The sequence below is a fragment of the Armigeres subalbatus genome, chromosome 3 (assembly GCF_024139115.2).
Source record: "Armigeres subalbatus isolate Guangzhou_Male chromosome 3, GZ_Asu_2, whole genome shotgun sequence".
Classification (NCBI taxonomy): Eukaryota; Metazoa; Arthropoda; class Insecta; order Diptera; family Culicidae; genus Armigeres; species Armigeres subalbatus.
The window spans coordinates 14,764,602-15,052,959 of record NC_085141.1 but is presented as its reverse complement, the minus strand read 5'-3'; the positions used below and the strand labels follow the sequence as shown (position 1 = coordinate 15,052,959).

Genomic DNA, 288,358 nt, shown 5'->3' with positions numbered 1-288,358 from the left:
TCCTGTGACATTTGAAATCTCACAAGAAGCCATTTATAATCCAATCAGCTCTACTTTTAATTATCATAGAGCTGATTGGGATTTATATAAAACGTATATCGATAGGAATTTTGATGTTGATATTCCTCTCGATACCAAAAGTGATATTGATAATGCTCTCGTATCTTTGACAAATTTAATTGTCGAAGCCAGAGGCATTGCAATTCCGAAATGTGAAGTTAAATTCAACTCCATTATTATTGGCGACGATCTTCAGCTACTGATCCGTCTTAAAAATGTGAGAAGAAGGCAATACCAAAGAACTCGCGATCCCGCGTTGAAAGTTATTTGGCGAGATTTGCAAAATGAAATTAAAAAACGTTTCGCTATTCTGAGAAATACCAACTTTGAGAATAATGTCTCGAAATTGGATCCCAGTTCGAAACCCTTTTGAAAATTAACAAAAAATCTTAAAAAACCTCAAAAGCCAATTCCAGCGCTTAAAGAGGGAAATAAAATTTTATTAACAAATGGCGAAAAGGCTCAAAACTTGCTCAGCAGTTCGAGAGTGCCCATAATTTTAGTCTAGGTCTCACTAGTCCAATTGAGGATCAGGTTACACGGAGCTTCGAAGACATTCTCAATCAAGAGAATGTTTTTGACCCTTCGTTGGGAACCAATTTGGATGAAGTGAGATCTATTACTAAAAATTTAAAAATATGAAAGCCCCGGGTGATGATGGTATTTTCTACATACTTATCAAAAACTTCCTGAGAGCTCTTTATCCTTTTGGTTAATTTATTTAACAAATGTTTTCAATTGGCATACTTTCCAGATAAATGGAAAAACGCCAAAGTTGTTCCAATTTTGAAGCCGGACAAAAATCCAGCTGAGGCTTCTAGTTATCGCTCAATCAGTTTGCTTTCTTCAATAAGCAAACTGTTTGAAAAGATTATTTTAAATAGAATGATGGTTCATATTAATGACAATTCTATTTTTGCTGATGAGCAATTTGGTTTTCGCCATGGGCATTCAACCACTCATCAGTTATTAAGAGTTACGAACTTAATTCGGCTCAACAAATCTGAAGGATATTCGACTGGAGTTGCTCTTCTTGATATAGAGAAAGCATTTGACAGTGTTTGGCATGAAGGTTTGATTGTAAAATTGATGAATTTTAATTTTCCTCTGTACATCATTAAACTGATCCAAAATTATTTATCAAATCGCTCGCTGCAGGTAAACTATCAGAATACTAAATCTGATAGATTACCTGTAAGGGCTGGTGTCCCCCAAGGCAGCATACTGGGGCCCATATTGTATAACATTTTTACTTCTGACTTACCTGATTTACCACCAGGGTGTCAAAATCTTTGTTTGCAGATGACACGGGCCTTTCAGCCAAAGGGCGAAGCCTTCGTGTCATTTGTAGTAGATTGCAAAAAGTTTGGATATTTTCTCCACTTACTTGCAAAATGGAAAATTTCCTGAATGCTTCCAAAACTCAGCTTATAATTTTCCCACATAAGCCGAGAGCTTCTTATTTGAAACCTTCTAGCAGACATATTGTCACTATGAATGGGGTTCCAATTAATTGGTCTAGCGAAGCTAAATATTTAGGACTTCTGCTAGATCAAAAATTAACTTTTAAAAATCACATTGAAGGCCTTCAAGCCAAATGTAACAAATATATTAAGTGCCTATATCCACTTATAAACAGAAAATCAAAACTTTGTCTTAAGAACAAACTTTTGATTTACAAACAAATTTTTAGACCTGCCATGTTGTATGCTGTGCCAATATGGGCTAGTTGCTGCAATACCAGAAAGAAGGCACTTCAGAGGATTCAAAATAAAATTCTGAAAATGATTCTGAAGTTGCCTCCGTGGTATAGTACCAATGAACTTCATAGAATTTCTAATATTGAGACATTGCAACAAATGTCCAACAAAATAATTTCCAATTTTAGACAAAAATCGTTGCAATCTTCTATTGCAACGATTAACTCCTTGTACCCTTAGTATAAAATAGGTTAAGTTTAGTTTAAGTTGAAAACATTGTAATTCCTACATGGTTTAATTCAACCAGAGGAAATATCCTAACTGCCAGAGGCAATTGAAATGTATTAATAATAACTAAAAGCGTAACATAGCAAATAAGGATGATAGTGTTAAGAAAACACGGAACACCTAGTCTAAGAGATGAATGCATGTATTAGATAATTAGCAAATAAAACTAATTAAAAAAAAAAAAAAAAAAAAAAACGATCTATGATTATTAGTTAATTTCGTTAAACCGAAACTACCCCACATTACACTGGCCCGCTTAGTGTCTACCGGTGGCACTTAGTCTTAGCATTCGTTTTCTTTTTAAATTCTATAATTGATCACGCTTACCCCCCATATTAGTAATATGTAGAACGAATGCTTGACTATTACTCTACTAAGTTTAATAAAAGTCCGAAAGTAATAATTGGGCCAGCCACCACCAAGTGCTTCAAAACACTCTAGGAAAAAAAAAACGAATAAGAACCCGAGCAAAAATGAATAACTTATTGATAACAAATTCTATTATCCGGTTATCACACATTTTGATAACTGAATTTGTTATCATTTTGGCTGAATTAACAGCCAACATAACACAAATGATACCAGAATTTTGCTCCTGAAATAACTAAATGAAAACAAATTAAGTTATCACTGATACCAAGTTGATAACACATTTTGTTATACATATTATTTACTCAAATAACTAATTTAGTTATTAATTAGTTATCACCCATCACTGTTTTATCGACCAAAATAGTTAAATCTTCTTTGCCGACTTCGTTACGCATTGAAAAAAATGTTGGCATTCACTGGGGTTCTAACTCGAATCGCGTGATTGTACGGCGTCGTCTCTAGGCACTCACCCAATTACGCTTTCTTGTGGAGCAAATGAGAAGAGCACTACGCTTCCTACAATCTTGTATTTACTGAAGACTATTTATAATCAAATCATGATGCCATGACCATAACAGTTGGCTGGACATAGTGCAAAGCAGAATAACTTATTAATAACAAACTTTATTATCCAATTATATTGATAACTAGAATTGTTATCATTTTGGTTGAATTACCAGTTAACATAACAAAAATGAAAACCGAATTTAATTCAAAATAGCAAATCGACAATCAATTGGGATAAATACAGTTCATCGTCTTTTTTTTAACACTTTTTTTTCAGTTATGACCATCTAAATAAATGCATAAATACTAGGCAATCGTTCCCGATCTTCCTCAGGTTATATAGTTATTCTCACTTATTGTCAATCATTAGGTTGCTAGCAGTGCAACACTGTAAATCGATTTCAGTGCTAGGATTTATTCAAATACAACCAAAATCTTGTATTTCGCAGTGAGTTAAATGTTTTCACAAGGGGCAAGTAACTCTAAACTTTGCGATAGTATTAATCATTGTCCAGCAATAGTATTCGTGGTGTTTCTAGTATCCATGATATTCCTCAAACATAGATACGCTTGCTATTTCGATTATTATGGCATTTGTCAGTTAGTTTTTGAAACACAGTGCTCCCCCGTTTTGGGAACACCTGATTTGTACTTTTTACAGATTCTAGAAAACTTTTAAACCGTATAACATATTTCTAATGCCAACAAATCAAAACGGGGGTCCAAAACTATTAATAATAGAAAAATTTAACAATCATTTTTTAAGAATTTAAATAAGTCAGAAATCATGTGTTGCCTAAAATGGGGTGGACTGTATTGACTGTATTTCATGCTTTCCCAACCAGGGCTCTTTGATCATTCCATCATAGATACGTCGTAGTTTTTCGCTAATATTTTTTAAGTATTTATGCATACTGTCGAAAGTTTCGAGTTGGTTACCCCTTGTGTTTTTATATGCATGTTGCTGATCCCAAAAAGAATTAATCCATGAAAAAATGTTGTTACTTGAAGACAGCAGAAATCTCAACTCATTTTTGCCTTTCTCGTATACTAAGTATACGGTAAAGGCTATATGATCGCTCCAAAAACAAACTTTTTATAGAAGGCCCGGAGACCCATAGTGTTATATACCAATCGACTCAGTTCGACGAATTGAGGTGATGTCTGTGTGTGTGTGTGTGTGTGTGTGTGTGTGTGTGTACGTGTGTGTGTATGTGTGTGTGTGTGTGTGCAAAACGACTAAAAAAATGTCACTCATTTTTCGGGCACTTATCCTCAACCGATTTGCTCGCAACAAGTTGCATTCGACGCAGAATCCTGTCCCATTGTTTCCTATTTGAAATTGGCCAGATCGGACTATGGGATCGAAAGTTATGGCCAAAATACAAATTCATACGAAAAAATCGCGTAAAAATGTCACTCATTTTTCGGGCACTTATCCTCAACCGATTTGCTCGCAACAAGTTGCATTCGACGCAGAATCCTGTCCCATAGTTTCCTATTTGAAATTGGCCAGATCGGACTATGGGATCGAAAGTTATGGCCAAAATACAAATTCATACGAAAAAATCGCGTAAAAATGTCACTAATTTTTCGGGCACTTATCCTCAACCGATTTGCTCGCAACAAGTTGCATTCGACGCAGAATCCTGTCCCATTATTTTCTATTTGAAATTGGCCAGATCGGACTATGGGATCGAGAGTTATGGCCAAAATACAAATTCATACAAAAAAATCGCGTAAAAAATGTCACTCATTTTCGGACACTTATTCTCAACCGATTTGCTCGCAACAAATTGCATTCGACGCAAAATCCTTTCCCATTGTTTCCTATTGAAAATTGGACAGGTCGAACTATGGGATTGGAAGTTACCTTTTTTCATAAAAATCACAAAAAATGTCACCTATTTTTCGGACACCTAACCTTAATCGATTCACACGAAACAAGTTGCATTCGACGCAGAATCCTGTCCCATTGTTTCCTATTGAAAATTGGCTAGATCGGACTATGGGATCGGAAGTTATGGCCGAAACACCATTTTAGCCTTTTTATACGAAAAGGCTGTATGTTCGCTCCAAAACCAAACTTTTACAGAAGGCCTGGAGACCCATAGTGTTATATACCAATCGATTCAGCTCGACGAACTGAGATGATGTCTCTGTCTCTCCACTTCATACGGGAGTTTGGCAGAAAGACGGTCATGAGATTTATATCATAACAAATGTTGCCCTCCGCTCGCGTGATGGGAATGACATTTTCGTTTTCTTTTGTGTAGTCGGAGCTTCAGTTCAACTAACATCCAAAAGTGATATCCTTAAAATATATGACTGGGTGAAATAAAACAGGGTTATGTACGTCAAAAAGATTGGAAAAGGAAACAAAAATGTCGAAATTCTTATACGCATATTGTAGATCAAGCTGAAAACCGAACCGAGGTCCCGCGAAATCGCATTTGCTCGCATTTCCGGATGTTGCAACTGCATCGCGAGTAGTGCGCAACTGTGCCATAGTCGGGCACCACTCGCGATGCAGTTGCGACATCCGGAAATGGGACAAAATATGATTTTCGGTTTTCAACTGGATCTACAATATCTTTGCCATAAATAATCTGATTTTCATAGAACGGACAAAGAAATTTGTCTTTTTTACTCCTAGCCACTAGCTCATCTTTTTTCAAGCACACACATTTTACGAAGGTCGAGAAAGGCACCATCACCGCTAGGTGGATTAATCTGGGTTTTATTTATATGCAGTGGAGGATCAGGAGTCGATGTTCTATGACTCGATATCGACTCATAAAAGGAAATTTTTCAACACTAAAAATTGTTTTATGGGTTACTGTGATGACAGTACACCTTCTTAATAATTTTCCATTCCACATCTCGATATTTCCATGAGTCGACCGACCCTTAACTATCGTGGAGGTTTGACTGCATATAACTATTTTGCCCGGATTTGTATTTTACGTTGAAACCTAAGTTCAAAACTGTCAATAGTTGAGCATATTCTGCGCCGCACTCTAGATCGCCGTCAGGGCGAGCATGATTGTTTTCTCCAAGCGTGAAGCCAGAGTAAACGCGACGTGCGATGCGACGCGACGCGACGGTGCAATTTGACAGCCTGTTGATAATGATTGTTATTCTTTTTCGTGAGTCGCGTCGCGTCGCATCGCACGTCGCGTTTACTCTGGCGGGCACCTAAATCACACCAGACCGTTGCAATTTCTTGATTATCCGACATTCCCAGTTAAATTCTTCGCTTCCCCATATATTTGAACACTGCGGATTTGAAGACGAATTATATTGCCGATCGTGAATTATATTGCCTCAAACAAATGCAAACTCATTTTATATATAGACGTTGTCCTGCAAAGTAGGCGGTTAGTCAAGAGTATTCACCATTCCTGAATGAGCAAATGCCCTTGGATCATATGTTTCGGGAGTTGCAAGCCTATGTTAAGTTCCAATTCAACTCCTACAACGTATGGTTCTCAGATACATATATACTGCATTATTCAAAGACACCTGAAATGAAAGTAAAGTCAATAAGCATAGTATAAAACAAATAAGAAAACTTGAACTCTTGCGCAAATTCCAGAAAATAAACGAATCTATAGATATCGTTGGTAACAGGGAAAATCATCGTCTGCTTAGACGAAAATTTCAGCTCAGTGTTAAGAAACAGTTCTTGTCACACTTCTTATAGCGTCCGCCATTATGGTGAGAATGGAAAGCTGGCTGACCCTTAATCCTAATCTGTATGGTAAATCTGATTAAAGAAAGATTCGCAGTTTTATATGGTAGAGTTTTACCTCGTGTTAAACATGTTGGGATGACCACTCACCATAAAATATGTCCATAAGGAAGTTGCTCCCACAAGTTAGTTTGTTTGAAAGAATAGAATGTTTAGCACGCCGCGAAAATTTAAAGAAAATGGCAAATTTGTATTGATAATAAAATTTGTTATTATTCAGTTATCAGTTAATCACATGATTGATAACTGAATATCAAAATGATAATAAGGATAACTTAGCATGTTATCAGTTTGATATCATTTCAGTTATCTGCCTTTGCTCGGGTAAGCCGACCGTACGAGGACTTACAACAAAAGATATTTTAGTCACCAGATAAACATTGTCGCTGTCGTCGCTGTCCGGAACATCTTTTGCTGGCGAGAATTTTATTATTTATTAACAGACTAAGGCCGGAGTGGCCTGTGCTGCACATAAAAGACTTCTCCATTCAGCTCGGTTCATGGCTGCACTTCGCCAACCACGCAGTCTGCGGAGGGTCCGCAAATCGTCCTCCACCTGATCGATCCACCTTGCCCGCTGTGCACCTCGCCTTCTTGTTCCCGTCGGATCGTTGTCGAGAACCATTTTACCGGATTACTGTCCGACATTCTGGCTACGTGCCCGGCCCACCGCAGTCTTCCGATTTTCGCGGTGTGAACGATGGATGGTTCTCCCAACAGCTGATGCAACTCGTGGTTCATTCGCCTCCTCCACGTACCGTCCGCCATCTGCAACTCACCATAGATGGTACGCAACACTTTCCTTTCGAAGACTCCCAGTGCGCGTTGGTCCTCCACGAGCATCGTCCAGGTCTCGTGTCCGTAGAGAACTACCGGTCTTATAAGCGTTTTGTAGATAGTCAGTTTGGTACGGCGGCGAACTCTATTCGATCGAAGCGTCTTGCGGAGTCCAAAGTACGTACGATTTCCAGCCACTATGCGTCTCCGAATTTCTCTGCTGGTATCGTTATCGGCGGTCACCAGTGAGCCCAAGTACACGAATTCTTCAACCACCTCGATTTCGTCACCACCGATAGAAACTCGTGGTGGGTGGCTCACATTGACCTCTCTTGAGCCTCTTCCTATCATGTACTTCGTCTTCGACGTGTTGATGACTAGTCCAATCCGTTTAGCTTCGCTTTTCAGTCTGATGTAGGCTTCCTCCATCCTCTCAAAGTTACGTGCCATGATATCAATGTCGTCGGCGAAACCAAATAACTGGACGGACTTCGTGAAAATCGTACCACTCGTGTCAATCCCTGCCCTTCGTATTACTCCCTCCAAAGCGATGTTGAATAGCAGACACGAAAGACCATCGCCTTGCCGTAACCCTCTACGGGTTTCGAAGGGACTCGAGAATGCCCCTGAAACTCGAACTACGCACATCACCCGATCCATCGTCGCCTTGATCAACCGTATCAGTTTATCCGGAAATCCGTTTTCGTGCATTAGCTGCCATAGCTGGTCCCGATCGATTGTATCATATGCGGCTTTGAAGTCGATAAATAGATGATGTGTGGGCACGTTGTATTCGCGGCATTTCTGCAATACCTGACGTATGGCGAACACCTGGTCTGTGGTAGAGCGTTCACCCATAAATCCCGCCTGGTACTGCCCCACGAACTCTCTTGCAATTGGTGTTAGTCGACGGCATAAAATTTGGGAGAGTACCTTGTAGGCGGCGTTCAGCAATGTGATTGCGCGGTAGTTGCTACAATCCAGCTTATCGCCCTTTTGTAGATGGGACACACGACACCTTCCATCCACTCCTGCGGCAGAACCTCATCCTCCCAAACCTTGGTAATCACCCAGTGCAGCGCTCGAGCCAGTGCTTCACCACCGTGTTTAAACAGCTCTCCTGGTAGTTGGTCAACTCCAGGGGCTTTGTTGTTTTCAGCCGGCCGATCTCCTCCTGGATTTCCTGGAGATTCGGAGCCGGAAGTCGCATGTCCTGCGCGCGTGCTCCTAGGTTCATTACCATACCGGCACCGTTGTCTGCCATATCGCCATTCAGGTGCTCTTCGTAGTGCTGCCGCCACCTTTGGATCACCTCACGCTCGTTCGTAAGAAGGTTCCCGTTTATGTCCTTACACATATCGGGCTGTGGCACGTGGCCCTTACGTGAACGGTTCAACTTCTCATAGAACTTTCGTGCGTTATTAGCGCGGTACAGTTCCTCCGTCTCTTCACGGTCTCGATCTTCCTGCTGGCGCTTTTTCCTCCGGAAAATCGAGTTTTGTCTGTTCCGCGCCCGTTTGTATCGTGCCTCGTTCGCCCTCGTGCGGTGTTGCAGCAATCTCCCCCATGCTGCATTCTTCTCCTCAACTAACTGCTCACATTCGCCGTCATACCAGTCGTTTCTCTGATCCGGAGCCACCGTGCCTAGTGCAGCGGTTGCGGTGCTTCCAATGGCGGATCGAATATCTCTCCAGCCATCTTCAAGAGATGCTGCGCCTAGCTGCTCTTCCGTTGGGAGTGCCACTTCCAGCTGCTGCGCGTAGTCTTGGGCTAGTCTACCGTCTTGTAGCCGCCCAATGTTAAGCCGCGGCGGACGACTCCGACGCGTGTTGATCACCGTCGAGAGTTTTGAGCGCAGACATACTGCGACGAGGTAGTGGTCGGATTCAATATTCGCACTGCGGTAAGTGCGTACGTTCGTGATGTCGGAGAAGAATTTACCGTCGATTAGAACGTGGTCGATTTGGTTTTCCGTTACTTGATTAGGTGATTTCCATGTGGCCTTGTGGATATTCTTACGGGGAAGAAAGTGCTTCGGACTACCATTCCGCGGGAGGCTGCAAAGTTTATGCATCGTTGGCCGTTGTCGTTCGATACGGTATGCAGACTATCCGGTCCGATGACCGGTCTATACATTTCCTCCCTTCCTACCTGAGCGTTCATGTCACCGATGACGATTTTGACGTCCCGCAGTGGGCATCCATCGTATGTCTGCTCCAGCTGCGCATAGAACGCTTCTTTCTCGTCGTCGGATCTCCCTTCGTGTGGGCAGTGCACGTTGATGATGCTATAGTTGAAGAAACGGCCTTTTATCCTCAGCTTGCACATCCTTGCGTTGATTGGCTGCCACCCAATCACGCGTTGGCGCATCTTTTCCAGCACTATGAAGCCGGTTCCCAGCTCGTTGGTGGTGCCACAGCTTTGGTAGAAGGTAGCCGCTCGATGCCCGCTTTTCCACACTTTCTGTCCTGTCCAGCAGATTTCCTGCAGCGCTACGACATCGAAGTTGCGGGGATGTAATTCATCGTAGATTATCCTATCGCAACCTGCGAAGCCAAGTGACTTGCAGTTCCATGTTCCAAGCTTCCAATCGTGATCCTTTATTCGTCGCCTAGGTCGTTGCCGATTGTATCGAGTCGTATTATCTTCTATGTCGTTCGTAATAGTTGTTTTTAAAGGCGGCTTATTGGGCCTGCGCAAACCTCCTGTCTCGTCGGAGGGCCGTCGTGTCAGGGCTGTTTAGCGTCCCACCTAACACCAGGACTTGGGCTTGTGCGCTTTGAGCGGCACACGGTCGCTTTGGCGGAGCCTACTTGCGTATACATGCAGCTTTTTATAGAGGTTTAACAGGGCCCACTGTCAAACCCCACCACATCGTAGGCAGGCGCCACAACTCGCAGATGGCCTGGGGAGGGATCGTCAAGCCCTTGGACATAGTCCCTGCTGTCTTGGCTTGTACCACCTACGAATTTGTGTGAAATGCTCAATGCTAATGCTAATGGGAGTTTTCTTTCGATCATGCCAGAAGCAGGTCATGCCAGAAGCAAGGTCTGGATGAAATAGGGAATACGATGCTCAAAAAACCTCACCCGTACCGCGAAGATAGGATAGTATTCCTTGATCTGGTAAAACTGGACCAGTCAAGCTTTTCCTGACGAGTGGTGGATAAGCCACAGCATTCAAACCCCAACAACAGTATCTCTTCCTGCGACACCGCTGATTACCAGCCTATTTCGCTGACCTCCTGTGCATCAAAAGTTTTCAAGAGATTGATTAACCATAGGTTGTGTAGAAAACGTGTGCCTGACGGAAGTTTTGGATCCCACCAACACGCTATTCACTCGAGGTAGGAGACAAGTTCAAACGTCTGATTGAGTCGTATTCCAAAGCAACTTCAGGGGAACAGGGGAAGCACGTCGATCTGGTTTCTCTGGAGGCTTTTAACCGCACTTGGACTCCACTAGTGCTACAACAACTGGTGCACTGGGGTTTCTCTAGTGATATCATCCGTTTTCTGTGCCAAAGCAGGTGTCCTTCCATCTGGAGACAACAGCATCCCTCTTCTAATACAAGAAGATCGGATACTGCACACGATGGCCGCCAACAGTTCCCAACAGTAGATGAGGTCCTCCGACATGGAGCAAGATGCAGACACTCCGCCACAGCCAACATCAACCGTTCCATTGCGAGGCGCTTGAAAAAAGGGGACTACACAGAAGCCCTAAGAAGATTGATCGCCAAACTGGTAAACGACGAGTTTAGTGACCACGAGCATCGCTGCTCTAACGGTTCCCTTTCGAGAGAAGGGGATGGCTTGGGCGTTACAGGAAACAACCTAACGGTGTCAGAGCCTTTCTTCCCACAAGGAAGAAGGACTGTACCTACCTGGTTAGACTTGTTGGTTAGTTAGTTTGATTGAAATTGTAACAGCTACCGGAGGAGTGGAATGGACTAGATCTTTATTGTACGGCAAATCCTTCAAAAATGCCGTGAATACCAGGACCCAACGCACCATCTGTTCATTGATTTCAAGGCAGTATATACCGCTATAGAACCGCTATAGAAAATTATGGACGAGAACAGCTTCCTTGGGAAGCTTACCAGACTGATCAAAGGAACGGTGGATGGTGTACAAAACTGTATGAAGATTTCGGGCGAACACTCCAGTTCGTTCGAATCACGCCGGGGACTAAGACAAGGTGATGGACTTTCGTGCCTGTTGTTCAACATTGCGCTAGAAGGTGCCATGCGGAGAGTCGGGTGTAACAGCCGGTGTACGATTTTCAACAGATCCAGTCAATTTATTTGTTTCGCGGATGACATGTACATTGTCGGCCAAACATTTGCAAAGGTGGCAGAACTGTACACCCGTCTGAAACATGAAAAAGTTGGACTTGTGGTGAATGCATCGAAGCCGAAGTACATGCTAGTAGGTGGATCCGAGGACGACAGGGTCCGGCTGAGAAGCAATGTTACGATAGACGGGGATATCTTTAAGGTGGTCGATGAAATCGACGAGTTAGCCGTGAAATACGAAGGCGCATCATCTGTGGAAGTCGGGCCTACTACGGGCTCCAGAAGAAACTGCGGTCAAAAAAGATTCACCACCGCACCAAATGGGTCATGTACAAAACGCTAATAAGACCGGTAGTCCTCTACGAACATGAAACATGGACAGCGTTCGAGGAGGACTTGCAAGCACTCGGAGTATTCGAGAGACGGGTGCTTGAAGACGGTGTGCAAGTGAGCAAGAAGACGGTGTGTGGCGGCGAAGTATGAACCTCGAGCTCGCCCAGCACTTCGTATTCAAAAGGTAGCTAAAGCCGGAAGGGTACGATGGGCAGGACATGTTCCAAAAAGCCGGACAGCAACCCTGCAAATATGGTGTTCGCTTCCGATCTGGCAAGTACGAGACGGCGTGGAGTCCAGCAAGCGAGGTGGGCTGACCATGACTATGAGGAATCAATATCTTAGGCTAACAAAGTAATTCAAGGAACGCATACCTCATACCTTCTGACCATAAAGACAAGAATGACATTGTACAGATCAATCTATATTATGAGGTATGAAATAATGGGTATGAATATCTATCAAAATTGTAAATATAATGTATTTTGAGCCAGTTCAACAGTGTCTTGATGGACGACATGATCCTTGTGCGGCTGGAGAACTGCTTCAAAAGTTATTAACTTGTCATTTTTAACATCCGGGGATTGAATACTTTCTTATATTTGATAGAAAAAAAACTTCCGATTCAGTTTCTACGATGATGAATCATTGGGCAACATGTTCCATATGAGCTTCGGTAGATTTTAAGCGCCCATAATGACAATAGACATCTAAATAACATAAAACTGACAAAATTATTTAACTCTGACAATAGAATGACAATAATGACTTTAAAATATTACGAAGTTAGTTAGCATTAGACCTTATAATTCCCTCCGATTCATCAACAACAGTTGTTGTTGCAATAGTTGCAGTTGCAACAGCGTGTTTTTGGACGACATGCTCCGTGTACGGCTGGCGAACTGCTTCGAAAGGAATTATGCAACGGTATGATCAAAGAGGTTCTACCAGAGACGCAAAGATCGACCATAAGACTTCCTAAGCCCATTGATAATTGCTTGGTGAATGATTCTGAACTTCGACCCGTTTTGACCTTTTGATTCAGTTTTGGAAGCTTTCAGTAAATAATTTTCAAAATTTTAGGCGTGGAGTATTCATCAGAATCTAATGCGATGTTATTGTTCAAAATACGTTTCCATTAGTTTTCTAATTCATCATCAACTATTATTAAAACTGACTCTTGTAAATGTTGATTAACTCATTATCACCATTATCACGGCTCTGTTTTTGTGGCCGGGAATGCGAACGTCGATATGATGAGTCTGATAGCACTTTAACGCGGACCAAAATCATCAATATCTAGTAGATTGCTTCTGTTACCTGGTGATAATATTGGTCTGCGTGGAGCTGTTGTTGGATTCGCCGGACCTACGTTTGAATTTTTGCCCGCAGAAGCGGATGGGTCGTTTTGAGAAATTGGTATTGACATAATACAATTTCAAAACGACCTTTCTGACTACTGCACACGATGTTCAAGACTAGTCCATTGCCGGTCTGGGTGTCAGGACTTTGGCCGAATGCCGTATGGCCGATGGGGTCGTTTGGCCGAATAGTAAAAAAAATGACCTCAAATTACGACTAGTGAAGAGTGAAGTTGAAAAAACAGAACCCTGGAATGGACTCCCTGGAGCTTAAAGTAGTCCGAGTGTACAAGAACGACTGACGGAAAAACAACATAATGACAAGAAATTTATTTTGAGCTTTTTAGTGGAATGTCTTAACTTGTCATAAGACGAGTTTGTACAATCCCCTTGAATTCCACCACTTAATTGTATCTTGACAGATACGTATTTCGACCTCAACAGTAAGGCCGTCTTCAGTGTCTCGTACTTGACTCGACTTCGAAGTCGAAGTCGAGTCAAGTACGAGACACTGAAGACGGCCTTACTGTTGAGGTCGAAATACGTATCTGTCAAGATACAATTAAGTGGTGGAATTCAAGGGGATTGTACAAACTCGTCTTATGACAAGTGAACATAATGTCAGCCATACTTGAAACGGATGCTCGAGGGTTCGATTATCTGATTAATCGTCATTCCCGATTCCAGCCGACACGCAACAATGCTTCATCCAGATGTAAATCACTTCGACGCAAACCGTCCCGGTTGCCTCTAGCCTTGTGGAAGGTCCTTATTCGCACATCGCAGTCGAGCCACTCCAGCCAGCGATCATCAGCCGTCCCGGCCCTGTGCTTGAGACAGGTGAAGGGACCTTCCAACTACGTTTCTCAGGCAAGTACGATCTCAATACGATCAGTTCAACTCGTGTAAAAAATCCCAATTCCAGCCAAAATGCCGCAACGCACCATCCAGCTGAAAATTGTTGCAATGTCATTGCTCAAAATGATGCGCAATTCTTGTGCGTTTGAACGGATTTGAAACAACTACGATTGTCGGCTTGTGTTTACGACCTAGTGAGTCCACCAGCAACCTTTGTAGAGGTGGAGGTGTGCTAATTGCTGTGAAGCATGAACTGAATTGTTTCGAGGTAACCCTCGATGGCTGCAACGAACTAGAGCAAGTCGTATTGTGCGTGCAACTTCAAAATCGATCCGTATATATCTTCGGAATTTACCTGCATCCTAAATCTGATCTAGCGCTCTACTCTGCCCGTTTCTCCGCCGTTCAACGAGTTTCAGACATGTCTTTGGACAACGATATCATTCTACTGCTAGGGGATTACAATCTCCCTTACCTTCAGTGGCGTTTTGACGACGATATCAACGGCTTGCTCCCCGTAAATGCGTCTAGCGAGCAAGAACTTTCTCCGAAAAAACCGATTCAATTTCCGCCAGCGGTCTGGTGCAAATCAACTCATTTTCGAATCGTAATAGTGGAGTGCTTGATCTTGTGTTCACGAGCTCGTCGGACATCTTAGAAGTTTCTCAGCCAGCCTTGTCCCTCCTACCTAAAGATGATCATCACCCACCAGTGCTAATACAAATAAATGTTTGCAGTTTCGTACCCGCTCAAACTGAACGCGATCTTGATGCTATAGATTTCGACTTCCAGCGATGCGATCAACTGGAATCAATATCTCCAGGCGCCTTCTACCGATGGTTCTATGACAAACTGTATGAAGTTTTTCAATTGGTGGTACCTCGTCGCCGAAGTAATAATCAGGGTATTAGCAGAATGCCTTGGTGGAATGCTAAACTTCGTAAGCAGCGAAACAAATTGAAAAAAGCGCGCAGAAGATTCTTCGCTATCAAAACCGACGAGAACAGGAGTCCACTCCGACTGGTGAAATCCTCCTATAACGAGCTTCTTGACTCTTGCTACCGTAGACACCTGGACAACTTGCAGTAGAATTTAAAGAACAACCCCTCCATGTTTTGGAAGTTTGTGAAATCTCAGAAGACAACTAATCAAATTCCGAAGACGATGAATTACGGTAACGCTAGTGCAACTACATCTGACGAGGCTGCGAACCTTTCTGTAGCATTCTTTCAAAGCGTATTCAATGCAACACCTCTGCCTCCAGCCCACGCAGCAGTCTTCCGGAAGGTCCTAGTCCATGAAATACGTCTTCCACGCTTTAAGTTCTCCCATGGTGAAGTGCTAAAGGCTCTTTTTGACCTTGCCGTGTCTAAGGGTGCAGGAGTGGACGGCTTAACACCCTATCTTCTGAAGAGCTGTGCTGAATGTTTTGCGACTCCACTGCTACTGCTTTTCAATCAATCGATAAAAGACAATACGTTCCCGAAATTATAGAACACTGCAAAAATGATCCCTGTTCACAAATCAGGAAGTGTGCACAATGATGAAAACTACCGCGATATATCGATACCATGTTGTCTTGGCAAACTCTTTGAATCTATGATCTACAAAGTCGTATTATCAGCAACTAAACATCTAATATCAGAACACCAGCATGGTTTCGTTTCACGTCGCTCTACTGCGACCAACCTGTTATGTTACTCTAACGTGCTATTTCGTGAAATCGAACGGCAAAATCAGGTGCATTCGATTTACTTAGACTTCTCGAAAGCGTTCGACTGCATACCACATCATCATGCCGTCAATAAGTTGCGACACATGGGCTTTCCAGACTGTGTAGCGGACTGGATTTTATCCTATTTGACTGGTAGAAAAGCTTACGTTGAAACAAACTCTTCCCAATCCGAGGCCTTCAACATTCCTTCGGGTGTTCCGCAAGGCAGTGTGCTAGGGCCTTTAATTTTCGTTCTCTACATAAATGACCTAAGCCTTCGAATCTCATCTGCAAAACTACTGTTTGCCGACGATCTCAAAATCTTCAGAGTGATCAAATCATTACTAGACTGCGTTGCTCTGCAGACGGACATTGATGAACTTCTCCGTTGGTGCGATGAAAATGTGATGTGGGTTAACATCAAGAAGTGCAAGGTGATCACTCTCTGCCGATGACTATCTTCAACTATATTCGCCTATACCATCGATGGAATGGAACTGGACCGTGTTGCTTCAATCCGAGACTTGGGAGTCGTAATGGATTCTAGACTGCGTTTCAGTGAGCATATTTATATAATTACTGCTAAAGCTTGGGCAGTTCTCGGATTCATTCGCCGTAATGCATCGCAGTTTACACACATATATGCATTGAAGTCACTGTACTGCGCTCTCGTGCGTAGTATTCGTATTGAATGTATTCAAAAATCATTCATCCGTTATGCACTTCGTCGCTTACCATGGAATGACCCTGCAAATTTACCAGACTATCCTGCTCTCTGTCAAATGGTGGATCTTGAACTTTTGTCAAGAAGACGGTTGAAACTAAAAAGATTATTGGTCCACGATATCCTCAAAGAATACATAGATTGCTCGGATCTTCTCTCGGAGACCCAACTCATCGCTTCTAGTCGTAGGTTACGGCACGCTTCACTCAACTTTGTCCCCATGCACTTGACAAATTATGGGTATAACAGCCCTTTAAGTTCCTGTTTGAGAATTTTTAACGTTGTGTGTGATTGTGATATGTATGATTTTAATATTTCTAAGCATTGTTTTAAAACTAGGATTAAGAATGTAGTTTAATTTTAGTCTGTACGATACCATCGAAGACGATTCAATGAATAAATAAATAAATGAATGAAGTGAGAAGTGAGTATTGCAAAATAGGAAAAGAGAAGGGAGAAGTGATAAGTGGAAAGTGAAAGGGAAACTGAGAACAGAGAACCTCTTTTTTCGCCCCCCTTTCTTCTTCTTTCTTTCTTATTTCTTCTTCCCCTAGCAGCACACATATTACACATAGGTTACTGCAACTCATATGTGACCAGATTTAGTCACAATCAAGTTGCTGCAATCAGATTTGCGTGACTTGTGCTGCTCGGGTTCTTCTTTCTTTCTTCGTTCTTCTTCCTTTCTTTCTTCCTTCTTTTTTCTTTCTTCCTTCTTTTTTCTTTCTTCCTTCTTTTTTCTTTCTTCCTTCTTTTTTCTTTCTTCCTTCTTTTTTTCTTTTTTCCTTCCTCCATCTTCTTTCTTCCTTTTTCCTTCTTCCTTCTTCTTTATTCCTTCTTCTTTATTCCTTCTTCCTTTTTCCTTCTTCCTTCTTCCTACTTCTTTCTTCCTTCTTCCTTCTTCCTTCTTCCTTCTTCTTTCTTCCTTCTTGCTTCTTCCTTTTTCCTTCTTCCTTCTTTCTTCTTCCTTCTTCCTTCTTCCTTCTTCCTTCTTCCTTCTTCCTTCTTCCTTCTTCCTTCTTCCTTCTTCCTTCTTCCTTCTTCCTTCTTCCTTCTTCCTTCTTCCTTCTTCCTTCTTCCTTCTTCCTTCTCCTTCTTCCTTCTTCCTTCTACCTTCTTCCTTCTTCCTTCTTCCTTCTTCCTTCTTCCTTCTACGTTCTTCCTTCTTCCTTCTTCCCTCTTCCTTCTTCATTCTTGTTTCTTCCTTCTTCCTTTTTCTCTTTTCTTTCTTTCCTTTTCCTAATTCTTTCTTTATTTTTCCTTTCTCATTTCACTCACATAATAAGGTAAAGTATTTCAACTATTCGGCCAAATGACCCTTTCGGCCAAATGGCGAAACGAAATTCGGCCAAACGGTGTTCGGCCAAAAGGCCCTAAACCGTCGGTCTGTGTCATAGTAGGGGGAACGTAGGAACGTGTGCACCCTTGCCAAACTAAGCTACGAGGTAGCTCCAACTGAATACCAAAAAAACCCTGATTGATCCACCTAACGGTGTTTGTGCCTTTCTCGTACATAAGATACACTAAAAAAATCGAGTAAAAAAAATCTTAGTGTGTTTTTTTTTTGTAAATAAATCTTATTCTGGCCTTAATTTTTGATCCCATAGTCCGATCTGGCCAATTTTCAATAGGAAACAATGGGACAGGATTCCCCGTCGAACGTTGCAAACAAATCGAATAATGATAAGTGCCTAAAAGATGAGTGAGTTTTTTTGCGCACATACATACACACACGCACACACATACACACAGATGACACTATGCTGCCGCTAACCGCAAGTCGAGCACATCTGTATATGGACGCTCATATACAGATGTGCTCGACTTGCGGTTAGCGGCAGTATGGGTCTCCGGACCTTCTATCACAAAATCGTCTTGGAAGTGAATATACAGCCTTTTCGTTACATCTTGATGTACTAGAAAGGCAAAACATTGAAGTGAAGTAAGAAAAACAAGTGGAGGTACAGAAATAATAATTGTGACAATAATAATTATACATAAATGTACTAAAATAATAATAGTGAAGTATGATGAAGATATTCTGCCTTGCAACAAAATGACAACTTTTGTAATGATTTTCCAAGGCTCTCATAGATGTGGAAAAAATTTCCGCTGTACAAAAAGCACGTTCTATCAAAGCATTTATCATCACAATTGTCCACGTGGCGGTCAAATTTCCAAAAATATCACAGTTGATTTTTTTCCCCAGGTATGTTTTTCTTAGGCGACTATCTGGCTCTATTTTTCGTTGCGACTAAAAATAAGCGGAGGAGTAGATTTTTTTTATGCGCGGTACAATAATATATGAAGAAGATAAATGTTTCATGGTTATTAGTAATCATTAGAGTGATTCAAATTTTGACTTTTTTACTCCCCGATGCTTAATCGATTGCATTTGCTATTTTAATAATCCTCCTAAATTTTTAGCTAATTTGGATGTAATTTGAATGAGTACGCACAGATTAAAATTTGTATAAAAATGACTATGAAAACAATAACTTTTGTGAAAAACCGTTCCTCGACGTTTTTCATTAAGCTCTTATAATATATCTCGCGCTTAGGATCATAGGGGCGTAACTGTATTGATCGATTTCTCTTCATCGAGTTTTTCTTTCGGTAATAACTCAACTGAATTGAAAGTGCAAGCCATGATTGTTGCTTCTAGTGTTAGCTGCAACTATCCTTTAGCGCTCCGCTAAGTGGAAGAATTCCAATCATTTTTTCTTTGCCTCATAGGGCCGCATGGGATCATAGATGGATTTAGAATTTGTTTCACTACGCCAGGATTTTTATAAATATTATAAAGAACACCGCGCATTTATTTCAGAAAATTTACTATTTTCACCGGTGTTCCGTTGGTTCCGGATCTTCCGGAGGACCAGCATTGGACTTAATAAATGTTCTCAATAAGAATATCTATCCCCTTTATTATTTTTCCGAAAAAATCACGTTTATATCAATTTAATTAGCTTCAATATAACGGATTTCCGGACTGTTGTACTTTTTACAACACGCGAGTTCTCGTGTTATGAAAGTTGAATCAAGTTGCGGAAGGTTAACGTGTGATTGACCTTCGTATTATTTCAAAATGCACAACACATGATATTTTGAAAAAAAAATGAAAAAGGCTATGTAGACTTCATTAGGGAGGAGGTGTTTCAGAAAAGTCTACCATGAGGGAAGGGAATTGAGAATGTGAATATTGGGTCTACGTGGATTGTGGACAGCCCACCAAGCATCTGGATTGATGTGCTCTACACACAAAATTTTCTTCCATCCATCCAGCAAAATAATTTGCTGGAATCATACCAGCAAAGCAATGTTTTGCTGTATTACAGCATTTCTTTTATTTGTTTGCTGAATTTCAGCATTTGTTTCAACAAAACCTATTGTTTTCTGAAAACCAGCAAACTTATCAAACTATTCAATCGGAAATGTCACTCGGTTGTAAACGGTTGTAAAACTTAAATACCATGATTCCTTGATATTTATTCAATTTTTAAGTAGTGATAAAATTTCTAAAAAAAATATTGCTGAATCACCATAAAGTTTTCCACCCTTAAAAGGCTGTGGAAAACTACCCACTACTTCTAAATGTTTCCATTGTGGATATGCTTCCAGGATCAATTACTGTAGCACTTCCATCGAAGCGATGATAAATTAAGCTGTTCGAGCTTTACCCGGAAGGTATCCCACACTCATTCACATGCATCTCGCATACCTGTGGAACGGAGGTGACAGGCCGGTCCTTCTCGTCAGTCGGCGGGTCGCTGCCCGGCTCCATATCGTCAGTATGCAAGCGATCGTCCAACGAACTGCATCGTAGAAGAACAACAACGCGACCGCATTATTGCGATTATCGTTGATCTTTATTTCCTTCTCTGATCGAGTTAAGTCCTGCGTGTCTGCCTTGTCCGATCGGTATCGAGTGATAACGCAGCAACAGTGCGAGTCAGCATGGCGTCACGAAGGTCGCAATGCGTGGTTGTGATGGCAACTACAGCGGTAGCTCTTTTCGCAGCCAACCTGATCGATCGAGGTAAGTTTCTGCAAAGGTCAGTTGTCTTTTGGATCATTGTCCATTGACTGTTCTTTTGTCGTTGGACAGGTACCGCCCTTCAGTGCCAATTCTGCATTGGAGTCGATCACTGCAATGTTAGTGTGGAAGGAATAAATCCAACAAATTGCACGGATGAGATTGTCCGGAAGACCAACACATCACTTGCTACGTTCATGCCAACGCTGGTCTATGAACCGAAAATTGAGGAAGACGCATACCAGTGCGTCCACGTGCGAGCAACGTCGCTGACCGATATGACGTTCCTGTTTATCCGGGGCTGCATATATTCCATGAACGCAACGGATTTCTGCGATCTCCGGTACGCCAGCTTTCGTGGAACTCGGGAGTGTGTGGTCTGCGATGACGAAGATGTGTGCAACGACGTTGCCATAAGTGATGCGATGCAGCGGGCAACGCCTACCGTTGTTGTCTGGTTGGTTACGCTGTGCGCAACCCTCATCATCGCTAATCATTACCTGCGCCGATGAATAGTAATAAAAATTAAAATTTGTTGCCCTTCCATTGGCGTACTTTACTGTGCTTGAGGTGAACTGCGCTCACAATATGGAAAATTGCGTCTTCAATCCGTGTAGAGCAGCATCGTTGTCCGTTGGAAGTGAGCTAACCGGAGGATTTGTGTCACGGCACGAGGGGTGTCCAGTGTCCACAATCTGTAATTAGTGCCAGACGATGTGGTCAAAGGTGAATTGCGCCTAAGCTGGCGTTTGAGGTGTGATCGTTGTATAACAAAGCGGATTACTAAGCTCAGAAGATTGTCGAGTGTTGTTTTATTTGCCTACGAGTGGACAACAAATTGAACGGCTGGAGGTGTTGGATATGATTAGTTGTGAATAAACAGGACGGTCTACGGAGATTTTGAGTTGGAGATTAATTGATATTCGAATGGCAAACTCGACGAATTCACGGATTAGTATTGTATATTGCGAAATGTGGTTAAGTTAAGTATCCAGACTTATGTTTTATGGACCGCTATGGCTTTTTCCGCCTACAGAGACCACTGATAGTCAAGTCAGTGAAGATATTACACATCGTGTTCGATTCCAGGTTAAGCCAAGAGTATCGGATTCGAAATTTACTAGACTATTTTAAATAAAAATGTATTTATTGATTGATATCCGTTGGAGAAAAGACTATTGGAATTGATCCTGTATATCGGAAGATCTGGAATTTAGTCACGTGTTGTTCACCTGTAGACCTGAGCAGATTTTCAAAACTTGAGCACATGAGTATCTTTATACGGATTCGGTTCATATTTGTTAATGTTTTCAATAATTTAATCATGTAATTCGTCCATTCAATACATATATTATTTGGTTTGATCCAATTCTTTGGGTATTTCGATATTTTATTTTTCAAGTGAGTGGATATTTAAATAAACAAATTAAATGTTTTAAAAAAGAAAAAAACTAAACAAGGAATATAGTCTGTTTAAAAACCACCATATAAAACTCAAATCTTAACAATCTTACCCACAATCCTGATGCATCAGTCTCGTTCAAAAACCATCATTGATTTATAGAAGGATCCTTTCCCGCAGGTGTGTTTCGGTGGAGGAGAATGGAAACCGCCACTTAAGAAAACTACGATTTGAGGTAAGATACAAAACTCCTTCGACTCATATGTGGAAGAAGATGGCACATGCCCATGCGATGGGAACGGGGGCAAAAACGATTTATTTTCCCGCATTAGACGGTACGTCCATCCCCAACCCACCTTCAACTAGCGTCCAAGTTAGGAGAAATGCAATCAACTCTCTCCATGTGTTTGTTGTTTTTTGGGATGGGGTCGAATTGGGTTGATACAAAATGCTTACGGGCACAGGAAACGGAGGTGCACACGTCGGTTCGTAAAGAAGTCTTTGGCAAGAGCAACAATGCACGGTGTGGTTCCATAAACACAACCCCCGGCCTCCCCACCAGAGTCGCCATACGAGAAGAAGTGTGCAGTTCGTCTTAGGAGAAGAGTTGCCCGGTTTTGCGGTTGAGGAAGATATGTGAAAAGTTGGCGTATCGCATAAATTCTTCGGCTTGTTCCATTGACTTCCGTGTGCCACCGCCGCCCTCCCGCCACCACTCCACTTACGGTTGGTGAGATGCTTGCCTAATATCGGTACTGGACCAGCGCGCAGGCTGTGGGCATGGTCGCGGAGGAAAACGATTGTGTCCTTGGCTTTCACGGTGGTCTTAGCGTCTTCTTAAAATCAGTCTTGTCGGTACGAAATCGGTGAGGGTTGCCAGATTGCAGTGCGTTTCGCTAGAAATGGTTCGCTTGACATGCTGCCAGCACTACTCATTGTTTGACTTTGCCCAGGGCCTGGGTGTGAGCGGTACATCCGTTCTTACTTGAGTTCGCCTTAACCTAAACCACATTATATTATTAAAGTTGTTTATGTTTCTTCTAATATCAAATTAAGAGTTGGAGATTAGTTACGATGAAGCGTCTATAAATTGCGATAGACTTAAATTGATTCTCGCACTAGAAAGCGAAAGACGTCGTCCGACTGGTCCGATGCGATGGCTTGGCTGACTGGAGAGTTGTGTGTTTTCAGACAACGGACTGCGGGTGACGTGGAGGGATGTGGAAAAGTTTGCTCAAGGCAGCCTCGGGGTGGTGGAGGCAGCGTCCTTGGTCGTCTTGGCGGCGGTTGTTCAAGGCGTCTAATGTTACACCAGAGGTGAGTTATGGCGGTTTTCTTCGGAGATTGTCGAGGATGTTTGCGCTGCTACTCACACCTCAACGAGAGCTGTCGGAAGCGAATGATGGGAGGAAGGAAGATTCTTGCAATGAGTGAAGTGCGGCATATCCGATATAAGGTACGGTGAGATATCCTTTGACTTGGCTGCGATGCGGACGGGACTAATTAATAATTTTAATTATTAATATGAATTCGACGCCACACTAGACGGACCTGTTCGGATGTAGAGAGCAGGGATAGTGACGAGATAGTACGTCTAATCACTAATGAACTTTATCGCAGGGACACCGTATTTTGTAAGGTATGGAGCTTATAATAACATATAAATATAACTTAGTAAGGGAAATGCATTGAGTGTAGTTTAATTCGAAAATATTGTTCCAAAAAACGTACAGTTTCTTGTCTAAAATTGATGCTTTTGTTTACATGTTTCTGGCATGTCATTGAAGTCCAAATGACTGAACTTTTCTGTCGATTTGTATTTGTTCCAAATCAACTCAAATAAGGCAAATTTGCGCACCATTGTTCAACGTTTAAATTCCGATTCGATAGCTCTCAGGATTGTCTAGACGATTGACATCGCTAACCGTACGGCCAGGAAGCTCTCATCGAAGCTAGTTTTGCATTTGTTGTAATGTTGCACGCTAGACAAAGCTATTTTCTTTAAACCTGCGCTAAAAATCCGATTTAAATGTTAACAAAGAGAGCCTCTCAATTGGACATACGACATTTTAAAAAATCAGGCAAGAATTTATGTTGTTTTTTTATACGAAAAAAAAAATCTCAGATGTGCCGATCATATTTCCTAAATTTATGAAAACTTTATTTTTGTCGAATGGTAGAGATACAAATGTATACAAGTGAGGAAATATTAATGTGGAACTGTATAAATTAAATGTGGAAGTTTATCTCACCTGGATCGGGGGAAACAGGTAACGGGGTAACTTTGAAGTATTTTTCAGTAACGGCAACTGGTCATAGAATTCTTGCCATTTTATTATTAGGGATTTGATGGTCCCCGAATAACAATAGATTTTGCATTTGAGTCTAGGCGCATGTGATCACTGAAGAAAAAAGCTCAAGAGGATACAGTCGATGAAAAAAAATGTCGATGAAAAATGTATTGCCTTCGGTGTGGTTTGATCTTACGAAGCCAGTACGCTAGACATGTGCTTTCCCTGCTTAGCTACAAAGTACCTTATATGAAAAACATTTATATATTTTCTTTATATTTATTTTTATATTTATATTAAAATTGATTTAATTGGTGTAAACTTAATGATACCCTCATAGTTGCAAATTTTAGAAGCAATTTATTTTTATTGTGTACTTCCGAATAGACATCTCTAGAAGTATGATCAGGATAAAAAAAATTCGGTTTCACACAAACAACACGATTTTTTCCGTCTAGGACTGCGGAATTATAAAACAAACAAACAAAATCGGACGTTGCAATGTCGGATCTAATTCAATCGACTTCGTTCAGACCTACAGTGAACTCTCCCGTACTCGATATTGACGGGGCCACCGAGTTAGGGAGGTATCGAGATAGAGAACAAATTTATATTTGACCGAATGCCGTTTGATCGAATAGGTTAAATTTGTTTTCCTATAAAGTGAAGTGAGAAATACGATGTTCGAAGTGAATAGTGAACAGTGAGAACCGAGTAGTGAGAAATGAGATGTTCTAAATGAGTACAACCGCTACTTTGAGTGAGTATTGAATGGAAACGAAAGTGAGTATTGAGTAGTGAGATGTGTGCAGTAACATCTTCTTCTTCTTCTTCAATTGCTCTACATTTCAACTGGAACTTGGCCTGCTTTTCAACTCAGTGTTCTATTAGCATTTCCTCAGGAAGTTTTTCTATGCCCGCCATTGCATAAATATGTATCTTGTGTGGCAAGTACAATGGATATACTATGCCCAGGGGGTCCACCATCTCCGGATTTGCTCCGCCTTGGCTCGCAAGGCTACTGGAGACCCCGTGTGCAGTAACATGTGAATAGTGGAAAGTGAGAAATGAGTAGTGAGAAGTGGGATGTGATAGTTGCGAAGTGAGAAATACGATGTGAGTAGTGAGATAAATAGGGACAAGGGTTGAAAAGTGAGAGATAAAAATTGCGAAGTGAGAAGCGAGATTTTGAATAGTGAGAAGTGAGTGGAGAGATGTAATATAGAAAGAAAAAGGAAGGCTGAAGATGCAAAAAGAAACAGGAAAGATGGAAAGAGAAGGAATCCTCTAGTTTCTCGGCCCTCACTTCTCTTACTACTCCATTATCACAAATCACTTCCCACTCCTCATTTCTCAAATCTCCCTTCTTACTTCTTACTTCTCTCTACGCCAGTCTCGCTTCTCATCTCCATCTTCTCATTACTCACTTCTAACTATTAATTTCTCATTTCTCACTCCTCACATCTCATTTCATACTTCTCATTTTTTACTTTTCCCTTCTCACTTATAACTTCTTATATCTCACTTCTGACTTCCTATTTCGCACTTATCACTTTTCACTCCGAGCTTCTCACTTCTTTCTTCGCACTTTTCATTTCTCACTATTCATTTGTTACTTTTCACTTCTCATTTATCAATTTTTCACTTCTCACGCAGTATGAATTTCATCGAGTAAGGGAAAATATCGAGTTACACATCGAGTTAGAGAGAGTTCACTGTATTTAATTTCCATGATATTTTTTTTTTATTTTGTAGTATTTTTTTCACCAAAAATTGTTTGAAATTTAAACAACATTTTTGTTCTATCATCGAAAAGTTCTCCTGAATTTTCAAGAATGCAAGGCAAAATTTTCAAAACGACTTATCTGCTTTTCTAATCTAATCTAATCTCATACATGCGTAGCCAATACTTGAAAGCATCCTGGAAAATGACGGTTTCTGAATTCCGTCATTTTTCTTTTCATATGGCCAGGCCAACTACGCAGTATGTACCGCAGAGATGACTCCTAGATATTGAGCGACTTCAGGAATACCTAAAGTCACTCAATAGCTTGGAATCGAGGGGAAAGGAAGAAAGCGTGGACCTCCCATACCAAACGCTTCCAATAATATAGATACCTAATATACGTGTACGTGTTTTTTGTATGATGTATATGAGCGTGTATGTGTGTATATGAGTGTGTATGTGTGTTTATATGTCTACACTGATAGACAAAAGTATTCGTCATGTTTTAATAGAGCTACTATGAAAACATGACGAACACTCATGTCCATCAGTATATGTATGTATTTGTGTATATGTATGTGTGTATAATGTGAATGTGTGTGTGCGTTTGTGTGAGTGCGTGCGTGTTAAATTTACGGATCATCAAAACCTTACCTCTCCTCAATAAATCTGACGCTGAACATGTTTGAGCATTTACATAGCCTTGATCGCAATATTAGCAAGGGCATTGCCCTTGATAACAATCGATCAGCCCTTGCAAGCACAAACATGCGCACGTCTTCCGGATCTGCTGCACTTTTTTGTACACTCTCAAAACGACTTATCTGCTTTTGTAAACAAAGATTCAAACGACGATTTGACGAATCTGAAAGCTCTCCCACGCAAACCAACACCACCAATAGGTTGGTGAAGGTTAGCGCTACCTGTTGATAGTGTTGGTTTGCGTGGGAGAGCTATCAGATTCGTCAAATCGTCGTTTGAATCTTTGTTTACAAAAGCAGATAAGTCGTTTTGAAAATTTTGTCTTGAATGGTTATTCTGGAGTTCCAAGCGAAACCCTTCGGAAATTCTAATAGAATATGTACTAAGTTGAAAAACAGGTCAATTTTCAGATGGAATGTAGAGCCATTAAAGAAGAAGAAAAAGAAGAAGAAGAACAAGAAGAAGAAGAAGAAGTGGTGGATGGATTTTCCGAAATACATATTTACGGTGAAAATTTTAATAAACTGCTGATTACGGCAAATTTTCTGTATAAATTTTACGTTTTTCTAGCTGATTTTTTAATATCCTAGGCTCGATCGAAAATCTTTTCTGAATTTTAGAACGAAGTACTTCTGATTTTCCTTTGGAAATTAAAAAAAAAATAGCAGAGTTTCTTTTGAGTTACCAAAAGAAACTATTCGAAATACCTACCTGGATACCTGGTAGGCTACAGTGTCGATGCACCTATGCCTAGCGTATTGTAGTGCTCCATAATCGTCGGTCTTGGGCGATGTTCTTCCAATTTCCCCGAACGTTCAGGGTACCCAGGTCCGATTCCATAGCATGTAGCCAGCGTGTTCGTGGCCTTCCAGGAAGTCGCCGGGTTCTAACTTGTTCTCTGGTTAATATTGCTTTCGCTATTCTTTCTTCCGACATTCGCACCAAGTGACCAGCCCACTGAACGCTGCCGTATTTTATACGATTCACAATATTTTCTTCTTTGTATACTTACATACAGCTCATGATTCAAAAGTCTGCGCCACACACCATTTTCTAGTTTCCCTCCGAGTGTTGTACGCAGTACTTTTCGCTCTAAAACCCCGAAAGTTCTCCGATTGGCCTCTTTTAACGTCCATGCTTCATGTCCATAAAGGGCCACTGGTAAAATCAGAGTTTTTTATACAGCAAATTTCGTTTCTTTCTGCATGCTGCCGCCCAGATTCCATATTTACAGCAATGTCTTGTTGGACAAAGTTGTAGGCACATTTAGACGCTATAAGCTCGTCATACATCAAGAATCAATAGCTAACTTCTGAAAAAAGTTCTGGGAAAATTATACAAACGAGCGCAAATGACATTTTACAACACACAACACACAGCCTACAGGAGCTAAGCTAGTTACGTAATCCGTAAAAGGCCCTATTCGCAGCAGTAATACGTCTTTTCACTTCACGGGAAACGTCATTGTCACATATCACAAGCGTTCCAAGATAAACAAATTCTTCAACAACTTCAAATACATTTCAACCAAGCACTACCTCAGCACCAACACCACTAGGTCTTCCTCCAGCACTACTGCTCTGCGGTCGATTCCAATAAGGTCGATGTCGTCCGCAAAGCCTAGGAGCATATGCGACCGTGTGATGATAATGCCGTTCTTCTGCACGCCAGATCTCGTAATAGCGCCTTCGAGTGCAATGTTAAACAATAAATTCAAAAGTGCATCACCCTGCTTCAATCCATCTAAGATCTCAAACGAGGTTGACACTTCGTCTGCAATCCGAATACTTGATTTCGACCCATCCAGCGCTGCACATATCAGTCTAATCGGTTTCGCTGGATAACCATGTTCAGACATTATCTGTCACAGCTCTTTCTCTCTGAATCGTACGCTGCTTCGAAATCAATAAACAGATGGTGAGTCAGCATTCGACTCTTAGCAATATTTTTCTCGTCCGTCACTCGCTGGCACTCCCCATCAAACGATCATCATTTCGTTGGCGTCGCTGTGCAGTGTCCAACACTTCCTGCGCTGTTGCAGTCACAGCATCGTGAATAGAGTTTCCATCCCGGGACAAAAAATCCCGGCATTTAGAAAAATTCGGTATTTCCCGATTCCTACGATATGATACCCCGGGATACCCGGGACAAAAAAATACTGTTTCATTTCCGGTTCGCAAACAGTGTAATTTTTGTAAGAAAAGTTATTTGTTTTGAACGCAAAACCCAACTTGATAACTTGGTGATAAACTCATATCATATTTTCATACCTCCCATAGACATGATTTTTTTCCAAGTTCGTTTATTTGGTATGCTCAAGCATGTAAATGGAGCCAAGATTCTTTGTGATGCTCAATCGATATCATCATATTATTTAATTAGTAAGAGAGGAACAGACATGAAAACATCGTAGTTAGTTAATAGCACCCCTTCACAAAAAATATTAGATTCCCCTATACCACTAAATGGAGGGCTACTGACTGATACTTTCTCCAGCAGCTACAGCTCTCTATCAATTAATCGACAAGTATCTACAGTACAAGATCTGCTACATCTATTTGGCGCCTGCTTCCTACCCATCTCCCGTCTACAGCAAGGTTGTGTACACTAGCTGATATTCGTCTTGCTAATCTCCTCACGCCGCTCAACATTGAGTCAGTCTTCCTGAGCTTCTTGCCTCCAAAACAATTCTTGATCCAATTCATGTCCTTCCAATCGACGTTCTTACAACAAACTTTCCAGCACATGCGCAAGTACAAATGTTCCGACCCCGATGCTCTGCCTAATTTTTTGGTGTATCGCTTCGATCAAAATCAACTCTGGTCAACAGGCTGCAATCAATTTGTCCAATTATCGGCTTCTGTCAAAATTGTATACCAACTTTAATTGCGTAATCTATTAACCCCATTATCGTTAGATTATCAAGTTAACTTACGATAAATTATCGAACTCCGATAATAATTGAGTTAATTTATCTTCATCGCAGCAAGCGATTACGTTGAACACAATTAACTTTATCGGCGATAACGATAAATTAACGATTAACATCAAGATTAGGAAGCGATCTTTTCAAGATTAGGAAGAGCTGCAGCTCTTGGCAAAAGTGTCAATAAGTAGCCTGCCATGAGTTGGAGGATACTCTAGTATTTCTCTAGTTTTCTTTGTGAGGAGGTTCCCATATATCCAACAGGTTATGGGCCCACTACGATTGTACTGCGCATCTTCCATCTTTCGTCACTAGGGTATTGGATGCAATCCCAGCAATTGTCTAAACCCAATGCATATTCAAAACAATGCAAATTGTCAAGAAGACTTCAACCGCCAGCGAACCCTTTTTCTCGGACTCGGCGATCATATATTCCAAAAGGGTACTCTACCTTCCGTGTGAATATTATTTGCTTCTTGAAGTCGTTTTTTTTCGAGAGAATCGATTCAAATTAGAATAGATTTGAGTTCCAATTTGAAATCTGTATTATCTGGCCTTTCTCAAATATGAACTTTACCCCTGAACATTGAATAAAATCGTGTTTAAATCAAAAATTAAGTTTTCTAAGGAAATATTGAAAATCCTGGATCCAGGATTTCCAGGATATCTGAACAAGTTCATCCCGAATCCCGGGTCAACGAAAATGGCCGGGAAATGGAAACTCTAATCGTGTATATTTTTTTCCACAATCTGTTGACGTCGCCAGATCCGGTGGCATCTCCTATCCGCTCGTCCAGCTTCTGGTGGTACTGTTCAGCAACTCCTTCAACTGACAAGCGTTGGATATTGAAACGCATCGTTCTGTTGTTTCGTGAATTCGTGACGCTGGAGAGTCGCGCCCGAATTTTCGCAACTACAAGATAGTGATCCGAGTCGATGTTCGGACCTCTGAAAGACCTTACATCTATAACATCGAGAAATGTCGTCCGTCGACCAGCACGTGGTCTATCTGTGAGCAAGTGTCTCCATTCAGATGTTGCCGGGTGTGGTTGCAGATATTCTTACGTGCGAAGCAGGTACTGCTTATTGCCATCCCTCTAGCAGTAGCAAAGGTTACAATGCACAGACTATTATCGTTGGCTCCGATGACAATCTTTACATCGTGTGTTGGGTACGCTCCTAAGGCCTGATCAAGGCTCTCATAGAACTCATCCTTCATGTCATCAGGCTTATCGTTCGTTGGGGCATAGCTGCTGATGAATCTATAGTTGAAGAATTTGCCCTTCATTCTCAACACATTCTCATTCAAAGTTCTCACGTTCCAAGATCCGACTTTCCAATCGTTGTCCTTTATTCGTCGCCAGGTCTGTTGCCGTTGAATCAATCCGTTTGCTCTACTTTTGCCTTTCTTTGTAGCTGTAGAATCTTCGGTAGGCTACCTTACCAGGGTTGCGCTACCTAGCTGAAGAAACTACAAAGAATCAAAATGACTTTCCGAAGCTGAATGAATTCCCGGATACTTTTTGGAAGAGTTTGTGGTGAAAATAAAAAAAAAAATCAATGGAACTTTTAAAGATTCTTGAGGATAATCCAAAAATTCTTCTGAGGAAATTCTGAATAATGTCCTCAAAAAAAAAAAATCCTTGGAAAAATGGAAGAATTTGTGATTGAATTATCAAAAAACGAGAAATGGGAGTTCCGAAAAATTTCTATTGACAAATTGTAATGCATTTCTGGTCGTTATTCAAAAAAACAGCGGAAATTCCATGAAGTATTTCATGTAGCATTTTCTGGAAATTCAGAAGAATTATTTTGAAAGTTTAGAAATGTTCTCCTTGAAAATTTTGAAGAACTTCTCATGGAAATGAATTCCTCGCGAAGATTCGAAAGGGTTATAGGGTTGCTAGTTAAAAAAAATCACTGATGCAAAAGGGTCGGCAGCGTGATGCCAAAAATCATCGGCGGCGGTGGCGTCGAGCGGCAAAAACTTGTTTTTCTTATATCATATGTTTCATTCGAGATCTCATTCCAAAATTCTTTGTGGAAATAATTAATAGGGTAGTGATCGTTTAATTTTATTGGATGGAAATAGGATCTAAAGATTCGCGTTCATTGATTTATTGATGTGTACTTTTCACACCGCTATTGTAATTCACCAAGAGCTTTCTTTCAAAAAAAAAAAAAAAAAAGTAAACACGTGGTTCGGGAGCTATGCATTCAGTCAATTTCCAAAAACCCTCCCTCCGCACTCTGTAACCACGTGGTTTCTGGACAACCCCTTACTCACTAAGTACTGCATATGCGTTGCTGTTTGTGTTGTCAGAAGGCAATACAACCGGTTCGAAGCATGCTCTCTAATGCGAGATTGAAGCATCAAATATATATCAACATGTGAGCTTTTACTGCTTCTCGCAAATCCTTATTGCGTGTATATTTGCCACGTTTTGTGCAATATATTTCCGGGTCGTCCTCGTCATATCCATCAATGCATCGATAAATAATATTTCTAAAATATACATTAATAAGTAATGTTTCATATGATACAATGTGACATTGCCATTGTGACATATGAGACACCTTTTCTTCTACAAACATTCAGCAGGGAAAAGGAAATTGCATCGGTGTTCTACACTGTTCAGGCTAATTGTTGAAAAACTGCGTTGGCCAAGTTCATCAGCACTCCAGAACACTTTATTCACCTTTTCTCTGTTATCATGTGACAATAGATCAGCATACTTCCTTCGGCAATGACAATTCTTTGTAATAACTGTATGTGTTGATAGTCGTTTCTTCTGAGAGTCCTGACTTTGAATTTCCTTTTTTGCTTACTTCTTCCTCAGTTCCACGAAAAAGCTTCCATCCGAATCGTCACTTTTCTTCAACTGTTCATCTGAACTAAGAGCGTCCACCTCTGCTGCTAGGATACTCTTTCGAGCTGCTGTCTACATCGAATCCGTTGAGCTCATCTTCACTGCAGTCACTTCCGTAAGCTTGTAACATAGTTAGTGCAGCCATAACTAGTGTAGTGACCGAGAGCGAATTCTTGAAATGTTTGGTTCATAGTAGTCTTGCAACAATTTGTTTGCGGCAGTACGCCATAACAATGTTCATATTGTCAGATTTTCTGGATAAGATACACTGCGCGGCGTTTGTAATGTTCCCAAATAAGTATTTGTACAAAACTTCCCGCGGCGAATGACTGTCGAAAAGTACGGTCGCGCCAAACGATACATCGCAATGCTATTCCCCCATAAGAATCAAGTAAACGGGGTGAAGAAAGCATGGCGGTACCTTTCATGAAGGGTTCGCCGCGTGCAATTTTCAAAAAATTAGGCAATAGATTTGATTTTTTTTTTGTTATCTCGGCTAATCACAGCGTACTACGATTTAAATAACCAAAACTCAATATGCCTTTATCACATCTGCAAAACATATCATCGTATTCTCTACAACTAGGAGAAATTCGGAATCCACAGTCGGAAAAACAGACAGAATCGGACAACTCATTTTTACAAATATTAGGATCTATTTATGTTATGTCAATCATAGTAGTCGCTAAGGAGCCCTCTTTAGCCGTGCGGTAAGATTCGCGGCTACAAAGCAAGACCATGCTGAGGGTGGCTGGGTTCGATTCCCGGTCTGGTCTAGGAAATTTTTGGGTTGGAAATTGTCTCGACTTCCCTGGGCATAAAAGTATCATCGTGTTAGCCTCATGATGTACGAATGCAAAAATGGTATTGTGGATTTACTTGACCAATGGATTCGAAGGTCGGTTCACTTGCCTATTTCAAACGTTCCCTTTTCCTGCAAGGTTTGCCAAACTCAATAAATGTTTGGTGAATTACCTCGTTTTTTGCTACTTGTCTATCAAAACAGATGTCAAAACATCGGAAAAAGAAAGAGAAGTCCAAGGGAAACAGCAAAAACCACGTGGTAGACTTGTCAGTTTTGACAGATTTTACTATGAAGACGGATGTGAAGTCACCTTCACGGCGATTTCAACGACCGTTCAAGGAGCGACTATTTCGAACAGTCGGGTCCAATAGGGAAATCCACGAACAATAACTTGGCTTAAAAACCTGGCAGTTAATAACTGTGGCAGTGCTCAATGAAGGCTAAGCTGCGAGGCGGCAATGTCCCAGTGGGGGATGTAATGCCAATTAAGAAGAAGAAGTAGTCGCTAACTCAACGAGACTGATATGCGTATAGATCTGTAAAAAACAGCTATGATTCTCGGCATAATTACCCGCTTAACAATTTTAATGAATTTGAACTAAAAATAAATTTAAGTGTAAAAAATTGAACGATTTCAATAAAAATGTTTTAAATAGGTGAGGGATGATTATTGTATATATTTTCGTTTTGTAATCGTGATTTTCAGGCAGACCCAGAGGCTCATGTCGGCGAAGCCTCAATAAAGAAATAAAAGAAGTCGACCGAAATCTAACCTGGCAACAGGTTAAAGTGATAGCCGGGCAACGCTCAGGATGGAGATCTTTCAAGTCGGCCCTTTGCACCACTGGAGGTGTACAGGATCCATAAGTAAGTAAGAAATCGTGATTTTCTCAACTTTATGTTTTTCAATTTGGTACAAGTAGGTATGCGTATAACGGCAGTATAAGAATCTACTAAAACCTTTATAAGAACTGGGCATATGCAAAATTGTTAGATATTTATAAGAAAATTGAAGCTCACAAACAAAGCTTGCAAAATTGTAAGGTCTCCTACAATCTTGACGTCTATAAATTTAGAGAGTTATAATTCTCTACAAAGTCATAAATAGAAAACCAAAGCTTTCATTTAAACAAAGTTTTTGACAAAAGATATTTAAGCTCTTTTAGTAAAATGTCTTCAACTGTCTCAGACGAGTACAGTACTTTCCATTTGATTCTATTACGTTTTGTTATCTTTGCAGATACGTATTTCTACCTCAACTGTGAGGTCATCTTCAGTGTCTCGTACTTGACTCGACTTCAAGTCTTAGTAGGGATATGATTTGACTTGAAGCAAAGTTATGAGCAAAAAACGCAACTAGGCACACAACTGGAGACACTAATGCTACAATAGATCTAAAAGCTGATCGCAGTAGAAAACCCAAACAGGACGAGAAAAAAAATGTCTTCTTTTTTTTGTTCTGCCAAACGCTGGAAACCACCATGCAGTCAAGACACCAACCTTGTATAGTTTGATCCAATTTTTTCATTATAACTTTTAAACATAATGGTTCAACTAGGCTTAGCTCAATGACGGATACAACTTATTGCGAGAAAATCTATTATTATGAAAAGTTGGATAATATTTTTCTTAGCCTTTGTGCACACACAAAAATGGAGCGGAATGGCTTTTGGTTCAATTGTTGATTCAGTGTTATCTGTTTAGATGTTAACTAAATAAATGAAATGAATGAATGGCTTTTGGTTCAACTTTATTGTACGAGAAAGGCAAACCCGTATACAGTAGGTTTGCAATTTTGCGCCGTTTTTAAAAGATCGAAGATTGTACCCGTGTTGCAAGTATTTTCATCCCTGGTATCAATATTCCATTCTTCGTGTTATCTGTATCGAACCTTAATCATCATCCACTGTTCATTCTTAGCCATACGATTTCCTGCCGGTCGAATGGAACCGTCACCGGAACCACCACAAATTGTATCAGGTCATCTTTATCTAGGAATCAGACCATCTTCTTGCTGCCAATGACTTGGACGAACTCAGTCAGCTTCCACAGCGCGCGGACTGGAGCAACAAGAACAAGCTTCCATCCAATTTGTTCAGATGTTACGTCTTCCATCTGCCCGGAGGCAGAAAGCTATTCGTTGCAGCGTACGTTCCGACCGTGCGCGCCGCTGTTTGTCAGTGCACGTGGTGGCTTCCCCCTTCCACGTGTAGACGCATGAAAATTGAGGTAAATCGAGATTAATTTTCATCCGAAGACATACGTTTGGATGCCATGCGATGCACTGCTACCGTAGACCAAAAGGTCGCCGTCGTCTTCGAAGCCGTCGTCGTTGTCTCCTGGAGGAACGTTGGTACCGATTGTGATTTTATGTAATTAGAAAATTAATCTTAAATGAAAACAGTGCCACATGAGCGTTTCAGCGTGTGTGTAACTCGCGCAGTGAATCGTCCTTCAAGTTGTTCTTCCTCAACATCGTTGCGTGACAGCTAGAGGTTAGTGGCACGACGTTGCAGCGAGCATCAGAAACAACTCTATATCGTGCGGCATGCAGCGTGGTGGTTTGATTCTCAGGTCTGTGGGCACATAGTTTCAATTTTTGAACGGTTGTCTACGAAAATCTTATCGCAAGCATTCAATCTTGATTCGAGGCCGTCCTGACACATCCCGGACGGCAATTAATCAAGTACCACTTGAGCCCAAATGAATCCTTTTGAAAGTCGATGGTTCTTCTTCACACAGTCGAAGGTGTCAGAAACATCGACGCCTACTTGGTTCGAAATCCTATCCACCCACGGTGAAGCGTGGAAAGCCAAGTCGCTCATACCCGTACTTCCCGTTATGACAGAATCAAGCAGCAAGAATCCCTGCGTCTCATCCCGAATCGAAAGCTCAGGAATCATCGAGTTGGTCGGGGAACTACGCGTATGGAAAATGAAATTCGATATAATTTATGTCTCTCCACACCCGGGCACGTGAGGTGGGCCTTCAATGAACCGAGCACACGTGAAGATGACGACGACGACGACGCAGAGTGGTAAAGACAAACTCTATACATATTTATCGATGCCTGCCGGAACACATGGGTGTCTTTCTTGAGTGGACTGACAGGTGGGGGTGTGGGATGTGGCATCTTATACCAAGTGTTTGGTGTTAATAAATTTGCCTCGAATGTCTTAGGTGCGATGCCCTGCACTAGTTCCCACTCTTTCTCCTTCCCACATTCGGGATCTAATCAGGAATCGGAGTTTAAAAGTTGTGAACCGTTATTTGGACTAGTCAAGGGGTCTACTGAAGGGGATTTCTTAGAATACATTCGCTAATTTGCTTTTATCAAGTTGTTTTAATTTTAAATGGTGATTATTATATGTTTTTATATTCTTCAACGTTCGACAGTGTGTTTGATCCGTAGCTGAGGATAACTCGTGTCACATGATATTTTAATTTATGATATATTAGAAGTGTAAAAGGTGAAGCGCAGAAGGTCACCCAACGAGGTGCTGTTCAACAGTAGGATTGTAGGAATAGGTCGTTTCTTCATTTATCTATCACTGTTCAAACCACATCTATTGCTGAACCCCTTGCTCGTTGAACCAAACGAAACTGTTCCCCGATTTTCAGTCTAATCAAACCTCTATACATTATACGCCAGCAAAGTGATGCGATAGCATGGCCCGGCTGTTCGCGAGCATCTTGAAACGTCTCGGCTTATGAAACGTGCAAAGAAGATGCTTTTTGTTTACCCATCATTGGCAACCCATCGTCGTCGTCGTCGTTGCCGTCTTTTGGTCGACCGACCGAAGAACGCCGCCGCCGCCATCAGCTCGGTTGATGTTGTTGGCGGTTGGTAAGGAAGTTTGTCGATAGTTTGCCTTCCGTCGTCGTGGCGTTTGTTTGCTCAAGTACCTTACGAAATCCTGTGTGGTGCCTTCGCGACCGTACACGTTTAATAGGGGAATATTTCCGAAAATAATAATAATGAAGCTTCCCCGCGCCTACAGTAGTGCTCGCACATGTTTGCCTAATGAAAAGGACGACGGATGTGATGTGTGGGAGCACTATTGTAAATTTGAGAATTTATAGAATATATTTAAATTACTTCTTTATCATCGCGGGAAGGAGAACTCAATGTTGGATGGTTGCTTTCGCTGGATAGGTTCCAAGCTGAAGCCAACTGACTAGAACGACGGGATGGATTTGATTTATTTGTTTGACGCCGGAGACGGGCGAATATTTGTTCATTAAATGCAAACAAAACAAGGGCCTCTGCTCATTAGCGATAGTTTCGGCTGGTAAGATGGATTAAAATGTGTGAATTTTCCATCGGATAGAACTATACTGGAGCAAGGCTGGGTCAGGTCGATATCATTGCGTCTCCTTGTAGAGATGCGTAACTCAATAATAGACTTCTTTCTATTGACAATATGAATTTAAAAAACCCAAATTTATCCCCAAGTGGTGATTATGCCTTTCTCGATTCGATATGTTGGATTCGAATTAATGTTGAAAATTCTGTGCTAATTGCCTACATATTGGCGGTTAAAATATTTGATGCAACTCTATGACGCTGCTTATAAATTACTCAATAATTGAGTAATTTTTAAGCAATTATTATGAGAGTAATGGATTGCGTCATGGCTAAATTGATTAATTACTTAAAGTGTACATGTAAACAGCGTATTTGTTAAAAGAAAAATAGAAATATTATTCAAATCGAATGAGTTATTAGCAAACAAAAACAATAGAGTCCAACTAGGAAAGTTTCTCCGTCGAATGAAACTAAGTGCCCTCGAATCGGTCAAGTCCTTCTATATGAAACGTGTTTAACAATAAAAATTCCTGGGCTACACACACACACACACACACACACAGTCAGACATGTGCTCAGTTTTTCGAGCTGAGTCGATTGGTATATAACACTATGGGTCTCCGAGCCTTCTATCAAAATTTGGCTTTTGGAGTGAAATTATAGCCTTCTGGTACAACTTTGTTGTACGAGAAAGGCAAAAATGTCTGTCTCTATTTTAATCTTTTCTCTATGCAATCGTGCGTGGATCAGTTTTTCGAAAATCTTGCTTAAAGAGCAATGGATATTCCCAAAAGATATTTTAGTTACTAGATAAAGATTGTCGCTGTCGTCGCTGTCCGGAACATCTTTTGCTGGCGAGGATAGGGGAGCTAAATGTCAAAGAAGGAAAATCCATACGATTTGACAGGTATGTACCACACATGTTTCGGACAGCAGAACAAAGGGAACCGAAGCGACAATCTTTATTTAGTAACTAAAATATCTTTTATATTCCCCGATAGTTGGTGACGCAATTTCGGCTTCCAGATTTATGGATCGGTATTATGGACGCGGTTTTCCAAGCAAATGGAAACACTCTTGGAGCGAGCGGTTGGACACTGCAGCAATTAGCATCGTTAACGTGGCGACACAATTCTTAAAACCCAGATTAATCCACCTACAGTGAGATTTTGACCCTTCCTTAGTCGTAAGGAAATATTGTCAGACTCCAATATTTAAAACGAGATAAAACAACTGAGCTTCCCACGGCGATTGAACGTATAAAGTGACAAATTAATTGCCTACCAAAAGGCGGATTTCATGGGTTGAGTGACAACAAAATGAACGAAAACGCACTGTACATCATGCTGCCTATCTATCAGGCGCTCGTCGGATTAAATAGCTATTGTAACATGGTTAGTAACTAGCGTAACGCTGGTAGCATATACATATACTCGTAATTTCAAGGGACCTCGATATTAATTAATCCAGAACTAACTAAATCAGTTATTGATCTGAACGAAACTCAATAGCGTTCAATAATAACATATATTTCGCCTTATGGATGTCTAATTTTGTAATACTAATCATGTTTAATACCTTAAGAATGAGTGAGATTTTTATGTTAGTAAATTTCAGAATTTGCACACATACGCACACATACATGCATATAAGTTGTCTATTAGCATCTCAAAACATGCTCACATTTGCTATCTAGCTTCCACTGAAGAAATTTTTGAAATCCCTTTAAATTTTTACGTTTTTGCTTTTCTGAGAAGATTGTTTGGTACATGCTTATATATGTTGCTAAATTAAAATCAATTGTTTCTTTGAAACAAATCAGAAAAATATGCATATATTCATATCATATCATTTGTCATAATTATATTTTCAATATTAAAGTGAATTTGTTCCAAATACCATACATTTTACTTCATAATTTAAGAGATTTATTGATAGATTAATACGTAACACGCCTGCGTAACGCATACAAAGCGAAATTATATACACTTCCGAAGGAAGGGTCAAAATGCAGGAGGAAGATGGTCTTTTCCTGGACCTTTAGATGTGTCAAGATCATCCAGAGCTGTTCGAATTTCGTCAGAAGAAAACTGAAAACATGGCAAGCTGATGTTGTAGGAAGGTATTTGACCAAAACAATTCTGGCGACGGACAGGAGATGCTCTACGGAAAATACTTTAAAAGTAGGTGTCGTATTCGAACTCTTTTTTTTTTCGACCGAATGACCAAATGAATAAAATGCAACATTCCTGCGGAAGGAATGCGCCACACTACCATCCGTCTCAAAATTTGTCAATAGACTGAAGACACATTCAAATTTTCATCTCCTTGAACCGACTAGCCTCGTTCATCTCGATAATTTTCAGTACCACTCTTTCATTCATATACACAATCAAAATTCACTGTCATCATCAATGGACATCTATCATTGAAAGAGCTTACATGGCTTACAGTGTATTGTTGGTCGCGAAAAGGAGGAACAACGCTAAAACTGATTCAGTTAAATCTGTATTAAATTGAACAATCTCAGCGCATTACAAAATAATTCACCAGCGTCTATCGTAATCACTACATCCTCCCTCTACTCTACTCTTTAAAAGAACAGAAGAATATATTACGTGTCCCAAACATCATGTACTAGCTTGCATCATCAGTTACATACATAAGAAATATATATCAAACAAATTTGCTTTAAAAAAAAAACAAAAAATCAGAATCCAGTAAAAACGAATACAAATTCAATCCAAACCCAAAATCAAATCCAAACTAGCCCAGTCAAAATTCAACTTATCTATATAATAAAAATGAAATGGTTTGTGTTCGTATCCGCATAACTCGAAAACGACTGGATGGATTTTCTTCATTCCTTCAACAGATATGTTCGTTGTCGTTTCCGACGGGTTTATATGATATTTCCTCATGCCAAAATCATATGTTATGTTGAGTAAATCGAGGTAAAAAAAAACTAAGATTCGTATGGGAATTTGGCATGGGCAGTTTACAACGCGCATTTTCGCCTACTATGCAGGACAACGTTTGCCGGGTCAACTAGTATCATATACAAATCCAAATCAAATAAACGTTCGGTCCTAAGCACACGCAAGTCGAAAACAAAACGATATCCAAATCAAATCCAATTCAATTCAATTCAAATCTAGTCCAAATCCAATCCACATCAAATGCATATACAATTCAAATCCTAGCCATGTAAAATCCAAATCCAATCCAAATTGAGTCCAAATCCAATCCAAATCTAATTCGAATCCAATCCAACTATAATCCAAATACAATCCAAATGCAATCTAAATCAAATCCACATTAAATTCAAGTCCAATCTATGTCCAACTCAAAACCAATTTAATTTCAATCCCAGTCCAATTCAAAACCAATAATAATCGAGTCCAAATCCAATCCAAACTCAATCCAAGTCCAATCTTAATCCAATCCAATCCAAATCCAAATTGAATTCAAGTCCAATCTAAATAAAATTCAAATTGTATCCACATCCAAAACAAATTCAAACCAAATCTAATTCAAAACCCAGTCTTAAATCTATGTATATCCAAAACCATTTCAATTCCAATCCAATTCATTTTGAATGAACTTATTACCAAATCCAATCCAAATCCAATAAACGTTCAGTTCAAATCATATCCAAATAAAAAATTAGTCCATATCCAATGAAAAAGAATCCAAATCCAATCTAATTCAAATTCAGATCCAATCCAAATTCTGTCCATTCCAATTAAAAGAAGATCCAATTAAAAAAGAAATCCGAATTCAATAAAATAAATCCAAATTCAATCCAAACCCAGTCCAAATTCAACTCATATCCAATACAAATTCAATTCAAAACCAATTCAAATTCAATTCGAATCCAAATCCAATCAAAATCCCGTTCAAATTCAATCCAAGTCCAATCCAAATCCAAGCCATGTAAAATCCAAATCCAATCCAAATCGAGTTAAAATCCAATCGAAATGTAATTCGAATCCAATCCAACTATAATTCAAATACAATCTAACTGCAATTTAAATCAAATCCACATTGAATCCAAGTCCAGTCTAAATCCAACTCAAAATCAATTCAAATCCAATTTAATTTCAATCCAAGTAATCCAAACCAATAATAATCGAGTCCAAATCCAATCCAAATCAAATTCAAACCCAATCCAAACTCAATCCAAGTCCAATACAAACCACATTCAAATTGAATTCAAATCCAATATAAATCAAATTCAAATTGTATTCACATCCAAAACAAATCCAATTCAAACCCAAATCCAATAAACGTCCTAAGCACACCAAAATCGAAAATAAAACTATATTCAAATCAAATCCAACCCAATTCCAATTCAAATCAGATCCAAATAAAAAGTTAATCCAAATCCAATGAAAAAAAATCCAAATCCAATCTAATTCAAATTCAGATCCAATCCAATCCAAATTCTGTCCATTCCAATTTAAATAAGATCCAAATCAAAAAGAAAAAAATATCCTAATAAAAGTAAATCCAAGTTCAAAGCAAACCAAATTACAAATCCAATCTAGTCCAGTCAACTCATATTCAATACAAATTCAATTCAAAACCAAATCAAATTCAATCCGAATCCAAATCCAATGCAATTTCCATTCAAATTTAAACCTAGTCCAATCCAAATGCAATCTAAATCAAATCCAAATTGAATCCATGTCCAATCTAAATCCAATTCAAAACCAATCCAAATCCAATACAAATCGAAGCCAATCCAAATCTAATTCAAGTCGAATCTAAAATTCGATCCGACTGCAATCCGAATCCAATTCAAAGCCAATCTAAGTTCTTTTAAGATCCAATCCATAAACAATTAAAATCCAATACAAATCCAATTTAGAACGAATCTAAATCCATTTGAAACCCATTTCAAATCCAATTCAAATTATTTTCAAAACCAATATGATCCCAATTCAATCCAAATCCATTCTAAATCCAGTCCAAATCCAATCCATATCAAATGCTTATTAATTAAAATCCAATCCATTTAAAGTCCAAATCCAATACAAATCCAATCCAAGCCCAATCCAAATCCCATTCGAGCCCAGTCCGATTCCAATCCAAATGAAATTCAAAACCAATTCCAATTCAAATCCAATCCATATCAATCCAATCCAATTCAAATCCAGTCCAAATCCAATCCATATCAAATGCATATCAAATTCAAACCCAATCCAAGTAAAATTCAAATCCGATCTAAATTGAATCCAAATCCCATCCAAATTAAATCCAAATCCAATCTAAATCTCATCCAAAACAAATTCTAATCCATTTCAAATCCAATCCAAATTGAATCCTAACCAAATCCAAATAGAATTCTATTTTAATACAAATCCAATCCACATCGAAGTCAATTCTAATTCAAGTCCAGGCCACTTCCAATTCAAATTCAATCCAAACATCACTTTTCCGTTTTTTTCAACACTTGATTGTCATCTCTTGCGTTTTCTATTATGCCATCAAACAACGATCCTGTTCATTATTTTGAGATTTCGTTGTACTGTCTATTTTTACATTTCCACATCCATTCTGATATCCAGCATATTACACCAACATATTTTGCAGTGTTAGCGCCCTCATTAGCCGTGCGGTAAGACGCGCGGCTACAAAGCAAGACCATGCTGAGGGTGGCTGGGTTCGATTCCCGGTGCCGGTCTAGGCAATTTTCGGATTGGAAATTGTCTCGACTCCCTGGGCATAAAGGTATCATCGTGTTAGCCTCGTGATATACGAATGCAAAAATGGTAACCTGGCTTAGAAACCTCGCAGTTAGTAACTGTGGAAGTGCTTAATGAACACTAAGCTGCGAGTGTCCCAGTGTGGGGATGTAATGCCAATAAGAAGAAGAAGATATTTTGCAGTGACGATACATAAAGTGAAAAAAATATTTCTAAACCCACTCGCTCAAAATTATTCTATATCTTGGGAGACCTACTCTTTCTTTTTTTGTGGAGTCCTACTCGCTACTTTTTTTGTGGAGACCTACTCGCTCCTTTTTTTGGGAGACCTACTCGCTCCTTTTATGTGGAGTCCTACTCGCTCCTTTTTTGTAGAGTCCTACTCGCTCTATTTAAAGAAAATTATGTATTGTCACCGCAGATTTTTTTTTATTGTATACTCATTTCATTACGAAACAAAGCAACCAACTCGTCCTGACTACTTGTTCAATTTTTCATTACAATGCGCCATATTCTCTTTTTTTTACTTCTGTTCATTAAACTCAACATAAAACCTAAGATCATGTAACCTCAATAATTTACAATTGTCCAAACCTGACCGAGTTGTCCAGACTCGATCATAGTTACCCAGACAACGTATCGAAGCCCTGATTTTTGTTGAGTTTATTTTCCGATGCTGGAAAAAAATGTTAATTTTCTATTGCACATATTTTCATAGTTATACGTGGAAAAAAGAACACATTTCTACATTCAGATTAACAAAAATATGATTTTACTGTGTCACCATCACCGTTATGCTGTGGCCGTACATTTGAGACGTAGACAATTTTCAACATTCGTAAATTGTATACAGCTCACAGTCAAAATTAATCCTTTTTGCTACGTACCTTTATTACGTACCGCCGGCTTAGAACCAAGAACAAGTTCTTCCGGTATCAACAAGTTCTTCCAAGATTTCTCGCGCTTAGAAAAATTTAAGCAAACACAATGATTTCATGATCACTATCCCAACAGCGCAGCGCTAGAAATTTGCTAACAGGTCTATTACTTTTTTTTCAACTAGATGTACTTACTTTATTCGCCAATAAAAAATAAATTTAATCTTTCGTACAATCTAATTCACTTTTTTATACAATACACACGAAGTCACTAAACAAGTAAACGATAATCTACCGACCGCGTCATGTCGTATTCGAACTCTTTTTTTTTCTCGACCGAATGACCAAATGAATAAAATGCAACTTTCCTGCGGAAGGAATTGCTTTATATTCCAGCTCGAAATCATGAAGTCTGTCCCTGTCAGAAACGTTCTTTGTTACGAAGTATCGGCTACGCAGCTTGCGGAGATTGTTGCGAAGGTTACGTAGCTCAGGAGTCCACCAAGGTTGATTAAAATCAGACTTTGAGGCACGCTTCTTCCGAGAAAAGTGTATGTTTATAACTTCAAAGAGAAGTTCGTAGAGGGCCGATAGCATTCCGTCCAGCCGTCCACTGTATCAGACCGCAGAGATAATGTCCCATCGATGTCGTCAAAAGTAGAATTAATCAGATCGAAGTTGCATGCCGAATAGTCATATACCTATAAAACAGTCTACGTCGTCGGGTAATGCTGGCATGCAGGATTGTTAATCGTTAATTTATCGTTATCGCCGATAAAGTTGATTGTGATCAACGTTATCGGTTGCTACGATAACGATGAATCAACTGAATTGTTATCGGAGTTCGATAAATTAACGTAAGTTAACTCGATAATTTTGCGATAATGGGGTTACTAGATTACGCGAATGAAGTTGGTGTAAAATTTTGACAGAGGCCGAGAATGAAATAAATATTTTACAGCTGGTTGATGAGAGTTAATTTTGATTGAAGCGGGGCACTCTAAATAGATTGCTTAATGCCTGCAGCTGTTCTACGAAACGATGAGAAGTGAGGTGCTCTGTTGGTGGTTTGGAGTTTTTTTTTTCACTATGCAGCATATATGTTCCAATAAGAAGATCGCAAAAATTTGCAGTAGCCAGGCGGACTTAATTCTCTGAGACAGTGACACTTAAATATAAATACGCTTTTAATGAGAGAGCATAATGACTTTCCCTTACTAATCCTTATCTTATAAGCAAGAATATTCACCTGGAATCGGAACCCCTCGGCAATGTATTGGGATTCAACACCAGTAATGAGTAAACATTCTGTCAACAGTTTGGTGGACTAGCCTCGTCACCTATTCAATATGATTTAGTTGAACTAAGCAGTTTAGTCTTTGAGTCATAAAATATTCATATAACTGGGTGCTCCAGATCTTCTAAACAGAAGTTTTGTTAATCATGCTAGATTAAACAAGAATGGGTAGACATTCAAAATGCTCTCAGATTCTCTACTATGAACAACTGCGGCTTTGTAAGAACTTTAATGATTGAATAAAAATGATTTGGTCAATTCGGTGACCTCCTTGAATCCCAATTTAATTTCAGGATTTAAAGGCGTTTCTGAATATTGTAAGGCGATACAATATTTTTTAAATAGATATTGCAAATCCAACTTGTGAATATTTGTACTTTGAACTATAGTACATGTTACAGTTAACTCGATAATTATCGATAAATCAACGAATACTCGATAACGATAACGTTAATTCAACGCTCACCTTATCGCCAACGAAGCATTATCGTAAAAGCGTTATCGTTATCGAAGTTGGCGTTAACTTGACGACGATAATTTATCGATTAACAACCCTGGGCATGACATTCTCGTCAAGAAGTACGATGATTGGTTTATGGTGGATATCAATAGGCAGTAGCGGAGACGTTGGCTCAATTATATCAACGATCTCAGGGAGAGTTGTAAATATCAGATCGAGAAGTCTTCCATTTATATTTACAACATGGTTAATTTGCCTCAAGCCATTGGTAAACATTGCTTCCGTGAAGTTCAACTCAGTGTCAGTGGAAACGTTGGAAGGGACGTACCCATTCATATCAACATCGAGATTCCAGCGCAAAGATGGAAGGTTATAGTCACCAATCGATAGAACTACATGAAACTCAGAGGAACTGTCTGCTATGGAACGTACAGCATTCGCATGAGCAACGTATAACTGCGAACTAGAGTTGGCGGAAGATACACCGCAATAATGAAAAGCGAACGAGGATTCAACTTAATGTGGACTACGATTTGTTCCAGTTCAATCGAGTTGGCTAACGATACACATTCCCTTTTCCAGTGAATTTCTGACTGCGACTAAAACGCCACCACCTCGTGAATGATGACTAGTTAAATCGTTGCGATCACAACGGAAAAATGTGTAATCGGAAGAAATTTCGCTACTTTTGGTATCTGCTCGTAGCCACGTTTCCGTGAAAACGAGCACGTCATAGTCACAGCTGGATAACGCCAAACGAAGCTGACTAATTTTTGTGCGCAACCCCCTCACGATCTGGCAGTTTGACGAATGCCGAACGCTGCTAGGCGTAACTGGCAGAGGCGGTGAATCGTGGTTAAGTGGCCTGCTGGCTGAAACGATATACGGGGCGGCCTGAAGTTCACCAATCACACTGCGGCTGGAATCACGTGAGATGTCAGGCAGTGAGCCGATGCTACTAGGAGTGTACTTGCCTGAAGATTGTTGCCGGAAGACCCTCTCTCCTGATTCATACACAGGACCGGGACGACTGTTGAACGTAGACTGGAACTGCTCGACTGGGATCTTCCTCACGGCCAGCGGCAAGTATGCGTCCGATTGCGGGTTGTAACGGTTTGAGCCTCTGCATTCACTCTGCAGCTAGAATCAGGGGAGGCATCAGGAAGTGATTTGTTTGAGCTGAACAAGTACTTGCCTGAGGATGGTCTCGACCGCGGATATATAGTTTTCATAGGTGGATTGCAGAGCAGACTTGTACGTTACTTCCACCTCACGGAGAACATTCCGAGCATGATTAATTATTTTAGAGCGTCTTAGTGGAAATGCTACAAGGTTAAAAGACTATTATTCTTCCATTTACTTCCACTATTAACTCTCGTTCTATTTTCTGAATAAGATGGGCATGGGTTGGTGATCTGACTTTAATTTTATGGCTGACGGGGGTAAGTTTTAGTTTTAGGCAATTTTTCAAAAAGGAAATATCTTTATGTAATGAGGCAATGATTTTCTTGAGTGCGATGAAGCATGCTCGGACTTCGTGACAAAAAATCGCTGTCTTGCTTTTCCGAGTATGTTACGGAGATTACGGAGCTCAGAGGTCCACCAGGGTTTGTTGGATGCGGAGTTAAACTATCGTCTTCTTCGTGGCACCAAGCCATAGCAAATCGAATTAGGCTTGCCGTAGAAGGCGGAAAGTGCCTTCTCAATAGTACCAAACCGCAGTAGAGCATCCCAATCTGTTCCAGCGAAAGCTGCTTTCAAGAGGTTGTAATCACACGATTTGAAATCGTAAGCGAAGTGATCGATGCCGTTTTCCGATGATGTTATGTTATGGTCGCTAACATCAATTAGTAATCCGATTGGAGGATGATGGCTGTCCACAGGTAGCATCGGCGTTACGGGCTCGAATGTGTCCATTAGCTCAGGCAGACTGACGAAAACAAGATCGAGGAGTTTTGTTCGGTACTCGACCTCGAAGTAGATGAGTTACTGGAGTTGCCAATGTTACCGGAAGTGGGATGTTCTCTTGGATGTTCTTATTGCATTCATACTTGCCTGCGATGCACATAGGAGTACGCAGTATAAAAGCGTGGCCAAAACTATGCCAATCATTTTGTCGGCTGTAAATGCCTTCAATTAACAGTAAAGCGTATTTTATTGTTTTTGTGCTCTTTGTATTACACTAGTAGTGAAGTAGAGCACCACTTGGCGTAAGAACGCTGCCTTTGGGAACTACAGCGTGCTTGCGACGAGTGGTGTCCTCCTCTGACTCTGTCAATGAGTATGGATTTTATGTTAATTTTCATTCTTTAATTATTACTTACTAAGATTGCTGAAAATGTGCTTCGTTTGTTCACTTCAACTATATCAATTTATCATCGAATAATGTTAAAGTCCCTGGATAATGTATTGATATTACAATCAATGGAGCAAATCAGATAAATTCGTTGCACTTCAACCGCGTTATTTCTTAACAACCTTTTACATCCGAAAGTATGCTTTTCACCAAAGTTCAGCTCTTCTTTGAAAGCGAACCATTTTATGAGCTTTGTCGCTTAAAATCATAAATATTTATTTTTTTCGACTAGCTTTTCTTAGAAAACTTCACTATATTCAATTAAAAACAACTCACGATTGCGTGAGGATGCGTGAAATGTTTTTCGTGGAGCTTATTAAGGAAACTTCAATCTTTCCAACGCTGACAATTTTGTTGCTTGATCGTGTTTGGAACCTAATCAAAAGTTTAATTTTGTAAAACATATTATTGTAAAAAAGGTAAAAAAAGCTAGCAATTAATATCATCATTATGGTTCACCTAAATACAACTTCAAATCGAATCATGCTTGGAAACGATTTTACATACCCTCATTATTGATACCTATATTGATTTTCATCTTAAAAATCAATAAAAATCCAGGAAAACACGATAAAACATGAACATTTTTTCATGGACAATTGCTATTAAACTAGCATGTAAATTATGGTGAAGTTTTGGCAGCCAGCATTGCTCACAAGTAATCAATATTGATCCAAAAATCCCAGAGCAAGTTAGTATTACTATTTGAGAGTACAAAAAAGAAAAATAATATGGAGATATCTAAAATATTGTTTTTGACTTTTGGCCAGGATTTGGGGTGAAATACTCCTTAGTGCGATGGGTGGTCTGAAGACCCCTTCACCGAGCTTGTACACAGGACCGGGATGGCTGCTGGACGCTGGCAGGAGAGGCTCGACTGTGACGAGAGGATTAGGGGCTTCCACGAGGCTAGCAGGCGTGCATCCCGATGACGTTGAGTGTGCTGAGGTAAGCTCGGTTGATGAAGATGGGCTGATGGTGAAATTGGTATGTGTGTTCACGATGTGCTGTGGTGAGCACGAACAAAAAACAGTCGATGCCGGGCTGTTAGAAGTAGTTGAAATTGGTGGGAGGATGATGTTCTTGTTGCAGGTATACTTGCCTGCGAGGGTGGTTTGGGAGACCCCCTCTCCGACCTCATACACAGGGCCGGAATATCTGCAGGGCGCTGGCTGGAATGGCTCGACAGCTGGTAAGGATGGTATCGGAGCTGAGCTCATCAAGATGGGACGGAAAACTAGCCACTTGCCTGCACAAACTGATAGTCACAATCTGGGAAACTGAACAGCTACCGGAGGAGTGGAAGAAAGGGGTAATATACAACAAAGGCGACAAGCTGGAGTGTGAAAACTTCTGAGTGATCACCATCCTTAATGCCACCTACAAAGTGATATCCCAGATCATCTTCCGACGTCTGCCACCATTAGTGAATGAGTTCGTGGGAAGTTATCAAGCCGGCTCCGTTGACGGCCGCTCCACAACGGACCAGATCTTTATTGTAATCCTTCAAAAATGCCGTGAATACCAGGTCCCAACGCACCAACTGTTCATTGATTTCAAGGCGGCATACGACAGTATAGACCGCGTAGAGCTATGGGAAATTATGGACGCTTTCCTGGGAAGCTTACCAGACTGATCAAAGCAACGGTGGATGGAGTGCAAAACTGTGTGAAGATTTCGGGCGAACACTCCAGTTCGTTCGAATCACTCCGAGGACTAAGACAAGGTGATGGACTTCTGTGAGTGTTGTTCAACATTGCGCTATAAGGTGTCATGCGGAGAGCCGAGTGTAACAGCCGGGGTACGACTTTCAACAGATCCAGTCAATTTATTTGTTTCGCGGATGATATGGACATTGTCGGCCGAACATTTGCAAAGGTGGCAGAACTGTACACCCGCCTGAAACGTGAAGCAACAAAAGTTGGACTGGTGGTGAATGCGTCCAAGACAAAGTACATGCTTGGGCCCGCCTGGAAAGTAGTGTTACGATAGACGGGGATACCTTCGAGGTGGTCGAGGAATTCGTCTACCTCGGATCCTTGCTAACGGCTGATAACAATGTTAGTCGTGAAATACGAAGCCGCATCATCTGTGGAAGTCGGGCCTAATACGCGCTCCAGAATTCGTTTACCTCGGATCCTTGCTAACGGCTGATCACAATGTTAGTCGTGAAATACGAGGCCGCATCATCTGTGGAAGTCGGGCCTAATACGCGCTCCAGAAGAAACTGTGGTCAAAAAAGATTCGCCACCGCACCAAATGTGTCATATACAAGACGCTGATAAGACCGGTTGTCTTCTACGGACATGAAACATGGACATTGTTCGAGGAGGAGTTGCAAGCACTCGGAGTATTCGAGAAACGGGTGCTTAGGACCAGCTTTGTCGGTGTGCAAGAAGACGGTGTGTGGCGGCGAAGAATGAACCACGAGCTCGCCCAGCTCTACTGCGAACCCAGAAGGTACCTAAGCCGGAAGGGTACGATGGCCGTGGCATGTTGCAAGAATGCCGGACAGCAACCCTGCAAAAATGATTTTCGCTTCCGATTCGGCAGGTACGAGACGACGTGGATCGCAGCGAACGAGGGGGGCAGACCAGGTGCAAAACGACTTGGCGAGCGTGGGGCGCATTCGAGGATGGAGAGATGCGGCCTCGAACCGTGCATTGTGGCGTCAAATTGTTGATTCAGTGTTATCTGTTTAGATGTAAACTAAATAAATGAATGAACATGGGAGCGAAATTTGCAGACAAGCTTATGATGTGTAAACTAGCATTAAAGTACGTCCAGACCTTAAATCTAGCCTTCAATCCGTCCAAATTTTCCCTCGGTTTGAAACTGCCTTAAGCTCGATTTTGTTCAGTTGATTTATAAATTATTTTTTCATGTCGTCGTTTTATTACAGTGAACGATTTCGAAATATTCAGCATTATTCAGAAAGACTTTGAATGATTCTTAATGTTTCGAAAAGAATCAAATGATTGAAAAATATGTGGTAGAGCAGATTTGACAAAAAAAAGAAAGAACTGTACATAAATTCATCTCATCGCAAAACAGAGAAATACAGCACCTATCTTGTCGCTTCTTTTTGCTAACATGCGTGCTCACTGCTGAAAAAAATCACAAAAATAAGTAACAAAACAATTACCTTTTCATTGTTTTGATGGGATGGAAATGGGAGCTATGAGATGAAGTGGCGAACCGAAGGTTCAATCGAACATTTATTATTATTGCATTTATTTAAGAGGCTGGCTCAACTCTGGAAGCATCGAAAATGAGCTGAATCTAAAAATAAGAATGTCTGTCCCTGCGCTTAATTTTATTAACGTTAAGGTGTTACTTGATTTTCAGGAAATACTTGCTTACCAAGTTACTAATTCCATTCAATCCACTGAAGTTGGACAAATTTCAATGCATCTGGAATAAACAGAAAAAAATGATTGAAATGAAACTGTATGGAAAAAACTCCCGGAGAAGCACCTGTTAAAACTGTTAAAACCCTAAGAAAAGTCGAACAATTGAAAATACAAAACGGCATAGATAGCATTCTGTTAAAAGCAACGTTAATAACATCCTACACTTTTTGGATGGGTTTCGTCTACTTCATTGTTGAGAGATGAGCTAGCCGAGGGCTGTCAATTCTCTCTAATAAAGACACACAAAAAATCACTTTCTATGTACCGTTTTGACTTTAGATTGCTGCCTAAAATATTGAATTTGTTTGAATAATATTTTGGATCTCTGGGAAGAATCAATGAAAAAACGGGACAAATTGAGGACTTTTTAGATTAGACTGTCCCGTTAAATACGGTAAGTGTGGTCAGCCGCGTGTTATATTTATCATATTCAAAGCGAAAAATCTTACAATAAATATTCCACCAGAAAGGGAAATTAGTGACTTGTTTAATCATATGTCCCCGAAGCTAATTTTCGAATGCAGACCTAATTTTTCGCTGAAAGTCGGCTACTCACGGTATTGCGTTGTGCTGGAATGTGTCATCATGTGTATTATGTATTACTTTTACTATTAATGCAGTTCTACCATGGGAACTGAATGCAAAAGAAAACAAAGAATATTGGAAGTAAAAGAAGGTAAATGTACATTTAAAAGATCATTCTAAACGAAAATTACCTATCTTTCAATTCAAAACAGTGTAGAAATAAGTTGCAAAGACATCTATTTGCCGATTTTACGAACACTTATCGCAATATTTCCAGCTATCAGCTCCCTATCCTTCCCTATCGAATTTTAGCCCTTGCGAGGGTCGACTACAAACATTCTGGTATTCAAACGTCTCTATTTTAAAACTCGCGCGCGAATACCTACTGGAGGGATCGACAGCCCCACAGACCACACCTATTCCAAAGCAGCTGTTTTCTCGCGCGCGGTTACTTTTTCTCTCTCTCTAGAGAGCAACTCTACGTTTGACAGTCGGCATCGTCATCGTCGTCCGACTCGAGTTTGTTTATGTTTTGAAATCGTTTTACGCTGTGCTGTGTTTGTCGGCGGAATAGTTTCAGTAAAAGTGACTAAATTTCCGGGATAATAGTGTTTTAATTTGTGATTTGCGATCAACTAACGGTGAATAATTCAGTGCGCGATAATGTCGTCGTCTAACGGTGGTGTCAGCAGTGCCGACAGTTTCGGTTTCAGCGGGATGAAGATTTTTGAGGTGGCGCGCGACTGCCTGCCGGACGATCGGAAGCGAACGCAAAATCTGGTGGAAACGAAGGATGACGTGCTGTTTGTGTGGAATTCGAAGAATTGCTGCGTGCTGACGTTGAACTGGCGAGCGGCCAGCACCCGGAAGGACCAGCAGCAGAAGTATCAGGTTAGCGTAAATTGATACAAATTTGATCACTCCCCCAGCAGCAGAACATAACCTGCTTTAGTATGGGAGAGTTTCGTGTTTTTGTTTGGATTTTCCGTGACGGTTCTTGTTTGATAACGTCACACACGAATGTGAGCAATGTGAGAGGGAGCACGAGGCGCACGCTAAATTAAATTGAGATAGATAAGTTTGGCATCTTAAAATAATTTTGAATCTTAATAATACTAAATAAATGTTTTTAATACAGGTAATAATTTAATATGTTCTTGAGTTATATATGACTATGACGTCACAAAAGTAAAAATAAAAACGAAGTGAGTTGAAACTCGTAGAAATCATGTTTTCGTTTGAGTTTTTATACCGTAACTTTATCGGTAATAATGCATATTTAGGGCATTATCTTATGTCATAACGAGCATTACTAGCGTTGTAAATATTTAGTAGTAAGGAATAGTTTTTCTACAGCCATGTGATTGACTCAATCGATTTCTTGTTCAATGTCAACTTTTATATTATTCTACGCTTCTCATGCGTTCTTCTTTTTTTGACTACAAAAAAACAAAAAGTGCTGCATTAATTTTCGACATGACACTAGCTCAGTTGTGGCCGGATGTCGAGCCAATTCTTCAACGCGGTTTAAACTGCAAAATTGTTAATGCTTTTAATTTTTAAATACTCGAAGGTGATGATTGAAGTTTTCTTATAATTTACTACATGTATCTACAACTATCTGGTGGAATTCAATCAACGAACTATTAGACAGAGTTGGGGAAAAAACATCGTGTCTGAAATTAGTTATTGACAAACTACTAAATGAATATGAATTCAAATTAATGAATGTTCAAATGAAATACAACTTCAAGCAAAAACTATGTAGGGTAAAACGACCTATTATGGAGGGGTTAAGCACCGTGTCAAAATAAAATTGATTACAAAAATTCTTCAAAAATTACCTGTAGGTCGATTTCCATATTGTAGTAGTTGAATAAGATGCTCGTTAACTATAGTTTCGTAAATATTACGTGAATTGTGTTGAACTTATGTTGTTTTGTTTTTATCACCATAAAAACAAACTACCGCAATAATAGGACGCAGTTGCCTATCGTTGCGATATTTTTTGAAGGTCAGTCCTATTGTTGCGGTATTGCATGTAATTCTTATGGAGAGCGATACCGCAACAATAGGACCTTAGCACTACCGCAATAATAGGCTCAAGGGATCAAAATTTTTAACGAAAAATGTTGATTTTTCATCATTTTGAACGGAATTTTGTGAAACAAAAGCTGTTATAGTCGTTAATTCGAAGAGTTTTAGCGTACCCACAATTGTTTTCAATGGTGTTATATCCAGAATGGACTACTTTAACACTACCGCAACATTAGGGCATACCACAACGATAGGACGTTTTACCCTAGTCCATTATTCCATCCAAAAACTGGATATATAAAACCATGAAGTAAACGCACAGAGAACAGACAGACGTTCATCTTATATCGTGAAGTTGTGTAAAACTTTATACTTGTCATTTTGAAGTATGTCGTTATGTACTTGTTGCGCGGTGCTAGTGTGCTGAGAATGTTTGTAGAAATTTTCTGTATTTTACTTTTTAGTGCTAGTGTTCAGTCCGAATGGTCACTAAATGGCAGTATCGCCTTGATTACGTAGTGTAAGCCAACGCCATTGCTTGGTGAGATTGAGTTTGTATGTCGGGCAGTCTGCGTTGCCGTCGCTGAGGGACGTTTTCACGCACGTTTTCAACAAAATTTTGTATGAGCCACCATGTCCGTTCTCTGTGGTAAACGTAAGACTTTTAAGAAGCCAACCTAGGGTTGAAAGCCTCTTTAACCTTTTGTCTGTGCTCTGGGGTCAATATGACCCCAGGCCACTTTGAGTGGCTGCCATTTTTTTAATTTTCAACCGATTCTCCTAATTTTTGGTAGTTTGGTAAAACTCGCCGAGATCTATCTCCTAGGTGCAAATTCACTTCAAAAATCTTTAAAATATGCGCTACAGTGTACTTTTTTCAAAAAACTTACGTTGTCTGTGCTCTGGGGTCAAATTGACCCCAAATTGAAATTGCTATAACTTTTTTAATGCTTGGCCAATGTTGGATTTTTGGGGCTGTTTTGAAAGATAATTTAATCATATTTCAGGTCGTTACCAAAGATTGACTTTAGGTGGGCGGGTACATCGCGGGGAGGGTTTTTCCTAAAAAGGGTACAAAAACAGTAATTATTCATGCTTATTTTACTTATATCTGAAAATCCTACCCATTTTGAACTGCACCTTTTCAAAAAGGTTATGCAGGAAGGCGTGTGCTTTGATATGAGGTATTGATTAGTTTAGAGCTTGTTCGCTGGCGGTGGCGGTATATTTGAATTCATTAATTTAGACTACTCAAGTAATTCCGATATATGGAATTTTCCTCATTGTAAATATTCTTATCGCACAAATTTGCAATTTGTAACGATGACGTCTTTAATAAAGTTCGTCTGGTGGGAATCGACTGTCATGTGACTGAATAAATAATTAGGAAATTTACAAATAGGCGGCGCTAGTGTACTTGCAATATTCTTACATATATGAAATATTGCTTTAGCTTGAGATCCCTCGTACCTACACTCAAGTTGTATTCGGCAACATTGTTCAAGATGTGTAGCACTACAAAGCGGTGCTCAATATAATGAGTACGTCTTCCAATTTTTGAATTTCTGCGATAAGAATATTTACACTGAGGAGAATTCTATATATCGGAATATCTTAAGTAGTCCAAAATAATGAATTCAAATATACCACCACCTGGCAGCCGAGTTCTAAACTTACCAACGCCTTATGCCAGAGCACATGCCTTCCTGCATAACCTTTTTAAAAAAGATGCAGTTCAAAATGGAAAGGATTTTCGGATATAAGTAAAATAATCATGAAAAATCACTCGTTTTATACCCTTGTTCACTAAAACCCCTCCCCGCGATGTACCCGCCCACCAATAGTCAATCTTTGGTAACGACCTGAAAGATGATTAAATTATCTTTCGAAACAGCCCCATAAATCAAAAATTGGCCAAACATTAAAAAAGTTATAGCAATTTCAATTTGGGGTCAATTTGACCCCAGAGCACAGACAACGTAAGTTTTTTTGAGCACAGACAGAAGGTTAATAAAGATAATAATAAATAATAAAAATAATGAAAATGAAATGCGAATGGATGAAATTAGGTTACTGAATGTTGTAAAAACTTTTAGAAATTTTTTCGACCTCGGTTTAGAAAGTTGTTTTGGAAAAAAAGTTGTTTTTCATGGCCGATACTGACTACAAAGGCCATAAAATTATAATAATTGAATATTACATTTAATTAGGGTAGATGTACCAGATGTGGTTATAACACTATCAGGTATCAGGTATCAGAACATCGGCTCCAGGGGCACGTTCACCTCAATTTGGGAGATTTGCGCCATCGCCTTCACAGCCTTTTTCATCACACACCTGACGGAAAAGGAAGTGAACAAAAAGGAAAGGAATGTGGATGGGAGAACAAAGGGAATGTTTGGAAAAGGACCCTTGAAGAGGGCATACAACGCATAAGCGTACAAGAGCTTATAACTCCTTACCACAACGGGTTATGAACAACAAAATACTCTGAAGATCCAGGTTTCTGAAGTCAATTTCACTAAGTAAGTGTTTACCAAATATTTGGAAGCGCAATTGTGCATAGACTGGGCAGTTACATATTAGATGATAAGAAGTTCCATAATCGGATTCACAACTATCACAAACAGATGATTCAACGCGTTGAATTTTTGCCATGTGATAGTTCAGTCGGCAGTGACCTGTCAAGGCCTTGACTAAGACGCAATTCTGTTTAGACAGATTAGCTAAATAGCTTGCCACTACCGGAGATGGCTCCCGGATGTACAATTTTGTTTGATGACATGAATCCAGACTACTCCAATGCCATTTGTGCTGAGTGACAGCCCAAGAGTTGATCAAAAGCTTCACCCAACACTTGGATATTGGAATAGCTGGCTCAGGACCAATAAAGTCATGCGATGCTCCATTACGAGCTAACTCATCAGCCAATTCGTTTCCAGCTATGGAAGAATGGCCAGGTACCCATATAAGGTGTAAAGTATTAACTGAATTCAGTTCCTCAATTTGAGTTCGACATGCGATTACTAACTTCGACCTTGAGTTGGCTGAGGCGAGAGCTTTAATAGCTGCTTGGCTATCTGAACAGAAGTATATTACTTTGCCCATAATGCGTTGCTGCAGTGCAGATTGCACTCTACACATGATGGCAAATATTTCCGCTTGAAAGACAGTGCAGTGTGTACCCAGTGAGTGTGACTGTTCCAATCTCAGCTCACGCGAATAGACGCATGCACCTGCTCTACCTTCGAGGAGGGAGCCGTCAGTGTAACAAACAATGCTGTCCGACATACTTCTCTTTAAATAGCCAGCTGTCCACTCATCCCGCGAGGATAATTGTGTTGAAAATGTCCTATAAGGAAAACTACTAACGTGTGTGAGATCACTTGGAGCAAGGAAAATTTTGTCCCAATTAACCATAAGCGGTAACAACGAAGTGTGTGTAGAACTGCGGTTTACAGGATTCTCTTCCATAAAACCTAGTACCCATAGTCGGTAAGTACAAGATGCAAGATGCGGTAAGTACAAATGCTTCTTGTTTGAGATGTATGTGTAGTGGGGCCACGTCGAAGAGAACTTCGAGAGCAGCCGTGGGAGTTGAAGAGAACGCACCAGTCATTGCCATTCGGCACATACTTTGCAGACGGCCTCATTTAGACTGAATTGTCCTCACTTTCCCCTTTTGCCACCACACAAGACATCCATAAGCCAAAATTGGTCGTACAACTGTTATGTAAATCCATTTGATATATTTGGGTTTAAGATCCCAAGTTTTACCAAAGGTTCTTCGGCATTGGCCGAAAGCCATACACGCCTTTTTAATTCTGAACTCAATGTTAGGAGTCCAGGAAAGCTTTGAATCCAAAATTAGACCCACATACTTTACTTGATCAGTTACATTGATTTCAGAACCAAAAAGATGTAATGGACGAATACCATTACGATTACGACACCAACTTTCAACTACCTGAAGAGCATTTTGCATCAGGTCGAATAAGGTAGTAATGCACAAACCCACTATCAATGTAAGATAGTCGTCGGCAAATCCATAGGTAGGAAAACCGCCATTATTGAGTAACCTCAATAGCGTATCTGCAACGAGATTCCACAAAAGTGGAGATAATACTCCCCCTTGAGGGCATCCGCAGACACTTAATTTCCTAATCGCTGCTTGACGTAATGTCGAGTAGAGATGTCGGTTTTTAAGCATCTGGTGAATCCATTTGGTAATAATATTAGGTAGCCCATGACAACGTGCGGCTTCCAATATTGCATCGAAAGACACGTTGTCGAAAGCACCTTCAATATCTAAGAAAGCACCCAAGCACGATTGCTTTTGAGCGAATGCTTTCTCGATATCGAACACAACCTTGTGTAGAAGAGTCACGGTGGACTTTCCAGATTGGTAAGCATGTTGATTAACATGAAGAGGCATGTTTGCCAAATAGTCATCACGAATGTGATGATCGATAATACGTTCTAAGCATTTCAGAAGAAATGAGGTCAGACTGATGGGTCTAAAACTCTTTGCTTCTTCATACGAAGCACGTCCTCCTTTTGGGATAAACTTTACAGTGACATTCCGCCAGGATATGGGAATATACCCAGTAGCAAAACTGCATACTAAAAGCTTTTTCAAAACATGTTTGATATGCTCATAACCTCTCTGAAATAGAATAGGGATAAATCCCATCCTCCCTGGAGATTTGTAGGGAGCAAAACTGTTAAGTGCCCATTGAATCGATTCAGTAGTTATGATTCTACGTGCTTGAGCCCAAGACCCATAGCTACATGAAAAGACATCAGGATCATCCGAAGATGTTATATCGACACATCCAGGGAAGTGCGTATCAAATAAGTGCTCTAACGATTCTTCATCAGAAGAAGTGTAGTCGCCATTTGGCTTGCGAATTTCGCCAACTTGGAAATCCTTGGATCTCGCAAGAATTTTATTCAATCGACTGGCTTCACTCAAATTGGAAACATTTGCACAAAGGTTTTTCCAGCCGGATCGTTCAGCAGATCGTAGAGCCTTCTTGTAAGCTTTGCGAGCCAACTTGAAAGAATCCGTCCCTGCTGAATGGCGTCTGTTCCAACTCCTTCTGCACTGCTTCCTTAGCTTAGCCAAATCGGAATTCCACCAAGGGGTTCCTCTTGAGGTTTTTACAGAACGTAAAGGGCAAGCTTCTTCGAAAGCTTCCATGATGTGCAACGTTGTAGTATCAACTGCATCATCCAAGTCGGTAGGAGTTTCTATAGAAGGTAGATATCCATGAAATTTGGTAGAGAGCAACTCTGTGTAAAGATCCCAGTTTGTTGAACGGGATTTCTAAAACGCAAGGTCTGCGAAGTAACATTCAAATGATCAAAGTAGATGTAGCGATGGTCAGATATCGATTCCTCATCTGACACATGCCAATTAGTCAATTCGTGACTGATTCTATTGGAGCAAAGGGTTATGTCTAACACTTCTGCTCTATTAGATACCATAAAGGTTGGGCGATTGCCTATGTTAAGTAAACTAAGTTCGGTACTACTTAAGTATTCCATCAAGCTGGAGCCTCTCAGATTGATATCCGAGCTACCCCAGATGATGTGATGAGCATTAGCATCACTGCCGACAATTAGCGGAAGGCCTTTTGAAGTGCAATATATGACAACTCGTTTGAAAGCATCCGTAGGGGATGGTTCATCATGTGGTAAATAAACCGAACAATAGACGTATTTCCTGACGGGGGCTCCGCCAGTTGCATCAATTGTGACAGCACATACATCTCTGGTTGTTAGTTCAGAGATAAGTGTAGCAACAATAGCATTGTTAACAAGCACACATGCACGCGGCATTGATCGAGAGTTTGCCATTTCTTTACTGAAAGCAGCAAAAACCGGGTTCACTAGGTTACCTAGGTAGAAGCTACCCTTGCGAAAATAGGGTTCCTGCACCAAAGCCACTTGGGATTTGCCATTTTGCATAAGTCTACAAAGATTAATCGTTGCTGTTCTTTTATGCTGAAGATTGATTTGAGCTATCTTAACTGAAGCCATTGCAAATTAAGATAATGCACTCCACAACTTCAGCATTAATATGAACAGCAACGATGAAACCAAATTGGTATCTTATCAGGAAAGTCAAAGACGAAACACAGAGTACAATGTGTATAACGCATAAAGCGAATCCATATAGGTGACAATTTGTTGAAAAACTAAATAAAAACATGCTCATAATCCCACCCTTATTTAACCTCAAGTTGAGATTGAATAAGAGTAGCCGATTATTTCGGAGAAGCAAAAAGTCAACTACGCCATAGCTCCGGTTAGCGCAGTAAGGGCTAGATACTGTGAAGGGTGCCCTGGTGCTTCACAGGCTCCGTTAGCGGTTAGGTTCTTTTTAGACCCCCTAACCATTCATTCGTAGGCACGGTAAGCATAAAGCCGCATCACACCAAGAATTTGGGGTCACCTGTATGGTGGACTTATACCACCGGAACAGGCAATCCGTAGCGTTATTCTTAGCCAGATAACTGGCTGCCGACACCACACAGCTATCTTGGCTGTTCGGGGAGAGAAGTTGACATTGACTTTACGTCAACTCTCAATGTGGCCGAACAGCCGAAAAAATGTACCAGATGTGGTTATAACACTAATTGTCGCACTAGTACATTATACACCAAATGGCGTTTCACCACAAAACATGTTCAGATAAGTGAATCATATGTATAAGATACGATAACACCTTTACTCTCCTCCACGAAACTCAAAACATAATTGTAATAATTAATTTTTCTCAATTTTCGACTTCCTTTGCACCAGTTGTCCCACAGGCGGTCCCATTATGGCCAATCCCATAAGAAAACAATGGGATTTGCCATAAAATAAAACGAAAATTAAAATAATGCCAAAACTAGTCCAAGCGTTCCTATTATGGATTAGGCAATGATAAAGATAATTTCAAATTTTAATGTGGTTTTCACTATTCTAATAAAGAACAGGTAGGAAAACCTTTCGTTTGATATACTAACACCTATCATATGTCTTTTACTTATTTTTTAATAAAATTAGTTGTTCTCAAGTATGGCGGCGATTGGTACACACGCTTGATTGTTTCGCCATGGGTCCAAATCTGGTGAAAGAATTATTGAAATTCCATAAAAATTAAATACTGTTGTCGAACAAATATGTGGTAGGCGATGTTTCCAAAAAACTGCGAGGATATTTACTGCCATGTTACTCATATTAGGGAGTATCCATGAATTGCGTAACGCTAAGTGCCCAAAGTCTGACAATCCATAAAAAAAGTGTGTCATATGAGGAGGGAGGTGGAAAATGACGCATTTTTGTGTTACGTAATTTAGTTCATTTCACACAGTGAGAGAGCGGTCGGAAAACGGAGCTAAATTCAATTATATTTTTTTCATATAAAATGGAGATTATCATCACTTTTATACTATTTCAGAGGATTCCCCATTTGTTTCGATTTGACAAAAGCGCGATGTTTATAGTCTCACTTTTTAATTGTATCACATCGAAACAAGAAGGAAATCCTAAAAAAAAAGTAATTTGCGATGCGATGCTTGCCGAATGCAACCGCCATCATGGCGTTACAAATAAACTTGACAGTTCGAAGCAAAGTTCCTTACACGTACATAAGAGAATAAAAGACAATAGCGACTGTGCATATCTTACACATAATTTCACACAGATTGCTATTCTCTCGTGTCATCATCGTCATGTGTGAAAATTATTCATGCGATGTGTAATTTACTTGAAGCGTGTAGTGTATACTGCCGCTAACCGCAAGTCGATTACATTTGTCTATGGCATCCATGTACAGATGTGCTCGACTTGCGGTTAGCGGCAGTATACTCATGCAGTAAAATGTACATAGATGCTTTCAATAAATAACTGAGAAATTCCTAATAATACTTAGTTAACTCCTTAGTTATACTCCCAAAGTTACCAGTTTTGAGTAAACCCGCGTTATATGCCATTTGCTATACACATTTTTGGCAGACATCTTCATGCGGCTGTTTCCGCATGCCGCTAGCGCCTGAATACAGGCAGTTACTGGTAGGAAACAAGACACTGCTTATGACTCATTGATTTGACAAAAGTTGAACATACTCAACATTCTTTTTGTTCAAGTAAGTTGAACGAATGTGTTTAGACATATTAATCGCGTTGAAGTCTAGCGACCCCAATTGGAACTTAACATCCTAGTGCCGATCAATTAATTGGAAATCTAATGGTTTTCGTTCATATATTACATTTTTGCTTTACCTTTTAAATGTACTTTGCCATTGCTTTTCAGGTGGTCTAAAATGTTGTATAACTCGATAAAAATTTTCCGTGTAAAAAGCGTTCTTTCTACCGCTAGATGTCGCGACTAACAGCTGATAAAATTATCCAATATTAGACATTGAAGATGCACTACCCTGATATAATTCTAATTAGCAATAAGATTTTCCATGTTTAAACTTGTTCACATAACGCTGACAAACTACATAACTTAATAAATAGACCGTACGACTTTCCACACTACATCAAAATAGCGTCGCAAAAATCACGAACTGTACCAAGTATATAAAGGGCTGGATATTGTTAAGCTTATACAACACGGCAGACTACGGTTGGCTGGACACGTTGTTCGTATGCCGGAAGAACGTCAAGCGAAGATAACATTTAACTGAAAACCCGGAAGAGGCTGTAGGCTTCGTGGAAGGCCGCGTACAGGATGGCTTTTTGCAGTTGAAGAGGACCTGAGGGCGCTCAATGTTCAGGGCGACTGGAAGCGATTGGCCCAGGATCGAGTCCAATGGAGAAGGATACTCCATTCGGCGTAGGTTCATCGAAAAGCTGTAGCCCATCAAGTATCATGTAGTATCATGAGGCTAGCTCGATGATACTCCACGCCCCGAGAAAACTTCTTGCCAATTTTTGAATGGAAACCAGTGACCATGCCTTGTATATGCGCATCTTATCGCTGAACAAATCAAGGATGTAAACCTTGAAAATGATAATGAATCGATCAACGTGTTATCATAGGCCAGAATGAAAGTATTTTGCCTGTAGATGCGCATAAAAAGTTCATCGTTCGCTGGTTGTTGATGGGAAGTGTTGGGCAACCTATAAACATTCAACATGATGATATGACACACTGCCCAACGTGTTTTTATATACCAGAATGGGGATATTCCGCTTGAAGTTACATTTGTGTCGGTCTTCGTTACGTTGGTTGATTCATAGGTCTGTACTCCAAGGAGTTCGTGGGAGACCTACAAACCTCGAAAATGATGATAATCCACCCAACGTAATTTCATATAAAACAAATAGGCTATTCCGCTAGAAGTCACACAGGAAAAGTCCGTCGTTACGCTGGTTAGTCCACAGGTCTACACTCCATTGAGTTCTTGGATGGCTTACAAACCCTGAAAATGATTATAAACCACCTAGCGTGCTTCTATGGATCAGAATGGAGCTACCTCGCTAGAAGCCACAAGTGAGAAGTCCACCGCTTCATCGGCATAATTGTACAACAATATCTACTAGATTCTTATTCCTTATTCTATGGTTCTATGGGTTTGGAGAACTGATTCCAAGAATTACGCTTGTAAGAATATTATTTATGACTAAAGACAAATTGGATGAAGCCATATGAATGGTAAAACTTCGAAGTTCTATTCTATAGGGCAAATGGAATTAAGTTTATGACTGCGAGGCAAAGTTATATGGAAACGTTTTTTTTACTCATCTCTGGAAAACACAGTTTTTTTTCTGCTGATGCTGATGTTGAGCGACAAATTGTCAAAAGAACAATGTATAGTAAGGTTTTTGGATGGACACAAATGGTTTCAAACATCCCTACTTATTTAATTATAACGTTTGCGGTTAAACCAGATTGCTATCGGAAATCAAGGTGGGGAATCGCCCTTGATTCCAATCTAAAATAAAAATTGCATAAGCATGACGATTACTACTCCCGACCACGGCCATCTTTACCGTAACTAGGGATAGGAAAAGAAATGTTGATGTAGAAATTACTTAACGAGAGGCCCCCGACTTGGCGACGCCCTCATAAGTTCTACGGAGTTGGTGGTTGGGTAGGGTAAGGTAGGTCATGGAGGTTTGCCTCAAGCTGGCAATTCGACCCACAGACTATGTTGTTTACCTGTTTTTATTTAAACTCTTGCCAGCCGGCTGTCGAAAGAGTATGCTAATATCGATTTTATTTACAATTTATTCTATCAACAACTATCCGTTGAACAAATCTAAATTTACCAAATTTGTACTTTCTGCTCAGTGAGCAAAACGATTCTTCTAGGTTCATCGAATACAAAAATCAAACCATGCCTTTTAAAGATAATTATAATAAACATTTTACAAAGTTTTATTTGAAGTATTTTCGCGATTTCTGATATAAAATTCAATAGCTCTGTGACGTAAACGGCCTAAATGCACCACCACCAGAAAATATTCATCACGCGCTGATCTACCTAAACACATATCACACATAGTAATAGAAATGGTACTTCCTTTTGCGTTGTACAAATATGTTGCATTTCACAAAGAACATGCTCCCCTTTTCTCCATTCCATCAAACGTTTCACTCAAATTTCAATGAATCACTTCAATTTCGATAAAACACGTCACCGGATGAATAAAATATAATAAATAAATAAATACCACTATCACTCGCGAGCGCGTTACTTGTTTGGGGTTTGTTAATCACTTGGATAATGGATCCAAAAGCTCTAGAACTGAACACTCACATTAAAGCCTAATCAAAAATAAAAGTTGCCAAAACAATACCACGAGCATGGCCCAGAATCAGTGCCAGCCCCAATGTGCGACTTCATTATAAGAAACTTTGGTCCGGAATGCACTGGTTGGTCCATGCAGCATAATATAATTTAGCGGGTACCAGTACAGGTTCATAAGGTACCAGTCATGAATTTAGCCAGTCTAGTTCGCTGAGTGCATGCTTGGATAACTCATTCAGTTGCATTATCTATTCGTCTTACCCGCTTAAGTTATCTCCGTGCGTGGTTATTGTTCATACTGTGAAGATGACGTATTTCCGGCTTCTACCCCGCCAGATAGGCGAATTTTGTCTGTGGCTGCAGCGCATTCCTGGTGATGGAAATTGTTTATTTGGAAGCCTCGTTCACCAGACTGACTGTTACCGAGAATCTCATCACTCCTGTCAAATCTCTTTCATCTACGTTACCCACTTCTGCGGTATCTCCTTTACTGACTGGTGTAAACATTCCCACTATCGTCTCGCCTGTTCATTCAACTCCGCCTTTCAGTGTCTCGGACGCGCCACATGCATCCCTGCTGTCAATTGGTGTAGTTGTATCCTGCACTTGTTTAGGGTAGCCCGATTCAGTTAATAATACTGATTGCTTACTCAAGATGGTCTCTTGGAACGTGTCAGGATGTCGGACACGCAAGAAGAGGAGTGATATCGTCTATTGTCTGCATCAGAATGGAGTTGCAATTGCTTTTCTACAGGAGGCGAGCATCGATGCTGCAAGGCCCGATACAAGCAACTTCGTTTGGCTTACTGGAAGCACTCGCATAAACCGAAAGCGTAATTTGGCTATTCTCGTTTCCAAATGGCATAATATCCGCGTAAATTATGTTAATTCCCTAGGATCGTACATCTTGACGGCGAATGTTTGCTACACCATCGTGTGATAGTTTTAAACTTCCATGCACCTAACAAGGCCAACTCGACATATTTGGGTCAGCTGGGAGGTTTTTATGAAAGCTGCTCCGACAAAGAACTAGTGATATTGGTTGGGGATTTCAATAGTCATCTTGCGTACAGCGATTCCACAGATCGAGAGAGAAATTGTCTCGGCAGGATCACGTGTCACGATAGAAGCAACGAAACCGGAGTACATTTGCGTTATTTTTTGTTACAGCATAATATGATGGTTCGTACCATGAGAGCCAGCAACTCACTGATGTGGACGTGGACCAACGGCTTGACGTGTTCACAGCTAGATCATGTCATCACTCCTCTTCAATCCAAACATTACTTACGTGACCTCAGAGCGAAGATGTCAATTAGTGTTAAAACGGATCATAAGATGATAATCTGGTCTATTGTGCCAAATAGGAAGTCAACTGTTCTTTCCAGGGTTAAATGTAACCAACAACTGAGGTACTTCAGGTCACCTCACTTTCTACCGTTAGGTGAACCGTCCATCTTACAGCATGCAGAAACCCAAAAGATTTTCCACGAAGAGCTCCAGAAAACTCATTCTGACCAACGGTTGCCTCCTCAAAATGCGTGGAAGGCTTTGATGCAGAGAACAAAATATGCAGCAGAAAAAGCTCTTCAATCTCGAGGTCGCCTACCGTTCTACGAAGCTGTCTGCTGTTATTTCTCGTCTGAGATTGAAGTTACAGCAGTACGACGAGAGGAAGTGTGAAGAGTTCTTCAACAGTCTTCAACAGTATCCGTATGGGGTTCGTATTAACCGTACTCATAAGCACCTGAAGAGGCATCGCAAGCGTAGGGATGTACAGTTCTCGTCCAATCCATTCAGCAGTTGGAGCACAGCAAGTGATGGGCTAAATATCGGGTTGCCCGGGCATATTCCAGAGACTGATGGTCATGAATTACCAGCAGGACCTACCCTTTACGACGTACGACGAATCTTAGACTCGATGGCAAATGGAAAAGCTACTGGCCAGGATCGCCTACCTGTTGAATACCTGAAGTATGCGGATTCTTCTGTCTTGTTGGAGTTGAAAGACCTATGAGAAGCTGTGTGGGTCAAAAACAAACTCCCAGATGAATGGAAAAACACTATTGTTATTTCGATACCAAAGGTACGGAAACCAACGTCCCCATCGCAATATCGTCGAATTTGTTTAACAAGCACTGGTTACAAAATATATGCGATGTGGGTTTTGGAGACGCTCCGGCGATATGTCGGCAATGTGGGATATCACCAAGCTGCATTTTTAAACGACAGGTCAACCACTGATCATTTTTATGTAGTGCAACGTATTCTCGGTGGAACGGTGGAATGGAGGAATTCCCGTGGCTATAATGTCGCTAGATATCGAAAAGGCGTTCGATACGGTCAATCTCACATGTCTTCCGGCCATTCTTAAAGGTACTCACATGTCTAATTACAACATTAAATTATTTCATTTGTGTGCATATTTCACAGCAAAGGGAGTGCCATGCTGCATTATTAACCGTGTTGTGGAGTGTTTGATAGGTGACATAGAGCAAACCCTTTGGCAAGGGGAAGTTTCGCATCCTACTCCGCGTCGCATTGGCATAAAACAAGGTTGTCCGTTAAGCCCCTTTGTTTTTAACTTGGTCATGGAGGCGGTGCTAGAGAGTGCAGAGGAGGTTTGCGGCTTGTTTCGATTGAACCAGGAAGGCTCGATTCGCGGTTAAACATGGATCCGATAGTTCCTAAAGTCTATTCCGGAAATTCCCTGTCGAGTCTTCAGACCACTATCAAAACAATGCCGTCTCTGAATCGTAAATAAAATTCTGGTTTACCGAATCCGTAAAAACTTTGTAGAAGTTGGATTTTCTTTGTATGAGTTTGGATTACCCCTGAGTAAAAATTCAATTTGGGCCCTCCATCTTTTGGACTGACGCGCTAGCCATCTGGACTATTTACCAGATTAACTAAATGTAAAATTTCATTTTATTAAAAACTGAGTGTCAAAGTGTGAAAATTATAAAAATACTAATTCATAAATATGGAGAATGAAGTAACACATTATACTCCATTCATATTGTCTATACCACTACCAATTTCCACCTAAAACAATGAAATAAGTATAAAGTATGTTTGTTATAGACGCTTTATTTTTATGGAGGTTATCTACAAAGCCACCTCTCAGTATAGTATCATCAGTTTTATAGCATATGGAAATTAGCGCTTGCAGAAATCAAAACAGAAACAAAAACATAGTTTCAGAAAAAAAATGTTAGCTCTTTTAGTGGAATGTCTTCAACAGTCTAAGAAGAGTTTGGTACCTACTTTCCTTTTAATTCAACTACGTTTTGTTATCTTTACAGATACGTATTTTGACCTCAACTGTGAGGCCGTCTTCAGTGTCGTAAAGTCGAGTCAACTACGAGATCTTTGATTGATTACATGCTGTAATTAATGCTTGGTGGTTACTTGGGTACTATTATATTTTATTGTAACTTTTACAGATACGTATTTTGGCCTCAACATTAAACTGCACGTGGATGCGTAATTGCTTCTAGTTTACTAGATTTTTTTTTCATATATAGATGGGACTATTATTTGTTTACCGGTAATAAAGTTGTCCATCAGTATCTGCATTATTGACTGAAGTTACAGAAGTAAAACAGTTAGTAGGTACTTGTCTACCGTTTCAACTTCAATCAGTTAATTATCGTCCTATCAATTATCGGCCAGATCGGTTGTTGAGTTTTTAAGTTATGCCCAAATAAGTAATTATTAAGTGTTCTTATTGAAGTAAAAAGAGCGCTATCATCGCAAGGTGGTTGCAGCATTATCCATTATCAATTGAAAATATCTCATATCTCAGTAATTAAATTTTTATTTTATTTTTCAACTTGTGAACTTTTGTTCATAATTTCCGATAACGCTCATTTATCAACCAATAATGAGTTATTTATTACCATAATTAGCTTTTTATGACCATAATCTAGAAGTTAAATGCAATCGGTCTTTCTCACACAAACCATCCTCTACGCAACTCTTGTTTGATCTTCCATTTCGTCTTCCACAGATGAGAGTTCGTTTTCATATCTCCGACTGCACCATTTGGCAAGGTGAAACTGGAATTAGAATTTGAATTATAGGAAGAAAATTTTATTACATTCCCGTTCTCTTTTCCCATCGTCATTTGCCTACAGTGAAGAAAAAACTTGAAAATAATGAATGGATTTTTCATTTTCTTTTCTAAATTTGTTCACTCGAGCCCCGTTAACTTCCCTTCGCTGCCAATTCAGAAGGGACAACCTCACCCTTCACGCGCGGCCAGGAGGTAGGCATTGGGTACCCGCTCCGGTCGCTCTTATAATGATTAACATTCTTACTTGCCCGAGGGGGTGACGACCAAGTTCCTTTTTTTTCCTGGTGCCTCTGGTCGGCAATCTATATCGACATTATCGCTGTTGCCTACGCCATGGATTCCCGTCGATTCGGCCCCATTTTCGATGGCAAATTTACCTTAATTTAGCTCTCCGGAAAATTGTCCTGCTCTCATAATTTTTATGATCGTAACAAAATTATTCAAATTCTACCCCAACGGTGGGAGGAAAATGAGAACAAGATAAGAAAGGCAGACTCCGTCAATAATTTATGATCCACGGTTCGGCAGGGGAGCGATTCTTCTTCTTCTAAAGATGGAAATTTTTCCCCACTTCAGAATGGTGACGCAAACTCGACCATACGAGCAATGATCCCGCCAAGGATCAATGAAATGTGATAAATTCCACATGACGGTAATTCCCACGACTGTCATAGGTTGGCTTGTGAAAGAATAGACAAAAGAAAGATTTTATTTAGGATACAGCCTCGCAGCATAGTTTCACATATCTCCCCAATAGAACCAAAACTTTCTGAAAAGAAACCATTAACAAATGTGCTAGTCGGGATCGTCTTTCGAGTTTTCTTCCGTGGTAAGAGATCTAGGCAAAACTTTCCCTAATATTTATTAATCTCATATCTTTTCCTTTTCTTTTCCCCATCGCAAACAACTTATTCTTCAACTTAAACAGTAGATTCTGACTGACAGAAACCGACACGACGACGTGTTCGACGAGTGCTCTCCAAACTACTCAATCTTGACGCGTTCCGTCGTCGTCTTTTCATCCATTCATTGCTTGTTTTCACACACAAACAGATAACCAAGCATATATACGAAGGAAATCCTTCATAACTTATATCTAACTTTAACTGGGAAGAAAAGGTCGGCGGTCGGAATGTGTCTCTCGGGCGACACTTGCTTTTTGTTCTGGTTTTGGTCCACTAGCTGGCTGCTGCTCTTCCGCGGGTATGAAAACGGTTATAATCATGGTTGATGGAGATTTCACTTTTTCTCCATACTATGGGTAAAAAATCCATGTCGTAATGGTTTGTATTGTTTTTAAAACAAGTATTAATGGATATTAGACTGGCCCAGATTTCTATGGGGAGAAACAAATGTTGTCGAATTCCACGGGGCACCCCCCAGGATTGTGTCTTTGGGTGAGAAAATCAATCTCTGAAAATTTCAGCTCAATCGCTTGTTGCATAAGCTGGCGCATTTGATTTGAAGTTTGTATGGGGATTTCAGCCAAAATGTATAGGAAAATACACCTCCGTCACTCATTCGATCTGGAAATTGGTTTTGATTGCTCGATTGACCTCAGAATTGCAAAAACGGCAGTTGGTATGCTACAGAACAATTTCACAGAACATTACATGATGATTAAATAAACTTTCATATAATTTTCGGCTGAATTATTAGGAGCTGATTTGTGTATTTTTGGGTTTTTTGATCGAATCGCATCAGCCGAAACCCATATAAAAGTTCATTTAATCATCATACAATGTGCCCCGTGGAATTAGACAACTTTTTGTTTCCTGGGCCAGTCTAATGGATATAGGTAATGATTTTACATTATTATTATTATTTATTCAGACTAAGGCCGAAGTGGCCTGTGCGGTATATAAGAGTCTCCTCCATTCGGCTCGGTCCATGGCTACACGTCGCCAACCACGCAGTCTACGGAGGGTCCGCAAGTCATCTTCCACCTGATCGATCCACCTTGCCCGCTGCGCACCTCGCCTTCTTGTGCCCGTCGGATCGTTGTCGAGAACCATTTTCACCGGGTTACTGTCCGACATTCTGGCTACGTGCCCGGCCCATCGCAGTCGTCCGATTTTCGCGGTGTGAACGATGGATGGTTCTCCCAACAGCTGATGCAATTCGTGGTTCATTCGCCTCCTCCACGTACCGTCCGCCATCTGCACCCCACCATAGATGGTACGCAGCACTTTCCTTTCGAAAACTCCAAGTGCGCGTTGGTCCTCCACGAGCATCGTCCAGGTCTCGTGTCCGTAGAGGACTACCGGTCTAATGAGCGTTTTGTAGATTGTCAGTTTGGTACGGCGGCGAACTCTATTCGATCGGAGCGTCTTGCGGAGTCCAAAGTACGTACGATTTCCAGCCACTATGCGTCTCCGAATTTCTCTGCTGGTGTCATTTTCGGCAGTCACCAGTGAGCCCAAGTACACAAGGATTTTACATGTTTCCTAAATTAACTCCTTTGCTACCATATTTTAAATACAATAAAAACACGCACACATCAAACACGTCTATAGGAACTTGGTGACAGCAAATCGGTTGAGGAATAAGATCGAAACTGTTTTAGCGTTTTTTGGTTAATTTTTAACATATAAGTCGAGTCAGGTACGAGACACTGAAGACGGCCTTACTGTTGAGGTCGAAATACGTATCTGTCAAGATACAATTAAGTGGTGGAATTCAATGGGATTGTATAAACTCGTCTTATGACAAGTAATTTTAAGGAAAGTACTAGATGGTCGAGAAACGGCTATCCATTCTTGCCAAAAGTGATGAGAGTAACAACAAGTCGTGGAGTCACAACGATGAGCAACTGGACTTAAAACTAGCACGGTTCCAAAGCTGTTCGGAATCTAACAAGACGTTCTTGCGACACAGCAAACCCATGTTGTGAGCCCAAAGCAACGTTTGGATACCCAGGATAGCAATAGTCCATGGACAGAAGTTTTCCATCCTGAGAGTACCAATAGGGAAGTGCAGGACCAAAACGAGTAAGTTGGTTTCAAGTGAAAAGTCATGATCGTCAAGGTTGATGGTAAAAATTATTCTGACGTCTTGAACACAATGATAAGAGAGGAAATACTGTCTGCTCTAGGCGGTGATGTGATCAGTGCAAGGGAACGCAAAAGGGCGAGATGGTCATTGTTCCTATGAAGGAATTTATTGTAGAAAAGCTCTGCATACAAGCTGACAAAAGAACTGCCTGGTAAAGGCATACAAGTACACGCCCTATTTCCAGAAGTTACCATCCAATACATTTTTAGTTTATTTTTGTTTATTTAGGTTTTTAAATTAAACACTACACACTAATTTTGCTGATTTTTTTTGTGCTGTTCAACCAGCAATAAATTCAGCAAAATGTTTTGCTATTCATTCATTTATTTAGTTAACATCTAAACAGATAACACTGAATCAACAATTTGACGCCACAATGCACGGTTCGAGGCCGCATCTCTCCATCCTCGGATACGCCCCACGCTCGCCAAGTCGTTCTGCACCTGGTCTGCCCATCTCGCTCGCTGCGCTCCACGCCGTCTCGTACCTGCCGGATCGGAAGCGAACACCATCTTTGCAGGGTTGCTGTCCGGCATTCTTGCAACATGTCCTGCCCATCGTACCCTTCCGGCTTTAGCTACCTTCTGGATACTGGGTTCGCCGTAGAGTTGGGCGAGCTCATGGTTCATTCTTCGCCGCCACACACCGTCTTCTTGCACACCGCCAAAGATGGTCCTAAGCACCCGTCTCTCGAATACTCCGAGTGCTTGCAAGTCCTCCTCGAGCATTGTCCATGTTTCATGTCCGTAGAGGACTACCGGTCTTATTAACGTCTTGTACATGACACATTTGGTGCGGTGGCGAATCTTTTTCGACCGCAGTTTCTTCTGGAGCCCGTAGTAGGCCCGACTTCCACAGATGATGCGACTTCGTATTTCACGACTAACATTGTTGTCAGCCGTTAGCAAGGATCCGAGGTAGACGAATTCCTCGACCACCTCGAAGGTATCCCCGTCTATCGTAACACTGCTTCCCAGGCGGGCCCTGTCGCGCTCGGTTCCGCCCACAAGCATGTACTTTGTCTTTGACGCATTCACCACCAGTCCAACTTTTGTTGCTTCACGTTTCAGGCGGGTGTACAGTTCTGCCACCTTTGCAAATGTTCGGCCGACAATGTCCATGTCATCCGCGAAGCAAATAAATTGACTGGATCTGTTGAAAATCGTACCCCGGCTGTTACACCCGGCTCTCCGCATGACACCTTCTAGCGCAATGTTGAACAACAGGCACGAAAGTCCATCACCTTGTCTTAGTCCCCGGCGCGATTCGAACGAACTGGAGTGTTCGCCCGAAATCTTCACACAGTTTTGCACACCATCCACCGTTGCTTTGATCAGTCTGGTAAGCTTCCTAGGGAGCTGTTCTCGTCCATAATTTTCCACAGCACTACGCGGTCTATACTGTCGTATGCCGCCTTGTAATCAACGAACAGATGGTGCGTTGGGATCTAGTATTTACGGCATTTTTGAAGGATTTGCCGTACAGTAAAGATCTGGTCCGTTGTCGAGCGGCCGTCAACGAAGCCGGCTTGATAACTTCCCACGAACTCGTTCACTAATGGTGACAGACGACGGAAGATGATCTGGGATATCACTTTGTAGGCGGCATTAAGGATGGTGATCGCTCGAAAGTTCTCACACTCCAGTTTGTCGCCTTTCTTGTAGATGGGGCATATAACCCCTTCCTTCCACTCCTCCGGTAGCTGTTCGGTTTCCCAGATTCTGACTATCAGTTTGTGCAGGCAGGTGGCCAGCTTTTCCGGGCCCATCTTGATGAGCTCAGCTCCGATACCATCCTTACCAGCTGCTTTATTGGTCTTTAGCTGTTGAATGGCATCCTTAACTTCCCTCAAGGTGGGGGCTGGTTGGCTTCCATCGTCCGCTGAACTGACGTAGTCATCTCCTCCGCTGCCTAAACTTTCACTGCCTGTACTCTCAGCGCCATTCAGATGTTCCTCGTAGTGCTGCTTCCACCTTTCGATCACCACACGTTCGTCCGTCAAGATGCTCCCATCCTTATCCCGGCACATTTCGGCTCGCGGCACGAAGCCTTTGCGAGATGCGTTGAGCTTCTGATAGAACTTGCGTGTATCTTGAGAACGGCACAGCTGTTCCATCTCCTCGCACTCCGCTTCTTCCAGGCGGCGTTTCTGGGTCTGCTGTCTCCGCTTCCGTCTATAACGTTCCACGTTCTGCCGGGTACCTTGCTGCAGCGCGACCGCCCGCGCTGCGTCCTTCTCCTCCAGAATCTGTCTGCACTCTTCGTCGAACCAATCGTTCCGTCGACTTCGACCCATATACCCGACGTTGTTCTCCGCTGCGTCGTTAATGGCTGCTTTAACTGTACTCCAGCAGTCCTCAAGAGGGGCCCCATCGAGCTCACCCTCTTCCGGCAACGCTGCCTCGAGATGCTGCGCGTATGCAGTGGCGACATCAGGTTGCTTCAGTCGCTCTAGGTCGTACCGCGGCGGTCGTCGGTACCGAACATTGTTGATGACGGATAGTTTTGGGCGCAGTTTAACCATCACCAGATAGTGGTCAGAGTCGATGTTAGCGCCACGATATGTCCTGACGTCGATAATGTCGGAGAAGTGCCGTCCATCAATCAGAACGTGGTCGATTTGTGATTCTGTCTGCAGTGGTGATCTGTTTTGCTATATTTACAGCAATCAAGAAAGCAATGCGTTTTGACAGAACTATTGCTGGTTTCCAGCAAATTTATCGCGGCTAAAATTTTACTGGTTTTTCAGCATAATCTTAAGTTTGTGTTTGCCAATAGTTTTCATTGAAAATAAGGTAAAAACATAAGCCCCCCACATTCAATAAGTTTTGAATAAATATGTATAGCCTGCAAACTTCTTACGAACTGCTATTGTCATCTCCAAACCGCAAATTGGGAATTTATTCCTCGGTTCCGCTTTCGCCGCTGTCGCAACATGACAAATGAAATGAACGAATAAGTGTTTGACATATACATTGCTGGATGTTCCAGCACATTGCTGGATGTTCCAGCAATGTCGAAGAATTGCTGGATTTTCAGCTAACAAAACCAACTTAGCTGAATTTTCAGTAACAAGAAATTTACTGAAGCAATTCCAGCAATTCAGTTTGCTGGACGACGATAAGTAAATTTGGTGTGTAAGTTCATCACACCAGGACCAGTGCATTGCAAAAACTTCGGTTAAATAACGGGAACAGATGAAACCGTTTTTAAGCCTGGGTCAGTACCAACCCGAACCCTGAATAAAAAAACGTTCCCAGTTCCATCTGTCATTGGATCTGGTGGTGTGCGTGTACTGTGCTTATTTTAATTCGAAACATATGATCGACACCATACCGGACTTTACCAGTGCACTGGCAGTTTGTGGGCCACAACGAATCAGATCATGATAAAAACGATCAAGTACGCGCTCTGGTTTTCGCGAATTACGAAATTTACTTTTGGATGGATATATCTACCCCGGATTCTCTATTCCTTTCTACTTTTTCAGAAATTTCTCCACTAGTTCATTCAGGCTTTTGCTCGAAGTTTCCTTTTGGAATCCTTCCGCAAGTTCTTGCAGACATTTACTTGAAGTTTCTTTCCCGAATTCCTCCAGGAATTGCTCCGGAAGTTCTTTCAGGAATGTATTCAGAAGTTCCTCTTCTTCTTTAAGTTACGTTCGGAGCTCGGGAGTTCGTTAGGAAAGTTCCGAAATTCCTTAAAAAAATCCAAAGGAATTTCCTTTAGAAAATCCTTCAAAAATTCTCCCGGGAGTTCCTTCAGTAAATCATTTGGAAGTTCATTCACGAAATCCTACTCAAATTCCTTCAGGAATTTCTTCAGAAGTACCATCAGGAGTTCCTCCAAAAATTCCTTTAAAAATTCCTCCAGAAATTCCTCTAGAACTTGTTCCAGGAATTCCTCCTGAAGTTCCTCCAGGAATTCCACCGGCTGTTCCTCCGGTGCACAATGGGGAAAATGTTGCATGTTTCGGGCAAAATTTGATAACTCTAAAGGCCGCTGAAAGAAAATTGTGACCAAGAACTTTTCTTAAACAAAATTTTCCCAGGAATCGAATGGGGGTGATTTCCAGTCCGGCACGCCATTCCTAATAGGACTTTTTGGACGTTTTCCACCAACTTCCCCCAGAACTTTGGTATTATGAACGGAATGCAGTTGTTATAAGCAGTTTACGGCATATTTATGATTGAATCTGAATGATTAGAATATTGTTGGGTAAGCGCAGTGTTATTTTATCTGGAGAGTATGTTAGTTTTAGGGGAATAAGGGGTAAACTAGTCTCATATATTATATACATACAAATGGATTTCTGTCTGTCGGTCTAATCATTATAGACTCGGAAACTACTGAACCATTCGGCATGAAATCTAGTATGCAGATGTTTTTGGAGTCGAGAAGGTTCTTATGATTTTTAGAGACCCCTCCCCCTTCTGAATGGGGGGCTTCCACATAAATAAAAAAAATCAGCATAACTCGAGGACTAATCAAGCAAATGCAACCAAAGTTGTTAAGCTTCTCGAAGTCAAGAAATGTTTCTGTGGTGATTCGTGACCCCTCCCCCTTCTAGAAGGGGAGGATCTCATATATACATGAATGTCTCCGTAATTCGGAAATTGATCAAGCAAATGGAACCAAATTTGGCATGTTTATATAATAGGCAAGAAATGTTTCTGTGGTAGTTCGTGAGCCTTCCCCTCTCTTTAAGAAGGGGGAGGGGGCTCCAATACTAATGGAATCGAAATTTCCACTTAATTTATAAACTAATAAAGAAAATGGAACCATATTTGGAATGTGAAGGTTTTTGAAGTCAGGAAATGTTTCTGTTGTGGTTCGTGACCCCTCCTTCTCTTGGAAGGGGGGGGGGCATAATTCGAAAACTAATCAAGCAAATGGAACCGAATTTGGCATGTAAGGGTTTTTGAAGGCAAGAAATGTTTCTGTGGTGGTGCACAGATATTTATTTAAGATATTTAATTTCTCGTATGCGGTGTCTCGTCCTCACTTTTCACCGAGACATTATCAATTGAACGATTTTGCGAAATAATCATATACTTTCAATTTTAACTGGTTGTACTTCCACCATCTACTTAAAGAATGCAACTCTGCATTCAAGTGTTCAATCGCATCTTCTAAGTCTTTAGCTGCAATGAATAACATTTGTATTAGAGCCTCCCTTTTCAGCATGGGGAGGGATCACAAACCACCACAGAAATATTTCCAGACTTCAAAAACCTTAATATACCAAATTTGGTTCCATTTACTTGATTAGTTTCTGAGTTATGTGGAAATTTCGAATTATTTTGTATGGGAGCCTCCCTCCTACCTTCCATGGAGGGAGGGTCACGAACTACCATGGAAGCATTTCTTGCCTATTATATCCACCACATGCCAAATATGATTCCATTTGCTTGATTAGTTTCCGAATTTCGCAGAAATTTATGTTTAGTTTATATAAGAGCCTTCCCTTCCAGAAGGGGGGTCACGAATCACCACAGAAATATTTGCAAACTTCTAAAACCTTAACATACCAAATTTGGTTCCATTTGCTTGATTAGTTTATGAGTTATGTGTAAAATCCATAAATATGGGAGCCCCCCCCCCTCCTAACAGAGAGGAGAGGGCTCACGAACTAACACGGAAACATTTCTTGCCTATTTTATCCAACATGCTAAATTTGGTTCCATTTGCTTGAATAGTTTCCGAATTATGCAGAAATGTATGTTTCATTTGTATGAGAGCCTCCCCCTTCCAGAAGGGGGAGGGGTCACGAACAACCACAGAAACATATCCTGACTTCAAAAACCTTAACATGCCAACTTTGGTTGCATTTGCTTGGTTAGTCCTCGAGTCATGCTGCATTTTTTTTATTTATGTGGAAGCCCCCCATTCAAAAGAGGGAGGGGTCTCCAAACATCATAAGAACCTTCTCGACTCCAAAAACATCTGCATACTAGGTTTCACGCCGAATGGTTCAGTAGTTTCCGAGTCTATAATGATCAGACAGACAGACAGAAATCCATTTGTATGTATATAATATATGAGACTATTTTACCCCATATTCCCCTCCAGACAAAATAACACTGCGCTTACCCAAATATATTCTAATAATTCAGATTCGATCAGAAATATGCCGTAAACTGCTTATAACGGCTGCATTCGGTTCATAATACCAAAGTTCTGGGGGAAGTTGGGGAAAAACGTCCAAAAAGTCCTATTAGGAATGGCGTGCCGGACCCGAACTCACCTCCATTCGATTCCTGGGATCATTTTGTTTAAGAAAAGTTCTTGGTCACAATTTGCGTTCAGCGGCCTTTTGAGTTATTGAATTTTGCCCGAAACATGCAACATTTTCCCCATTGTGCGGTGGTTCCTCCAGAAATTCCTGCGGAAGTTCCTCCAGGAATTCGTCCGGTAGTTCCTTGAGGAATTCGTCCGGTAGTTCCTTGAGGAATCCCTCTGGAAGTTCCTCCAGAAATTCCTCTAGAGCTTCCTCCAGGAAGTTCCTCCTGGAATTCCTCCGGCTGTTCCTGCAGGAATTCCTCCGGAGGTTCCTCCAGCAATTCCTCCGGAAGTTCCTCCAGGAATTCCTCCGGAAGTTCTTCCAGGAAATCCTCCAGAAGTTCTTCCAGAAAATCCTCCGGAAGTTCCTCCAACAGTTCCTCCGGAAGCTATTCCAGAAATTTATCCGGAAGTTCCTCCAGAAATTCCTCAGCAAGCTCCTCCAGAAATTTGTCCGGAAGTTCCTCCAGCAATTCCTCCGGAAGCTCCTCCAGAAATTCCTCAGGAAGTTCCTTCAGAAATTTCTTTAGAACTTCCTCCAGGAATTTCTCAGGAACTTCCTCCAGGAATTTCTCAGGAAGTTCCTCCAGAAATTCCTCCGGAAGTTCCTCCAGGAATTCCTCCGGACGAACCTCCAGGAATTCCTCCGGACGAACCTCCAGGAATTCCTCCGGCTGTTCCTCCAAGAATTACTCCGGTGGTTCCTCAAGAAATTCCTCCGGTGGATCAACCAGAAATTTCTCCGAAAGTTCCTCCAGGAATACTTCCGGAGAAATTCCTGAAGGAACTTTCGGAGCAATTCCTGGAAGAGCTTCCGAAAGAACATCCTGGGAAATTCTTAGAGGAACATCCTGGGAAATTCTTAGAGGAACATCCGAAGGAATTTCTGGAGGAACTTCCGGAGGAATTCCTGAAAAAATTTTCGGGAAAATTTCTGGAGGGACTTCCGAAGGTACTTCTGGAAGAACTCCTGGAGGAATTTCTTTTAGAACTTCCTGTAGGAATTCCTGGATGAACTTCCGGAAAAATATCTGGAGGGACTTCCGGAGGTAGTCCTGTGAGAACTTCGGGAAGCATTCCTAGAGAATTTTCCGGAGGAACTTCCGGAGGAATTTTTGGAGGGACTTCGGGATCCATTCTTGGAAGGAATTTCGGAGGAATTTCTAGAGGGACTTATGAAGGAACTTTCTAAGAAATTTCTGGAGGAACTTCCGAAGGAATTTCTGGAGGAATTGCTGAAGAATTTCTGAGGAATTTCTTGAGAGACTTCCGGAACTCTGGTACTTCCGAAGGAATTTCTGGAAGAAGAATCAGAGGAATTCTAGGACGAACTTTCGGAGAAATTCCACTTCCGAAAAAAATGCTCGACGGGACCACCGCAGCAATTCCTGGATAGATTTCGGGTGGAATTTTTGTAGGGATTTCCGGAGAAATCTCTTGAGGGACTTCCGGAGGAATTTATGGAGGAACTTTCAAAGGAATTCCTGTAGGAACTTCCAGAGAAATTCTTGGAAGAAATTTCGTAGGAACTCTTGGAAGAATTTCCGGATGAATTTCTGGAAAAAAATATGAAGGAATGCCTGAAATGCATACAAGATATCAAGGACGAATACCTGGAAGAATTCTTTACAGAATTTCCGCGTCATTTTTTTGAAGAACTACTTAAGTAAATAATTAATGGGGGAATTTTCGAACAAATTGCAAATAAATTATCAAAGGCCCATAATATTTCCGTTTAAAACAAATTCTCCTGGGATTACTAAGGGAATTTAAATATAATGCAAATGTAGACAAATATCATAGGGAATAAAGAAATCCAGTTTTGATGCGCATTCTTTATTTAACGCACGAACAGTTTCGGTTTTACTCTGGCTTGAGTTTCCCTTCGGCTTGTTTATTCCACCCATATGGATTTTACAGTTGAAGTGCAGTTTATTAGTGAACCTGGTGCGAAACTGTGACACAATAGGGGAAACTGGACTCACATGATCCCCACTTTTTGTTTAGGATATTTCTCGATGTAACATGCACAGATTTGCATGCCTCTTGATGGACTTGATAAAGAATTTAATTAGTTATTCAAAAACGTCATTGGAAGCAAGTATTTGTTCCTGAAAGTTACCGAAAAATCGATTTTGCCAAAAGATAGAAAATTTGGTATTTTCAAAACTTGTGGGAGACTTGATCCCCACCCCATATAGGGGGAAATTGATTCCTTTATGAGCTGAACATGTTCAGGTTCTTCCAAGTCTAATGAAAGGTCAAATTGGTCTATTCTCAAATCCTAACAATTCTTCATAGTCTTTCGTAATAGCAGGTTGTGCAAAAATGAAATATTGTTGGTATTAAGCAAGGCAAGTATTTTAGTTCTCGAATAGCGTAGCAACAAAGTTGGCATGGTGATGATGGTTTATCTGCAAAGCATTCATGATGTTCCCAAAAATGGTTAATCGATACATAATTGTAACGTTTGCAAAAACACGCAGTCGAGAAAATGATGATTTAATGTTCACTGCCAATAATGACTCTTCTCGAGTAATTTTAAAAGTTTAAATAAATAAAACACATCCAGACTATAATACATTATATATTTTATGAGATCAACAAATTAAAAAAAAATCAATTGTTATTATCATTAAGATTTTTGTAATGTTACGTTTATGTGGTTATTTTCGTGCCAATTTATACGAATGATCGCATATTAGTAACATGCCTTCTTTGATGGCGTTGCTTATCTTCTATATAATAAAAATGAAATGGTCTGTGTTCGTATCCGCATAAAACGGAAACGGCTGGATGGATTTTCTTCATTCCTTCGGCAGATATGTTCGTTATAGTTTCCGACAGGTTTATACGACATTTCCTCATGCGAAAATGGTTAGTAAAGTTGAGTAAATCGAAAAAACTAAAATTAAGAATTGTATGGAAATTCCGCATGGATAGTTCACAACATGTTCGCCTACTATGCAGGACAACGTCTGCTGGGTCGACTAGTTATAGTATAAATGTCAGTTCATTCACATTGGCTTCCGAGAAACGTGTCGCGATGTCTTATGCACTCCAGTTAATTCAGTCCGCCTACCATACCGGTAAAAGTTCCGAGGACGACATCCCTTGCGAGGAAGTTTACAGCGTCATCCCTCAGGAGTGTCACACGAATACTAGCTCCGTTCAAAGTGAGGGTGATTTTAAAGGATTCGAGGAGCAAGATTTGCGCCCTGTGTATATGGAAGACGGAAGCCTTCGAATATCAGTAGGAGATGATGTAGACTCTGATGGCAGCTTTTTCGATGATCCGGTGGATCCAATCTTTAGGAAACGTAAGCGAACCAAAAAAGACGTGCAACGTGTGCTCCGAGCAAAGAAACAACGGTTGACCCATGCTGTACAATTTCTGAACTGTGGATGCAAGAAGCGATGTTCGTATATATTCTCGAAGGATGAACGAGCTCAAGAAAATCGTAAGTACTGGAGCCATGATGCAATCGGCCGAGTGGCATTTATACGAGAAAGAGTACATCGAGTGGCAATTGAAAGGCGTGTGAATAAACATCATACGGATGGCAAATTCAAAAGGTTCCATTACCAGTTTCATCAGATGCGAAGTAACGGAGAGTTCACGAAAGTGTGCCGAAAGTTTTTCCTCAACACGATCGGTTTCAACGAAACATGCGGGTATATTTAATTATATAATATTAATAATAAATAAGATAACAATTAGGGTAATTCGCCAAATGTTGAACGGCTAATTTCTTCGCCTATTGTTGAACGCACGTGCATTTCTTATGGGAGTTCAACAATAGGCGACAAAGTTAGCCGTTCAACATTTGGCGGTTTCCCCTAATATAATAAATCATGCTTCGTTAATTCACAGAAATGTTTTATACCGTTGTGTAACTGATGAGCATGACGATTTGCCTAGAGAACAGAAACGAGGCAAATACATTCGTAGTACCACGAAATACGATACAGTGAAAAGCAACATCCTAAGTTTCAATCCATCTATATCTCACTATAGAAGAGAACACGCCCCTAATCGATTGTATCTGCCTTCAGATATATCGATGAAAATGATGTATGATCAATATAAGAAAACACACGATCCTCAATTGCAAGTCAGCTACGAATTCTACTGTCGAATATTGAAACGCCTCAATATTTCTTTAGTCAAGCTAGGACACGAGCAATGCGAAAGGTGCGAGACTGGAAAGCAACATAAGTTAGATTTTAATCATGAAGCGAATTCCTTTCCAAATGAAGCAGCTTGCCAAATTTGTGAACATTATGACGCACACATGAAACTGGCTGATCGCGCAAGAGATGCGTATCGCAAAGATGGCGAAAAAGCGCAGACAGGATGCGTTGTGTTGGCGGTTGATCTCCAAAAGGTATGATTTTTTGACATTGTTTGCAACTCGATAAGACAAGCTCGTGTCATTGCAATTATCTGAGTTCTCATTAGTATTATGACAGACACACGAACGTTGGTCTTAATTTTAAGCTTGTCTTTAGTTTTCTTGGGTACTTGAATCGATTGTGAGAAACTTTATTTTACCAAAAAAAAAAATAAATAAATCGTAGATTCGTAGAATTTGTCCTCTAGACATGTAGAAAGAATCCACGATTTATCATTAACATTATTTATTTGATTTTATTCTAGGTTGTACAGATCCCGCGCCTTGAAGGTTTGAAATCGATAGTTTTTTCGCAGAGGCTATTGGTCTTCAATGAAACTATATTGCAAAAATGTACCCCGTGATTGCTTGAGTCTGGGATGAGCCAACCGCTGGAAGGTCATCAAATGACATACTCAGCTGCTTCGGAAGAGTCATCAACCGTTTCAATGACGAAAACCTAATTGTTTTATGGCTAGATAACTGTTCTGCACAAAACAAGAACTGGAATTTGTTCTTGTATTTGATTCTGCTAATCAATTCAAAAGATATACATGTTCAAGAAGTTGTTTTAAAATATTTCGAAATGGGTCACACTTTCATGGCAGCTGATAGCTTTCATGCAGCCGTAGAGGCTCGCATGCGGCGCGGAACACCTGTTATAACTATGGATGATTTTCAGACAGCAGTTTCAAATGCGAAGAAAAGAACCGATGTTATAAGAAATGATGTCAAATGATTTTCTTTCGCCATCGTTGGATGTTTCACAATATACACTAAAAAATTGCACTCCTCGTCCATCCATGAAATCCATGAAATGTCGAATGTTACATTTATGCGATCATGGGCAGAATATATCTTTGTAATTTTAAAATCTAATTATTCAATTAAATCTCTGAAAATTGGCCACACTGCAAATGCCATGGCCAATGGTAAATATCCCTCTTTTGGGGCAAAAAAAAAAGTCTGTGATACCGATAGCGAGGAGATCGCAGCAATCGTTACGAGTGGATGTGTCTCTGACATATCGCTGCAAAATTATTTTGTGCCCTGCAAATCATTTTGTGAAAAGAATGGTTTTGGATATCCAAAGTTTTCAGGACAGAACAGTGCTACAAGTCAAGTGAAAGCCATCAATTAAAACTGCAAGCTCCATCAAAAAACTGCACACTCCACGGTCCACCAGAAACTGGGCGTTAATTTCTGTTTCGAATGGTGAACTCAAGATTTCGAAAGTGTTTTTCCACCCATCTGGGATGTTTTGAGGAACGATGGCGAAACAGAGATCGAGAAACGGACCCTAAGCAGATTTCCTCTTCGTCGGTGTAGGAGCGGTTTCATGGCTGATGATACCGACGACGAACTACATCACGGATCAAATTCGGTGAGATCAAACCAATTATTCCATTCTTCAGCTGTCATACATCCATGTCCTTTATTACACGATAATTTATCAACCATACCCAATATGTACATAGCTATCGCTTTTGCTTCTTAGCGGAAGGCACCTATATTCACTTTTCTGAGAATAGTGCCCTTGTTTCCCCTATTAGTACTACACATCTTTTTTCCAACCGGCACATCAGGATTAATACCAATCAGATTCTCATTACGGTATACTGGTCACGGCAAGCGACACACACGCGCGTGAAAGTAATGCAAAATAAACGCAAATTAACAAAATATGTCTGGCTGAACATTTTTTTTTTGTCTTTATTTAAGAGACTTGCAGCCCGAGGCTGGCTCGTCTCCGTGAACATTCTTATTTAACCTCAAAATAGAGATAAAATAAGGGTTGCTGATTGACATTAGCTTTCCGATCAATGTGGTTGAACAGCCGTGAATATGACTTTATTTTCAATTTTAATCCCGTTTCTTTTTTACTTTCCTTACGTTAAAGAAATGATGACGCGGGCGCCTAATCTGAAATTCAAATGAACAATCGCTTACTTTGAGCGATTGATTGTTTATTCTCGCGAAGGATGAACAATTGAACAAATTAAGGGAATGCTAATGCTGTAGTTTAGAAGTTGCATATCTCACATCACTTTCCATTGTGAATCCCGATATATGTAACTGATTACCCCTCCCAACTAACAACTTCCTTCCCGTGGTAATTGTGGAGATGCAGAGGTATTCTCGGTCTCTAGTAGCAACAATAACCACACACTAACATTCCCTCCCTTTCTCAACTGACTGTAAGGACTTGGCCGGCGCCGTTATTGATCAACATTTAGGAGCTGCTGAAACGTGCACTTCGAGAATATTTGGTAAATCCCAACCACTATTCACTTGGATCGTAGTGCAATTTGCACCAGTTCTGATCAATCACGGAGTAGCAACCATTGATATGTACAGTCAGTCTAAGCTAAGCTAAGCTAAGCAAAAAAAAAGTCTGTGATACCGTTGTGCGGGGCTTCTTTTGACAAATCGGGGCTACTTGAAACAAGAATTACAACGTTAACTACTCTTGAATTGCAATTATCACCATTCGGATGTCTTGTTGATAGTTGGAGAGCCACTTTTTGTTTAAAATTTGGTATTTTTTTCAGTTTTTTTTAGAAAACCAAAAATCCAAAGTAGCCCCCGGAGTCAAAGGAACCCCGCACGAGGTACATCGAGATCGCCACTGGCGATACGTCAGACAATACCACAACCGTGATCATACCAGGATGATGATTTCATACATCAATATGGCACTCTCACGCATGCTTTAAACATCATCATTTTTTGTAGTGGGTGTTAATATTACACAAATGCGATTTCTCTTAAACTACTGACCAAAAGTTGTTGAATGATCCTATTATTAAAAATTCTTCAAGAAGATTTATAAATAAATGGTGATTGTATTCACACTTCTCCTAGTTGAAACGGAAAAAAATGAATACTAGATCGAACAATAATGATTTGTTGAGTATTTTCAAAGATTAATTTATATTGTTTTTCATTGAAAATAATGTTAAAATGCATTTAATAAAACTAATCAAAACTAAGTATGTTCAACTACACGTTGTTCCGGCTAATGAAATAAGGCAATTGAGAAATTCAAATTGCGCGCATATCGCCTGATTGACAAAATTAAAGAGAAATTGAATTTAATTTTTACATCTTAACTAGAAAAGAATTTTAACAGATCAATTAGTTACATACAATACAATAATATGCGATGATATACAACAAACGCCTGAATATATGCAATATCGGGATCAAGTGTGTCCAAACTGTGGGGGATCAAGTGTGTCCATGTTGAGTATTTATCTTCTTTTGTTTTTTTTTGTATTCAATGGAAAATAAGCAATACTTAATTGAATGAATTTATTCAATTCTACAATAATGTAAATAATGTAAATAAAACTTTGGTCAGTAAAAATTTGACACGTTTTGGTTGGACATATTCAAAGTTATTAAACTTTTCTCCTTTGAAGAAAAAAAGGATTGAGAATGCTTAAATAATTAAACCTCTCTAAAACACATATACATAAAGTAACTAATATCAAATGTTACTCAGATTCAATAATCTATCTAACGGATCCGTTTGCACATATCAGTGGTATAAAAAGGTGATTAGTTTTTGAGAAAACATGGGGGGATCATGTGTCCCCGGTGATCATGTGTGTCCAGTTTCCCCTACAGTGCGAACCCTGGGGTTGGAACTAGTGCGAACCTAGTTCCAACCTGAGTAAATAATAAAACGTTTTGACAGCAGTTAGGTTGAAACTTTTTAAAAACGAATTCGACATAAGATACCTACTCATCGAAATAGAGGGGTGGCACTTTGAATCTGGAGTACTTTTGAAAATGTTGAACAGGTCTAATGAATATATGTACAGTAAAATGGAAATCGGAACATTTCCCCCATAACTACTACTTTTTGACTTAAGATTTAAAATGGAACAGTTCCCCCAAGCCCGTGGCATGACTGATAGCGAAACCCCATCAAAAACAACTCAGTCCCAATTCTCAATCCTCTTCAAATTTTCTCATTTTTTTCCTGAATGTCGACTATAAAGACTGGTAAAAGGAGGGTGATAATTTGTGACTTATTACGAAAGAAAAAGAATAGTTCCCACACAGAGGTATCAACTGCTCGCCATTATTCTGTCTCCAGCCAACATAAACCAGAGGAATCGCAGCGGAGAAGATGAGACACTTCGAGTGTACTGACTTTTCCGTTGCTCAGAATCCAGTGTGCTATCAGCGAGTGCTGCGCTGAAACACGGCAAAATGGCAAAACTTCCCCCGCCCTTTGCAGTCTTTGTAGCCCAGCTTCAGTGTCTCAAGGCTCATGTCCTACCGCGCGGACATCGGTGCTGCACTGCTGAATGCAGGATGATCAAGAATTATATGCAGAGATAGATACGGCTGCTGACACACAAACGCACACAGAGACCAACGTGTAGGGCAAGGCCCGAGCAGTTCATTCTCGAAGAGGGAGCGCTGAAAAATCGGAAGTTCCTTTTTCGGAAAAGCCCGAAGACACGGTGACAATGAGGATTTTCTGCGGATGCCGAGCAGGGAGAGGGGCCAGCACAGAACGGGATTATTTTATTATTACGATGAGTGTGGGTACAATTTATACTTTTGAGATACTATTATTAGTGCAGTTGAAAATTTCTTAATACTTCCGTAATTAAGGATATCCTCTTTTTGTGCAGTTGCCATCGTTTGTCGCTCTGAAGAGCCTCGGTGTCGAGTCGGCCGGGGGAAAGGGAATGCACACGGGCTGAGTTTGGCTTTTTCGGGTTCTTCCGGGTCTGGAGAGATGATTTTTTACGGTCTCGCCATTGCCGAGTAGCTACCAACCATCAGTTGTTAATTTAGAGCCATGTCCATAAATATGTCATCTTGTTGTTAGTGGAGCTTCCTGCCGTTGCTGGTGTTGGTCTCTAGACGATGAATTGCGAATGGCGGAGCATTTTACGTCATTTTAAGCTGAACGGTTTGGGAATACAGCGGATGAAGTATCTTTCTCGCGATGGACGATAGTAGTTGTGTAGATTTTGATAGGGAGTTAAAATCATATAATTATGTGTCCAGCTTTTTGATATTTTTTCTGTTATTTCATCTGATACAAAATGATTAATCAATGCAAAATTTTTATTGCAATCAAGTTGACAGTATTTTGAAAACCATTAGTGACTACTTGTCATAAGACGAGTTCGTACAATTCCATTTAATTCCACCACTTGATTGTACCTTTATCAAATACGTATTTTGATCTCAACTCGTACTTTACTCGACTAGTGACTGTCTTATGTTTAGCCATAACATAACTCAATTCAATTTGTACGATAGAACCTGTTGCGCTAAATTACGTTACAGATACAATGTATTAAACATTAGGGTGGTTCAAAAATTCGATTTTGCTCCACAGTGCTCATCTGATTCTTTACCACGTTCTGAGTGTCCTCTGAAAATTTGAGCTCATTTGGATTAAAACTGATTTAGCACAAGCCGTTTCAAGTTTGCATGCAAATTAGTATGGGGAAATTTATTTTTTCATCATACTGTTAATGACGCTTCCCCATTAAGCGCAGGTTTAAAGAAAACCTACACAGTTAAAAGGAATACTCAACAGCTTTCACCCAACGAAAATCGCATGTTGATTAATCGCCCCAATAATTAGTAATCGATTGGTAAACATGTTTCTTAAATGTTTTTAATACAATTTTCTTTGGGCAAAATTTACAAAAAAAATTGTACATAAGACGAGATTAGTACTATTCTATTTACTTCACACACGTTGTAATCATTACAGATACGTATTTCGACCTCACTGTAAGGTGGTCATCAGTGTCTCGTTCTTGACTCGATTCGAGTCGTGGACTATATGGAAAGTCGGAGACGTGGTGGAATTAAATGGAATAGTACTGAACTCGTCTTATGACAGGTGACCGTAAACCTCTTTCTTAAATCCGTAGTAGACATTTTCTGTGCGAAGTGCTTTTGATTTATTTGCCATCATCCCATCTCATCTTGTTTGCAAAATAACACACCATCCCTTTTGCTGCATCCATTTGCCACGCTACCATCAATATCCCGGGAGTTTCCCAGGAGACTTCTCACCCTCTTGATAGGCTCGCCATTGTTCCGAACTGAACAAGCCTCATCAACCATCGTGTCCGTTCGTTCTTTCATCATCTAAAACGCGGCCAAGCAAAAATCACATTCATTCCAACAGCGGCGAACAAGCAGCCGATAATAAATTTCCACCCAGCCGAAATAACAGATGTTTACCCATCATCGCTGACAAATGGCCTGGCTCGTGCTAAATTGGTTAATAGATGATGGATGGAGGCCACATCAGCAGCCAAGCGACACCTTCGAATCCCCGACCGGACTGCATCAGTCCCCTGGACTCGGAATGCTGCCGATTTGACGATCGAAGGAGATAAAAGCATTTTTCCGAACGAGCCACCCACTGGCGGAGGGTTGTTTGCTGGCAAGGTATCGGTGGTGTTGACCATAATCATAATAATAGATCATTATATCGTTAGGAAGAGGACGTGGTGACGACGAATCACTTCCCGATGCGTGACGAAATGGATGATGGTGCCGAAAAGGGCACTTTTACGAGCCGGACCAAATTGGATCAGCACATCACGTGGACCCAACCATCCATCCATTGCAAGCCGAAGTCTATTAGGGAGTTATTGACGGTGGCGGCTGGTTACGGCTTCAACTTCGACTTGTTGCCGGGCGTGATTTAGTTGGGATGAGGATACTTTTTTTCTCCATCTATGCTTATGTCGCAAAAAAAAAAGCCAAATTTGAAACAAAGATGCTATTTACGATTATTGCCACTGCCGCCGCCAACTTACTAAACATAGTAACTGTTCGGGTTGCTGGCTCAAAATAGGGAGCAAATGATCATAAAAATTCAATTTCCGGTGAGATGCACATTATCCACTATAGCAGTCATAAAGGCGATTATTATACGGCTGCATGGCGATGGTGAATCACTTTTATGCAAATCGTTTCTGGTGCAGCAAACGGTGAGGTCGGCTACCGGGGAGAAAGCCTTTCGAAGGACTGCGAGGCAAGAAAAGACTACCCGGACTGCTGAAGATCGTCATCAATTTGAATACTATTTCTATAGTTTGCGTTGTGGCGGTATTAGCACTTTGCAAAGTGGGGAAAGAAGTTACAAAAACGAAATTTGCTGCTAATAAAATCGTCGTGGTATTTATGTCTATGTTAATAAAGTCTTTATGATGATCAAATTTCATGTATAGGTGTAAAAATGTGGGAGAATTCTATGTAGTCGGAAGCGATTTTGTAGCAGAAGAAAAATATGAAGTACAAAGTTGCAACCGTACTGAAGGGAAGAAATCCTGTAACGAAAAAATATCTTTCTTTGAAAGTTGTACAAAGTGTACTCAATTTACTCATACAACACTCATAACGTCAGCTCATTTATAGAAAAAACTTCAGTAAGATTTTCTTAACATGTTTTATTTTGTGCAAATCGGTTCAAGAGGAGTTCCTGTAATACGAGTGATTTTTTTTGGTATATAACACTATGAGTATCCTGGCCTTCTAACACAAAATCATCTTCGGAGTGAATATAGGGGGAGATCCCCCAGCGCCAGACACCTCCCAATACCGGACACTTCTCAAAACATTTGCAGCGCTAAAAAGTGAAAAAGTCCACGAACTGAAATATTTTCAACAGTATTACTTGATGGGCTACAGCTCCGCCTCGATGAGCCTACGCCGAATAAAATATCTTCCTCCACTGGACTGGATCCTGAGCCAATCGCTCGCTGTCGCCCTGAATGTTTAGGGCCCTCAGGTCCTCTTCAACTGCGAAAAACCATCGCGTACGTGACCTTCCACGATGCCTGCGGCCTCTTCCTTTTCTCTTTTGGAAATTATTCGAAATTATTTTTTTTATGCCAAATGTCTCAAAAATGTATGAAACGACGAGATCTGGTGTTACATCGAAAAAAAAAATTGGAAAAAAATGACTTTTTGAGACTCAGATAATTTTTGGGATTTTCGAAATCGATCTTTTTTATGCCAAATATTTTAGAAATGCATGAAACGTCGAGATCTGGTGTTATCTCGAAAAAAATGTTTTTGAAAAAAAAATGACTTTTTGGGACTTAAACAATTTTTGGAACTTGGAAAAATTTTGATGCCAAATATCTTGAAATGCATGAAACGTAGAGATCTGGTGTTATCTCGAAACATTTTTTTTTTTTTGAGAAAATTGGCTTTGGGACTTTTTTGGGATCTTTGGGATAATTTTTGGGACTTTGAAATCGATTTTTTTTTGCCATGCCATGTTTTAGAAATGCATGAAACGTCGAGATCCGGTGTTGACTCGACGTTTCATACATTTGCAAAACATTTGGTATCAAAAAAAGTCCCAAAAATTCAATTTTCTCCTAAACATTTTTTTTAGATAACTCCAGATCTCGACGTTTCATGCAAGGACAATTGGCATAAAAAAATCGGTTTCGAAATTTTCCTGTAACCCCCCTTCCCCCCTTGGGAAATTTTCGTATTTCAAAATAGTCAAACTTTGACCGCTTTGGTCAAACACTTAATGAAATCCGATTGAACTGAAATTTTGCATAGGGACTTTTTTCGAGGAGATGAAACTTTTGAGCACTACCCGTTTTTGAAATTCGATGGTCAAGTTTTCTCCATACATTCCATTGGCAACCTACTAAATAGTATAGGCTGCGATTATTTTCTTTATCTCGAGTCATGTACGAGGCACTAAAGACGGCCTTACTGTTGAGGTCGCAACACGTAACTGTCAAAGGTATAATCAAGTGGTGGAATATAAAAGAATTGTACGATCTCGTCTTATGTCAATTAGGTTTTATTTGTTTTCCTCGGACCCGGACATTTTCACTCATCTTAGACCTGGCTTCACAATGCTCGATAAACACTGCTTGAGATTATTGGTAGAGAAAAATTGTTGGAAATTTATGAATTCGGCTTGTCTTTTGGTTCCTGCCAGCTTCTTGTCGCGTTGGTCAGCATTCCGTTTCCATATTTGAAAAAGGGTATTTGCGATTCTTCCCAGCTTCCAAATATCAATGTTGTATCAAGAATCAGCATTTTTTTAACCTTAACCACCATAGATATTGCTTTGGTAAAGCATTTTTTGAGCTGGGCGTAACGACTTGTAATTGTCAACAATCGCTCGTTTGGTAGCATTAAAGCCTGTCCACCTTAAATTTCGGTCCAAAGCGATTTAAAAAAAATACGAACCACTGCACAATGGTGGGGCTGCATACAAAGGGACGGCCAAAACTACCAAAACATAAAAATTAAAAAAAAATTATTTTCATGTTCATTGATTAAAAACTAATTTGAAAATGGTTTTTATTATATTTTTATTAAAATGTTGAAAAAGTTGAATTCCAAAAATTCGTAAAAAACACATATCTACACCGTATGATATGTTCTATTTTATTAGCTACATTAATACTCATACTAAAACCTTCCCATAGCACATTTTACATTCATTAGAAAAGTTTTTGTTGTTTTTAGCCACTTGATAACAAATTTCTGAAAAATTTTGCGATTTTGACAATGAAAAAAGTCTTTTGTCGCCGCTAATCTACATGTACCACGGTTCAGAGTACCATCAGACATTTCAGGAAGCGTCTAAAAAGTTCGCACATATTTGCACATTTCCAAGTTAGAGCCCAGGTTTGTAAAATGTCATCTGCATGTCATTTGACTAATTTGTTAATAACTTTCTTCAGAAGTAAAATTCACATAATAATTTTAGATGTACTCATAAAGCTTGAGTAGGGCTATATTTTTGTTCAAGGGTACATTGCTCTAAATATAACATCTAAGGCTGGAGAGTGAAATCTCTCCAAAATGTCACGTGTCATTTGACATAATGTCATTTGAATGACATTTTGCCTCCCACACCCCGGATTACATATTTACAGCAATGTCTTGTTAGACAAAGTTGTAGGCACATTTAAGCACTTTAAGTTCGTCATACATCAATAATCAATAGCTAACTTCTGAAAAAGTTCTGGGAAAATTATAGAAACGAATGCAAATGACATTTTACAACACTGTTCTTCTTCTTTTTCTTCTAATTGGCATTACATCCCCAGACTGGGACATTTTTGCATTCGTATATCATGAGGCTAACACGATGATACTTTTATGCCCAGGGAAGTCGAGACAATTTCCAATCCGAAAATTGCCTAGACCGGCAACAGGAATCGAACCCAGCCACCCTCAGCATGGTCTTGCTTTGTAGCCCTGCGTCTTACCACACGGCTAAGGAGGGCCCCTAACCGCCCCTGGGCTCCCTTTATTTGTTGATCTCTATCGAAGAAACCTAAAAATTCGCTACTAAATTGTTTAACAACATTTTTCAGATCTTTTTTTGGGATATGGAGAAAAGGACTTATTTTGTTTCTTAAACACATGAATCAATTTCTAGGCTCTCCCAATCAAGCCTCTTTGATCAATCATAGAAACGGCGACGTTTTCGCTAGTATTTGTTATTATTTTGGAAAGTTTGAAGTTGATTGTCCCTCGGAATAGGGTTATTTGGCAGAAAGCTGGTTGGCCAAATATGTGGTTTGACCAAGCTTGCCATCTGGCTGAAGCCCATCTAGCCTTAAGTTGATTGGTCGTAAATGTCATTTGACCGAACAGTTCATTTGGCAGAAAAAAAATCAATTGGGTGAAAGTGCCCTTTGGTCGAAATTGTCGTTTGGCAGAAAGGGCCATTTGGCCGAAATAGACATTCGACCGAAAGTGTCGTTCGGCTGGATTGGTAATTTTGCCAAAAATTTCGTTTATCCCGTTTCGTTTATTATATTATTATTCGTTTATCGTTTATTTATCAAAAATTTCGTGGGTCATTTGGCAGAGAATTCCTGTTGGCTAGCGTATAGCTGCCAGCGCGCATCTTTCTTCTCAGCAACCTTATTCACTCATGAGGACCGACGTGACAGGTAACATCAACTGTACGGATGGGTAAGAACACAAACAGAAGAAAGGAAAACAAATCACTATATTGAATTGAAGACAGCGTGTGAATTTCTTATCCTAAATCAATTATAAATAATACTTAACTACCCTATAACTATTAGTGCTACAATCAATCTTTTTACAAGCTTAGTACTAGGTAATGATAATGAAATTATGAAAACATAAATTCCTTAACATAATGAACTTAAATCCTAGATTCTTTCCACCAAGTAGCTGAAACCAACCTAACCCTAATCTACTTATGATGTAAAGTGCACAATCACGGTATGAAACATAAGTGAATTCCCTTGAACAAATCCAAACTCTATTCTAATTAGTAGACACGACAGACAGATTTCGACAAGACAGACTACGACTGACAAACTACGAACGATCATAAAGGGGACTAAACGTAAGTTGACTATGTCCAAACATGCGATTCATAGAATTATTTATTTGCATAAGATTAACAAAAACTGATATGGAACATACAAACATATAGATAAATACTACACTAAAAATGATTACATTAACACAATTTTTGTACAAATTACCCCTCCCCATCAGGAAAATTATAATAGACCGTAAAACAGCACCAAATTCCTGTGTTTTAATACGGCGATTATAATTGCGGAATTAACCCCTTCAGTCCCGTTGGTACGAAACCAACATATTATAATTTTCGTTTATCGGTCTGTCAACGAAAATGTCGCGTCTCGAGGTGCCGGTTAAGGAAAAGGTTTCAAAGAAGCCAAAAGGTGGAAAGTCGAAGACGAGCGTAGAAGAAATTGTGAGTGGTGAAGTAGTGGTAGTGGTCACGGATGATCCAGAAAAGGCGTTAGAAGAACGTACAGTGGTTGGTCGAACCTGTAAATCCTGTAAGGGTCTGGATAATGAGGAGATGGTGCAATGCGACAAGTGTGATAAATGGCATCATTTTAGCTGCGTTGGAGTCACAGAGGAAGTAGAGGACCATAGTTGGAGTTGTCCAAAATGCGTATCTGCAGCATGGGTCCGACGAGAGGGTTCAACTTCCAGCAAAAATCTTCAACCAGTTGGTGAACCGAAGAGCAGTAAAGCAGCACCACATCCGAAGCAACCGAAGGAGTTAAACGCCGTGGATAAGATCAACCCACAAGCAACAGGAGCCGAGCATGCTGGCAAGGATCGCGACGATAAGAGATCTGAAAACAATCTGTCGCAAACGTCATCTCGTAGGACTGCCCGCAAGCTGCTGGAACTACAAATGCAGAAGTTAGAGGAAGAGCAAAGTCTGGCGAAAGTGTTTCTGGAGCGAAAGTACGCCCTCCTGGAAGAAATGGCCAGTGAAAAGGGTTCCATGTCTAGTTGCAGTATGAGCCGTGTACACGAATGGCTGCATGACAACATTGGTCATCAAGAACGCGCCTCAATTCATCTAGACACATTCAATCCGTCCCAGCATTCTACGCAAAATCATTATCAAGCGACGGTTGTTCAACCAAGAGTAACAACAAACCATCATCGTTCGGTGCGGCAGGATCATCAGACCGTTGACGCAGGGCGGACGTTTTCCTTGAGAGATGTCTCCAGTGTGGTTATTCGACCGAATATTCCTTCGGCATACAGTCATGACAATCGACGCATCAACGAAGAAGTACGAGCATCGATGCAAGCACAGCATTATTACGCACGAGCGCCGGGTAATGAGGGGCACAGATCCCAACACCAGCTACCAGCTACAGCTACGCAATACCTCCAGTTGAGCAGTCAGGAGGAAATCAAAGATTCTTTTCCGGCGAAATAGTGTCGCTTACGAAAACTCAGCTGGCGGCTCGCCAAGCTATATCAAAGGATCTTCCTAACTTTTCCGGAAAGCCAGAAGAGTGGCCTATATTCTTCGCATCTTACACTAATACTGCCATGTGTGGTTTTACGGATGCAGAAAATGCGGTAAGGCTACAAAAGTGCTTATCAGGAAAAGCCTACGATGCCGTCAAAAGCCGTTTTATGCACCCTTCAAACGTGGGAGGAGTCATTTCGACACTTCGTATGCGGTTTAGGCAGCCGGAAGCTATCATCCATTCGTTAATAACCAAAATAACGATGTTGCCAGCCTTGAGAGAAGATAGACTCGAAACCATAATGGATTTCGCAGTTGAAGTCCAAAATTTCTGCGCTACAGTGGACGCATGCCAGCTGGAAGAGCGTATGTATAACGTGTCGTTATTACATCAGCTGGTTAGTAGACTGCCTCCGACAATCAAGCTAGATTGGGCCAAACATCGTCAGACGCTTCCTAGAGTAAATCTGGCCACCTTTGGAAACTGGATTTATTCACTGGCTGAGGCTGCCAGCACGGTGACAATCCCAGGCATTCAAGAGCCGAAGTGTGTAAGAAACGAAACGCGTCCTGCTAGGAAAGGTACTGGATTCCACAATGCACTTCTAGAATCACCTTCATTCGATCGCACACTGCGACCGGAAGGCTATCGCAAAGCGACGGCCGTTGACTGCCCGGTATGTAAGCAAAGTTGCAAGTCTGTTGAAAAGTGCAAGCAGTTTCTAGAACTATCGCGAGATTCTCGGTGGGCTGTTATCCGCGATTTCAATCTTTGTCGGCGCTGTTTGGGAAAGCATAATGGCGGTTGTAAGGCCAAGGCTTGTGGGAAGGACGGCTGTACCAGAAAACATCATGAACTTCTGCACAACGAGAAAAGGATAGAGAAGGAGACTGTTTCTAACCCAAGTGATCCTAAGCCAGGCACCAGTTCCTCAAGACATGATTGTAACATTCATCGGTCCAGTTCAAGCGCTGTACTATTTCGCTACTTGCCGGTGACAATCCAGGGGAGGAACGGGTACGTGAAGACATTTGCCTTTCTAGATGAGGGATCAAAGCTTAGTCTGATGGATCAGGATCTTGCGGACGAGCTCGACTTAGACGGAGTAGAAACGCCATTATTTCTTCGGTGGACTGGTGGCACTGAACGCTGCGAAGAAGAGTCCCGTATCACGACAATCACAATTGCAGGAACCCACGACGGAGCGAAGAGATTCAAGCTGGATGGAGTACGCACGGTGAAGGAGCTACAACTGCCAAAACAATCTTTGAACGTGGGCAGAATGAAGCAACAGAACTCATACTTACGCGGTTTACCTATTGATTCGTATGAAGATGCTCGTCCCAGAATTTTGATAGGTCTACAACACGCACACGTAAGTCTGGTCCTGCAGAGCCGAGAGGGGAAGCAAGATCAGCCTATAGCCATAAAAACACGTTTGGGATGGACCATTTGTGGCGGAAGCTGTGGGGAAAACGTTCCTAGTATGGTACATTATTCGTTCCATGTTGGCTCACGTGAAGATCATTCCGATGAGGACTTGCATCGAGCAATGAAAGAGTACTTTTCCATCGACAGTCTTGGAGTGATGAAGGCAAGCGAAACCCTACTTTCTTCCAATGATCAGCGAGCTTGTAGAATGTTTGATTCTCAAACTAAGTTCTTAGGAGACCGGTATGAAACGGGATTGCTCTGGCGATACAATGACATCCGCCTGCATTCCGATGGCATTCCGCCGTTTTCAGTTGTTAGAAAAGCGGATGCGCAAAGACCCGATGCTGGGCCAAGCCCTAGATGAGATGATGAAAGATTACCTGACTAAAGGATACATAAAGATCTTCGATGCCCTTCATTCGTCGAAGTGATGTTCATCGAATGGCGCCATAGGACCCGACGAAGCGATCAAACATCAAACTAGATCCCCACCGCGAGATGCACGGAGATCTGTTAAACTGTTCCTCACACGGTCCGTCATAAGCCGCTACACAAAGGAACATCACTTTGACCAAATCAGATGCACAAGAGATACGTTTCTACAAAGCGAGGAGAAGCTTCACATCCAGATTTCACTGTAATGGAATGTTACGTGAGAATAGAATTGTAAACCCCTGAGTATGAGTAGGATTAGAAATAATTTGTGTGTGTGTATGCATCTTCGGTGTTCTTCTGCTGCAAACAAAATATCCGTGCTGTCCGCAACAATTCCATTTGACCGAAATTGTTGTTTTGCAAAAAAGTCGTTCTAGGGCCAAATGGCTCTTTCTGACAAACGACCATTTCGACCAAACGAAAGAGACTGGAGTAGGGTAGCCGTACCCTTATTGGAGGTAGCACCAATAGTGGAGGTAGTGGGGTTTTAACGAGATTTATCTATTTATAGACTTTACGATGGTTTCAGTTGATGCGTCGTGCTTTAAATATCCTATTAAATGCAACTTACTTTAAGATTTCGCTTGAAAAACTATTGAAAACAATGATTTTCCTTAACAAAATTGACTCCCTTGCACCTATAGTGGTGCAACTGTACCAATAGTGGCGAGTCTCATAAGAAACCAATGGATAGCACCACTATAGGAACCAAAATTATTTTTTACCACCACTAAAGGAACAGTGTACCCATAGTGGTGCAAGCAATATTAGGTAATTGTTGATGTTAAATGGCATCTATCTAATTTTTGTTAGCAAATTTATTAGTTTATCTATTGACTAAGATAATAAAACAGTAAATTTCCCATAATCATTAATTTTTAAAAAATATTTTCTTTTGTGGATCTACTAATACCTCCACTATTGGTACCGTTACCCTAGGCCTTGAATGAGCAGGACGGTTGTTTCTCGGTGCATCATTTTTTCTCTTTTTTACAACAGTTTAAAACTAAAGTTTTCGAGAAACGAATTTAAGAATCAGTCGACTAACTGGCAAGAAGTGATGTGTACGGCTCTTAGCAGAGGATTAGAACAAAAATCATTAAGTATTATATAATTTTTTTTATTGCTTTTGACCCCAGACAATCTTTTCAAATGAATATTATTGTTGAATTCCCTCATTGAATCAAATTTGTAGTGCTCGGTGGATCATGTGGAACTTTTAACAGCTTGAAACTGTTTTGACCCCCGGGCGCGCCTAAGCCCCAAGTTGCTCTTCTACAGCCCACGCAATGGCAGCTTCCGTAGTGGACACGAAAGTATTAATTCGCTGGTTGTCATGTCATGTTATTTGGCCAAACGGGTTGACATGTTTGTCCATATTACCCGTTCAGAATCGATTGAGAGAAAAAGTAGAATCACAAAAATTTACCTCGGCAAAGTTTAGCCAATGGAAATCAAAATAATTTCAAAAATTACGAGCTGACTTTTTTTGAAAACGGTGATTGGAATTAACATAAAAGATAGTCGGTACCTTTTTCGGCATCAATTCGAGGAACAAATTTATTATCACTTATTATCACTAACAAATAAAGATACAAATGATAATCAAAAGTCTAACCTGGTGCTCCAAATCATTTTCAAATACATATCATTTTGATAAATTATTTAGGAAATTGCATCTCATATCTCGATGTGGAAATTTTTCTCTAGATTCTACTTTTTCTTTTTTGACTTTTCTCTTAGCGTATTGACATTTTCGGTCGAATGGCTCTTTCTGTCAAACGATCACTTCGGTAAAACGAAATTTTCGGACTGATGGCGTATTCGACCAAACATCTTTTTAGAGCCAACGACTTTCTCAGAGATATTACAAGTTCAGCCATATATCGCTTTGGCCAAATAATAATTTCGGCCAAACCGTTTTCGATGCCCAAATGTTCATTTCGGTCAAATGAAGTTCGGCTAGATCAGCGGTTCTCAACCTTTTTCTTGAGAGGTACCCCTTTGGAGCCTTTTGCATTAATTCAGGTACCCCCTATTTTCTATGTGAATGAAAATAAGCGTAACTTATAACAGATCTGAAAAATAGACCATAAAACTAACGGAATATATGACTCTCCATGAAGTTGGCTCAAATTTGTATTATTCCGTGAAACTTCCCAATACAAATTTAGTTTATACATCAAGCTTCCTACAAAGAGGTTCTGAACCACTTGAAAGGAGGCTTTCGAGCTGCTTGGAAAGAGGCTTCCGATAAGCGTAGAAATAGGCTAACAGCTTCCTACAAGACTTTTATTACTATTGAGGGCTTCCGGGCCTCTTGAAAAGAGGCTTCCGAGCCACTTGAAAGGAGGCTTCCGGGCCTCTTGAAAGGAGGCTTCCGGGCCTCTTGTTTGACATAGGTTACTGCAACTCATATGTGACCAGATTTAGTCACAATCAAGTTGCTGCAACCATTTTTGTCTAACTTGTGTTGCTCGGGAGGCTGCCGGACCTCTTGAAAGAAGGCTTCCGGGCCTCTTGAAAGGAGGCTTCCAGGCCTCTTAAAAGGAGGCTTCCGGACTTTTTTAAAGGAGGCTTCCGGGCCTCTTGGAAGAAGACTTCCGGGCCTCTTGAAAGGAGACTTCCGGGCCTCTTGAAAGGAGACTTTCGGGCCTCTTGAAAGGAGACTTCCGGGCCTCTTGAAAGGAGACTTTCGGGCCTCTTGAAAGGAGACTTCCGGGCCTCTTGAAAGGAGGCTTCCTTAGTAGCACAATTCAGATCAATGTTGTTGCAACAACATCAATTTGACTGGATTTGGTTTCATATCAGTGACAGAGACTAATATATGGCAAGTGTGCTACTCGGGTTCCAGGCCTCTTTAAAAAAGGAGGCTTCCAGGCCTCTTAAAAAAGAGCCTTCCGGGCCTCTTAAAAAAGGAAGTTTTCGGGCCTCTTGGAAGGAGGTTTCCGAACCTCATGAAAGGAGGCTTGCGGGCCTTTTGAAAGAAAGCTTGCTAACCTCTTGAAAGGTTGCTTTCGAACCTCTTGAAAGGAGGCTTCCGAGGCTCTTGAAAGAAGGGTTCCGAGCCATTTGAAAGGAATCTTCCAAGACTTCCAAGGAGGCTTCCGTGCCACTTAAAAAGAGGCGTGCAAGCCTCCAAGAAAGGAGGTTTCCGAGTTGCTTGCAAGGAGGCTCCTGAAAACAATCCTCGTGCTATAAAGCAACTGACTCGAAAAAAAAGTCTTCATGCTTCTCAAATGGTGGCTTCAGAACCTTTAGACTCTAGATTATAGTTCAAAAGCACATTCTTAACATATCATTCATTCACTAAATTAATGATTTTGTGTGTGTTACTTCTACGTGAAGTTAAACGATTTACAATGATATGGAAATGCTAATATCATCTTCCAAACATTATAAGAGGTGAGCCAGCCCAGGGCTGCAAACCTCTATAATAAAGAAATAAAAAAAAAAAAAAAATCTTCCAAACTTAGACGTACATGTTCATGATAGAATTAGAGGCGAAAGTATAGAATTGATTGTTCCGTTAGGATACGGCAGGCATGAAGAATGTTTTTATAGAAGTTGATTTGGAAGCGAGCGGAGGGCAATATTTGGTGCCTTGGTGGGGGCATCCATCTATTCAGCTATTATTGGTCAACGGTACAGCAGCAGTGCCTTTCTCTGCTTTGTTCTCTCCGAGGCAGCCAAGTTGCACGCTTCAAATCAATAACACAGAGATGTGTTTGCATCACACAAAACGGACCTAATGCGGAACATCCCCTAGTTGAGCGATAGTTACACAGCCACAAAAATAGCTCGTGTGGTTTTATTGAAGTTTGGATTTCAATATTTTCAACAGTATTTGGTTCCCCATAAAACAAGGAATCTGTATAAACGTTTACATGTTATCACGACCGTACGAGGCATTTTTGTGCCTGTGTAACTGTCGCTCATCTAGGGGATGTTCCACATTAGGTCCGTTTTGTGTGATGCAAACACATCTCTGTGTTATTGATTTTAAGCGTGTGGTTGCGACGAGACGAACGCAATGAGAAAACAGAAGTGTGCAATAAAAATCCTATTCAACTAGATGCTGATGTCATATTAGAAATTTGGAGACAGTACTCGTCGATAGAAAATCGTTCCGCATGCGATGGCATTTGAGCAAATCAAACCACCTTCCATTTGCCAGTGGAGATATATCAGCTTCCACACTGATATTCTTCCCTACCCCTTCATACGGGAGCTTGGCAGAAGGAAGGTCGTGTGATATGTGCCATCACAAATATTGCCCTCCGCTCGCTTTCAAATCGACTTCTATAACAACATTCTTTATGCCTGCCGTATCCTAACGGAACTATCAATTCTATACTTTCGCCTCTAATTCTATCATGAACATGTACGTCTAAGTTTGAAAGATGATATTAGCATTTCCATATCATTGTATATCATTCATTATTTTGTTTCGATCAAGTAGAAGATTTTTAAAATTTGTTCATTCGACGTTCATACTGATTGTGTAAATTGTGTCACAACTTTATCAGTAATATTAAATAATAATTGTAATACATCCGCCATTACGCACTTTAGTTCGAGGTATCCCCTGGGGCCAGCCAAGGGTTGCCCCAGGGGTACATGTACCCCAGGTTGAGAACCGCTGGGCTAGATGACTTTTGGCTTAACGTGTTATTCGGCCAAATGGCTTTCTGCCAAACAGCCCTGCAGCTTTTTGAATAATTTCACATTTCACATCCTAATAATTTCTTATGAACAATACAAAGGGTTTCCTGTAAATTAAAAGAATTTATTTGATAATAAAAAAAATGCAGGGCAAATTCTAATGAACTCCCACAGGAAATTCCGAACTATTTTCCTTTAAAGTCCACATTTTGAGCAATCTCCCGTTGAAGCTCTGAAACATTTTCAGTGTGGTCTTCGTGGCCGTGCGGATAGCGACGTCAATCGTCTAGACGCATATGCTATGGAGTGTGGGTTCGATTTTCACCTGGATAAGGAGGAAATTTTTCGTGACCGAAAAATTCTCCACTGGTCCACTGGGTATTATGTATCCTGTCCGTTTTCTCTCATTCTAGGCTTTAAGTGTTCAGTATGTGCGTTCTCTGGTCGGAGACGGTGTTCCTGTCTTTTTGTTTTAAATTTCGGATAGTTGTAAAATTTAAGACAGTTTATCGTGAAATCTCCTTAGAGTCTTCCACTACTATTCCGTTGAATTTGTTGTGTAAATCTCGAAACATACACAACATAAATTCAACAGGAACTTTCCGTGGATATTCCAAACATTGTCTTGTGAATATTTAGAACAATTTCACGAGAAAATTCTAAGGAATTTCTCATGTAAATCTGAAGAATTTCCTTGGGAACTCAATATGCTTCCCTTGGAAATTCCAAATAATTCTCGAAACTTCAAAGTAGTTCCCTTCTAAAAAATATATCCAAATATATATTTTGGAAAAACTTTGAGAATTTTTTGATGATGTTCTTCAGGTTTTTCCGGTGAAATTCAAAGAACTCTCCCGTTAATGACTTGGAAATATCTCAAAAAACTGCATGAAAAATCTTTAAAAAACGAACGTAACGTAACGTTAGTAAGACACCTCATCTTAATTGAGAAAAAACAAGACATCAGATAAAAATATAAGAGATGCTTGATCAGTGTATCCGTACGTCAGCCATAAATCAAAAACGTTAGAATTTAATCATATAAAAAATGTATTCATATTAGTCAATCTCTTTTCCCGACCCATTTCCCCACCAAAACTGAATGCTCGCCGTTAAATTTGATGCTGCCTCATCAAAATTAAGTACCAGTTTCAATTTCGTCTAGAACCACCTTACGATTGCACCCCGAGGAGGTACGGTCCGATCCGAATCACAAACACAATTGCAAGATTAATGAGTCAAAATTTCACCATCCGGACGTGGTGCCTAGGCACATAGACGAACTTTCTCCGCTGTTTTGGCTGAAAAATTAAAACATTTCGCCCCCACCTGGATCGATTATTCATGTTTCGGTCGGTCGCTCGAATGGCACCGATGGACGACCATGGACGTGGGTGGAGTCGGCAATTTTTGTGAATGTTGCTTTCCTGTTGGTTCCTTTCGGTATCCAGAGGCAATTGCCTCTGGAGAGCATACGAACATGATTCATAACGAAATGCTTTTTAATTTTTCAATTCATGAACTTTGATGACAGAGAACGAATGGAACAAATCCCTAGCTGCAGTCAATTTAGGGGGAGCTTGATTCGAAGTAAACTTTGACGTTTAGTACATATTGGTTGCACATTCTACTGAACATGTTTCAAACGAATTTTATCGTCATTGTTATTGTCGTTTTTGTGATTCAAAATTGATTAAATTCATAGGTTTAAATTTTGCAATCGTACATAGAAGGATCCTGCATCTTTTTCACACATGTCCTTAACCACACTTGTGAGGAGGAAACTTGGAGTTCTTGCACAGTGATGTCAAATTGAAATTGATAAAATGAAATAGAAAAAAACGCCGCAAAAATTAAATACAATACAATGTTGTTTCACAAATTTCCCAATTTCTCATGTGTATTCTTTGCAATTTTCACTAAATAAATTATGAAACGTGCGTTTTTTAAAAAGATATTTTGATTGTGGTAAAATCATATAATTAAAATTATGCGATTTAGCTTGTCTGAACAGGTTGCATTTTTAATGTGAATAATATTATCATGTTGCTCAAGTATTTCGATTAATTCAAGCCTTGAGAACCACTGGTTCATCCACCTGCGTGGAGACCCTGTTCCATCCAGGCTCTATCATAGACCCAAACCTCTTCGCGAATTTTCCTCTCTGCCAGGAGTGTTTGCCAAGCAGCGTGTGATTACACCGCGCCGCCGACGATTTACGATTATAATTATTGCCGGGCCTGGCCGGCCTCCTTCCCGGAACCACAATCGACAACCGCATGGCGCGGTTCAAAGCGAGAGGTCTTGATGCGATACAAGAGCCCACTTCCGAGCTGCTGCTGCGGGGATTCAGATTTGCACGTTTACCGTTCCATTTCAGATGTTTTATTTCGTGTCGTTGGCGAACAGTTTCCTGATTTTTCAAATGCGATTCCGATCCGCGAGAAAAACCTCGCTTTGGCTAGAGGAAATAAAAAAAAACGGCAAAGAAAGAAAACATACACGAAATTCACCATTTGATGTTGCACCCCACATGTACACAAACCCACAAGAGAGCCTCACCGTGTGCCACTTAAAAGTGCAGTCAGAACAGGTATAATTTTTATTTCAATTTTCCTTTCCTGGCGAAAGAAAATCCGTACGGGTGGGTCACGGCGACGAGCGTATGTGCCGCAGTACAAAAAGAAAATATGGGAAACCGCAGAAGAGCAAAATTGCCGCTTCAATGAGTTCGTTCGTCTTTGATTTTTCATTCCGTTGCGCGGCCTCAAGTGGTCTGCCGTTTACCAGGCTGCTGACGGGCTGTGACGAAATCTTTGATTTCGCTGTTTTTTTTCAACTGGCTTCAGATATATTAAAGGTGTGAAAACAATTGTAATTTTGAATCAACGATTTTTGAGAGTGGCACATCTTCTCCTGGAATTCCAAAACGATTTGAAATATTCCCTCTAAGCTCAAAATTTCCCTCCATTTAAACGCGTCTGATGTAATCTAATTGATCTTGATCAGTATTTACACGCGTCTGTTATAACTTCGACACTGCAGTAGTGCTACGTTACTACTAGAAATTATTTGTATTGTTCATCAGAAATTCTTCGGAATTTCCACGGGGATCAAAAAAGGGAATGGTAGTGTGGACGATAGTCATTCGTTTGGCCGAACTTGGCCGTATGAACATGCTAAGTCAACAGTCATCTCACCGAATTCCATTCGGCCGAAACGAAAGTGACATACGACCGAACTGAAGATTGGGCCAAACAAGCTGTTTGCCCTAACGGGTAGGAAACGGTAATTTGGCCGAATTGGTCATGCGGTCAAGAAATCCGTTGCAAAAATATTGTTAGGAGAGACCGATTCGCCAGCCATTTTGTCTCAACTGGGCCTATATGCTCCGGAGCGGATCCTTCGACAACGTGAGTTCCTAAGACTTGACGCCAGGAACACCGATTACGGATTACATAACCCAATTAGGTTTATGTCAAGGAGCTTCAATGAATTTTATGAGCTCTTTGACTTCAACACGTCTGCTGCAACCTTCAAAAATAGGCTTCAAGTCAGTCGACATGGACCAGAAGGTGAGTGAATGTCCATACACCCCAATAGTGGAGAATTTTTCTACCTTTGCTTTTTTTATTGCCTCGGACTTCACCAATGATGCAATGACGAGACGAGACGAGACGCGATCAATCAGATCTACATGGACTACACCCTTCCTAGGAATAACATTTTATTAATGATAAGTGAATGTTTGTATTCCGTACGTCAAATGTTTTATATTGTTTTATTTTGTAATGATGTTAAAAAGATATGGAGTTTTTACGCCATATTGAGTTAGCTACATGGAAAGTCGCTCAATATGGCTTTTCTCCATCAGGCTTCATTAAGACTGTACAGTCAGATGAAGTGAATACTAAATAAAGAAAGAAATCCGTTTGAACGAAATGGTCGTTTGGAAGAATGGGTTATTTGGTCGAACGGATTATACGACTGAAAATGTCATTTGCTGAACGGGTAATATGGCCAAAAATGTTTTCCTGTTTTCTGTCATCGCTATCGCTGAGAGAGAACAGTTTGCACGATCATTGAAACATCATCCGCGTATGCATTTATTATTGCATTCGGGAAAGCATTTGATATTTTGTCCAAAAATTTGGTGTTGTATACGAGACACGAAAGCTCGACGTAAACTACGTAAAACCAAATATAGAACACTGAACCAATTATTCCACTCTATACATAAGAGAAGGAACTATCTCACCGACACGTACTACCCAGCTTCAGCATCCTCTCCCACTCTGCGAGGAAGTAGGGACCCTGTACTGTCTAGCAGCTAGGCCACCCCGGGTCTGGGTCATTTGGCATAAAGTCATTTGGCATAACGCCATTTGGCATAAGGTCATTTGGCATAAAGGCCATTTGGCATAATGGTCATTTGGCATAACGGACATTTGGCATAATTTTGAACTGTAAGAAAAGAGTGGGTCATTTGGCATAACGGACATTTGGCATAATTACGAGCTGTGAAAGCGAAAGAGATATTTCATGTAATGTTTAGCGTAGATAAAGTAGGCCGGGGCTGTTTTCTGATAAATTTAGATTGATGGTAGACATTTCCGGGAGAACGAAATAACAAAACGGCAGAATTACTTCCGAGAGAGGGATCACATCCATCAATGACTTATTCCGGCCACATGCCTACTTTTAAAATAGGGATTACACCCACCATTGCTTCAATCCGAGCATGCGCCGTAAGACCGGATCAAATCCACCATTGCCTTAATGCGGGTAAGCGCCTAACTTTAGAAATTTAAGCAACACACTTGTCGTAGACGAGTTACTAAAATCAATCAAGTCACATATGAGTTATTGCAACCAAATAAATCTGAATTGTGCTTTTCGGGGAAGAGATCACATCCAATATGCTAAAAGAAAGGTGTGGAGGAACTCGATGTTCAATAGTATTAGTAAGTTGTAAACATAAACACCATTTGAGGGGAATGTCTGTGACGTCACACGGTCTCATTTCATTCTTCGACCATGGTCAGAATACCTTGGCATTAAAGTTTTTTTTGCAGCCAACGAAATACAACTATCATTTACAATATTTAAATAAAAGCAGCATCTACAAGACCAATGTAAGCACTTCAAATCATCGTAATATCATTTTAAAAAAAGATTTCCACATTAATTGAGCACTTCTGCCATCTTCCGCGAAGCATACATTTTACGGAATTCATATTATGCTATTGCATTATTGTGCAATATTATTGTGCAATTCATATGAATATTCTGCCTCCTATTTTGAAGTATATAAATCATTTAGTGCTAAATACTCTTGATATGCTGAAATGCCTGAATATCCTGGAAAAAAAGATCAAATGTCATTAGAAACTAAATTAATTACCCTTACCGCGGAAATTTTTTTCGTTTTATTGATATGATAACAAATTGTTGGTTACCCATAGACACGGCGGTGCGCTACGCGGCGCTAGGAGGGGAAATCAAAGAAAATTTAATAACAAACTATGTGACGTCATCCGTCGTCATGTAATTGAGACGTTGCTAAGACGCGACGGAAACGACGCACTACTACAAGCAATTTGCTGTGTGATACACAAAGTGATCACCACACCTTTCTTTTAGCATATTGGATCACATCTACCATTGATTTATTCCCGACAAGCGCCTACTTATAAAGAAGGGATCACATCCACCATTGCATTGCCACAATTCAGGCCACACACCTACTTTTAAAGAAGGGATTACATCCACCATTGCTTCAATCCGGACAAGCACCTTCTTTTAAAGAAGGAATCACGTCAACCATTGCCTCAATCCGGGCAAGCGTCTTCTTTTAAATAAGGAATCACATCCACCATTGCCTCAATCCGGGCAAGCGCCTACTTTTAAAGAAGAAATCACATCCACCATTGTCATAATCCGGGAAACTGCCTACTTTTAAAGAAGGGATCACATCCTCCATTGCCATAATCCATGCAAGCGCCTACTTTTAAAGAAGGGATCGCATCCACCATGGCCTCAATCCGGGCATGCGCCTACTTTTAAAGAAGGGATCACTTCCACCATTGCCTTAATCCGGGCAAACGTCTTCTTTTAAAGAAGGCATCACATCCACCATTGTCATAATCCGGACAAGCGCCTACTTTTAAAGAAGGAATCACGTCAACCAAGTACAAGTGCCTACTTTTAAAGAAGGGATCACATCCACCATTGCCTCAATCCGGGCAAGCGCCTTCTTTTAAATAAGGAATCACATCCACCATTGCCTCAATCCGGGCAAGCGCCTACTTCTAAAGAAGGAATCACATCCACCATCGTCATAATCCGGGAAAGTGCCTACTTTTAAAGAAGGGATCACTTCATCCATTGCCATAATCCATGCAAGCGCCTACCTTTAAAGAAGGCATGCGCCTACTTTTGCATTGCATTGCAAATGCATTCTTTCCACGAGAGGACAATGTCTTTTTAATATTATTATCGACGGGTGTTAAATATATTTACTATTCCGGGGTGTTTCCCGCACCACTTAGTTACCATTTAGCGAACGCAAAGAAAAATTATGCCAAATGTCCGTTATGCCAAAAGACCCTCACTTTTGACGTTGGTTACAATTATGCCAAATGTCCGTTATGCCAAATGACCGTTATGCCAAATGGCCTTTATGCCAAATGACCTTATGCCAAATGGCGTTATGCCAAATGACTTTATGCCAAATGGCCCGCTCCCGGCCACCCCATTTAAACAATTGACAATACCCTAAAAGTAGGCAGTTACCAAGGATTGGAATGCACTGCATAGGAGATGCATGATGCATGAAAGAACTAAAATTTTCAATAGTTTAGCGTTGGTACTCAAAACTACTGGCAAATTGGTGGAGCATTTGTGAATCGATTGATATATAAATCTTTGAAATCCATTGAAAGATAAAGGACCTATTAATGTTACAAATCTTACATGATTTCGTGACGGTCCTCAATTTTGAAATTTTCATTTTACACCCTGTATCCGAGTCTGCCCCTTAGACGTACTTTACGTCAAAAAGGCTGAAGGTAGATTACAAACAAAAACAGTGAAAGCGGATCTCCTTATCTAACAGAACGTTGGATTCGTATTTATTTTGATAAGGATCCGTTAACAAGTACCCTAGAAAAACAATTCCTCATTATGTTGCTGATAACCTGAACGAAATACGCAAATTCCTCCGGAAGTTCCTTCAGGATTTCCTCCTCCAGAAATTCCATTAAATTTCGGTTGCCACAGAATTGTCGATGATTTGGCCAAACTTCGATTAGGACTGCAGCTTCTGGACCAGTGATTGATGTCAGGATATACCTCGGCGAAATGTGACGAATTAGCTATGCAACAAAATAGAGCCGGGGGCCGACTCAAACGGATTACTCAAACTAGAGTTCAATGGACAGGATTTCTTGAGGACGCTCACAACTACCATCACCAACATGCGTTTGTACCTCGGACTGGGGGTTCATGGACAGAGTCTTGGACTGATGGGGTTGACTCCGAACGATCGACTGTCCCGGGACTCGGGACCGGTAGAACAGCGGCTATGGGGTATAAACATTCCGATAACTTTTTAAAATACTGATAAAAAAACAAAACTTATTGGAGTGCGGAGGCCACAAGGACCACCGCGGGTGCCGAAGCACCACCGGTGGAGGCGAGTTATGCCTCTTCGCTGGTTGAGTTTGCGTTGTCCTGTATAGGGAGTACGCAAATCTTCGAGATTGCTTCGACGACCCCATTCGTAGTGCGCACGTCTACTACACGGATGTTATCGTCTGAGCCACGGAAAATGGCAGTCACACGACCCAAATTCCATTTCAGCGGCGGAAGCCGCTCGTCCATCAGCAGCACCATAGTGTCGACGCAAATGTTGTCACGTTGGCGTATCCACTAGGGTGGTTCAAAAAATCGATTTTGCTCCACAGTGCTCATCTGACTCTTTACCATGTTCTGAGTGTCCTCTGAAAATTTGAGCTCATTTGGATTAAAACTGATTTAGCACAAGCCGTTTCAAGTTTGCATGCAAATTAGTATGGGGAAATTTAATTTTTTATTATACTGTTAATGACGCTTCAACATTAAGCGCAGGTTAAAAGAAAACCTACATAGCTAAAAGGAATACTCAACAGCTTTCAGCCAACGGAAATCGCATGTTGATTAATAGCCCCAATAATTAGTAATCGAATTTAATCTATACCGTGGTTTTCTGGAGCTAATTGCATAACTCATCAACAGGCAACATTGCTGCTCGTGGCGCGAAAGATAGCACACACAAATTCAGGCTACTATGTTCCACTGCACATTTCAGTGATGCCCTCAAAGAAGTTTAACGATCATGACTAAAGATTCGCAACCTGTCTTAAAATCGATTACTAATTATTGGGGCGATTAATCAACATGCGATTTTCGTTGGGTGAAAGCTGTTGAGTATTCCTTTTAGCTATGTAGGTTTTCTTTTAACCTGCGCTTAATGGGGGAACGTCATTAACAGTATATTGAAAAAATATATTTCCCCATACTAATTTGCATGCAAACTTGAAACGGCTTGTGCTAAATCAGTTTTAATCCAAATGAGCTCAAATTTTCAGAGGACACTCAGAACATGGTAAAGAATCAGATGAGCACTGTGGAGCAAAATCGATTTTTTGAACCACCCTAGTATCCACTTTGTGCGGTTGTGCAGGTCGGAAAGGTACAATGTGGTCCACGTTTTCCACAGCTTCTGGGAAAAGTCCTGCGCCCTTTGCCAGACGGAAAGACGGTTAGTTGGAAAATTGTCCAGATCGGGTTCAGCGATGGCTGTTAGTGGACGCTGTATCAGAAATGCCCAGGTGTGAGCGCTTCGAAATCTCCAGGATCGTTACTGAGTGGAGTGAGGGGTTTGGAGTTCAAAACAGCTTCGATCTGTGTGAGCACGGTTTACATTTCATCGTACAACAGCGTCCGGGTTCCGATGACCTTCTTGAAAGCGTTCTTGTTCGGCGACCTTGCTGGGATGAACTTGAATTCAATCCCTTCATTCGCGGCGTTGCAAGCTACGGCGTTTTGGAATTGCTGCTGCTCGAACAAGTTCAACAGCTGTCGAAGTTCCCGCTTTGCTCCAACGAAATTCGTGCCATTGTCACACATTATGAGGACCGGTCGTCTTCGCCGGGCGGTGAAACGCCTCCGTTGTGAGATCGGAGACTAGTTCTACATGAACTGCCTTCGTTACAAGGCAGACGAATACCGCAACGAAGCATTTAACTGGAGTACTTCGGCGATGGGGGTAGGAAACTAGAAACGGACCGCAGTAATCCACACCGACCTTCAGGAATGGCGGTGCCGGTGTAACCCTTTCTGGTGACAGTTCGGCCATCAGTTGTTCCAAACATCTTGGTCTGACGCGGAAGCAGGTGACATATTCGTGGGGAAATTTAAGCCCCTGGTTTCGTATTTAGAGTATCCAGAAACGTTCTCTGGCGCTTGCGATGACAACTTGTTGTCCAGAATGAAACATTTCCACGTGGTAATGGGGGATTACCAACGTGGCAAGAGGATGACGTGGATCAATAATCATTGGATGATAATCCGGTTTTGCGAAACAGTTGCATTCCGGAGCCGGCCGCCAACGCGAAGTATACCATCTCGTAGTATGGGGTGGAGTGATGCTATTCTAGAGGAGTCTTTCACCTGATCCTCCCGGGACAGACTTGCAATCACCTGGGGAAAGCATTCTTCTTGGGAGAGATGAATTAGTTGCAGTAGAGCATCCTCGTATTCTTGCGTGCTAATGTGGCCGAGTTTTCTGGAAGTTCGAATCGTTCTTTGCGAGTTGTGACGGAAACGATGTAATAAAGCCACCAGTCGAACGAGAGAAAATAGTGTCGAACGTAGCGAGAATATTTCGTTTGGTGTAGTGACTTGCTGTGGCAGGGCTACGGATTTCCGTTCTTCAAGAGAGGCTGGATCAAACTGTTCAACGCTGACATTTGGAGTTGCAGGCCAGAAGCTTTGACCTTGGAGCAACTAAACAGGTCCGTTGAACCAGAGTGGTTGGTACTCAAGCTGTGTGGCTGATATCCCTCGCAAAAGAACGTCTGCTGGATTTTTAATGCCTGCAACATGATTCCACACGCCGCCTTTCGTCGGGTGCTGGATCTCGGACACCCTGTTCGCCACAAAGGTTTGCCATCGCGATGGTGCTGACGCAATCCACAATTTGACGATGTTGGAATCGGTCCAGAAGTACGACGGAATTACCAGTGAGGTGGCTTGACTGACTTTCTCGTACAAATGACTGAGAAGCAGGGCGGATGACAGTTCAAGACGGGGCGTAGTCTGCCTACGTTTCTTCTTCTTCAGGTCCTCTAGTGGTGCTACTCGTGACTTGGCCATCATTAGCTGGACACGCACAGAACCGTCCGCGGAAGTACAGCGGATATACAAACAAGCGCCGTATGCGCTATCTGAAGCGTCGCAGAATCCGTGCCATTCGGTTGCGACACACTCTTGGGTATACCCAACCCATCGTGGAATGCTAATGGATTCCAGAGAACTAAGATTCCGTTGGTAATCCAACCAAAAGGCCTGAAGGTTTTCTGGGAGCGGGTCATCCCAGTTTAGTTTTAGCTTCCACAGTGTCTGGATAAAGATTTTAGCTTCGGCGACGACTGGCCCTATCAGACCCAATGGATCGAAAAGCTTGGAGGCGTCGAAAATCACAACTCGTTTTGTAACCACCGACGTTGTATTCCACTCGGGCATGGTGAAACGGAAGTTGTCGGTTCTGGTGCACCAGACGAGACCCAACATTTTCACGGTTGAAATTGGAGGTGACGAGTCCATTTCGAATTCCGCTCGATGATCACAACGATCAGGCTGCAACTCCCTTAGCACCTCTTCACAGTTGGAGTTCCACTTGCATAGCGTGAATCCAGCGGAGTCTATGAGGGCAATTGTGTCTTCGACCAGCCGTTTTCCTTCTTCGGGGTTGTCGACGCCAGTGATCATATCGTCGACGTAAAAATCTTTACGCAGCACCTTTGCTGCGCCTGGATGTGTAGCTTCTCCGTCTTCTGCTAGCTGAACCATACAACGTGTAGCTAGAAAAGGAGCGGAAGCGGTGCCGTACGTAACGGTCATGAGCTGAAACACTTCGATAGGTTCGTCGGTCTCGTTCCTCCACAAAATCTGCAGCAATTTTTGATCACGTGGGCACATCTTGATCATCCGATACATTTTTGTAACATTGGCCACAATGCCGATCCGGTGCAGACGGAATCGAGCATGTATCGAGATTAGGTCGTCCTGGACCACAGGGCCAATCAGGCCCGTCGTTAAGCGAAAGACCAGACGAAGTTTTGCACGAAGCATCAAATACTACCCGCAACTTTGTTGTTGTGCTGTCCGGCTTCAAGACGGCGTGATGAGGCAAAAAGTAGTGTGCCGCCCCAGAGAAATCTTCTTCGCGTATCTTTTCCATGTGCCCCATTGTCACATACTCCCTCATAAACTCGCAATACTGCTTCTTCAGCTGAGGGTTGTTCGATAGCCTTCTCTCCAGACTAAGGAACCGCCGTTACGCCACAGCTCTGGAGCTACCTAGCTGACCGATTACGTGGTTCTTCCTAGGCAGGTTCACGATGAAACGACCATCTACGTCGCGTGTAGTGGTTTTCTTGAACAACTCCTCACATGTGGACTCTTCCACGGAATAGGTACTCGCTAGATGACAGTTCTCGAGATCCCAGAAACGAGTGAGCTGTTCTTGAAGATCGGACATGGAACACAACGCGGTGGATTTGGCGGGTACGGAGATCGAGCTACTAGGAATTCGTCCGGATACAACCCAACCGAAAACGGTGTTTTGGAATGTTGGGCCGTTCTCGCTGAGCCTGAACCTTCCTTCCTGCAGCAGGTCGAGGTAATACTCGGCATCGATTATCATATCGATGTCCGATGTGTGGTAGAACTCCGGGAGATTCCACTGGCAAGTTTCGAACCTTTCACATGGGAGTGAAATTGTCAGCTTCGGCAGGACGTTGAACCGCATAACTTCCACGAACTCCGAAATGCTATCGAAACGTGGGCTGATTGTTCCGCTTACAGCTTTCTTCGAAACGCTCTAGGTATTATCGATGCTCTTCACCGGTAGATAATTCGGCTCGGGAACTCTTCAAGCTTCATGCGTCGACAAAACTCGGACGAAATAAAACAATACTGCGAGCAGGAATCGACCAGTGCTCTGGCAAGCATCGAGCTTCCGTTGGCATCGCAGATCCGCACAATGGCAGTGGAGAGAAGAACTTGGTGTGTGGAAGTCTTGGTTTGTGTTGGTAGGGCTGTGGTGTGTTGCAGTGTGTTTGGATAGTCTATGCAGACTGTGGGTTGGTGTTATGCGATTGTGTATTGACTACTGGCAATGAAGTAGAAGGTTCGGTGTGGTTTGTGGTTGGTGCTTTCTGGTGCACTCTAACTTACTCATAGTTTTGAGTTGTCCTGCTTTTGACGGAAATTGAGTAAAATTTCTGTGAGATAGAAAGAGAGAGCAATACAATTTTACTCAGTCACTGAGTAAGTGAAAGTTAGCGTGTGTATTGGTGGCTCCGATTGCGTATGCTGTGTCTGTTGGTGGTGTTCATTTGGGGGTCTCTTCGTCGTCTGTGGAACGGATGACTTCGTGATGGCACTGTTCATCTCTGTGGGTAGAAGGGAATGATGCTTCTTCCCGCATTGACGACACGAACCTTTGCTGCAGTTCCGGGCAAAATGACCTGACGATAAGCAGTTCATACACTGCATCGTACCGCTCCGAGATTTTCAGCTTCATGAACCGCTTGCACGAAAACACAGGATGAAATGGTTCGGAACAAAAGCAACACCGACCAATGGACGTTGAGGAATGGCTGACACTTAGCTTCGGCTTCTTCAAATCGGCGGAGACTGGATTACTCGATCCAACTGATTGAAGAACCGCACAATGATTCTTCAGGAAGTTTATCAAGTTCCGGTAGACAGGCACTTCCTTGGAGTTGTGCGACGATTCCCAAAATCGCAGCGTGACTCCATCCAACCTTGAGCAAACCATGTGTACTAGAATCGTGCTCCAGCCGTCGGTGTTCTGCCCCATTTTCTGCAGCATCTGAAGGGTTTTCTCGAAGTCGCTAAGAAGCTGGCTCAGTGCTTCGAAACTTTCCTTCCGCATCGGCTCAATCCTGAAGATGGCCTCCAGGTATGCCTTGACGATGAGCTTCTGGTTGTGGTAGCGATCTTCAAGTGTAGTCCACGCCACTGGGTAATTGGCAGCAGTAAGTTCAACGGAGCTAATCTCTTGAAGAGCATCGCCAGTTAACGACGATCAAAGGTATGTGAACCTGTCCATGTCGGTGAGATCTCGGTTCTCGTGAAAGAGGCTTCTGAATGCATCGCGATATGACACCCAGTCTCATAGCCTGCCGTCGAACGTTGGAAGCTTTATCTAGGGAAGTTTCACCCTAGAAATGCTTGTTCCGGTAGCCACGACTGACGACCTGGCGTTTGGTGATGGCTTTCGAACACTGCGCTCCACCAACGCGGCCTTAGCCTTGCAGAACCGATTTTCGACATCCGTAGTGATGGCCAAATTGTTCTCTTCTCGCTTCCTTGATTCACTCTCCAGCCTTACTTTGCGAGCTTTCTCCGGTTCATCTGGATTGGCGGTTGCCTCATCAGCAGCTTCATCCAGCAACACCTCCACTTTATCACGCACCACAAAAACTCAGACACACAATTTTCCAACAGCTGCAAACGAACTTCGACTTCTTTCTTATCGCGTTCTTCGTCAAAGTCTTGCAAGAACTTCTCCACAAGCACTAAACTGTTCAGAAGGCGCTTCTCCTTCTTTAGCAAACTTCTTAAGTTTTCGGACATGATTGTCACTTTATCACTCACTTGTCACCCCGGAATCAAGCCGTAAGCGAGCGAGTGAGTAAATAAGTGAGCGAGTGAATGAGTATGTAAGAGAATAAGTGAGTGAATGAATAAGTGAGTGAGTAATTGAGTCAGTGAATAAGTGAGTGAGTGATGAGTTAATCAGATGGTAAGGAAAGCTTGAGAGTGAAAAAAGTGAGTGTTCGAGTGGAACGAGTGGTTAAATGAGTTAGTAAAATGACTAGCTAATCAATTAGTGAGAAAGTAAGCGTGTGAAGCAGTGAGTGACGGATTAAGTGAAAGAACAAATGAATAAGTAAGTAAATGAGCGAATGAGTGGGAAGTGAGCGAGCGAGATAAAAAATTATTGATTATTAGAGTAAGAATAAAAAACATACCGGAAGAATTAATCAATAGGTGAGAAAGTGAGTGAGTATGTGACTAAGTGAGTATGCAAGATAGTGAGTGGGTAGGTGAATAAGTGATTCAGTGAGTGAGTAAGCAAATGTAAAAGTATATTAGAGGATAAGGAAGTTAGTTAGTGAGAAAATGAGCAAATATGTGTGCAAGTTAGTTATTCAGTAAATGAGTGAGAGTTTGATTGAGTGAAAACAGTGAGTTGCAGGTCATATAAATGAATGAGAAAGAGAATCAGTTAGTGAGTAGATGAGAATAAAAGAGTGAGTGAATATGTGAATGTGTGATGTGAATGTCTAAGATTGAACAAATAATTAACGAGTGAAGTAAAGATTAACACTAAACCATTCAAACATCGCATTAATTTCCCCTTCTGTTCTGAGGCATCATCATTCTTCATTATACGTCCACCAGCTGACCGAGAAGAGAAGAAACTCATCAATTATTTCTTCTAGAAAGAGTTTTGATGTTCTCCGTGGTATCAACTTGCTCCAACGAAATGATATTGTTGACAGTTGTGCGTCGCCTCCGTATCGAGTGGTGTGCCCCCGAAAACGCGAGCACTCTGAAACTTGGATTCCGTGAGGAGTGACCTTAAACGGAACATATCCCTTGTGTAAACGCCCTCTAGCAACTTTCCAAATACATAATAACAAAAAGACTTGTACAGGGTCCGGCTATTGAAGTGCTTCATTAGAATAAACAGATAAATTGATCAAAACAAAATTTTTTTTTTAAATTTCATTCGATTTCACAAGAAAACATATCACTTTTTGAAAGTACATGAGTAAAGTTCATCTGTTTTGTCCTTGAGCTGAACTACTCGTCGCTGACGACGGAGGAACGCATCGTACGAGTCTCGCGGCTGCTCTTGTATTATTTTACCAGAGGTCACCAGATGTCACTGCAGGACTTGCACAAATAACATGATGTTTTAGAGCAGCCGCAGCATCTAACTTACACCTGACAGTGGAATTCATAGGGTTCATGTCCGGGGATCTCGCTGGCCGCTCTTAGCTCCAAATGACCCCTGAAAACCTCTTAGTTGGGTTTTCTTCACTTTTTGAGCCGGCGTCTAATCCTGTCGTGAGACACAACTCCTGGTATCAGAATAACGGTCTGCCCACTGTTCAATGACGTTTTGTAGAACTAGTTCCAAATACATATTTTGTATTATTTAAGTTTTACTCACTTATGTAGCAGTTGAATTGCCGGACCCTGTAATGTATTGGATTTATAAAATGAATTTTACATTAAAGTTGTGAATAATCAAACGTCACGACAGTCCTTCGAGTCGTTATAAATTATATGTCGTTTAACCCAATTTTCCACAAGTGCAATACGCCTGAATAAAATCTCGTAAATATGAATAGACTTTTGTTATATACTATTATATAAATCTATACACTCAGAAAGTGAGATGATAAAATCGTCGCACCCGGAAAAACTTGAATTTAAAAAAAAATATCTCGAAATGTTCTACAACTTTTGAGACCCCGATATTAAAAAGGCGAAAATTTGCGCAAGATTTTATTTCGATGTATATCTAGCGGCTATGTACTGAAATATTACAACCATAATTATTATCCGGGGTAATAATGTGAATTAAGGTTGGTTATACAGAAGGAACACCGAAATAATTAATTTCGTGGTATGAAGAAGCGTGTCACAAAAATAAAAAACGCAAAGTTTCAAAGAGCGTAGCAGCCAAAATATCATTACAAATTTAGAAAATTATACTGATAGCAGGTCAAACACTATTCAGGTATTCAGTAGTTTCAAACAATTTGTGATTTGTGAAAAGCTCATATTCTGCACGGTCGCTTTTTTGTATATGACTGTATTGTTACTCATTTTCAGATATGGTAACAAATAAACAAAAGAATTTTTCATCTCTGCTGGAGCCTCCTATGAAATCGGTTCTCTGAACAACATAATTCGATACGGAACAACCCACTCCATTCTTAGTACGTGCACAGAATGCACCTCCCGTACAATGTTACACAATGCACTCGAAGAAGTTGAAGGTGCTTGCCAGCCCGCACTTAAAAGTTCAAGCTGTTGTGCAATTTACCACCGCCGAAGCACCAGCTCGTCGAGAGGGTAACCTATTCAGGCATTGAAGTCCTTATCGCTACATTGTCGTTACATCCCCCTTCAGCAGGATCAATCTCCTCCTTCTTCTCGCAAGCGTTCTCTCCGGTTTCCACCGGCCGCCGGATGCTACCCCAGGAGAAAACTGCCAACTCGAACCGATTGGGAAAATTGAGAGTCAATCGATAATTGATTTGTGCGCCCGTTTTCCCACGAGAGCAGCTCGACTTCTCGATGTATCGAACGTTGCTGGGGCTTGATGCTGGAGAACACTCTTCTCGACCGGGTTTGCTCTTTCGCCGGGCTCTCATCGGAAGTTGATTCTGTTGGCACAAAAAAGAACGACCGAACAAGTGCCATTCTGCTACAGCACCACATGCGGGTCCTTATCGATGATAAGCACTTGCGCTGTGAGTACCGGAACGCAAAAATTTGTGTGTTCCTCCGCCCTCTCGGAAAAGGGTTGGGTCGTCGCCTAATGAGAAAACGCTCGTTCGAGCAAAGGAGTGATGTGATTGGAGCTGACTATCTACTTGTTGCTGCGATTTTCTCGTTGCTGCGAGATTGAACTCGATCTTTATTTCTTTTTTGTTGGATTAATTGGGGACGTACGTTAAACATGTTGGAAGAATATGTTCTAATCAAAATTCGCCACTAGCGCTGTTTTCGATGCATGTATGCTGAAGTTTTTTTTGTCTCGAAAAACAGTGAACAGTGGATGGTTTTTGAACGCAACGATGGAAAGGTCGCATAAGAATAATAATAAAAAATCTTTCTCGTGTCGGGTCAATCGCCTTTTTTTTTCGAGTAAATCGAATTTTCGTTACATTGAATATAATCTTCGCTTCTTCAAATTCAGATTTTTCGATCTCGCAATTTAAAAAATAGAGTTACTTCTCCTGGATTTTAGATCTCATGAAGAAATTGATGACTTTGTAATCTGTGTGATTTTTTTCAGCAAAAAACACGTTTTACATCGGTAAAAGCTGCTGAATATGGCCGATATTCGAATATGTTAATGGAGCAGCTATGCGGAAGTTTTCTGAATTGATCAAAACTGTTTTTAAATAGCTTTTACTAAACAATTTTTCTATACATTTCTATAATATAAGTACGTGATAGTTAGCATCGACAAGTTGTGCGATAATCCTCATGCGACGAAAACAACTCGCATAACCCTATGTCGTCAACGAATGAACTGCTGCTGGCTTATTATATAGGTGCACACGTTCCGTTCCGTGTAATCATCCCCGTGTAATAAGTTGGGGTGGGGTGACAGAAAGCATGGGATACACCTGCGATGAAGGAAAAAAGTATCGGAGCAGCGCCAGGACCAGCATCTTTCGAGAAGCAGAAACGATTGGCGGACGAGGTTCTTTTCCCATCGCGATGAATTATAAAAATTGTATGTCTTATCCTCAAGGCGAAGTTGATGCAGAACAAGAAAAGCAGCAGACTTTTAATTTCAGGTTAATACACAAATAGCAATACACACACACACATACCATTGTACACAACAGTCGTTCGGGGCGTGCGGGAGGAGATAATTTTTCTTCCATTCCGTGCCGTGCGCGATTTTGTAATGATAACAAAACATACACCTCGGGACTTTGGTCGTGAACTACTGCGGGTAAGTGGTATTGCTGCTTACGGGAGATGTTTTTTGACGGTCTTATTAGGAAAAGCATGCTCTTCCTCGTTTGGCCGGGCCCAGAAGCTGCTGTTCGTTCGTTTTTGACAGAAATCTGATAGGTAAAACAATCTTAATGGAAAGATGGGAAAATCATCCCGGTTTGTTGTCGACTTGTTTTTTGCTGTTAGCTGAATATTGATAATTAAAAGAACATCTGTGTCATCTGTTTGAAAATAAACACGAGGAATATTTTTCATGAATTTTATATTATCATCTTCTCCAAAATACGAATGGCATGCTAAATCAACTCACAAACTTTCTAGGTTTTAACAACCAGGGTCCTGTAGCATAATTGAAATGTTGCTGATACCGGCGTTTGGGAAAAGTGTTCCACCTCAAGCGATTTGTTCCGTAACTTTTGAAAAATTCCTAGTTCAAACTCGGATATGCTTTCAATACCAATTATCACTTATAATTTTCAATAATAATTAGGTCCCAATGCAAATGAATGCAAAAAAGCCATTTTTGAAGCGTTTTAAAAATTGTAAATAACGAGTTTTTTTGGCTATGGGGAAAGACACCTAGATAATATCAAAGAATTTAAAGGATAAAATAAACATATTAGCAGGTATGGCACTGGAACATGGTTGGTAGGGGTAACCAAATGAAAGCATTTGCATATATTTTTAAATTTACCGTCACTGGCACCGTCACGGAAAAACGGGTTTATTGTACGTACCAAATTTTCAATGATTATTTTTGACATAGTTAATTTCATCATTTTATAATTATTGGACATTCCCTTCCCCCTAGACCCAAGGCTGCACCTCAGACAGTTTTAGATTGACAATTTTCATCATTTCCATCGCGTTTAGCGGCTGAATCTGTGAACCCTGGAAGATTACAGATCCTGGTTCCTGAATGGAAAATTGTTCACCTTTCAAATGGTGAATGATTTCATTTATATAGCTTACGTCTAAACAGATAACACTGAATCATCAATTTGACGCCACAATGCACAGTTCGAGGCAGCATCTCTCAATCCTCAATGCGCCCCACGCTCACCAAGTCGTTCTGTACCTGGTCTGCGCACCTCGCTCTACGCCCATTCGCCGTAGAGCTGAGCGACCTCGTGGTTCATCCTTCGCCGCCAAACACCGCCAAAGATTGTCCTAAGCACATGTCTCTCGAATACTCCGAATGCTTGCTAGTTCTCCTCGAGCATGGTCCAAGTTTCATGTCCGTAGAGGACTACCTCTCTTATCAGCGTTTTGTACATGATATGGTGCGGTGGTGAATCCTTTTTGACCGCAGTTTCTTCTGGAGCCCGTATTAGGCCCGACTTCCACAGATGATGTGTCTTGGTATTTCACGACTAACATTATTATTATCAGCCGTTAACAGCCATTAACAAGGGTCCAAGGTAGACGATTTCCTCGAGTACCTTGAAGGTATTTGCGTCTATTACTATGTTCGCACTAGGTCCTTGTAACATGTTATTCGGCTATCTTGATGAGCTTTCTTTAGTCGATAAAATTTGAATAACATGTTATTCAGGCTGTAATGCGAACATAGAATATCGTAACACTGCTTCCCAGGCGGGCCCTCTCACGCTCGGTTCCGCCCACTACATGTACTTTGTCTTCGATGCATTCACCACCATTCCAACTTTTGTTGCTTCATGTTCCAGGCGGGTGTACAACAGCCACTGTTGCGATGGTGCAACCACAAACACGGCACTGTTTTCAAAGCAGATCTAAACTCGTATATTTGTTGTTGATCAGCTTGAACTGTAAATAACTTTTATTAGATTTTGTTGTACATTTAATATCTTATGACTACTTACAATCTACAGTGCTTCCATTAACCCTTTCTTTTGGTTTCAACCCTATTATTTGCGCTATTTCACCGATTTAATGTGCTAAATAATCACTTCAAGTGACTGTGATTTCTAATCTTAACTCTTTACAAGTCTGTTTTGATTGTATTTTGCCTAATCTATTCAATCGCAACTACCGTCACACTTGTCTAGGGTAACCAGCACTTATCGTCGCGCCAACATTCCCACCCCCGTAACACTTCATGTATCATTAAGTTTTACTACGTAATCATCATGGTGCGTTTACTTGGTTACCCTATCAAACTCAAACTTGATGCAGCAATCGATGGTGGATTGATTTGCATCTATCTATTCCACATTCTATTGCATTGCGACACACTCTAGTCGCATGGCGTTCGAGACAACACCTGCAGAGTCTTAATTCACCTACCAGTTTCCAACGGTGGTTAACTTCATACGATTGGAACTCTACACAATCTTCAACATAATGATTTCCATTTTTACAAATAAAACAGCATCTGATTTGAACTGACCCTACTGAACGTCTACTTACTTGACCGTTCAAAACTGAATTTTCATTCCGATTTGGAGAAGTCGGATTACCTAATCCCGTGAAAGAAAGTTCACAAGCTGCCTCAACTCGTTCATTCATGAACACATTCAACGTCTCCAGTGAAGATGGACTATTTTCTCTCTTGTAACGTGCCCATTCCAATTTCATTTCTCCAGGAAGCTTAGACTCCAGTTCAGACAACAAGGTTGGATTCCGAAGATGTGCTGTTTGATCCATTGCCACCAGATGATCGGAAAGGTTCTGAATTACCATTCCATAATTTATGACCGTGTCTAGTCGTTCCAACTCCACTGATGGGATAGCACGGGCTTTGTCAATCAAATGATTGATCAGAATAGATGGTCGTCCATACAACATTTCCAAAGTTTTCATAACCTTTGGAACCATCTCAGGCACAAGCAAGCGGCTACGCACATATTCCAGAGCTTGTCCTTTTATACTCCGCTGCAACCGTACCAAATTTTCGGAATTTGTGTAACCACACACCGACGTAGTGTGATTGTATTGGCTATAAAATACAGGCCAATCTTGAGGATCGCCTGTGAATATAGGTAAATCTCCTGACATAACCTGACGGGCACAAATTTGTTCGGGTGTTAGAATTGCATTCGGCATCACAGGCGATGACCTGCTGACTGATGAAACGTATTCGAATGCTTCCGGTGGGTTATTTTCATCCACACTAGTGTTAGCCGCATCTTCCACATCGAAAAAATTTGTTTCCAAACCATCTGTATCAACTGAATTACGATTCAGTTGTGATTTCAACAGGTAGTATTTCTTTCGTGCCAGAGCCAGTTCAACCGTTTCACGGTCTGCTATAGCTTTCAGCTTGATAGAATGCTCTTCCTGTAAATACTCCAACTGTAGCTCTATTATAGCAGGCAATGCAGGGTTATTAGTACACTTTGATTGCTGCTGCGATTTAGAGTTATTCAATCTGTCCTTATCCATTATTCAAATTTTAATAGGTATGTATATGAAAATTGTAGATTTTCAAGAATGTTGCGATGGTGCAACCACAAACACGGCACTGTTTTCAAAGCAGATCTAAACTCGTATATTTGTTGTTGATCAGCTTGAACTGTAAATAACTTTTATTAGATTTTGTTGTACATTTAATATCTTATGACTACTTACAATCTACAGTGCTTCCATTAACCCTTTCTTTTGGTTTCAACCCTATTATTTGCGCTATTTCACCGATTTAATGTGCTAAATAATCACTTCAAGTGACTGTGATTTCTAATCTTAACTCTTTACAAGTCTGTTTTGATTGTATTTTGCCTAATCTATTCAATCGCAACTACCGTCACACTTGTCTAGGGTAATCAGCACTTATCGTCGCGCCAACAGCCACCTTCGCAAATTATTGGCCGACTGAGTCCAAGTCTTTTGCGAAATAAATAAATTGACTGGATCTGTAGAAAATCGTACCCGGCTCTCCGTATGACACCTTCTAGCACAATGTTGAACAACAGGCACGAAAGACCATCACCTTGTCTTAGCTCCCTGCGCAATTCAAACGAACTGGAGTGTTCGCCTGAAACCCTCACAGTTTTGCACACCGTCCTTGCTTTGATCTATCTAGTAAACTTCCAGGGAAGCTGTTCTCGTCCATGATTTTCCGTAGCTATATGGCTTCACTATTGATGACAGACGGCGGAAGATGATCTGGGATATCACTTTGTAGGCGGCATTAACGTGATCGCTCGAAAGTTCTCACACTTCCGCTTCTTGCCTTTCTTGTAGATGGGTCATATGACCCCTCCCTTCCGCTCCTCCGGTAGCTGTACAGTTTCCAGTTGGCTTCCATCGTCTTCTAGACAGACGTTGTCATCTCCTAGGCTGCCATGACTTTCACTGCCTGTACTCTCAGCGCCATTTAAATTTTCCTCGTAGTACTGCTTCCACCTTACGATCACCACACGCTCATACGTCAAGATGCTCCCATTCTTATCCCTGCAAATCTCGTCTCGCAACACAAAGCCTTTGCGGGATGTGTTGAGCTTCTGATAAAACTTTCATGAGAACGACACAGCTGTTCCATCTCATCTCATTCCGCTTCTTCCAGGCATCTTCTCCTGAAAAATGCGGGTCCGCTGTCTCCGCTTCCGTCTATAGCGTTCCATGTTCTGCCGGGTACCTTGCTGCAGCACGACCGCCCACGCTGCTTCCTTCGCCTCCAGAATCTGTTTGCACTCTTCGTCGAACCAATCGTTCCGTCGACTTCGTCCCACACACCCGACGTTGTTCACCGCTGCGTCGTTAATTGCTGCTTAAACTGCATTCCAGCAGTCCTCAAGAGGGGCCCCATCGAGCTCACTCTCTTCCGGCAACGGTGTCTCGAGTTGCTGCGCGTATAAAATGGCGTCAAAAGGTTGCTTCAGACGCTCGTACCGCGGCGGCAATCGGTACTGAACATTGTTGATGACGGATAGGGCGCAGTTTAACCATCACCAGATAGTGGTCAGAGTCGATGTTAGCGCCACGATATGTTCTGACGTCGATAACGTCGGAGAAGTGCTACCCGTCTGTGATCGGAAAGGATTTGACCACTCTAAGGTGAGTAAGAAGGGTTAGCCCCTGATCAACAGAAATTCCGAAGATTTTGATAAGTTTTCAGTTGTGAATGGATAATGGATTGACCATTTAACTTAACGCTGGAGCCGGAAAGATGGTGCCGTCCATTACACAGTTTCCACGGGCACTTTTCCTGGACATGGTGAATGCTACAGATGAAGCCCAGTGATAGGCAGAGCTAACTTCTGCTTGGGTTCGGATTCGTGTTCGTGCTGGAGTATTTCTGACGACCCAAAGCAGAATGTCGTCCACGCAAACAAAAAATTCCCTTGGGGAGACCGTGAAAGGCAGATTAAGGGCGACCTAAAATTGGGTCACCGTGGGTCATTCCACAGATTGAGATCGCAGCAAGCCATGCGCGCGGACGGTTGCTTTTAAATTTGCTGTCACGGTTTTTGTTCGTTTCCGCAAGAAATAGATTCGGCTGATGTGTATTTTTTGCATTTGTACTAGAAGAAAAAAGTTTAAGTTATCTGAAGTTTGAGATTTACGAGTTTGGTGACTTTTCTCAAGTGTATTCTTATTTGAGTGCGCGAAATCGTTTGTGTAGTTTGAATACGGGGATGAATTTGGTGAAAACATGTACGAATTTGTGAAAATACCAGGAAAATATGGATCAATAAAGAATTGATCGGAATAGCGCTGGAAGAGTAGTGGTTTGTTCGTGGACACTAGTTGTAATCTGCTCTTCCTCAGTTCATTTATACGGAATTGGATCAATTTGGTGAGATTGTTTCAATATGTTTTAATATGATTCAAAAACTAAATGCGTGCTGGATTTAAAAATCCGGAAGTTTGTTTATGGAACCATTATCCAACTGATAATGTTAGCATAAACAAGCGGGGCTTATTGCAAGTGAAAGTGACCTCGGACTGGACGTGAGTCACCAAGGCAGTCTGAAATGGGTCACTGGAGCTGTGGTAGAGCTAACACCTTTTAATTCCCGAGCTAAAGCTGACTTTATTAAAGACAGCTTTCGTCCATAATACCACTGACGGACAGTGGGGGTTAGATTGAAGATACACACACACCGTGGGTCATTCCACAGATTCTACAGAAATTTAGCTTAGCTGCTACTGACGCCATCCATGTGAACACATTTTTACAGCGTCTCGTTCCGATGCGCGCTTCTGATTCTGCTGCTGTGGCTTCCGCTTCGGTTGCTTGTCGCTCTTGATGATATTTTTCTGAGCCTTGCTGCCGCTGCCGACAGCAACCGTCGTCGCTACCTTTCCACCACCGGCTTTCGGTGCCATGACGATTGTTTGTTTGTTGTTTGGTGCTCCGTTCCGGTCGTTCTGCCGATTCTGTCGCGAAAACCGGACCATGCTTTGCCAGTATTCGATTCCAATAGAGATCGAGGCCCTGCCCCTTCGGCCACTGCTATCATTGGCGTTGGCTCACTAGCTCCGCCTTTCGTTCTTTTGATGCCAGTGCTTCCCAGCAAAACCAAGGTCGAAGCATTTTTTTTTTCGAAGTACAAATCACAATCGCATGCCATCGGCAGCCGCCTTCATCGAAAGGAGATGCTACGGCAATTTATTTGCATGGATGATTTCTATCGCGTTTCAGCAGTAAATCATTGCTAGACCAACATTTGAAAAGGGCGTAACAGCCGATATTTATTCCTTCTGATTCTTCGTCCACATATACAGCTATATATGGAGATGAAGAATCAGATGGAATAAATTTTAGCTGTTACGCCCTTTTAAAATGTTGGTCTAGATTGAGTGCCTGATGTTATCGTCAGTGGCAATGAAGTGCAATTTTCTCTAGATTCTAATTGTATTGCTGCTTGTGATGGAAAAAAAAACTCTTGGTGAAAACAACCATCATTTTACACGAGCGAAGGTTAAGCTGAGACATATATAATCGCTTGGCAACGGAAGAAGTTCTCCAATTGTAGCAGCGCAAGCGCTCTTCGGAGGGCAACGGTGTAAAAATGTATTCGCATCGATGACTTCACTCAATAAATTGACTGGCGTTGGCATCAGTAGCAGTTGAGAGAAGGTCCTAAACTTTGCGCTTTCCAATGGAGTAGTGCCTTCCTCATGTCGGATCTTTAAGCATTTGATGAAGTGAAAAGGTTTGATAGTTTGATTTGATTTTTTTTTTCAAGTCCCTGATTTTGTTGCTGTTATTGATGGGGAATGCGCATTATTGAAAATAAATCGCTTCTTTTCAGAATCACAATCTTCTTCAAGATAAGGTTGAGCCAAAACGAGTTTTCTTCACGGTGCAAATAATTAAAAAAGAATAAAAGGCTTTATTATTCCATACTTTAGTTACAGTTTCAAGAAGAATTTTCGTCAAAGTGCAAACCACAACCGCCTGATCACTGATGTTTTTCGGTAGCAGTAACGTTCTAACAGCGTTAATAAACATTTTCAATATTTCAAAATTGAACATTTTGCTCTTTACTAAATTGTCTCGAGTACAACATTCCATTTTTTTTCGACTACTTTAAAGTGGCAAAATGTGGTGGAGCTGGAATCATCCCGATCTGAGACCTTTTGTTTCGGGATCAGACTCACTATGATCTTCCTCCTATGTTCCTGACAGGTCTGCTTACTCATTCTTCTTCTTCTATAGTTCTACATTCCAACTGGAAATTGGCCTACTTTTTAACATGGTATTCTATTCGCATTTCCGCAGTTATTAATTGAAAGTATTTCTATTTCAAGAATCGAACTTGCAATCTTCGGATTGGTAATTGCCTTTGCTTGCAAGGCTAACTGGAGATCCCTTACTCATTATTTTGTTAATTATGTTAAACAATGTTATTGGAGAACGTGCTCCAACATGGAATATTATCCCTCATGAGGCCCAGAAAATGCCCCACTGCCAGGGAATCAATTTTTCTAAAATGCCCATGCGAAACAAGCGATAAAAAAACCAACGACAAAGCTTTGTTTTTGTCGGAGATAATGACAAAGATTCGAAAATTTTTGTCAGCAACAAAAAAGAAGACAATCTTGTTGCTAACTTTTCATCCCGTTATTTTGCATTATTTCTAGAGCAAATTTCGGTTTTATGCTATCATAGTTTCTACTTTTATGGAAATATTCGAGAATCGAACAATGATTACAAAATTAGCATCGTATTCTCGCAAATATCAGAGCATGCAAGGCAAATGATTCTTGTCATATTGTGTTCGGGTTCTGATAAAGGTTTGTCGCTAGGTGCGTTTGTCAGTAACAAACTCTGTTGACGACAAAGGGTATATTGTTATGGAACGTACACACGGTCAAGCAGTTTGACCAACATTGACTCCACCTCTCGTTTATTCAAACATCCATCAAGTTTTACCAACAGTGGCACGAACAATCAATTTATTCGACCAACAATATCACACACGAACGACCGAAGCGACAACTTGAGCACCAACCATCAAAAAAATATGGGGGTTTGTGCAACTTCACTACAAATGCTCAAACATGTTCGGCGAACCTTGACTCCACCCCCGACAACTCAAACCAAAATCAAACCGTTTTAATTTTTTCCAACCGAGCCGCCAACTGTCAAATGGTTGTTCGAACAACTTCACACACGTTCAAACAAAGCAGCAACCTAAGCGTTTTCTTGGGGGCGGAGTCAATGTTCGTCCAACTGCTTGACTGGTGTGTACGTTGCATTAGGCGTTGCTCGAATATTGATTCCCTGCCCACTGCTCTTGGAGAGAGTAAAGGTAAGATCTGCGAACGAAAAAGGCTGGTTATTGAGTTCGTTTTGACGATCCGGTAGGACCCGGAAGTGCTTCAAGGTTAGGTTTCCTGAAGCAACCAACCTTCTGATATTTTTCCGGAGGGACTAACATTGCAAATATTCTCCAAGGGCATCGGCTACTTCGGGTAGATATCCGTTGATATCAAGATAAATGGGGGAGGATCTTCTCTTTCCACTGAGTTCATTTCCCCCACGGCTTTGGGACAGAAGGTCGAAAGACAAAAGGTCGAAAGGTCGAAATTGATAATTCTGTACAGATGAAAGAAACAAAATATACTTAAACAAAGTTTGGAAGCAATGAGTGTCAAATTCATTTTCCACTCCTCATACTGTATAAGATTAGACCTGTGCGCCGCCACGCCACGATTTTCGAACTGTCACTTTCAAATTTAATTTGATTTCAAATCAGGAAATGAGACGCAGCTTAAGAAGTTTAGTGTTTTTTAGGTATTAATGGAATTGCTCCCAGATTTCTTTGATCTTTTGGTCTGAAATTATTTTACAATTTCATTTAAAACTTCAATTCATTTAATTTGGAAATCCAATAAAAAAAAATTAATTTGTTTGTATGAAAATAAGTACGAGATGAACCAGCCTTGGGCAGGAATTATTTCAAGAATTTATCCAAGAAATTCTACAGCTATTCAACCATGATTTCCTTTTCAGGAAGTCCATCGAGAAATTTTATCGAAAATTCTCCCATGAATTTCTCCTAAAGTTTATAAAATTTATAGGAATTTGGACCAGAAATTCCTTCGCAAATTTCTTCAGGAACTTTTTTGAAGGGATTTTTGAGGAATTCCGGTAGAATTCCTGCAGAAATCTACGAAGGAACTATCTGAGGGGCTTCCGGACGAACTCCCTGAAGAACTTATGAAGGAATTCGTGGAGAAACTTCAGAGAAATTTTTTAAAGAGGCTTGCTGATGAAAATTTTTGTAGGAATTCTGGAAATAATTCTTAGAGAAACTTCCTGAGAATTTTCTGAAGGAACTTCAAGAGTTCTCGAGAAACTTTCGGACAAAATCCTGTAGGAACTTCCGGAAGAAAACCTGGAGGAAATCTCAGACGACATCCTGGAGGAACTAAATCCTGGATGAACTTCTGGACAAAATCCTGAAGGAACTTCCAGACGACAACCTGGAGGAACTTTCAGACGAAGTCCTGGAGGAACCTCTGGACGAAATCCTGGAAGAAGCTCTGGACGAAATTCTGGATGAACTTTGGATCGAAATCCTTGATGAACTTCCGGACGAGATCCTGGAAAAACTTACGGACAAAATCCTGGAGAAACTTCCGGACGAAATCGTGGAGATAAAAAATTTCAATCGGCGCAGTAGAAATGGCCTTTTAATCCAAAGCTGTACATTACACAATTATTCGATGATTCAATCGTGCCAACAATAATATTAATTAACACTCAAACATGCGTGCTGTTGTATTTTGTACAATACTAACGAAAACACATCTCTCATGATACGCAACATGAACGAGCGTTCCAGGACCGTGCTCGTCCCGAACGGTTTATAATCGTGGTTGTGCATATGCATATTGCATATTAGTGTAGGATTTTGTGTAGAAATAAGTGGTTGTGGTCAAGTTTGGGCTATCGTTCTCGTTCGGATATCTAAATTACTCAAAAAGGTATCTAATACTACATTTTCCTTGTGCTCAGATACATTAATTCCATTATAAAGACATTCTAAGTTGTTGAGAACATGACCCAATCTCTCTCCTATTTGGCCAATTGTGACCACCGATGATGGTACCTAAATCATAGTTTTGCCTTGTATTGTTCACAAGACTATGACTTTTCAAGTTTAGCCAATTTTGAAATTTCGGCCTTTTGTTGTAGATAACGAACAACAATAAAAGAAAGGCAAAAACTGTTCTGAATCATAACAAGCAATGATAACAAATTTATCAAACTTGTATACGAGTGCGAAAAAACAGAATCGGTGTGTAGAACAAGTTGAAATGCATCATCAGAACCAGTGCTCCCCGCGTTTGAAGCTTTATATCAGTGCTTTATCATGACAGCTTGCAAAAAAAAGTCTCTAACGACGTGCTACATATCGTATATGTATATAGAGATAATAGTTGAGAGATTTCATTGAATTCAATCCCTGCCTAGGCTATTTGTAAAATCCCACGACACTTGAGGAGGTGAGGGCCTTTCTTCTGGCTTTCACAGCTCTTCGAGTTTCTTCAGACCGCCATCTGAGAGCTCATCGCCCGGAACGATAGCTGATTTGCGGGATGGTAACCTGGGCTATATCCAGGATGACATTGGGTGAACTCGGGAAAGGAGGCTGGATTATGAGTTTTTTTCATTGAGCTACGTAAGAGATGCTGGTAGATATCGCAGTTAGCATTGTTATAGCGCCATCGATAACTTCGGTTGCTCCCAAAAAGTTCCGTGCTCGCCTCCCATTTCAAGCTTGGGATAAGCGACCTGCTGGCTAAGGTAACAGCAATGGAAGTAGCATCGTGTGCGTTGAAGAAGTAGCAAGGTATCCGTTCTCAAGCCCTCCGACATCACGAGGATCACACCTTGAACCGCTCGAAACGGGATGGTGGCCGTTTATACTCGTATCCTCCAGAGTACGGGGAATTACTGATCAGCTTGCTCACCTCGTTTTTGAGGTAGACGTTGTAACCGTTCGGCGGATTTCTCGAGGGTACAGCAAAACTTGGTGGCTTAAGCGCCACTCCCGCGAACGAGAGACCACCAGTTCAATTCGTGTATTTGCCCGACTTGTGCTGACTCTTTCCCTCAGGGGACTCTCGAACGGTCGCTGACACGAATGCTAAATTCTTCTATGGACGCAAAATTCTTCTACTTGCTACTCATTTTCCCAACTAAACGCCTTAAGCTCGTTCAACCCACGAAAGAAGAAATCGGACAGTATCGACCCTTTTCTTGATAATTAAATTGAAATCGAAACGGAGAAACGGTAAACGAAATAGGGGTGGAGTTTCCAGCACCGTGGAACGTAGCAAAACTAAAACTCTAAACCGAAATTCTCAAAAACGGTACAATTTGTATTTATTTCGCTCATTCGGGTTGGATCGTAATTTAATTCGATACGGAATGGAAAATAAGCTAACTTATCCTGGCGATATAAGAAAGAAAAGCTTACGTACCTGCGCAGGTTTTGTCCGATACGACGTCTCGATGATTAGCTGGTCCGGTGATCGATCTCCACCGGAAAGATGGCGGCGTTTGTCCTCCGGTGGAGTTTTCCTGCTTCCTGGCTTCGCGTACCTTTCCGCTATGACGCCATAACCGTACTGCGCACAATAGTCCAAATTTAATTAGTGTACATCGAATTACAGCGTTACAATGCACCAGTTATTAAAAGTGCACATATCAAATGAAGTCAGAATGTTATATAAGTTTTACAACAAGTATTTAAAAGAAGCCTTTCAGAGTGCAACCATTTATCGACGTTTAATCGTAGAAAAAATAAATTTGTGAAACTGACGTATGGCGAACCATAAATAAAAAATTCTATCGGGCGTAATAGGGAATTCAATATATTTGTTATAGCTCAAGGTAACTATATTCTTTATAATGTACGGTCACAGCACAGTTTATAAAATGTATAATCCATAAATAAAATGTTTCAATACTTTTATTCAAAACCCCGCTGAATCCAATTAATCCCGCTGAGGGTGTTTCCTATTTCCTTAAGTCTATAAATTTCAGTTCATTTTACAAGCTCTCTAAAGTTGGAAAATTGCCATCGCATCTAATTATCTATTCATAATCACTCACACTACCGTCGACCGTATTGATACACTTCGTTTCAGCTCTGTTGATTCATCTTCAGCTGCCGTTAGGAACAGAATGTTTATTATCAGTGAATATCAATTATTCATATTTATTGCTCGCCCGAAAAAAAGTTACGTAAAAATACCTAAATATAAAGCTATTGAATGTCGTCCCACTTGAGGGAGAAATTCTTTACCGGCTTCGAAAGTAAATCTCATTAATGAGTTACGGAAGAAAGAGGCGACTCCCTCGTACCCATCAGCAGCAGCAATATTTCATGTTTTTATTATAGACACTTGTTCCCGTCTCGCCCCTGCCAATTGGACAATTTCTTCTCTAAAGTCCAAATATTCCGTTTGAATCATTGTTTAATTACCGAGTATTATTTCTGCCTCCGCCTTACAGACGCTAATTCCATCGGCACCGCAAAACTTTACCGTGGAGAAGATTTTGCCATCGGCGGAGGGCACCTTCCTGGCGCTGAGTGGCCCTCGTGGACTCTCGATCCTGGAGCTGCCCCGCCGCTGGGGCCCCAACGGACAGTACCAGAACGGGAAGGAGTGCATCATTTGTCGGTAAGTCCCATAGGATGATAATTTTCTCGTAATCGCTGCACCAACACCATCTCAGCCAGGCAAACCAACATCAGTACATTTACCGGAAGGGATTAAAGTTGGTGGTGGTCCAACTCGGGGTGGTGGCCCAAGTTGACTCGCGAAGAATGCGGTCGAGCTAAAGGAGGCTTAAGAAAATTGGTAAAATTTCCATAGAAAAGCAATAATGCTAATACGGGAAGCGGCGGCAGATTCTTACTTTGCTCGAAATGTCTCGCATTAGATAACCGGTCGGTGTAGGAAAAAAGTCTAGCTGCCATTGCCTCGAAATGAACTGGTGGAAGCTAATTTAGCCGTTGGCAATTGACTCGAGAATCAAAGTTGTCACGAGTACCTACTGGGTATAGCTAGTCGAAATCAAACGAGTGAGCCGGTGGAAACAACCAAACTAAAACAAAAGAGTGAGCTCGTTCATGTACGTTCGCCAGAAAAATTGAAACTCAAACTCCAGCAGCAGCACAAAAACGTTCATCTAAATTTCATTTGATTTAATTTTAATTAGATTTTGTGTTTAACTAGCAAAATCTACACTTGTGCTGCTGCCGCTTTCGTGCAGTTGGGGCCACACTGTTCGACATATGGATCGGAGTTCGGTCGATGGAGAAACTGGTGGGGCGGGGGCAGAAAATCTTCCGAAGCATACATCCCGGATGCTTGGAAGCTTATGAGCTTCCGATTTCGAGATGGTACTGCCGGTACCTACTGGTGGTGGTTTGCTACACAAAAAAAAACTCATTTTGTCGAACGAAGCTTCGGAACGGAACTTCTTCGCCAGAAAGTGCTCCCAACTTCCGTTAGGGATATTGGTGTAGGAACAACTTCATTATAGTCACTTGTGTGAAAATGTCAAACATCGCAAGTCAATGGAATAATTGTGTGTCTCACAACGGGAAATTATTTTTGACATGTTTTACAACTGTATATGGTTTTTATTTAGGTGTAACAAATATACTTTGCCCTTCAACATTACTGGGTTAATCAATGATTTAATCATCATTAATTGAATAATGTGTTATTTAATAATTATTCATTAATCATAATCATACAGAAATAAGATTTAATCATTAATCACTAATTGTCAATCATAGAATTTTACATTTAATCATTAATCACTAATTTTGTATATCAGCAATCTTAGAGTTATACAAAAGAGTTACGACTGGAAGATTTGATGCTATATTGTATGGCAAAAGGATTAGTTTTGTATTGCCCGACGGTTCGGTTTTATATTGAATCACTAATCATATTCCATAATTATAAGCCTCATTTCTTCTGTCTCTTCAACCGATCAACTGCTGGTCGACTGCTGCCATGCCGAGGAGCTAGGCTGGAACGTATAAGGTCCTGGTTGCTAAGCTAAGCAGCAATCCTTCAAGCAGCAATCCTTTTGGAGCTTATTTGCTGATTTTCCAGAGAATGCTTCCCTAAACCAAATCACTGTTCGTTTAGAAAAGCTAGGCGAATTGTCTAGAACGAGAGGCTAGACTTGGCATTCAAGCATTCTGCGAGTACCTGATCGTTTTTGTTGGACCAGGTCAAACTGAAGCAAGAATTAGTGGACTTGAATCAGACCAATGCGACAGGTCTTGGAAACCTTGATCATGTCAGGTTACCGCCGATCAAGCTCGAAACTTTTAGTGAGAACGTGGAAGAGTGGAGTTTCCGCGATCTTTTTTTGTCCTTGATACATGGCAAGGCGGATCTGCCTGAAGTATAATATTTCTTCTACCTCAAGGGGAACCGAAGAACTTGATCGATTCTCTTCCGATCATTAATGCCAATTTCGGAGAACAACTTCGTAACAGAAATACTCAATCAACGGATGAAAGTCACACCCAGCAAAGTGGACGTCCAGATTCATGGAATTGGCCATGCAGTTAGCAAGGTTAGGGAGCAGCAGGAGACTACCATTCGATCGAGACTGACGGAGTTCTCTCAGCTCAACGCATGAGTTTCCTTATTCTACCAAAGGTGACCGTCAACCTGCCAACTTCATCGATCAACGTCGAGAAATGGAACGTACTAGATAAAATCGAATTGGCCGAACCATCGTTCAATGGGTCCATGGGTGTGGACATGGTTCTGTGAGTTGAATCATTTTTCAATTTCTTTAGGTTCGGGCGGCAAACTTCGTTGAGTCAGTGTGTGTTTTCTCTTGTTTCGGACAGCACAACGATCTCGCGATCGACCGAAATATTGTCTTGGTGAAGTAGTTTCGGAGATCAATGAAGCAACTCGTCTGAGCTCCCGATCAAGATTGCTCAAAGCTGCAAGGTGAATGACACCATGTGAATCAGAATTTACCTTACGTTTAGTCTCCTATCACAATCTGATTGTACTTCGCACCAACTGAACTTACACAATTTTTAGGTAATGCAATCTATAATATAAATCCAGTTAGTTCAAGTATTTATTTAGTTCATAGTAGGAATATTTACTTCAATATAATATTAGTTTTAGCAATTTCACTCGATTGAATAATGAACGACTTCTGTTGACAGTTCTATCTGACAGTCTATTTGACGTTCCTCCTACCTGCCATCCTTTCTTGTACAATGAACATATTAAGTAGTGGCAGAGTTGTCATCATCCTCCCCCCGTGGCAGCTGAAGTCCTTGCCGGTGCCACTACATGGAAATACCTCAAGAACCGCTAGCTTATTCACCAGTCTTCTTATAACACCACTATATGTCTCTATATCAGCTTTGCGTGCTACTCCATCCTTTCCAGGATACGTTTGAATTACTCGACCCCGTATCCAATCGTTTCGCTTTGCTTCATCTGCCAGAACGACTATCATTCCTTCCTTCAATGGTGGCACATCTAGGAACGAGAAATTCTCAGAGCAATAATCGGCAGATACTCTATGATCCATCGTCGCCAAAATATATCCACCATGTGTTGAATTCTGTTCCATCCGTTTGCTAATGCATCCTTCACGTCCACTGGTGCTTTAACCGTTTGACGAATTCCACTTGAACTGAGCATAAGGAAATAATTCGGGGCTAGAGATTCTTGCTGTTCATAATCCAATGGTATGAACGTAAGCGGTCTTGAGTTTATCATATGTTCAGCTTCAGCTAACAGGGTCATGAATCCTTCGTCGTCCAGTTTTCTTTTAAATGGTAATTACCGCAGAGCTGTTTTCACAGACCGCACCATCCTTTTCCAACAGCCACCCATGTGAGGTGCTGCTGGGGGATTAAACAGCCACTTGGTATTTGTGTCCGTGAATGTACTACTCATTGTAGTGTTTATCGTTCGCAACTCATGTTCAAGCTCTCTGCTAGCCCCAACGAAGTTTGTTCCATTATCGCTATATATTTCCTGCGGGGATCCTCTTCTAGCGATCAATCTTCGGATAGCCTCTTTACACGATTCTGTTGTCAAACTGAAGACCAATTCCACATGAATCGCCCGGACTGTCAGGCATGTAAATAAAGCAACCCTGCGTTTAACCGAACTGCGGCCTATCTTTACGTAGTAAGGTCCAAAATGATCGATTTCAACGAACGCAAATGGCCGAAGGTATGGAGTTATACGAGCTCTTGGTAGTTGTCCCATCTTCGGTGCACTTGGATTTGACTTGTAGATAAGACACCATTGGCATCGACGAGCGGCCGATCGTACCTTAATTCATAGCTTTGGAATGAAAAACTTCTGACGCACTTCATTCAAAATGGTTTTGTTGTTCGCGTGTCGAAATTTTCGGTGGAACCAATCCAAAAGCAGTCTAGTCACTTTATGTTGTCTTGGTAAAATTATGGGAAATCTGGTACCGTAGGTAACGCAATCAGCCGCTGCAATCCGGTTATCCACGCGTAGAATTCCATGTTCATCCAACAATGGAGGGAGCTTAGCAACCAAACTGGATGTGTCTAACACGTTTCGTTGATCTGCTTCTTTGTTCCACTTCAGGGTGGCTATTTCGTCCGAGTAGTGCTCTTCTTGGGCAATATGCAACAAACTTCGTTCGGCTTTCTGTAAATCATCTCGTGTTAGTCGATTAGCAGAGCTGTGATTTTTTGGTTTTCCAGCCCGTATGATCACGACACGGCAAAAATGATGTACATATGCAACACTGCGCAACAGTCGTTCATATTTCGAAAAGCGAAGTATATCAACTACCGGTACTGTTGAGAAATGACTAGAGATGAAAGTTGATTTAAGTTCTTCTTGTGTTCCAACCGCCAACACACGAAAATAGGCACCAGCAGAGTATGCTTGTGTTCGCTGCCATCCACAAATACATGAAGCTCTAATGTATCATACGCGCTAGGTTCGTATCCAGGGAAATAACGCCGTGGGATTTTCACGTTATGCAACTCCTTCAACGAAAATATCTTCGTGCACTTGTTGATCCCAATCTATAATTGCTCTCCATGCATCTTGCTTCAAAACCTTCCCTTGAATCACTAATGAACCCAGCAGTGCTAGCGGGTCGTAAATTCTCATAAAAAACTCAAAGGTGCAGCCCAATCGGGTTGTACGCAAAGGTGACGTAGGACTACGTAGCTATACGAAATGGAGGGTATTTTTCATCATAACTTGTATCAATTTATTAGCATTGTGCAAACTGCTCGGAGGTCAACCGAATCAAAAAACTGAAAGTAGCTCCCAGTTGGATGAACCAGCCGAGGAAAAGAAACGACTCATCGGCCGCATCGCCACTGAAGCCACTCGTCTATCTTTCAGTGGATATCATCAGAATCCTAGAAGACATTATGCTCACAAATGTCCGAAATAATGGAAAAATAAGCAGAATCGGAGGTGGCGCGAAACCAAACACAAATATATTAATTTGCAACGTTCGACTTCCGCCGGCGATGGAAGCGTACATGCATCGTTTTCTGTAGCGCTGGGGGAAAGTGAGCGGGACTTGAAGAATGAATTACAAACAGACCTTTTCAGGACTTAAACTATTTATCCAAGAAGAGGTCTTGACCGTTGGGAAAATTGTTTACCCGGCAAACAGACTGTTCGGCTGTTTAAACGACAATGCCGATTTTGGAAAGATTTATTGTTTTTGATAATGCGCCATTTAAAAACTAAGGCAACTAAACGTCATTTTTCACTAAGGTGGGGTCTTCATCGATTTGGTCGTCGTCGACGGAAAGTGAAATTTTCTGGCAAGATTCTTTGGTTTTGTTTCGTTAGTCATTAGAAAAGATATCGATTTTTTTCCGGGTTACCATCGTTTGGTGACGACAGAAAGTTGCGCTTTTTTAGCACAACCACAACCGCGCGTCGGAGGGAGATGATGCAATGAGTTTGTTCAAATGGATGGCATCAGTAGCAGTCAAATGGAATTTCCTCACAAGATTTTGATTATGTTTTGTTGTAGTTGAGGATTGAAAAGCTCCATTATTGGAAACATATCGGTTCTTTACAGTACCATTATTTTACACAAGGGTAGTTTAATCCGGGATGCAAGAATGTTCATCAAAGTCCAAAATTAATAGTTTGGCGTTGACAGAAAGTTACCCTTCGATAGCAGAATCATAAGCGCGCGTCGGTGAGTGACAACGCAACAAATTTGTTCGAATGAATGGAATCGCTCACAGCAACCGAACTATCACGCCAAACGCCGATTCCACCGAAACAGTCCATTTTGCAATCATCCCTTTCTGTTCAGAAGATGCTGGTCCTGAGAAGGACCAATTTTGTGTCCCCAATGCACCTTTCCAATAACTAACTGCAACCCAATGCTCGTCGAAACTTTAGGGTTAGAATTCCACTTCGTGCTGTTATTGTTCGACGACCACTCGATGAGTTTTCACTAAGACGCCACTTATCGCCAGACAAAAATCGCCACTGCATAGCAAGGGATCGAAACAGACGTCATTTTTGTAATCAACCCTTTCTTCACATAAAATGCTGATCAACGCAGACTTCCACCATCAATTCGATGATTTTCCTTTGAAAATGCTACCAGAGCGCCTTCGTGCTGCTGTGTTCGCTCCGCTGCATCGGCATAGCGCGTCGGAGGGAGATGATGCAGTAAATTTGAATGGATGCGATCACTAACAGCAACCAAGCTACCACGCCAAACCCGATGCCACCGAAACAGTCCATTTTCGCAATTAACTCTTTCTTTTCATAAAATGTTGGTCCTGAGAAGAACCAATTTTCTTTTCCCAATGTTCCTTTCCAACTGACACCACAATTTGTAATAAATATTCAGCATCGGCACTGGCGGTGCGGAATCGCCACAGTGCTATTTTTATGGTCAACCTTTTCTTCATATGAAATTCTGGTTCGTTGAGGTTGAATAATCTGCAGCAACACATCGAGTACCACCACCAATGCGATGGATTTTCTTTGAAAATGTTATTAGCGCCTCCGTGATGCTGCTCTGCTACGATCGCTTTGATGCGTCTGCTATGCGTAAAATCTTGTTCAAACTGAGGATTAGATCCAAACCCGCAAGTGATTGATTTTTGATGTCTGTGCTAGTGATGCATGTACGTGATTGGTTAGTTAACCTATTTCTAAACTTTTCATCAATTATCGATAATAAATAGTTAAAAATCAGTATTTTCAAATAACTACAAAGAAGCGTTGACTCATCCTTGATCGAATGGTCCAAAAAAATTGAAAATCCATCGAGAAACGGCTTAGATATTAAAGTTTAAAGTCTATCATATTTTCGTAACGGTCCCAGATTTTCGCAATCGTAAAGTGTACCCCAATATAGAAAACACAGACGTAGTCCTACGTCAAAAAACTGAGCATCGTAGTTGCTCGATCCCCTTTCGCCATCGTCTCGAGGTCTCCTTGTAGTTTGAGTGTGAAACAGAAAACATCTTCACTTGGCAGCCATGAAATCCCAAGTAATCGCTCAAAGCTGCTTTGATTATTTATCGATAGGCTCTCATATAGCTTCCCGAACCTTAGACCTATTACAAACCCAATTTCTAATGTGGAACCCGGCTTTACTTTGAACTTTTGCGATTTCCAATGCCAGTTTAACAGCTTCTTCCTCCGTATCCACGCTATCCAGGTAGTCATCCACGTAATGTCGATCTTTGATGGCAGCTGCAGCCCGTGAATATTCAGTTTCATGTTCCATTGCATTCAAATTTTTCACGTACTGTGGCTGTGCAGGCGAACAAGTTGCCTCGAAAATAGCCACATTCGAGGCCATAGTTACCATGGGCTCGGATTGCGTATTATGAAACTCAAATAGTAACGCACTCCTATCCTGTTCCCTGATCTCTACTTGTAAAAACATTTCCTGAATATCTCCAGGAAAGGCAATCTCTCGTTCGCGGAATTTGAAGGTGACCGTTAATTGTGGAGTTAACAGATCTGGTCCCTTAAGTAGCATGGCATTCAACGACACACCATTAACTTTGGCAGCCCCATCCCATATCACGCGCACTTTTCCAGGTTTGTTTGGGATCTGAACTACACTCAGCGGTAAGTACCAAGTACGGTGTGAGTCAAACCCAGCCTTCTCCTCATCCGTTACCACGTGAATGAATCCTTTAGATAGATAGTCAGCCATTTGTAGACGTATGTCGCGGGTCCTTCTCAAGGCGACGTTCTAGGTATTATAAACACCGATACTTTCTACAGAGAAAAATTCTTGCACGTAGTTATGGAGGTCGATATCAGTTCCATCTGCACAAATATGCATCTGACGGTGTTTTAACTGGTTTGCTTCTCCATGCAGTCGACCCCACACTGCCCATTAGGGTGGTTCTAAAAATCGATTTTGCTCCACAGTGCTCATCTGATTCTTTATCATGTTCTGAGTGTCCTTTGAAAATTTGAGCTCATTTGGATTGAAACTGATTTAGCACAAGCCGTTTCAAGTTTGCATGCAAATTAGTATGGAGAAATTTATTTTTTAATTATAATGTTAATAACGCTTCCCCATCAAGCGCAGGTTAAAAAAAAAACTACATAGCTAAAAGGAATACTCAAAAGCTTTCACTCAGTGAAAACCGCATCTTAATTGATCGTTCCAATAATTAGTAATCGAATTTAATCTATACCATGGTTTTCTGGAGCTACAATTGCATAACTCCTCAACAGGCAACATTGCTGCTCGTGGCGTGAAAGATAGCACACACAAATTCAGGCTACTATGTTGCACTGCACATTTCAGTGATGCCCTCAAAGAAGTTTAACGATCATGACTAAAGATTCGCAACTTGTCTTAAAATCGATTACTAATTATTGGGGTGATTAATCAACATGCGGTTTTCGTTGGGTGCAAGCTGTTGAGTATTCCTTTAAGCTATGTTGGTTTTCTTTTAACCTGCGCTTGATGGGGAAGCGTCATTAACAGTATAATGAAAAAATAAATTTCCCCATACTAATTTGCATGCAAACTTGAAACGGCTTAGTTTCAATCCAAATGAGCTCAAATTTTCAGAGGACACTCAGAACATGATAAAGAATCAGATGAGCACTGTGGAGCAAAATCAATTTTTTGAACCACCCTACTGCCCATCCTATACGAGTTTTCGGGGCTATAGGTTCTTAGATCTGCGTCGTAAGGATTCTGTTGTTGATACCATTTTGTGCACTGCATACACAAATATTGCGGCTTACCATCCACACCGATTTCATTAGCAATTGCTCGCTCTAGAAGAGTTGCTGACGAGCCGTCATCCAAAAAAGCATAGGTGTCGACGGAGCCTGTCTTCCCGTACAACGTGACCGGCAGAACCTTGAACAATGTGGTAGTAAAGGACTGTTGGTGGATATTGATGTTGACGTTCGTAGTAGACGAACTCTCCGGTTCAGCTTCAAAGTGGAGCAGTCGATGATGACGCTTTTGGCATCCGTTGACCCCACAAATTTCTCCTTCACAAGGCCAACGAGTGTGTGAAATAAGACATCTCCGACAAAGTTTCTTCTCTTTAACCGCCCTCCAGCGTTCATTCAAAGGTAGCCGTTTAAACCCGGTGCACTTCTCCGCTACGTGGTCACTGGAATCGCATATGGGACAGTCCTTACTTTCTTCTCTCCCGTGTTGCTTCGTGTTCGAGGCACGTTCTCGTTGCTCGCTCCAATGATAATTTGCGGTAGATCCAGGGTTCCTCTTATCAAACGTAGTAAGAGTGTTAACAAAAGCCCGTTCCTTTGATTTTGGTTTATCTTCCTTCGAGGTCTTTGCAGCTAGATAAGCGTGGGTTACCCCACTTGTGGCGGCCGTTACCATTTGCATATAGTCGCCGAATGTACTCAAATCAACAATTTGCTGTTGCTCTTGATACAACGCCCAACTGAATTTTATGTTCGCCGGCAATTTTTCGACGAGTTCTATATCCCTCAAAAACAAACCATCATCATCATCAGCTTGCTTTCATCTCATCGAAAGGAAAAGTCCGAACCCTGATGCTAACACTTGAAGACCGCTTCAGTAAGTAAATTTGTTAGGAAAGTTGATTTAAAGCTCTCTAGTGCTAAACTGTAGTTAATGGATAGAACTTGATAATCGAAAATATTCCGGACGATTAGGAATCAATATGATCCTATCACGTTTAGCTTAATCATTTTATGGATGTAACTCTTTTCTATTGATTTCATCGACTATTCTTGCATAGCATAGCATTAATCAAAATATGAGATCGAAATATTCATTCTCCGGTAGCAATATATCTGAAAAATATTCCTGTTGATGAATAATAAACGCTTCTTCTAATATTTCTTTCAAAAATATTAACGGTACCCACAAGGAATATAAATTTACCTAAATTTATCACTCTCTAGGATCCAATTAGCCAAAATAGGCACCAATTAATTTTAGATTGGCTATCTTCAAGGAGGACAGCCGCATCCTTCCAAGAGTGGAAAATTTCATCAACGCAAGCAACAATTTCGTCAATCCTAATCGCCAATCGTAAAACCGAGCGAAACGATCAATCCTTTCAAACCACCATGGCTTCCTACGGAGTTCCGGAATGACGCAGCGTACCTGCCATGCTGGTTGTCACATTTTAATGCACTTTCCTCCTGGGCCGGAGTACATTGGCATCATTTGTCGTAAAAAATATCGCCCCAACCGCATAAAAGTCCACCTCATCTCGTTTAGTAAAGCCACTGCCTGCCGGTAGACGCCAGCAACCGACAACGGAGACACAACGGCAATGGGTTCCTATACATAAATCATAAATTACGAAATACATCCGCACTCGATGGAAGAACCGCACTCTTTTTTGGCCTCCTCGATGTCGTGCTAATCCTTTCCCCGCCGTCCCGAAGTGCATCGAACAAATCTCAACTAGCCGGGGCCGGACTGGGAGCAAAATGCAGATAATCTTCTCCGGACCCGAATGTGGAAGTCATAAAAAAAGAACGCTTCCCGCAAACTCGACCGAACCGCTGCAGGTTCTTGCCCGAGAAAGGGTCAACACCGAACTCGATAGGCCGACAAAGTGTAGCAGCAGAGATTAACAAAAATACGCATATTTATAACCATGTCGTGCGATCCCGCCCATTGGTTTTAGGCACGGAAAGGGTTGTAAAAAAATCGGACTTGCGATCTTTGGTTCCTCCTGGTCTGCGGAGTAGCGTCCCGCTGGAGCTCTCCAGTGTATGCTCCCGGGTTGATTATGGTTTAGGTTATGCAGAGGCACGATTCCGTGGCGACGTGGCATCGAAAAAAAAGTGAATGTTAGTGTAAAAGATTGCTTTCCCGATGACCTGAACCTGGGGGGTGTTGGAGAGCAAAACGATGTGTAAGAAGGGAAGATTTATGTACTGTGAGGATGTATTTTTCTTCGATGTTTCTATATTTTTTAAACTGTGGTAAAATTGTGAAATTTCAGTAGTTTTTTAGCGAATTCGTACTCGCAATAATTGAGGACTTGGTGATAAAACTGTCCTACGGTTCTATCCAGAATGTTTTCTTGCACATGTTTTGTTTGCCGAAACTTCACTCTTACTTTTCAATGCAATGCTCACATAAAAGTCACTCTCATTTTCTTCAAAATCTTGATCCATATTTCCACAATTTTCCACACCCCTCTATCGGGCTTAAACGAAGCAAAGGTGGTAACATTGCTGCACGTTTCGCCGAATCCCGCGAAGAACATTTTTTCGCCAACTCTCACGCGCGCCATCATTTTGTAGTAAAATTTTATGTGTGTAAATTGCATGCCATTTGTCCTGTCTTTTAGCCGTGTTTCTTGGAGATAAGTTTTTTTCAGGTTCCCTCCTTCACCATCAACCCTTCCTTCTTCGGTGGCCTCCTTCTCATACCGTTTACATCAAAAAGAATTGTGTTGATTTTTTATGATTTTCAATTTGGCGCGCTTTGTTTGCTTCTCTGTCCTTGCGCATCAACTAGATTCTAATTAATTAGCCCAGGAGGATAAATGAAGGAAAAAAAACTCGCCCGCGTTGCTGCCTGCTGCACTGACTGACTTGACTGGGAAAAGCCTTCGAACAGCGGCGATGATAGGGGAATGTCCCACATCCTGTCGTTGGCGGTGTCTTTTTTTGATTTTCACACCGCCCCGTGACGAAGAACATGGAGGCCGATAGAGAGTAAAAAATTATTACCCAAGGCGCTGTGAAATTTTCAAAGGGTTGGCGGAAAATTTACTTTTTTAATTTTGACCTCTCCCCCGCTAATTGATGGCTGCCATTAAAGATTGTAATGGTAGTTTTTTTTTCGGCGAATTTACAGCAGTCAAATAGCGATGAAATTAAAATTAGGTGATAGCAGTGTGTGCTTTTATTTTCTCGCTGGCACGTTTTCTAGCTGTAATGGCTTCGAATATTGAATATAAAATACTGAGGGCCATCTAACTTGGAAACTCTTCTAGTATTTCGGCCCCTCCTAAATCTCAGATCGGTCCACGGGCACTAGAGAAGTTCCGGGTTTTCCGAGGGTGTGTTAACACTAGGATTCATTCGTTCAGAAAATCGTTGTAACTAAATGTTCAAATGGCTATATATCAGTCGTTTTTCAACCGATCTTCTCAAGTTTTTCACAAATCTCTTAGCCTTCAAAAGCAAACGCATAGCCATGAGTGAGGTATTTATTAATACGGTCGAATTGCTTCCCACAATCGATTCACCTCGGCCGTCGTGACTAGAGATTGCTGAGCTCGTGAAGTGTCTGGGTTGTCATGTGTCGAATGTGGAAGCAGTATTCAAACTGACGGAGAATAGAAGCATTTGTGTCAAATTTATTTCCGCGACAGTTATGTTAGCTTCGAAGAAATGTGGAACCAAGGAAGTTTGAATACGGGCCGTAATTCTCGTTACGTTCTAGTATTCGATCTGCTACCGGAGATAACAGATATCGTACTGACAATAGTTCTCAATCAAATCGGAAAAGTTCAACGTACAATTCGTGATAAGGTTCCTCCTAACCAGGGTTTGGATTAGACCTGTGTGCCGCCGCTACCATGAAAAATGAGTCGGCGCGCCGCCGTATGAAAAATGACCACGCCGCCGAATATTTTTTACCACGCCGATGGCATTTTTAGCTTCTGTCGGAAATACATATTTTCAGCTAAGTTCATATGACAATTATCTTCTTTACAAATATGCAGCATTTGATTTCATTTCCAATAAAATTGAAAGTCAATGAAGGACCTAATTGAAAATAGGTTTTTTCAGCTGAAAAACTAGCTTATTCGGCCTGAATTGTTTATTGGGGAACCACTAGATACCCTGTGTACAACGTATGCTCGGTCAAACAAAACAATATTTGTTCAAACGAAATGCACCGGACATTCAATTATTCAGAAAAATAAGGGAATTGTACTTCAGGAATTCAAGGAATTGCTCCTAGAACTGCTTCGGCAGTAGGTACCAAAATATTTCAGTCTGAAAATATTTCAGAACTTCATTTAAAAATTATTTGGAAATTCGACAATCATTTTTGGCAATTCTTTATGAACTAATACGTTTTATTCTTTATCTTCCTCAGAAACTCTGTTAGGAAAGTTTCTCTGTAAGCCCATCGGGAAATCCACACGAAATTCATTCACAAACTTGTATAAAAATTTCTTCTGAGTTTCGAATCAGAAATTCCTTTGCGAATTCCTTCAAGAAATGCTGCATGCATTCATCATCAAAATCTTTTAAGAACTCCTTTGGATATTGCCACAAAAATTCCATCGTAAATTCTTCATGAAAGAGGAATTCCCGGAGCAATTCCTTGGAGAATCCTCTAGAGAAATTTCCAGGAAAGAAAATAGAGATTTTCCTGGAAGACTTCTTATAGGAATTTCCGCGGATATTCTTGTAGATATTGTTGAGAGAATTTCTTGAGAAGTCTGAAGAAAAAGCGGGAGAATTTTCGGAGTATCTTCAAGTTTTCAAAGGGATTTCCCGGTAGGTTTTCTGGGCGAATTCTTGGAGAAATTCTGAAGAAGTTTCCGTGGGAATTTCCTTAGAGACATTTGAAGGAATTTGTGAAGGAGTTCTTGGGAACAACAATCAGAAGAATTCCTAAGCAAATTTCCAGAGAATTCATTTCCAGAATAATTTATTTGTAAACGACCATCCGGGAGAACCCCTGGAGGAATATTGGGGTAGGAATTTCTGGAAGATTTCCCAGAGGAATGCGCGTAAGATTTTCTAATCTGCGCTAATTTCACAATCTAATTTCCATAAGAAGTTCTTCAAGAATTCCTTGACAATTTTCTGAATTTCAGAAGGAATTCAGAAGGAACATCTGCAGAGACTTCGTGGTAATTTATGTAGAGTTTACGAAGTAATTTATAAAATGTTCTTGGATTAGTCTTTTGACGAGCTTCAGAGAGAATTTAAGGAGAAATACTATGAGTTATTATTTATGAAGTTACAGAGCTTCTCGGGGTTTTCTTGAGGAACTTCCGGACGAATTGATGGAGGAACTTTCGGAGAAATTCCTGAAAGAAATTCGGAACGAATGCCAGGAGTTGTTGGAGGAACTTCTAAAGGAATTCCTGGAGAAACTTTCGGAGGAACTCCTGGAGGAACTTCCGGACGAACTCCTGGAGGAACTTTCATAGAAACTCCTTTAGGAACTTCCAGTGGAGCTGCTAGGGGAACTTCCTGAGGAACTCCTGGATGAACTTCCTAAGCAACTCTTAAATCGAACTTACGAAGGAGTTCCTGGAGGAACTTCCGAAGGAACTCCTGGGAGAACTTCCTGAGGAACAGCTGGAGGAAATTCCGGAAGAATCCCTCGAGGAGCTCCTTAATGAACTTCCGGAGGAACTTCCTGGAGGAATTTCCGGAGCAACTTGGAATTCCTAGTGGAATTTACGGAGGAATTTGGCAAGCTACAGGACATCGTCAAAACATTTGCCCTTCCAGGAAAAATCGTAAACCACAACACGGATTCCATAAATAATTCATCATTCCACGTCGAAATTGTAAAAGAAGCGAAAGTAACGGAAGACGGAATCATTAAACTGGAGGAAGTAACTATTGTAGACCATCAAGAAGAAGAAGCAGAAAGTCAGATGAAGGAAGTAAATGAGATGCCAGAAAACCAGATACCGGATTTTGACGACTTTCAGGTTTGAAAACTGTCCGCAGTTAGTCAACGACTTCAAGGTTGTAGGAAAAAACACGGAAGCTAGAGGCGAGCCAGCGTCGGGCACAATTTGCTTTATCTGGATCCACCTAGACCACAAAGTGATTTTTAAGATGATTTCTCCTGAATGTTAAATTATCCACTTTGTATTATTTAAATTGTATTTGGCTCCGCAAAGTTTTCAGAAAACACCTGAGCCTTACTGAATAAACCTATAATAAAAAAATCTCTCAGCCATCTCTTTTAGTTTCTGGGAATTACAAAATATTGTGTCTAGGGGTGTTCAATTTTTTGCTAGAGCTAGATTCAGAAAAATGCAACATTGATGATATCCTTTATGTATGTCATTACCGAAAATGATATCCATCCATTTAGTGATGATGACAATATTGACACGTGCAGCAGGGACTATGTCCAAGGGCTTGACGATCCCTCCCCAGGCCATCTGCGAGTTGTGGGGCTTGCCTAGGATGTGGTGGGGTTTGACAGTGGGCCCTGTTAAATTCCTATAAAAAGCTGCATGTATCCGCAAGTAGGCCCCACCAAAGTGACCGTGTGCCGCTCAAAGCGCACAAGCCCAAGTCCTGGTGTTAGGTGGGACGCTAAACAGCCCTGACACGATGGCCCTTCGACGAGACAGGAGGTTTGCGCAGGCCCAATAAGCCGCCTGGAAAACCAATAATTACGAACAATATAAGAGATAATGCGACTCGATACAACCGGCAAATACCCAGGCGACGAATAAAGGATCACGATTGGAAGCTTGGAACATGGAATTGCAAGTCGCTAGGTTTCGCAGGTTGCGACAGGATGATCTACGATGAATTGCATCCCCGCAACTTCGATGTCGTGGCGCTGCAGGAGATTTGCTGGACAGGACAGAAAGTTTGGAAAAGCGGGCATTGAGCGGCTACCTTCTACCAAAGCTGTGGCACCACCAACGAGCTGGGAACCGGCTTCATAGTGCTGGGTAAGATGCGCCAACGCGTGATTGGGTGGCAGCCAATCAACGCAAGGATGAGCAAGCTGAGGATTAAAGGCCGTTTCTTCAACTATAGCATCATCAACGTGCACTGCCCACACGAAGGGAGACCCGACGACGAGAAAGAAGCGTTCTATGCACAGCTGGAGCAGACATACGATGGATGCCCACTGCGGGACGTCAAAATCGTCATCGGTGACATGAACGCTCAGGTAGGAAGGGAGGAAATGTATAGACCGGTCATCGGACCGGATAGTCTACATACCGTATCGAACGACAACGGCCAACGATGCATAAACTTCGCAGCCTCCCGCGGAATGGTAGTCCGAAGCACCCTCTTTCCCCGCAAAAATATCCACAAGGCCACATGGAGATCACCTAACCAAGAAACGGAAAACCAAATCGACCACGTTCTAATCAACGGTAAATTCTTCTCCGACATCACGAACGTCCGCACTTACCGCAGTGCGAATATTGAATCCGACCACTACCTCGTTGCAGTATGCCTGCGCTCAAAACTCTCGACGGTGTACAACACGCGTCGAAGTCGGACGCCGCGGCTTAACATTGGGCGGCTACAAGACGGTAGACTAGCCCAAGAATACGCGCATCAGCTGGAAGTGACACTCCCAACGGAAGAGCAGCTAGGCGCAGCGTCTCTTGAAGATGGCTGGAGAGATATTTGATCCGCCTTTGGTAGCACCGCAACCGCTGCACTTGGCACGGTGCCCCCGGATCATAGAAACGACTGGTATGACGGCGAATGTGAGCAGTTAGTAGAAGAGAAGAATGCAGCATGGGCGAGATTGCTGCAAAACCGCACGAGGGCGAACGAGGCACGATATAAACAGGCGCGGAACAGACAACTCGATTTTCCGGAAGAAAAAGCGTCAGCGGGAAGATCGAGACCGTGAAGAGACGGAGCAACTGTACCGCGCTAATAACACACGAAAATTCTATGAGAAGTTGAACCGTTCACGTAAGGGCAACGTGCCACAGCCTGATATGTGTAAGGACATAAACAGGAACCTTCTTACCAACGAGCATGAGGTGATCCAAAGGTGGCGGCAGCACTATGAAGAGCACCTGAATAGCGATGTGGCAGACGAAGATAGCGGTATGGTGATGGACCTGGAGGAACGCCCTTTGAACCAGATCAACCAGAACCAGAACGTAACACCCTTTGAACCAGATCAAAGTGAAGAGGACGTCAAAATTTACGCCTCCGACATTTCGAGTGCACACCCGTCCCTAATAAAAGTGACAAAACTAGTTCCTCGAGGCAAAAACATAGCAGATCTTTCTTTTGTGTCTTTTAAAATAACAGTTTGTAAAACATTTTCAAACGTTATCAGCGACGCATGGTATTGGTCGGAAGGGGTTACTGTACGCCCTTTTGATTTGAATCAAAAAAATGGATCCTTTGTACGTCTTCCGAACAACTCTTAAACAGCAAAATCTTCACCGAAAAGAATCAGCTCTCCTCACCAGGATGCACAACATATAGCACTTTGGAAGCCCCGGAGCCTCCCATTGCAGTCGAGACCTTCCAGCCAGCGCTCATCAGTCATCCTGGTCCTGCGTATGGGTCCGGTATGAGGGGCTTCCAGCCTGTGCAATCAGGCAAGTATTACTCGATTATGAACACTGCTCGCTCTGAAGACATTTCCTCCCGCAGCTCCAATATCACCGATTTGGCTCCAATTTCCACCACCCAGGACGCATGACAGAAAGCACTTTAGAAGCCCTAGAGCCCCCCATCACAGTCGCGACAATGAAGCCAACGTACATCAGCCGTCCTGGTCCTGTGTTTGGGTCAGGCAGATGGGGCTTCCAGCTCGCGTTACCAGGCAAGTACGATCTAATCAAGGACACCGCTCGCTCTGAAGACATTTCCTCAACAGTTCAACAACCGGGACGCCTGATAATAAGTCCTTTGGAAGTCCCGGAACCTCCCATCACAGTCCTGACCATCCAGCCAGCGTTCAACAGTCGTCCTGGTCCTGTGAATGGGTCAGGTGGTAGGGGCTTCCACCCTGCAGAATCTGGCAAGTACGGTTTGAATGAGAACACTGCCCACCCTGAAAACATATCCTTAACCAGCAGTACTTGCATCTCCAACTCAACACGTCGCAACACCACCGAAGCTCGTCATCCACGGCGCGCAATCACCTCCCATGAAAATAATGCAACAACTTCCGCAAACGTTTTGCTGTACTACCAAAACGTTGGTGGAATCAACAGTTCACTTGCCGATTATAAGTTGGCAGTCAGCGATGGGTGTTACGACATTTATGCTTTTTCCGAAAGTTGGCTCAACGAGAGAACCACATCGAATTTGTTATTTGATACATCATACTCCGTGTACAGACAAGATCGCTCGCCGTCAAATAACCGTAAACTCACCGGGGGCGGCGTCCTGCTAGCTGTTCGTTCAAGCTTAAGTCCCGTAAGCTGGATCCTCCATCCGGCTTAGAAGTTGAATATGGGTCGCTATTTCTACTATCGATGCCACGCTTTACCTCTGTGTTGTTTACTTTCCGCCTGATAGAGTCAACGACGATAACCTAATTGAAAAATATCTCAACTCTCTGAACTGGATCGTTTCGCAGCTGACACCAGGAGATAACATCGTTGTTTTAGGGAATTTTAATTTGAGTTCAATTTCATGGAAACGAAATTCTTATGGTTCCCTTTTTCCGATTTCCTCTCGATCCTTCATCAGTCAAACATCACGAGAGTTACTTGATGCAGTACTGCTGGCCTCGGACAAATAATGGACATCGAAAACGAGAACAGTCGCATTCTCGATCTATGCTTCGTTAGCAATGAACTTTGTACAGATTGCAAAGTTCAACAAGCCCCATCGCCGCTTGTTAAAATCAACAGACATCATGCTCCTGCCATGATAAGTTTTAATATTAGCCCTTGTCAGCATTTTCGAGACTCTTCTGAAAGCATTTTGTATGATTTCAATAAGGCCGATTTCGTTGGCATGAATGATTTTTTATCACACGTCGACTGGGATGGCATATTTCAAGACTGTGACTGTAATTTGGCAGCATCGACTCTGTCCGGAATTATGCTCAGGGTGGCCAGTGAGTCGGGAAATCGGGAAATGCGGGAAATATGCGGGAATTGAAAGTTCATGCGGGAAATGCGGGAAAAAGTCGGGAATTTCTAGAAATTATACAAAAAATCGGGAAAAATGTCACCAGCTGTAAAACATGAAAAAAACATCGTTTACAATTTAAAATGCGTATACTTTTCCACATACTGTTTGAAACTTTTTGAGATTATCCGACTTTGTCAGAAGTATACTGAAAATGATATTGAAACCAGATTTCTTTAATGTCGAGTCTAGAGTTCTTCTCGGTATTGATAATGGAAAGCAATGGAAAGGTTTCTGAGACCAAGGATATCTACGAGAGTCATAGAAGAAGCTAATTAGCATCTCGTTGCAGCTTGTGGATTCCTGAAGAAGATGCTTGACTAATACTCTATTGAAAGCGAATCGAGGTTTGTCTGGATACTTGTCGCTCGTAGACGAGTATGCTGCCCTAGGCTGGCTTATCTTTGGAACATGAAGGTGTTGGAGAAGATGGATGCCTAAATGTTGGCAGAAGCAAAAATGTTTATTCGCTCCACGGATTCGTCAATTTATTTAAAGTTAACTCTAGACCCACAATTTGAAAGGGCGTAACAGCCAAAATTTATTTTTCCCGTTTCCTCGTCTACATACATAGACAAAAAACTGGAAAGAATAAATTTTGGTGTGAATCGAAACGTGTGAATCACGAGATTCGAATATTTTTCAATTGTTTTGGTGTATGGATGCGTCATTTTATTAACGAATCAATCCACTTCGCAATTTCGGCGCTTTTTTAACAGCAATATAATTATTTCATGAAATGAAGAATTTTTCAAACATTATTATAATTGTCTTCATTAACGAGATTTTCGGCCTTTGAACGGCTTATCTCGTAGTATTTTTAAACATGAATAGAACACTGCTGGGGAAATCAGCGATTTTTTTCTATTTTATTCAACTGAATTTTGTCTGATTATACTCTTAGAAGCTTTAAAAAATGGACCTTAAATTATTTAGTCAATAAATTGACTGAGACAATAGAACTGGATAACTTTTTTGACAGTAAACGTCAATTAAAAGCACTTTTAGAATAAAATATGATCACTCAGGATTTTTTTTCCGAAACTTGAATATACATTTTTATTTATTGAATATAAATTTTATTATTTCAGTGTTTTCGTACACTCTGTGCAGAACATTCTGCTCTTTAATTTTACTCCATCCAAGTGCAACTAATAGAAGGATATTTGAATTTTCTTAAAGTCATGTCAAACAGTAAAAAAAAGCCAGAGCCACAGGAGCGCGCGCGCTGAAAATACACTCCAGTGTAGAGCAAAATTTTTTGCACAGATTACGACAACACTGTTTGGAATCTTCAAAATTATATCGGGAATTTTTCATGAAATGTCGGGAAAAAGTCGGGAAATATGCGGGAATTTTAAAATGTAACCTAAGTGGTCACCCTGTATGCTCTATGCTGTTGATCAGTTTGTTCCTAAAACTAATCGGCCAGCTCCGGCCAAACCAGCTTGGTCTAAGGTACACCGGGGCAAGTTGAAATGCGGGGTAAGTTGAAACGGAAGCTGTTATTCAGATAGTAAAAGACCGAATGCTCTGATATTTATTTTTAACAAACTACTCGTCTAAACGCACCTTTTGACTGCCTGACTGCCAGATTGCAGCTAGAGTTTCCATCCCGGGACATCCCGGGACAAAAAAATCCCGGGATTAGGAAAATTCGGGATTTCCCGATTCCCGGGATATTATTTTTGAAATCCCGAAAATCCCGGGATACCCGGGACAAAAAATACAGTTTCCTTTCCGGTTCGCAAACAGTTCAATTTTTCTTCTTACAAAAGTTATTTGTTTAGAACGCGAAACCCAACTTAGGTGATAAACTCATATCATATTTTTATACCTCCCATCAGACATGATTTTTTTTCCAAGTTCGTTTATTTGGTAGGCTCAGGCAAGTATACGGAGCCAAGGTTCTTTGTGATGCACAATCGATAACATCTTATTATTAAATTAGCAAGAGAGGAACAGACTTGAAAATATCGGAGATATAGTTAATAGAACACCTTCACAAAAAATATTAGGTTTCCCTATACCACTCCATGGAAGGCTATTGACTGATACTTTTTCCAGCAGCTACAGCTCTCTATTAATTAAACGACAAGTATCTACAGTACAAGATCAGCTACATCTATTTGGCGCCTGCTTCCTCCCCATATCCCGTCTACAGCGAGGTTGTGTACACTAGCTGATATTCGCCTTGCTAATCTCCTCGCGCCGTCCAACATTGAGTCAGTCTTCCTGAACTTCTTACCTCCAAAACAATTCTTGGTCCAATTCATGTCCTTCCAATCGACGTTCGTACAACAAACTTTCCAGCACATGCGCAAATACAAGTGGTCCGACCCCGATGCTCTGCTTTTTTTTTGGTGTATCGCTTCGATCAAAATCAACTCTGGTCAACAGGCTGCAATCAATTTGTCCAATTCTCGGCTTCTGTCAAAATTATATACCAACTTTAATCGCGTAATCTATTAACCCCATTATACCGAATCAACCATGACTACCACGATATCGCCAGCTTCGGTATCAACTTTATCGGTCTTAAAGGGAATTGAAAACTATGTTTTAAATCTTTGCCCGAAGTTTCGGTCCATTTAGGGCCTTTTTCAAGGGGAATTTTGTAAAATTTTCGTTTCACGGAAACATATTTGATGAGGAAACTTTAACAAATCGTCCTCTTAAAAAACGCCCCAAATGGACCGAAACGTCGCACAGTGGCGGTAAGCCGGACAAAACTTTATTTTTCAGTGATTTTCGTGGATCCCATTTTTTTTTAATTTAACATATATATTGAATGAGCTACCTAGTTCCAAATTTTTTTGATTGTAGCTTTTTTTGGTGTCTTGTTGAAGTTCATTCCGTAAAGTGTCTCCCAAACAAATATGTATGGGAAAATGAAATTTGGTTAAACTTTTTTTGGGAAAGATTCGAAAAGATCTGGTATATGTATTAAAATCTATTTTTTTGTCTACTTTCCGGTGATTAGTGTGGTGAATTGCGCATAGCTGCGCCAAAGCGGGAAATTGACTGGTGCAATGTTAGAATGCGGACGCTGTCTTTGGTATAGATCCTAGGGCCTGGGCTTGCGGAAGCCCTTGGATAACATAAAGTATGTCGGATAACCATTTCAACTTCAAAATGAATTCATCGTTTCAAAATTACTCTGTGGTGAAGTTTTGAACGCAATCTCAGGTTTTGTCCGGGATTTGTATGAGGGCCCGCCACTGTGCGTCGGGAAAAGATTAAAAGCATAGTTTTCAATTCACTTTACCATTGCGAAGCCAAAAATCTAGCAAAAGAAGTTCAATACTACAGTCGAGTAAAAATCAAAAGTTAATATATCATCTATCTCAACCTTTTTGTCTTACTTCAGCATTTTAACGTTCTGTACTTTTCAGTAATTTATTTCAATTAAACCCTTTCATAAGATATCTTACTTTGCGCATGTATTTCATTTGCATATACATGCATAGGTAGGCCACCATTTGAAACGATTAGCAACATTCTCCCTAAATGAAGAAAAACGTGCCACTGCCATACCCATTTCAATCGCGATAAAAGAAAATACATTCCAAATATCACATTTCCCGGAAACCCACCCGAAAAAAAACACACACATCCTCCGATATCAAAGTAAAACCGTCAACCAGTCGTTGGACCCAAAATTATGCGCTCAAGTGTGATTTCACGTTTCCACGCCGCCACCGGCACCGGCACCACCAAGGCACTGATAAATGTGAATAAATTATCTCAACTGTATTTTTTTCTCGCTACCATCACCCACCAGGTTTGCGATCCTCTTAATGGTCCGCCAGACAAATAAAATGTAATAAAATATTAAAAGGTCCCATTTCATATCAAAAAGAGATATCCGTTTGGACGAATCGTCATCATCGTCGTCGTCGTCGTCGGCGTCGGTGTGTCCCTTCGAAACAATTATGTATTCGGACTCCGGAATGTGGCCACGGATTTCATATAAATCTGTGGTGTTCGTAGAAAGTTTCAAAGGGATTGGTAACCTTTTTTTCGAATGCTCATATCAACACTGTGTTATGTCACTAAAGTTCTTTCCGTTTAAGACTTATTACGCAGCAAGATGTAAAGAAAATGAAACTCATTTACTTTTAAAGTAAAATGCGTGTTGAAACCTACTGCTACCTAGTCCCGGTGTCACTAATTGTTTGCTCCTCAATTCAAAAACTCCTAACTCCGCCTCGGCAATATGTGTGAAGGTGCGGAAATCCGAGAAAAACGGACCACCATGGAGGAAACCTTTCTATTCATGTAGCGGTGTTTGGGGCACCCTTCTGGAGGAGGTCCCCAGCGCGAATTTTCTGATCGTGTTCACCTTTCACCAAAGTGGATTTCGCCGTCAGCCTGATGTGGGATCGAGGGAGTAGCTATGGGTCGGTTCGTTCGCTCGGTACACCTATAATATATTTGCTTTGATCAAATAATTAAGGAAAACCGGTCCCGGCGTTAGCAGCAGCATCGCGGTGAAAATCACCTACAGAGGGAATCATTTGTACGAAATAAGAAGCGCAGTTTCTAATGATGACGGCGAATGGTGCCGGTCATATGTGGGTATCAGGAATCGTACGTCCGGCGGCGGAGGTTGGAACTGATGGCGGTCAAAAAAGGAAAACGGAAACCGGTGCCAACCGCTCGCTCACGGACATACATTATTTGGAGGAATAAACTAGAAGATTATCCTCGGAAAACATAAATACATTATGAATATGGAAAATGCTTGTGTGGAATTATTTGCGATTTGCCCTGTTTCCGAGGGTTTTCGGTATATTTCGTATTGGTTAGTCTTTTCTAGAAACGATGGTGGCAGGGGGGCTCGAAGGCTTACTGCGGTGTGTGTTGTTCGACTGTACATATTTAATTTCTCGTGTTTCTCCTAGGCAGTGGAATTTCAAGCGAAGGCAAACGCGGGGAGGGCAGAAAAAAGTTGGTACTCGCTTTGGGAGCTGCAGACTTAGTGGAACCCAAAGCGCAGCGAGTCGAGTACTTTTTGATCAAATTTATAATCTTGTGAACAAGTTTTGCCATTGGTTGAATTTGGCGCTAGTTATTTTTATCCGGCGTTTGGATAGTGGGCTACAATGTTCAAACTGGTAAAAGTGCAAATATTTCTGGGAGCGTTCGGAGTAATAGTGAGGTGTTTATGAGCATTTAAAATAGATTGTTATTGTCCGGTTCCAACCATTACATCCTTCCAGTGACTCAGGTTTGCCATTGACATGGTGTTCGTTTTTTCCTATATCCTTCTGCAAAACGCTGAACAATGTCATTAGTATTAAGTGTTCGAAACTTCAAGTGATTGAAGGTTTTTCTCTGGGAAAATCTTACAGATCTTTGGAGACTACCTAGGGTGGGAAAAATAAATTAAAGAACAATATTCAAAATGAACAAATTAACGTTTTTGAAACAGCGGTATGATAACGACACATACACACAAGGAATTTTCTTCCATGGAAGAGTAGTCTCCCCGCTATTATGGGTCATAGACTATTATTAGTTCCGTTGGTAAAGAAAGAGATCGAATTTTAGTTCTAAATAATCATACTTTAGTTCTAAATACTCTTTAGAATCACGTAAAGTTTACTTCTTTTGATTCTCAATTGAATCAAGAATGCCTAATACTCGAATTAAAAAAAAATCCAAAAATCCAAAAATCCAATTTCATTTGTTAACAAACAAGCACAAGCACATAATATTGATAAGATACGATTTTTCGCACTATAATGAGTCATCGTATCGTATTTTCTGAGGCCTGAGGCCCCTGCAAACATACACCTTTGGAAAAAGCTCATGTAGAGTTGGGTTGAGTATTCATAACAATTTTAAACCAGTCCCACTAAAACCCGTAATAAAGGAATACTAATAGCTCTCTCTTGCGCTGTCACACACTGGGTCTCCAGTAAGCCTTGCGAGCAAAGGCGTAAAGGATTGCCAATCCGGAAATGGCGAGTTCAATTCTCGGTCCGTGCAATGTTGTTTTTAGGTGGGAAACATTCTTAACTCCCTAGGCATAGAGTATCCATACAAGATACATAATCATGCAATGGCGGGCATAGAAATGCTTCCAGTTAATAACTGATGAAATGCTGATGAAATACTGAGTTTATTGGTGCGCGATCGGACGTGTTTCAGGTAGGACAAATACTTGCTACTTTTATTCATACGACCCATTTCGTCACTAAAGCATACTCGTCGATCGATTCTGGTCTGATCATCTCAGACAAAAACCTAACGTAAGAAGAAGAAACGTAAAGATAAACTTCTGTCCATACTTGCTAACTAACTTTTTACTTATGGGTCATGTACACCCCGAGTGGTGCAAAGAGTTGACTTGAATGACTTAACTTAGTGGTCGTACACATATTACATCAGGAGAGAGGGGGTCGAAAATCCCAGAAAAATTGCTTACGTAACTAAATACGATGAATTCTTAATAACCACAACTTATTGCACTGGCTAGAAAAATGGATTAAGCTAGGGCTCTGTTTGGTAGATCTACGTTATAGTGATCTACCGTGGAATTGTCTTGGTTAACGAATAGGTTGATTGATTAGTTTGTGAGTTTGAATGAGGCTTTATCTAGTGGATTTAATCTACTAAGTAGAATAATACATACAATGTTTAACTGATCTTTGAAATTCCTCTAAGCCAAGGCCTCATTCTGTCGGGCACCTAAACCTTATGTTTGTTGTGGTACATAAGCTTTTGTAAAGGCTTGAATACATGCCCAAAGTGCCCCCAGACTTTAGGATCTGGCATTGGTGTAGGTCAGCGGTTCTCAACCTATTTCTATAGAGGTACCCCTTCGTACTTTTGCATTTATTGAGGTAACCCCTATTTTTTTCGCTGTAAAAAAACAAACAAGCGTAACTCTCAAGATATATGCAATACGGACCTAACAAATAACTGACTTCCGAGCCTTTTGTGCGGAGGCTTCTGAGCCTCTTGAAAGGAGGCTTCCGAGCCTCTTGAAAGGAGGCTTCCGAGCCTCTTGAAAGGAGGCTTCCGAGCCTCTTGAAAGGAGGCTTCCGAGCCTCTTGAAAGGAGGCTTCCGAGCCTCTTGATAGGAGAGCCTCGTGAACGGAGGCTTCTGAGCCTCTTGAAAAGCGGCTTCTGAGCCTCTTGAACGGAGGCTTCCGAGCTCTTTGAAAGGAGGCTTCTGAGCCTCTTGAAAGGAGGCTTTTGAGCCTCTTGAAAGGAGGCTTCTGAACCTCTTGAAAGGAGGCTTCTGAGCCTCTTGAAAGGAGGCTTCTGAGCCTCTCTTGAAAGGAGGCTCTGAGCCTCTTGAAAGGAGGCTTCTGAGCCTCTTGAAAGGAGGCTTCTGAGCCTCTTGAAAGGAGGCTCTGAGCCTCTTGAAAGGAGGCCTGAGCCTCTTGAAAGGAGGCTCTGAGCCTCTTGAAAGGAGGCTTCTGAGCCTCTTGAAAGGAGGCTTCTGAGCCTCTTGAAAGGAGGCTTGAGCCTCTTGAAAGGAGGCCTGAGCCTCTTGAAAGGAGGCTTCTGAGCCTCTTGAAAGGAGGCTTCTGAGCCTCTTGAAAGGAGGCTTCTGAGCCTCTTGAAAGGAGGCCTGAGCCTCTTGAAAGGAGGCTTCTGAGCCTCTTGAAAGGAGGCCTGAGCCTCTTGAAAGGAGGCTGGAGCCTCTTGAAAGGAGGCTCTGAGCCTCTTGAAAGGAGGCTTCTGAGCCTCTTGAAAGGAGGCTTCTGAGCCTCTTGAAAGGAGGCTTCTGAGCCTCTTGAAAGGAGGCCTGAGCCTCTTGAAAGGAGGCTTCTGAGCCTCTTGAAAGGAGGCCTGAGCCTCTTGAAAGGAGGCTTCCTGAGCCTCTTGAAAGGAGGCTTGAGCCTCTTGAAAGGAGGCTTCTGAGCCTCTTGAAAGGAGGCTTCTGAGCTCTTGAAAGGAGGCTTCTGAGCCTCTTGAAAGGAGGCTTCTGAGCCTCTTGAAAGGAGGCTCTGAGCCTCTTGAAAGGAGGCTTCTGAGCCTCTTGAAAGGAGGCTTCTGAGCCTCTTGAAAGGAGGCTCTGAGCCTCTTGAAAGGAGGCTTGAGCCTCTTGAAAGGAGGCTTGAGCCTCTTGAAAGGAGGCTTGGAGCTCTTGAAAGGAGGCTCTGAGCCTCTTGAAAGGAGGCTTCTGAGCCTCTTGAAAGGAGGCTTCTGAGCCTCTTGAAAGGAGGCCTGAGCCTCTTGAAAGGAGGCTCTGAGCCTCTTGAAAGGAGGCTTCTGAGCCTCTTGAAAGGAGGCTTGAGCCTCTTGAAAGGAGGCTTGAGCCTCTTGAAAGGAGGCTCTGAGCCTCTTGAAAGGAGGCCTGAGCCTCTTGAAAGGAGGCTTCTGAGCCTCTTGAAAGGAGGCTTCTGAGCCTCTTGAAAGGAGGCTCTGAGCCTCTTGAAAGGAGGCCTGAGCCTCTTGAAAGGAGGCCTGAGCTCTTGAAAGGAGGCCTGAGCCTCTTGAAAGGAGGCTTCTGAGCCTCTTGAAAGGAGGCTCTGAGCCTCTTGAAAGGAGGCTTCTGAGCCTCTTGAAAGGAGGCTTCTGAGCCTCTTGAAAGGAGGCTTCTGAGCCTCTTGAAAGGAGGCTTCTGAGCTCTTGAAAGGAGGCTCTGAGCCTCTTGAAAGGAGGCCTGAGCCTCTTGAAAGGAGGCTTCTGAGCCTCTTGAAAGGAGGCTTCTGAGCCTCTTGAAAGGAGGCTTCTGAGCCTCTTGAAAGGAGGCTTCTGAGCCTCTTGAAAGGAGGCTTTGAGCCTCTTGAAAGGAGGCCTGAGCCTCTTGAAAGGAGGCTTCTGAGCCTCTTGAAAGGAGGCTTGAGCCTCTTGAAAGGAGGCTTCTGAGCCTCTTGAAAGGAGGCTTCTGAGCCTCTTGAAAGGAGGCTTCTGAGCCTCTTGAAAGGAGGCTCTGAGCCTCTTGAAAGGAGGCCTGAGCCTCTTGAAAGGAGGCTCTGAGCCTCTTGAAAGGAGGCTTCTGAGCCTCTTGAAAGGAGGCTTCTGAGCCTCTTGAAAGGAGGCTTCTGAGCCTCTTGAAAGGAGGCTCTGAGCTCTTGAAAGGAGGCTTCTGAGCCTCTTGAAAGGAGGCCTGAGCCTCTTGAAAGGAGGCTTCCTGAGCCTCTTGAAAGGAGGCTTCTGAGCCTCTTGAAAGGAGGCTTCTGAGCCTCTTGAAAGGAGGCTTGAGCTTGAAAGGAGGCTTCTGAGCCTCTTGAAAGGAGGGCTGAGCCTCTTGAAAGGAGGCTTCTGAGCCTCTTGAAAGGAGGCTTCTGAGCCTCTTGAAAGGAGGCTTCTGAGCCTCTTGAAAGGAGGCTTGAGCCTCTTGAAAGGAGGCTTCTGAGCCTCTTGAAAGGAGGCTTCTGAGCCTCTTGAAAGGAGGCTCTGAGCCTCTTGAAAGGAGGCTTCTGAGCCTCTTGAAAGGAGGCTTCTGAGCCTCTTGAAAGGAGGCTTCTGAGCCTCTTGAAAGGAGGCCTGAGCCTCTTGAAAGGAGGCTTCTGAGCCTCTTGAAAGGAGGCCTGAGCCTCTTGAAAGGAGGCCTGAGCCTCTTGAAAGGAGGCTTCTGAGCCTCTTGAAAGGAGGCTTCCGAGCCTCTTGAAAGGAGGCTTCCGAGCCTCTTGAAAGGAGGCTTCCGAACCGCTTGAAAGCAGGCCTCCAATCCACTTGAAAGGAGGCTTCCGAGCCGCGTGAAAGGAGGCTGCCGAGCCACTTGAAAGGAGGCTTCCGAGCCTCTGAAAGGAGGCTCTGAGCCTCTTGAAAGGAGGCTTCCGAGCCTCTTGAAAGGAGGCTTCCGAGCCTCTTGAAAGGAGGCTTCCGAGCCTCTTGAAAGGAGGCTTCCGAGCCTCTTGAAAGGAGGCTTCCGAGCCTCTTGAAAGGAGGCTTCCGAGCCTCTTGAAAGGAGGAAAGTCTTACTGATCCACCATGCATATTATGAACAACACAAAAAAATTTCAAACTGTTTTTATTGAAATTTTTATGCATCCGCCATTACGCATTTTTTAATTGAAATTGATTGGCTTTTTTTGGTGAGCCAATCAATTTCAATTAATAAATTCTACGGTGATTAGCTCAAACCAGATTACGCATTTTTATCCGAGGTACCCCGTAGGGCCAGCGAAATACCCCAGGTTGAGAACCTGCGTTCGTAGGCAAATCATAGTTCATTAATTATCTTGAGTCAAGATAGGCTCGGAAGCCTCCTTCCAAGAGGCTCGGAAGCCTCCTTCCAAGAGGCTCGGAAGCCTCCTTCCAAGGGGCTCGGAAGCCTCCTTCCAAGAGGCTCGGAAGCCTCCTTCCAAGAGGCTCGGAAGCCTCCTTCCAAGAGGCTCGGAAGCCTCCTTCCAAGAGGCTCGGAAGCCTCCTTCCAAGAGGCGCGGAAGCCCCCTTCCAAAAGCCTCGGAAGCCTCCTTCCCAGGGGCGCGGAAGCCTCCTTCCAAAAGGCTCGGAAGCCTCCTTCCAAGAAGCCCGGAAGCCTCCTCCCAAGGGGCTCGGAAGCATCCTCCAAGAGGCCTGGAAGCCTCCTTCCAAGAGGCTGGAAGCCTCCTTCCAAGAGGCCTGGAAGCCTCCTTCCAAGAGGCCTGGAAGCCTCCTTCCAAGGGGCGTGAAAGCCTCCTTCCAAGAGGCTCGGAAGCCTCCTTCCAAGAGGCTCGGAAGCCTCCTTCCAAGAGGCTCGGAAGCCTCCTTCCAAGAGGCTCGGAAGCCTCCTTCCAAGAGGCTCGGAAGCCTCCTTCCAAGAAGCTCGGAAGCCTCCTTCCAAGAGGCTCGGAAGCCTCCTTCCAAGAGGCTCGGAAGCCTTCTTCCAAGAGGCTCGGAAGCCCCCTTCCAAGAGCAGGGTTGTAAATATTCGGCAGCACTGGATGAAGGTGATTTTTTTTATATCATTTTTTTTTATTTTCATCCTGTTTTGAAATCAACCTCACATTCCCGGAGAGGCAGAAAAGTAAACAACAGAACTCACATCACCCACAGCGCCGCGAAGATGAAATTTACCACAGCAAAATGTACACATTCACCCAGCAAATTGAAAAAAATCACCACGCGTTTAAATGGGCCACTCACAGTCATACGGTAAGGCGCGAACTGAGCAGCCTGTCAGAGCGACTTGTGAGTGGCTGAATGCGAAATTGAATGGTCGGTGTTGGAAATGATTTTTCGGCTGCACCCAGTCGCACCCACCACGGCGGCGATGAAGGCGACAGCAGATTATACTGAGATCCATGTTTTTCACTGCATTGACTGTGAAATATTTCTACCCTGATCTTGACAATATTCCCTTTTTTTTATTAAAATCAACCAGGCCATTTATTAAATCAGTTTTTTTTTTGTTTTTTGATGTGTGCTATTAGGACAATTGACTTATTTGACGAACCAATTTAGCAAAATAATTAAATCCCTACTGTGAATGCTTTTCCAGTTTTTTGTCCAGTGTAACTAATTTTTATTTTGAAATCAATTTTTGAATATGATTGTGAGTTCCTGTTAAGCAACTCTTTAATTTTTTTTTTCCAAGTTCGTTTATTTGGTAGGCTCAGGCGTGTATAACACTTTACGGAGCCATGGTTCTTTGTGATATATACAATCAATATCATTTTATTGTACAGTTAGTAAGAGAGGGATAGAAGCCAGCGTACTCGTGGTGACTCGAGGTTAGTTTACAATGTTTAAGGATGGACGGGGCTTAGGATTTGGGATCAGGAGATTTCAGCTTCTCATCCGGGCATTTGGCGTCAGGGACGATGTGGCGTGTCGTCGTGCTCGAGGAATGGTTCGACTGAGAGCATCTTCCGGATGGCCAGAGCTACGGAGCTCTACTGAACAGAAAGGCAGAGACTTAAAAAAAAAAACTTTGAAGAAAGAGAAAAAAATAACAAAATATTAGATTTTGAGGTCAGAAGAACAAAGAAAACCATAAATGGCCTGTATATAGACAACATCACGATCTCCCAAAACTCCTCGAACTTCCCTGAAGGGTTGTTTACCTCGGGCCACAAGGGTATCCAATAATTGCTCTCTGGAGGCGCCATTTTCCGAGCAGAACCAAACTACGTGATCGATGTCATCATAACCGGCACCGCACCTACATAAGTTGCTATCGACAAGGTTTATTCTGTACAAATGTGCGTTTAGTGAATAGTGATTGGACATAAGTCTCGACATCACGCGAATGAAGCCTCGACTTAAGTCCTCACCTCTGAACCACGCTCGCCCAGAAACTTTTGGAACTATGGAAAATAGCCACCGTCCAAGTTCGTTGTGTGTCCAATTTCTTTGCCAACTTTGAAGAGTACTCTGACGGACTAATGGGAAAAACTCGTTGCTCGAGAATTGTCTATCATAAACCTCACCCTCCTGTGCGCCCACCTTTGCCAGCGAGTCTGCCTTCTCATTGCCGTAGATTGAGCAGTGAGAAGGGACCCAAACAAAGGTAATCTTGAATGATCTTTCGACCAAAACACGCATCTGCTCTCTTATGTTTGTAAGAAAGTAAGATGCGTGCTTAACAGGTTTCATCGACCGGAGTGCCTCGATAGAACTAAGACTATCCGAGAAGATGAAATAATGGTCTACGGGCTGATTTGAAATTGTCCCCAAAGCGAAGTTAATTGCTGCCAGCTCAGCAACATAAACCGAACACGGTTCCTGAAGTTTTCGGAAGGTGGTTGAAGTTACATTGAAGACACCGAAGCCAATGGATCCGTTAATGCGAGAGCCATCAGTGAAATATCTGTTGTTGCAATCGACATGTTCATATTTTTCAGAAAAAATGGAGGGAATAGAAAGATTTCGAAGATGATCTGGTATTCCTTGAATAGCATGTTTCATGGACAGATCGTATTCAATTGAGAAACTGTCGTTGGTGAAGTCAACTCGAGGGGGAGTATAACATGGAAGGCAAAGATCTGACGATATGTAATTGAGATAAACTCTTAGGAATCTTGACCGATAAACCAGTTCAAGCATATTATCGAAGTTATCTAAGACAAGTGTGTTACTTGTTCCACATTTGATGAGTATTCTAAGTGAGAGCTCCCAGTAACGGTGCTTTAAAGGAGTGACTCCAGCAAGCACCTCCAGGCTCATGTTATGCGTTGAATGCATGCAGCCAAGGGCAATACGCAAACAACGATATTGAATTCGTTCCAATTTGATCAGATGGCAATCAGCTGCTGAGAGGAAGCAGAAAGAGCCGTACTCTAAAACAGAGAGAATAGTCGTTCTATAGAGTTTGATGAGGTCTTCCGACCATGTTCCAGAGATAGAACGTAGAAAATGGACCCTTTTCCGGCATTTCTCTATCAAATACTCAATGTGGAGTTTCCAGGTACATTTTGAATCAAACACGACCCCAAGGTATTTAGAAGATAAAGATTGGTTGATGTCGTCATTCAACAGTTTTAGTTTCAGTTGAGCTGGGTACCGCTTCGTAGTAAACACAACCAACTGAGTTTTTTTTTTTGCGGTGAAAACTCGATCCCCAAATGTCTGGCCCAAACAGTCAGATTATCTAAGGTACTTTGCAATGGTCCTTGTAAGACATCTGCACATGGACCTCTTAGAGAGACCACGGCATCATCTGCAAGTTGTCTGAGCGTGCATTGTCCTTCCAAACAATTGTCAATATCTTTAACATAGAAATTATAAAGCAAGGGACTTAAACATGAACCTTGGGGAAGGCCCATGTAACTAGTTCTGGAAGTTGTCAGAGTGCCGAGTTTGAAGTTCATTTGTTTTTCTGACAACAAATTGTACAAGAAATTATTTAAAATAACGGGTAATCCATTACTGTGCAGATTGTCTGACAGTACTTTTATGGAAACTGAATCAAAAGCGCCCTTAATGTCCAAGAATACTGAAGCCAATTGCTCCTTGTGCGCAAAGGCCAGTTGTATATCTGAAGAAAGCAACGCTAGACAATCGTTTGTTCCTTTACCTTTTCTAAATCCAAACTGAGTATTTGAGAGTAATGCATTTTGTTCGACCCAATGGTCGACTCTTGAAAGGATCATTTTCTCCAATAATTTTCTCATGCATGATAGCATGGCAATCGGTCGGTATGAATTATGATTAGACGCTGGTTTCCCAGGCTTTTGAATAGCTATTACTTTGACCTGTCGCCATTCAGGTGGCACAATGTTGTACTCCATGAAACAGTTGTACAGGTCAAGTAATCGTCTTTTTGCGATATCTGGGAGGTTTTTAAGAAGATTAAATTTGATGTTATCGCATCCCGGAGCAGTGTTATTCGATGAAAGAAGAGACATAGAAAGTTCCAGCATTGAGAATGGTCCACCCAAAGAACCGGGATCATTGACTGATTCTCGAAATAGCGGTTCTGCTGGTACGGAATCTGGACAGACCTTTTTTGCGAAGTTGAATATCCATCGGTTGGAGTATTCTTCACTCTCATTGGTGAAAACGCGGTTCCGCATGTTGCGGGCCGTTTTCCAAAGTGTTGTCATTGAGGTTTCTCGTGATAGTCCCTCAACAAAACGTCGCCAGTAGCTACGTTTTTTCGCCTTGAGAAGATTTTTGAGTTTTCTTTCGAGCCTCAAATACTCTTCAAAAAGCTCTGACCTTCCGTGTTTACGGAAGGCCTTGAAGGCATCAGATTTCTCAGAATACAACATAGTACATTCATCATCCCATCCAGGAGTGGCTGGTCTTCTGATGACAGATGTACTTGGAACGCGTCGTTTCTGAGCTTCTAGTGCGCTTTTTTGAATCAACTCAGTAAGGAATCGATATTCATCCAAAGGGGGAAGAGTATCAGTTGATTCAATACCAATTTTTACCGCCGATGCAAATTTTTGCCAGTCAATGTTCTTCGTGAGATCGAAAGGAACATTAACTGGCTCAGATTGTTGATAGCCACTCTTAATTGTGGTGACTATCGGCATATGGTCACTACCATGGGGATCTTGAATTACCTTCCACGTGCAATCTAATGATAGTGAATTTGAACATAAAGACAGATCAATACGGCTTTGTTGACCATTTGGTCCTATTCGAGTTACTTCACCAGTGTTCAAAATATTCAAATTGAAATCGTCACACAAATCATAGAAAATAGGCGCTCTATAATCGTCATACGTTTCGCCCCATCCAATACCATGTGCGTTCATATCACCCAATATCAATACTGGAGATGATAGGAGGGAGACTGCGCTCCAAAAATGTCGACGATTAATAGAGGCATTTGGAGGAATGTACACTGAAGCTATGCAAAGATCTTTATTCTTCACATTTACTTGGCATGCGACGATTTCTAAGCCGGGAACAGTCGGAATGGGAATTCTGTAGAAGGAGTAGCATTTTTTGATCCCCAAAAGAACGCCACCATAATGATCATCCCGATCTTGGCGAATAATGTTAAAATCGTGGAAGTTGATTTCATCTTCAGAAGAAAGCCATGTTTCACAGAGCGCAAATATATCGCAATCGGAATTGCGAATCAAAAACTTGAACACGTCTAATTTATTTTTCAGACTGTGACAGTTCCACTGCAGCACAGTGATTGTATCTTGTATGGCCGTATTATCCATCGAAAGATACAATTCCTGCAAGAAGGGCCACGAAACAGTCAATTGCTTCAGATAACTTTCTACTGTTGGTATAAAGAGGTCAATGATTGGCCTCAATGAATTCGGAATATTGAACAAATTCAAAAACGGTCCACAAGGTCCTTAAAGGAGATCAATCCTCGCGTGGACGGAATACTTTTTCTAGAAGTGCGAATTTGTTTTTTCTTTCGTTGATTCTTCTAGCCGGATGTTTCTTCGAAACATCGGATTTAACAATGGCGGAATGCCTTACTGCAACAAGGATCGAAAGAAGCACCAGAGACAGGTTGCTTCGGGATTTTAAATAAACCTTCATTACCTTCAGATTTTGGCAAGGATGGTTTTTGTTATATTACGGCGCGATCCCGTGGAAGCCGGTTGCTTCCTCTTTTCGGGCACGTGTACCTCCGCAGAATCATCCATATTGGGTACGTCAGAGTCCAATTCATCAATGGAGATCGAATCATAATAATCACTTACACGACCGGTGGCTGAAATAGCAGTCGATGCAGTAGCTGTGGCGGATGTGTTTTGCGACTTAACATTTCCGCATACGATTGCTTGGAGCGCTGTACCAACGAGTGCTTCACTTTTTGGGTGCGCTTTTTGTATACCGGGCATTCTTGCAAACCATGGGAGGATTCAAACCACAATAAGCACATTTTGTTGCTTGTTGTTGGCAGGACCTCCCGATGCCTTTCTGAACATTTGCCACAACGTGGTTTGTTGTCACAAAACTCGACAGTGTGACCAAGTTGTTTGCAGTTGGTACAGTTAAATACCCTTGGCACAAAAAGACGTACCGGAAACAACATATTTTCTATATCGACATATTTTGGAAGCATCGAATCAGCGAACGTCACCCGAAGCGAGCCTGACTTGGAATAAACCTACCGTGGCTGCTGAATGCAATTCCTTGCAGTCCAGAATATCCACGGTAGATTGCAGGGCATTCTTTAACCGACCTTTCTCTGCAAGCACATCCTTGCAAGTCAAGCTCGCTGCGTTGATTACGCCTTCTATCTCGACCTCCCGCGAGGGGACATAAACCATATATTCAACATTGTACGCCCTGTCTTTCGCAATTTCATTCGCCACCTGGTATGTAGGTGCGGTGATGCGTAGTTTGTTTCTGTTGATTTGGTTGAATTCAAGCTTCGTAAAACGACGCGTCAAATCTCGTTTTATGCCCAGGAAATCTAGGCTCTTCACTTTCTGCCGAAAGTAAACAACCCAAGGCCCAGGCGAAGCCGCATGGTACAATCGTGTGCGCCCTGCATCTTTTGAAGGCACATTGCCTTCCATAGTATCTGCCTCCATTCTCACCCCGCAAGGTGGAAGAATGATTTTGCTTATGCTAACTTAAGACTAATAGCCAATCAGAAAAAAAAACTTAAAAAACTAATTTGATTTATTTTATCAGTCCCACTCCGAGCCAAGCAGATGGGAGAACAATAAAAACGTTTCTACTTATCTGCCTCTGCTGCTGTAGGTAGCAGCAGTAACAATAGCCTGCTTCACTGGCCTCGCCAGAAGCAGCTACTTCACTCGCCGACAGCGATCGCCTTGGATCCGTAGGTAGGAGCACACCACACAATAGCCTTTTCACTACCGAACACAATCCGCGATGAGACACAGCACACACGTCTGGCTCGTTCGAACTATCGGCACGGAATGAACTCTTTAAATTTTTAACAATGTTTTTTTCTTTGAGAATTCCTTCGGAAATTCCTTTAAATTTTCTTTGAATAAATTCTTTCAGATATAACAAGAGATTTCTTCGAAAGTAATTTCTTCAGAACTTCTTCCAACAATTCCTTTTAAACATCCTCCGGGAATTCTTCCAGAACTTCCTGCTGGAATTCCTTCGAAAATGCCTTCATGAGTTCTTTACGAAATTATTTCAGTAATAACATCGGATTTTATTTAGATTTTGTTGTTTATTATTTTGTTTTATTCTTTCGAAAATTCAATTAGTAACTCTATCGGAAACTATTTTATTCTCTAATTAATTTTCAAAAAAATCCTTGAAGAAATTCCTGGAAGAATTTCTGAAAAAAATTACGTTGTAATCTGGGAGGCTTTTCGAAGAAACTTTTAAAGAAATCCCTGGAGAAATATCTGAAGGAATGCTAGGCGGATTCTTTAAGATTATTTAAGGAAAAAAAATGTTTTTTGTGGAGTTTTTAGAAAAAATCCTAAAGAGTTTTGTGCAGAAATTTCAAAATGAATTTTCGAAGGCATTTTTAAGCCTGAATGGATTTTCGAACCTATTTCACGTTGGAACTTCTAAAAGAGTTTTTGACTGTATTTCTAGAAGACTTCCCAAAAGAATTCCTGAAGGAATTTCCAGAGGAAACCATAAAGGATTTTCTAAGGAATTTCCAGAGGAATTCTCATAGGAATTTATGAAGAAATTCCTAATAGAATTTCAGAGGAAATGCGTACTGGTATTTCTGAAGTGATTCCTAGATTTCTCCAGGAATTCATTCAAATGTTTTTCCCAGTAATTGATTCGCAATTTGGAGATTCGTCCGGGAATTCCTCCGGAAATTGCCTCAAGAAGTTCTACAAAAACTCCTCCGGAAACGAATTCCAGAAAGTCTTTAGGAAATTCTTTAAGACATGGTTTCTCAAACTGTGGGTCCCGACCCCCAGGGGGTCGCGAGCGGATTGTTGGTGGCTCGCGTAGAACAAATATTAATTGCTGCTCGAATGCCGAGCGTTTTGATCATTTTTTCAGGAACATAATTTCAAGTTCAAACCGCATTTTATTCAAAATATATTCATCACCATGCTATTTTAGAAAACATGTATGCCTAAAAGCTGTCCCCTTAATGAAGTAATATAAAAACATTTTGACAAACAATATCATGTTTGTCATTTTTTGCATTTGTACATGAAGGTAACGTGAATATTTTTGTAAAACTTGTTGAAACAGATGGCATCTTGATTCAATTAATGCTTAATACTACTTGGTAGAATGCATTTTTTCATAGGTGGGTCGCGAGACATATAGAATTTTGCTAGGTGCATACCCAAAAGTTTAGAAGCTCTGCTTTAAGGTATCCCTTGGAATTTCTCTCAGAAATCAGTTTGTAATTTCCTCCACGCATTCCTTTTGAAATTTGTTTAGGAAAACCTTGGGAGAAACGTTAAGGCAGAAATTCTTCTAGGAATTCTTTTGGAATTCCTTGCATGAAATTTTAGGATGAAAATTTCCTTAAGAATTCCTGAACAAGTTTCTGAAGGATTTTTCGAAGTAACCCCTAAAAGAAACTTCCGACAGTCTTAAATTTCTCCGAAAATTCCTTTGGACATTCCGTCAAGATTTCATTCAGAAATTCGGATATACCTTCTGAAAATCCTTCACAAATTCCTCTTGAAATATCTACGGAAAAAGTTATGGGAGTTCCTTTTTGGAAACTCCTCAGAAATTTATTTACGGATTATTCAGGAAATTTCATTGAGCGTCGGAAATTTGCTTAGGAATCTATTCCAACACTAATTCGCGACTGCTGTGCGATTTGGGCGTAACTTATTTTCTAAACAAACATTGGAAGGCAAATTCCTGCTAAACGAAGCATTTTCTGAGAAAAGCCACGTATGTATCCAACAGAATTGGCTTTCCTCTAACAGATAAGGGAATTAGTTTTGGAGTAAATTTCTTGCATGCTACGGAATTGATAAAACAATGTTTGTTTACAAATTAAGTTACGCCCAAATCGCAAATCAGTCCCGAATTTACGAATTCCTTCGGAAGATTATTTTAGGAATTCCTTTGGATTTTTTTTTTTAGAAGTTCCTCTAATGGTTACTTAGCAAGTTCCTTGACAATTTGTCGTAAAAACTCCAAATTTGCACAATTTTTATCGTAATGGTGATCCATAATTTTGGTCATATGATCCATAGATTTAAAAAAATTGGATCGATTAATATAGTTTTACTGGCCTTCTTCCTAAGCGTTATGGATCATATTGGCAATATTATGGATCATATGAAGAAAATTATGGATCATATGACCAAAATTAAGGATCCACCATAAAAATAGCAGGAATGTTATTGTTTTTCTTGACCATACTTACTTGATACTTGATGGGCTACAGCTCTTCGATGAACCTACGCCGAATGGAGTATCCTTCTCCACTGGACTCGATCCTAGGCTAATCGCTTCCAGTCGCCCTGAACATTGAGCGCCCTCAGGTCCTCTTCAACTGCAAAAAGCCATAGTGTACGCGGCCTTCCACGAAGCCTGCGGCCTCTTCCGGGTTCTCTACTATATATTACGAACAACGTGACCAGCCCACCGTTGTCTGCCGTCTTGTATAAGCTTAATAATATCCCTTTATACACCTGGTACAAATCATGATTCATGCGACGCCGCCAGATACCGTTCTCCTGTATACCGCCGAGTATTGTCCGCAGCATCTTACGCTCAAATACTTCGAAAGCTCTCCGATCAGCCTCCTTAAACGTCCATGTGACATGGCCGTATAAAGCCACCGGAAGAATCAGCGTAGTATACAACGCGAGTTTTGTTTTCGTTTCTTGACCATGTCTAAATGAATATATCAATTGATAAATTTTAGAGTAGTTATGTATCCTAAAATTATTTTTTGTGGGGTTTCCCGAACTGTTTTATGGATTTATGGTAGCGTTTTGTGGAACATTTAGATGTAATTTACGGATCGTTTTTGCACATTTAACGGTAAAAATTAAGGGCTGTCGTTGATATCGTGCAACGAGGGACCATTTAAATTACTTCCGATTGGATAATATGGTTGCTCACATTATTGGGTTTATTTTGAATCTCAGTAGATAAGATAACAACACTTCTATCGAATCTGAAGTTGGAAGAAGTTTAACGATTTCATGTAGTCCATTGAAAACGATGAAAATATGTATTCCTCAATATAATCATCAACTAGTCTACTGACTACAATACGCTAAATGTGTTGTCTCCAAGCTTTTCCCACTGTTCACCGAAATCCCGAAACATAGTTTTACAAACTCTCCTCCCAACCCGCCTCTGTCGATTCGACTCAACTATCGGGGGCCTGGCGGCGGCGGCTGCTGCACATGAACTGAACACGGTTGCCCCAGTCTCTTATAATCTTTTAATAATAATAGCATTGCAGTAGTATTTTGCAGTTTGATATGCGGTGGGAATAAATTCTATTTGCCGACTAAGAGCATAAACACCCCGGCTGTTGCAAGTATGACGATAATGGGGGGCCCGCGCTAAAGTTGAACAATCCCTTCTCGGCAATGCCTCCTCACTGCCGGCTGTTAGTCGCACTATAGTTCGTAGGAGGTTTCATGTTTTCGGTATGTTGTGTATATTTTAATAAAAACTTCAAATCCTGCTTTTGCTATTTGCAGCACCCAACCGAACCGGGACGCTTCTCTCGATTTCATCATTAGTTTTTGGGGGTGGCTGCGAGAGTTTGGGGGCTACTGTATGCAATTCAGGCGCACCGGATTCGGGGATTCTCGTTCCACCTCCACCGAACTAGGCTTATGGTGTGTTTATTTATTTACTTTATTTTAGAAATGCCACATGCTGCGCTCCCGCGATGTTAGTTTAGCTTTCTGCATCCTGGCGGCTAACAGTCGCAGTGGGTTCATTAAATTTATCATCTCACTTAGAAGAAGGTTATTGTGTTGGCATCGAAGTCGGTAGTCAAAACCATGAACCAGTTTTGCCTGATCCCTAAGGTCTGAAAACTGACGAATACCACTGACTCATATTTCTTCATCATAAAAGCCGTAGCTATTTGCGGAAGCTGTTCTACACAACAATCCTGAAACGGTTTTTGAGAAATAGCCCTCAATATGTTTAAATCTTGTCGCAATTTTACACAAACGCCAAGTTTTTCTTCTTGTCAACGACGCACACATCCTTCGAGGAAGTGAACGCATTATTGGTGTCCAACGTATTTCACCCTGCGTGAAAAACCTCACCAATCCCGGCGAGGTCGCTTTGTTGGGGATCCATCGCGTGCGCGTTATTTATAATAATTAAACGAAAATATTATTTTTAATTAACGCCCACCAAACGACCGAAAAAAGGGTCCTCGGGATCATGTTCGTCTTCGTGTTTTTGCCCGGATATGGGACGATGATGGTCGGATGGATGTTTGGATTGTCGGTCGGTCGGTCGGTGGTTCCCATTAATCTTAGGGACCAATGGATTCCGTTTCTTTTTTTCTGTTGTTTCATGCTTGTCAACCAAGCTGCGGTGATCCTTTTTCCCTGGGCGCGGTTTTGTTTAAAACCCCTTCCGCGTCACCCACCAACATACACGACTTCGCACAGCGTGGCGGATTTATACAAAAGTTGGACAAAACCAGCAGCATTTTATTACAACAAACACATATGTTTTCGAAAAGACTTATATGTTTTCCTTTCTCTATCGAGTACGAAGACGTATCGAAATCTTTCTGGGATACAAATCATCAAGCCTTTTTTAGTGATTCCATCACATGCAATGAAAAGATATTATCTAAGCTGATTTATGAGCTTTTACCAAAATATGGGCACTATGCGTTGTACCAACCATCAAACATCTCGCAGGAAAGACCGAAAACTTTGACTGATGAAACCCAAACCGCCCCCCTTCCGAATCAAGAACTAGGAAATTTGAATATGATTTCGGTGATCCGCTGCTGGCTGGTGGCGGGTGGTGACGGAGGACAAATGCTAAAAATGAGCTTCAGATCCGTGACATTATTTTTAATTTAAAGTTTTCCAAGTCCCCCGTCGTGGTCCGCCTTTCTTACTCGCTCGGTAACCAGAGATTAGAGATTTTTCTTACCTTACTCTCGGTGCGTGAGTGGGTGGGTGCGGGTTCTATTTAGCTCCGGGTTTGTGTGTGAAGAAAAGCTAAAAAATACTTGATGCGATGGCGGTTTCTTTGATCTTTGAACGCCGAGTTTGCCGACACACACATATCGCATACATCATCGCTTTCTGCTCTGGCTGCGATGCCGAGATGTTCGCATATTTGTATACAAATGACTTGTTTTTCCGCGCTGGTGGGGAAAGGATTTTTAATTGAATCCGATTTTTCATCTTGCTCGGTCGGTGTGTGCGCGCCGCCCGGCAGGTGAACGAGCTTCGTTTTTCGGAAGGATTGATAAAAATTCAAAGCATCCATCGTAATCTGGTAGGGACATTTAATAAGGGTGACTGATGATAGGCATGGAACTGTCGTCATCTTATCTGTAAACAGAAAAATAGATGAAGCCATTCTGGGTTTTTCATTGGTTACTGAAAGATCATAATCACGTAATCTTCTTGATCAAATGTTCTTACTGCTAAATTATATTCTAGGAGACACATTCAAAGTAGACTATTTTAGATTATTGTTGGTTTAGGATTGAAATTGGATTGATTTGAGAATCCAGTTGAGTTTTGTATTGGAAGATTTGCATCGGATTCGATTTGTATTAAATTTTAAATGCCTTTTTTTAGTTTTTAGATTTGGATTGCAGATTTCGTTTGAATTTGATTGAAATTTAGATTAGATTGGATTTTGATTAGATTCGATTTGGAACAGATCTGGTTTGAGTTTCGAATTGACTTAGGTTATAAATAAAATCAAAACCCAATACAAGTCCATTCAAAACACAGTGGATTAATTTAATTTGAATTTAGTTGAATTTTCGTGGGGTTGGGTTTTGATTAGATTTGGATTGGAATTTGATTTGGTTTGATTGATTTTGATTGGATCAATGTTAAATTTGGAATAAATTTTAGTTGATTTGTTTTCAATTTTAGAGGTTTAGAGAGTATTTCGATTAGATTTTGAATGAATTTGTACTGGGTTTGAATTTAGTGTTGAATGGATTTAGATTTGGATTTGAATTGGCTTCGGAAAGGATAGACAGCGAAATAAAAAATCCATAAAAAAATAGAAATTTTCCATAAACAATTAGGAAATTGCCAATAAAGAAATCATGGTATAAGCAATAAATAAATATAAAATTTTCACAAATAAAACAAAATTTCTATAAACAATTAAGAATTTTCCACAAAACAAAAATAAATAAGCACTTTTAAAAGCAAAAATAGCAATTATAAAAGAAGAATTTTTCATAAAGAAATCAAAATGTTCCACGAAAAAAAAACAAAATTTCCATAAGTAAATCAATATTAGTAATAAACAATTACAAAATTTTCCACAAAATAAATATTTATTGTTCATAAGCACTAGAGCTGATTAAATTTTACATGAACTTTAAACGCTTTTAAAGAAGGGGTCATCTATGGAAAAAAAAACACAGTTTGATTGCTTTTTTATATTTCTTTATGGAAATTTTCTTGTTTTTTTATTGCTCTTTATTGATTATTGTGTGTAAAATTTTATAATTTTTTATTACTAATATTGATTTATTTATGGAAATTTTGTATTTTTTTTCGTGGAGCATTTAGATTTTTTTTATGGAAAATTCTTCTTTTATAATTACTATTTTTGTTTTTAAAAGTGCTTATTTATTTTCGTTTTGTGGAAAATTCTTAATTGTTTATGGAAATTGTGTTTTATTTGTGGACATTTTATATTTATTTATTGCTCATACTCTGATTTCTTTATTGGAAATATTCTAATGGAAAATTTCTATTTTTTTAGGGAGAATTTTTATGGATATGGATCGCATTCGCTTCATTCGTATTCTGATTTGAATTTGATTTTGATTTTATTGGATCTGGACAGGATTTGAGTTTGGATTCGGATTGATTTGAATTGAATGTTAATTGCAGTTTGGTTTTGACTGGATTTAAATCGGTTTTTTTTGCATATGTTTTAGGTTGGATTTGGATTAGATTTATATTGAATTTGGATTGCATTTTGATTGGATTTGTTTAGAATTAGATTTGGATTTTATTTGGGTTGGATATAGAATAGTTTTGGATTGGATTAGGATTGTTTTTCAATTTGGATTGATTTTGAATGTGGATTGGACCTGGATTGAGTTTAGATTGGATTTTTATTGGATTTAGGATCTGGATTAATTTTCTGTTAGGATTTGGTTTGGATTGAATTTAGATTTGATTTGGTATTTGATTGGATTTGGAATTGATTTGGATTTGGTTTGGGTCGGATTTTTATTGGATTTGATTTGGATTCGGATTGAATTTTGACTGAATGGGATTTCTATTTAGATTGGATTTGGATTGATTTTGGATTGGATTAAGTAGGATTAGATTTCGATTCGATATGAATTAGATTTGGTTGGGTTTCTGATTGTATTGGATATAGATTTGGATAGTATTCCGATTTAGATTGTATTTGGATTAAATTAGGAATGAATTTGGATTGAACATCGATTTGGATTGGCGTAGAAGTTGATTTGGATTCAATTTGCATTTGTATTTTTTAATTGATTTGGACTGAGTTTAGATTGGATTTGGATTAGTTTGAATTCATTTTCGATTGAGATATGGCTACCGCTTCTGCCTCATACGCAGGAGGTCGTGGGTTCAATTACAGGCCCATTCCATTCCTCCTACTTTGTATCTTTTCATATATTTCTCATATTGTAGCAATCGCTAGAACTGGAAATGGGCTCTCATACCGTTTCCATCTTCTATCCCTATACCTACAACTTGATTAGTTCTAGCAGGTAACTGTTAGAATTCGAAATGAGCGAAAAAAAAAGTTCGTTTCGGCATCCAATTAGAATACTACACCACCCTTTCATAACTATCACATTTGGCAACCCGTTAACCAAGACGAACCTCTGCCATAAAACCTTAACCCCAAGATTCCAATAAAATTCCGCAGGAACTCGTGGCGAGTGCAGAGGTGTTCTCGGCTTGCAGTAGGCGAGTGACTGCATCATCAATTCCTTCCCATCCCCGATGATCGTGAGGACGTGGCCAGCGCCGTTATCGACTATCCAAAATACTAGAGCTCTTGCAATTGCGATTGTTCTGGTCGATCACGGAGTAGCAACTACGACATGCACATTTGTTTTGGATCGGATTTAGTTAGAATTTGGATTCAATTTGGATTGGATTTGGATGAGATTTCAATTGGATTTGGATTGCTTTTGGATTGGATATAAATTAGATATCGTTGGAATTTGGGTTGTATTGGATTTGGATTGGATAAGACTCGAATTGGATTGGATTGTATGTAACTTCAATTAGATTTTGTTAGGATTTGGACTGGAATTGTATTTGGATTGGATTTGGTGAGGGTTTGAATTAGATTTGATTAGGATTTGGATGGGATTGAATTTCAATTAGATTTGTATTTGGATTGGATTTGGTCAGGATTTGGATTGGATTGAATTTCAATTGGATTAGGTTAGGATTCGGATTGGCATTGGCTTGTATTTGGATTGGATTTGATTATGATTTGGTTTGGATTTAATTTCAATTGGACACGGATTGGATTTAGATATGATTCGGATTGACTTTGGCTTGGGTTTGGATTGGCGTTGGTCTGAATTTGGATTGGATTTTGATATGGATTGAATTTAGCTTGGATTTGCGTTGAATTTGATTAGGATTTGGATTGAATTTTGACTTAGATTGGCTTTGGCTTAGATATACATTGGATTCTGATTGGATGTGGTTAGAATTTGGATTGGATTTGGCTATGATTAATTTTGGTTAAGATTTGGATTGAATTTAGGTTGGAATTGAATTTAATTTGATTAGGATTTGGATTGGATGTGGATTGGATTTGGATTTGGATTGGATCTGGATTGGATTTGGATCGGAGTTGGATTGGATTTGGTTAGGATTTGGATTTGAATTGGCTTTGGTCAGGATTTTGATAGGATTACATTTGAATTGAATTTGGTTAGGATTTCGATGTGGGTTCTATTGGAACTGGATTGGATTGTATTTGAATTGGATTTAGAAGGGATATAAATTGGATTTGGTTAGGATTTGGATTGGATTGGAATTAGTTTGAATTTCGATTAGATTGGATTTGGATTAGATTTGGGCTGGATTTGGATTGGATTTGAATTGGATTTGGTAAGGATATGGAATAGGATTACGATTGGTTTTGATTTTGGATGTGATTCGTAGTTGGATTGAATTTGGTTAGGATTTGCATTGAATTGGATCTGGTTAGGATTTGGCTTGGATTTGGAATAGGATTTTGATTTGGAATGGGTTTGGCTTGGATTTGAATTGAATTAGGAATAAATAGAATTTTGTTCCGATATGGATTGGATTTTGATTTGGATGAGCTTTAGCTTAAGTGTGCCTTGGAGTTGGATTGAATTCTGTTAGGATTTAAATTGGAAATGGATTAGATTTGGATTGGTTTTGGTCAGGATTTGGATTGGATTTTGATTTAGATTTTATGTGGATTGAATTTCGGTTGGATTGGATTTGTTTAGGATTTGGATTGTCTTTGGGTTGGATTTGGATTGGATTTGGTCAGGATTTGGATTGGATTTTTATGTGGGTTGGCTTTGGCTTGCATTTGGATTGGTTTTGGTCAGGATTTGGATTGGATTTTGATTTGGATTGGCTTTGCCTTAGATATACATTGGATTCGGATTGCATGTGATTAAGATTTGGATTGGATTTGTTTAGATTTAGTTTGGATTTGGTTAGGATTTAATTTGGTCAAGATTTGGATTGGATTTATTTTTGATTGGATTTGGTTAGGATTTGGATTGGATTTGGTCATGCTTTGGATTTGATTTTGATTTCTATGTGGTTAGAAGTTGGTCAGGATTTGGATTGGATGTGAATTGGTTTTGGATTGAATTTGGATAGGATTGGATTGAATTTGGTTAGGATTTGGATTGGCTTTGCTCAGGATTTGGATTGGATTTTGATTTGGATTGGCTTTAGCTTAGATATACATTGGAGTCGGATTGGATGTGGCTAAATTTTGGATTGCATTTGTTTAGATTTAGTTTGCAATCCGATTGGATTTGGTTAGGATTGAATTTGGTCAAAATTTGGATTGGATTTAGTTTGGATCTGAATTGAATTTGATCAGGACTTGCAATAAAGTTGGTTAGGATTTGGATTGGATTTGTTCTAGATTTGGTTTGGATGTGGATTGCATTGAGATTGGATTTGGATTGGATGTGGATTGGATTTTGATTTGATTTAGCTTCAATTTGGATTGTATTTAAATTGGTTTGGATTAGTTTAGGTTTTGGATTGGATTTTGTTTTTTAATTAGTTTAGTGGCTTTAGCTTGGCTTTGGCTTGCATTTGGATTGGATTTGGTCAAGATTTGGATTGCCTTTATACATTGGATTCGGATTAGATGTGGTTAGTATTTGGATTAACTGGAAGGGTTTATTTTCGGCTTGCAGTCTTTATGATGAGCAAGACTGCAAGCCGAAAATAAACCCTTCCAGTTCATTAAAATTCAGTCGTTTACAAACATGGTATTTGGATTAGATTTGTTTAGATTTAGTTTGGGTTTGGATTGTATTTGATAAGGATTGAATTTGGTCAAGATTTGGATTGGACTTAGTTTGGATTAGATTTGGTTAGGATTTAGATTGGATTTTGATTTGGATGTAGTTAGGAGTTGGTTAGAATTTGGATTGGATGTGAACTGGATTTGGATTGGATTTGGATTGAATTTGGATTGGATTTGGTTAGGATTTGGATTGTCTTTGGTCAAGATTTGGATTGGCTTTAGCTTAGATATACATTGGAGTCGGATTGGATGTGGCTAAATTTTGGATTGCATTTGTTTAGATTTAGTTTGCAATCCGATTAGATTTGGTTAGGATTGAATTTGGTCAAAATTTGGATTGGATTTAGTTTGGATCTGAATTGAATTTGGTCAGGACTTGCATTGAAGTCGGTTAGGATTTGGATTGGATTTGTTTTAGATTTGGATTGGATATGGATTGGATTTTGATTTGGATGTGGTTAGGAGTTGGTTGGAATTTGGATTGGATGTGGATTGGATTTTGGTTGTATTTAGTTTGGATTTGGATTGAATTAAAATTGGATTGGATTTGGATTAGATTTTGACTTTGATTTGGCTTTGGCCTGGAATTGGATTAGATTTGGTTAGCATATGGATTGGATTTTGATTTGGATGTGGTTAGGAGTTGGTTGTAATTTGGATTGGATGTGGGTTGGGTTTTGATTGTATTTAGTTTGGATTTGGATTGAATTAAAATTGGATTGGATTTGGCTTAGATTTTGACTTTGATTTGGCTTTGGCCTGGAATTGGATTGGATTTGGTTAGGATATGGATTGGATTTTGATGTGGTTTGGCTTTGGCTTGCATTTGGATTTGATGTGGTTAGGATTTGGATTGGATTTTTTTAGATTTAGTTTGAATTTTTATTGGATTTGGTTGGAATTTAATTTGGTCAAGATTTGGATTGGATTTGGATGTGGTTAGGAGTTAGTAGGATTTTGGATTGGATGTAAATTGGACTTTGACAGGATTTGGATTGAATTTGAATTGGATTGGATTTGGTTAGAATTTGGACTGGCTTTGGTCAGGATTCGGATTGGATGTGGTTAAGATTTGGATTGGATTTGCTTAGATTTAGTTTGAATTGCGATTGGATTTGGTTAGGATTGAATTTGGTCAAAATTTGGATTGGATTTAGTTTGGATTTGAATTAAATTTGGTTAGAACTTGCATTGATGTTGGTTGAGATCTTGATTGGATTTGGAATGGATTATTTTTAATATTTGAATTGGATTTTGATTGCATTGGGATTAAATTGGATTAGATTGGATTCGGTCAGGATTTGGATTGGCCTTGGTCAGGATTCGGAATGGATGTGGTTAGAATTTGCATTGAATTTTTTTACATTTAGTTTGGATTGCGATTGGATTTGGTCAAAATTTGGATTGTATTTAGTTTGGATTTGAATTGAATTTGGTTAGGACTTGCACTGTAGTTGGTTAGGATTTGGATTGAATTAAGATTTGATTTAATTGGATTTTGATTAAATTTGAATTGGATTTGGATTGGATTTTTTTTAGATTTGAATTTGATTTGGATTGCATTGGGATTGGATTTGGATTGGATTTTGATTTGGATGTGGTTAGGGTTGGTTAGGATTTAGATTGGATGAGGATTGGATTTTGATTGGATTTAGTTTGGATTTGGATTGGATTGATTTTGTGTAGGATTTGGATTGGATTTTGATTCGAATTAGATATACATTGGATGCGGATTGGATGTGGTTAATATTTAGATTGGATTTGTTCAGATTTATTTGGATTTGGATTGGATTTGGATGGATTTGGTCAGGATTTGGATTGGATTTTGATTTCAATTGGCTTTATTTTAGATATACATTGGATTCTGATTGGATGTGGATAGGATGCGGATTGGATGTGGTTAGGATTTGGATTGAATTTGTTTAGATTTAGTTTGGATTTGGATTGGATTTGGTTAGGATTGAATTGGATAAAGTTTGTATTGGATTTAGTTTGGATTAGATTTTATTTGGATTTGGTCATGATTTTGAGGAGTTTGTTAGGATTTGGATTGAATGTGGAATGAATTTTGAGTGGATTTGGATTGGATTTTGATTTGGATTGGCTTTGATTTGGATTAGATTTGATCAGCTTTAGCTTAGATATACATTGGATTCGGATTGGATTTGGTTAGGATTTGGATTAGACTTGTTTAGATTTAGTTTGGATTTGGATTGAATTTGGTTAGGATTGAATTGGATAAAGATTTGGATTGGATTTAGTTTGGATTAGATTTTATTTGGATTTAGATTTGAATTTGGATTGGATTTGGTCAGGATTTTGATTGGATTTTGATTTGGATATGGTTAGGAGTTGGTTAGGATTTGGATTGGATGTGGATTGAATTTTGAGTTGATTTGGATTGGATTTGGTTTGGATTTTGATTTAGATTGGCATGGATTTGGATTAAATTTGATCAGGATTTGGATTAGATTTTGATTTGGATTGGCTTTAGCTTAGATATACATTGGATTCGGATTGGATGTGGTTAGGATTTGGATTAGATTTGTTTGGATTTAGTTTGGATTTGGATTGAATTTGATCTAGATTTAGATTGGATTCAGTTTAGATTAGATTTGGTCAGGATTTTGATTTGGATATGGTTAGCAGTTGGTTAGGATTTGGATTCGATGTGGATTGGATTTTTACTGGATTTGGATTGGATAAGATTTGATTAGGATTTGGATTGGATTTTGTTTTGGATTGGCTTTAGCTTAGATATACAATGGACTCGGATTTGATGTGGTTATGATTTGGATTGGATTTGTTTAGATTTAGTTTGGATTCGAATTGGATTTGGTAAGGATTGAATTTGGTCAAAATTTGGGTATGATTTATTTTGGATTTGAATTGAATTTGGTTAGAACTTGCATTGAAGTTGGTTAAGATTTAGATTGAATATGGATTGGATTTGGATTAGATTTAGTCAGGATTTAGATTGGATGTAGTTAGCATTCGGATTGTTTTTAGTTTGGAATTGGATTGGATTTGGTTAGGATTTAATTTGGTTAAGATTTGGATCAGACTTTGATTGCATTCGGTTAGGATTTGTATTGGATTTAGTTTGAATTTGGTTATGAATTGCATTGAAGTTGAATTGGATTCGGTTTAGCTTGGATGTGCCTTGGAGTGGGATTTAATTTGGTTAGGATTTGGATTGGATTGGATCTGTCTACGATTTGGATTGGTTTTGGTCAGGATTTGAATACGATTTTGGTTTGGATTGGCTACGGCTTAGATTTGCTTTGGATCTGGATTGAATTTGGTTAGGATTTGTTTTTAGTTTGAATTAGATTTAGTTATGATTTGGATTAATTGGTTTGTATTTGGTTGGGATTTCGATTGGATTCTGATTTCATTTGGTTTGGATTCGGTTAGTTTTTGTATTGCATTTAATTTTCATATTAATTTGTGCGGGTTTGGATTGGATTTGAACACGATTTGAATTTGCTTTAGCTTTAATTTGGATTGGATTTGGTCGGAAATTGGATTGAACTTTGATTTGGATGGCATTGGATTTGGATTGGATTTTGATAAGATTTGGATTGGGTTATTAATGTACATATTACTGTCTTGTTTCCTGATTCATATGCATCATATTTAATGCAGGTAAATTGTATCCTTATGTTAAAATAACGTTGACCTCTATTTATATATTTATATATTAATTGTTGTATTAATTAGTAGAATTGTAGAATTACAATAAGAACTTATTGCTCGAGACTGTTTTTTATTATATAACTTCATGATAGCTTCGAATCTATATGTAACATAAATTAAAGCGCAATGCAATTGTCATTTCATAAGACGTGAAATTCATATTAATGGCAATTCTAATATTCCCTTTATGGGCATTATTACGTCGGGAGAACGATTCCGCTCCTACGCATAGAATGACTTTTAATGGTTTTCCTCGACACCTATTTGCAATAAAAAGAAAAACCTCCGGAAATTAAACACTCGTTCCGGTGGGCAATAAATATTTGTTCCACTCATCCGAAATAATTCAAATCAGCAACATTAAACCGTGGCCCCGCCAGCAATTAAACACAAACGGTGTCGCCTCGTTTCAACTTTTTTCGCGCCTTTTGGCCCCGTGTGTTCCTTTCCTTTGGCAGCGCCTCTCGACTGCGTCCCGAGGTTCTCGCTCATGATGAACGTGTTTCCTGTCCTCGGCATTGGTGAGAGATGGTGAATCATTTTTTTTTTTTGCTTTCTTTCGGGCTTCCGTCCCGCTTATCCATATCTCCTAGTTGCGTTGGCTGGGCGCGTGGTGCATGAATTATAATAATGTCTTTACCTGACTTAAAACTTCTATAACTAATGTGTTTCGCTTCGAAATTTATACGAAAAATTTCGCCAAACTCTCTGGCGGGAGCCCGCTCGTTCAGGTCGCAGCTTGCTTGTCTTCTACGGGAATCCTTAAGGAGCGAGTGCCACATTTTGTTGATATTTGTGTTTTTGTGGACGGTTTTTTTTGAATTTAACTTATGATGTGCTTTATTACATCCGATGGATGGTTTGGCGGAAGAAGAAATAAGATGATGTTTCTTTTAATGGGAATAAAATTATAATTGCATCGAGACATCGTCATCTTTGTCATAACTTTTTGAATGGCTGCAATCGATCGGAAATTCAATACCAACAACTTAACGCGAACGTAATTCTGGTGTAGCCAAGCAAAAGCGAACTCACCTGCATCGGAACAATTACCAGCCAATTACCATCGCGAACGCAACTTCCCGCTCATCCACGGTGGCGTGGTCTGGCAAAGGCAGAACCTTTGCCCTCTTGGTCAGTTGTAACCGCTTGTTGGTGGTGCAAATGAAACAATAATCATAATTTGATATTTAACTCCCATCGCACCGTCGTCCTCGCCTCGTAATGCCGGATCATTGCCACCTGGATAAACCCCCACTGACTGACTGATCTCTCCGTTGAGCTGCGTTGGGTCATCACAGCATCCAAAAACGGTAGCCCATCGCATGCTGGAGAGAAGCTTTCAGAAATTTGGCACTAACTTCTAAGTATAGATTTGTTTCGAGGTTTCAGGCAATATGCCCCGGTGTGCGCCAGTCCGCGGCAGGACAACGACGCTGATGATGATGATGATGACGACGCTACTCATAGCGGCAAACAGCAAATATACACATAGTTTTGGTCGGTCGGTCGGTTGGTCTGCTGGTGGCGGAATTTATCCAAATCTTGCTCCGGTCCTCCAATCTGTATGTAGATGAACGAGCGAAAGCTGCTGGTCGGTCCAACTGGATGATTTTCGACCTCTCCTTCCAGCGGACGGGCCACCGGAATGGCGCTGAATACGTTTGAAAAGATTCACATTTGTGCACGACTGCGCTGCTACCTTACCTGCCGGCTTGCTACCGTTTCGTTTGAGTACAAGCGAGGCCTCCGGACGGAAGCAAGAATCCCGCATCGGAAATGGCAAAGTCCGGATCCAGGTCCGGGACAAGTCAGCAGCAAATTTTCTAGTTAAATTAATTGTAAATTTCGCAATTATTATTTTGCGGTAAGGTAAATTAAACATCAGATAATTTCATCGTTTTCTCGTTTACGGGTAGTCGACCGAAGGAGGGATCCGGGCTTTGTTGTTGCTGGTCACATAATTTAATTACTTTGCTTCCAGTAGTAGTCAAGAAGTCATCCGGATGCAAATCCGTTTCTGTGCTGGAAGAGTCTACAAAGCAAATTGACGTGAAGATTTAGGAAAATGCCAACCGGAGAATCTTTCAATAACGAATTCAATCCATTGTGTCCCACTCCTCATCTTTCTTGGGAAGAGTTCACTTCGAAGTTTGTAACAATTGAACTACCGACCGAGTCGAACAATAGAGCATTGCGACAAGTTCTGTGCGGCTGAAACTAGCAACCATCTAACACGGAGCAGTCAAGACAGTAATTTTCACATCTTCTACGGAAGTCGAAAATATAAAATGCAAATTATTAACCAAAGTTTTTACCTTCAATAAATTTCTCGAAGAAAACCCGTTCCCATCTCGGACCGGTCACGCTTACCTCTGCACATTCCGAATGATTCGCCTTCGGACTCAAACGGAGAGCTCGGAGCATTGGAATTCCCCTAGAAAGTTGGGTATTCATGGGAATTAAGAAATAGTCCACAACAGTAAATGAAGTGCTCAAACACAGAAATGAAATGGCTCACAAGAACCATGAGGAAATCCATGCGCATTTTCATAAGCTTCCATTCAAACAATTTCTAAACTGTTAACAATGTCAAACAATGTGTACAAATCTCTTGGATTTTTGTATTTTTTCATAATCCTTGGAAAAACTTTTTCATTAATCTTTTGCGTTTTCTAGTGGATGTTTTGATTCGAATATTGTGTTTTTTACATTGATTGAAAATAAATTCCTTGAGCTTCGATGTTTCCAAGAATATGAATCCCGAATTTTCGATTAGGGGAAGAATTAACAAAACGTCACAAAATATTGTTTCTATTTGATACACTTTATGAACATCTGACACTTCACCCCAACTGATCCACAAGAGAGTGGCAGGCAACTCAAGTTTTTCCCACCACCATCGCCCCCGCTTGGCTTTTTGTTCGAATGAGCTCTGCTGCTGGAAGAAAGTCTTGCTGCTCCCATCCCACTATCTATATTTCGAGAAAGACAATTCCTCTGTCGAGCAGGACGAGCCACTGCCGCAGTTCTTCCGAATGGCGTTCGAATTTCCCGTTCTCTTCATCAACTATAACCGGTAGCCGGTATTGTTAGCGGCAAGTTATCGTCCAAATTATGGGCAGAGTTTTGAGCCATCGTTTCGTGCAACAATATTTCCCATTAACAACAGTAAATTGTTGGACAATTGCGTCCTATCAGCAACAGCATTGTCGGTTGGTTGCGCAAACGGAATGAATTTCTGGGGCGATATTGTATAACTGTTCTGAAATGCGAACGATTTTGAGTAAACTTTTCTTTTTGATTTTTGAACTTTTGAGAAAGTTCGGAATATCGCACTGTCTAAAAAAACATTTGAAACATTAACGCCCGTGGATGACACTTGTTAAGCAAGAAGCATATATAATAATGTTTTTACTTTTGCTTTCGGAACTTACCCTGCTCGTGAAGTTTAGGTGCTTTTAAATATTTACACAGTTATTAACCTAAGTCTGCTAAAATTTTAATCATGTTTGGCCAGCACTTTTTTGAAAAATAATCAAGAAAAACTAAACCTATAAAATCAAACTTGTCATCCCCAGATTGTCCAACATCTTTAGTTTTGTCCAACATCTTTTTTTGCCTTTTGCGTTGATTTTTTAGTGTTAATTAATAATTATTTTAATTTCTATTTTTACAGGTAAGTTTGAGGTGATGAAAAGGAAAAGCAGTAACTGCTTGTGTAGAAGCCCCGATGTCATGGAATCTTCAAACATTAAATGGTTTGTATAAATGTAAAACTTATTAGTACCAGCATGAGAAAAATCGTTACAAATATATTTTTCGCAAATCGTCGTTTGCGTCATTACGTGTATGATCGACTTAAATTATGTTCATATCAGAAAATAAATAAAAAAAAGTCGACAGTGAAGTTGTATTCGTGACGCTCGTGTGTTGCATTTGTAGTTTTCGACCTCTTCAATTGGGATGATTGACTGGGAAAATTCCGAGATTATTTGGTCACAAAGTAGGACGCCGCTTCAAGGACGTTGAAGTTATTTTCATGTTTACATGATTGTATGTTCTTAGAAACTAAAATACTAAGTTAATACGCTAATCTAAGTTATCAGATCTGTATGTCCCCACGAATGTTTTTCAGGCAAAATGGGCCTTCCAACCCGAGCAGGAGAAATTGGCTAAATAATACTTAATTTTGTTATTGATATCATACTCTGTTATGAACTAGCCCTGCATAAGAGGTAAAATACCAAAGGAATACAGTAATATCCCGATTTTATCACCCCCCTGGTGAATTTTGGGGTGATAAAACAGGGTATTTGACAAAATTGGAAAAAATAATATTTCCATTTTTTTAATTCATTCCACAAATATGAATCATTTCAAATACGTGAACAATACCCGTTATTTCTTGTCGAAATTGCTTACAGAATATTCCTCAGGTACTCAGAAGTCGTTCGTAACAAACTACAGGCGGTGAAAGTTATTTCATGAAAATCAATGTTGTTTTTGGTATTATTTACGAAAATAAAAAGAATGATAAATTTTTTTGGGGTGACAAAATCGGGTCGAAAACGTGACAAAATCGGGACGTGATAAAATCGGGTCGAAAACGTGATAAAATCGGGGGTAGACAAAATCGGGGGTAGACAAAATCGGGGAGTGACAAAATCGGGTCAGTACTGTAATACCAAAAACTAATATGCACAATACTTAAGCCATAACAAACTCAGTTATTAAATTGAATTTCAATACCAAATGCATAACCAACTATTATTCGTTTGGTATTGAAATACCTAAGCATGGTATGCCTCAAATATTCTGCATATAAGTTTTTGGTATTATTTTTTGGTATTTTACCTCTTATGCAAGGCTAAATCATACCAATTTCTGTTATCGAGGTCGTCGCTCCTGCTCGGGAAGGGAAATAGTAGGTATAGATATTGAAAAATGTTCAACAGCATGTAAGCATATGGAGACGCAAGGCACATTTGTGCAATAACACTTGTGACTAATCTTTTTATGCAAATTCCATCCACTTCGTTTAATAAAATAAAATAAATATACATACAACTGTGCAAGCATTTGTATGGCAACTTACATTAGGGAAACACTGAACCTAATTTCGTATTGGGAAGTACGTGTTTTTGGTTAACATGCCGAACAGGTAGTTTCCGCGAGCGTCATGCGAGAACGAAAGCTGAGGCTTTTTCATTTTTAATAGACCAAATAAAAATATAGCGGGCTCCCGGGCATACGTCACATTATAAGGAATGTTTATTTTGTTTTGAAATCTAAATTCCTTAATAATTTCAATAGATTTGAGCAATCAACGATGACTAGTCAATAAAAAGTTTATGTTGTTACTGATTTTCGAGTTAGAAGAATTGATAAAAACATTATTTTAGCAGAGATAGTTTGCTTACAATAATTTGACGCTTTTTCGCGAAATTTAAATCTATGTAAATAAAATGACAACTGCTTTTACTGTTTATATATTCCAAGAGAAGCTTTATGTAAATGTCGCATGACTTCTCCCAATGAAAATGAAAATCTCAGCACTGATAACGAAAACTGAGATCAAGAAATTATGAGATTAATAATTAAACGGTTGTCTTAACTATCTCTTCTAGTTTCCTGTTGTTCGCTAGTATGTTCTGTTTCTATTTAGGTGTTGATTTGCTACCACTTTTTAGTGTCTTGGTCACTATTTTGAGTCTAGTCACTATTTGCATCCAAAAGTAACTAAAGTCACTATTTTTTGCATTGCCTATTGTAAAAAAGTTCAAAATAAAAATCATTTGTACCTACTCATATTAACAGCCAAATCAAATGTCGATATTGAAGGGACCATCGACTCATGGAAAAATCGAGATGTGGAATATGAAATCCTTGGAGAACTGTTTAAAGTTACCATCATAGTAACCCCGAAAACCTTGTTTAATGTGGAATACTTTGTTCCCATGAATCGATATCGAGTCATAGAACATCAACTCATGGAGGTTGGGAAACATGCACCAAAGAGTTCTAAGTGTGTTGTGCAAATCGCGAGGTTATTTTCGATTCATGTCAACTATGATCTTTTTCTTCACGAATAACGAATAACCTCAAGTATCGAGTACATCAGCGGTTCTCAACCTTTTTATTGAGAGGTACCCCTTCGAACTTCTACATTTCTCGGGTACTTATTCAAAAGGACGTATGTGATTTTGTAAACAAAGATTCCAACGTCGATTTGTCCAATCTGATAGCACTCCCACGCAAACTATCACCACAGACAGATAGGGGAAACTTTCGGCTACCTGTTGATGGTGTTGGTTTGCGTGGGTGTGCCATCAGATTGGACAAATCGACGTTGGAATCTTTGTTTACAAAATCACATACGTCCTTTTGAATAAGTACCCGAGATTTATTGAGATACCCCCTATTATTTTTTCGCTGTAAATAAAAATTACCGTAACCCTCAAGATATATGCAAAACGAACCTGAAAACTAACGGGATATATGGCTCTCCAAAAAGTTGGATAAAATGTTCATTATTCCGTAAAACTTTCCAATTCAAATTACGTTTACCTAAGCAGCACAACTTGTTTAACTACTGAATATTTCACTGTTTTGCAACTATTCGGAAAGAAACAATCTTTGCGTATGTGCCATCAAATATAACTCTCTTGCAATCTAAAAAGCGCAAGAGGTGGAGCCTACGGAAACAACCTCCGATTTCAGTAAAATTGCAATAATGTTGCAAAATACTACAGCGGAAAAAAATAAAATAAAAATATAAAACTGGATTCGATTTATGGATCTTGTGATTGATAGTCCTTCACTCTACCACAGCACCATTCAACACTTCGAAAAGACTGCATGTTGACTCACCATGAAAACCATACGATTATGAAGTTTTGTACTCGAGTTTCCTGCTACTTGATTGCACCATCACCGGAAAAAAAGTGTGTTGTCAAAACGTTGAATGATGCTAAATTAAACATGTAGACACACTCAACTTATTTGCAACTTAATTTAAACAAACACATAAATTTTGAAAGACGCATTGAAGTTACATGGTAAAAAATATGCAACTTGATGATTTTGTTTCGTGTTTGCAACCTAAAGTGCAGTATTCTTTGGTTGTTTGTTTCCAAATGTCAAACACGTACTGCATTGCAATGTTAATGAAACATTGATCACAACTCGAACGTTTTTGACATCTTGATGCAACTTTTTCGTGCTTTGATGTTTTTCCAATGCCTTTAATGAAACTAAATAGAAACAAGGTGCTTTTTGGAAGATGTTGCGTGTGCTACTTGGGTACACATCAAACTTCTTACAAGACGTTGAGGACTTTTTGAGCCTTAAAAGAAGACTTCCGAGCACGACGAAAAGACGCTTCTTGGTCCCTTGAAAGCAGGGTTTCAAGCTTCTTGAAAGAATTATTCCGAAACTCTTGAAAGAAGGTTTCCAAGAAAGAAGGCTTTCTAGCTTCTTGAAATAAGACTTCTAAGTCTTTTGAGAAAAAAGGAGGCTTCCGAGCCACATGAAAGGAGGCTTCCGAGCATCTTGACAGGAGGTTTCCGAGCTTCTTGAAAGAAGCCTTCCGAGCTTCTTGAAAGAAGGCTTCTGAGCCTCTTGAAAGGAGACTTCCGAGCCTCTTGAAATGAGGTTTCCGAGCCTCTTGAAAGGAGGCTTTCGAGCCTCTTGAAGGAGGCTTCCGAGCCTCTTGAAAGGAGGCTTCCGAGCCTCTTGAAAGGAGGCTTCCGAGCCTCTTGGAAGGAGGCTTGAGCCTCTTGAAGGAGGCTTGAGCCTCTTGAAAGGAGGCTTCCAGGCCTCTTGAAAGGAGGCTGGAGCCTCTTGAAAGGAGGCTTCTGAGGCCTCTTGAAAGGAGGCCTGGAGCCTCTTGAAAGGAGGCTTCTGAGCCTCTTGAAAGGAGGCTTGAGCCTCTTGAAAGGAGGCTTGAGCCTCTTGAAAGGAGGCTTTCAGGCCTCTTGAAAGGAGGCCTGAGCCTCTTGAAAGGAGGCTTCTGAGCCTCTTGAAAGGAGGCTTCTGAGCCTCTTGAAAGGAGGCTTCCAGGCCTCTTGAAAGGAGGCTTCTGGGCCTCTTGAAGGAGGCTTCCTGAGCCTCTTGAAAGGAGGCTCTGAGGCCTCTTGAAAGAAGGCTTCTGAGCTCTTGAAAGGAGGCTACTGAGCCTCTTGAAAGGAGGCTACTGAGCCTCTTGAAAGGAGGCTACTGAGCCTCTTGAAAGGAGGCTACTGAGCCTCTTGAAAGGAGGCTACTGAGCCTCTTGAAAGGAGGCTACTGAGCTCTTGAAAGGAGGCTTCTGAGCCTCTTGAAAGGAGGCTTGAGCCTCTTGAAAGGAGGCCTGAGCCTCTTGAAAGGAGGCTTCTGAGCCTCTTGAAAGGAGGCTTCTGAGCCTCTTGAAAGGAGGCTTCTGAGCCTCTTGAAAGGAGGCTTCTGAGCCTCTTGAAAGGAGGCTTCCAGGCCTCTTGAAAGGAGGCTTGAGCTCTCTGAAAGGAGGCTTCTGAGCCTCTTGAAAGGAGGCTCTGAGGCCTCTTGAAAGGAGGCGTCTGAGCTCTCTTAAAAAGAGGCTTCTGAGCCTCTTGAAAGGAGGCTTCTGAGCCTCTTGAAAGGAGGCCTGAGCCTCTTGAAAGGAGGCTTCTGAGCCTCTTGAAAGGAGGCTTCTGAGCCTCTTGAAAGGAGGCCTGAGCCTCTTGAAAGGAGGCTTCTGAGCCTCTTGAAAGGAGGCTTCTGAGCCTCTTGAAAGGAGGCTTCTGAGCCTCTTGAAAGGAGGCTTCTGAGCCTCTTGAAAGGAGGCTTCTGAGCCTCTTGAAAGGAGGCTTCTGAGCCTCTTGAAAGGAGGCTTCTGAGCCTCTTGAAAGGAGGCTTCTGAGCCTCTGGAAAGGAGGCTTCTGAGCCTCTTGAAAGGAGGCGCCCGAGCCTCTTGAAAGGAGGCTGCTGAGCCTCTTGAAAGGAGGCTTCTGAGCCTCTTGAAAGGAGGCTTCCTGAGCCTCTTGAAAGAAGGCTTCCAGGCCTCTTGAAAGGAGGCTTCCAGGCCTCTTGAAAGGAGGCTACTGAGCCTCTTGAAAGGAGGCTACTGAGCCTCTTGAAAGGAGGCTACTGAGCCTCTTGAAAGGAGGCTACTGAGCCTCTTGAAAGGAGGCTACTGAGCCTCTTGAAAGGAGGCTTCTGAGCCTCTTGAAAGGAGGCTTCCTGAGCCTCTTGAAAGGAGGCTCTGAGCCTCTTGAAAGGAGGCTTCTGAGCCTCTTGAAAGGAGGCTTGAGCCTCTTGAAAGGAGGCTTCCAGCCTCTTGAAAGGAGGCTTCTGAGCCTCTTGAAAGGAGGCTTCCAGGCCTCTTGAAAGGAGGCTTGAGCCTCTTGAAAGGAGGCTTCTGAGCCTCTTGAAAGGAGGCTCTGAGCCTCTTGAAAGGAGGCTTCCAGGCCTCTTGAAAGGAGGCTCTGAGCCTCTTGAAAGGAGGCCTGAGCCTCTTGAAAGGAGGCTTCTGAGCCTCTTGAAAGGAGGCTCTGAGGCCTCTTGAAAGGAGGCTTCCAGGCCTCTTGAAAGGAGGCTCTGAGCCTCTTGAAAGGAGGCTTCTGAGCCTCTTGAAAGGAGGCTTCTGAGCCTCTTGAAAGGAGGCTTCTGAGCCTCTTGAAAGGAGGCTCTGAGCCTCTTGAAAGGAGGCTTCCTGAGCCTCTTGAAAGGAGGCTTCTGAGCCTCTTGAAAGGAGGCTTCTGAGCCTCTTGAAAGGAGGCTTCCGAGCCTCTTGAAAGGAGGCTTCCGAGTCTCTTGAAAGGAGGCTTCCGAGCCTCTTGAAAGGAGGCTTCCGAGCCTCTTGAAAGGAGGCTTCCAAGCCTCTCGAAAGGAGGCTTCCAAGCCTCTCGAAAGGAGGCTTTCGAGCCTCTCGAAAGAAGGCTTCCGAGCCTCTCGAAAGGAGGCTTCCGATCCTTTAGAAAGGAGGCTTCCGAGCCTCTTGAAAGGAGGCTTCCGAGCCTCTTGAAAGGAGGCTTCCGAGCCTCTTGAAAGGAGACTTCCGAGCCTCTTGAAAGGAGGCTTCCAAGCCACTTGAAAAAAGGTATCCAAGCATCTTGCAACGAAACTTGCAAAGTTTTACAAAAAAGTCATTCATGTATTTTATATGGAGCTTTTGCTTTTAGATTCTTGATTTTGGTTCAGAAATATATTCTCAACAGATTGTTCAACATGTTGTCTAGATCAGGTAGAATGCATTTAGAGATGTCGTAAATTAATCGATTACTTCGATTAATCGATTAATCGTTGTAATAATCGATTAATTTTGAATCGATCATTACCTAACGATTAATCGATTCAATAATCGAGAGAGATCGAGAGTAATCGATTTGTTACTAATCGATTAATTAGGATTTTACGACATCATAAGGATGTCGCAAATTAATTGATTACTTCGATTAATCGATTCATCGTTGTAATAATCGAATAATTTTGAATCGATTATTATCCAACGATCAATCGATTCAATAATCAACAGGAATCGAGAGTAATCGATTAGTTACTAATCGATTAATCGGGATTTTACGACATCTCTAAATGCATTGAAGATTTTTAAAATTTGTTCATTCGCCGTTTTGTCCTTTTGAACTTTTGTCCCACAGCCCTTCACACTATGCTTGGGATAAACTGGATTGAAATTCTTAGATTTACTTTATCAAAAAGTTTTTATTAAAATTTCTATACATCCGCCATTACGCATTTTTGTCCGAGGTACCCCCTAGGGCCAGCGAAGGTACCCCCAGGGGTACATGTACCCCAGGTTGAGAACCGCTGGAGTACATAATTGAGGAGTATTGGAACCCGAACCCTATCTGTTGGTGAGCGTTAATACCCTTCGGTGACAAAGATATAGTGAACAGTTCCAGTTTCACTTGATGTTTCTCAACGTAAGGGAAAATAATGAGCGATAAGGGCGTCGATGAAAGAAAGAACATGATAATTGTTAAATGGTTGTTTAATCCGTTTATGATTGTTAAATCCGCCTTGCGACCCTTCGAGATAAGTTTCGGAAAAAAATTTAAAGCATGTTACGTCAGAAGTGATGAACTTTTTTTATTGAAATTGAAATACTCACGCTCCTCTAATGTGGAAGTGTTGGCTTGAGAAAAGGACTGCGAGTGATTTGACTATGTGTCCAATTTGGGAATCTCGAACTCGTTCAGTAGCCGCTAGGTTGCGAAGGCCGACGGAGGTATTTCGTAGCTCTTTGGTTAAAGCACCAATCTAGCGCACTGTAGGATCATGGGTTCGAGTCCCATCGAAGGGAAGGTGGTTACCTCCAATACATTTTCCAAATCAATATCTTCCACATAATGTACACATTCACATATGAGTTTTCACAACATTGTAAATTAATGTCCAAGTCGGGTGGTTTAATCCCCGGAAATAGGCAATTAACTTTGATTGAACCCAGTTAAAAACTTCATAAAAAAGTTACTATTTAGTCACTTTTTCGCAATTGAAAGAAACTATTTGGTTACATTAACGTCATCGTTTCCCAGTTTTCCGTTTGACCGGCAAAACAAAAAAACTGATATTCCGGCAAAAATGACTTTTGTTGGCTGTTTTTCGGCAAATTATTTGCTGATTTTCAGTAATTTTGACATAAATCTCGGAAAAAACACGTTTGCTGGGGCTCGGCTGTGCGAATCTCGGCTGTGCGAATCTCGGTAAAAGTTCAACAAATTGCTGAGATCCTGGTAAAAAAAATTGAGTGTGAAGAATTCCAAAACGATTTAATAGCTCCATAAAGAAAAGTTTTGGGACATATCGGAAGCATTACAATTGAATTTTCATAAATATGCTATATTTTTCTAGAAATTTTTTTTAGATATTTTTTGAAGAATTCGGAAAAGTGTGAGTGGAAGTTAGGTTAGAAATTCTATGTGAGATTCGAAAGGTGTTCAGTGAAAATTGGTGAACATTCTACGGAACTATCCGCAAAAAATCCAAATATTCCCCAGGTAAGTTTCTGGAGGAATTCACGGAGAAATTTCGTAATAGCTTCTGTGGAATTTTTGGAATGCAGAAATTTTTAAAATAAAATTGGAGGAATTGCTTCAGAAACTTCCGAAAAATAAAATCCTGCAGGATTCTCCGGAGGAATTACCTGAGGAACTCCGGACGTACTCCCTTGAGAACTTTCGGACAAACTCTCTGAGGAACTTCCGAAAGGAATTCCTGGAGAAAACTTTCGAAGAACTGGAGTAATTTTGACTGATCCTTCATAGGAAAGCAGAAAAGAATTCTTGGATGAACTTTCCGAAGATTTTTTTGAGGATCTTCCGGAGGAACTTCAAACTAATTTCTAGAAGAACTTCCGAAAGAGTTTCAACAGCAACTTCTCAAGGAGCAGTCTTTAAAGGAAATCGTGGAGGAACTTCCGGAGGAATTTCGGGATGAATTTCCGGATGAATTCTTGGTGAAACTTCAACAGGAATCTCTGGAAGAACTTTCGGTGACAATCACGATAAATTTCTGGAGAAACTTTTGGAGGAATTCCTGGAGAAACTCCAGAAGAAGTTCGTGAAAAAAACTTTCATAGGAATTCTACAAGCAATTTCTATAGAACTTTTGTTGGAATTCTTGGAGAAACTTCCAGAAGAATTCCTGGAAAACTTCCGGGGGGAACTTCTGAAGGAACTTCCAGAAGAATTCCTGGAGGAACTTCCGGAGGAATTTCTGTTGGAACTTCCAGAGGAATTTCTGGAGGAACTTCCAGCAGAATTGCTGGAGAAACTTCCGGAGGAGTTCCTGTTGGAACTTCCGGAGGAATTCCTGGAGGAACTTCCGGAGGAATTCCTGGAGGAACTTCCGGAGGAATTCCTGGAGGAACTTCCGGAGGAATTCCTGGAGGAACTTCCGGAGGAATTCCTGGAGGAACTTCCGGAGGAATTCCTGGAGGAACTTCCGGAGGAATTCCTTGAGGAACTTCCGGAGAAATTCCTGGAGGAACTTCCGGAGAAATTCCTGGAGGAACTTCGGAGAAATTCCTAGAGGAACTTCCGGAGAAATTCCTGGAGGAACTTCCGGAGAAATTCCTGGAGGAACTTCCGGAGGAACTCTTGGAGGAACTTCCGGAAGAACTTCCGAAGAAAATCCTGGAGGAACTTCCGGAGGAATTCCTGGAGGAACTTCCGGAGGAATTCCTGGAGGAACTTCCGGAGGAATTCCTGGAGGAACTTCCGGAGGAATTCCTGGAGGAACTTCCGGAGGAACTTCCGGAGGAACTTTCGGAGGAATTCCTGGAGGAACTTCCGGAGGAATTCCTGGAGGAACTTCCGGAGGAATTCCTGGAGGAACTTCCGGAGGAATTCCTGGAGGAACTTCCGGAGGAATTCCTGGAGGAACTTCCGGAGGAATTCCTGGAGGAACTTCCGGAGGAATTCCTGGAGGAACTTCCGGAGGAATTCCTGGAGGAACTTCCGGAGGAATTCCTGGAGGAACTTCCGGAGGAATTCCTGGAGGAACTTCCGGAGGAATTCCTGGAGGAACTTCCGGAGGAATTCCTGGAGGAACTTCCGGAGGAATTCCTGGAGGAACTTCCGGAGGAATTCCTGGAGGAACTTCCGGAGGAATTCCTGGAGGAACTTCCGGAGGAATTCCTGGAGGAACTTCCGGAGGAATTCCTGGAGGAACTTCCGGAGGAATTCCTGGAGGAACTTCCTTAGGAATTCCTGGAGGAACTTCCGGCGGAATTCCTGAAGGAACTTCCGGCGGAATTCCTGAAGGAACTTCAGGGGGAATTCCTGGAGGAACTTACGGAGAAAATCCTGGAGGAGTTTCTGGAGGAACTTTCGGAGGAATTTCTGGAGGAACTTTCGGAGGAATTCCTGGAGGAACTTCCGGAGGAATTCCTGGAGGAACTTCCGGGGAAATTCCTGGAGGAACTTCCGGAGGAGTTCCTGGAGGAACTTTCGGAGAAATTCCTGGAGAATCTTCATGAATCTTCATTACTTCGGGACGAATATCTGAAGGAATTTCCAGAGGAATTTCTTAATGAACATCTCCACGAACTCGTTGAGGAAATTCCCAAAATATTTCGGAGAAATTTTGACGCTTGAAATCAGTATATGCCGACCCACGCCACCGTGCCACTGCTACTGATTACCAACGGCGAGACGCCGCCGCCGCTGGCTGAAAATAATCTATCACGCCTAGAGATGTCGTAAAATCTCGATTGATCGATTAGTAACTAATCCATTACTCTCGATCCTTGACGATTATTGAATCGATTAATCGTTGGATAGTAATCGATTCAAAATTAATCGATTATCACAACGATGAATCGATTAATCGAGGTAATCAATTAAATTTCGACATCCTTATGATGTCGTAAAATCCTGATTAATCGATTAGTAACTAATCGATTACTCTCGATTCTCCTCGATTATTGAATCGATTAATCGTTTGGTAATAATCGATTCAAAATTAATCAATTATCACAACGATGAATCGATTAATCGAAGTAATCGATTAATTTGCGACATCTCTAATCACGCCGTTGCCGGTAAATGTTCAATCGGAGCACAGGTCTAGTCGAAAATGCCTACAGAATCCTTCTCAGGTACTCAGAAGTCATTCATAATAAACCACAGGCAGTCACAGTTATTTAATGAAAATCATTGTTTGCGGTTGGTACATTGACCCCACAATCATGGGTCACACACTAATATGGGTCATTTCCTTTTGATCAACGTGCAAAATAGAGATGCAATTGTTACAAAGTGATCCATATATGTGGGGTCAGTGTACTTCGATAATACAAAAATAAAAAGAAGACTAACTAACTAACTAACTTCGTAAATTAGGTTGGACAACATTCCCACTTCCATCATATGAGGCACGCTGCAAGCTTATAAACATTCAATCTTTGAAAGAGCGTCGTGAAACTGAAATGGTTTTATTTATTAACGATATAGTTTCGCAGCGTATTGATTCAACAAACATTTTATCGAAATTAAATTTCTACACACTATCTCGACAACTGCGTCATCGACATACATTTTTAATTAATCACTGCCGTACAAATTACGCAAAATTCGGACCTCTCAATCAGATGATGGCTATCTATAATCAACACTGCGAAACTATTGACTTTACAATGTCTCGGCAGAACCTAAAAAAATATGTTGTCACAATTCGAAACCTACACATCTAAATTTACATCAAATCGCAAAATTAAACACTACTTAACCAATCTATTTTTATTTTATACACTATAATACCGTATTTATAGCATTAAGAAAATAAAGAAAAACATGTATATTGTATATGTACTAGTCTACGTCGGTTGACGAAATAAATAAATAAAATAAATAAAAAACGCTCGAACTAAGTAACATTTTTTCATGAATTAATTTGAGTTCTGAGATCAAAAGCTTTCATATTGGCCGTTTATTACAATATTCAAATTAATTCATGAAAAAAATGGTACTTAGGTCCGCTTCAAAAGTTTAGCGAGAACGTACAAGACATTCACACAACACCCAGTGGAAGATTTTCCGCTTTACGAAAATTTTACCCCTTTCCAGGGCAGGAATCGAACCCTCACTCCACAGCACATGCGTTCAGACGATTGACGATGCTAACCGCACGGCCATGAAGCCCACAAGCCAAACCCGATAAAATCGGGTCGAAAACGTGATGACAAAATTGGGGGTAGATAAAATCGGGTCAACACTGTAGTAGGCAAAATATTCTGAATTCCTCCATCCTCCACAGTGCTAAATAGTTGGGTACTTGCACCTAGGGTAACCAACTTGATTTGGACCCCTACACATTTTAGACCCTCCTATTGTTCAGTATCAGTTTCACTGGTTTCCCGTGCGAAAACAGCAATTTTTGGATGAAATTTCGAGAAAATTATTTTGTTCAAGAAGGCAAGCGTTACAATGCAATGCGTTGCGCTTAAAAGTATACATCACTGCAAATCTCAGAATGCACACAATAAGTTTTTGTCGAAATTGTGAATTTAAAACGCAGGAATTTTCTCATTGATGCATGCCAATCAAAAGATAAGACAATGCTTTGACATTGAAATTAGAAATTCTACTTTGAAGAGACTAAATGGGGGGTGTCCAAAATGTTTACATGGGGGGGTCCAACATATGTTGCACTGTCCAAAACGAAAAATATTTTAATTTTAGAAAGGTTCAATTCTCAAGGATTTATCAACACTTGATGCCATTTTCAAATTTCTATTTTATAAATGAGACTTTCATCTATGAAATGGTGTGATTTTCGCTTATATCAAACAAATGGCACGTTTGATACATATACATATAAGCAGATATCGGCAAGCACTTCCTCTAGGGGTCCAAAATGGAACATTTACCTTAATTATTATTATTTTTTATCTTTATCATTTATATTGTATCCAAGATAGAAGAAGTATTTGATATTTAAATGAGAAACTTTGCATATAAACGTAATGCCGAAACAGCATAAATTGTTAGCACAATTTTGAGAAATCTAATACTGATGCAATATAACAATTGGATGAAGAATTTCCACATTATCTCTAAAATTTCATATATTTTCGTTGATTTTAATGAAATACGGTTCCTTAAACTCCTTGTCGTTATCGTTGCGACAAAATTAAAGTAACTTGAAAACGATTTTTAAACTACTACATATGCATGCATTATAATTCGTTTTCTATTGCTTCTATTGCTTCCATTGCTCGAATTGTTAATTTATGACAGCAACTCATGAATCGTTAAAGTACGCAATTTGTTGAACTGCTAATCGAAAGTAATCAACAATTCAGTCTTTTGCCGCTCAGCTCAGTGCCACTTTTTCCACATCCAATATTAACTGACTCTGGGCGATGTTTGCAGCATAAACACCGTTCTAATTACCTTTCTTCTCCTTTAAATAATCCAATAATAATCGTAAAAATTACATTTACATATTTTAATAAAAATCCGAAATTTGCTGACATCGGCACTCGTTAGATCCTTCGGCGAATGGATGCTGTCGAAGCACCTGGAGAAGGTGGGGCGTGTGGCACCAGAAATCACAATTAAGCGGAACGCAAATGAGTAGCTGCTGTTCCTCCGTCCGAGCGGTGGGCGGACGGCGTCTGTTGTTTCATCTCCAGGCGCTGCTGCTGGTAGGGCAGCGTGAGCACACGAAGTACGGCGGTCGGTGGCGGCGCGGCGGTGCCAATATCGTAAAAAGCGTTGCGAAACGTCTTACGCTCGTTTTTACTACATTCCGTCCAGGTAAAGACCGACGTATTAAGAGTTTGGAGTCAGTGTCTCATCTTCAATAGTAAAGAGGGGTAGCTAGATAATATTCCCATAAAAATAGAAAATCATTAAATTCTAAAACCTAATAAGAGTCGGAACCTGTGACACAATGAAAGGGCTTCCTAAACATATGAAATCAATTTTGAATTTGTAGATGGCCTACCTATCAAATATTGGAATCTAAATTCGTTTGATATTACTGCTATCATTGAAACATTTAACATTTTGTTATTAATATGATTTTTAATATTTTTATTCATTTCAAAATTAATTTTAAATTTGGAAAAGTGGCATATTTTTTTTAAAAAAAATTTACTTAATTAAGGAACGAATACAGTTTACTCGTCAAGGTAGAGCAAAGGGTTTGGCGGGAGGAGTTGGTATACCCCGCGGATATCATCGACAAGCAGCGCGCGAAGCACGAATCTTGATACCGAAATGAATTTTAATACTTTTATAAAGTTTTTAAATTAACACTTTCACTGCGTGGTCGGTTGTGTGACGATCCTGCTGGATTGGTGAGGCTTTGGTTGATTGGTATAAGGACGTGGCTTCTGCGGTTGACGATGAGGAGGGATTTAGAATCTATAGAGCGTGTCACCTTCTCAGCAGGGGATGCTATAATTACTTCAAGGTGATACATTCTGCGGGATTGTGGAAACAAACTTCGTCGTCGTCGTCGTTGGTGGCGAAACGATATCGCCGTAAATCCATGATCTTAGTTACCGATTATGCAGTTTTTATGAATAAATTATGCGTTATTCGTTCTAGCTCGTGGGTGATTCAAAAATTTCGGATCATAGGCTTGAGCGAACTGTTTGCGTTACTTTCCACAATTATGATCATATTCTGCAAACAGAAGCATGATTTAAAATAATCTGTAACCATTTCCCTCAACAAACAATTTAGAACCGAATGCCAAGTAGCTCCCGGGGGCAAATTTGGCACCTACTACGCGGAAGCGTTCGCTAATTGCCCAAACAAGTCAGTCGTACGCCAGGAGCCGCCCAAGCGGATAGTTGTTAATTTTTACAATCCCGACTGTTCGCCGTTTGTTTCAGACCGAACTTCTTCGCATCTCAATTGTGGGGCCTCTTCGGTTCGGTGGCACGTTGATGACATTAACCTGCCGGATTGAGATGGGGAAATGCTACACCGAATGATACACATTTTTGCTAATACCGGATTCGTAACGACAAGTGTTGTTATATTTGATGATCGTGATTGCTGATGAAATTTTGCTCCATTAGTGAGAGAAGAATGTGGTGAATATGTGGTAATTAGGAAAAATGAAATGAAATTAATAGATATGTGTTGTATGTTCATGTACAACCATTGGGAAAAAATAAATAGGAGATTGCAGGGTTGTTTCGTTTGTTGTCAAAAATCCTTTTTTTTATTATTATTTATTTAGATATTTGATTCGATTTATTAAACATATAATATATAAGGCCTTGATTTCTCAACAGAATCAAATCGATTCTATCTACTCTACTATTCCACTCAGCTTCAAAAACTTTTGCGGGCATTTGATTCCAAGGTATACATAAAAGAGCCAGATGATTGATTTCGAAGATTAATTTTTAATTTATGGAAAAACAATTCCCTTGCATCGCCGCAGGACTTCATCCACTTTCTTTTTCCCTTTATTACTCATGCTTGGTCCGAACTTCTTGCTTCACCCCAAAGGATCACGGTTCCATGCAACGGCGACCATCATGACCGTGACCGACCAAACGCCACGCTATTGTTTTAACCGTCAAAAATCGGCGGAACAAATCTGCAATGGGAGAATGGACGAAGAAAGAAGTGAATTTATATTCAATTTTAATTGAGTTCTGAATTAATATATTCACAATTTCTCGCTTTTCCTGGACCGTCGTCGCTCTCGGCAAGTTCGAAAAGCAATCCGGAAAGTGATTTTCTAAGGATTTTTTTTCTCTGCTTCTGTCACTGCTGCGGCTGTCTTCTCCAGCAAAGTTTGTGTTGTAGCCCCTGTGATGTGACGTGATGCGGTAAATGTGCTCCCTTGGTCGTCATCATCGGAAACAACAACGATGAGGTAGAAAATAAGGAAAGGGAAGTGATTTGATTGTAATTTCTTATTTTTCGCTTGTTTTTAACAGTAAATTGAATTATCCACCATAAAGACAATATCGTTCGGATGGTCAAAGGAATAGGAGAAGCTGGGAGGGTAAATGAAAACGAAATAACTCAAGTTCTGATTGGGCGCGATTCCTTTGGAACAATTGAATGGATCGATGAGGGTGGATCTAAAGTTTGGATTCGTTGACAATACTGTAGTTAGTTGAATTTAATTTTAGCTTATTCACTCTGGTGCGCTGGGAAATAGGTATGATGTTAATTTCAATCTGCCGCAAACGAAATAAAACAAAAAAATATATCAAAATTGTGGTCATGCTACTTTGAATTGGCTTTCTTTTTCAAACCGTCTAAGACGAATTAAGTACTGTCCATTTAATTCCACCAGTTAATTTTCGTTATCTTTGCAGATACGTATTTCGACCACAACTGTGTGGTCGTCTTCAGTGTCTTGTACTTGACTCGACTTAACCCAAGTAACATTTTAAGTTTTATAACGCTCTTGAAGACCATAACTTACTCTAGAAGAGTGTTATAAAACCAATATAAAACCAAAATGTTACTAGGGAAGTGCTTAATATATTTTTCTTTCTTTTTTAGTTCAGAATCGAAATTGATCAGAATTGCCCAATTTTGTATAACTCAAGTTCTTTTAGTTAAGCTGTCTATGGTTTCTTCTTGCTTTCACTTCATTAATTCGTTAATTGTGATTTATTAATCATGAATGTTGTTCAAGCAAATAAGTATTCACAACCTTCGAAATGTCGCTTAGCAACATACTTCAAAATCCTAATACCTTTAAGAATTCCTATTACTTCGAAGTACAAGAATTATCCATTTCGAAATTGTTTCCTTCGCCATCTTTCGCGAAGTAGTCACGTGAGAGCAGTTAGCATTACGTTATCTCACGCACAAACATTCGCCTTCTTGAATTTTTCAGTGCAAGAAACGCCCGGCGGAGCAAGCCCAGCAAGCCAATAAATATTATTTCCACCTAATTACGACGCACAGGTAAAGGATTGAATTTTCTCCTTCTTGCGAACTGGCAGTGAGTTCGCTTCCTGATGATACCTTCGGGGTTTCTCCCACCTAATTAGACGACTGAATACAGGCACCCACTAACGCTCATGTGACAATAAAAACGCGTTCTCGCGCGTACCGTTAATGGAAATAGCTAACAGCCGAGAATTTGCAACACCTTTCGAATAATTAGATTAATTCTCAACACATATTTGTCATTATGAGTTTTTCGGGGTGAGCGAAACTGGGTGGGAGTGCCACAATCATCAACCACGCTATTAGTAGAAACGAATTTCACTCGTCCAACATACCCACGGTGATTAATAAATCAAAAATTATTTCCCCATACAAGCTCGGGTTCGTTCACGGTTGTAGAAAATGAAAATGCTTTTAATTTTCAATCTCAATCGAAAACTCACTTGCGCTAACCGCGTGGTAGGGCGCTACATCAGCGACCTGACGACATCCCAAAGCTGGTCGCGAAAGGTTCACTGGACTGGAAAATTAAAACAAATCATTCCGTTGTAAGTACCCCCATTGTTGAGGGAAAAAGCGGGTGGTTCGTAAAAATATGTTTGCCTCTAGAGTGGTGAGCTTTTATATTCGTGATATAATACATATTTATTCCGTATTCTGGGAGGAAAGGTAAAACGTATCAACTATATTTTTAAGGGTGATAGGCCAATTGGTCGAATGACGTTTAACGGATAGTTGAACAAAAGAATCCTCAGATTATTTCTCTATTTACATAAGAAATAAAAAAAAGAAGAGTGACAAGAAAACAACAAAGTTGTACCAGAAGGCTTCAAAAGCCAAATTTTGATAGGAGGCTCGGTGACTCATAGGTTATATACCAATCGACTCTGCTCGAAAAACTGAGCAAATGTCGGTCTCTGTTTGTGTGTGTATGTATGTATGTAGCACCGGGATTTTTTTTTGGTTAAACACGTTTCATATAGAAGGACTTGACCGATTCGAATGCAACTGGTCTCATTTGACGGAGAAACGTTCCTAGTTGGACAATATTGCTTTTGTTTGCTAATACAGGCATACCTCGATAATACGTACCCTCGATAGTGCGTACCCTCGATAGTACGTACCCTCGATTGGACGTACATTTTACCTCGATAGTACACCCAAAAAACAAATCTGACAATTATTGTATAAAATCTGGGCATATACAATTCTGTAAGCTTTTTATACAAATATTGCATTAAAATAATACAAATCTGTATTATTTCAATACAACAATTGTATTAAAATCTTCCGAAATAGTATATGCCCAATTATTATACAGTTCTCGCTTAACTTTTCAAAAGGACCTAAGTAACATTTTTTTCATGAAGTAATTTGAGTACTGCAATCAAAAGCTTTCATGTAGACGAGCTCGGTGGTCTAGTGGCTACCGCTTCTGCCTTATAAGCAGGAGGTCGTGGGTTCAATTCCAGGCTCGACCCTTTCCTACTTTGTATTTCTATCTTAGTTCTTTCTATGTTTCACGTTATACCAAAACGATTCCTACTGTTATAACCTTCCACACAATCCCAAAACCTCCCGTGGCACCTATGAGAGGTCGTAGAGTTCTCTGCATCTTTCTTAAGTAGGTGTCCAACAAGTCATCCTTCCCTCTCCTCAGCATTCGCAAGGACGTGGCCAGGACAGATCTCGACTATTGGAGAGTACATTGCTTCCATCTAAGAGTTAGTGATTAGTCCCAAATCAATATCTGTGGTAACGGATGAAAGTGATGCTACTCTCATACAATAGTCTTGGCTTGTACCACCTACGAAGTTGTGCGAACTGCTAAATGCTAATGCTAATGCAATCAAAAGCTTTCATGTTGTTCTGTTGATTGCGCTATTCAAATTAATTCATGAAAAAATGTTACTTAGGTCCTTTTGAAAAGTTAAGCGAGAGTTTCTGTAAGGTTCTTATGCTGAACTGTATTAAAATCTGCCATCCAATCTGGTTGGGTGTACGTACAGAAAAAAAAATCGTTTGATTTTCTGTAAGATTTTAGTTAAAATTTTAATATGTTTTGATCAAGGCACATGCGAGGGGTCCTTCATATGCTACGAAATTATGACGTGAGCTTATGACGAATTTAGTTGCAGAACATTAAAAAGCAGGGTGTCATAAATATTTGACAGTTTTACGTAGCACACAATTCAAGGAACATCTGAAACAGCTGATTACATTCTCTTAAAATATTATCAGCAATGATTGAGATTGTATGTGTATGGATGTATAGACGATTTTCTTAGAAAGCAAAATAGCTATCCACTTAATTATTCATTATTATGTTTATGAATTATTTTATCTATTAGGGAGTTAGTTCCAGTTCTAGAACCCGTCCCCATTTATTAATTCACCTAATAGACCAAAGAATATTCCCCCGAGGAAAAAATTTAATCCATCATGAGAAAAGCATTTCTAAAACATTTGCGACAAGGTGTTTCATTGATTGATTCAGTTTACAGTAAGTTAAGTTCCAATCTATCCACTCGTAGGTGACAACATTTTCTTGCGAAACAAATTAGCAACGTTAAATACTAAAAAAGGATATTTTTTGTTGAACAATTATTTCATTCTATTTATTTTGTTATGTTTTTCAGTTACTTATTTATTTGATATAGTAATTATGGTCTATTGAATAAATTTGTCTGCAAGCTCATCTGGCTATTTCTACAGATATTTTTCCGAAAATTTCGTTAAAACTCGTTTGGAGCTACCTATACTCCGGTCTCATAGAACATGATTTCATAATGAAACCTGCATCAATCCTCAGGCTGCCGGTCTACCCCTCCGAGGTGGGTACGAAAGACCTCTTTTGGTTCCGGGTCTCAGGGCGTGCGACGAAGGATTTCAGAATCCTAACACAAAAGTGCTATTCTCGTTTAAACGATTTATTGCCTTCTCGGTGGTGGTGGTAGAAGAAACGGTTGCTATGCGCATTGTTGGTTAGGTCGTGTACCTCCTTCGGCGGTCTGGCTTGCTCATACCGGTAAGGTGGAGTTTGCGGCTTGTAGCTTCGATGAGATATGGGCGGGTATCGGAAATGGTAATGATGTAGCCAACGATCACCTGGAAGTAGGCTTCGAAGAACGGTGGCGGCGAATGTCGGATAACGGCAACGGTAACTCTCCGGTGGTCGCTTCTACTAACCGACCCAGATTGCTACGGCTTCTACAAGTGTTAGGCGGTTTCTCGCAATACGTCGGGACAAAATCGGTGTCCCATTCTTTCGGCTCTAGCTAAGACCGAAGGACTCGGAAGGACTCAGAATTCGCACACGTTGTACACTATGGCTGCTTGGCTTCTCGCGCGTTTATTCACCATTGTTACTTACATTGGCTACATTGGCTTTCCAAACTCTACCACCCTTCTACTCTTCAACGGCGAGCCCCTTCCCGCCTTAAAGCCCAACGCCAAAATCTCTTTTCCCATTCCGTTTTCGATTTGCTGATCTCTTGCTCTATCAGCCACCCAATCGACTATCCAAGCGTATTTTTTTAAATTGACCGTTGGCGCAGTACTTAATTTAATGGCAATCCCAGGATTTAAAAGTACCAAATTCAAAAGTACTCGTCGCAAAGCGTCGCAGCATGCGTGAAATTATAAAAATGACAGTTGTGCATTGCTTTTGTATTGAGTGATGTGCCCTTGAAAACGCGAGTACTTTTAAATTCGGATTCCATGAGGACTGTCTTTAACATTTATTTCCCTGAATTCCCGAAATCATGATTTTTAATACACACAATGTTACTCTCCGGAAACAACCTTCAAAAATTTCTCTGGAAATCATTGAAGGAATTCTACCGGAGGAATCAGCCGGAATTCTTAAAAATTCTGCTGGTACTTCCTCTAAAATGTTTACAAAAAGTCATCCAAAAATCCCTTCATGGTTTTCCGAGATTTTTTTTTTTCCAGGAATTAGATTTTCCTATGAATTTCCTGGATAAATTATCGGAGGACTTTCTAGAAGTTTTATTCAAATGATGAAGTTCATAAGGAATTTTGAGAGGAAAATATTTTTAAATTTCCAAGCAAATTGCAAATAAGGTTATGAAATAATTTCAGACTGACATACGAAACAAATTCTGGTAGGAATTTCAGGGGACGTTTTAGGAGTAATTCTTTAGTTTCCTGAAGAACAATTCCCACATTTTCAGAAAAAGTATCTTTATGTTTGGCCGAGAATATGTTGAATAAAAAGGGATCTAGTGGCCATGTTAATTCCCAACGTCACACTTTTTGGTCACAGATCAGCTCTACGATAGCTGCAGTTGTGAGTAGATCGCCATCCAGATTTATATTTTAAGACTCGACAATTCGTCGAGCTGAGTAGATCGGTATATGAAAGTAGGCCCTCCGGGCCTCTTATGAAAATTTCGTTTTTGGAGTGAACATATAGCCTTTTCGTTACACCTTGGTGTACGAGATACGTAAACACTATTCTAAAGATGAGGATATTAAAAAAAAACTTCGAATGTTATCCCGTTTTCACATCTTCGAAGTTTGTCTTGTTATTTTTATACTCATCATTGTGTTAAGTACCTATACTGCCGCTAACCGCAAGTCGAGCACATCTGTATATGGGCCTCCATATACAGATGTGCTCGACTTGTGGTTAGCGGCAGTATATAATTACATACGAATCATAATGAACCTTTTCATTCACATAAAATCTATAGGGGAAATTCATAAAATACGCCACGTAAAAATGTAGCGATCTATCAATCACCGCCAATTGTCGCTTTTTGTAGTGGCATGCATAATTATGTACCATGAGTAACATATCCTTAAAATATTACAAAATATTAAAATCTATCAAATACAAACATGCTTAGAGTACAGAGCCTTCTATCGAAACTTTGACTTCCGGGTGAGTTTATGATCATTCCGCTTTTCCTAAATAATCAAAAAGGCAAAAACAATATTTGTTGTTCGGATTTTTTTTTGCTTCGATAGTACGTACGCTTCGATAGTACTTACACTAAAATAACGCAAGTGTACGTACTATCGAGGTATGCCTGTAAACCAGGCGGTTTGGATAAATTTAGCCGTGCCGCAATCCATTACTCTCATATTTGAGTATTTTTTAAGGAGCGTGGTATAGTCGTATCAAAGTTTTTAACTAATTTGAATTCAACATATTGATAGAAGAGAGGCATCATCACCAGAGATGCCAGATTTGAAGACATGTCTTCAATTTGAAGACATTTGAATCTCCGTGAAGACATTTATTTTGTGAAGACATTTTGAAGACTTTTCAAAATATGTGAAGACTTGTATACTTATTTGAAGATACTTGAAGACAATCAATAAGCCAGCGAATAGAAAATACAATTTTATTACTTATAAATTCTGCTACCTCTATATGTAAACTTAATAAATATTACATAAGTTATAATAGTGTTTGTCTCGGGCTTAGAATCTCAAAATTTATATTTAATATAAAAATACATTCACATTAGCCGATTGATAACTGTAATGCATTTTAGACCTCATGGCGGCGGCGTCGTTTTTGGCGTGTCTGTGAAAAGGTATTTCGACCATTAAATCGGAACGCAATGACCGATCTAACATGCGGCAAACATAGACAGAATTCTTCTATGACTAGATTTAATCTATTCAACCGTTGAGCTAATTTTTTTCTTAATTCCTTCTGAATTAATCTGATCATTTCGGCATTTCCATTCCATCATTCCACATTCCTCTAAATATCCGTCGGGAAACTCTTTGAATTTCCCGTGGATTTTTAAAAGAATTTTTAGTGAAAATTTAATAGAATTTTTCGTGTAAAATAAAAAGAATTTCCGATGAACTCCCACAAAAAATCCTTTTCAATTTCCACAAGAATTTTGTTACAATTAATTTCCATAGAAAATTCTAACAAATGTCAACAAGAAATTGAAATTGTTTTGGTGTTAAAAAGATATTTCTCAGAACTTCCATGGTAGATTACTACAGGAAAATGTTCTTAAAACAAATCCCGAGGAAACTTGATACACGCTTACGTAAAATTCTTCCTTGAATTCCTTTGGTAATTCTTCTATAATATCTTTGGTCATTCTTCCATTATTTTCTCTGAGAAAAATCGTTCTGGTATTCTTTCTGAAATTTCTCCTAAAATTCCTCAACGAATTTGTCCGGAAGTTTCAGGGATTTCCCCAAAAAATCCTCCAGGAATTCCTTTGGAATTTCCTCTAAAAGCTCCTCCATAAGATCATCCACGAATTCCAGCGAAAGTATATCCAAGAATTCCTTCGGAAGATCCTCCATAATTCCTCCGGTAGTTCCTTCACGAACTCCTCCAGCAGTTGTTTTTAGGAATTCCTCCGGAAGTTCTTCCAGAAATTCTTTCGAAAGTTCCCCTAGGAATTTCCGTGGAAGCTTCTTTAGTTATCCCTCCGGAAGTTTCTTCAGGAATTATTCTGGAAGATTCTTCAAGAATGTTGCCGAAAGCTTCTCCAAGAATGCCTCCGGAAGTATACTATGGAATTTCTCTGTTATTTTCTCCAGAATTTCTTTCGGAAATTTCTGCAGTAATATCTCAAGAAGATCCTCTAAGAATTCATTCAGAAGTTTGGAAGTTTGTTTAGAAATTTCTAAACAAGAATGATTTCATGATGCATTTCCTTTCTGTCATGTCATTTTTATCGAAAAGTTTGGAGTTGAGTCTGAAAAAGGAAAAATCTAGCTAATATGGACAAAGCCATTAGTATTCCTGAGGTTTGGAAAGTAATCTGAGACCTTTAAGCAAATTGTCGCCCATCACTCCTAGCATCGCCTGTTGCCGTTATCGTTGACGTCATTAAAATACTGATATCTTGGTACCACTATTATTATCGACTGCCGTATAAACCGATACTGTAAGCAGTGTTGTTCTTCATCTAAATGATTTTGCAATCTTAACTAAGTAAGTGCAACTAATAGAAGGATATTTAAATTTTCTAAAAGTCATGTCAAACAGTCACAGCCACATGAGCGCGCGCGCTGAAAATACACTCCAGTGAAAACACTCCAAAACACACACACTGTGCCTAAAGGGCACTGCACGGACTGCTTTGTCTCTTTCTCGCTGCATAGAAATTAGAAAACAACAAGGCCAGTAAACGTCAAAATTTATGAGGAACGAAAGAGAAAGAGATGTTTCCGTGCAGTGCCTTATAATTCAAATGAACAATCGAACAATAAAGTAATTTATACTCACACATCACAATGGTCGAAAAAATACGAAACCTCACTTTTTACCTGTTCAACGATACAAAAATGGAAAATTTTGACAGTCCGAAAAGGGAATAAAATTATCAGATTCGATTAAGCTAATCAAAATCTACTTATTCAATTCATTTACGCTAAAAATTTTTAAGATTCAACGATTTTAATGCACTCCTATTGTTTTCAGATAAATTTCAGATGACAGGTAATTGCTGAGCATCATAGTTTACATTACTTATTAGACAGAAGCTGTACGACCGTAATCAGTTCAAATTTAATTTTATTGGCATATCGGTCTCGATACTGCTCGTATAGAGGAAGGGAGCAGCGTATGTGCGAAAGCAGATGCACGCTAACTTTCACCTAGTGACTGAGTAAAATTATATTGCCATCTCTTTTCTTCCCACGGAAATTATACTCAATTTCAGACAAAAGCAAGACAACTCAAAACTATGAGTAATCCTGCATTTAACGGAAATTGATAAATTCCGTAGGAAGAAAAGAGACAACAATAATTTCACTCAGTCACTGAGTAGGTGAAAGTTAGATGGGATAGAAACGGAATCCGAATGTTATCACTAGGCTGCGACAATTGTGAAAATTGTTTGAAAGGTGTTGATGTCAGTCTCGGTAACAGTGACTTTCATTCACTGCCCGAGCCATCCCCAGAAAGGATGTATGGCAAAGACGGACGCTTCGATAATTTAATTATTCTCAAATGGCCCTCGCATACTTCAACACCTTTCAAACAATTTTCACACTTGTCGCAGCCTAGCGATAACATTCGGATTCCGTTTCTTTCCCATCTGCTTTCGCACATACGCTGCTCCCTTCCTCTATACGAGCAGTATCGAGACCGATATGCCAATAAAATTAAATAGTTTACATTATAATCTGTCGCTCTGTAATTCATTTGTGCCATTTGCTTACGTTTTTATGGGATGGCGAAGCTTTTTCTTTGAAAAGCGCAAACAGACTTTGCACGAATGATGCACTATTCCCAATATTCAATATTCGGAGCAGTTTGCAATACGATTCGGAAGTATGTGTGGGTTTTTCAATTCAGGGCATAAAAAACCTGAACGTAAATCGGTCCCTATGAGCCATATGTTTGATCGGAAATTTTTTCAATCTTTTCCGGTAAAAATGGTACTTCTGTTCAAGATTTGTAAAAATCTAAGAACATCGAAGAATAAAGTCGACCGAACAAGACACAAAATGAACTACGGACTTTCAGGGAGCAGAAGAAGAACAAAAGAAGTGAATAACATGCTGCATATGTCCGAATATGGGCCCATACGTTATACGATAAACTTTTGTGTGGAAGATCGTTATGCAAGGTGATGATGATGATAAACCATGAGTGAAGTTCGATTATAAAATGCTTCCACGGGACCATTTCAACATGATCCGTACTGGTAAAGTATTGACGATGTTGATAAGCAAGTTTATTTAGGAAAATTCTGTAAAAAGGCAATGATTTTGTAAGCAAATTGTAAGTGTGTAATTCTCTCAAATCCATTTGCAGCGATCGATACAATAACAGTTGATGTGTACGTTCAGGAATTCTTGTAGCGGCGGTTACTGTCCATTATTCGAAAGCATCATAATCCAGCACTATTTTGGACGGTTTTGATTTCAGTGTATTACGCGATATACACGGTAATCTGGTACAAAGCAAAAAGAGGCGAATCCGTACTCAAGGAGATGGATTCTCTAAATCATTCCCAGGAAATTTCCATTATAACTTTTTGTGCTTTGACAAAGGCACATTTGATCAAAATCCAACTCCTTAGCGTACGATCAAAAGGATCTGGGAAAAGTGATACTGAACAGCAGTAAAGCATAGTAAAGGACATAAAAGCGAAACAATAATCAATTATTCCTAAAAAACAAAGTCATAATGTTATTTTTAAATCGTGCTTATACTTTCTGGGACACCCTATATGTACATATGGTCGGGGTTCAGCCAAACCGCACCAAGCGGCTTTTCAACTGACTTGTGATATTTTGCTCGTAAAAGGACAACGGAAATAGTTTCATATCAATTTGAACGTACATTTGCAGTATGATATCCTCAGTAATGGGGTTTAGGGATATCCGATACGATTTACGATCAATTAAATCTACTAAACGAAAGTTTGAGCAGAAAAATCGGAAATTTTTCGTTGGTGCTTGGTGCGATTTGGCTGAACCCCGACCATATGTGCACATATTCGTTCAAAGCAAGTTACATTTTGCGGGGTATCTTATTCCAGTGTTTCCTTTGTAAAATGAGCCCAATCGACAAATGCGTTCGAAATTGTGTTCAAAAGACTATAATTTTATGAAGCTTATAGAAAAACACACGTTTTGGCACTTATACTCATCCGATTTGCTCGCACCAAGTTGCATGCGACGCGGATTGAAGCATTAATTATGAATAAATATTAATAGTTGGACATATCTACCTATCAGTGTTCTATTTGACTTTTTTTTTATATGTTATTACCTCAAATCAGACATTTTTTCAAAAAGATTTTACTATGAAATATGAAATATGGATTTTTCGACGCTATATGAAAGATCTGATGGTACTCTAAAATGTGGTAAATGTAAAGTAGCGGGGACATGTGACTGCAAAAGACTTGTTTAACTTGCAAAAACGCCAAATTTTTAGAAATGTTCAATCAACGCCTCTAACAACAATGAAAAACATTTTCAAATTAGTTTCGTGTCCGCATGCATGAAAATATAGATAATTTACTTTCAATTATAGTATATAATCGCGAAATCATGTCTTGGTGGTTGTAACCATCCCTTGCCATTCATTGACCTGCATTCGGACGCGGCCGGCGCCAGTATTGCCCAACATAGAATACACCTAGTTTTTTTTACGCGGTTGGAATTCATTGATTTTTAGGGTGACCTGAACTTTCACAGCTTTTAAAATATCCTGAATTTTCTTTGATTTTTTGTGAATTTTTTTGTGGGGTTAACTCATTGTTTCAGTGACGCTGAAGGTCTTAAAGGGCTAAAACCAAACCGTGTAAAAAAACCTGGGTGTATAGGATAACCAACATTTACACACTTACTTAATTACCTAACCCGAGTATCATCCGCTGGTTCTTCTTTCTTCTTTCTTGTTTTATCTTTTTTTTTCTTCTTTTTTCCTTTTTCTTTTTCTCTTTCCCTCTTTCTCACTTATCACTCACTTCTTAAATCTCACTTCCCAATTATCATCTTTCACTTCTCACTTTTTCTCATATCTCACTTCTCACTTTTTTCTCTTATTTCTCACTTCTCACTTTTAACTTTTCACCTCTCACTTCTCACCTATAACATCTCATTTCTCACCTCTATCTTCTTATCACTCACTTTTCTCTTCGCACTTCCAGCTTTTCATTACTTATTTCGAACATCTTATTACTCACTTATCACTACTCACTTCGAACTTCTTACTCCAACATTCACACTTCTCATTTACTGAGGAAACAAATTTCATCTATTTTGCATAACGGCATTCGGCCTAATGACCCTAAACCTTTTGAGCATAATCTATCATTTGCAATCCAGAATTATTTATTAAGTACCGTGTGATCTAAATCTTTTTTCAATACACAAGGTATTTTTATTCTTCAGGTCAAGGTTAACAATGAATTTGTTTGATTGATCAACATTATTTGCGTATGTCTAAATAATTATAAGCTGCTAGGTAAAAAGTACTCGTGTATGAGCTCATTATCCCAAAACATGTTTCGCAAACTAATGTTTCGTAATCCGTATGCAAGCTTTGTAGATCGTGTTTGTTACTTCATTTTTGGACAGCGATGGAACCAGCCAGTGTTCATTCCACAGAAAAAGTCACGCCAGAATCGTCATAATCAATGTGAAAATAGATGTTGAAAATATCAAAAGAATCGGCTCCTTAATGACCAATGATAAATGGCTATTACATAAACAAAATATAAAAAAGAAGTATTCTGTGACGAAAATTCTCTGTTTCGATTGCCACCCGACACGCTCGAAGGAAACGGCAAGAAGATAAAGACGTATGCCTTCCTGAATGAAGAATGTGAGTCTACACTCATGGAAGGTAAACTTGCAGGGGAGTTGGACATTGTTGGCCCCGAGGAATCTCTCAGGCTCACAGGGACCGAGAATATATCTCGAAATGGGAAAGGTTCGCAGCGGGCTTAAGAGTCCATATCAGCTGAACAACGTGCGTACAGTGCAAAGATTGAATCTACAGAGCCAATTATTCCAGTTTGTCGAGTTACAAAAGATCTATCGACATCTAAGATGTTTTCTGCGGCGAAGCTACGCTGACGTAGTACCGAAAATTATCATCGGTATAGAACATGCACGGTTGCTGGCTACCCTGAAGATGTGAGAAGTCATAGAAAACGAACCAATTCCAGCAAAGACGCGACTGGGCTGGAGAAGATAGGAAACCGGGAGCTGTACGAGTTGATGAAGCATTATTTTAACCTCGAAGTGGTGCAAGTTTCGATATCCGAAACTTTTCGTCCAACTTCTCCGATGTTCTGCGATGTTTAAACCAGACTGAAAAGTACAGGACAAATCGATGAATTTGGACAAGATTGCAGGCCTTGGGGGTATCTTAGGGATGATAAAGAGGCCTGCGGCGGATGTATTCAAATTCTACAACGTTCTATAGTACGTAACGCTACTAGTAGAAGGACACACGCCAACGAAACGTTAGATGCTGAGTTATCGGATCAAACTAGTCATCAACACGTCGAAGACGGAGTACATGATAGGAAGAGACTCAAGAGAAGACAACGTGAGCCACCCATCACGAGTTTGTATCAATGCTTGATGTGGCTGTTTGTATAGAAATCGAGATGGTTGAAGAATTCTTGTACTTGGGGTCCACGGAAAACAATACCAACAGAGAAATTTGAAGACGCATCGTGGCTGGAATTCTTGGAATACTTTGGACTTGGCAAGACGCTCGGATCGGATAACATTCGCCGCCGTACAAAACTGACTTTCTCAAAAACGCTCATTAGACCGGAAGTCCTCTTCGGACATACCCGCTGGACGATGCTCGTGGAGTTTTTAAAGAAAAGTGCTGCGTACCATCTAAAGAGGGGTGCAGATGGCAGAGGGTTCGTGGAGGAGGAGAATGAACCTCAAGTTGCATCAGCTGTTGGGAGAACCATCCACCGTTCACTCCACGAAAATCGTACGACTGTAGTGGGCCGAGAAAAACTCGAATTCTCAAATTTCATCACCTTTCCAATCAAGCGCGAGTCAAACCCCACCCGACTCATGGCCCAGAGAATCGGTCATGTTCGACTCGCGATTTGCATCATTGCATGATTTCTACGTGTTTTTCTTCGTTGAATTCATCTAATTTACTTTCTTTGCTTAAAACAATGGATAACAAATCCATACGCAAACATAAAATAGGCTTCGATTGGGTTTTGGCAGTTTTTTGAGCGAAATCATTTTTCGGCGAATGAGCGAAACGATGCGATTCTGCATGAAAAACTCAATCGCGATGCTCTCCCTGCAGAATCGCAAGCGAGTTAACTCGCGAATAAAGCCTCGATGATTGAGATTTGAGCATGATTCTGCCAACACTGCGGACATGAATTTCGAATTTCCAGAATTTCGCACAGTAACTCGGTAAAAATAGTTCTCGGCAACGATCCGACGGGTACAAGAAGACGAGATGCACAGCTAGCAAAGTTAATCGATCAGGTAGAGGACGATTTGCGGACCCTCTGATTTTTATGTACTACAAAGACCACTCCTTCCTTAGTCTGAGTTAATGTGAGAATGAGGCTAATTATGGCGCTGTTCGACGCATATGAATTCATCGCTCATTTTATCGTATACGGAAGAGTATTATGCAACACGTCTAGAGATCTGGGATGGATTGGGATGAAATGATTGTGACTAACTTACAAGCTGTGGAAGAACTGGACCTGGTTCTTGAGACGATTGGGCGGTTGAGGTTCCTAGTTGTTTTTTTTTTTTGGTTGTCGATCCAAGCGAGCTGGCGTACTGTGTTGTGTAAACACGGTCTCTAAATAGTAAAAATTACTTTAATGTTCCTTCATTTTTTCCTAACTGACGTTATAAATCTTTGTATTTATTGAATTACTGAAACTTGCACAGTGAGAATGATTGACTAATCCCAGTCAGCCGTTAAAATACAGCATTGTGCAATTTCACTAATTCTGGTCAGTCACGGAATAGGATCTATCTATCAGCCAGTCAAAGCTAAATTAAGCAAGCGAGCTGGCGTACACCTGTGTTGGGTATCTGAGGATCCTCCAAGAAATATAGGTCCGATGTGTGCTTGTTGTGGCAAAAAAGAAGGTGTCATCGCAAAAGCCGCTCTTTATCCTTCGCTTGGCCGATGCTATCACCCCTAAGTCCACTTTTCGAATTTAAGATGTATAACGGTACTAGTCGACCCGGCAGACGTTGTCCTGCATAGTAGGCGAAAATGCGCGTTGTGAACTGCCCATTTCTCAACTTTACTCGTAATTTTCGAATAAGGAAATATCATATAAACCCGTCGGAAACGATGACGAACATATCTGCTGAAGGAATGAAGAAAATCCATCCAGCCGTTTTCGAGTTATGCGGATACGAACACAGACCATTTCATTTTTATTATATAGATAGGGTCTCCAGTTTGCCTTGTGAGCAAAGTCGTAGGATTGCCAATCCGGAGATGGCGAGTTCGATTCTCGGTCCGATATAGGATGTTTTCGGGTGGGAAACATTCTCGACTTCCTGGGCATAGTTTATCCATTGTACTTGCCACACTGAGGTAATGCCAATAGAATACATAGTTTAAAAGCAGGCCAAGTTCCAGTTGGAATGTAGAGCCATAGAAGAATCAAAACTAATTAAACTTAAACTTCAGTTTACATTGTTTCAATATTTTTCAGATTGTTAAACAGCTGGAAACTCCTTTGAAACTGCATTTCAAATGATGCCACCAACCTGTCTACATCTGTTTCTTTACCGTTCTATATTTCCCAGATAATTGTATTTCAAGACTTGGTTGGTTTCGATCTATTGGATCACAACATTGCATAAAATTAGTGAAAGTTCGCTTCATTCCCAACGGCAATTGTCATTCAGTACTCCGACAATTGAATCCTTTCGATCCAAGCCCATTCAGCAGTCATTAATTATTCATATTTACCTATTAAAACAGATCCCGGGATTCCTTGAGCGCTGCGCCGCTCGGGTACGGACGAAAATCGATGCTTCGGACCGTCTCATCTCCATCCCATTTTCCATTGATCCTGAATTCAGTTGCATATCAATTAAAAACGATTTTCCCATCTGCTGTCGAACCGAGCGATCATTACCGGCTATGAATATTCATATCTTCGTTCCGCGAGACGAAAAAAAACAGCCATTACCGCCTTGTTTCCGTTTAGCGCACAACAAGAACCCACGCTTCGGTATCAATTGTGATTTGGAGTATGGTACTTTTTGTACGCTAGGAAAAATATTTGTCCCGCGTAAATATTTTCCCTTCCGCGAGCTGCGTGCTAACTGAGCGAATAATCTGCATCAAAGCAACTTTTCTTTTGACTGCATAGCAAAACTTAACATTTCGCGGAAGTCAACTTTCTTTTGTATCTTCCTATTAGGGTAGATGGTACTATTTGTGCTTATGTCGAGTAGATAGATTTTTTTGGTACCTTTCTATCCACTTTCGTTCTAAAGCCAAGAAAAAATAGATATTAGCTGCCAGATGGCTGTTTCGACAAATTTCTAACTGATTCAATTAATGTTCGATACAAGACATAAAAAGGTGGTTCCAATTAATTACGTAAGGGATTTTCCTGGGTTTTCTAGATCCTTCCTCTTAAATGAAGTATTTTTATACATATTATTTTTCATACGCCCCAAGTCATGAAAAATAATTGCCTACGATATCTCATAAGTTTTTTTATTTTGACTATTCCATCTCAATTTGGTTAAATTTAAATATAAAATTGAATATAAAAAGAAATCGATCTTTTCAGAGAAGGGTTTTATTGCAGTTTTTTGACTTCTCAATTTTTACTCTCAACCGAATTGAACAACTGGCACTTCTCCCCTGACCTGCTGCTTATATGTGACGCTCCCGCTCATCATCGTCATGTTACGGGACAAATTTTTCAAACAATTGAAATTTCACTTGCAGCGTCCCTTTTTTTCCGGCTCCTCGTCAAAGACTTTGGCATCAAATTCTTGAACTTCCAACGTAGGGTGACGATGAAGCCGGCGGACGCGCGGAGGAAAAATTTACACGACAAAGAAATGCGACGACAACTGACTCCGCGGGAATGGAAAGAATTGGCAGGATGTTTGCTTTGTGTATCAGATCCTTTTAATCTTTCAGGTGGCGTATGTGTGTGCAATGTGAGCATCCAAAGATGCGAAAAGTCGTGAGGAGTATGCTGATGAAGATGAGCTTCATCATTTCACCTAACCCCGCGGCGAATAAAAGTTGATAATCATCCATGCGGTGCAAGTGGTGGTATGGGATCACTTACTTGAGTAACTTATTTCGCGATATTAGCAAGCAAAGTTTGTCTTTTGCTAGATTTTTTTTCTTTCCGAGTGGGTAATTATCTGCTGCACAAAAAAATATTGTCATATAGGTTTTTGATTAGATTTACGTCCTCCATAGTCAGATTTCATCTGTTTGTAAAGTTATGGAGCCAATTAAAAACACATCAATTTATACAAGAATTCTCAGAGCATCGTTAAAAAAAAATCCGATGGAATTTCTAGATAAATGTAAAAATTCTAGAATTTCTTCAGAAACGGGTAAATGAGTACCTTTAAAAAAATCTACGGTAATTACAGAATTTTTTTTCTGAATCCTAAAGTACTCTGTATGAATTTTGGAAACTACCGTCCAAGAAATAATTTCCAAAGAGACGAATAATTTTGAAACTTACCTTCGTTCGGCCGATGCCCCACCTACCAGTACAATGAGATGGCTACCTCCATTCAAGCTTCAAAATGCATGTGCTCAGTCAAATTACTAACAAATTAGGTAAAAATTTAGGAGGATTATTGAAACAGCATTTTGAATTTGGAATTTTCAGCGATATTGCAAAGAATTTTACAATTCTGAGCAGCTGAATAATTACGATTCTGCATATTTAGCAACAGATTATTATTATGTAGGATTATTATTATTATTAGATTATTATTATGTAAGTAAGATGTAGGTTCTATTATGTAGGACCGAACACAAGATGTTTAGTTGACCATAGGAGATTTTTATCTTAAATGCCATTGAAAATCACAATTTAAGGAATATGAATGAGAATGATACCGTTAACTGTATGACCACGAAGTTGTTAAATATGTCCACCTGTTTGGCCAAATGGCATTTCTGCTAAACGACCATTTAGGTCAATCGACTTTTTTGACCAAATGACCAGTTCGACCGAATGATATTTTCAGCCGTATATCCATTTCAACTGAATGACATTTTCGGCCAGATTGGTTCGGTCTGCCAGATAACTTTCGGCATTGTGGCCTTAATGCCCTTTCACCGAAAGGCAAAACATCATATGTTCGAATGCCACTAGGCCGAATAACACGCTAAGCCAAACGTAATTTGAAAGTTTGTCTGAAACGGTTATTGTCAAACGTGTTATTTGGCCGAAAGTGATAGCCGGCTGAAAGAGAAATTCGACCGAACTAGAAATTTGAACGAAAAAGTTGTTTGTTCTAAAAGATCATTTGGCCGAGAAAGCCGTTTGGTAGAAATAGTCGTTTGCCAGGAAGAGCCATTTGGCCTGAAAATGTCCTTTCTCCAAAACAACCATTTTAACCAAACGACATTTTCTGCCAAATGAAATAATCGGCTAAACGACTTTTCTAAATGACCAAATCAACAACAACACTTTCAGCCGAATGTCCATTTCAGCCAAATGGCAATTTCCGCCATACAACCTTTTGGGCCAAAAGGTATTTTCGCCCAATTTAGTTATTTAGCCAACTGTTTTTTTCTCCAGCAAAAGGAACATTGTCAGCCAAATAACTTTAAGCTGTACTTTGGCAAAACGGTTTGCTCGGCCATACTACATATTCGGCCTAACAACTTTCGGCCTTATGGCTTTCGGCCAAATGGCCAATTTTCACGCAAAATTTTTCTTAGTTTTGACGGAGAGATTTTCGAAATTTCAATGGAAAATTGTATGGAATTTTCAATGAAACCATTAGTATTTTTACGAAACATTCTCTGATGTTGTGGGGATGAATCGACGAATTTTACGGAAATTCCACTGAATCTTCGAAATTTTAAAGGAAAATTCTGCGGACTTTTTCAAATTTGAATCGTCGTGAAAAAATATAGATCAGCGACGTGATAAATTTTTAACGGCGGCGCGCCGATGCAAAAAATACCGGCAGCTGCGGCGTGCCAAAAACTGGCGGCGCACACCTCTAGACCCTTGCACTGGATGTTCGAAATTGGGCAAAGGGCTCTAACTTGATCCCCATTTCCCAGGACTTCCTCTGTCAACTTTTTATATTCAGAACTCTTCTGAGTAGCATCCCGCTTCAAGACAAGATTCTTCTCACCTTTTCGCGTTCGACATCTCCTCCTAGACTAGAGAGATTTTCGTTGCATCTCATAGACTTCAAGACATCGGCGTAGCTTTTATCGTCCGTCTTGACGATAATCGCCTCACCTCTGTCTTTTCGCTTGCCACTGCCATTGGAAGGCGCACCCTTTTTCTCACGGGCTCTACCCTTCTTAGCAGTGGCCTGCTTTGTGGCTTGCAGACGACTCCGCTTCGCCTTTTTTAGGTCCACTGTCAGTTACCCTTTTTGGTGGAGCCACTGTTTTCCGTTGATCCTTAGGGCCAATTGTCTGCCAGTGATGGAAATCTGCGAACCATGCTCACAAAACGAGAAGTAGGCAATGCAAAATACTCGCGAACATTTGTTTTGCCCTTTTCTTGCCTACCCACTACTCGTTTCTTACTCGTGAAGCGAGTATGTCCACCACTGCTGTTCGCTCAATCCTCTCCGGGTGAGTTTCCGCATCTCTCCGCGGCACCCTTTTAGCCTCATTCAGGTCCGCCACCTGCGTGACCTTACTTAGATTCGGAGTTACACCGCTGATAGCCATCAGCTTTAGGAGCTCCGTAGCCTGGCTCTCCGCCAGCCGCTTCCCCTCAGTAAGGAGACGAATCTCCTCCCTGGCCTTTGCCGCCTGGATCACCGCCGACTCCTTCTCCTCAGAAAGAATGCGGATTTTATGCTCCGCCTTCTTACTGACCTCTAGCAAAGTCTTCCACTCCGATTTCGCCTCCACGACTAGAGCGCAGAGGGTCAGTACGGCATGTTTCAGTTCCTCACTATAGTTTACGCGGGTATCCAGAAAGGACATCATTACATCTGAAACATCAGTACACTGGAGTCGGTTTTTACGCGGGGGATACGTTCCGCGTAAATCCCAAAAACCGCGTAAAAAACGACTTCACTAAAAATCGTTTTTTTGTGGTTTTCGCGTGTTTCCGTACCTTTTTTAAAACCGCGTAAAAAAACTTTTGAAAAAATCCGCGTAAATCCCGAAAACCGCATAAAAAACGACTTTTAATTAGAAAAACGGTTTTCGCTATTTTCACGCGTAGCCAAAGGTCTTGGTAAGGCCTTTTGATCTACACGCGTAACCAAACGTCTGTCGACCTGTTTCAAATATGGTGCATGCTCTTTGTGGTACATAGAATAGAATGTGAATAAAAAATAACTTCTTGGCCATCCAAGAAATTCCTGCAGTAAGGCCTTTTGATCTACACGCGTAACCAAAGGTCTGACGACCTGTTTTAAATTTGGTGCATGCTCTTTGTGGTACATAGAGTAAAATGTGAATAAAAAATAACTTCTTGGCCATCCAAGAAATTCCTGCAGTAAGGCCTTTTGATCTACACGCGTAACCAAACGTCTGTCGACCTGTTTTAAATATGGTGCATGCTCTTTGTGGTACATAGAATAGAATGTGAATAAAAAATAACTTCTTGGCCATCCAAGAAATTCCTGCTGTAAGGCCTTTTGATCTACACGCGTAACCAAACGTCTGTCGACCTGTTTCAAATATGGTGCATGCTCTTTGTGGTACATAGAGTAAAATGTGAATGAAGAATAAATTCTTAGCTATCCAAGAAATTCCTGGAGTAAGGCCTTTTGATCTAGACGCGTAACCAAAGGTCTGACGACCTGTTTTAAATTTGGTGCATGCTCTTTGTGGTACATAGAATAAAATGTGATAAATTGGTCATCCAAGAAATTTCTGGAGTAAGGCCTTTTGATCTACACGCATGGTACATGTTCCTTATTGCAGATAGAATATAATGTGTACACAGCATAGTTTCTTGTCTCTCCAAGAAATTCGTGCAGCAAGGTCTTTCGATCTACACGCGTGAACAAAGGTCTGTCGACCTGTTGCAAATAAATTACTTGCTCCATGGAATAAATTCCGAGTGAAAATAGTCACGTAAATAACGATCCAAGTCAGGGACGTTGTACGGGTCGGACAGGAGAGGGACATCGGTCCTCCTTCGCCGGTTTGCTACCTGAGCCGTTTTTGGTTAGGCGCAATATTTTCCTCGTTGGTCGTCAGGGCGAAACCAGTAGGTTCTGTTTCAGTTCATTAATGATGTTCTGCCTTTCGCTTGCGAACTCAATAATATTATCGAGTTACTCGACGACCACCCACATCCCGGGTAGTGGTCTAAATATTGTACCCAAATCGGAAAGTAGTCTAGATTATAGACACTGTAGGTTCTATAGACGAGCTGAGGCGAAGACGAGGGTAGCCAAACGAACTCTCAACTAGTGTAGCTAAACGAGCATGACGCCACGATTGCAATCCAAGCAATGAAACGTGTGTCGTCAAATTCGCGTGGTACACTTCTCCCTTCTCACATCTCCCATCTTTAACTCATTTTTTCACATTTTACATCTCACTTCTCATTTCTCGCCTCTCACTTCTCACTTCTCGATTCTCACTTCTCAACTTTTTGCTTCTCACGTCTCACATCATACATCACACACCTCACTTCTCCCTTCTAACTTCTCTCTTGTCCCTTCTCACATCTTACAAATTGCTTTTTATTTCTCACTCTTCACTTCTCATAACTCACTTCTCTCCATTCGCTTCTCGGCTTCCACTTATCACTTCTCGTTTCTCACTTCTCACATCTTACATCTCACTTCTCGTATCAAATGTCTCACTTCTCACTTCTAAATCTCACTTCTCACTTGTAGCTTCTCATTTCTCGGCTCTCACTTATAACTTCTCACTTTTCACATATCACATCTTTATCTCATTTCTCACTTCTCACTATTCACTTCTCACCTCTCACTTTGCACTTCTCGCTCCTCAATTCTCACTTCTCACTTCTTACTTCCCACTCCCCACTTCTATCTTATAGCTTCACCCTTCTTGCATTCCCTTCTCACATCTTACTACAGGCATACCTCGATTATATGGACTTTTTCGATGCAAAAAAGTCCATATAATCGAATTTTCCATATAATCGAAGCAAAAAAAAAATCTCAAAATGTTTTTTAAACTATGAAAATAGTTTTAATACAATAAAAGAAAATATCTATTTATTGCCTTACAGTGTAAACCACATGTTTGGGCCCATTTTATGATGATTTAGAAATTTGAACTTTTTATGAGATCGTAACCGTTTTTAAGTCGCTAGTTTGCAAACCGTTCTAAGATTAAGTTAGTAATAAGACTTTTTTTAACCAGTTCATTGATTTGGTAGGCTCAGTCGTGTGTGACAATTTGCGGAACCACAATTCTCAAGTATGCTCATCCGGGCGTTTGACGTTGAAAACGGTTTTGCGTAGCGTCACGCTCGATTTTGGTTTGTTGGGGAGCATCTTTCGGATGGCCAGAGTTTCGTTGTACACGGTACAGAGAAACAGAAGTGATAAAGATTTCATCAAGCTTAATGTGGACACAAAATTACACTTTGTTTAAAAATTCTAAATACAGTGTACGGAGAGCTATATGTTCGCTTCATAAACAAACTTTATATGGAAGCACTGGAACTTATCCATATTCGTTTTGATCGCTGCAAATTGAATTCGAAGGAGATTTTTTCCCATTGTCTCCTATTGGAAATTGGCCGGATCGGACTATGGGCTCTGATGTTATGGCCTGAATACTTTATATGAAAAAACGCCTATAAACAATCACACTTGTCTGACACTTTTAAACCGATCCGCTTGCAACAAGTTGTGGTTGATGGGGATTCTTACAATTATTTTAAATGCATGTAAATATGGATCCTCAGTCCCCTATCAGTGACATTTTTTACCAGTGTCAATTGCATTCACACCTTCAAAGTGGATATCAAGGTTTATATTTTGGACTATGTACCTGGGTGCTTTTGTTATTGGCAGTCAATATCTAACTGTATCTTGACAAATACGTATTTCGACCTCAACAGTAAGGCCGTCTTCAGTGTCTCGTACTTGACTCGACTTAGTTTTCATTTCTCGCTCCTCACTTCTCACAACCCAGTTCTCTCCATTCAATTCTGGCTGCTTACTTCTCACTTCTCACATCTTACTTCTCGTATTGAATTTCTCACTTCTCATTTGTCGCCTCCAACCTATTTCTTGGCTCTCACTTCTCGTTTCTCACTTTCCACATCTTACATCTCACTTCTCGTATTGAATTTCTCACTTTTCAATTTTACTTCTCATTTGTCGCTTCCAACCCATTTTTCGGTTCTCTTTTTTTCCTGTTGCCACTGCGACCAATTATTAGATCTATTGTAGCGTTACCCGTATCCTTAGTGTATAAGTGCTTGTCGAATTACTCCATTACTATTGATAAGCAATGCAGTTTTGGGCTCGACACAGTTCTTGTTTTGTTTTCTCAAGAGCATCATGACAAGGTCCCACTAGTTTGACTAGTTCATAGAGAGCAATCCCATTAAAGGCATGCCGCCTATCAAAAATAAATAAATCCTTTCTTGAGAAAACAGAACCGTAATACTGTTTTTGGCCATGCATCGGAGCCCTAGCCACATCCTTGTCTTGCTTCTAGAATATCACCAGTGAAACTCTTAAAACCCGGGACTTAGCTCTGTCTACAAGACCATTTCAAGCAAGAGAATTTGTTCAGTAATAAGAACTTCCGTGTGTTCCTCTCACTACCATTGTTCACCAGTTCAAGAAGAGTTAGTACGTATTTAAACCCCTAACTCGATTTTTCCAGCAGTCAGTTCAGCCTAGGATCGGACCTAGGACCGGGTACCGAGGTTTTTTAACTAATTGCTTGAAAAGTTGTTTCCGCTGCATACAGTTTAGCCTCAAACAAGAGGAATTCGAGTCTTTCAACTGTCTGCAGGGTAACATTAATTATGTTTTATTTATGATACTGCTGTTGGTAGCAAGGACTAAATACGATGAATCCTTAATTACCACAACTTATTGCCCTAGCTAGAAAAATGGATTAGGCTAGGGCTCTGTTTGGTAGATCTTACACCGCAACACACTACGTCAAAGTGATCTACCGTGTTACGGGAAGCTTTTCGGCTCTCACTTATCACTTCTAGTTTCTCACATCTCGCTTCTCACATCTTACACTTCACTCGTATCGAATTTCTCATTTCTAAACTTATCACTTCTCGTTTCTCATTTTTCAAATCTCACATATTTATCTCATTTCTCACTTCACACTATTCACTTCTCGCCTCTCACTTCTGACTTCCCGCGTCTCACTTTTCACTTCTCACTTCTCGCTCTCCACTTCTTACTTCTCACTTCTCGCTTCTTACTTCTCACTTCTAATTTCTCATTTCTGCCTTCCCACTTCTCCCTTCTTGTTTCTCGTTTCTTACATATTACTTCTCACTTCTCCTTTCTCACTTCTGATTTCCCATATCTTACTTCTCACAATTTGCTTCTCACTTTTCACTTTTCAAAAATAACTTTCCACTGCTCACCTTTTACTGCTCACTACTCGCATATCATTCCTTACTTCACACTTCCCAAATCTCACATTTCACTTCTCACTTCGCACATCTCACTTCTCATCCACTTTTTACTTCTTCCTTCTCGCTTCTCATTTTTTGCTTCTCGGGTCACACCACTCGTTTCTTACTTCTCAGTTCTTACTTCTCACTATTCACTTCTTACTCCTCACTTCTCACTTTACACTACTTACTTCACACTTCTCATTTTTCACTACGTACTTCCTACTTCTCTCTTCTCGCTTCTCACTTTTTCTATCTTAAATCTCACTTATCGTATCTAATCTCTCATTTGTCACTTCTCACTTATCACTTCTCACTTTCCTCTTTTTACTTACCGCTTCTCGCTTCTCAGTTTTCCCTTCTCACATCTCACATGTTTATCTCATTACTCACTTCTCACTATTCACTTCTCGGCTCTCACTTTACACTATTCACTTCTCGGCTCTTACTTGCCACTTCTCATTTCTTCCTTCTTATTTCTCACTTCTTGCTCTCTCACTTTACTCACTTCTCACATCTCACAAATTATTTCTCACTTCTCATTTCTCACATATCGCTTCTCAATTCTCACTTGTCACCTCTCACATCTCACTTCTCACTATTCACTTCTCGCTTCTCACTTCTCACTTCCTCACTTCTCGGTTCTCACTTCACACTTCTCGCTTTTTACTTCTTACTTCTCCCTTCTCACTTCTCCCTTCTTGCTACTCACTTCTCACATCTCACATATTACACCTTTTTTCTCATTTCTCACTTCTCACTTCTCATTCGGCCTAACGGCTGTGGCCAAATGACCTTCGGGACTGACGGCCTTCGCTCTAATGACCCAGCATCGTACCTCCATTAAATATTCTAAGTGTTTTCCCTTGAAAAGGACTTAGAATATTTTTTGAAAACCGCGTAAAATCCGAAATCCGCGTAAAAAACGACTTTTGCAAAAATCGATAAAAAATCAACTTTTTACAATTTTCACGTGATTTAAAGACTTTTTCGAAAAATCGCGTAAAAAATTAAAATCGCGTAAAAAACCGCGTAAATCCCAAAATCCGCGTAAAAAGCGACCCGCGTAAAAAGAGACCCCAGTGTAATCACTTCCATTGTCTGGCCTCCGCTATCCTCGTGGTTGTTCATCACCGAATTAATGACCTTGGTCAGAGTTATACATCGACCGGCCCATCGATCTGACCCACCACGGCCTTCACCTTCGCCTCCCCAGGCGACCTTTCTTTGGGGTAAACGATTAAGGCCATTTCGTCTAGCGATGTCACCCGGCCTTACTAAGAGAATAGAATGCTTCACAGTATTACAATATTCAAAACAGTAACATGCTGCCAGTATGCCATAATCAGGATCTTACTGGGATCGATCCTGATGTGCCGATTGGCACTCCCGCTAGGCTGGTGCGCTTTAAGCGGCACACGGTCCACACTGGTTCAGAAGCCCCCAAAACGTGCGTTTTTTAGTTTTCGACCTGAAAACTACATTTTAGAATCATGATGTCTTCAGAAGAGTTGAAGGATATTTCTTGAGTTTTCTTTTGATAAGAAAATATCAATGATCTATCCACCTTGAAGGGCGGTATGGAATATAAAAATTACGCAGATGTACAAAAACAGTGGTTGTTCTCTGCAATGTTATAAAGAATGTGAATTGGAACATCTTTTCTGAAGACACAATATTGGACAAACGGTTTTGTAAGGAATTAGAGCACGTTTTGTATGAATGATCCCCAAAAATCATATTTTGAGCATAACTTTTTTGGAAATGATTTTAGCACTATGGTTTATTCTAGAAAGTTGTGCATAATGACAAAAAACATGTTTGTCTAGAAGACTACTTTGATCTATCTTGAAACCTGTCAAAGTTATTAAGGAATCTTTAGAAAAAATAGTCAATTTTCACATCAACACACCATGAAAAGCGGCAAGAAGCGGCAAGCCAAACAGCCACCATATGAAAGATTCGGTTTTAAGCTACCGAATGCACAATGTTTTGTTTTGTTCCATCGTGTTCCACTATTGTTTTGAATCAAATTAAAATAGTCCTTAATGTACGTTTTTCAGTACAACTGTTACGTAAACAATGAATTATTGGCAGTGGCTGATTTTCTACCCGCCGCTGCCACATCCAGGCGCTATCGTATATGCGCAAATAGCCAGCATGAGTTAACCACCAGAAATTTATATGGCGAAAAGCATCTAAGGCGTGATTTATCAAAAGTAGGAACTTTTCACGAAAAACTATTTGGTACCAGTTGTGTAGGAAGGTGTTCGCTACTACGCCTACCAAATATTTTTTGATGAAGGTGCTTAATTTTGAGAAATCGAATCTTAGATACCTTTCGCCATATTGATTTCGGAAAATTAACTCTTAGTGTGCCGCTGTAAGCACGCTCAAAGCAGGCGATTCATTAAAAAGTGGCTAACATGATTAGTTATTTATTGCATGGTTACAATCTCGACAAATGGCAGCCATTTGTCTTAAATGTGGCTGTTTCGTCTTGATGGAGATTGTTACTATGCAATAAATAACCAATCATGTTAGCCACTTTTTAATTGTTTACATAACAGTTGTACTGAAAAACGTACATTAAGGACTATTTTAAGTTGATTCAAAACAATAGTGGAACACGATGGAACAAAACAAAACATTGTGCATTCGCTAGCTCAAAACCGAATTTTTCAGATGGTCGCTGTTTGACTTGCCGCTTCTTGCCGCTTTTCATGGTGTGTTGATATGAGAATTGACTATTTTTCCTAAAGATTCCTCTATAACTTTGACAGGTATTAAGATAGATCAAAGTAGTCCTCTAGACAAACATGTTTTTTGTCATTATGAACAACTTTCTAGAACAAACCATAATGCTGAAATCATTTTCTAAAAAGTTATGCTCAAAATATGATTTTTGGGGGTCATTCATACAAAACGTGCTCTAATTCCTTACAAAACCGTTTGTCCAATATTGTGTCTTCAGAAAAGATGTTCCAATTCACATTCTTTATAACATTGCAGAGAACAACCACTGCTTTTGTACATCTGCGTAAATTTTTTATTCCATACCGCCCTTCAAGGTGGATAGATCATTGATATTTTCTTATCAAAAGAAAGCCCAAGAAATATCTTTCAACTCTTCTGAAGACATCATGACTCTAAAATGTAGTTTTCAGGTCGAAAACTAAAAAACGCACGTTTTGGGGGCTTCTGAACCAGTGTGCGGTCCCTTTGATAAGGTCTGCTTGCGGATATTCGTGGCTTTTTGGAGAGGTTTGACAGAGCCCACTACCAAACCCCACCACCTTCTAGGCAAGCCTCCTTACTCGCAGTCACTTGGGGAGGGGTCGTAAATCCCTTGGACATAGTCCCAGCTGCTTTGAGCAGCCATGACATGGACGAACTAAATTGATGAGTCCTCGCCCAGGTGTCCGGTTCAAGCTTTAGTTAGCAATAGTGGCTCTCTTCGACCTTCTACTCACTGAGTAGTTAGCACAAATAAGGGCGTCCTTGTGATGTTTTGCTGTACCTGTTATGAACAACTAATACATCCCTTTCCCTACACTCCCTGAAGAATCCGTTCTTGCCGCAGAAGTGAATCCTTTTTGTGGTATTAGACTTCATAACAAAAAGGGTACCATTACGGAGCATGAGATCCGATCAAATTATTCGTAGTACTACTTGACCAACGCTCCCAGCTGGGTGAGGGATGGAGGATGACGCACACACACACAGATATGACAAAAAACGAATGTTTTAAATTTTGCAGATAACTCTGGAGCTAAGACGAATTGGCCTACAAACTAGACTCGGTACATCATGCCTATACAGTCCACAAGAGACTATGCTTATAATTTACTATTTATGTATGTCCAAATACGACGTTCAAGACTATCCAAATCGTTCGGATATCGAACCAAATAGATTATCGTATGATAACATCTAATTATTTTTAAATTTCTTATACATTGAAATACATTACACAAGAGCTACGTACCGCATAAATCAAAACAGCGTAATTTTGAAATTTGCGTAAAGAAATTAATTTAAATAAATTTAGCGTGTAAAACGCGTATTTATTTTTCAAGCACTTGGGCCCCAAAACCTGCATGAAACATTGCGCAATATTTCAAAAATTCCCATTAAATCCCGAAAACCTCGTGAAAAAAAATCGTGAAAAAAGCACCTAAAAACGGCCCTAATGTGAAAATAAGTGAAGAAGTATAGAATATCGTGGAAAAAAAACAATTCATTTGGACAACATTAAATTTTTGCCATCTAAACATTTTGAGCGTGTTGTCAAAATCAAATGGAATCTATATTGGCATGATGGGTTGCTATGGCCTATGAACCGAGACCCCTTTGACTTTGCAGACCAATTGGTCTAAACTCCACAGGAATTTTTTTTTTAATCTTTCGTTTATAGAATTGGAATTGAACACCATGTAGAAATATTGTTTGCATTTCGTTATCCCTCATCTCTGAATAGTATTTGACCCATTTTTGATAGGAAAAAAACAGCAATGAAATCCATCGTTCGACTATTACAGAATGTATGTGAGGCTGATAACCAATCTGATGTCAGTTTCGGAAAATTTATGAGCTGGTGTCGATTGGTTAGAACGATGATTAGTTTGTTGAAAAGCGTGTGGCGGCAGTGAACAGGGCCGAATAAAACAGTAACTGTTATGCCGACCCCCTGTTTTGAAACCGAACCATCAGTAGCGATGCTCGTGTTTTCTACTTTCAGAACCCAGCAGTTCCGCCTCGACCATGGAAGGTTCGCTTCGTACAGTTTTCTCTCTTAAAGAATTTGTAAAATTTTGTTGAAGAATTTAGAACATCCTTTGTTAGTAAAACTGTTGAGCTCAGTAAAACAACATGATATAAATTTGCCATTCTCCGGATCGCCGATGACTACCAACAAGTTGTCGTCGGCTTGAATAAAGGCTGTAAATGTTGGCCACCTGATGGTGAAAGAACCCGTCTATGGCAACCATAAAACGTGCGACCACTAGGATCGACCCTAATGGGGCACTGCTGTTTCTTGTAGTTTCTCGTCCATTAGGATCTTGAAAGAACGTCCCGTGAGTGACGTGGTGCGGTTGAATGCTTCGGATATGTCCAAGGAGTCCAGATCGGCATATGCTTTCCCTGCTCGAAGGCGCTCTGGAGGACATCCCCTAGGTCAGTTTTTTGGAGAAATTTAAATTGCAACTTTTTAACCTTAGTGAGATGTTGGAATCAATGTTACCTTAAACCTTCAGAGTCGATTAACTTTAACTATACTGGTACACTGATCGTTCTAAAATCTCTTGCCTTTTTAATTTTATAGAAATGGAGAATTTGGAATCCAAAAGTATTTTACGGTGCGAACGCCCCACAAATAAAAACCCTGATTAATCCACCTAGTGGTGTTGGCACCTTTCTCGTATATTACAAAATAAAACGAGATAAATATGTGAGAGATATCAAAACAGCACTTTAGGTAGATTCCATTATTTCCATCAATTCACATTTATTTGCGATCATTTATTACATAAGAACTATTTTAGGATGTACATTCCTATGACTACTCTAAGGCTACTAATCGAACACAAAATCATTAAACAGTAAAAATGGAACAGGATTATGTGAAGCTAAGTTACTTGAGTTTTCCCTTCAACATTTTTTTCCTCGGTAGCTTGAATAGTGTTCTGATCCTTGTTTGATATTCTTCCTCTTTGCCACAGAACCACAACAGATTAGACAAACATCATCTGTGGCTTCCAAAAATCCGGTGTCCCATCGAACTTCACTTTCCACAGCGGAGGCTTCATCGGAATAAAAAAAAAACATACGACAAAAGGGTACTTTCTTGCCCTTTCCCGTTGCTCAGATGTGACTACACGACCATTATTGCCATATTTTAATGTGTGTATTCCCGGGCATTTTTTTTGTTTTGGCCAAACGGCATCCTTTCCCTCTAAGAGGATACGATTTTCGTACAAATTCCCTTAATCGCCTGGTTCGCCGTTGTTACAGTTGGGCCCTCATACTTTGGCCGATCTTCTTCTGGGTTCGAGACGATTTTTTTCCCGCTGCCATCGGAGATGGTTTCTTCGTCTCGGCCTTCGTCGCATTCAACCTAAACTCCAACAGACGCGGTTGAAATTATTTATTTTTGGCTAGCCCATCATCAGATTAAAATATATGTGAGTGCCACCACTGCTGCTCATGGATTGTACTTCTGAGAGAGCACGTCCCGGAGAAATTAGTATCCTTTTGCATATACAAGCAGCAGAAGGCTTACCGGCAATAGGTGAGGAGCACAGTCCGGGATGGGGATAGGGTCTGCAAATTCGGACTTGAAACGGTAGATACGGTGCTGCGACAATAATATGAGTGAGTAATGTATATATTTCACTGTGCAAATATAGAAAAATGAACGAAGGAAGTTTAATTCCAGCAGGGATGGCAAAAAACGCGGTTCCATTTTTTCTACTGGCTCACAAGCGAAATAAAGTTGGTGAATTGATGAGCGTAGGGTTTGCAATATATTTCTACGTATAATTATGGAATTCTCTTTTATGAATTTGTTTAGTGCAACACGAAGAAAAAATATTTAAGGAATTTCGAAATCATTCCTAGCAAATTCTAAAATCACTAATCTATCTTATATCTTATATATAAAAATGAAATGGTCTGTGTTCGTATCCGCATAACTCGAAAACGGTTGGATGGATTTTATTCATTTCTTCAGCAGATATGTTCATTATAGTTTCCGACGGGTTTATATGATATTTCCTCATTGGGAAATCATTAGTGAAGTTGATTAAATCGTGAAAAGCCAAAATGAAGATTTGTATGAGAATTTCGCTGGGAAGTTTACAACGCGCATTTTCGCCTACTATGCAGGACAACGTCTGCCGGGTCGACTAGTCTTCTATATAATAAAAATGAAATGGTCTGTGTTCGTTTCGTATCCGCATAACTAAAAAACGGCTGGATGGATTTTCTTCATTCCTTCAGCAGGTATGATCATTATAGTTTCCGACGGGTTTATATGATATTTCCTGATTCGAAAATTACGAGTAAGGTCAAGTAATACGCAAAAAAACTAAAATTAAGATTCGTATGGAAATTTTGCATGGGCAGTTCACAACGCGCATTTTCGTCTACTATGCAGGGCAACGTCTGCCGGGTCGACTAGTTAGAAATAATAATGGTTCCAAAAATCAAACACAAACTAAAAGTTTTAATATGAAAATTTGCCCTTAAATAATACAAAATCTTTTCTTCACATCCTTCTATGGAAACTTTATTATTAATTAAATTACTACACTATTTTTCTATTATTTTGTTCGAATTTTTCATGGGATTTTTATCAACATTTTGTCGCACTAATGCTTGATGATTATGTGTTATTATTCCTGTCTTGAACTGAAAATTGGTTATGAATATCATTAAAAATTAATAAATTTAATAAGAAAAACTTTTGAGATTTAGGAAATCCCAATTTGTTATTATATTAGCATTACACAAAACTATTACAAACGTATCAGGCTTAAATTAGTTACATGTGTACATATCTGAGTTTTGCAAACCCTCCCATAAAACAATTGAGCGAATTACATCCTCCCGTTAAACTCTTCCACTTTGTTCTGGTAGCACCCAAAATGCGGGAGGGCATATATAATGTATTATTTTATTATATTTCCCTCCCACTTCTACGTCGTCATAATTTCTCGGTGACCACCCTCTGATTCGCCACTACTGCCGTCGAAAAAAAACCTAAAACCTTTTTTACCAATCCAGATGAAAAAAAGGGTTCAAACCTCGCTTACAAGAAGTGTAGAAATGAATTACACCACAAAGATGGGAAACACTTGCCCGAACTCTAGCACTGTAAAAAAAGGAAACCCGACTCGTGGACCCGTTGGTAAAAGGGTTGCCCGGGGATAAGCTCGCGTTTTCGGCGCGCGAGTGATCCTTTGCTCTTGATCTGGGAGAAAACCACGCACGGCACGGCTCGCTGTGACGCGTCCGGGCTGTTTGCGGATACAATGCCATACGTCCGATCCGAACCCGCAATACGGAGAAGAAACAAAATCGGCGAGTTGTCCCGGTCAGGCTGATGGATAGGCAACAAAAGCAAGTCCAAATCCTTTTGAAGCGGGTGCTGAAACTTTTCCGGAGTCCAGTTTCAAAGTGCGCGCGACTCGGAAATCGTTTTACGAGGGGGCGATAATAGGGATAGGGAAGAAAGCAGATTCCGTCATGTTGTGGTCATTGTCGGATGTAAGAGATTTTGTATTAATTGAAACATGTGAGAATAATACAGTCGATGTGTTTTTTAGATATTTAAAAGCCGAGGAATACACAATCAAATAATATATATATATATATATATATATATATATATATATATATATATATATATATATATATATATATATATATATATATATATATTAACAATATAGCCCACTCTTGCTGAAAACAAGCGAATGCAATTCAAGCGCTCTTACGGATGCCGGCATGGGCGTAGCCAGGATTTCGAGCAGGGGGGGGGCAACTTTTTGGGTCCTCTTATTCGTAGTTTTTTAATGGTTTCATGAAAACACATGATTATTAGTGATTGGCACTATTCCCTTCTAAGTTCCAAAAACTTTGAAACGTAATCCACAACCAACAGTAAAGGCTGGATCAATAGCACGTTGCGCTGGGCGTTGAAGTCAGCGTTTTGTACTAGAACGCAACGCTAATAAACGTGACGCATTCATGCCCACAATGCAACGTTCGCGTTGTGCGTTCATTAAACAACAATAATGATATTTGAAATTTTAAACAAATCCGCTCTGAAATAATATTTATTATCAAATAGGCAGAAAAAACAATATGCAAGTTTCCTCCAGGAATTCCTTCGACAATTTCAGTCCATTCTATCCGAAGTTCGATCAGAAATTCTTTAAAAATGCCTCCAGCAACTTCTTCGGCAATGTCTTCAGGAATTTCACCATTAATTTCGCCGGGAATTAATCCAAAAATTTCACCATTATTTACTCCAAGAAATCTTCCACGAGCTCCTTTATAAGTTCTGCAGGAAATTTTTCCGATAATTCTTCATGCTGTTTCTCATAAAAAATTCTGAAAAATTGCACCGTGAAGTTCCTAAGAATATTCCGTGGAAATTCCGCAGAACTGCCAGTAAACATTCCTGAGAATTTCGCAAAAGAATTCGAATTTCTTGTGTAGATTCCATAAAATTTTCCCTGAAAGTTTCAAATAATTTCCTGTGAAAATTCCAAAGAATTTCTCCTGGAATTCCACCAAACATTTTTTCTGTATAATGTGTTATACCGAAAATGAAATTTTCGGTGGAATTCCTAGATTAATTCCCAAAGTACTTCTGAAAGAATTCCGGTGAAAACATCAAGATTTCAACTGGGAGATCCTCCAGGAGTTTCTCCAAAAACTCCTCCGGGAATTCTTCCAGGAGTTCCACCGGCAGTTCCTCCAAGAGTTCCTCCAGGATTTCCTCCGAGAATTATTCCAGTAGTTCTATCGGCAGTTCCTACGGGGGTTCCTCTGAAAATTCTTCCGGGAAATTCTCCAGAATTTCCTCTGGGAATTCATTCAGGCTGTCTTTCTGGATTTCATTTAGTTTTCTTCAGGAATTTATATAGAAATTCACCCAGAAGCTCCTCCGAGAATTTCTCTGGGAGCTCCTCATGGAATTCTCCGTAATGTCCTCTGATGATGACGATGTCCAGCTATATACCCCTACAAAAGTTTCAGCTAGACGAGATTTGTCTATAAGATGAATTTTCCACGATTTTTTCCGAGGATTCTTCTGATAGTTTCACTGGCATTTCCTCCGGGGGTTCCTTTAAAAATTCTCCCGGGAGTTTCTTCAGAAATTCCTCCGGAAATTCCTACGAGAATTCCTTTCCCATTCAGGCTTTTTTCAAGAAATCATTTAGGCTTTCATCAGAAATTTAAGTGGAAATTCCTTCTAAAGTTCTTCCAATAGTTTCTGTGGGAGTGGAGTTCCTCCGGGAGGTCCTCTAGGAATTCTTCCAGGAGTTCCTCCAGAAATTCTTTCGAGAGTTCTTACGGGAGCTCCTCCGGCAGTTCCTTCGGGAACTCCTGCGGGAGATACACCTCAGAAGAGGAATTCCCAAAGCAATTTTCGGAGGAACATCCGGAGCAGTTCTAGTAGAAATTATCAGAGGAATTCTAAGTCGCTAAGTTAACTAAATCCCGTTTTATTAGGAAATGCTAAGACAATGTAACAATAAAACCGGACTTAGTTAACTCCTTGATAAAGGTACAATATATGAAACCGAAACGTCGGATAAAAACGTTAAACCTGTTTTTGAGCATAAGAAGACTGAATGCCATAACCTCAAATATTATTATTATCTTTATTTGGGAAGTTTTCAGTCCAAGGCTGGCTCACCTCGAATCCAGGAATTCCCTGTGAAGTTCCTGGAGGGATTCCCGGAGGAACTCTTGGTAAAACTCCTGGAGGCGCTTCTGGAGGTACTCCCACAAGCACTTCCGGAGGAATTCCCACAAGGAAGTCCTGGAATAATTCTTGGAGAAGTTCCTGAAGGAATTTCCGGAGAAATATCAGAAGTAATTCCCAAAAAAAAAAACCAGGAGGAAATAATGCCGAAATTCCCAGATGAAATCCTGAAAGTATTCCCAGATGAATTGCTGATGAAATTACTGGATGCATTCCCGGGCGATTGTTCTGAAGAAATTCCTGGAAGAACTCAATGGAAGATGTCCTGGAGGAACTCTCAAATTAATTTCCGAATGAAATTCTGGAGTATATTCCGAGTGAAGTCCGGAAAGAATTCTAGGACAATTCTGCGAAAAAATTCTCGGAGTAATTCGTAAGGGGATTTCAAGAAAAGTACCTGAAGAAATTCCCGGAAAAAATAGCTGGAAGAATTTCCGGGGAAATACTTGGACGAACTCCTGGAGAAATTCTCAAAGAAATTTTTAGAGGAATTCTTGAAGGATATTCTGAAGCTGGGAGGGAGATCCAGATACTACACACAAAATAACAATAAAATTAAACGTCATGACGCAAGAAAATTATCGACGAGCAAAATATAGCAAAGCAAGCGTCACACGGACTGACCAATTTTTGTTTTGCGTGTCATCGATGTTTTCGTTGATTTCATTGAAGCCGGTGCGTGACTTTCTCAAGTTTCATATAACTTCATATAACGTTCCGAGTGCGGGAATTTGAAATATGAAGTGTCTCGTGAAATTCTCTCTCCCGGAGTATTGAATTAAGAAAATAGAGTTAATAAACTATAGAGGACGATTGTCGCTGCAGTTCCGTTTGTTATCGTCCCCAAACATGTTTGGTACCTATCTGTCAAAACGTACTGATTTTTCCTTCGTTGACATTTAGTGCCCTATCCTCGCCAGCAAAAGATGTATCGCCAGTGACGACAGCGACAATATTCCTCTGTAGTTTATTACCTCTATTATTAAGAAGTGTCCGGAACATGGTCGTTTTTCGCTTCCCTATGGAGGGAATCACAAAATGCGGCGGATTAAATTCAGTATAAATAAAATACGAATCACTTGTAAGCATCTATCTCGATCAACTCAACAACCAAAACTCATTCAAAGTCATTTATATAAAATTTAATAATTTTGTCGATATTTTTTCACACTAATTTATTTCTAATAATGATATAAATTTCAATGTATCGTTATATAATTTTTGGAAAGTATGATATCAATCCAATGATATATTTTGGCAAATAATTTCATAAATGATCACCACTACACCTTTATCCCTTTTTGTTCATCGAATCATCGGTATTTTGGCGTTTGTTTATCTCCGTTAACTTGTTTATATTTTTAAATAAAAATTTATTGAAAGAAATGACATAAGCTTTTGATTATAAAGGGATAGCCTTGTCGTCATGAAGCACCATTTCACACCGGTAATTGATGTTTTGGGGTAAGGCAAATAATTCCCTAACATATTGATTATATTTGAATGAAAATTATATGGGATAGAATGTTAATGCAATTTAGCTATTACCAATCAAAACTTCATTGTGGTCTAATGATTAAGATCTCTGAGCAAAGGTTCTACAGTATTCTTTCTTCCAGGTTCAATAAACGATTGAGCAAAAAAATAAATAAATAAAAATCTGCATAAAAGATAACTCTCGATGTTCCTCTGAAGAACCCTTAAATCAAAAATTCTGACATATCGATAAAGTGTAACGATGAAAAATCATATCGTTTTAACCGATTTAACGGTATCGATATTTTGGAAAAGATCCTTTGCAATTTTTGAGTAATTTAAAATTCTTTATGAAACGACATCTATCGCTATCGATGGTTCATAAGGAAACTTTTAAAATTGGATATGAAGAATTTTGAAGAAACTTAAAGAAATGGTTGGCAAGGATTGATTATTCATGTTGGCAAATGTGTTTTTGTTTTCTTTTGCATTTCGAAGTAGCTTGTTTCATAACGGGTGGGAAAAGACAGAAGTTGCAAAGCGAAATCTCTCTTCCATTCTTTCACCATATATGCCAGATTCGGACGACGAACACTTTACAGATTTTTTCAAATCGTCAAAATCCGACTAGGTATTCACGATTAAAACAACGAAATTTTTTTTTATTGAAGCTGAAGATTGAGTTGACTTTGAAGAACAGAAGAACAGAAGAACAGTTCGATTGTATTAGACATTTTTTTTGTTCAACAACCGTCGTTTCAAATATAGATTGATAAAGTTCAATATAATTTTCTGCTTTTTATAGTTTTCAAGCAAATTATCAGTATCGATACTCCCCATTTATTAAACATTTTCAGCTAGGTCTGCGGTGACGTTTCATGACAACTAAAGTTAGGTCTGCACTGACATTCATATTTTTTTAATCTGAATCTCCCTCCCAGTTCTGAAGTAATTGCGAAAAGAATTCTAGAATGAAATCCTAGAGGATTTCGCTATTAGGTTTATGGCGATTTTATCCCGGAGGAATTAAAGGAAACAGCTCCTGGAGAAATGCCCGAAGAAGTTCCTTAAAGAATTTCCGAAGGAATTTCTCATAGATTTACAAGTGAAATTATGGAGCGAAATCGGAGAATTTCTGTCATAAATTTTTGAAGAAACTTCTGTGGAATTTCGGGAGGAAATTCCGTATGGAACTCTCGAATACATTCCAGAAGAAATGCCGGAGATTTTGCTTGAGAATAACCGAAGAAATGTCTTGAAGTAAAACTTAGAAAGAAGTAAAAAATCTTCAAGGAATTTCCTCATGAATTCCCTAAAAAAAATTTAGAGAGGGGTTTCTAGATAAAAAGAAATTACAATTACATGAGAAGGATTTTCGAACGATTTTCAAAAGGAATTTGTGGATAACTTCCCGGAGGAATTAAGAAGTTCCCAGGGGAGCTTCTAGAAGTTGTTGTTTTGAACTTTCATATGTATTATGGATCCTGGATACCCTAATAAGTTTTTGGGAATCTTTTGAATTTCAAACAACTATTTCTGAATATGATTGGATTGTAAAGTGCACATGTTAAGGGAATTCATTCCAGTCCCCGTTCTATCTTACCATTATTTAGAGGGGGGCGACGCCCCCCCCTGCCCTCCTCTGGCTACGCCCATGGATGCCGGTCGAACTATCAAATCGCAGAAACGAGTGAAGGCGCATCATAGCTTCTATATACTCAACGCTTAGAAGCGCATCGTTGCTCTCGAAACAATTGAGCTTGCTGACGTCTAATCATCTTACTGTTTCAAGCACATAGACAGCATAGATTTTGTTTTCATCGGGAAATATTTCCAAATGAAAACAAATCATATCTTTACTATGCGCTTGATAGAGAAAGATAATTAAACGTCAGCAAGCTCTATTAAAACAGAACGAAATATTAAACGTCATCTTTTAATAACCCCGAGTAACCGTGAGTACTCCGGCTTCTTCTTTCCAACTAACAAGAAAAATCCGGTCATCATCTCGGCCGGCTTCATCGAAGGGGACAATAGAGTTCACATGGCAATATTTTGTACTAACCTAGGATACTAACGAACATGAAGCACACACAAAACGTAAGCTGACCAACAGAAGACATTGATGGCCATCTTCTAGATAATTTAAATAGTACAAACACAGCAAAATAAGTTTGAATATCTATTTGTTATTGTAATTTATTTACCCTACTGACAATTGTAACGTTGGGTGGATATTTCGAAATAAATTGATTGAATTTGCTCAAAGCTTTAGACGTTTTTATCTTTGAAGCAGTCGTGCGTAGTTAGAGCCAGAGTGTAAAATAATCGAAATTTTTTTAGTGAAGTCCATTTTTCTTCATTTGTCAGTTCACACATTCATAGTCGGCTCTGGACAGTCAATATCCAGTTAAATATTAGTCATTGAATATTTATGCACATTTTACAAATTGATAAATTATCTGAAATCTTGAATACGTCTCAAATAAGTAAAGTGATTTATCACACAGAACTGAATCCGATTTTCATCCGCGAGGCACTTTCAGCGGTAAACATCAACATAAACAATGCTAATTATGTTTTTTTCTGCACATAGTAAACACATTCAGTGACAGTCGAATGAATGAGTTCGTGGAGTAGTCGTCTGACTATGTCATTCTATGTTTTGAATATTCATGCGATGTTTGTCAAAATTTGGACCGAAGTTGCTTCATGAAGATGAATATTTTAAGCTCTGGTTAGAGCTAATTATCGGTAATTCACTTTTCTTAACAAAAACTTGCAATTAGTGGATGTTTATCGAGGCTTTTGTTTTTATACAGGGGAACTGCTCCTGGATTTCATCTCATGGCACCGATGTTCATCGCATCAAAAAACAAAGCAATGGAAGGGAATTTGGTTTGTTTATTATTTTTGTGATTTTTTTGAACAGTGAGCACGCATGTTGACAAAAAGAAGAGACGAAATTGGTGTCGTATTTCTTTGATTAGCGATGAGATGAATGTATGTTCAGTGAGATGGAAATCGGAACAGTTCGCCTGCCTATTTTATGTCGAAAATAGCACATCGATTCCTCCAAAGGATTGTAAGTGATTAAATGATATAAAAACAAACACTTTTGGACGCCATATCAAATGAATGATATGATGGATAGGTGAATTAGCCATCCCTTCAGTCCCCTGTAATCACCCAACCAGAGGCCTCATTGCTCATATTTCCTTTCGTATGACAGTTTGCATGGTTTGCTCGTTTCGAGTCGAGATGCGCAATGCCACCCCAGGTTTCGTAACACAAAAACCGAGACAAAAACAACCTATTGTATAGAAATTATTCTTTACTTCGAAACTTTTTCTTTTCCAAACTTGCAAACCTGTATTGAATCAAAATTTCCGTTTGTTTATGCTCTCCCGGATGAATCTAATCCTCTCTCCTCTTTTCCTACTGCTTGTTTAACCCTTTTGGGACGGATAGGTCATATATGCCCAGCGTTTGAGATTGTCTGTGTAAAATCGTAGAAGAGAGCTAGGTCCTCGCTTTCTTCGGCAAAGTTGATCATCTCGATGGTGGATTTACAGGAAAAATATCGGAGGTCAAGAATTACTATACCCTGAAGACCCAGATATTCGAAACTTTGGCAAGATTTCGTTTCTGAGTGCATGCTAATGAATCTTAAAAATTTGAGTCCTAAACCGCATTGTTTGATAACTTTGAACCTTCTATGAGGTTAAGTCATCATGAACGTCAAGCCAGTGATCAATTTTCTAGTAATCAATACTAGATGCTCAAGGTTCTACAAAACGTTTTCGAGTTCAGCCCACGGTATCTACTCGATCAACCAAGCCTTTAGCAATATAACTCATAATCGGAATAAACCCCAATCCTGTTCAATAAGAATATGCGCATAATGTAAACCCATTTTTTAAAATACGAGATGTTCAAGGTACTCCAAAACATTCTCGAGTTCAGCCCACGTCATTTACCACATCAATCAAGGGTTTTGGATCGGAATATTGCCAATCCTGTTTTATAAGCATATGCGCATAATGTAAACCCCTATTTTTTTTTAATACAAGATGTTCAAGGTACTCCAAAATATTATTGAGATTAGTCCACGGTATTCAACTGACCAACCAAGGATTAGACCATCGGCATTTTTCGAAACTGGCTCAATAAACAAATGCACATTATATGAACTCAATTTCACCGAAATCGAAATCTACCAGATCAAGCAGGTTTTTTGTAATATACCCATCTTCAAGTATACACCCAATCCGGTTAAATATGCATATGATTCATTTTTTTAACATGGGCTGTTTAAGTCTTCTAAAATGATCGAACAATTCTTGCTGTGAATGGCTATTTCCTCTGAGAAGGCGACCAATTGAGCTTGGCGAAATAGATTATTTTCTGCGTCTATAAAATCTTGCCAGTTTAAAGATCCAGATACTCTTCGATGTCCACAACTACTGCGCTTCAGGTTGTTAATATAGCGTAGTGCGTAAGCCGTTACGTGTAACAGTTTATTCCATTTCGAAAAATTCTCTGGATGAATGGCCGGATCACTAGGTTTCACGTGAAGTAGCAAATGCGGCCGTAACTTCTCTTCAGTGGATTTTCTAGCAAATGGGTTCACCGGCCAGTTGTCTTTCTGTTGCAGGGAGAACTCCGGGCCACGGAACCAGCGGCTCTCGCTTGCTAGATTAGGTGTACTCTTCCACTTGGTACCTTCATCAGCTACATTGTGTTTCGTTGGCGCCCAGTACCATTCGCTGACCTCCGTTGTCTCCAGAATTTCGCTGACGCGGAAAGCAACGAACTGGCTATTCCGCCTGTGGTCCGATCGAAGCCAACAGAGTACATCTTCGGAATCCGACCAGATGATACGCTGACTAATGTTGATGGAGAGTGACTTTGATACAGTTTCTGCAAACCGGACACCAATAATAGCCGCTTGCAGTTCAGAACGAGGGATCGATAAAACTTTAGTGGTGCAACTCTCGTTTTAGCACCCACCAAAGGGCATTCGACAATATCGCTGTTGTCGAGTCTCAAGTACACAGCCGCAGCAAACCCGTTCTCACTCACATCGACGAATGTATGCATTTGTGTTCACTTCTCACAAGGGCGTCAACATCCGGTAGCAACGTGGAATTTCGACGGTTGTTATCTGAGGAAAAATAGCCACCCATTGCAACCACTTCCGGAACTACGGTTCTTCGATTGGGTTGGGTTCTTCTCATTCGTCGTTTCTTCACTAACAGCAGCCAAAACTATCCGACAGTTTTAAATCCAGTTTCTTATTTCAAAACCATCTCGTACAAGCTGTATTGCTTCTTCTATAGATTCGAAACTCACGAGCATGTCATCCACATAATTCCGTTTGACGATTGTGTTAGCTGCTTCCGGATGTGCTCGCTCAAACTGTTTAGTGTTCATGTTTTTAACAAATTGTGCACTGCCGCTAACCACAAGTCGAGCACATCTGTATATGGAGGCCCATATACAGATGTGCTCGACTTGCGGTTAGCGGCAGTGCAGTACTGGTTCTATACCAATCGCCCGAAAACCATTCGCCCGAAACCCATTCGCCCGAATGCCAAACGCCCGAATGGGCCAAACGCCCGAATGAGCCAAACACCCGAGAGCCCTTGAAATGAAAAATAAATCTGTTTGATATTTTTATAGTATATATTATCATATTTAAAAGAATCATTACAACATAAGTCTTAGGTGATATGAAACTTAGGAACTAATTAACACAAGCGCGATCCCCGTCAAAAAGCTCAACCAAACCCCATCTCACCTGGCTTGTATGACGCAACGAGCCCTTCAAACTTTATGTTTTTCTCAATGTTTTTTTATGCTGCTTTGCTATCGGCTGGGACTGAAGCGATCGTAAAATATCAGTGGTAGCTATTCGTTCTTCTAGCTGGAATTGCTTTACAACACTAGAAGGGAGGATTACACTGTTCTAGCAGCGAACCCCATTTATTATGCCATCCTTCAATGTGGTTGGAGGTCCGTGGAAAATTTTGCGTCATTCTTCCATGAACTGACCATAGGCAACTGACTAGAGGACCTCGACTGTTTTTTTTTTGCTTTTTGTTTGGCGACCATTAACGTAAAACTCACTCACATAGTTTAAAAAATTACAGAGAGGCTCTGGGATCGTTTTTTGCAATTCTTGAAATGCATTTGGAATCTCTTGACTCGGCAAGAATGCCAAAGCAACAACTTTCTTATACGCAAGTTGGATAGTGAAATCTTTGGAATAAATCGACTTCAGCTTAAGCTGCGTTAGTTTTCTGAAGAAACTTTGGTTTAGGTGAAAAAAGCAACCGTGGAGATTGGTTCCAGGGAAAAATCTTTCAACAGCATTTATTTCTGCTATTTCGAAATCCAATAGAATATGCTCCGGCTCAAGTTCGCATTGGTATTTCTCCGCAATTTCTTCCAGCGCACTGAAAGCTGATTCGTAGGTTCTCTCATTCTTCTTCGGTAGCAACATATAAACCAAAGGAACAAAGCGTCTATGATTTCCTTCACCTACACTTCCATGTATCGTGAAAATTTGAGAAAAGTGTTGTGGAGCCGTTCATAATCCAAATTTCCGATTTCGACAGCACTTTTATGTGTTGTGCCGAAACAAACAAGAGGATCTTACCATCATCGCAATCAACTACAGACTGCAAGAAGAGCTCTCCATCCAGATTTACTTTATAGCGTTCGTCGATATGATCGAAATCATTACATTCCAGTGGCTCTGGTGGCAAATCACGACGTCGCCGACGATGTATTATGTGGCGTTGGGCAGATTTGTTGATCAACGATTGAACCTTTAAAAAGAATAATCAATTTACATAAGCTAATAGCTTTCAATCAATATTTCCCTTCTTAATTTCACATGCTGTTGTTTCTGATAGTTATAAACTAAGAATAAAATCAGTTCATACTGGCTTATTCGGGCGATTGGCTCATTCGGGCGTTTGGCTCATTCGGGCGGATGGCTTTCGGGTGAATGGCATTCAGGCGAATGGGTTTCGGGCGAATGGTTTTCGGGCGATTGGTATACTGCCGCTAACCGCAAGTCGAGCACATCTGTATATGGGCCGCCATATACAGATGTGCTCGACTTGCGGTTAGCGGCAGTATAGAACCGCAGTACTAGGCCAACAGCAGGCCCCAAACGTCATCACCTGTACCACATAGACACTAGGCTCGGACAACCGATCATCGTCCGCCCAAAAGAATCGCTGACAATGTTGATCCTCTTCTCGTATTCTTATCTGGTGAAACATCTCGCGGATATCACTACTCACTGCTATTCGGAACAGTGGCTGCAGCATCCCACACTAGCCTCATCTTTGTTGGTTTGTTCGGTTTAACCACTGGGAAAATCGGGAAATACCATACGCGAGATCGTGGGCTTTTCAGTTCTTCTTCCGATAATTTGCCTACGTAGCCCTTACTGACATGGCCATCAAACTTCGCCTTCAGCGCCTCAAGTAAAATAGGGTTTTTCTTCATACGGTTGTGCAGACACTTCCACCGATTCAGCGCCATCGCTCTATTGTCCGGAAGACGGACTTCGTCGTACTTCCAAAGAAGACCGGATTCATTTCGGCCACCCACATATCGAGTGTTTGTTTCCAGGAGCGCTTGTGCTCGTTGGTCCTGATGCGATATTAGGAGCTTGTTTGGTTTTACCACCCCAAGGCTATCTAACGAAAAATAACCTTGTGCAAGTCGTCATATGGTTCACGATTGCATTCGCAAGTCTGCACACTGTGGTAGTTAACGTATCGCTCAGATTTCTCTTTGGGTTCATAGTCGTTGCCTTCACGACTCTTGATGACATGACCAAGTTTTGCGTGACCTAGGCCTATGAGTATTCTAGGTTTAACTTCACGGTACGGCTCGAAGGGCAATCCTTTTAAGTAAGGTTATTACTCTTGGATTTCGGTTAGCAATAAGGTTTGTGGACGAATTTGTAGCGATGGCATCGTACATACACCTGACAGCTCATACTTGGTAGAATTGTGTACGCCAGAGATCTGAAGGTTGATCAGCTGTGATTGTTGCTCTAACTTCTACGTACCGCCGGTCCATTTCAGACACAAAGACTTTGTCGGCCCTTGCACACCCAGCTCATCGGATAGGCTCTGCTCTAACAGCGTTAGTTCAGACCCAGCATCAACGAACGCGTAGGTGCGTATCGCTTTCGTTGGTTTGTACAGCACCACTGGAACTATTCGGAATAAGATCTCCGATTGCCCTTGGTGAACATTACAGCTGGGATCCGTTCTCCTCGTATCTGGTTGTGAAATGTTGGTATTCACTGCTGTCCGCGGAGAAGGCCTTGGAGCTTCATTCTTTTTGGCGTTGTGTAACAGAGGATGGTGAAGAAACTCACATCCATTCGTCTCACACGGCTTCAACTGCTTACACGAACTATTATGCTTACGCAAACATTTCCGACATATCTTACACTCTTCTAACGTTGCCCACTTAGAATCGTAGCTAAACTCTGCGAATTTTTTGCACTTAGCAACGGAAGAGTAACTACCTTTGCAAACCACGCATTGTTCTTTGGTGCACACAGCAGACGATTTTGTATTAGAAGATGTTTCGGGAACCGTTGACTCCGACTCGGAATTGAAATTCAGAAACCCATCTTTCTTGCCTTGCCGAGTACGCTGCTCACTGCTGCTGCTACAGATCATGACTGTGCTAGCATCATCAGCGGTGATGTACAACTACGCGTTGAAATCAATGAGGGTTGGATTCGGTTTTTCACGCGAATATCGGGCCCAGTCCATGGAAGTCTTTCAACCAGCTCATACCTTAGCGAAGTATTGTAAACAAAGTCACCAACCTCGCACGCTTGGATCGTAGCGACAAGGTTCGCTACCGTGAGTGCGAAATTCACGACGGTCTCTAGCTTTGAGCTTTTCCATAATGATCTAACCTTCCGAATTGAGGCCTGGATGATAGCTTCCGGTCTCCCGTAGAGCATTCTTAGCGTCGACATCACTCCAACTACGTTAGAAGGATGGAGCAGTCGACACAGCTTCTAATGCCTTTCCCTTCAAGCATTTTCGGAGACGCAACATGTTTTCCTCATTCGAGAACCCACCCATTTGGTTTGAAAATTTGAATACAGAAAAGGAGGAGTGGCTAATCTTCCGGGTTCCCGCTGAACTTGGGTAAATCCTTTGAGACCGCTTTGCGCGTAGCAATTTGGTTCCAATTCAGTATGCACATTGTTTCGTCAGTTGGTGCATGTAGAGATAGTCGATGAAGCGGAGTTGATCGTTGTCCGGGAACGAATTGATCACCGCCTACCAACGTTCCTGGATTAATCGAAGGGATGTTTGATGGTCGATTCCCGGGGAAATTAAGGAAATTTATTGCAACTTTTGCTTTTAAAAGTGTTAATTTACTTTTGTTTTGTGGAAAATTGTTAATTGTTTATGGAAATTTTGCATTATTTGTGAAAATTTTATATTTTTTTTGCTGATTTCTTTACATCCAGTTCTTTTTTTTACACGGGTGGGTTTTAGTTGATTAAGACCTTTAGCGTTAATGAAACTATGAGTTAACCCCAAGAAAAAATTCTCAAAAAATTAAAAAAAAAACAGGTGGTATTTGAAAAGCTGTGAAAGATCTGGTTAACCGGGAAATTAAAGAATACCAAAATATCGGGTGTATTGAAAATTTCCTAATTTTTTGAGGGAGTTTTTATTTAAGTCCAAAACACACAGTCTAATTATTGAGCATAAGTCCGAGCCTGCACCGCGTTCATTCTTCGCATTCGAAGGAGACCGCGCGCTCGGGGTGATCATGCACTGGCAAAAACTGCACTCAAGCTCAGCGTCGCTCATGTTTTCCTCTTCACGTCTTTCGTCTACTTGTCGCATCAAATTGTATCTTAGGAAATCATGTAATTTTTTTTCATCAATAAATTTTAAACCTCGTAAATAAAATAAATAAATATTTCATGGGCTGTACTTTTGGTCTTTTATGTCTACCGTCCATTATGCCTAACATTGCCATAATTGTTGATCACTGAGCCCTTTATTGAGTCTTATTTCCTTTTGACTTCTATCGAATCACTTTTATTATATTTTCAAATAATAAAGAACTAATTTTGTAAGGAATACATGGTGGGTTGGTTCAAGTTGGTCTTCTGACTGAAAAGATTTCTCACTTTTACTCAATGTGTCGTACTGTTTACAACAGAGCGAGTCCTGGAAAGTATATGTTTGAATAGGTCGCAATAGATCAAGTTTTACAAGTAGAATGAAAAAAAAACTTTGTATTTAAAATAACATTTAAAAAAACTCTAACAAATTTTCAAAAAATCAATCTACAATCCTGCCGGCGTTTTTTCGAGATTCGGGAACTTTCTTTTACGATATTCTTTTTCTGTGAAACATGTCTCGTAACGAATTCATGTTTTACTTAATGTTAGCACTTAGCTCGACTCATATCGTTGAATAATTCAAATTAAATTTCAAAGAATTGTATGTGGATAAGTTTTTCATTTGTTTAGATTGTCAGTTTGCTGCTTTAACTATGTTAAAACCCGATTTTTGAAAGCCCGATTTGTGCAGTTGCACAACATGTTAAAGGGTTAGTTCGGAAATGTATTGGATAGTAACCACTTCCTTCGGTGGGGTTTGAACCCATGATCAATTAACTTTGAATGAACTTGCTGCCTTTGTTTATTGTCAGATTGACAATAAAGAAACTATCTTGCATCTAACGGACTTGCCAGGTTTTCGCTAAAAATGAAATTCTTGTGTAATATTTAGGAAGAAAAACAGTATTCTGTTGGGCAGTACAACTTGCCCACAGACACGACGGTCCGACTTTACTCCAACCGAACCAAATTTCCTGGGGGCGGTGTCAAAGTTATACAACATGTCGGAGTGTGTATGGGGCCCCTTATGGAGATATCACCACAATAGGACCTTCTTAAGGTGAAGGTGGGTTGAGTACCAAAACAAAGCTTTGAAAGTATTGGTACAATAAAAACTGTCATATACTGTAGTAGTATTGGTATCGTATTTATAAAAAAACATAAAATATAAGTAGGGTGGTTCAAAACACGCTTACTTGATTCCGTCCCATGCTCCGAGTGTCCTCCAAAAATCGAATTGAACAAAAACTGGTTGAGCACAAGCCGGTTCAAGTTTGTATGAAAACTAGTATGGGAAACAAAACCTTTCATTACACTGGCTACAGCGCCTCCTCGAACGCTGGCGAAAAGAGAACCCACATAGCTGAAAGCAACATTCTAAAGACTTCACTGAACGAAAATCGCACCGCAGGAAAGATCCATTGATTACGTAACGCAAAAAAATATCATTTTATACCCCGCTCACCCCCATGTCACACTTTTTGTATGAAGTATCTGCTCCTGGTGCAATAGATATCACAGACAAATTTTGGCTATTTTGTTGAAGCACACATTTCTGTTGCCACACTGATGCCTTCTGAGAAGCCTAATTATCATGCTAAAGACACGCAACCTCGATTGAAATCGACTTCTAACTATTAGAACGACCATTCAATATGCATTGTCTACAGAGTTAAAGCTCTTGAATATTTTATCCATTCATATGGTCTCCCCCCTCGCCGGCGCCCAATGACGGAGCGCCACAATCAGAATAATGTAAAATTCAACCTCGCCATATCAACTGTCATACAAACCTGTAACGACCTGTGCACGGTAAGCCTCTGTTCAAACCAGCCCAAACCATCGGATGACACCCAAATTATAAATCATAATCGACTGAGCATGGCGGAGCAAAATTATTTTTTGAACCACCCTAGTTATTAGTTTGCTGCTGCCGGTGCCGTTGTTTACATTCGCTCCGCGATCAGTTTTTAATGGTTTTTTCGGGCAAAAATAGCAGTTTATATTAAGTTTTCGGTGCAAACATGTGACTGATTTCGAAAAGTGATGTTTAATTTGCATTCCATCAACATTTTGGGCTGCTCATGTGCGGAGAAGTGAGTTAAAACTTGATTTTTTCAGTGCCCTTTGAGAAGAAGTGAAGTGCAGTGATGAACCCACCAAATCGCGAACGGCTAATAAATCGGCACGAAATTGCTGATTTATGATATTATTCGAGCTGAAATACATAAAACTCTTTGGATAAACATGTTCATTATCACGGGAAGTGAATAAATATGCTGTGAACAGGTTAGTAATTTGAATATTTAACTTTTGTTCGATGCTGTTCGATGCATTCGAATGTTGGTGGGAGATGAGTGCGGGAGGTGTGGGGTTGACCCGTGGGAGGTTCGGTGCCATATTGACTGCCATCGTGGTACTCCTCCATCTATGTCCTTAACACTGGCGCAAAAATAGGCTCAAAGGATGCAATTTTTCATGGAAAAATTTGGTATTTTGATTATTTTAAATGAACTTTGTCAAACAAAAGGTATTCTAGTCATTAACATAGAGTGTTTTAGCGGAGGTATAATTGTTTTCAATGCTATTATACCCAGAATGGACTATTTCATCACTACCGCAACAATAGGACATACCACATACGATAGGACGTTTTATCCTATAACTCAATCACAATCCTTGCTAGTGGTACCTTCAAATTATTGCAATGATCTTTTTAGTTCTAGTGTTTGGACTACTTTTTTTGTTGGAATGCTACATCATCCTTTTCAGTTGCAATGAAATCCATCCATTCAACCCATTCCTTTCGGGAAGAAGATTAGAACGAATAGAAGCATCTATTTCTAACTACTTTTCAAAACTTGAATGGCCCATTCTGTAAATTTCTACAACTGTACAATCATATTCTCGTTGAACAAACAACGTCAAACTTCTCAGCTATTTTCGAACGACTAATCCCGCTACTGAAGCCGCACACAAATCGTCAAATTACGCGCCAGAATCATCTGCATTAATAATAACACCGATAGGAAATTATAATTGCTCCCAACACGATCGTTTCCTTTTCAACAGCGCACATTGCCACAGTTATCTTCCGATGCTGTCGATGAATAGCTTCTTGCTTTTAAAATACGTAACCAGCTAACCAACCTGCCAGCCAAAAGTTGTACACGAATACCTCCCCGACTGGAGCCCATCAATCGTTGAGCTTCGCCCTTTCGCCCAACTTTGGTACACTAATTAGCATAATTTCGTCAGTTCGTCACTATCGGGAAGATTTAGCGTTCGACTGCTGCTAGCTGGGGCACCTACTTCCACTTCAGCTGGTTTTTCGTGGCTGTCGAATTTCCAAAACCGAAAGGAAAATGGAAAAACTTCAATCGGGCACGGGAGGGCGACACGAATCGGGGGCGTTAATCGAGCTATTTTTATTCAACAGATCAGATAACTGGGCTGCTGAAGTGGTTGTTCCCTTCGTCCCATCGCCATCGCGTTCCGTACCAATTACGCACCGCGGCAAATAAAAATAATACACCCTTCCGCCGTTCGGGTATCAGTTTCAACTTGCCAAACCTAACTCGTACATTGGCGAGGGGGAGTTAAAAGCAAAATTACCCTTTCGAGTGGATTCATTTCGGAAAAAGTGTTTTCTTATCTCATGTCGTTTGGTTCCACCGACAGTCGGACCGAGGCGTACGGATTTTGGTCGCCGTCATATTCGATTGCCGTTCGAACTGGTTCCTTTGAATAGGGAAGAAACCGGTTCTAAGCCGGAAATCAACATACAAACGCCATTAGTTTAGGCGATAGCAGAAAAGTTAATCCTCGAAACTTTTTCGAAGGGACACTATGAGTAGATGGTAGGCCTATTATTAGTAGTGAAGTATTAAGGTTTCTGCCGAGAAATAAACGAATGTTGGAGACACAAGATTTGAGTGGTAATAAAAATATGATCCGAACCCGATCAATGATGCTATGCAAGGCCTATTTTTGCTTTTTGAGATTTTTGCTGCCGTTTAAACAGTTGGTAGTTTCCTTTGAAAGCACTCACAGTCACAACACTAATAATTTGTTGTTGTGTCTCGTAAACTGTATTTACCGCCATCGGGGGTGACAATGAGTCTGGGGGTGAAAATGGGTCATTGCTCTTACCGACAGTCTGTTCAATCTATTCTACAAGCATTCTAAGTAGTTGAAACAGTGACCCATTCTCACCCCATTTGACTCATTGTCACCCTCGACGACGGTATTCAGAAATTAGTTATATGTACTGGCATTCTGGTAGTTATCGGTTCTACTCAAAATTGGTTAATTTTATAGGTAGTATATTTCACTCAAATTTTGAGTTTTCCCATTTTTAACGGAAATGAATCGGGTTAGACTCAATTTTAAGTTGGTCAGCCTTTAAGTGGACGATTCATTATTCCCTTTTAATTTACAACTTATGATGATTCTCATTTATTTCAATTATTAGTTAAAATTAACTTTGCGGAAAGGTTACTAATAAATTTTCTTCCTCTTTTCTATTTGTTTTTCATAATTATCTAATGCATTCTTCGCTTATATCTATTGATTTTCACTATAAATCACATTTGCTTTGATCCTTTTTGAAACTTTATTCAGGTTTCGTTTGTGCTCAATGGGAATAGCTATATTTTTGCCCTGACACATTTTCTATTCAGATTCAAGTTAATGCTGAAAATAAATGTGCGCGGGGTCATTTTTACTATAATTCAAACATCACCTAAATGTTCTGGACGTGTTCGAGCCCGAATTTTTTCAAGTCAACCATCGAACCATCTCTGAAATATATTTATTTGAGGGGACTAAAAGCAGAGGAGTATAATTAAGTGACGTTTTGGTCAAATTTAAATTGGCTACAGCAAAATATGCTTTGTTTTAAGAGCTTTGCGACGATATATTGATATAGTTTGTACGTTATTTGTAAAAATTGTGAAAATTCACAGAAAATTTGTAATTTTTTTCAACTTCCGTAGGATTTGTATGGAACGAAAAACTTTGCACCCATTTTTCTCAAAACTATGTTTTTGTCACTTTGCGTTTGACCCCTTCATTTGTAGGGGAAACTGGACACACATGATCCCCACTTTTTGTTTAGGATATTTCTCGATGTAACATGCACAGATTTGCACGCTTCTTGATGGACTTGATAAAGAATCTAATAAGCTATTCAAAAACGTCATTGGAAGCAATTATTTGTTCATGAAAGTTACCAAAAAATTGATTTTGCCGAAAGATAGAAAATTTGGCATTTTCAAAACTTGCGGGAGACTTGATCCCCATATAGGGGGAAATTGATCCCTTTATGAGCTGAACATGTTTAGGTTCTTCCAAGTCTAATGAAAAATTGAATTGGTCTAGCCTCAAATCCTAACAATTCTTACTAGTCTGCCGTAATATCAGTCGTGCGAAAATTAAATATTGTTAGTATAAGGCAAGGCAAGTATTTTAGTTTCCAATAGAGTAATAGTGACAGATAGAATGTCTGCTATAGCAACAAAATTTGCATGGTGATGATGATTTATCTGAAAACCATTCACTCCATTAAAAGACTCCACTAAAAGACAGAAAAACTATAGTCATATCACGACAATCATTATGTTCCCAAGAGGATCTCTCTTTGTGATTGATACAGTTATGATACCAAAAATGGTTGATCGAATATATCTTTGTAATTTTAGAATATAATTATTCTATTAAATCTCTGAAAATGGGCCACACTGCAAATGCCATGTCCAATGGTAAATATCCCTGAGTACCTGGTTTGGGAGCAATAAAAAAAGAGTGTGATACCGCCATCGGGGGTGACAATGGGTCTGGGGGTGAGAATGGGTCATCGTTCTCGCCGGCAGTCTAGAGGTAGTAGAGCAAAATTGTTCAAAAAGGTCTCTTAGGGGCCCCACACGCTCCAACATGTTGTACAACTTTGACTCCGCCCCAGGAAGTTTGGTTTGGTTGGAGTAAAGTCGGGCGTCTGTGGGCAAGTTGTACGACTGTTGGATAGTACAACTTGCCCACAGACGGTCACACATGTCGGAGCATGTGTGGGGCCCCATATATATTGGTCTTCTTGTCCTCAGAGGCATTCAATCTTTTCTACAAGCGTTCTAAGGAGCTGAAACAGTGACCCATTCTCATCCCTGTGTGACCCATTGCCTCGCCCGACGACGGTACATCGAGATCAATATCACAACCGTGGTCATACCAGGATGATGACTTCATACATCAATATGGTACTGTCACGCATCATCATTTTTATAGTGCGTGTTATTATTACACAAATGAGATTTCTGTTGAACGACTGACCAAAAGATGTTGAATGAGTCTGTTATAAAAAATTCTTTAAGAAGTTTTATAAATAAATGGTGATTGTAAGCAAACTTCTCCTAGTTCAAATGGAAAAAAATAATACCAGATCGAACAATACTGATTTTAAGCCCTGTGATTTGTTGAGTATTCTCAAAGCTTAATTCACATTATTTTTCATTGAAAATAATGTTAAAATGCATTTAATAAAACTAATCAAAACTAAGTATGTTCATATGTGCAACTACACTTTTATCTGGTTAATGAAATGAGCCTATTGAGAAATTCAAATTGCGCGTGTATTGTCTGATTGACAAAATTAGAGAGAAATTCAATTTATTTATACTTTTTAACTAGAAAAGAATTTTAACAGATTAATTAGTTACATACAATACAATAATATGCGATGGTATACAACAAACGCCTTAATATATGCAATATCGGAATCAAGTGTGTCCAAACTGTGGGGGATCAAGTGTGTCCATGTTGAGTATTTAACTTGTTTTGTTTTTGCATTCAATGGAAAACAAGCAATAGTTAATTGAATGAATTTATTCAATTCTACAATAATAAAACTTTGTCCAGTAAAAATTTGGTACGTTTTGGTTGGACATATTCAAAGTTATTAAACTTTTCTCCTTTGAAGAAAAAAAGGATTGAGAATGCTTAAATAATAAAACCTCTCTAAAACTCATATACATAAAGTAACTAAGATCAAATGTTACTCAGATTCAATATTCTATCTAACGCAGAGGTTCCCAAACTTTTGGATATGCGACCCACCAAGCAGAATCCCATATTGCTTGCGACCCACCAGGTATTAAATGCATTGATTTTGTGAAATTAGATAAAAATGAGTTCGCGTAGGATTGGACAAATCATAAAATTGCACAAATTGCTTTTTATCCCGTCATTGTATTTGTCAAAATTTCATCAATTTTTTTTAATTGGATGTGGATTAGATTTGGATGGGATTTGATTTGAATTTGGGTTGGATTTGGATTGGATTTGAAATTTATTCAGATTGGATTTGAATTAGAATTGGATTGGATTTGAATTAGATTTGGATTGGATTTTAAATAGATTTGGATTTGATTTAGATTGGATTCGAATTGGATTAGGATTGGTTTTGGAATGGGTTCGGGGCTAAGATTTGGATTGTAACAAAAAAAGCCGTTGACCTCGTCAGGTTTGTTGTTCTTTAATCATCCAATCATTACTTAGATCCTAATTCAAAATATGGAATAGATTTGTGGGACAAAATTATGAATTAGGATTTGTCTTCGCGACCCACCACTGAACAGCTCACGACCCCCCTGGGGGTCGCGACCCACAGTTTGGGAACCTCTGATCTAACGGATTCGTTTGAACATATCACTGGTATAAAAATGTGATTAGTTCTCGAGAAAACAGGGGGGGATCATGTGTCCCCGGGGATCATGTGTGTCCAGTTTCCCCTAAAGATTTCTGGTTGATTCCGATGGTTTCACCATTTGAGTAGGGCAGGATTGACTAAAATCAGGGTAAAATATGCATGAGGAAATGGCCTCGAACTTTACAAATCAGAAGTTTTTATTTTCAATTGACATTGACTTTCTGAAATTCTTACCAGGGCCGGATTCAGGGGTCAAAATGGAGGAGAGCAGGGGCCATAACACCAGTAATAAATAATGATACTGGGCCTCTATACCAGCGGTTCTCAACCTGGGGTACCTTCGCTGGTCCTAGGGGGTACCTCGGACAAAAATGCGTAATGGCGGACGTATTACAATTACAATCGAAACTTATTGATAAAGTTTTGGCAATTGGGTATTTTTCATTTCAAAACTTATGCATTACATATTTTTATTTTTCAGACTAAGGCCGGAGTGGTCTGTGCAGTGCATAAAAGTGTTCTCCATTCAGTTCAGTCCATGACTGCATGTCGCCAACCACGCAGTCTGCGGAGGTTCCGCAAATCGTCTTTCACCTAATCGATCCACCTTGCGCGCTGCGCACCTTGGCTTCTTGTTCACGTAGGATCGTTGTCAAGATCCATTTTCACCAGATTACTACCCGTCATTCTGGATACGTGCGGGCGCGGGGTGAACGATGGATGGTTCCCCCTACAGCTGATGCAACTCGTGGTTCATTCGCCTTCTCCACCATCTGCACCCCACCTAATGAGCGTTTTGTAGATAGTCAGTTTGGTACGGCGGCGAAGTTTATTCGATCGGAGCGCTTTGCTTCTCATTCACCCAGACAGTTCGAAAGCCTCCTTCCAAGATGTTCAGAAGCCCTTTTTCGAGAGGCTTGGAAGCATCACTTCAAGATGCTTGGAAATCTCATTTCCAGAGGCTTGGAAGCGTCCTTTCAAAAGGCCTGCAAGCCTTCTTTCACGAGGCCCGGAAGCCTCGCTTTTTGATACCTTTTCTTTCTTCTTTTCAATAGGCTCGGAAGCCTCCTTTCAAGAAGGTCTGAAGCCTTCTTTCAAAAAGCTCGAAAGGTTCTTTTCAGAAGGCTTGGATAACTACCTTCAAGAGGCCGGAAGCCTTGTTTTAAGATGCACTGAAGTCCACTTTCAAGAGGCTCGGAAGTCGCCTTTTAAAAGAGTCGGAAGAAGTATTTCAAACAGCTCGGATGTCTCCTTTCAAGAGGCTCGGGGAGCTACTTTCAAGAGGCTCGGAATCCTTCTTTCAAGAATGTCGGAAGCCTTCTTTCAAAAAGCACAGAAGACTCCTTTCAAGAGGCTCGGAAGCCTCTTTACAATAAGCTCAGAAGCCTCTCTCCAGTAGACTTAGAAGCCTCCTTTCAAGAGGTCTGAAAACCGTCTTCCAAGAAGCCCAAAAGCCTGCTTTCAAGAGGCTGAAAATTCTTTTGAACAAACTGGGAGCCCTCTTTTCAAGAGGCCGGAAGCCTTGTTTTAAGACGCTCGGAAGTCCACTTTCAAGAGGCTCGGAAGCGGCCTTTCAAAAGGGTCGGAAGCCTTCTTTCGAGAAGCTCGGATGGCTACTTTCAAGAGGCTCGGGAAGCTCCTTTCAAGAGGCTCGGAAGCATCCTTTCAAGAGGCTTGTAGACCTCCTTTTAACAGGCTCGGAAGCTTCCTTTTAACAGGCTCTAACGCCTGTTTTCAAGAGGCTCCCAAGCCTATTTTCAAGAGGTTCGGAAGCTTATTTACAAGAGGCTCGAAAGCCTACTTTCAAGTGGCTCGGAAGCCTATTTTCAAGAGTCTTGGAAGCTCCTTTCAAGAGGCTCGTCTTCCAAGAAGCCCGGAAGTCTGCTTTCAAGAGGCTGGGAAGCTTCTTTTCAACAGGCTGGGAAGCCTCTTTTCAAGAGGTCGAAAGCCTTGTTTTAAGGCGCCCGAAAGTCTACTTTCAAGAGGCTCGGAAGCCGCCTTTTAAAAGGGTAGGAAGCCTTCTTTCAAAAAGCTCGGATGGCTCCTTTCGAGAGGCTCGGGAAGCTCCTTTCAAGAGGCTTGTAAGCCTCCTTTTAACAGGCTCGGAAGCCTATTTTCAAGAGACTCGCAAGCCTATTTTCAAGAGGCTTGGAAGCTTATTTTCAATAGGCTCGAAAGCCTAATTTTAAGTGGCTCATAGGCCTCATTTCAAGAGGCTCACAAGCCTCCCTCCTTTTATATGGCTCGAAAACCGCCATGCAAGAGGGTCAGAAGCCTCTTATCAAGGTGTGGAAGAATAATTTTAAGAGATTCAAGGGCTTTGAAATGTTCTTTCAAGGAGGGGGTACCTTAATTAATGCAATAGTTCGAAGGGGTACCTCTCAAGAAAAAGGTTGAGAACCGCTGCTCTATACTATACCCCTGAATGCGACAATGGACATCTTTCCGAATGATTTATTCAATTTCGAATTGAAATGTTTTTTTGCATTCCTGATGTTATTAGTCTCCAATTAGCCTTGCATGCAAAGGCGTAGGATTGCCAATCCGGAGATGGCTAATTCGATTCTCGGTCCGGTCTAGGATGTTTTCAAGTTGTAAACATTCTCGAAACCCTGGGTATAGTGTATCCATTGTACTTGCCACACAGGATACATACTCATGCAATAGCGGACATAGAAAAGCTTTCAATTAATAACTGAGACTAATAGAATACTAAGTTGAAAAGCGGGCCAAGTTCCAGTTGGAATGTAGAGCCATTGAAGGAGAAGAAAAAGATGTTATTAGTTTTTAGTTTGAGCAGCCGCATGCCCAGTATGATTGTAATTGGTGTTATGTACCCTGCTCTCCCCATTTTGACCCCTAAATCCGGCTCTGGTCGAAATTTCAGAAGCAATTTCAATATCATAAAGCACTCTTTGAGTTCCTGACGTGTTTTCATGAAGTTTGAGCAGCCGCATGCCCAGTTTCATTTTTATTGGTGTTTTGGCACTAGCTCTTCCAAATCTAATCTCTGAATCCGGTCCTGATCGAAATTTCAGAAGATCAATTTTAATTTTAAATTGCAATCTTTGTGGTCCTGATGTTTTTTTTATTATTATTCCTTTATTTATTTGGTAGGCACTCTGTGTTACTTAACCGCTACTGTGCCGAGATCTACTGTGGTATTTTGCAGCCATAATCCACACAGTGCCCAATAGTGGACCCCCAACCAATAGTGGACCCTCTCCAGCCATTTTTGCCTTATTACTGCACAATGTCAACATTTTGCTATGAAATTCTATCGGGAGAACCTACCTTACAGTTCTATAATTTGATTACATGCATTGGAAATGCTATGGAAAGTAAAATGAGATGACTTTTTACAATTCTATAAAAAGTGAACACGAGAGTGTCCATTATAGGAATATTTTGGGGGGTCCATAATAGGGAAGAAGAACGTCCCGAAACGGGACATGAAAATCAAATGAAGTGTCGACTATAGGGAAGCAATTTCCTATTATGGACCAATAAGGGGTCTACTATAGGGCGAATTCAGTTATACTTTAAAATGTTAATTTCAATGAATATCGTCGTGTATTTGGGTGTTTTATGTATGTATCGTTAAGAGGGGATGCAGAGCTGGCTGTTAGATATCAAGCAGAATTAATATGTTGAAAATTTCGAAGTCTTATGGCAGAAAGAGCGAAATTCCGCTACTAGGGGGTCCACTATTGGGCATTTTACCCTATTTAAAAACAATTATGTCTCCCCCCCCCCCTTATTTTTTTGTCCAAAAATAATATGTTGAGGGGGAAACAAACAAAAAATCCGGACAATTTTGAGGATTTTCAAAACATTCTTCAACAAATCCGAGGAGTTTTATTGGTTTTTTCCATTTTAACATTTATTTTTTATTATCCCCCCCTTGACCTTGCGGAGACCAGTACAACATAATTTAAATAAAATATTTGTAACGGCCTTATTAATTGTTGTTGTCGTTGCTGGTCCATCTCGTCGTGAGTCCATTGTGTTCGTTTTGTCCATGTCGTGTATCCAATGATCGTTGCATTGTCCGGTTGCCATTTATCCAGGTAACGTTGGAGGAATGCCTCCGAGAAGAACAAGTTGTCAGTTGTCAACAGGCAGCCGTGACGGTGAGGCGTGCACCCCAATACGCCACCGCATAAGGCTGTGTATCCGGCAACTGACGAGGGTTTTGGTGGAGGGGCTGGGAATCGAACCCATGACCATTCGCTTGAAAGTCGAACGTGTACCCAACTACGCAAACCCTTCATTTCTCACAAATGTCACCTTTTGAAGTCTTTCGGGGCTTTTCAAAACGCGTGTTTTGCTATAAGAATATCGTCTGTATATTCTTCCATTGTCGAGTTATATCAATTTATTTTAAAAAAAACATGATTTTAGTAAAATTGGTAAAACTTGAGATAAAAAAAAATATATCTTCAATTTTTTGACATAATGAGGAATATGAATTTCTCTTTCAAATGCCTTGTAAACATATTTTTTGGTCTGCCCTAACCGGAGATATCAACTTATGAAAAAAATGTAATTTTGACAAAAAAAAACGATTATAACTTTTGATCGATAAAAGATATTGAGCATATTTACCCATAAAAAGTTGCATTTATTTTTAGCTCTAAAAGTCACCTGAAGACGACTTTTTCGAGAAATCTAAAACAAAAAAAAAATACTGTTTTTTAGGTACACCCTAATCCAATTAGGTAAAATTGTTCTAAATCAGCCAACTTAAGAGCTACAGAAAAAGTTTTTTTAGCAAAATTGATTGGAATAAGCTGCGCTACAACTTTGTAGAACATATTATGTCAATATTCCGAGAAATAAAAAAAATATTTTCATTTTTTTTATATGATGGGCCACCCTATTTCTTGGTTGCACCATAATGATGGCCTTACTATTTCGAACAATTTTGTAGAACGACGGTTTTTTTTTTCTAAAAAATATAGTTTTTGCGTAAAATGCATCTTTCCGCGTAAATCTGTATCCTGGACCATAGTGCAATGTCTATTGAAATTTCCAGTGCTCAAATGGTGAAACCATCGGAATCAACCAGAAATCTTTAGGTACAAATATATTGTTGAGGTGGTTTGATGGTTGATTTGATAAATTTCGGGCTTCAAACATGTCAAGAACATTGACGTGATGTTCGAATTATAGGGGGAAAAATACCCCCGCGTACACTTATTTCTAGCAATAACTCGGATCTGAACAGAAATTCGGTCTGAAAATGTATCAGGGCAAAAATATAGCTATTCCCATTGAGCACAAACGAAAGCGTGAGGTATTCCGACGATCAAGTGCTGAATGCGAAAAAAATCTGTTTGTCCTGGGTCTTTGAGGGTTAACTTTAACTAAGCCTAACCTACACAGATAAAAGTAATTTGTGATTTTTAATATATTTGCATGCACATATAAAAGCAGTTACTCAGTTAAGTCGCAGACGTTGTTAGGTACAGACGGAATAGTTGTGCTCTGTGCAGGCTTTGTAGTTTCGGTGCCATCAGTCGCCATCACGCGCGTTTGCCATCCATTGTTCCCATTGTTTTTCGTTCGCCAGTGCCTTTCAGTCGTAGAAATCGCAAAAAAAAAACAAAATGAGTGACAGTGTGTTTGTGAATACCGTTCAGTTTCGGTTCCCAGTTGGAAGTCCGCGTCCCTCTTGGGCAGAAATCGCCAGCTTTTTGAAGCAGCTGGAGACTGATTTATTACTTATGGACACAGCGTACAAAACGGCACATGATCGCTCGCTGTACATCAAATTCTTTTCTCGTAGTACGAAGCCATGACGAGAAATACGGAGCCGCGAAAGTTTGTTTACTCAAGCGGGACGTCGGTTGAAGTTCGGATGGAAATGGCAGGTACCAATTTGCGGTATGTCCGCGTATTTGATCTGCCGCCGGAACGAAAATTTATCGCTGGTGCTCGGATTATTTGGCAAAGTGGATCGCATTGTAAGAGAGAAGTTTCCCACGGAATTGGGTCTGGGACACCTGTTCACAGGTGTTCGTGGTGTATACATGGAAGTCGGAAAAAGTATTCCACCACCCATAGATGTCTCCGGTTTAAAAAGAGGATTTTTTTACGACGGTCTGAAGAATACATACTTTTGGTGTCGAGCAGTTGGCCTTCGACGTGATTCCTGCCCTAAACAAGCGCAGAACAGGCCTGGAAAGCAAGAGAAAGGTACCACTATGCTGGCGTCATAGCTGGAAAGGAAGAAGAACAAGTATCATCGGAAACTTCGGATGATGACTTCATCGAGGTTCTAGAGGAAAGTCCGAAGTCAGAAAACAGGACACACTCGGTTGTACGTGACAACAAACAGGCGGATAAAAAACCCCGTCGTAAGAAAGACGACGTAACACTGGAAGAGGTTCCACTCGCGATTAAGGAAGCTATATCTCATCCACCTGCGGATCAGCGACGGGCTCATCTATCAGCTTCCGGGTCTGGTTCTAGTGCCAGTTCGACAACACAGCCGAAAAAGAAGTGGGTCCGGAGATCATATTATTAATAACATATTATATTTAATTTTTTTTATTTTTTTTTTTTGATTGTTGTGATTCAAACGCAACCGACTGTTGTTCAATTCTGATACATATAGTTGGGAAAGAATAGAGAGAAAGGGTGTGAATTGTTGCACAAGCAGATTCGATGGATACGAGGGATTGATATCCCATCGTTATTAGCTAGTTATGGATAAACTTCTCGCAAGGGCAGCTGTTGTACAATTGGTAATACGTCCGTTTACTTAATGGAATAGTGTGGGTTCAAGTCCCACCGGCAGCCGAATCTTTTTTCGCAATATGACGCTAAAATGACAAACTTAACTATGTGTATCAAAATTAATTATGTAATATTTATATTATTTTTTGCTCTCGGCTCCGTAGAGTTTTTCTTAAAACAACTGAGCCTATTAAATAAACAAATTGGAAAAAAGAAGCAGTTACTGGAAAAGGAGAAAATTTGGTAACGTAAACGCCTGGACGTTCAACACGAGTTGTTTGGGTCGCGCCAGTAGATGGAAAAAGAAAAGCGAGGCATGGAACTGGAGCTCGAGAAGGAGGCTCAAATGGAGAAGAAGATCACCGAAGAAGCCCACAAGAGGAAACTGAACGAAAGACGGACGGAGATGGAACCTGCAGCAATTGAAGCTAATGCGGGAAACGAAAACTGCCAATGAAGAAAAAAAAGTAAACCAGATGCATAAAAATAAACCAGAAGCCCGAGAGCAGCTCCAAAGTCGGTTGTAGATCCATCAAGTCTGTCGGAGGGTTTTCTGATCGGGAGCTTCCTTTTCTTATCTTATTGGCATTACATCTCCACACTGGGACAGAACCGCCTCGCAGCTTAGTGTTCACTTAAGCACTTCCATAGTTATTAACTGCGAGGTTTCTAAGCCAAGTTACCATTTTTGCATTCGTATATCATGAGGCTAACACGATGATACTTTTATGCCCAGGAAAGTCGAGACAATTTCCAATCCGAAAATTGCCTAGACCGGCACCGGGAATCGAACCCAGCCACCCTCAGCATGGTTTTGCTTTGTAGCCGCGCGTCTTACCGCACGATTAAGGAGGGCCATTTAGGAGCTATTCAACGCTTTTCGGACGCCCATAGTCAGGGGTTTCCGAACCGGAAAAGGTGAAGCATAGCAGCGTTGCACAGAGCCGAAAAAGAGTCGAAGTCTGAAGCGAATTCAAAAGAAATAGACTAGAAATAATCGCCTGAAAAGGTCAAACGCGAAGAAGAAAATGAAAGAATTTTCAGCGAGGACGAACAGAGATCTTCGATGTAGGAAAAGGGTTGTAAGGAGAAAATATTGTTCGGAAAATCTCGAAGAAGAGAAAACCGAGGAGAAGGCACGCCGGGGCGAAGTTTATTAAATCAGGAGCGAGAACGAACGAAGGCAAAGATGACCACTCAGCAGTTTCTCTCCAAGAAGCTGCAAACGTCTTCCGGCAAATTGGAAGAAATGGCTGATGTATGCCAGCATCAACGAGCCTTTATCGGCGTTTCGTTGTTGCTGGCAAACATCAGCCATTTCTTCCATAGATATACTTACTTGATACTTGATGGGCCACAGCTCATCGATGAGCCTTCATCGAATGGAGTATCCTCCCCCACTGGGCTCAATCCTGGACCAATTTGCTCTCAGTCGTTTAGCGTCCTCAGATCCTCTTTAACTGCGTCATCGTGTACGCGGCCTTCAACGATGCAAACGGCCTGTTCCGAGTTTGCTACTGAATATTATCTTTGCTTGACGCTCGTCCGACATACGAACAACGTGTCCAGCCCACCGTAGTTTGCCGTGTTATATAAGCTTAACAATATCCAGACTTTTTCAAACCTGTTCGTGATTCATACGACGCCACCAGATCCCATTGTCCTATTTACCGCCCAGTATTGTCCGCCGCACCATACGCTGGAATACTGCAAAACCTCTGCGATCAGTCTCCTTTAACGTCCATGTATCATGACCGTATAAAGCCACCGGAAGGATCAGAGTAGAATACAGCGCAAATTTTGTTTCCGGTCGCATACTACGGGACTTAAGCTGGTTACGAAGCCCAAAGCTCCCAAAGCCTGATAGTTAGATGCAATACGGGTAACATCATTATCTCACGTCACTATAGTTACGAGTTACACAAACTCTTCTACAATTTCAAATGGTTAACCATCCAGCATCACTTTATTACCACCACCACTAATGGACCCACGTTGTATTTGTATTTATTGTATTTTGTATTTATTGATTGCCAGCGACCATGTACTTCATTTAGCTGGAATTGATCGTGAGTCTAATCCTTGTTGTCTCTCTCTTAAAAAGCACAAAAATCTCTTCCACGGCACGGCGATCAATCCCGATAATATTGATATCGTCCGCAAAGTCCAGAAGTATGCGATCTTGTGGTTATGGTAACGCTTTTTTGCACACCAGCTCTCCTAATCTCTCCCTCGAGCGTCACATTGAACAATAAATTTGAGAGAGAGAATCACTCTGCTTTAATTCATCCAAGGTTACAAATGATGTCGTTAAACGAATCAGTCGTATGAGTTTCGCCGAAAAACCATGTTCTAGCATAATTGGCCATGGTGTTGTGAAACGACCTCTCCGTAACAAAAGGGGGATTGGTCGGTCCGGCTAGTCAACATTAAACGCCACAAAACATAACATAGTGTGCAATCATTTTCTATTATTCTCCTACCATACAAACATTTTACTTCTTATTCCCTACTCTCCTACACATTGCGCATGCTGTCTTCTTTCTTCACTTTTTTACGTTCTATCACTCACGTCCACTCCATCCATGATCCTCGCCTATCACGTCCTGCCTGCCTTCCTTGGAGCGAGCTGCTGACCTGTTCTCGTGTCTCGTGGGGATCAAGAGCCCCTGATCGTTGGCGCATAGAGGATGACTTCACTCTGATCCGCGTCGTACTTCAGAAGAGACGTACACACCGGCTTTCTCCTAGTTCGGATCGCCAGATTTGACGAACACCCATCGGCTCCGATCGCGAATCGTCGTGGGTCGTGCCGAAGCGATTCAGCCACTGACAGCCTAAGTAACATTTTAAGTTTAATAACGCTCTTGAAGATCATAATTTAATCTTCAAGAGTATTACAAAACCAGCATAAAACGAAAATGTTGCTAGGGAGGATGATATCAACGCCTCCGTCGGCTCGTACCGCGTCCAGCTCCGTTGGAAAAACGGTGTTCGTGATCGCACAGGGAAACCCTCGCCGCTGTTCCTGTTCCTAGCTAAGCACCACAATCACGTCAAGCTATAAGATACGAAAAACGATCCTTCGTGTAGAAGCGTGAATCCTAGTAGAAAACGCTCGGAGGCCGGTCAGCATGTAGCGTGTTCTGGTGCTCAAATAGGTTGATTTATGGTGTCTGGTTTGGTCCACGATTAGTTCACCGTTTTGGTACCTTGCCTTTTCTCTTCGGCGTCTTAGGTGCGGTACCAGTAGTTCCCACGCGTGCCCTTTATGGATTTTCAACCGATCCGTCTTACAGAAGCTAGCCTTTCGAAATTCTACCGAGTAATTTGGCTAAGTTCTATTCGGCCACCCACGAGCACGGGCAATCCGGAATTACGACGAATGTCTTTCCTACGGCTCCCGAAAGTGCTTCCTATGCCACGAAATTATTTTGCCCTCGCGCCCACTTTTGGTTTATGCTGGGACGGTGGTTACATTTTTTTTCGCTGCGATGACGTGGAGAACAATACGGAATGAAGTTAGCGGAAGAAGATGACATCAATTTTCGTTGACTTTAGTGACGTCTCTTTCGCCCGGTTGTCATTGAGCCTCCTTACGGCACATTTGGAATGCACACACGATTGACACTTAGCATGGTATGCAGTGATCGATTACACATATGTAATGTAACTAATATTAATGCGTAATGCTAACGTAACAATGGTTCAACGTAAATGGTTCGTTTCACTGAACCGTACGCTGCTTTAAAATCAATTAAAAACCCAGTTTAATCCACCTAGCGGTGACGATGCCTTTCTCGATTCAATCCCTTGGTTTTGCTTTAGAGTGATACACATCATAAATAATTGCCTACATTACGACTCTTCCAAACGCTGTAAGGCAAACAACCAACCAAACCCGTATATGGTTCAACACACCTTTTTCTTCATAACTTTTGAACGCAATGACCGATCATGATTATATTCAACAGTGATAAACTAGGGTTTGTCCCCCGTCAAATGCAACTTGTTGCGAGAAAATCGGTTAAGAATTACTATATGGAAAAGTGGCTAATGTGCTTCGGGTTTCGTACACACACACATACACACGGACAGACAGACATTTGTTCAGCTCGACGAGCTGAGTCGATTGGTATAGGATCTCCGATACTTCTATAAAAAAGTTCGATTTTGGAGTGAAATGATAGCCTTTCGGAACAACTTTGTTGTACGAGAAAGGCAAAAATTATGTGTCTGAACGTTGTATCAACTCGTCGTGGGTAGCCTCTGTGCATTGCCTATCACTTCTCGTGCTGTTGTGCTCATTGTTCAATGGATCGACTCCCATAGATCGTTGATGATGTCGCTAAAGTTGATTGCGTCGAAGTATCGAGCCGATACTCCTTCCGCCGACAATCGTTGGATATTGAACGCATCATTCGCTGCGATCTTTCGATCGATACAGTTGACAACCGTAAATGATTTTTTTCTGAATGACGTGATCAGAGTCAATGTTCACACCTCTGAATGCCCGCACATCGATAACATCCGAGAAATGGCGCTATCCACCAGAACATGGTCTATCTGGTTACAAGCTTCACCCTTTGGGTGTCTTCACTCTTCAGTGTGCTTTCAGATATTCTGATGGCCATCCTTCTGGTAGCAACGAAATTTACTAGCCGTAAGCCGTTCTCGTAAGCCGGTAGAGAAGAAGCCCTCTCTAACAACATGCGCGTTAGTGTCTCCGATAACAATTATCACGTAATTTTCACTCTCCATAGGCTTTATCAAAACATTCATAAAACGCTTGATAAAACGTGTCCTTTAAGTCGTCGGATTTATCGTTTGTCGGTGCGTAGATGTTGATTAGGCAGTAACTCAAGAATTTGCCCCGTATCATTACCACACAGATCCGTTCGCTAATGGGGTTTCACCTCATTACTCACTTCATCTGCTTGCCCATCACTACGATACCAACTCCAGGCTTTGTTTTTTCGCCGCTGCTGTAATAGATGTTATATTTGAATGCAGTGTTGGTCGCGAGATCCACGGCTCTGAATTCCGGATCTAGGCCACCGGATTTCTTGTATAACGGCTACGTTCAGTCCAACCATCTGCAGTTCACGAGCCAGAAGGCTCACTCGTCCAGGTTCATTTAGGGTCCTGATAATCCTGGTACCGAATTTCCTATCATAGTCCTTCATACGTATTAACGGGATATTAATGAGTATCAGATAATCCGGTTGCTAGCTGCTCATTTTGTTGTTTTGTTTTGATTCCGTTTCACTTTTTCATTTTTTTCTCGATCCCACGTGCTAAATGACGTTTGAACTCATTTAATTTGAACGATGGGTTTTAATTAAAAAGTGTTCAACGGTCATATTACCGGGGGTCCACGGTAGTAGAATAACTCTTGTACACAAACATAAGCTATTTAAACTTTTGCATTTTTTATGGGCCATACTGTAGAGAATGTTTCCCAACCATAATCATCCATGACCGAACCGAAAATCGAATTTGCCATCTTCCGGATTCATTCATCTTTACTCGCGAGACAACAAATTTCACATCTACATTTTTTCAATATCAGCGATGGATCGCCTATGTCCCTTATGCTTCGAATCAAGTATGAGATAATAATTGTGTATCGTTCAAATAGTTGAACTAAATGAAACGGATTTCCCTTCAAGCACTTTGCCGAACATTACTATTTACTGCAAAATTATCAGAATTTTCCACACGTTACACTACTTTTCTCATGACATTACATGTTTTCTCTAAATGATATTGAACATCGTTCCATTTTAAGTGTGACCTCATGTTGTGTTTATTGTGATATCATTTGGCTTGAACGTAACTACAGTCATTGGAACGTATTTTCTTATCCGCGTAAATTTAGTTAAATTAAACTAATGCTTTTTGTTTACATCTTTGACGAACAAATTCCCAGCAAACCGTACCGCCAGTTTCAGCGGAAGAAGTCCCCACCATATCATCTGGAATAAATCTAATGTTAAACGAATACAAATTTTACTTCACGTTTAACAAACCTGTAAGCAATGCAGCCAATGGCCACACGTGTGCCCGGTCTTTCCAATGGCGAAAACCGCGAACCTCGCCACCTGCTCCGGCTTCAACACTAGCACGTACCACGGAATGCCATCCGTGTACTGGTGGGCCATGTTCGTCTGCACTATCGAAGGTGACACCACCTGACATTCGACTCCGGTGCCGCGTAATTCATGGCTAAGCCCCAGGCTGAAGCTGACCACGAACGACTTTGACGAACTGTACGCCGTCATGTACGGAATTGGCACATAGGCCGAGCTGGATGCAATATTGACCACAATGCCCCTGCGACGGCGCTTCATCACCGGCAGCACCAACCGCGTGAGCATCGTCGTTGCCACAATGTTCAAATTAATCAAGGTCAACAGATCTGACTCGGTGTTCTGTGCGAAAGAGCCCAGTTCTGGTAGAAAGCCAACATTGTTCACTGAAAAGTACGTAACAAGCATCAAATCATCTGAGAAACAATTAAGTCCCTGTTAGCCCACCCACTAACCCAGTATTCCAATTTCAATCGGGGCAAGTTTTTCTCGCAAGTCATGGTAGATGTGCGGACCACTCGCAAAGTCCACCGCAATCCAACGGGTTTCTACGCCATACTTTTGTGCGATTTCGGCCGCTACCTTTATCAGCTTTGACTCAGTTCGCGAGATAAGCATTACGTTGAGGCCTTTGCTTGCTAGCTGCTCCGCATAGCATTTCCCAATGCCGTCCGTCGCACCGGTAACGACTGCATCAAAACAAACCAACACGATTATTACCCAATATGCTATGAGAAGTTGAGAGATTGGCCACTTACCTGCCCAAGGCCCATATCGAGTTGTGAGTTTTTCCTGAAGTACTACACTACGAATCGTTCCCCAGAGAACGGATAGAAGCGATTCCAGAAAGTTGTTGTAGGCCCATACCAGGGCTACGTACACTCCGATCCACCAAAACATCGCTACTCAAACAAGCGTTCTGATGTTTTGCTACTGACTAACAAAAAAAATGAAACGACGCCGTGCGACGTGCAAAACACTTGTGAGAGAGAACGTCGTGCCTTGGAATAAAATATAATTGCCGTTGATCAATCGATGGCGCTCTCGCTCGTAGCCATGTGTCTAGCGGAACATGTGGTTGATGCGAGACTAGAAGCAACCTGTTTAGTAAAGCAGTAGAAAACCTGAAGCGAAACGGAATTCATCTAGAATTGATAAAAAATAACTTTTTGGGCTTTGTTGAGGTGAATTTTAGTTCACCGCTAGTTCAAGGACAAGTTTTCAAAAAACCGGCTTGTCTGATTTTGTGGACAATTACGTCAATTTGTTGAATCTGATAGCACAACCACGTAAAGGCTACCTTACACCTCGAGAAAAATTGCCGCCGGATTTTGATCCCCGTGCATTTTAAATGGGGCCGGGATTTTGATTTTCCGTGCCCAAATCCCGAAAACATCGCATATGCAAAAATACATGGGGAAAAAATCCGCCAACCAAATTCCCGAGGTGTGAGGCTACCTTAAACCAGTACCATCTGGTTTGGAAAGTCTTTCTCATTCTATCGGTAATATGAATCTGCGCAAGTCATTGAATTTTTGTTTTGTTTTTGAAGATACAAATATTAAAAACGACATTTTTTATATGTGGCGGTATTTTTTTTAAATAAGACCGTTACAAGTATTTAATTTAAATTATGTCCTACTGGTTTCCGAAAGGTCAAGAGGAGGGATAATCTATATACATAAAAATAAATTTATGTCTGTCTGAACCTTATAGACTCTGAAATTACTGAACCGATCGGCATGAAAATTGGTATGCAGAGGTTTTTGGGGCCGGGGAAGGTTCTTAAGATGGTTCGAGATCCCTCCCCCCTTTTGTAGGAGGGCTCCCATACAAATGAAACATAAATTTCTTCATACGTCGAGAATTAATCAGAGAATAAATCAATTTTAGGCGAAACAAAGTACGTCGAGTCTGCTAGTACAAAATAAATATTAGAAGGAAAAAATAAAAAATTAACTCCTCGGATTTGTTAAAGAATGTTTTGAAAATCCTCAAAATTATTCGAATTTTATTTTGTTGCCCCCTCAAAATATTATTTTTGGGCAAAAACAGTCCCAAGGGGGAGACATAACTGTTTTTCAATATTTGTCAAATCACACATTTGTGACGAATAATTTTGAGAAAATGGGATGAGATGCATTCCATTTGAAAAATAGGATGTATCGGCCTTATATGTTTTATCATTTATTTTTATGGACACAATCTTCAGTTATAGGCTTGACCATTAGGTAACCAAACCAAACGCCAATCTTCAACAGAGTAATCCGTTGGAAGCCGCTCTTATCGTCATTATCGCCACCACGTACAGCACCGATATCCACATTCCCGCGGTTTTGTGAACGAATGCGGTTTGCTAGCGATTGTCTGTGTCTTCCAAATGTAAAAGCAATGTTTCGGGTGCGGTGCCAAAAAGCCTTAAATTTCGAACCAAGGCGAACAATCATTGTCCTCGTCGTCTTTGGTTTTGTTGGGCTGGAAAAGGGGGCACAAGCTCAAATATATGTATCCATGGCTTCACGCGGGAAGGTAAATATGTAGCATCATCAGTACTATAGTGCTCGAGTAAAAAAGGATTAAAAGTGGAAAGTACACTCGCGCTAGTGGGTATAGATTTTTATTTACATTTAAATTTATAAATTAATTTCAAGAAAATGCAAAATACATGTCGGCCCTGTCGGTAAAAGTTTTCGATTTATTCGGAGGATTGGTGTAGGCTTTGGCAACCGCACCAACCAACCAGAAGGGGGAAACGGCATTTGTTTGTCGTGCTGCAAAAGTTCATAATTTTGTCATCGTGTACTCACCGAGTGAGTGCGGATGTAGATAAGTAAAGTACCGCATATTTAGATGAGACATTTTATGAAATCGTAATCATAATGAGTGAATTAATATTTGTGTGGAGGACCGTGTATGCTTTTGACGAATAAAACATCTACTCTGTTCTTGTTCTACTTAGGAACCGTCCTGAAATCACGTGGCCACGAATCATCGGAACAGGCAAAATTTTATCAAAATTCAAAAGACCATAACTCTGAAAATTATCAACCAAATTCTTTGGTTCTGCAACTGTTTGACGGGAAAATAATCTAGTTTTGGAAAATCAAATTCTTGTTCAGATGTTGGATACCGCTGATATTTTGGATTGTTTGAGGCCAGGTCAAAAATGGCCAAAACAATAGAAATATTGTTGGTATAAGGGAAAATGGTATAAAATGTACCCATGGAGAAATTTTTTCAATAGCCTTGCAAACGCACTGACTATTTTAGCCGCCTTTTCGCAGAAATAGTCGACATGGGTGTTGAGATTCAACCGTTCGTCGATCATCACTCCTAGCTGTCTTAAAGCCCGCATGAATGGTATGTCGTACCCTCCTACGGTAATCTGCATCCGCTAGTTTTTTCGACAGTTGCTGACCAGCATCACTTCTGTTTTGTGATGAGCAAGCTGCAGCATTAATCCAATTTTCAACTGCGTCGGTCGTCTTCGCCTCCAGCATTTCTACTTCTTCCAGGGACTCTCCGGTTATCGCAAGGAGGGCATCGTCCGCGAATCAAAAGATCTTCACGCCTTTGGGCAATTTAAAGTTTTAAAACTCCGTTGTAGATTACGGTTCATAGCGTTGGGCCTAGTATGGAGCCTTGTGGAAGACCCGCCGTAACCCTGCCCGACTTCTGCCCCGAATTAGTTTCGTAACCAGAATCTGATACTGGAAGTAACTCTTGAGCATTCTACGCAAGTAGTTGACCTTGACCGTACATTTCTCGCTTAACTTTTCTAAAGGACCTTAGTGACATTTTTTCATGAATTAATTTGACTAGCGCAATCAACAGAACAACATGAAAGCTTTTGATTGCAGTACTCAAACTAATTCATGAAAATATGTTACTTAGGTCCTTTTGAAAAGTTAAGCGAGATTTTACAGAAAATGTGGATACACGATGACGATACTGAGTAAGGTGTATTGGCAGGCTATGGACCTTGAAGTATCTTCGATGTGTTCTGTTGTCATGTTGTTTAATGTTAGGTGGTTCACACATGGTGAAAAAATTGGTCTATATCTATAGTATACTTCCATTCCTTTAGATTAGACTAGAAACTTGCATATTGCATCTAAGGCACACAACAAATTCAGTAGTAGTGAGCAGGTTACAAACTTTCTTAATCGCCACTGATGACAGCTCGTCGTTGGAGACTTACATACCTGCAACGGTTACTCCGTCTTCATCTGCGTACGGTGTAGGCGGCCACGTCGTAGAATCATGCTGGGAGAAAAGACCGTTCTCGGTGATCTTCAACTTATCCGGACACATTTCCGCTGGCGTCGCTGGACCCCTGATCCTCGCTGTTATGACCCGATCAGCGTCAGCTTACCGGCACAACTCCTTGAAGCTTTTTCATTTGAAGGCCGATCTAGCTTCACGGACGATTATCTTACGCTCCTCTCTGACCGTTTCAGACCTTGTTCTTTGAAAACGTCTTCTGGCTCTAAGACAGACAGCATGAAGGCTAGCAAGAGTTTCGTTCCACTAGTAATTCAGTCGCCGAACAGCCGGCGAACAGATTGGTTTCAGTCTCCTTGGCATCGTCGCATCACATGCCCTCGCAAGAGTTTTTGTCAGCTCATCTACATCGAGATTTGTAGCGCCCCTGTCTGCTCGAAGTGCTTCGATAAAAAGATTCTTGTCGAAGTCCTTCGTCTTTCATTTTCGCCCGCTAGTCCTAATCTCTCGTCGTCCCAACACTATACCGGATCGCCTGGTAATCACTATGTGTATAGTCCTATACAAGCTCTTCAAGCTCATATTCCTCACCGGATTGCAGAACGCGATGTCGATGATGGACTCTCTGCCATCTCTGCGAAATGTAGTAACGGCACCTTCGTTGCACAGCCTGACGTCCAGTTTTGCCAACGCCTCCAGTAAACTGTAACCTCTAGGGTTAGTCAGTCTGCTTCCCCATTCCACTGCCCAAGCGTTGCAGTCGTCTTGAAGGGCGTTGGAAGTCACCCATCGTATGGTCGTTTCCGTCCTCCGGTTTGCATAGCAGACATCTCGGTTTCCTCGTGCAGTCCCTAGCAACGTGTCCTTCTTCGTCACATTTCCTACATAGACTGGATCTGTCCAGGTGTTTGCAGTTTCGCGCCTGGTGGTCAAACGCCATGCATTTAAAGCATCGCTCCATCTGTTTGGTTACTCGCGGGGCGAATCTCAACGGACACATCGGCCATCCTACTTTAACCTTTAACCTTGTTGAGTCGTTCCTCAGTCGAATCGCCATCTGCACTTCCCCCTGCTTGCATTGTGAGGCCAGTGTCTTCGCTCGTCATCTCGCCCAGGTCTCTGCACTCGATCACTGCTTCCTGCGTTAGAGCTCTTACGTTCCGTTCACTGCCCAATGAATTGGTAACGAGCCCTTGATCGTAGGATCATTCTTCAGCTTGAACAGCAACTCCCCCTTCTGGGTACGCCTAGTTGTAACCACCTTCTCACCCAAGTCTTTTAGTTTCGGGCCCTCTCTGACCTTCCTCATGATCGCTGCGTACGACGTTTTATCGCTCGCTTCGACAACCAGGACGTTACCCTTGACTCTCCCCGAGAGGAACGACGTTTTTCTTTTTTTGTCTGTCCTTTCCTCTTTTCAACGCTCGCGCTCGAACATTTTTTGGTCCTTCGATCCGGATCGAAAGCCAAACCGCGGTCGGAAAGTGCTGGTCAAAGAACAAAGTACTGACCAGACGCGCAATTTTATGTCGAATATATAGCCATTGTACTTGAATAAAAAGCGCCATCGCGCTCGGAGGTTGCGCGCGCTCATTAGCAGCAAAGTGTTTGGCTAATTGATGAGCCCGCAATTAAGCGATCAAATTTGTGATCGAACACTGCCGGTGGGTGAAGAAAAAATTGTGTGATTGGTTGAAGAACTTTTTTACTTGGAAGAGTTGGTGCAGGAGGGAATATTTGGGTTCATCTGCGGTCATCGAGCAACCCCAATTGCCGAATCGGAGCCATTTTCAATGCTGGTAGAGCGTCCCCTTCGATCAAAGCTATTGACGGGAAGCTGTTTGGCGGTGTGTGGTGGTGCTAATATCACTACTAGGATTAGAGCGGCCATTTGCCCAACAATTCAGGGAATCAGTCCTAGTTATATGCATGTGGCTTGTGGTAGCAATTAAGGGAAAAGAGAATTCCAACTAAATTGAATTCAACTTCATTTGGTTAATGAAAGTTGGGTGACTTTTTTCGATTTGTACAAGTCCTTATGGCCGGCGTCGACTACTTCTGGAGGCGCAAGCCTTAGGGTCTGAAGCATTAACAGCGTCCTCACTCTACATTGAAGCAGTCAATTTCCAGCTTTGGAGCAGCTAGGAGCAAATCACCACACTAACCACCGGAAAGTAGACCAAAAATAGGTTTCAATTTGCCGATTTCTTCGTCGCGAAGGCCAGTACATCTAAGAAGGATCTAATATGTTCTATTCTGTGTTGGCCTCGCCGGCTCGGTTTCGCGAAAGAAACGAGTAGCTCGCGCCGGGAAGGAGGTCCGTTTCGATTTACTCCGTTTCCGCACGTTTTCCGTGTGTGTGTGCTTGCGAACATTTGAACAGAAGAAGAAGAAGAAGAAGAAGTGCTTGCGAAAATGCCACCCAAGGCAGAGAAAATCCTCGCGGATAAAGTGATCCAGCGGCAATCTTTGATCGCCATGCGAAGAGCGGTTGAGAAATTCATCGCCGATTTCGGTCCAGTGCGTGACAGGAATCGACTCTCTAGACAAAGTGAGTACTGCGTTTGCGAAAGTTCAGGACACCATCGAGCGACTAGATAGCGAAGATCTGGAGGCACACCTCATCGATTGTTTGATTTAATCACCGCGGGTTTTCATTTAATTTTTACGCTATATTGGCTTTTCTCGGTGATAATGATCATTATCACCGAGAAAAGCCAATATAGCGGAAAAATTAAATACACCTCATCGATACTGCACAGCGAAAGGATTCCTACTTTCAAAACTCCCCACCGAAGGTAATCAAGCGCTACTGAACGCTTCGTTCGCCAAACAACTTCCACATCCGCTTACCGCAGATCGACCTTCCACGTTTCATTGGGGATTTTTCACGTTGGTTGTCGTTCCGTGATACATTTTCGTCCATGGTTCACTCCAATGCGGACATACCAACAGTCGCCAAACTGCAATACCTCTTGCAGTCTCTAGAGGGAAACGCAAAGAAACCCTACGAGTTGGTCGATATCGAAGCCGACAATTACGTTTGCACTTAGAGACGCACTCCTCAAGCAATCCAACAACCGTCGATTACTAAAGCGATAACTTTTCCGGGCGCTCTACGATACGCCAGCAGTGAAGCAGGAGTCTACTAATCGCATCCACAGCCTGATCGACGATTTCCAGCGCCATGTGAAGGCCTTTAAAAGTTGAACGAACCTGTGGAGGACACACCGCTGGTGAATATCTTGTCGTACATGCTGGACCAACCCACTTTACAAGCTTGGGAGGAGAAGACTAGTACGCAAGATGACGTGAATTACGAGGAGCAGGTAGAATTCCACTATCAGCGCGTACGAGTGCTGAATTCAGTAGGCTATGAGCACCATCAGCTTCCACCGCCGGTGGCAAAGGTGGCCGGCAACATTCCAAAACCCACCAACCCATCGTCGGCTAGTTCAACCGTGCCATCTACTGTTTCCGTCCACTAGCGTGGGCACTCGGAGCTCCACTACTCCCAATGTCAGCATGGCAGTCCGAACTGCATACAATACTGTTTTGTTGGAAACGGTTGCCCTCAATGTCGTTGATGATCACAGACACGAGCTCCAGGCAAAGGCTTTACTGGACTCGGCTTCCATATCCAACTTCACGCACCGTGTGAAAAGTGCAATTTCCGCCACCATCCAGTCGAGTACACATAAGTTTTCGACGAAGCTACAGTTCCTCATTCTTAAAAAATCTTTCGACACAGCTGCCGACTCAATATCTCGTCGTGGAATATTCCCAGGATTAGCCTCGCCAACCCTCAGTTCAACATCCCAGAGAGGATAGACCTCGTTATCGGCAGTGAAGCCTTCTGGGAGATCCATAGTGGTCGGAAGATTTCGTTAGGGGACGGACTTCCATCCGGATGGGCTGTCGCAGGCACCGCATCCAATCAACACACTTGTATTCCTCGGATCTGCAACCTTCCTAGGAATGATGCTCCGTTAGAAGCTACGCTTCAGAAGTTTTGGGAAATCGAGGACATCCCCGACGGACCAGCACTATCCGTTGAAGAAGATTGTTGTGAGAAGCACTTCGTAGCTACTACCACCCGTGATCCTTCTGGAAGGTATATCGTCAGTCTTCCTCGAAGCGACAATCCTGATATTGTCCTAGAAAGCTCAAGGGATATCGCTGATCGCCGTCTTATGAGCGCCGAGCGGCGTTTCGAACGTGATCCTGCCCTAGCAGCACACATGTTTCACTTAGGATACCGCAACTGATATGTGACCAGATTTAGTCACAATCAAGTTGCTGCACTATTTTTGTCTGACTCGTGTTACTCGGGTGCCACCAAGGACGCGTACCATCGTTTCATGGACGAATATCTCCAGTTAGGGCATACGAAGAAGCTCATCGATCCAGTAGACGACAATCAACCGCATTGCTACATATCGCAGCACGCCTTCAAAGAGTCGAGCACGTCTACAAAGGTTTGGGTCGTTTTCGAAGCGTCGTGCAGAACAGCCTCCGGATATTCATTAGGTCGATGACCTACGGTACCGCGTCTGCTCCGTATCTTGGAACGAGGGTAATGCAGCAGATTGCACACGAGAATGGGAACCACTGTCCAGCTGCAGCAGATCCATTCATTTACGATTTCTTCGTCGACGACTTCCTTTCGGGCGCTGATCACGTAGAATCTGCAATTAAAGTGAGGCAACAAGTAATGTCGATGCTGAATACTGCTAGTTTCCCAATAAAGAAATGGGCAACGAATGTTCCAGAAGTTCTACATGATGTTCCATCGGAATATTTAGCCGTTCAACCGCTGCATGAACTTCAGGACGAGCAGGCCGTTTCGGCTCTGGGACTCGTATGGGAGCAGAGTACCGACGCATTACGGTTTAAAGTACAGCTACCCCCGCCGGCCATAGTTCTGGCAAACCGAAACTAAATCGTCGTAACGATACCGTTTCTCCAGTCTCCACCGAAGAAATACAACATGCCGAACTTCATCTGTGTCGGCTAGCCCATCAACAGTCGTTTCCTGCAGAGATCTTTCATCTGTCAAGGAATGAACCAGTCGTCAAATCATCCGCTATGAAGTGGCTGAAGCCATACATCGACGAAGCTCGTATTATTCGCGTCGGTGACCGGCTACGGAACGCCACACTCTCCGATTACGTCAAGCATTCGATCGTACTCTCTGCCAAACACCCGCTGTCGACTCTACTGGCTAGTTTCTTTCACCTGAAGCTACTGCATGCAGGGCCGCAACTCCTGATAGCCTTACTGCGCCAGCAGTTTTGGATTCTCGGCAACAGAAATTTGTACAAATCCATTTGCCACCATTGCCACACTTGCTGTCGTAGCTGGACTAGTAGCAGAGCACAGCAGATCTTCCAGCATCGCGAGTCTCACCAACTCGCCCCTTGTCTATATGTGGCGTTGACTACTGTGAACCGTTCTCACTGAAGGCAACCATCCGCAATCATGCTCCAACCAAGGCTTACGTGGCAATCTTCGTTTGCTTCGCCACGAGAGCCGTACGCATCCAGCTTGTTAGCGATCTCACAACTGCTGCTTTCCTGGCAGCGCGCATCTACGAGATGCTGAAGGGAGACAACCATGATCGGGATCGGATCTTCAATTGGTGTGTGAAGAACGAGATTTGGTGGAAGCTTTTTTTTCGCCACGTGCACCGCACTTTGGCGGGCTATGGGAGGCTGCCGTCAAGTTAGCAGAGAGCACCTCCTAAAAACAGTAGGCAACACCAACATTGCTCACGAGCAGGTGTTAACTCTTCTGGCACAGGTCGAAATGTGCCTCAATTCCCGTCCGCTGACTCCGATGTCGAGTGGTCCGTCCGATTTGGAGGTCGTAACTCCAGGACATTTTCTCGTCGAGGCCCACCTTCAAGCGGTACCTGATGTTGATTTTCGAGGGGCTCCTGACATCCGTCTGAAAGCTTATGATGTGGTCCAGAAGCATCTCCAGAATATCTGGGCACGCTGATACCCGGAGTACCTTCAACAGCTGCAGTCACGAGCAAACAAAGGGTGCAATCTCCCGATTACCATTAAAGTAGGCCGCATCGTCGTCATGAAGGAGAACAACGTTTCTCCTGCTAGCTGGCCGCTCGGGCGAGTCATGAAGCTACACCCGGGCAAGGACGGGGTCGTCCGAGTCGTGACCCTACGCACTGCTCCAGGGAAGGACATCGTTCGTGCCGTAGCCATGATCGCTCTACTGCCGTCACCGGATCCAAGCATCTGAAGCCGTCGTTTCACCTGCACCTGCGGGCACCTGCGCTTAGCACCGTTAATTGCTGTTCCATTCCTTTCAAGCCAAGCCGTTTGATCTACCTGGTCTTCTTTTTTGTTCCCGGTCAACTGCGTGGATCTATGGCGGAGTGATAACTGAACTGATGTCCATAACAACCACAACCAACCAAAATTACACCTGAATTCGTCCAATGTTGAATTGTTGGCGCCCCTACGTGTTCCAAGGTGGACGGAATTTTGGAGCCGGGGTGCCAATGAAAATTACATTTTTGAATTTCAAAAAACGACGTTGCTCACAAGTTTCATTAGCCCAAAATATGACCACATGCAAAATTTGAACTCAATCGGACATGATTTAGGGGTGCCTAAAATTCATCAAAGTTTTGATTTTTTTTCCATGAAAAACCAACCAAAGGAAAAATCGAAAATCGAATTTTTGTTTTTGATGCCAAATGACTTAAAAATGCATGAAACGTTGAGATCTGATGCCATTTAAAAAAAAGTCGATTTTTTCTCTTAGAACATTTCTGGGATTTTTTTTCAGATATATATAAATATCCCCCTATGCAAAATTTGAGCTAAATCGGACATGATTTAGGGGTCCTTAAAATTAATCAAAACTTTATTTTTTCTCACATTTTTTTGTTTTTTGATGCTAAAGGACTCAAAATGCATGAAACTTTGAGCATTATTTTTTTGAAACAAAAATCGACTGTTTTGGGCTTTGAAAAAATTTCCTATTGTGAAAACAATTTTTCATCGAATTTAAAAACCGAACGTTACGCAAACATTTCCTAAGCCCTAAAATATGCCCCTATGCCAAATTTGAGCTCCATCGGACATGATTTAGGGGTGCTCAAAATCTTGCTATCAAAATTTAGATTTTTTTTGTAACTTGATCTTTACACGTTGTGTTTTGAATTCATGCGGTACCGCGTAAAAATAAACTTCAGTGTAATAAACATTGTTTAGCAATCTGATAATTTTCTCCGTAAATTAGATCTCAAAAGTTTTCAAAGTTACAAAAAATTCAAAATTTTGAGCACCCCTAAATCATGTCCGATGGAGCTCAAATTTTGCAAAGAGGCATATTTTAGGGTTTGGGAAATATTTGCGTAACGTCCGTTTTTTGAATTCGATGAAAAATTGTTTTCGCCATAAGAAATTTTTTCAAAGTCTCAAAACAGTCGATTTTTTTTAATGTTTCCAAAGTTTCATGCATTTTGAGTCCTTTGGCATTAAAAAACAAAAAAAAATTTATTTCCCCTTTGTGAGAAAAGAAAAAAAGTTTTGATTAATTTTAATCACCCTTAAATCATGTCCGATTTAGCTCCAAGTCCCAAAAATGTTTTAAGAGAAAAAATCGATTTTTTTTAATGGCATCAGATATCAACGTTTCATCTATTTTTAAGTCGTTTGGAATCAAACACCAAAAATCGATTTTCGACTTTTCCTTTCCCCCCTTGGGAAAATTTTGGACCCCCATGAGAAATGTATCATCACCGCTAGGTGGACTAATTAGGGTTTTTTTTATTGGTTCAAATTCAAATCTCGCTATAAACAATACAATACTTGTAAAGCAATAGAATTGAAAGGTTCCATTACCAAATGGAAAACGTAATGATAATTTTCTGTCGTCTATAATTTTTTCCATTTATAATAAAACGGGCTTGGTAGTCATATGGCTACTGCTTCTGCCTCATACGCAGAAGGTCGTGGGTTCAATCCCAGGTCCGTTCCATTCTCCTACTTTGTATCTTTCTCTATATTTCTCATCTTCTGGCAATCGCTAGAACTGGAAATGGACTTCCATACTGTTTCCATTTCCATTTATATACCTTCAACTTGATTATTCTAGCAGTATTTGCAAGAATTTGAATTGAACTGAAAAGCTCGTATCCTATATATAATTAGAAATTTAATCAATTGCTTTCTCCTATCTATCACATTGGCAGCTCGTTAACCAAGACGGACCTCTGCCTCTCGAACCTAACCCAAAAATTCCAACAAATTCCGCATGAACTCGTGGCAAGTGCAGAGGTATATTTGGCTTGCAGTGGGCGAGTGATTGCATTATCATTTCCTCCCCGTTCCCTATATTGACTTGCATTCTGACGTGTCAGGCGCCAGTATGACCTAACAAATGAGATCACCAGTACTTGTACATTGAAGATGTGAGCTAGTCCCAAGCAAACATCTGCTGGTTCTCTATGCAAGAACAGCTGATCTGGTCATAATGCAGTAGCAACTACGAGCAGGCAATCAAGCACAAGCTATAATTTTTTCCATATACAATTTTGTATGAAAAATTTTACGTTTTTATTGTAGTTCTATATATGTATGTTTATTTCAAAAGCATATTTTATAAGATTTAACATTTTAGAACAGTACTCCTTGAGAGTTGTTTTTAATCTTCTGTCTGTGCTTTTTCGAATATTGACTATTGGTGGGCGGGTACATCGCGGGGAGGGGTTTTAGTAAACAAGGGTACAAAAACAGTGATTTTTCATGATTATTTCACTTATATCCGAAAATCCTACCCATTTTGAACTGCACCTTTTTTAAAAGGTTATGCAGGAAGGCGTGTGCTTTGGCATGAGGCGTTGATAAGTTTAGAACTTGGCCTAGACTACTCAAGATATTCCGATGTATAGAATTCTCCTCATTGTAAATATTCTTATCGCACAAATTTAAAATTTGTTAAAATGGCGTCTTGATCAAAGGTCGTCTAGTGGGAATGGACTGTCTTGTGACGGAAGTAATAATTGGGAATTTTACAAATAGGTGGCAAATTGGCTGATCTTTGGTTACGCATGTAGATCCAAAGGTCTTAATTTCAGGGTTTTCTTGGATGACCTGAAACATATTCTTTGAACACATTCTATTATTTGCAGCATCGCTGGAGCAGGTTGAATACAAAGAAAACTTTTGATGAACTCTACCACAACATTCACGTTTGCAAAAAATGCTACAAACCAAAATCCATCAGATCTCACATGGAACAATATACCCAAATATAACAACTCACTAGCGTCGCATATTGGAAGAAGTGTTCATTATACGTATTGAGCACCGCTTTGTAGTCCTGGACATCCAGAAAAATGTTGCCGAATACAACTTGGGTGTAGGTATTAGGGATCTCAAGCTAAAGCAATATTTCAAATATGCAAGAATATTGCAAGTACACTAGCGCCGCCTATTTGTAAATTTCCTAATTATTTATTCCGTCACATGACAGTCCATTCCCACCATACGAACTTTGTTAAAGACGTCATCTTTACAAATTTCAAATTTGTGCGATAAGAATATTTACAATGAGGAAAATTCCATATATCGGATTTACTTGAGTAGTCTAAAATAATGAATTCAAATATACCGCCACCTAGCGATCAAGTTTTTAATTAATCAATGCCTCATGTCAAAGCACCCGCCTTCCTGCATAAACTTTTTGAAAAGGAGCAGTTCAAAATGGGTAGGATTTTCAGATATAAGCAAAATAAGTTTGAAAAATCACTGTTTTTGTACCCTTTTTTACGAAAACCCCTCCCCGCGATGTACCCGCCCACCTATAGTCAATCTTTGGTAACGATGATTAAATTATCTTTCGAAACAGCCCCAAAAATCCAAAATCTGCCAAACATTAAAAAAGTTATAGCAATTTCAATTTGGGGTCAATTTGACCCCAGAGCACAGACAACGTAAGTTTTTTGAAAAAAAGTACACTGTAGCGCATATTTTCAAGATTTTTCAAGCGAATTTGCACCTAGGAGACAGATCTCGGCGAGTTTTACCAAACTACCAAAAATTAGGAGAATCGGTTGAAAACTAAAAAAATGGCAGCCACTCAAATTGGCCTGGGGTCATATTGACCCCAGAGCACAGACAAAAGGTTAATTATATCAGTGTATTAACGCAATATCCTTTTTATGATTAATTTCAGTGCATACAACCTAGACGAACATCTCTTCACCGAGAATCCCAATCTAGAGGTTCTACAAATCCGGTGGCATCCGGCATCACCGACTGATTCCCACATTTTGGCTCTCCTATCGGACAACTCGATTCGGTACGTACTACAGTCAAACCTCCATGAGTCGATGTTCTATGACTCGATATCGACTCATGGAAGCAAATTATTCCATACTAAAAAATATTTTCTGGGTTACTGTGATGGTCCCTCCAAAAAGCTTTTCAAGGATGTTTTATTCCACATCTCGATATTTCCATGAGTCGATGGTCCCTTCAATATCGACTCATGGAGGTTTGACTGTATTCGCAAACACTCATTCTCATATAGGCGCCTTGTCACTGAGGAAAGAGCCGTGTGCTTTGTTAATTTATAAGACACGACCCGGTATCCCCCATATCCAACTTTTCATCCCAACCGAAAGCATTGCCCCTGTGCTATGATCCAAATAGAGCATAGGTGTGCTGTGCATCAATCGAGAACGATTTCCACTTGTTTGCTCTTCTGAGAGAGCCTAAAGTAGAAACGCTATACCATCCACCAGCAGGCTACCAAACAGTTGACTGCACCCGTCCGATCCTTTTTTCTCATTACCCTTCGTTTTCTAGTCTGTCACGCTTGACCTAACCTCAAAAACCCGTCCAACCGCGGTCAACACCACCAACGTCATCATCGTCGTGCGGTGGTCTTCGTTGTCATTTGCGCCCTCGTCTTTTTCAATAACCCGCCGCGTCGACGGCCAGCCGCAGTGCAAAAAACAGACAACCATATATTAGGCCGCGAGAAGAACAACGTCGTCAAGTGGCTCACGGTGAGACCGAATCCTCGTTTCCGAAAAGCAATAATAATCAACTCAAGCTCAAAATCCTCATACCAGCATCAGCAGCCCATCGGCTTGCACTGTTTGCCTAGATGGAAAGCTCTGTGGAAAGGTCCCTACGTTTGCTGACTGTTTCATTTTCTCGTTCGCAGCGTCTACGATGTGGACTCGCTACGGCATGTGTGGCGTGTTGGTCCTTCGCCAGGGCTACTTGTTAACGGTGGTCACCCCGTCTCTCCGTCGCCGGGCCACGCGAGTACATCCGCGAAGCTGGCCTATCTCAACAGCCTCGGCGATACGGCCGTTGATTTTGACATTGCGCCGCCACGTGTGGTTTCGGCGACGACGGTCAACGGCAGCGACGATACGACGATGCTCTCCAGCCGGACTACGATGGTCAGCATGATGCGGGACAATCTGAACATTTCTTCAGCAACGACGACGGTTAGTATATGTGGGTAGTGGCAATAGCTGGTCGGGATATGAGGTCCAGCTATGAAAGAGAGAGAGTCTATTTGCTTTGGTAATGCATCACCAGTTGAAGATTATGGGATTAGAAGATTGGGATTGATTACCTGATTATGGAATGGTGTTATGAGTTATGGTTCGCTTGAAGGCAGTACACGCTTCACAATTTAGCTTGTGTATATTAGTATTACTGATTAAAACCAGATGAACGATAGTTTTTTCTAATATATTTCTAAATATTGCAATGGAAAATACGGGGTTAAATTAAATAAGGTAGATTAAGCTACTATAATCTTTATATTTTTAAAGAAAATTTAAAATGAATACTTGTGACAATAAAGTACATTAGAAGCTGTTTATTCCTTGGCCTCGAATTAGGTAACATTGAATAAACACCTTTTTTACATTCGTTCTTCTACAGAATTCATTCGTCAAAACACAAAAACCCAACAACGATAAAGTCGAATGGCCCATCGTCATTCTACGCGGTGATGGAAACGTCTACATTCTATGTGCTGGCATTGACACGGATCGCCCCAAGCTGCAGGGACCGATTTCAATTCTCCCCCAAGTGGAAGATAACTATGGTTTGGACTCCTGTTCGTTGGTTGTTATCCCATCTCTACCACCCACAATCATAATCGCCGAAAGCACCGGCAAAACACATCATGCTCTGCTCCTGGAAGAAGAGTTCCCAGCTGAGAGATCGTTCAATGAACTGGACTCCAGTCTGATCATCTACCCCTCGGAATGGTACCTTCAGGTTTTGGAAACTGTTGAACTCGAACTTGGACTCACCGGAGTTGATGAAACTAAAACCTATTCTTGTCCGATTCATTTGAAGCGAGACCTACTCAATGAATCAAGATACTTTGCTTATCACAACGCTGGTCTTCACGCGATCACATTGGATTTCACTCGCCAGCTTGTACTATTTGTTGAGAGCGAGGAAGACACAAGCGATCGTTATCCACTATTCACATCTCAGAGCCGTGCCGAATACGTTGTCTGTACCAAAGCGCTCCAGCATATGAGCTCAAATGCCGTTATAGGATTTGCTTTGTTACAATCTCCCTCCGGAGTTCTGCTACAGCTGGCATCGGGCCAGGTCGTCACTCTTGATTTGATCAGTGACCATCACATGATTCACGATTGGAAAGTCAAGTCCGGTTCAAAATCATCAACTGGCACGGAATCACCACTGAAGAAACTGCTGAAAGATCCTTTCCAAGATCGGATTCAATCGATACTTAAGTCCGGTACAACTCAACCTATTTTAAAGTTGGACAAATCCTCGGAACCAACGCCACAAGAATCATTTGAACTATTAACCCAAGCGACCCGGATGCTAAGGGAGCATTATTTCGTGAAACATGACAAAGCACGTCAGGAGATTGAAAGGAGAGTTCATGTGCTCAGGTTACTGAAGGACCAACAATTGAGGGAAATAGCACAGCTACAGCAGGAAAAACAACAGATTCGGGAAACGGCGGAACGATTGGCTGAAAATTATGAAGACATTTGCGATAAGCAGAATGCATTGTTTAAAAGGTGATTTCTCATTTTTTTTTTTCAGTTTTTGCATGGTAATTTTATATTTTTTCGGAATTGTAGAGCTCAAGAAGTGGTACGATTAGCAACTTTGCGCCTTCCGAAAGGATCATTCTCGGAAAAGAAGTACGCGGAAATGATCGAAAAAATTTGCAATGCGACGAAACAACTTCAGAAGAATGTTGATCAGGCTAAACAGAAAATCAGTGCCCAGCAGGTTCAGGTAGAACAGAAACAGAAGGCATACAACGAAAGAATCGTAACACTGCCGAAGAAGCAGGAAGTAATTATTCAGCAGATTATTAGTGAAATGTGAGTAACTTTTTAAAAAATGTAACAAACTAACGATGCTAATTGATCTTTTTTCTTTTTTCAAAGGTACACACAAATTGATGGATACGTCAAAGACATAAAGAAGATCAATAACATGCTGAATCTATCCTAAACGGATAATTTCAAAGTACATCATTTGAATGTCGTAAGTACAGGATGCTAAGATTTTACTTTTACACATATTTTACTGTACCATGTTCCATACATTATCGATTCAATAAAGAAAAATGTAATGTTACTTGAATCAAGTTAGTTCGTGCCGAAATTTCAATTCGACATGTTTATATCTACTGTTATAAGTTCACAGGATTTTTACAGTCATCCTTAAAATACATTTTGATTTTTCCCTGATTGTTTTAAAAGATTTTGTGAAACATGTTGCAAAGATTTAGGTGGCAAATTGAAGTAACACTATATAAACACGAGCAAAAAAAAAATCGTGTAAAAACGGAATCTTGTGTACTGGAACAATGTTGGAAAAACAAAAAAAAAAGCCGAGATTTTACTTTTACCACATTTTTTAGATGTACATAGGGTAGAATACGGCTTGGCAGGGTGCGACGATTTTTTGGCATAATCAACAATATTTGCGTTTACCAGCAATAAACATACACCCAATGGCGCCGGGAGTGGGTGAGACAGGTAGGACATGTCCAACGCATGAATTGTTCTGGGTGGGACAGTCAAAGCATTGCCTTACTCATGATTATGGTAAGAACATATGAAGTCATTCGATGGCAAGAATTTGTGTGTTAGCAGAAGTTTATT

General features: G+C 40.7%; 3 protein-coding genes across 3 annotated transcripts; 2 read left to right on the top strand and 1 right to left on the bottom strand.

Moving 5' to 3' along the window:
- Window positions 1-20,511: 20,511 nt before the first annotated feature.
- Window positions 20,512-21,313, top strand: LOC134219388 (uncharacterized). The gene is made up of 2 exons (XM_062698109.1): window positions 20,512-20,783; window positions 20,853-21,313. The coding sequence occupies exons 1-2, from the start codon at window positions 20,702-20,704 to the stop codon at window positions 21,290-21,292; spliced, it is 522 nt and encodes a 173-aa protein (XP_062554093.1). The 5' UTR covers window positions 20,512-20,701; the 3' UTR covers window positions 21,293-21,313.
- A 31,638-nt stretch (window positions 21,314-52,951) lies between these two features.
- Window positions 52,952-287,828, top strand: LOC134220678 (nuclear pore complex protein Nup88). The gene is made up of 7 exons (XM_062699784.1): window positions 52,952-53,342; window positions 133,364-133,533; window positions 284,392-284,517; window positions 285,391-285,682; window positions 286,128-287,257; window positions 287,321-287,569; window positions 287,636-287,828. The coding sequence occupies exons 1-7, from the start codon at window positions 53,115-53,117 to the stop codon at window positions 287,700-287,702; spliced, it is 2,262 nt and encodes a 753-aa protein (XP_062555768.1). The 5' UTR covers window positions 52,952-53,114; the 3' UTR covers window positions 287,703-287,828.
- Window positions 269,648-270,991, bottom strand: LOC134228183 (inactive hydroxysteroid dehydrogenase-like protein 1). The gene is made up of 4 exons (XM_062709986.1): window positions 270,714-270,991; window positions 270,411-270,644; window positions 269,896-270,341; window positions 269,648-269,841 (listed from the first exon to the last, which is right to left on the bottom strand). Exons 1-4 carry the CDS (start codon window positions 270,853-270,855, stop codon window positions 269,755-269,757), a joined length of 909 nt encoding a protein of 302 aa, XP_062565970.1. The 5' UTR covers window positions 270,856-270,991; the 3' UTR covers window positions 269,648-269,754.
- Window positions 287,829-288,358: the final 530 nt, after the last annotated feature.

Coding starts and splice junctions, on each gene's coding strand:
- LOC134219388 (XM_062698109.1), top strand. CDS start 20,702: ATGGCGTCACGAAGGTCGCAATGCGTGGTTGTGATGGCAACTACAGCG. Junction 20,784..20,852: donor AGCCAACCTGATCGATCGAG/GTAAGTTTCTGC, acceptor GTCGTTGGACAG/GTACCGCCCTTCAGTGCCAA.
- LOC134220678 (XM_062699784.1), top strand. CDS start 53,115: ATGTCGTCGTCTAACGGTGGTGTCAGCAGTGCCGACAGTTTCGGTTTC. Junction 287,258..287,320: donor CAGAATGCATTGTTTAAAAG/GTGATTTCTCAT, acceptor TCGGAATTGTAG/AGCTCAAGAAGTGGTACGAT. Junction 287,570..287,635: donor CAGCAGATTATTAGTGAAAT/GTGAGTAACTTT, acceptor CTTTTTTCAAAG/GTACACACAAATTGATGGAT.
- LOC134228183 (XM_062709986.1), bottom strand. CDS start 270,855: ATGTTTTGGTGGATCGGAGTGTACGTAGCCCTGGTATGGGCCTACAAC. Junction 270,645..270,713: donor TCGATATGGGCCTTGGGCAG/GTAAGTGGCCAA, acceptor GTTTTGATGCAG/TCGTTACCGGTGCGACGGAC. Junction 270,342..270,410: donor GATTGAAATTGGAATACTGG/GTTAGTGGGTGG, acceptor CGTACTTTTCAG/TGAACAATGTTGGCTTTCTA.